General features: G+C 41.3%; 5 protein-coding genes across 25 annotated transcripts in view; 2 read left to right on the plus strand and 3 right to left on the minus strand.

The window, feature by feature from the left end:
* The window catches only part of LOC308185284 (uncharacterized protein), a 100932-nt gene extending 19976 nt beyond the window's left edge, over positions 1–80956 (plus strand). Inside the window, exons 1-7 of one of the 13 annotated variants that reach the window (XR_013943254.1) lie at positions 47072–47414; positions 54176–54290; positions 56710–56786; positions 60434–60650; positions 78923–79084; positions 79324–79459; positions 79571–80956. Coding sequence is in view for 1 of the 13 variants with exons in the window: in XM_080573205.1 (XP_080429331.1) it covers positions 49888–49945; positions 54176–54290; positions 60434–60650; positions 78923–78943 (411 nt within the window). In the remaining 12 variants the exon portion in view is untranslated. The other 12 variants (XM_080573205.1, XR_013943252.1, XR_013943253.1 and 9 more) reach the window with 12 other exon arrangements.
* Positions 80957–106025: 25069 nt separating this feature from the next.
* On the minus strand, positions 106026–232613 carry ARHGEF28 (Rho guanine nucleotide exchange factor 28). 9 transcript variants are annotated; one of them, XM_080573174.1, is made up of 37 exons: positions 232485–232612; positions 223577–223620; positions 203241–203388; positions 201077–201367; positions 189645–189828; positions 187612–187792; positions 183800–183872; positions 179404–179450; positions 177944–178004; positions 159954–160084; positions 157654–157955; positions 154682–154877; positions 153266–153377; positions 151592–151672; positions 150567–150606; positions 150177–150300; positions 148633–148765; positions 148220–148275; positions 146675–146726; positions 146076–146223; positions 145829–145956; positions 144170–144310; positions 143442–143692; positions 142366–142488; positions 141881–141998; positions 140732–140986; positions 139690–139766; positions 138811–138989; positions 138095–138189; positions 137087–137269; positions 132978–133109; positions 132138–132238; positions 128427–128465; positions 128290–128337; positions 126023–126502; positions 123705–124005; positions 106026–107101 (listed from the first exon to the last, which is right to left on the minus strand). In XM_080573174.1, the coding sequence occupies exons 2-37, from the start codon at positions 223607–223609 to the stop codon at positions 106941–106943; spliced, it is 5205 nt and encodes a 1734-aa protein (XP_080429300.1). In that variant the 5' UTR covers positions 223610–223620; positions 232485–232612; the 3' UTR covers positions 106026–106940. The 9 variants fall into 9 exon arrangements, with proteins under 9 accessions (XP_080429300.1, XP_080429298.1, XP_080429299.1 ...); XM_080573172.1 differs by having other exon boundaries at positions 201074–201367; XM_080573173.1 differs by lacking the exon at positions 232485–232612 and adding an exon at positions 224784–232436 and having other exon boundaries at positions 201074–201367.
* Positions 232614–238560: 5947 nt separating this feature from the next.
* UTP15 (UTP15 small subunit processome component) lies at positions 238561–248429 on the minus strand. The gene is made up of 12 exons (XM_080573196.1): positions 248183–248429; positions 247689–247781; positions 247418–247602; positions 246088–246266; positions 245152–245277; positions 244395–244530; positions 243276–243360; positions 241034–241183; positions 240751–240852; positions 240398–240531; positions 239826–239884; positions 238561–239312 (listed from the first exon to the last, which is right to left on the minus strand). Exons 1-12 carry the CDS (start codon positions 248270–248272, stop codon positions 239089–239091), a joined length of 1563 nt encoding a protein of 520 aa, XP_080429322.1. The 5' UTR covers positions 248273–248429; the 3' UTR covers positions 238561–239088.
* A 71-nt stretch (positions 248430–248500) lies between these two features.
* On the plus strand, positions 248501–256935 carry ANKRA2 (ankyrin repeat family A member 2). The gene is made up of 9 exons (XM_080573202.1): positions 248501–248650; positions 248887–249284; positions 251362–251520; positions 252891–252956; positions 254278–254375; positions 254543–254668; positions 255045–255111; positions 255203–255283; positions 256371–256935. The coding sequence occupies exons 2-9, from the start codon at positions 248996–248998 to the stop codon at positions 256424–256426; spliced, it is 942 nt and encodes a 313-aa protein (XP_080429328.1). The 5' UTR covers positions 248501–248650; positions 248887–248995; the 3' UTR covers positions 256427–256935.
* Positions 256936–268224: 11289 nt separating this feature from the next.
* Positions 268225–274824, minus strand: BTF3 (basic transcription factor 3). The gene is made up of 6 exons (XM_080573204.1): positions 274661–274824; positions 274447–274515; positions 272053–272166; positions 271647–271848; positions 269131–269187; positions 268225–268586 (listed from the first exon to the last, which is right to left on the minus strand). Exons 2-6 carry the CDS (start codon positions 274513–274515, stop codon positions 268540–268542), a joined length of 489 nt encoding a protein of 162 aa, XP_080429330.1. The 5' UTR covers positions 274661–274824; the 3' UTR covers positions 268225–268539.
* Positions 274825–281385: the final 6561 nt, after the last annotated feature.

The following is a 281385-nucleotide window of genomic DNA, read 5'->3' on the forward strand; positions in this document are numbered from 1 at the left end:
TAAGGACACAAGGTTGGATAAAATGAAACTGATTTAAAAAAAAAAAAGCCTTATTTGCACAGTCAGAGCATGGGCAACATAGTTGAGCTTCTGCAATATTTGTTTAATATTTCCTTCTCAATTTTGTTAGATAGCAACCTGTGTATATTCTAAAAATGCAAACTATCCATTATCAGCCTGATAAAATTAAGAGCCAGTACCTTATCCAATATCTTTCTGTGAGGTATTTATTTGGGGCAAGATCTTGCACGGCTTCTAAGAACAATCAGAATGCAAAGAAACATACGCAAAAGAAAAGGCTGACCAAGCACCAGCTTATTAGTTACAACTTCATCAGATCAGTGGGCTGGAACTGAAAAGAAATGGTGATTTTTATCCAGATTGATGACTATTTTTATTGTAATATTGATGATCAACAGAGACTTGGTAATAGTTATAACAGATGTGGCCTCCCTAACACTGCACATAGGGGTCCTCTTGCCTAAGAGGGAATAGTAATTATCCACCGTTTTTCAAAACCTCCAGCCTGCAATTGAGTTGTCACAGTCTCCCAGACACTGCTTCAGGCACCACAGATGGTACCAGCTGACACACTTGGGGCACATCATTATGAGCATGTGTAAACCACATGATTTTGCCTACTTTCCTGATACCTGATGTATGACAGTATCTGAAAGAGAGAGGCCTTTCAGGAGGAAATATGGGCTTCCTGAAGCAGCAGTATAATTGAGGAGAATATTCAAGTGAGGACACATCTGAAAGAAATTGCTAGCATAAGTTGGCAGCAGGGAATGATCAGCTTCTGTAACAAAATGCTTGTTTGCAGCCTGAAGAATCCAAAATGATTTTATACGAGGCCAAAGTCAAGGCTATTGAAGGCATTTTCTGTTTATTTTGAATGCTTCATCTATTGGATTTGCTGAAGATCACTGCTTAAACTGAGGGTGAATCATTAATAAATACATTTAAGAGCACATTACAAATGATTTGTGTGCCAGGTGTATAATAGGTTTGTGCAACTCATAAAAGGGAAACAATTGCACATATTCACTCAGAATTTACAACATTTTGTTTATAGATAATTAGGTTTGAGGCAGTTGGTTTCCTAAGTCTGACAGTGACATAAATCATAGCATGAAGCTCACTGCACATAAAATTAAGTCAGCCTAGTGATAAATAGGAGATACAATAAGTGTCATACCATACAATCTTTAGAAAAATAACTTCAAAATAATTTAGGCTAGTTAGAAATTAGCATTCAGTGTTGAATTTCTGACACAGCCATATAGGACTATATGAAGTGGAACTGAAAGCAAAAATAATTCCACAAAAGTGTGTTTCACCTTCTTTTCTGTCCACAAACTTTTTAAACCACATCAAATTCAGCCATTCTTTAAAAATTATTCACACTACTCTTGGTATTTTTTTTTCCTATGCAAACATTGTAATAGCAGTTCACTGAAAAACAAACAAACAACAACTACAAAAACATTGATACTCAGAATGTAAAAAAAAAAAAAGTGCTGCATATTTGTATCATGAGGTGTTTGGACACTGCTTGATTAAAGCATACAAGCAGAGCCTGTGGAAACTGGGTCCAGACCCTGACATCACTGTGATTGAAATGATATGCAAATAAACTAGGTATATGCTTTTATGGCTTCTGTGAACTGCAAGATTCAGGTGCAAGCAGTAAAGAAGAGTTGTTACACCTTTATATAAAAAATGACACGTTGTCTTACAAACCTTTAGGAGCATAAGATTAGAAATAATGTTTGCAAATACCTCTATTCATGAGGTTTCAGTTTTTAAAAATGAGGAAATTCAACCTGGAAAGATGATGACTTTGGCCAAGCTAGCCATCACTTCTGTGTCCCACTGATTGCTTGTATGTTTTTTCCCTCATTTTATTTCTCTTGATATCCTCCATAATATCTATATAAGCAAGTGCATGGCTTACTAGAATTTCATGAAAATTCAAGAATCCTGGTAAGAAGAGCTATAAATGATAAAGTAAGCCACATTTAGGTTGCCATATATTCACCCTAATCCTATATAATTTAAATGGGTTTCCTAGATATGAAATCTGGATTGGAGGCATTGCTTAAGAGAAAGTATGGAAGTAATAAATTAGTATATGTGGCAATAGCATGAATTAACCACTGAGTAAATGACAAAACTCTAAGATAAATGAGGGGCCTCACTGCTTAGATTTGAGTCATTTCTCTTTGACATGCCTGCTTTGAAATCCAGCTTCTGCTTTCCAGATGGAATGTAAGAGATCTCAGAGTCAAATAACTTTGGTACTGGTGTCTGGGTCTCCTATCACTCAGGAGGCCACCATGCCTTGGGACATGGGAAACAGAGGGGGGTGAACCCATCACCTTTTCTGTTGTAATAGTTGTGCTGTGTGTAAAGAACCCGTGGGAAAGGGGACTTATTTCTGTTGAATGCTCTAGCTGCTGGATCACTGACAGTGGGAGCTTCTTTCAGCACAAATACTCAACATTTGAACAGAATGACTTCTCCACTCTCACCATATTCTCATATGACTCTAATATCATACAGCACATGCAGCACAATTCACAAGGAATATACTTAAATTCTTAAATCTATTTAAATCTACTGTCTATGTGTACTCAAAATTCCTGGGACTGGTGGAAAATGAATTTTATATGAAAAATCCCAGGTTAGGTGAGATCTCCTATGTTGGACATATGGATCATGGTTTTGCATTACCATAGCCTTGAGTTCTCATACATACATTTGAAGTAATTTAGTCCTGTTAGGCAAGATAGAGAATACCTTGTGAGGGCTTGGAAACTTCTTTCAAAAATAAAAATAATCTGACCTTCCTCTGTTGTTTTCTAAGAATCTCAGTTTCAGATTATCTCTCTGTTTTAATATTGCCTGTTAAAACATTACCTGTGGCTACCCTCCACTCACACAAAAGATAGCCCTAGGGAGTGTGAGTGACCACGAGCACTGAGACCAGGGTGGGCAAACAGGGTGTGGTGCATCAGCCAGGGCATGGCACAGCAGTAAGTTCTGCTTCAAAGGAGGGCCATCCCACTGGCCAAGTGGGAGAGTTGGTGTACTTATAACCCAGCGACCGGGACCATTCTGTGACCATTTGCACTGGTGAAGGGTGCTCATCCCACCTGACCCTCAAGGCAAAATGGTGGGCACTTGTCTGAGGGTAAAGACTGCAGCTCCATCTGGATGGCCTGCGCTATCTATCCCAGCACTGGCCAATGCCTCTGCCCAGATAAAGCTCCTGAACGGAGAGGTTGCAGCGCAGACCTCAGACTGCAGGCAGTACCTTTCTCCTGGCGGAGGGACAGGCAGCAGACCTGCCTGCAGAAGGTGTGCCCAGGTGGAGGACATCCTGCAGCAGGTGGCTGAGCTGCCAGAAGTGGTGAGAAGGCTGAACAGCACCAGAGAGGATGAGGAGCAGTTAGATAGCTGGTTCCAAGTGCAGTTTGTAGTGGGCTTACAGCCAAACCGTCAAAAACTCCCCCACAAGTGCACACAGAAGGGAGGCATGCCAACAATGGAAAAGAATTAAAACCTGCAACAGCAAGGAGCAAAAAGAAGAAAAGACTTCCCCTGAAGCCTGAGGAGCCATTGAAGGACCACCTCACTGCTCTGTGGACTGACCAGGAAGGACCCATCACTTCAGGGAGGATGCTGGCCCTGACTAAGCCAGACCAATCTCCTCCCTGTGTAACAGGCAGTTCAACCAAGACAAAACGATGGGTGCTAGTTGTACACGACTCTCTTCTGTGAAGTATAGAGGCACCCATTTGCCAACCTGACCCAGTCTCAAGAGAGGTGTATTGCCTACTGAGGACTCATATTAGGGAGGTTGCCAAGAGACTACCAAGCCTTGTACAGCCCACTGCTGTTCACTGCTGTTACTCCATGTGTGTACCAACAACACTATCAAGAGCACACTGAAGCATATCATGAAGAACTAAGAGGCTCTGGAGCACAGATGGTCTCTGTGATCCTACTTGTCAAAGGAAAAGGCATTGAAAGGACCAGTCAAATCCAGCAATGCATCATTGTAGGACTGGTGTTATAGCCAGTGATCTGGCTTTTTAGACCATGAGACTTGCTTTGAGAAACCTGGTCACTGGGGACTGATGGAGTCCATTTGTCAGAGGAGGGGAAGAACATCTTTGGCTACACGCTTGCCAAGCTGGTAAAGAGGACTCTAAACTAAAGTTGCCAGAGGAGGGGAACCATAATCCATCCAACACCTACCAGCCAGTGCCAGCAACCAATGCCCAGAGCCAGGAAAGGGATCAAAGGTCAACGAGAGAGCCCATGAAGAGAAGCACAAAGGAATCCCAATCACTCCAGCCAGTAAGGCAGCTCCAGCAGTGCCTGACATAAATGCCTCTACACAAATGCACAGAGCATGCATGGGAAATAAACAAGAGGAGTTAGAAACATGTGTATGCCTGCAGGGCTATGATCTCATTGGCATCAGAGAGATGTGGTAGGGTGGTTCCCATGACTGGAGTGTTGAAATGGAAGGATACAGGTTCTTTAGGAAGGATAGGCAGGGTAGACAACGAGAGGTTGTCACTCTCTATGTCAGTGATGAACTGGAGTGAATGGAGTTCCACCTGGAGATGGATGAGGAGCAGATGGAGGGATTAAAGGGAGGGCAGGGACAGGTGACATTATAATGGTGGTCTGCCACCTGACCAGGAAGACTGAGCAGAGGGGCCCTCTATAGACAGATGAGATCTGCCTCATGTTCACAAGCACTGGTCCTCATGGGGGAATTCAAATTGTCCAGAAACGTCAAATAAAAGATGAAAAGTTCTAGTGGTGTGTCAATGGTAAAAGGAAGAGTAGGAAAATTGTGGAACCTCTCTGGAAGGAGATGTGAGACCTGGTTATCTAGAATATGGAGAAGTCTGTGGTACTTAATGACTTTTTTGTCTCAGTCTTCACTGGCAAGAGCTCTAACCACGTAGCCCAGGTCCCAGAAGGCAAAGGCAGGGACTGGAAGAATGAGGAACCACACACTGTTGGAGGAGATCAGGAACATGAAGGTGCACAAGTCCATGGGATCTGATGAGATGCATCCTCAGGTCCTGAGGGAATTAGTGGATTAAGTTGCTAAACCACTATCCATCATATTTGAGAAGTTGCAGCAGTTCAGTGACATCCCCCCTAACTGGAAAAAGGGAAACATAACCCCCATTTTTAAAAAGGGAAAAAGGAAGACCCAGGGAACAACAGGCCAGTCAGACTCACGTCTGTACCTGGCAAGATCATGGAACAGATCCTCCTGGAAACTATGCTAAGGCACATTGAGAACAGAGAGGTGATTGGTGATAACCAACATGGTTTCACTAATTGCAAATCATGCCTTACAGATTTGGCAGCCTTCTACAAGAGGATTACAGCATTGGTGGATAAGAGAAGAGCAAATTATTTCAATTACCTGTAGTTATGCAAAGCATTTGACACTGTCCAACATGACATCATTGTCTCAAAATTGAAGAGACATGGATTTGATAAATGGACCACTCAGAATTGACTGGATGATCACACTCAGAGTTGCAGTCAGTGGCTCCATGTCCAGGCAGAGGTCAGTGACAATAAGTGTTCCTCAGGTGTCTGTATTGGGACCAGTATTATTTAACAATGTGGACAGTGGGATTGAGTGTATCCTCAGCAAGGTTGCAGACGATACCAAGCTAAGTAGTGTGGTTTACACACTGGAGGGAAATGATGCCATCCAGAGGGACCTTGATGGGCTCAGGAGCTGGGCCCATGCAAACAACTTGTAGTTCAACAAGGCCATGTGCACCTGGGTTGTGGCAATCCCAACAATGAATGAGGGCTGGGCAATAAGTAGATAGAGAGCAGCCCTGAGGAAAATGACTTGGGGATACTGGTGAATGAAAAGTTGGTTATGAACTGGCAATGTGCACTTGCAGCCCAGAATGCCAATCATATCCTTGGCTGATCCAAAGAAGTGTAGCGAGCAGGTTGAGGGAGGTGATTGTTCCCCTCTACTCCACTCATGAGACACCTTCTGGAGTGCTTCTTTCTGCTCTGGGACCCTCAGCATAAGAAAGACATGGACTGGTTACAGCGGGTCCAAAAGGACATGAAGCTAATTAGAGGACTGGAGCACCTCTCCTATGAAGAAAGGCTGAGAAAGGTGGGGTATTTTTATCCCAGAGAAAAAGAAGACTCCATGGAGATCTCATAGCAGCCTTCCAGTGTTTAGAGGTGGCCTACAGGAAAGTTGGGGAGGGACTTTCTTATCAGGGGGTGTAGTGAGCGCACAAGGGGTAGTGGTTTTAAACTAAAAAAGCATAGGTTTAGATTAGATATAAAGAAGAAATTCTTCACTATGAGGTTGATGAGACACTGGAACAGGTTGTCAAGAGAAATTGTGGATGCTCCATCCCTGGAAGTGTTTAAGGCCAGATTGGATGGGGCTTTGGATAAAACTAGATCCACTGATCTAATGGAAAGTATCCCTGCCCATGGCAGGGGAATTTGAACTAGATAATCTTTTAAGTTCCCTTTCTACCCAAATCATTGTATGATTCTACGACTCTCTAAAAACAAGAAAACAGTTGCTCAGATGACCACAATGATTTAAATGTTTTGCTGGCAGCTTCAAATTACTGATTATTTTTAGCTTTCTATTTATGCATAGTAAATTAATGTCCACTTCTTCTTTAGATCCAAACTATCCGCCAAAGGTGCCTTTTAAAACTAATTTGGAAACAGACATGTCAACAGCACATGAGCTCTCCATGAAGCAGATGAGCATCTGGAAAGATCTGTGGAAATATCACATCTTTCACTTTTAACTAAAGAGTCAACTGCTCTATGATCTGCTTTTTTAGATTCACTTAGGGGATTGACCATTTCAGGGTCTGGTTATTAGTTTGACTTTCTGGGTTTTCTATTTGAGGCCAAGTAATAACTTGTATAAGGCAGCCATTTTGCAGTAAAGCACTCTTTGAATTAAGGCAGGATGCTGAGATGAAGTACAAAAAAGATTGTTTTCCACTTTTTAGTCTCAATCTCAAAATTAGACTAAAGTTTTCTAAAGAGCTGAACCAGATCACTGAAAAAATTTACCACTTTTTTCATTGTTATATATCCTGGTACTTGCTAGTCATGACCAGAAATATCTGTGGTATGAAATGGGCTGACAATATTTCAAAAATTTCTGGACATAAGGATCAAGTTTAATATATGATTTGTGGCACTATGCCTGAAATAGAAGAGTTCTGAATTAGAAAAAGTTCCCTGAATTTTAGATAACTTTTCCTTTCCTGTGTTGCACTCTGACTTTATTGTCTTTAAATCTAACATTTACAGGTCTTCCATGCCCATATTCCTTGCTGTTCTTTAACATCTTCAAATTGTAGGCTGACACAAGCTTTGATGAATTGGGTTAGAAAAGAACAAAATTCCTGGTCATAAGTTTGCTAAGGCACTATTTAATTTCATTTATTTATTTATTTATTTATTGCGAAAACACCACAACGACTTGCTTACTATCTTATAAAGCTAAAACCTTGTATCTGAGTCACCCTGAAATTTGATTCACTGTCTATAGTGAAATCCAGATGTGAAATTTCTCTGCTTTTTCACTGGATTTTACAAAATAAGCAAATAAAACAATAACATAAAAAACATTAAAATCAGAACTCTTCACCCCATGTAGGGTGTCATACCTAGAATTAAAAAAAAAAAAAAAAAACAATTAAAAAAATAAAATAAATGTTTCTCTTCATCCTTGCCTAGTGCAAAGAGAATTCAAAGTGATGTGAGAGCAGAAGGATATCCAAGACTTCAATTTGAAGCTGCAGTGGGATTTTCAGTAGTCAAAAGTGAATTACTCAAGCTGATAGCAGGGTTTTGGCTCAGCCAGGCTCTACATATGATAGATCACTGTGAGACTCTTAATGATCACAAGTTCTCAAATCTCAGTTTTGGTCTCCAGCGCAAGCCCATCTCTTTCACAAGATGAAGAATTAACTATATTTCCTTACTGCTCATATGGAAAAAATGTAGTGGTCTAATCCATGTGTGTGCCTATTTTGAATCCTAGTAAGCACATCACTTTTAAATGACTTTGCTTCTAGGTAAATCATTTATCCATGCCTATATGTCTGCCTAATCCTATCTTTCCATAAAACTGTGAGGACTCACAGGTATATAACACTTTTCTGCAAAATATACCTGTTTGTTCACACTCAGACAAGACAATGTGTTGAAATGCAGGAAGATATATAACAGCACAGTTATGTACAAAACTTGAATTTTCAGTTCCATGTTCTTCTGGGCAGTCAACATAACAACATCACAGAAGGAGAGTCAAAGACTATGGCCCCAGTTTTCAAGTTTTTTTGTGGTAGGCATAAATATCAGTGTGATGCTGAAATCACTTTGCAGTACACCTCGGGACTTAGTGTTTGTTTTTCATTATCTTTTTCTTATTCCATATTCTATAATTGCAGGAGCTCTGTCACATAAACACTATTGGAGTTAGACAGCATTGAAAGAATTTATCTTGGAAGCTGCAATTAAGCAATAAACTCTCTTACCCTGCAGTGAACAACAGGGTACAGGAAAAATCTTCACAGAGTTTTACTGGGATAACAAGTGGGGGCAGTAGAAGCTCCCAAGCCAGAAGCACCACACCTGAGAGTCATTCCCAGCAAGAGGTATGTCTAAAACAAAGAGATTATCAAAATTAGAAGAGTCAGAGGAGAGGTAAAAAAAATGATCTGTTGGAAACAAAGCCTTACATCTTCACTCAAAATAGAAAACAATTCCCCAAAAGCACGTTGTTGGCATTAAAACATTGTCAAATAGGAAGAGGCTTTTGCTCAGAAGAAAAAGGGAAACTAAAAGAGTCAGTTTAGATATTCTGTTATTTATCTCAATTGAGGTGGCTAGATGATGAAGCCAGGGTGTGAAGACATTCTGGCTAGTGTGATGCTTCAGAGAGATTTATGCACTTACTGCAGAATTTAAGTTCAGGCCAACAGTGGGCAATTCAGCCCTCATACACCCCAGAACTGTCAAACCCTAATTTCTTATGCTCTCAGAAAAACAAGTTCTTTGTAGGAATACAGATTCTATCACTTTCTGAAAAGTAAAGTGGCTGAATTTTAGAAAGTTTGTAATATTTTTCTTTGGGATTTCACAGTGTTAATAGTGCAAGTAATCAAGTTAATCCTGAGATGAGTTTTCAGGAGGCACTTGTGCATAATCCAGGTAAAGATCACTTGATTTCACTCACAATACATAGAGGAAAAAGTTGTTTGTGTAAGAGCAATGTTTTGTCTTCTAGCAAGCTGCTTGGTCACTCTAATCTGCATTTTTGTTTTAAATGAGCAAATTTTCTTTCTCATGACTGAATGTTATTTTTGGGAAATGCTGAGTTTTTGTAAGGCATGTGATACGTTGAAGAGGAAGTCTCAGCATGTGAGATATTTCTGGGTAAAAGTCCTTCACTATGAATCTTTAGATTTCACAGAATTGTCCTGTGGTGTTGTAATAAGCCCACATTGTGTCCTGTATTTGGTAGCATGCTACAAACAAGTTGCTGAGACTAGATACTTAGTGGAAATCAAGCTTTTCTTGTTTGGATTACATCATTTTGGTTTAACCTAAGCTATACTTAGCTCCAAGTGAAAAAGCAAAACCCTCCTTTCGGATTGTCTTTACCCGCAGACAAGCTATGAGTTTAGCCATTGCTCAACAAAGGAGGAAGAGTTTAGTTTTGTTTGTTTCTTTTTAATTCTTTCAATATACGTCCTTCCCTCACAGGGAAATATAATCATAGAATCATAGACTCATTACTGTTGGAAAAGACCTACAAGATCATCTGGTCCAACTGTCCCTGTACCACCAATATCACCCACTAAACCATATCACTAAGCACCACGCCCAACCTTTCCTTAAACACCCCTGGGGTGTTTTTACTCACATGGGAACCACAATCACTCCCTCACTCCTCCTCCCCAAAGGGAAAGGGAAAGAAAATACAATGCAAGGGGCGCAAGGGTTGAGATAAAGACAGAGAGATCACTCCAAAATTACTGTCACAGGCAAAGCAGACTCAGCATGGGGAGATTAGTAAAATCTATTACCTATTACTAACAAGCTAAAAAAGTGAGAAACAAAGGTAATAAACCAAAACCACCTTCCCCCATCCACCCTCTTCCTTCCCTTTCCCCCCTCCCTCCCCCCCCCCCCAAGTGCCACAGGGGAACGGGTAAATGGGTCTGTGGTCAGTCTACAGCACTTTGTCTCTGCTGCTCCTTCACGGTCACTCTCTGCCCCTGCTCCCCGTGGGGTCCCTCCCACGGGATGCCGTCCTTCCCAAAATGAGCCTGTGGGGGCTGCCCACAGGCAGCAGCTCTTCAAGAACTGCTCCCACATGGCTCCGTACCACGGGGTCCATCCCCCAGGAGCAAACTGCTCCAGCACATGTGGGCGGCAGCTCCCCCCAGACCCCCTGCTCCTGCGTGGGCTCCTCTCCACGGGCTGCAGCTCCGGCCCGGGGCCTGCTCCTGCGGGGGCTCTCCATGGGCCGCAGCCTCCTCCAGGCCACATCCACCTGCTCCACCGGGGGCTTCTCCACGGGCTGCAGCATGGAAATCTGCTCTACCATGGTACACCATAGTCTGTAGGGGACAGCCTGCTCAACCAGGGGCCTCTCCACAGGCCGCAGGAGAACTTCAGCTCTGGCGCCTTGAGCACCTCCTCTCCCTCCTTCTTCACTGACCTGGGGGTCTGCAGGGCTGCTTCTCACTCCTCACTCTCCCAGCTGCTGTTGTGCAGCAGTTTTTTTGTTGTTGTTTGTTGGTTTGTTTTTCCCTTGTCTTATGTTCTCACAGAGGCACAAACAACATCACTTATTGGCTTGGCTCTGAGCTGTAGTTGGTCCTTTGGAGCCAGATGAAACTGGTCCTTATCTTACACAAGGAAACTTCTGTTTCCTTCTCACAGAAGCCACCCCTGCAGCCCCCCACTACCAAAACCTTGCCACGTAAACCCACTACAACCCCCAGGAACAGTGACTCCACCATCTCCCTGTGCAACTCATTCCCATGCCTAACCGCTCTTTCTGAGAAGAAATGTTTCCTAATTTCCAACCTAAACCTCCCCTGGTGCAACTTGAGGCCATTCCCTCTAGTTCTATTACTGGTTATCTGTGAGAAGAGGCAGACCCACAACTTCCTTTCAGGTAGCTGTATAGAGCAGTAAGGTCTCTCCTGAGCCTCCTCTTCTCCAGACTAAACAAACCCAGTGCCCTCAGCCTCTCCCCATAGGATTTGTGTTCCAAGCCCTTCACCAGCTTCGTAGCCCTTCTCTGGACACACTCCAGGGCCTTGATGTCCACTCGTGACCAGTCAGACTCCAGCTGGATTTAACTCCATTCACCACCTCTCTCTGGGTCCAGCCAGTTTTTAACCCAGTAAAGAGTGTACCTGTCCAAGCCATGGGCTGCCAGCTTCTCCAGGAGAATACTGTGGGAGACCATGTCAGAGGCCTTGCTGAAGTCTAGGCAGACTATGTCAACAGCCTTTCTCTCATCCACCAGGCGGGTCACCCGGTCATAGAGCGAGATGAGGTTTGTCAGGCAGGACTTGCCTTTCATGAACCCATGGTGGCTGGGCCTGATCCCCTGGTTGTCTTGTACATGTTGTGTGATTACACTCAAGATGACCTGTTCCATCACCTTCCCTGGCACCAAGGTCAGGCTAACAGGCCTGTACTTCCCCGGGTCCGCCTTATGGCCTTTCTTGTAGATGCATGTCACATTACCAAGCCTCCAGTAATCAGGGACCTCTCTGGTTGACCATGACCACTGATAGATGATGGAAAGCAGCTCAGCAGTCACATCTGGCCCCATGGACTTGTGACAGTCCAGGTGGAATAGCCATTATCTTCCTGTTTCCACCTGAATCATTGGGGGGGGGAGAGGGGTAGGGGGGCATGGGGGGGTGGGGATTATTCTGCTCCCTGTCCTAGAATTCCATGTCGGGAGGCTGGGTACCCTGAGGATAACTGGTCTGACTGTTACAAACAGATGTAAAGAAGGTATTGAGAACCTCAGCCTTCTTCTTATCCTCAGCAGTCATGTACCCCACTGTTCACTAAAGGATGAAGATTCTCCTTGGCCCTCCTCTTACTGTTAATATATTTGTAAACGCATATATATATATATATATTTATCATTTACCACAGTAAATACTTGTTCTTAAAACTTATTTCACTTCTCTTTGGCAGCCAGAGGAAAAATAAGATAGGTGAGAGAGCAGCTGGGGAGCACAGGCTGGAGACATACTCACAGAAGCAGTAGATTGGCTTGTGTCAGGAGCAGAGACAGCTCTTCGCTCTCATCCTACTATCCCACCAGCCAGTAACACTTGTCTGGAAGTTAGGGAATGAAGCCTGAGACAGTCTGCAGAAAACACATCTCTCCCGTGATCCCCTCACCCAGACCATGGAAGCCCTTGACATGTTGAGAAAGAAGGCTTCTTTGCTTGCTCAAGGGACTCTGGCTTCTGTCCTCTGAGAAGTTGACATGAATTTGCCTTCTAAGGGATGGCAAATGATCAGTACCTTGTGGTGACTAGTAGAATACTGTTTATAAAGTGCCTAATTTAATGAGTATCCCCAGGATTGCCTCGCTCCATTAGTGCCCAGTTACAGGATTAATTGATTCAGAATAACATGAGGGGGCAGAACAGATTAGAAACTGTAATTTTACTCTACACAATACTGGAATATCTTGAAAGCTCAGCACAAGGATATGGGTAGATTGAGGGTACTGACACATGAAGAGGTCACAGGGCTAAGAAGTGTGTGTGAAGAGAGCACCAGAACACCACCAAGGAACTGCCAGTGTGGCGGCTTTTCCATGGTGGAAGGCAGATAATTGCAGGTTGCTTATCCTTCTAGTGGAAAAGAAGCATGCTTTCCTCACGTTTGAGGAGTAAGAGCTGGTAGACAAATAATTATAGTGGGTCAGCAGATATACTGCAAATTCACCTTCTAATTTGTCCTGCAATGACTCATGGGCCTACACTTTGTGTTTTTACCAGAAGCATTTTTTACTGTAGCTCCTCTGTTTCCTGCTAGTATTAAAGTCTGTTTCCCATAGTAAAGCCCAGCTGCCGTAGAGCTCCACTACTGTATCCCTCAGCAGCATCAGCTGGGACCCAGCTCTAGTGAGACCAGCAGAAGCCATTCTGAGTCCTTGGTGGAAATGACCAGCAGATGGGATTGATGATTTCCAATGTTGTCATCCTTTACTTTTTATGAGCTATATCCTTTTCACCTTTTACAATGTTCCTGTATTAATTTATATCTGTTTTGCCCAGGGAAGAAAACAAATAAACCTTATTCTTCATGTCCTGATAGAAAACCTTGGAGCAATAATGTGCTGAATTTACTCTTGCAGACCAGACAAGACTCTTTGGCACACTGACATAACTGTTGCTACCATGCTCTGATTAGATAGTATCTAATCACTTAGGTGGCATCCAAGACTCAATTGTTGTTAAAAACATAACATCGTAAATCAGATTAACATAACACTAGAGTGCAAACAAATAAACCTTTGAATAGTTTTCAAGCACAGCAAGCAGAAATACAGACATTTTTATCATCCATTCCCAGATCTAACTACCAGCTGTCTCTGAAGGTTTTTTCCGGTACCAAATGATTTTTTATTTTCTAGAAGACATTCAATAAGCAAAAAGTAATGGAAAACGAAAATCATAGGTGATCTGCCCACTCCACCTGGATCCAATTGCATCTAATCAATTGTTTGGGGTAAAAATTGTTGAGTTATGGGCATTTGGTATGATATGACTAGCATCCTTTAGGTAGGCTCAAATTCTGACCCTGGGGACAGAGATCTGTTACAGTAAAATCTGACATTCTGCCCTAAAAGTGTAAAGGAGTTTTTGAGATTACAAATGCTTTTACTTGAAATGTTCTCAGCTTCCTCAGAACAGATGGGTCTCACTAAGAACAGAGGCCAAACCAGGCTGCTGGTGTAACTCATCTTTTTGAGCGCAGAGCCAGGTAACTTGTCATTTTCCCTTCACTTGCTAAGTTTTCTGTTGGCCAGAGTGCTTTCTGTAGTTGCTTGGTGCAGCTGTGGAAGTTGGAGTGATCAAGAGTTAATTTGAGCCTTACTCAGTGCTGCATTTGGCTCATTAGTGCCTTTTCTAATTTATAGACAATACCCTTTCAGACACGTGATCTCCAACAGGAATCAAGTAGAAGCCCAAGAAAGGCTAGGATTCAATTCATTGCTGAATTCAAAATTTCCCATTCAGACTCTGTCAGACATCTGCAATTTTGGGGAGCCAGGAGAGGAGTATGTCCCCAAGGCAAAAGGATCAGAGTGAAAGACAAGAAGTGACACAAACTTTGCTCTACTAAGTATGTAGCTCTAATAAAACCTCTTCCCAGGGCACTGAATGCAACAGCATACACTGCTGAGTGAAACTTAAAAGGTTTTCTTGTACAGCTTGACTGCTTTTCTGATGTACAGCCAAATTTTAAGTATCTCCTGAGCATACAGAATAAGCTGGAAATTGTGTGCATACAATCCTATTTCTATAAGGTTCCTACCTTCTGTTCCAAATGGAAACATCACAGTAATATCCTTGTGATGGTGTGCCTGGGTTTCCAATTTCAGCCACAGACAGTTTGAAGAAAAAGATAAGTAAGATCTGCTTATTTTTTAACCCTTCTTCCTCCTTCTCCCTGCTTCCAAAGAGTTTTCTTGGATGTTTGTGTAACTCATCATTGCTTTTACTTTTATTCCAGTCATTTTACTCCCAGAAAATAGGATGCTTTAGCATAGGCCAGACCCTCTTCTTGTTCCATCTGCCGTAACTGCCAGTGGCAGGTCTCTATGCTGCATGCCAGCTATTCACACGAGCTAAGGTATCACCTTCTGGCCTTTTGAAGGATTTCTAGACTGCCTGAACTATAGCCTTGCTACACTTTGGCTTTCTAACACTGTATTTTAACAAAATTTTCTTTCAGTATTCTAGTGCAGCACTTTAAATTCCTCAGAGCTGTTCATCTCATGTGTGGCAGCACATTTTCTTTTTACACCCTAAGCCCAGATCCCATTTCCGCTGCTCCCCTAGGCAGCTGGAAATTACTGGCACCTCACACCCACCAAACAAGCTGATCAGCAATCCCTCAATGTTTCAGCCGACGTGGGCTGGATTATCACAAGCCTGTTACTTGCACCATGCCAGCCAGTGAGACTGGAGGTCAGGATGATGCCTGACACCTGGCTAGCTGCTCTGGGGAGTGGAGAAGGGCGAAACCAAAGTCCAGCACCCCACCAGCACAGCCTCCACGTTGTCTTGTACTGCCCAGGGAGAAGTGTCTGGATTCAAGTCCTGGCCCCTGTTCAAATGCTTAACATGTGCAGGCTTGCATAGAGGAGGGTTGAAATAACAGACAAATTAGCCCTTCTCCAGTTTCTTTCTTAATAATATTCTTTCACATGGAAACTAAAGAGGAGCACAGACTGCAGTCAAACTGCAGCAAAGCCTGCACTTTTATGAGTGCCAGCCCCTTTCTGCAGTCTTCTCAGGTTTCCTTATCTCACATTCTCTCTGTAACTTTTCAGTGCCCAGACTTACCACTACCATTTTTCATATCATATGGAGCAATTATGAACTTTAATAATTACAACTATATCAGTATTTTTCCCTAAGACAAACAGAAAGTGAGAATGGCAGCTCACCAGCAATATGTGTGAAAAACTTCTGTATACTGTGCAAAATACATTAAATAGCTCAGAGCTACAGTTGGGAGAGACATTTCCTTTATGTTGGAGAACACTTTTCATCCTCATGAAACACACATAATGTGAAATGATTTGTGTTCATGGTAGCTCCAAATATTTGTAAAGACAGACACGTGCATATTCATAACCTCAGAAATATTCATAATGCACCTGTCATCAAATTAGTTCTGGGTAAAGATCACATGAAAGCTCTGCTGAGGTTAACTGTGATATCTCAACCCTCTTCATAACTGAGTGCATGGGAATGTGGTCCCCAGGCAGCTCAGCTTCCCTTTACTAACTAATGGTACACAACCATTATCATTTGCATATACAAATTGTTGATTGTGTCCATGCACAACGGATAGACTCTGCTAACCTGTGTGCAGGAGCAGTGTGGACAAGAAGCATAGACAAGAACGTGCACATGCACAGAGTTTGAGGCATGCTAGAGGCTTGTTTATACAGAACAGCTTCAGAGACATTTTCACCCGCTCTATGGACTTAGCTAGTTGCTTTCAAAGAATAGTTACACTTCTTCACCTGTTTTGCCCCTTGAGTCTTAAATATTGAGGGAAGCCTATAGAAAGACTATAGAAAGCCTATATAAAATATCCTTCACAGTACAGAGGAAAGTGAGACTGTGCTTAGCAGGGGAAGCTTTATGTCCTGAGAATGTTGCATGGGTAGGTCACACAGCAATCACTTGAGTTAATACAAACTTATATTGCTCCATTGGGGCATTAAAGTAAATTGGGTCTCTACTCATTTATAGGCCCAAGGATCTGGGGCACTTATTCTGTACTTTTTTTTTTCTTTCTTTTTTAATTGTATTTACTGTAATATTGCTCTGAAATGTTCAGTTAATAACAACTTCCTGTTTTATATTCCATAGTAATTATTCTCCTGCCAGAAGTGGATTGCTTGTAATAGGATTGTGTCCCTTTTTGGCAATCTGCTGCTAAGCAGACTCCATTCCCATCCTTATTATTCATGTTCTGTATCAAGAGAATACAAGCTCAGAGGGTGAAATTCAGTCTCTGATAAAGTCAGTGGCAGGCCTCCCAGGCATTCAGGAAGGCTGTGTTCCCATCAGGGGTTTTTCATTCCCACCACACCCTTCTGCTTGTCAAGCTAATGAAGCATCTCCACTAATTACACTGGAGGGGAAAGCTTGGTTGGTCTATAGCCCTAAAACACAGTCACATCATTTTTCCTCAAAGCAAGTAGTTCTGGCTATATTCTTTGAATCTCACAGTCTCTCCTGCACTTTTAACCTCTGGCTGTGGAGACGTAGCATCCGTCAGGAGATGCCTCCCTCCAGGACAACTCTAGAGCAACCAACAGGCCCCCACTCACCACTGCCTAAACACATAGCAGGTGAACAGGCACCTCCTGAGAAATATGTGATGGACACAGATCTGACAGCACAGACTTTGCCATCACCCAGCCCCCCTACCCCCGATCCCACCCCTGTTCTTATGCTGAATAATTCCCTTTTGACATGAGGGTAGTGCTTGTGGGTGTGGTTTTGCAGCCATGCAGACTGAATCATTTTTCTCCTGGGTTAAAATTCTTTATTTTCATTGTTGCTTTAATTTGGTATTGTTAGGAATTTAACTTTGCTTTTGTGCAAGTATAGTCACTACCATGCATGAGACCAAATGTGCACTTTTTTCTTTGTGAAATTGAATAAATATAAATATAGAAAGAGAAGTATATATATGCCTGTATATATGTGTGTATATATATACAGATACATATTTTTGTATAATACAAAACACTGTATTCTATTTTTCATACAAACCTAATATGGTAAGATTGTAATATCAAGCATAGCTGACTTACCTGCATGGATATATTCTGTGCTAAGAAATTTAGTGTTCACAAAATTGGAAAATGTGGACCTTGCTCAGGAAAGTATTGTTTGAAGTCAGTACTAGAATGCAACATTTGCTGCAGAACTTTTTTGCAACCAGAGTTTTAGAGCTTCACAACATTGCAAACCTGCAAATCCATGATACCCTTCCTGTGAAGAGGTTTTGCAGAAAAAAAAAAAAGGAAGGAAGGAAGGAAGGAAGGAAGGAAGGAAGGAAGGAAGGAAGGAAGGAAGGAAGAGAAAAAGATGAAAGGGTATTTATTGTGGAGTTTTTTGAATGTAATATTTTGTTCTGTTAGTAAGAGAGCCAACATGACCAATTATTGGAGGAAATAGTCTGTGGAGGCTTAATAAATGAAGAGAAAATAAAAGTAAGGTCAGGAAGGAAATGTTCAGTAGCAGTCAATACAGTGATTAGAGAGCGAGTTTCAGGAATGTCTCAGAAGGACAAAGAGGTTACATCAGCACATCAGAAACACAATTGTTTCCGAGATTACCCCAGGAAATGTGCCCTTGCCTTGAGACATGAATTCACCAAGTTTCAGGTCAACAAACTACTGTAAGCATTTCTCATGGACCACCGTGACCTTCCTTCACAAGTCTGAAATGGAAACATTCAGAATTGAAGAGAAAACCCTACCCAGACCCTGAGGACTGCTCGCCACCCACAGAACACAGTGTGGGAACTGCTGCTCTAACACAACGAAGCATCCAGCGTGTGACTCACCCTATACCTGCATACCATGAAAAGGAAACAAAGCCTCATAACTCTTCCCTGGAGATCCACAGTTATCTTGCCTACTCTGGGCCGTGGGGACATATAGCCTATCAAACCCAATGTCCTTGCTACTCCACACAACGGAGCTAGTAGTGGCACTGGAGAGGGGAAAAGCCACCGTCCCTCCATGAAGCTGTGCGGGAGAGGAGGTGGCAAGGGCTGTTTTTTTCCTAGGCAAAGCTTGACTTGTTTATACTGAAGCCTTCAACATACTGCTTATTGCTGGACAAGCAGATCAAAGCAAAGGGCAATATTATATATTTATGTAGCCTCAACAGCGTGTTAGGCACTTAATTTGCCATCTTGGGCTGCTCCTTTTGCTGTGATATTTCAGGCAGGGATTCTCATTTATCACGCTGATCCCACTCAGGGGCTGGAGCACAAGGTCAGCTATCATTGGCTCTGTCATGCTTAAAGGCTGCAGAGCTCTGGTAATTAAGACTGTTAGATGGGAGGGCCTCTTTTCCTGCTATTTGATGTAGAGTAGGTGCAGATGAAAGATTTATAGTTTTAATTCAAATACGGGACTTGTCTTTGACAACTTAATTGTGTTTGCAGAGAAGTTCTGGACCCTTTCTCTTGCCAAGTCATTACAGAAAGGCCTCACATCTTGGATCTACCAGGAAGCTGTTTGGATTAAAGAAATAACCAAAGGGACTCTGCATTAGTGCTGATAGAAGCAATAAACATTTGCTTGTCCTTCTTTTGCTTGTAGTAAATATGTGCATGTTGCTTAAGATAGTACATTTTCTTACTTCAAGGCCAAAGTAGGGATATGTTTTCCTAACTTATTTTCTGTGTCTATATTAATCTCTATAAATAGAATTTTATTTTTTTATAGCACTCATTAAAATCGATTAATGAGGCTGGTAAAATGAAAGGCTAGACTGAACAGGATACTAAAACCAGGTACTCATTCCTTTAATAAAAATGTAATTATAAGTAATAAAATATGGTTTAGGTCTACAAGCAGAATTGCTTTAACATTTGCTTTGGAGCACTTCACAGTTATCGCAAAGTCTTTCCTTCTACTTATTTAGTAGGCGCTAAACATCAGGATGGCAAAGTGCATTGCCTACAAGTTACGAATGACTGAAGACATCCGGCCGTAGGACCAGATTTCTCATGGATGGGTATGTGGTGTTTGAGCTCATTGCTTTAATCATTAGTGTTGGCCTCTGCTGGCAGAGGCAGGCTGCAACACTCTGCAAGGACAGAGCGATGAAGATGATACACTCTTTGTTTTTTATATATTTGTCAGTTTGTATAATTAGTAAATATTTATGGAGCAATTCCAGGCAGGTGAGACAGGAAGCTCCCTGTACAGGAGCACCTGGCCACTGTGCCTGCCTCTGGAAGAGATGATGTATGGTCAGATGGGTGCTGACAACACACCTTGCACTGTTCATCTGTTTGGAAATGGGGTCTGCAGAAGTGATGCAAAGCCTCAGGTTCACAATCTGGGCCCTCACCTCTGCTCTGTTTGTTATAACCTCCCAGCCCTTCATACAAATCGGCTCTTTTACAGCAAGGACACTCAACATGTCCAAAATATAGCAAAAAATACTTCCTCTCTTTCTTACACATGTAAGGGAACAAAGCTAGACTGCTCCCCTTTATGTGGCACTCATTATGGAGTGTCTGAGGGTTTTACAACCATTGCTGCAATTGTCCTCGTAAAAGGAACTGAAGCACACAGGCTTAAAGACTGGCATTTAAAAAGGCATTTCAGCCCCTAAAGTGGCTGATAGTTTCCTGGTGAGATTATCCAGAAATCCCTAGCCAGGCATTTTTCTCAGCAGAGATGAGTATCTTCAAGCTCATAAAAACCTTCTGACTGTGGATATCTGGCCCAGAGTCACACAAGGAGCAGAACAAGGAATTTAACTCCAATCTCACAAACTCCCAAAATCCAGCATTTTTGCCACACACACAGCGTTGGGTAAATGATTTGCTTTCCTTCAAAAGGGAGAGCAGAGATGGGGGTGCATAAAAAGCTGGAGGCTGGCCAGAGTGGGAGTGGGACAGCTCTCAGCCATTTCCAGAGGAGCTCAAAAAACAAATCATAGATACTGTATAAACCCTTGTAAGAGAGAGCCTCTCCAGAGTTTTTTTCCTCTTTGTCTGCTGAAATCTTGTTGGAAGGGGATGCATGGGATGAAGGTAACGACCTCCCAAGGTTCTCAAGTAAAAAGCATGCAAGAGTGGAAGTGCTTGGCCTGCAGGGCTAGAACTCACAGGCAATAAAGCAGCAGTGGGTGCCTTTCTCAGGGTTAGCAGAAGCGACAAGGGCAGCAGAGCAATTTGCAGTACTGGGGATAAGACTTTCGAAGAAGCAAATCAAACCTGTGCTCTCTCATTTACAAATTCTCCAGATAACTCCCCCTATTCATACTGCATACTACAAATAAATCTCACCGTTTTAAACACATACTGGTACCAACTTCTTCTTCTGTGTTAAAATACAGATTCAGGCAAAACAAGAGGGGGCTTTCAGCTGAGAAGTGTGGCCTCTGGAGGTCCAAGGTAGCGAGTCATCTACCTTTTGACAAAAAAAGCAGCTCTTTTTTTACAGGTCTTCCTGCTCGGTATGATCTGGAGCCAAGGCCGCCCAGCAGTGTTTACATCAGGCAAAAACACTGGGTGAATGTTTGCATGTTTTTTAACCTCAGAATGTCTTTTTAATTTATACATCTATGGATCTTACTCACCTCCCAACAAAATACAACTTTCCTGTGCTTTTGCTTAGTGTTCCTAAAGGTCTGGCAGCAGATGCTGATTATACACACATTGTTAAGAGATGCACCTTTATAAATGGGGGAGTTTTGCAGCCCTCGACTTCACTGTGTTTCAAAGTGCAATTAATGGTAGAGTAGAGGGTGTTGTGTCACCAAATGATTGTACTCCTGTGTCAGAGCATGCCACAGAAGCCAGGAGAATCTGTCCAAGAAAAAAAAAAAAAAAAATTGGCCCAGCTGTTTAAAGAGGACTCAAGTTACTTCAATGAGACAACGTTGGCAGAAAAACTTGTTATCAGTGTAAGGGAGAGAATTGTCTTTAGGAGAGAAGGTTTTGATGATTTTGAAAGTTTTCTTATTAGGCTGAATTGTGCTCAGTATAGTAAAAAAGGGGGACTGGGAAGGCAACTTTTCATCACCTCTGAAAACCTGAACAATTTTTCTTTAAATACCTGAAAGTAGATTTAGGAGCTTAACATCAGACATAAAGCTTTGTAAATGCTGGCCCATAATAATGACAGATTTTCCCAGCTGCATCTTAAATCCATTGCTTCTTGTTATAACCTCATTAAGTGAGAAGCATGATAGATATTCCTTTAGCACATCCCTTTATGTTTCTGCAGTCAGTTGTCATCTATCTGTTATTCTCCACATCATTTATTGTATGTGTTACTCTCTCCTGAGCTGTAGAGGAGGCCCCAGACAATTCTCACACTGCAGATGTGTGATTTTGGCAGGACTACTCAGTTACTGTTCCTCAGAAATAACCCTGCCTTAGTGCAGGGATGAAAAACTGCAACAGACCCTTTCTAATTAGCTGTGAGCACTGAAGGGACAAGTCCTTCCCCAGTGTCCCCCTTACACTGCTCAAAGGAAGGTGGTGGGAAAGCATCCGTTGGCCAGAGTGATACTGAACCAGATGGGAATAGTTCAGAGAGCCTTTTGGAAGGTAAATACTATTTCAGATGATTGTTATGCATCTTGATTGCTCTACGGCAGGGTAGATTAGCCAGCATGGAGCTCTGAGCTGCTGTGACAAGGCTATTATCAGTTTTGAGCCTGTTAATTTAAAGCTAGCTCAGACTCTCTGCACTGCCGTTCACTTCCTTCAAGGCAGGCTAGATATGATTTTAAAGGACACTCTCTCACACTCTCTTTGCCTGTGTTTTGGCTAAATACGTGCCTGAAAAATGCCTCAGTGTGTTAACAAACCTTCAGAGATGTTCTGTGTTCTTCTGTGTTCTTTAACAACTGGAGTACCTGGAGGCCTGGGGTGCAAGCAGCAGGTAACCACAGACTAAATCTGTGCAGACATTTCAGGCAATAATGTACGCAGGGTGTCACAGCACATCTAGCCTTGCATATCTTTCTGGACATCCCATATCCTTTAAATCTGGCCAGCCATTTGCAGCTTTCAAGTATAGGAAAAGATGTGCCAGGTGACAGAATGAAAGGGTATAACCATGTTTGCAGACAAGATATATCTGCTGGATTATCTCTTAAACTTATCTGACTCTTATTTGTATGGACAACCTATTTCTTTACTGTAGATACAGCAATTCTCACATCAGTAACACTATTATTTAAAATAAAATTTTAACTAATATCACTCAGAAATTAAACTAGTTAGTTCACTTCCTTCCAAGGAGGAAATTCAAATCCACAGGGGAAGTCACAGACAACATGTATAAGCTCTTCTGTGGATGGAAAATGATGAAACATCCCAGAGCATCATTATTGCTCACTACTTCCTGAAATCTGTTACTCAAATCCCCCAAACTCACAACCCAGTGGATTTATGATTTACCAAGAGATCCATGGGTTTCTCAGACCATTCACCCAGCTTTGTGAGGAAGTGAGGGATTACAGGGAAATGCACAAGCAGGTCAGCCAAAGTTCACATCTTGACTTAACTGTAAGTTGATGGTGACGTTTTCCAGATATTTATGGGAATTCATCTTGGGAGATGCTCATTTATAGACACAGGGTGGAATTTCCTGAACCAGGTATTTCCAGTGCCATATGCATCCTTGCAGAGTAGTGAACATTTCCACCTGACCATCTCTTTCAAGGACATTTGAAACATGAAGAAATGGCACCATGCTCTGCAGGTCAGAGAGGAGAGGGCTAAGACATGCTCTTTATCCCCATCCACTCTGCGTCCCCAGCCACCACTCATATGTGCAACTCATATGAGACGGGCTCCCAAAATGCTACAAGAAGTACTTGGGAGAATATTTCCTACCTCTCCATACCAGAAGGCTGAGGGACTCCTTGCAATCAAGGGATGGACAATGATCCTGTAGTCAGCCCTGGGGCAAGAAAGCCCTGAGTGTCAGCACATTGATGAAGGGAAGTGTGTGTCTCCAAGACAGGCTGGCGCAGGTCCGCCTAAAGCTCTGGAAAGCACCGATAAGTGTCTTCTGCTGTGAGACAGTGTCACTGTGAATTTTAAGGTTGATATCAGCAGCAGTTCAGGCAGGGGGCTGCCTAAAAGCAAATGGTATAATTCCAACCCTAAATCTCTTGTTACTCTTTAAAATGCCAGATGGTCAGCTTATCCAGCAATCTAATTGTTGTTGTTAAAAAGCCAGAGGTGTGCATGCTGCTTTACAGATAATTAAAAAGGGGCAGGTCTGGAGCACGGATGGTTTCCAGTCTGAATCAGACACAACACAGCAAGGGATGGGAATGACCCAGTTGTGAGTGAAGGCTGGAGAAGGCAAGGACTGAAAGAGTGAGAGACTACTCAACACCCTTCTTGACTATGCTGGTAGGCTCCATTTTGAGGAGGCAGTTTGACTAGAAGATTAAATGGAGATGATTTTAAGCAGGTTAGTGCTCTGTGGACATGAACTGGTTCAGCACTAGTTGGAAAATGATGGCCACAGTTGTTGCAGATGCTTGATTTCAGTGATTTCAGAAACAGTATTTTTTTGAAAGACAGGAACAGTTTTCCCTTGAAGAATATGTTATTGCTGCTTGCTACAGCTGTTCATAATTGTTTCTAAAAATGATGACCCATCTTGCCAGCCCTCTTCTTGCTGTCATTCTCTCTTACAATGCTTAGAGAAATTGTGGAGGTAGATTTCCAGATTGTTGTTGCTACATCTCCCCCTAGTCTGCACCTACAGAATATCTGCCTCTTTTTTTCCTGTTGGTGAACCATAAATTCTATGAGAAATTTCCACATATTTTTGGTACATCTGGGAGCACTTTAGAGCTCAGCCTCAATTGACACTTCAGGATATGCACCACACTGTGTAGCAGGATATGGCCTTTTAGCTTTCTGGGATACCTATTGCAATATTTATTTACATGTTAATGCAATATATACATATTGTAATTTTTATCTATATCTAAAAATTAAGCAAAAAATCTATTGAGTGACTGAAGTTGAAAGGAGACCAGTCTTGTAGATCTGTATGGAAAAAGGAAGGTTTTATACCTGACATGAGCACCCCCTGTCTTGTCTAATAGTATCTTACAGATAGCAATATGTCTAATGTCTAATAATATCTTAGAGATAGAAATACTCAAAGCACAGAGATTACTGTCCATCACAGTGAGTGCCAGTATATATAGGAGGAAATACTGCTCTATGACACTAATGTGTTAATTATCCTAAACAGGGCATACCTGCAGCAGAATTGCTTTCTTTCTCTCTTTAGGACATCTTTTTAAAATTTTTTCTTCTTTCATTTTCACATGTATTTGGCAACTTAGTGGCCAACCAACTTCAAAACTTCGATAAAAGGAAATAAAATATTTTATTTTTAATATAAATATCTGGAGAGAGAAGCAAAGGACTTGAATTATTCTGACTATAGCCTGCTGTTGCATCATTACCACTTTAAGTGTTCATGAAACTCAGTTGTTTTCCCTCAACAAAACCTGAACGTAATTTACCAGTCATAGTTCTCTACATAGAAGAGAAAGCACAAATCCCATTACCTGTAAATAAGATTTGTGCATCTACACCCCATACAGAGATTTGGAAAATGTGTTCCCACAGACCTCTTCCCAGATTGTTCAGCTGTGTTGCAGGCTTCAAAACTGATTTAAAGGCAAAAGCATAAATTTTAAAATGTTAATCTTAGCACTGGGGTATGCAAAACATAAACTGGGACAACAATGTTTCATGAAAAAACAGTATGGATTAACAAAAGGAGTTCTTACAGGAATGTCATTGGCTTAAGTTACAGTAGTTTTTTTAACTGAATCAGTTCTGCTGAAAACTTATAATCTGGAAATCACTATCATAAATACATTACCACAATCAGGATGGTATAACTGTAACATATTTTGGACCCTTTTTCCTGACACTCTTTTTGTCTTCATTTCCTCTTTTGTGTTTAAAAAAAAAAAAAAAAAGGAAAACAACATCTCTGCTGATAATGAGAGATGCCTCCCTCCAGCTTTTCCACCCACATGCATTGGCTGCCTAGATATCTGTTTTCTGTTTTTGTGGATGCAAAGATAACATGTCAGAGGAAAGCATCACCTGACAGGAACTGGCCAGCAGACCATTGGCCAGAATATGCTGTAGTGTCTGCACACAGGTCTGTGACACATTTCACAGAATCACAGAACTGTAGGGGTTGGAAGGGACCTCGAGAGATCATTGGGTCCAACCCCCCTGCCAAAGCAGGTTTCTTAGAGCAGGCTGCCCAGGTGGGTGTCCAGACGGGCCTTGAATATCTCCAGAGAAGGAGACTCCACAACCTCCCTGGGCAGCCTGTTCCAGTGCTCCGTCACCCTCACTGTGAAGAAGTTCTTTTGCATGTTGGTGCGGAACTTCCTGTGCTCCATCTTGTGGCCATTACCACTTGTCCTGTCCCCACAAACCACTGAAAAGAGGTTGGCCAAATCCCTCCGTCTCCCACACTTCAGGTATTTATAAACATTGATAAGATCCCCTCTCAGTCTTCTTTTCTCCAGGCTGAACAGACCCAGGTCTCTCAGCCTTTCCTCATAAGGAAGATGTTCCAGGCCTCGTATCATCTTTGTGGCCCTCCGTTGGACTCTTTCCAGGAGATCCCTGTCTTTTTTGTACTGGGGAGCCCAGAACCGGACACAGTACTCCAGGTGAGGCCTGACCAGGGCAGAGTAGAGGGGGAGGATCACCTCCCTTGACCTGCTGGCCACGCTCCTTTTAATGCACGCCAGGATCCCACTGGCCCTCTTGGCCACCAGGGCACACTGCTGGCTCATGGTCAACCAGTCGTCCACCAGGACTCCAGGTCCTTCTCCTCAGAGCTCCTCTACAACAGGTCACCCCCCAGCCTGTACTGATAACGTGCGGTTGTTCCTTCCCAGGTGCAGGACTCTACACTTGCTCTTATTAAACCTCATTTGGTTTCTTCCTGCCCATCTCTCCAGCCTGTCCAGGTCTTGCTGAATGGCAGCACAGCCTTCTGGTGTGTCAGCCACTCCTCCCAGCTTTGTGTCATTGGTGTACTTGCTGAGGGCAGACACTATCCCCTCATCAAGGTCATCGATGAAGATGTTGAACAGGACCAGACCCAGAACTGACTCCTGGGGAACACCGCTACTCACTGGTCTCCGGCCGGACTCTGAGCCACCGATCACCACCCTCTGAGCTCGGCCAGTCGGCCAGTTCTCAACCCACCTTACTGTCCACTTATCTATCCCACACTTTCTCAGCTTTGCTAGCAGGATGTCGTGGGAGACAGTATCAAAAGCCTTGCTAAAGTCAAGGAAGATGACATCCACTGCTCTCCCCCCATCTACCCAGCTGGTGATGCCATCATAGAAGGCAATGAGGTTGGTCGAGCATGACTTCCCCTTGGTGAATCCATGCTGACTACTTCTCATAACCTTCTTCTCTTCCAATTGCTTGGAGATGGCATCCAGAACAAGCTGTTCCAACAAAAAACTCACACCCATTTTTCATGGTAAAACTCTCTGATATCATGTACTGACTAAGAAACTGTTTTCTGGTATTTGATCACTCTTTGCACAGCAGGGCTTGGCTCTTGGTGGTGCAGGGAGAAGTACGCTTCAGTGCACAGTGCCTGAAAAGGCTGTGGTAATGAAACATGAATGGTGTACCTGCATTACACACACCAAGGTGCAGTACTCCAGCTTCCTTTACAGTATTTTCATCCATAATTTTGACTTCCCTCTCACACTAACTCAGCATTGTGTAATGCTGTGAACAAGTTCTAGGTGGTCTACAGAAGGAAACCACAAAGATTTCAGTGCACAGCTGTTCTAGGAGAGCACTGTTATCTCATTTTCTAGCCCTTCTGCCTGTGAGCACGTACATAGGGTCTATCAACAGAGAGTAAGGTGGGAATACCTGAGGGAATTGATCACTACAGTGCTGAGAAGGGTTGAAGTGCTCGAGGACTCCATTTATCAGAGATGGCTCGTTCCCATCAACACAAGGACTGTTTCCAGTCACTCTGTGATCCTTCCTACAACACTGTTTCTGTAGCCGTGGCAAGGAATGAGAATCATTTGGATGCAATTCACTTATACTCATGTCTCCAGAAACAGATACCTGCACCTGAGCTAGAATCCTTTAGAGGATCTGGCTGAGGGGATCTGATCTTTAGAGTCACTGGAAATCTAGCAGGTACAGTGAAAGGAGTCTCAAGTGGTTGACATTTTGTCTCAAACTAGATGCCTAAACTGAACTGGGATAATTTTAACTTCTTTAAATTCAGAAATATGATTACATAGGACTATAAAGAGTTTTAGTAACAAATGTGCCAGAAGGTAGACATTTAAAGCCTTAAGAATGGCAAAGAAGCAATAACAGTAATAACTTAATAATCGCAATTCTGTGTGTGCCATCACTCCTTTGGGTCCAAAACAAATGTTGCTGAGGCTTAAGTAACTTCACACTTGAAGCCTGCCAGAGTTAAGTGGTTTTGATTAAAATACATTTCCAAAGAAGCTTTACTGGTGCAAAAGGGGGGTGTTCACCAATTAGATGTTTGGGTATGTACATCTTCACCTACCTTGTTGCAATGGAACGTTGTGCACACAAATGCCTTCCTTTCTGGGTGGATGTTTGAAAGCTTCAACTAGTGTCAGTAGTTTTTTCTAAACTCTTTTTGCCGTGGCTCCCACTACATTTCATCATGAAATCTAGTCAAAAGAGGAGATTCAAATGATGAGGGATTTTTTAAAAGGGGTTTATTTAATACACTTTGCCCTACAGTCATACAGTCATGGCAAGAAATATTTCTTCATGAGTATCTGGCTCTGTGTGCTTCAGCTCTCTGAGCTGAACGTAGCAAGGCTCTTTTATTTCTTGCAGACTGTTAGAGTTACTCCCATCTGGCAATCAGGAAAACACAGAATAAAAGGGTGTTTCCAACAAACACCAGCTTCAGCAAAAGCTTTCTTCTAAGTTTTCAACCAATTTGGGGTCTGCATCATAAAGCAAAAGGAATGGGACAATAAGCGAAGAGCTGTGCTGTGCAAACAGATTGCTGTTGATGTGTGTTCTACAGCTGTACTTATGGATACATAAGCTTGTTCTGATGCGATAGAAATTTAACATCCAGACTTCACGTGCCAGCTGATATAAATGATGGGGGACAAATTAAAAACAGTTTTGTTAGCACAAAACACTTGCATCAGGAGTCTGTCAATTAGGTGCTAGCACAGAACATTGTCATTATACAAGCGCCTTTTGGCCATAAATGACTGTCCAGCACCTCTACTAGAAACCTGGGTCTTGAGGATTGCTAGTAGGAGGCTGATTTCAAAGTTCATTAGGTTAAAACTTGGCAGACTTGTTCTCAAGCCAGATGTGCATTTTTTATTTTCCAAAAAATTGTATAAATCAGTTTGAGCACCTTTGATCTACAATTCTACAGTTTGCCAAACAGCACACTGTTCTCAAAGTTTCATATGGAGGCTTTTATTCCAACCTTTAGGTTAACAATAATTTCCTTTAAAAAAAAAAAGGGGGGGGGGGGGGGAGTTGCTTTGTAAGGAGCTAGCTCTTCAAGCTAGTTGTTTTGGTTTCCTACATTTCCCCTTTCTCCCTCCACAAATATTGCTTGCAAATGGCAGATAACAAAAATGCCTAGTAGCCTTGTTGCCATGCTTTGGTGCCAAATTGAAACCATGCCACCCCATAACAAACCTTGACCTGCAGTATAATTACTCCATTTTTCATGGTTTCCTACCCTGTCCTGGCTATTTCAAATTGCAGTGACCTGCCACCCACTATACCAGACAAGTTACCAACCAGGAGTCCAGTTTTTAAATGAAACAGGATTTTAACTCCAAAATGGCATGAGGAATTTAACTGCTTCAAGATGTATCATGTGTTGCTAACCAAAGCCTGGAGTGCTACCTAATATATGACATCCCCGTGGAAATGTCAGCAAATGCTACTGCAGTGCAGAAATAGCAAAAGCTGCCTACAGTAAAGGGAATGAGGGGGAAGATTATAACTGTACTGGTGACCTTCATTGCCGGAAGTTTTTGAAATAAGCCTGCAATTAAAGCTCAATTTTTATTGAATCATGTTACAGATTTCCAGAGGATTTTGTTGACTGAATAACATAATCAGCAATACAATGGGGAAAAAAATAAAAATGGCAATGTATCATTAAAATGAATTTTTAGTGGGAAATGAGTCTTTTCAAGCAGTAGTGAGTAAGCCTCAGTAGAGATAGAGTTTCATACCAACATCTAAAAATATAGATGTTCTACAGTCCTCCTGGTAGTTTTGGAGGTCCCTTTTTGTGCTTAGACCTGGGTTAAAGCAAAAATGTTGTAAATGCTCTGCATATGACCCTAGCTCCTTTGGATGCACAACGAGAGTATAACATTTGCTTTCCCGAGTGTTTATATGTAAGATCCATTTATAGCCTACAGCTATACAAAGCACACCTTGAAAATATAATTGTCCACCTTTGCTCTGCAGGTAGCCTGAAACAAGGGTTTGAGCTGAATAAGCCATCTGGGCATCTTAATCACTGGGGTACTTAACTCTGTCAGTTCCCCCGTAACAGAGGGTGTCTGCAGCAGAGTAAAATATTGGGTGACCCAAAACACCACCTAAGGCAGACACCACACATGTTTTTTGAGGTTTAGTGCATACCAGACATAAGGTCTGGCCTTAACACAGCAACTTCTGTCCATCCCAAGGAAGGCTGTTTCCCTGCCTCTGGGAGGGGGCAGTGCAGCTGCAGGATGCTGAGGAGCATCCTCAGTCCAGAGCACCTGGGCTAGGAGGATGAGCCCACCTCCTCAGATCTGGTGATGCTTTCAGCTGGCATTACTGGCACTGGGATGACATCAGAGGGGACACCACTCACCTGACTTCACTATCCCAAGGTAGAAAAGCAACATATGGGAGGAGAAGCACCTGTTCCTCCTAACTGAGGGCTGCTTGGCTCCACGGGGGCTCTTTTGGCTACAAAGAGGAGCTGTGCTTTTGCACGCTGTCAGGCTCCACCACATTGCTCCCTGATGAACGGTGTTAATAAGGCAGGTGTTTTAGCCAGCCCAGCCGGTGTTTGTCCCTGGGGAGGTGTAATCCAGGGGTGTGGGAGAAGGATGTTCATGCAGTAAATCTTTTATTATTTAAATAGGAAACATTTTTTATGGGGGATATGAGCAGCATTTAAAAGCTAGAGAGCTAGACACTCCAGGGATCAGCTGTAAACGAAGGTTAAGCCTTGAGAAGGCTTCTACCTTGGCTTTTTATTGGGACTGCTATTGTGACTGAGGCCTTGATGTTTTATTACCCTGACCATATGGTTATGTGGTTTTGGAGAAGAGAGTTTGGCAAGGGGCAGAGGAAAGGGGGGAAGGAAGGGAGGTTGTTGTTATTGCTGCAGTGGAACAAGTATGTTCAACTTTCCCAGTCTGGTGTATCCTAACTTACAGCATATGGACACCAATTCCACATTTTTTACAGGGAAATCACATGGGCATTGTTAAATCATTTAATCTAAACTTTGAAAGAGAAAAATAATAAGGTGATTAAGGACAACCTGAAGCTACTTGATAATGTGATTCTGAGAAGATGGAATCGCCTTTCACTGCCATGCTAGGATGAATGCTAGCTGCTGAATACAGGGAAGAGACAGAAGGTAGATTTTTCAGATTTTATTTTTTTTTTGGTACAGCAGCTGCTTATGTTCTTTCCATTAGAAGAGCAACAGACGTGCAAAGCAAGAGCTTCAATGCCTTCTGCAGAGAGCTCCATTAGTTCTGAGCTGAAATTGAACCATGCTAATTTTAAAGTGCTGCAATATAACCATTTTATTTCCTCCAGCTGTGGGTCTTGACTTTCAGCTAGAAAGAGGGGGCAGAAAGACAGATTGAAAGAAGGACTGGAAAAAATAAAACCACAGGATGCCTGTCAATACCTGCTCTTGATATAGGAGACTCTGAATAAGACTACAATTGAAAGAAATTATTGAAGTATTTTGCTGCCTCCCCCTGGTAATGAGCACAATCCTTGTTCTTAAATATTTAGGATGCACAATTCAAGAATTCCTTTTCCACTTGAAATTCTTCTTGGGACTTTAAAAACATTGGAAGTTCCCTGAATATCCTAGCAGACTGCATGCAATCAGGCTGCTATACCAGTTTTCCCCATCAGAGACATTATTGGGAAAACTTTTCAAAGGCACAAAGGGGAATTCAGCACCTAACTCCTAGTGAGGACCTAAATCCCCTCTGTGCCACTGGAAACCTCCCCTTAGATGAATAACTAGTGAACTCTGAAGAACCTATTTCCAGATGTGAAGCTGGATTTATGATACTTGAAATGCTCAATGGCAGAAAAGTGCTGAATTTATAGTTCTTGTTTGGATTCTTTCATAAAGTCTCGCTTACCAGAATTTTGCTGGAGGTTTCCTTATTAACTAATAGAAAAGTTAAGATGAGAAGAAACATCATGGAGTGATCGACAGATGCCCACAGGTTTTCAGGCATTCGCTTTGGTGACATTTATGAAATGTTAGAGAAGTAGAGTACTGCCAAAGTGTCAGCCCACACTTTGCAAGACATCTAAGTCATTTCATCCTACAGAGAAAACAAAAATTGTCTGTTTATTTAAATCTTTAATGAGATGTGGTAGAAGCTGCAGCAAAGACTTAAAATCCAAATACACTTTGGGATTTGCTTTATCTGTCTCTTCTTTGACCATCTAAATTAAATTAATGCAGTTTAACATATTGTGCTTAAATGGTATTGTTATTCGTCCTGTTATTTTTTGAGGTGGTATATCTCAGTCACAGCACACTGGCAACGTGCAGTGTATGTGACACTAGGGGTGCTTCATGATTTGGAGGTGACTGAGCATCAGTGGTGACGCTGCCAAGTTGCAATGTGAGTGGTTGTGCTTTGGCACTGTCAGAGCCAATACCTGCAGAATAACAGGGAATGGCAAGCCTTACTGGATGAGATAACTCCTGGGAGTGACAGGAGGAAGGCCTTACTGAATGGAGAGAGGAGGGACATTTGCCTTACCTTCTTGGGGCCAGAGCTATGGCATTTCTTTGAGACCTGCAAATTTCTTCCAGGCTATGAATGTGTAGTGACAAACCGCTAGCAACTCATTGCATTCCCACTGTCAGAGCCTGGCTCTGGCACTCCATGCTTTAGTAGCCAATATTAAGGTGTTATTCTAGGTAAAAGTCTTTGTAACAGGTGTGTGCCAGACACATTTCTGGTCTTGTGAAGAAGTTCAAAATACTAAGGCTGAAGGTGGATTTCAGCTGCCAACCAACAAAGCACATACATGTGTTTTCTAACAGGAAAAAAACTGCTTTCAAAGTATAAATATTATCTCCTTACAACTAGGATAGCATTTGATTTGCAGCTGTTTTTTTTTTTTTATCTTCAGCATTGTACAAATGCTTGACCACCAGTCCTAAATTTTGCTCTTTTGGAGAGACCCTGAATTGACACTGAGCTCCACCACTTCTGCCATGGGAAGGCCCAGGAGGGATGACAACACATGTGCCTGCATCCCCTCCCTCTTGGCACAGGGCTGGGGAGGGCCACAGGCAGAGCAGAACCTTGCTGGGACATGGCCATTGTGGAGTCCACCAGATTAGTGTAGCCTGTCAGCAGAGGAGTAGATGTAAAGCTTTAACCACTCTGACCGTTCCTTGCCTTGGAGCTGCTTCATGGCTGCTATTGAGGGTGGTGGCTCTGGACCACCCTTGCAAAATTAAATACCCACATTTAAGCATCGTACAGATAGGCACCACACTGAGGTGTCATTGCTTCCTCTGTAGACTGACAGCAGGCAAGAGTGCAACCTTATGAAATGGAAAGTGTGCATGACTAGCCTCCAACGGGTTGCTGATGACCTTCAGCATCCAGTGCTTGCAACTCGGCAACCCTTTAGAGCTACACTTATATTTTTATGGAAAAAGTGAGTTCCAGTATCTTTAGATCAGATCTCTGTATTATAAACTTTGTGGGGTAGGAATACATCCCCTACTTAGCAAACTTTACTTGTAGTGCAACACTGACCATGCTGGCAGTACTGCAGGCAGGACTAAAATGTGCATGGGAAGCAATTTGACACTTCGGTCTCAATTCAAAGCCAAGCAGAAGGTAGACCTCTTGGCTGCTAGCAGAGGAACACTGGTTCTCGTTCTCCCACATCTTCTAGTTAGCCAAGCACTAACTAGCTGCCACATCAAATGCTTCTGATCCTGCTGCCATCACTGGAGTGTTTGTGCCTGGCATAAACGCTTTTAGTTGCTCCATATTGCACCAAAATATGTGTCCTCCAAAGAAGGACCCTGCAATACCTCTTGAGACTGCTGGCTTCCACGGCAGTCATCACACTCCATGCTTGTGTGAACTGTCCCTAATCTGAATTTGAGATGGTCCTGGCGTAGTTGGATCAGCAAAATTCCATTGCTATAGCAAATGTTAATTATTTTAAAATAAGCCAAATTCACCCAAATAATAATGAATATTGAGTAATTCCTTATTCTCTTCACAAGTATTTTCTTTCAAATACCTGGCCATCAGTAGGCTGAAACAGTTCCTAAAGAATTTCCTAAGAATTTCCTAAGTTCCTAAAGAAAAAGAATTTTGAAGCAGAAATTTCCCTTTACTTTGATTAGTAGTTACATTTTAAAATCAATGACATAATACATCCTCTGGGAAGGAAACAATTTCAGAGAATAAATGAAGACCCAGCTTTCCGAATGTTGGAAATAGTGCTAAGATCTGCTGAAATGCAAACCAGCTGTTTAAGAAGCTCCTAAGAGGCTTCTAAAAGACAGAAAAGATTTGACAATTGATTTTCAAGAAGAAAAAAAAAGTGTTTAACTTAAAAAATAAGTAACATTAACAAGACTTTGATGTCTTATTATCTAAAATTAGATATTTTCTTAGCCCATTAATTTCCTCTGGTTTTCATTTTATACCTGCAGGAAACATTATTAATCTGCAGGAAATATACCCAGTCCCAGCTAAGCTGAGTCCAGCTAAGCACCAGTGGGACGACTACACAAGGACTGACATGGCATACATCACAAACAATACAAGTCCTGAAGAGGCCTTGTAAAGGGCAAGAAGTAACTTTTGTTCTGCTCAGCTACATGCGTCTGTGCGAGAGCTCTCTGGGTTATGCCAGCAACCTGAAGTTGCCCTTCCAAATCAGTGAGTTTCTGGGTTTTAATCACTTCAAGTAAATGAGCTATTCTAGTTACCAACAGGGAAACAGTTGCCAATCACAGCAAAGAAGAAAGCAGACCTACTGCAGGGCATGAAATTTAATTTTCCAGGTAGTAGCAAGTAATTGATACCACAATGTGACCTTTGCCTAAAGCAGCCAATTTAGAGCCATGTGGAACAACAATTGGAGTAAGCTGGAGTCTGTGACCACCGGCAGGTTTGCTCGGGAAAGGAACAGCTCTGGCAGCACTCTCTACTTCGAAGCAGACAGCAGGTAGTTCTGTGGTTTTGTAGCCTGCATCAAGGGAGGACCTCACCTGATGTGGAAAGTTCACTGACAATATTTTTATACAGACCAATTTTTAACAGTTTTGTTATTTTGGTTTTGTTTGTTTGATCATGTGTAATGTGGCAAACAGACTAAAACAAATTTGCATACAAATGACAAGGAACTGACAATTTTCCTTGACAGTAACATATGGTTTGTTGGCAATTGCAATTTTTCTCCAACCTGATAGCTGAAAAATTACTGAAGAACCTGTCTGAGTAATCCTCATTGTATCCCCTGTAGATATTAGGCATTGTTTCTTCTAGGAGGACTCTGTACATCTTTTCTAAATCATCCAACTCTGAGCTCCCACTGACAAAATAACAAGTGAAAATGATGATTTCCCAGGGAGATCCACACTCATCCTAGAGATATGCCCATAAACCAAGGTGTCTGAGCAAAGTACACAGCTGTCCCAGCCACCCCAGGAAAGAGAGACAAGCATTGGTGGAGGGGGATTTGTCCCAGCTGCAGGCTCAGTAGCCTTCGGCAGTGCCCATCTCACCATCTCTAATGTTCAAAGAAAGAGTTAAGAATCACTAAGCTGCCCAAATCGGCACCTCAGTTTAATTACCAAGGCAAAAGTGGATTGGTCTTAGTCTACATGCTGATGCCGACAAAAGCTTTTTCCAGGAGCTTTGGATGAGGAGCTCAACTTTCGTCCACTATCAATGAAACTAAGAGGAATCTTGTCACCAACACCACCCAGTCCACAATCAAGCTATAAAACCAAAATCACACATAAGAGAGTCTTTGTAAAGTGACTGTCTTTCACACCTTACAATATCCAGCAGCTGCTGAAAAATGAGCCCTCATGCCCAGACTCCTGAAGACCTTCTTATGGATTTTCTCCAGCACATTTTTCTCCGTGATCTTAGTAAGACTACTTGTGTGCTTAAACCAGGCAGGAGACTAAACGATTCACTGAACCGGTGTCTGGAACAAGCCCAACATCACTGGGGCTTCCTCATGAAGCACTGTTTATATAAGTGAATATCAAACCCATTGCTGACATTTTTACTGCTCTGTTGCAGGAACAGTAATGCATTCTCTTGGGCCACTGGAGTTTGAAGCTGTACACTGAATACAAATCTAGCAGAGCCAAGAAATGCTGAAAATGCTATCAGCTGGGAGAAATTAGATACATAGCATTTAGAAATGCTTCTCCAGCCCCAGTTGTTTCCCAGATTATTTCTTCTTACAAATATGCATCCATAATCAGACATGAAATTCTATCGGTTTGATTAGAAATGCCTCCTGACTTTGGGCTTATTAGAATACAAAACTAAGTGCAGAAGGAAGAAGAGATTTAAAAATAAAATAAAATAAAATAAAATAAAATAAATAGATTTAGCTCTCTCAGCCATGTAATGTTATGATTGCAGAAAACTGAAAAGTCACAGTTCCCCTGTTCAATTTAGATTGCAATCAGATTCTAATTCAGATTTCAATTAATATTCTGATTTTTGTGGAAAAAATGCCATAATAGCAAAGGGGAAAGTGAGCTGCAGGGACTCTCCATGAAATGAAAAGTCAAAGTTCAAAAATGAAGGTCTCAATAGGGAGCCTAGGCTGCTCATTAACACCACTGCATACTAAAGGACAACGACATAGGAGCTGTCCTTTTCCTTCCTGCTTGGATCACTACAAAAATAATTCTGCAACTCTCTGTCTCATCTTGCCTGACCACAAATGAGACCAATAGCTGTCATAAGCTTCTTCAACTTGAGAATAGCACTGACAAAGGAAAGATGACATTTCGTTATACTGCTGTTAGACCTCACTCTCACCCTGCTGTCACTGAATTGGAGTGCGCTAGCGATGACAGGGATGGCCTCTGAGCCACAGAAAAGAAAAAAATTTTGCTTCTCCAGTATAAGGAAGGAACAGCTTCCTTGCGCAGGACGTGTGACATGTTGCCTTCCACCCCTGCACCCACTCACACAAACAGAGCCCTTGTTTCCTTCCCCAGTGCCAAGTAAAGCGTTTTCTGCCACATACCCTCCACCTGGAGTGATGCACCTTCACCTTCTGTTGCAGTGCTCTGTGCACGCCTTGCAACCCCTCACATGGGTGTCTTCTGCACCCACTCTTCTGGACAGTATAAGCCACTGCTCACCCAAATGCTTTATTATTCACTTTTGTCCTGCGAACTGTATGATTAAATAGGCAGCTGCTTCTTGGTTTTCAGGTTGGCTATGGTCTTCTGCTCAGCTTTCAGGTTGGTTGTGGTATTCTGCTCATTCAGAAACTTCCAGCGGGCTGTGAAAGCCAACACATGCTGGCAATGGAAAATCAGACTATGTACAAGAAAACAAATATTTGCATCACTTTTAACAGTCTGAGGGCCATGAGGAGTATTCTGTGAAACAACCTGATGGTGGGATATGTTGTAGCTAGATAGAATGGGAATTATGTGTTAAGAAATTGTTTGAAATTATAATCTGGAGAGCACCCGAGGTGCTACACAAATCTGAGATATAAAGCACAGGACAGCCTTTAACTAACAATTTAATCTTGTTATTGTGTGGTCCTGAAGCCCCACAGAATTGGACCTAACACTCTGCTATTTGCAATTAACCATTTGTAGAGATGTTCAGCACAGAGCAGGTAACCCTGCACCTGGGGCACTGGAAGACCCAGGGGACAGGGACAGGCATTTTTTGGGAGCATGGGCAGGCACTGCACCGACAGCAGAAGTGCTGGAGCTCTTTCTTAAACATCTGCTAGGGTGAGGTTTACACAGCGATAGCCTAACCTGGTAGTGCCTGCCAAAAATTAGGGCTTGTTGTAATGTGGTGATCTCCAGTCTTGATGATTCTCATGAGCGCCAGCCATGTGCAGCTGAGCCTACACCATGTAGTGCTGCCACTGCGTGCTCAGGTGTTCCTCGTGCTGGTCCTGCTATCCTGCATTTCACAGTGTAGCTGTACCAGTGCCTGACATGTGGAAAAACACATTTGCTTGCTTTCCTTTCCATTTCAGAGCCTCTTGCTATTGAAGAAAAAAAGGAGCTGCAAGCACTTTGTGCCTTGGAGAAATTAGGTTAAGGGTATGAATGGGTGGGAAAAAGACTTCCTGCCTCCACTGCTTCTTCCCAGCACTCCTGTCCCTCATTCACTGGCTGCTTTTTTGTTTGTTCGTTTGTTTGTGTGTGTGTGTGTTTTGTTTGTTTGTTTTCAGGCCATGATATTTCAATGTTAATCCCTTTGAGGGGTAAGAACAGACAGCCTGTCTCCTGAACTTACACATCATCAACTATATAATGACCTCATGGAAAGCAATCCAGCAAACATACTAATTTCATCCTAATGAAGTCCTCTGTTGGTGGAGCTAAGGGCAGCACACCCTTGGCAGCCTTTGGTGGTCCTGACCTTCTCAAGGTGCCTTGTCTTGGAGATTGGCAGCTAGCCCATGGCAAAAGTGCTCCTCATGCAGCCAGGCTGAGACCTCATCACACCAGCACAATAAAGAGTTCAATAGCCAATCATAAGACAGCCATCAAAATTAACATTAAGGGTGTCTCATAGGGAACTTAATTAATTTTATGATAACATCTATGAACTGACAGTTGAGTGTCATTAGGAGATGACATTGCCCTCAGAGCTTTTGGCAAAAGCAATTATCTATCTGTGTGGAGGTTATTGTTCTGCCTACATCAAAAGTTGTGGGAAATAAAGAGCAAAAATACCAGTTTCTTATAAGCAACAATATAGTCTCTGTGTGTGTCATAACTCCATAATTATACCTGTGTAGCCACCCGAAATTTGTTGTTAATTTTTTGAGACCTTCCTCTCTCATCTCTTCTCCACTGCTTCCAGCAACACTCTTGTTCAGTTTGTTGGTATACAAATGATTCTGAACTAAGAGTTATATTTTTTAGAATTACTGTATAAAGGTGGGAAATATTTTAAAAGCGCAAGAAGTAGGCTTAATTTATGTTGTTCTTATGTCCAAAATTAATATTCTATATAAAATGTCATTGATGTCTATATATCTATTATTCTTTTTTTTTTCTATGCATAAATGTGCATAACCACATGCACCTCCATACCCACATAGTATTTCGTACTATTATAGGCCATCTTTACCGAAAAGAAAGAAATCTTTTAACCTTGAGGAATGTTCTGATCCACAATTCCAGATCTACACCAGCCAGAAAACATCTCCTATGGGGAAAATCCATATGTGGTGCTGAACTTCACAGATGTCACAGTTTTCTCAAACAAACAAGTCCACTTTTCAAATAATCATTCCATACAGTTCCTCTCCTCCTCTCCCAGCTGCCTTCCCATTCCCCCAACAATATGCCTGGATTGGGGTCAGAAATTCCTGAGTTTATTGCTTCAGTTCAATCTTTTTGTATATCTCTCATTTAGATACAGACCAAAAACGAAGAGAGCATGAGATATTTGTTGCTTCTCAAGATGGTGAAGTTCTCACAGATTCAGCAATTTTCCTGGTATTTTTATTTTGGGATGAAATCTGACAGCATAGATTTTGAAATTTTGACAGGACTAAGCCCTAGTCTTAATTCAGCCTCAGATCTGAGCTCTAAGCTACATCAGCTTCATACAGTCTCATCCAAATGCTGTCTTCTAATGAAGAAGAACAGAAATGATTTTCATTCTTATTTTAGGACATTATTACATCTTATGTCACAGACTTTTACTGTGTGCACTAATTTCTCTCTCTAACCACCTATTTCAACCATTTCAGAATAACACCTGAGTCTGCCTTGTAATGAAACCTCAGGTAGGTTTCCTTTTCCCTTCATAATTATGGCAGGTTGATCTCTTTTTAATTCACTGATGACAGGAAGTGGCAGTTTTTATTCATGATGTGGGTTTTTTTGTGTCATGCTGGCTTCTTAGTAATCTTTTTACCTGACAATGGATAAAATGGAGTGCAGCATATGATATTTGAACAGAGGTCTTCTGGTCAGAAAATATTCAGTTCTGAACTGTGACACAAAAAAATGAATAGCAACATTAGAAAAAGTAAAAAATTATTTCATACTGTTAAAAAAAAAAGCCTTAAAAATAAGTCTATATCAGTATTTATTAAGATTATAATTTGTTGTTTGTAAATTTTCACAGAAGCATCTGGAAATAAAAAGGGGCCATATATAGACAGAACATAGTCTTGAATTTCACAAATATTTTGATGAACACTGCAAGAACTGAATCTGCAGGGCACCATCTGTACAATTTCTGTTGTTCATCTGCTGAGAATCTTGAAAGCAGCCTTTCTACAAAGAACCACCATGCTGTCTTAATTATCAGTGCAGAAAGAAAGTGAAAGAAATTTTCTGGCAGCACCCACACTGATAGGAAATTCAAACATTTTCGAGCACATGAGCCACTGGAAATGCTGAAACTGAACTCACTGGGTGCAGGACTTTGTTTTGATGTGTGTGAGATGAGCCTGAGGCTGGAGGTGATTGTGTCAGGCAGACTGAAAGAGAAGGAGCAGGAGGAGGAGGGAGAGGATGAATAGAGCACCAAAACACACTCTTCCTCTGAGTGTCTGGTGAGTATTTCCATGCCCAGCTTGCCACCTTTGAGCCAGCTGCATCCCTGCACAAGCTGCTTGCCATTGGGCATGATGCCAGCCCTAAGCAGAGTAGCTGGGACTTGCCCAGCAGGAAATCAGCATTTCCTGGTGCCCTTTGGGCAGACCATGCCCACAGGGCTGGCATAAATTTTCCTCCTTCCCAGTATTTGCCAGCTCCTTACAGAGACTGACACTGTAATTTTACTCCCTTTCCACATTTCCTCTGCTTGACACATGGTGCACCATCTCCTCAAATTGTTAATCATCACTACAAAATCCCTTTGGCTTCATCTGAGGTGTTTTCAAAAAGTACCTCAATTTTTTTGATCTAGCTGTATATTTATTCTTCTTGATCTCATTTATATTCATGCACGTACACACAGACACATCAATTTTACAACCACTATTAGCATCAGCTTAAGGTGAACTCTGGCAGCCAGAAAAAACAGAACCCATTTTGATCTGCCAGGCTTAAATGAATAGAATCTATTCAACTGGAAACAGTGCCAACAAGTTAACATAACAGATTGAGAACAAAACCTTTTATATATTGGGTAAGCTAAGATTATTAGGGACCAACACATTAGGAAAATGAAAATGTACAGAAATCTAATTTACTTTCCTGAGGAGAAAAAAACAGCTAATTTCCCCATCAGTTAGCTATTCAGTCCATCTACTCATGTTCAATAATTTGACTCAGGTATGCAAAATTTCATTTTCTATAGCCAATGTATTCTTGATATTGCATTTATATGCTCCGCTCTCTATTCTGGATGGGTTGTTCTTCACAGCTAGAGCAAATAGCTGTGAGCTTTTGTTTCTAAAACAAGACATCTCATTTCACTCTAAAAAGATTTCTGTCTTGGCTACCACCAAGCATTTTCTTTCATCACTAACACAGCAACTTCATAGTTCTTTTCTTCCTGAAACTGAATAACATCTGAAGAACTATTTGAGCTAAATTAGTGAGCTTAGCTAGTCACGTATTGTAAAGTAAGGAAGGATTTGCACAAGGAGGCTCCCCACAGAGTGCTTCCTATGCAGGAATGGACAGCAGTGTCCAACAGGGAGCTGAACCTCCAGAGAGCTTCCCATGAGCTCTCTGGAAAGGACACAGTATTGATGACCTACAGGATATTCCTGCTGCTAAACAACAAATAGAGCTGGCAGGGGACTAGAAGCAACGCACCCCAAAATGTGGCTAACCTGGCACATGCTGTTCCCTTACTCATAGGAAATTGGAGGAACACTCAGTGGCAGGGTGTTTGCTCTGGTCCTTGTAGCTGGAAGGCTTGAAGATGACATTCATTTCAGAAAACAGCTGAGGTCCTCATAATGAAGGAGGCCTACTGAATTATAAAATATGACTAGTAAAACTATACAAAATGAAGCACTGCTACCCTCTGCATATTCAGTTTATGCACATTGTTGTGATGCTGTCACAGCAGTCATAACATTAGTGTCCAGAAAGTCATCATTACAAATCACTGCAGAAACAGATCCTAGGGGACCAGGAAAAAATAACAGCTAACCCTTTGTATTCTCTGAATGCACAAATCAGTTCCTTTTATTCTAGGGAGCAAATACTACTCTTGAGAGAGCTGAAACAAGTGAGCTCAAGTTTCAGCTACTAAGAAAGTAATAAGAGCTTTGATAATTTTCTCTTCTTAGAGCCAACTGTTCTTCTGCTACATTCTGTTATTCACCCTTATGGATCCCTTCCTTCAGCCTTGAGAGAGCTGGGTAGGTCCTATGGGGACAGTGATCAAGCTAATGTTCGGGTAAGAGCAGACTCCTTTACCTCAGTTGCCCTTTTCCACCCTAAAATGACTCCACCCTGTCTCAGCCTTCCCTGGAGGAACAATCAGCCCTCAGCATTGCCAGTGACTGGCAGTCCTTGCTGCTCCTCAGCTTTCATGCATTCTTTCCCACCTTCTGCTAATGGTTGTCTTTCCCAAGCTCTTCAAAAGCAGAATAATACATGCTTTGCAATTTGGTTTGTATATGTCTTTAATTAAATCTTCCTGTTCTGCTGAACTAATCTCACACTTTCTGCACCCTGCAGATTAGTTTGCTCTTCACTTCCAGAGCTCTCTGATGAGACAGGCTCTTTTTCAGGTCTGCAATATTGCTTTCATGGCTAATTTACTTTCCTCTGTTAGAATATGAATTTGATGAATCTACTAACATTGCAAATCCTCTTCACTGTGTTCTTAAGGATTTATGAGCTTCCAAGAAATTAAACTATTCCTCTCTCTTGCTCTATTTCACAAAGATTACAAATCACCATTGCATATTTTACAGTGCACTTCTGTAGGAATATCTGTAGTAATAATGTATTTATAGGACACCCATAACTCTATAATGTTGCAGCATTAGCCAAGGAATGAGTCTGGGGAAAATGAGGATGGGAGTACATTCACCTACTTCTTGGATTACTCTTCACAGTTTATAAAACACTTGGTGTCCAGACTATAGCTCGGTGGAAGCAGAGAGGCAGCTCTGCAGCCAATGAAAGCAGATGGAGTTTGAACGATTCCAGCCCTTTTATCTGTGTGCAGTAGCTGAGGCTCACTTACAAGCTGGCAAGCTTTGGCTTCCTTAGAAAGAGTGAAAAATGCCCCTCTCAAAGTGTTGCTCTGCATCGTGTTCTCCAAAACAAGCAAACAAAAAGGGGGCTGCAAGTTTCAGTCAAATCTCTGACCTGGCGTAGAGCATGGTCCCACGGTTTCACCATCCCCACAGGGAATGTGACCAAGTGTTATTTGGGGATTGGAATGAGCAGCCAGAGGCAGGAAAAGGTGGGGATCTCTTAAATCAACTTCAGTGTAATAAGGAGCTACACTCTCAGTCAGGACAAGAGAAGTACTTAGAGCAATTTCTCTGCTACAGTAAGCACTGGTGACTCTAGCTCAAGTACACCTAACCTTCAGCAGCTGCCACTGCTCTGTAGCAAGAGGCAGAGGTACAGATCACATTTTGCCATCCTTCTAAAACTTGTAACAAAAGTCCCTTGTGTAACACATTCTGCACATATGTCTGGGAATCAGTAGTGTTACTGAAAGTTGAAGCCTTTGGTCAAATCAGTTCTCAGACGTGATCAAGAAACCAACTATTTGTCAGGATATGGAAATTCTTTTAATGCATCTACTGTCTTCGGAGACTTCCTCACAGTAAGAAAAAAAAAAAAAGAGAGAGAGAGAGAATTTGTTCAATGTAGTAGTGACAGCTGGTGTTGGGCAAAACTGAGGAAAGGCCAACAAGGAAAGAAGTTCACGGGCAGACAAGAGACCCAGAAAGGACACAGTGTGTCCTGACGGGATCCTAAACTATCCTGCAATATGAGCAAATATCCACAGGCCTTTTAAACAACCTTCTCTTCATGGCTCGGGAGTTTCAATTGGGCTCATAATCTCAGTTTATGGGGAAAGGGTGTCATTACCAGTCCCTGAGTTGTCCCTTTGATTCTTGCCACCTGTTCTAGCTGGGCTTTTGTGGAGGACTTGGGTTTCCAGAGGCCCAACTGGTAAGTTGGTCTCTGGTGGGAGGCTGAGGACTGATCCCCCCTGAAGCTTTGGGATTGCAGTATTGTGGAAAAGTGGGACCAATGTATTCAGTACCCTAAGAGCTACCTCAATGTGTTGGGTTCATGTGGCAAGTTTTTTAGCAGGGGTGCTGCAGGGTGGACTCTGTGGGTAGAGCCCAGCAGCTGCCCCATGTGAGATCAGAGCCAGCTCCATCTGGCTTCAGGAGGGACCCACCACTAGCCAGAGCCAAGCCATGAGAAACCCTGGCTAGGCCTCTGGGAGAGTAGATTTAAGCAAGGGAAAAACAAACAAACAAACAAACAAACAAACAAAAACACACAAAAAAACATGCTGCAGCACAGCAGCTGGGAGAGGAGTGAGAAGCAGCCCTGCAGGCCCCCAGGTGAGTGCAGCAGGAGGTGCCCCAGGCACGCAGCAGCAGTTCCCCTGCAGCCCATGGAGAGGCCCCTGGTGGAGCAGGCTGTCCCCCTGCAGCCCACGGGTCCCACACGGAGCAGATCTCCACGCTGCAGCCCGTGGAGGAGCCCCCGGTGGGGCAGGTGGATGTGGCCTGGAGGAGGCTGCGGCCCATGGAGAGCCCCCGCAGGAGCAGGCCCCGGGCCGGAGCTGCAGCCCGTGGAGGGGAGCCCACGCAGGAGCAGGGGTCTGGGGGGAGCTGCTGCCCATGGGGGACCCGTGCTGGAGCAGTTTGCTCCTGGGGGATGGACCCCGTGGTACGGAGCCGTGTGGGAGCAGTTCTTGGAGAGCTGCTGCCTGTGGGCAGCCCCCACAGGCTCAGTTCAGGAAGGACGGCATCCCGTGGGAGGGACCCCACATGGAGCAGGGAAAGAAATGAAGTCTTACAGATGGACAGTAGCCCCCATTCCCTATTCCCCAGTGTTGCTAAGTTGGAGGAGGTGCAAGAAGGTGGATGGGGGAAAGATGTTTTTAGTTTGCTTTCAGTCTCTCACTGCTCTAGTCTGTTAGTAATAGGCAATAAATTATATTAATCTTCCTACACTGAGTCTGTTTTGCCTGTGACAGTAATTGGTGATCGATCTCCCTGTCCTTATCTCAAACCTTCAGCCCTTTTCCATTGTATTTTCTCCCTCTCTTCCTTTCAGGAGAGGGAGTGAGAGAGCAGTTGTGGTGGAGTTCAGCTGCCCATCAGGGTGAAACCACCACATTCAGATTTCTGCACAGCAGGTCAGGAACTGTAGCTGACAACCTCTACCTGCTCCACACCAAAGCAAAGCAGCAGCTGTGAACAACACCTGAACAGCTAAAATCAGATGAGCACTCACAGCTCTACAGATGCTGTGCTTTATTCTAACCTCTCCTCCCCACCAGCTGGTAGTGTCACTGCAGAGTCTGCAGCCTTTAGAACATTTGTTTTGCAGGATATAATATTGTGTGGAAGCATTCCTCATTAGTGGCTAGTTCTAGCTTCCCACATTCTCTATTGCCTTGAACTGTCAGGCATTTGCTTGCTTGCTTGCAGTGGAAACGTAGTCCTTGACTGCTATATAAAAGCTAGAAGCTTACTGCTAAAGAAACAGCCTTCTTGGAGATACAGGATTCATCTCTATTCCTAGCTGCGAGTACATACACACCCCTCCCTCCCCCCACCCCCCCCCCAAAAAAAAAAAAGACACACACACACACTCGTCAGTTCTTATTTATAGGCTGAGGTACTGCCGAAATACAGAGGTTCAAGGGTTCGGTTGCTTTGTCTGCCTGGAGTGAGAACGAGGTGGCAGCTTTTGCAGCCCCATTCTGGCCATTTTCTTCCTGCTGGGGTGCAAATGCCAGCTGAGGTCTGGCACCTTGCTTTATTGTGTGAGGGCTGGAAAGAGATTTCTCAATTAGCTTTAAATTAACTGCCTCTTGTCATTATGAGTTCCCTGAGGATGGGTGTGAGGGTACGCTCAGAAAGGTCATTAGGCAGCCTGCCAGTGTGTCCACTCTCTGGGCACCTACCAGACTGTGCCTGCCGTTTCTCATCCCCAGGTTGCAAGTTTAATTAGGAACCTCCTGTGAGTCCAGTCTTCACAAGCACCATCTGGCACACCACATAAAATATGCTCTGTTTTCATTGCTGACAAATCCTATGAAAGTTGTTTGTGTGTGTGTTAGAAGCATGGACCAGTAGGGCAGAGGATTGAGGTAAAAACTTCCAGAGCATTTCAGAGTGGCAAGAATCTAGGGAGAAAATGAAATATGCATCCAAGTTTGGTTCTGCACTTAGAACATTCTAAGTTTTATGCAAGCTTTTCATTGTCAGGACTTCTGCATATGCACTGTGCTGCAGCATGCTGGAGCATGTCCACATTTATCACTTCCCAGTACAGATTTGGAAAATATAAGACTTCTCCTTTTTTATGCCTTTGTTTTTTAGCACACATCATGACCAAGATGTAGCATTTTGTTCCTCCAAAATTCACAGTCAAAAAAGGATTTTCATACAAACTAGAGAGTGCCTGGTTAAATGTCAATCCTTGTTGCAATTCTGTGAAGCACTCAGAAATGCTGTAATTTTTAATATTAATGCACACATCTTCCCTTCTTATCCATGTTCTTAGTAGATTGCTAAACTGTAGATCATAATGCTAAATACCCAGCTGTAGCTACCGAGACACATTGCTAACAAACCTGGGAACAAAGAACAGACACCATACTGTCCAAAATCTTGAGAGACTATGAGAGAAGGTGGCTGCCTGTGGTCTTTGTGCAGTATCTTGCAGTCTAAGAGGGAACAGTGACATTTTCCATGGCATGATTTGGAAACATTACAGATGGAAAACCCCATGAACTATGATTTGTATTTGTAATGCTTCATCTTCTAGCAGTCCACCACTGTGATGAGCTGTAATTGCTGCAGTCCTGCCTGCCACACACAGCAGTGGCACAAGAATGTATCCCGTCCAGAGCTGGCTGGTGGGAGGCCAGGTTTATCCATAGTAAGATGGGAGACAGCAAGCAGCACAATGTAAGGAACCACTCAGCAGATCTTTACTCAGTTCTGCAAATTGCATAAGAAGAAAATGTGGAGTTTTAACAACTCACTTCTTCAACGGGAGAAGTAGGAGTCCATCTAGCCAGCAGGTAAAGAAAATACAAACACGAGAAGTGAAGTTTAATGTAACTATATCAATTGTAATTTCACATGATGGATACGGGGATAGAGGCTTAGCAAAATAAGTAACGTTTACGGAACAGTGGTAGAATACAGACCCAGTTGGATTAGGTTTATTACTGCAGGAAGTAGTTTGATAGGTGTCTCTCTCTTCTTGAAGTTTATATTGGACCATTATCTCTGCATGGGGCTAAGACAGCTTTTGGATATGTCAGCTTTCACAAAAAGCAGCACTAAACTTTTACTTCAAGTCATGTTGTTTGGTACCTGCAGTGCAAGTGGAAGTCTTCGGGCTGAGCTGTAATTGAGCACCAGTTTCTCTCATCTTTCCTTCTGCCCTTGTGTTCAAGCCTGTTTTGTTTGTTTTTGTTTGTTTGTTTGTTTGTTTTGTTTTGTTTTGTTTTCTTTCCCTAAAATCTGCTGTAGCATTGCTGCAATGCCACGTTTTATGTTGAAATTGACTGGATTTTCAAGATGAAACGTATTGTGTACAGTGGAGGACTTCAGGATCATTAGCGTAATATATGCTAAAACATTTCTAATGTTCAATTTAGTTTGAATTTTGGATGCAAATTCAGTGCTTGTTCCATGGGAACCGTTAGCCTTAACCCCCGGGGCTTAAATCCCCAGATGATAAGAAATGCCGTATACCCTTCAGCACTGAGGAAACCCGAAACATACTGGGCCATTATTCTTTGCGGCTGCATGCAGGCAGGAAGGAGCTAACTCTTTTCCCATCCCTAATTTGCTTTCCCTGCATCCCCTGGGGAGCAGCGCGGGGGGAAAGGCGGGGAGGCACCGCAGGCGCACGTGAGAATGGCTCAGGAGCCTCGGGCCTCCAAAATTCACCTTCAGCTCATGAAGGTGAAATCCTGACCCAGCTGGAGGGATGCTTTTCACGGGAGCTGGTGGGTGCCTGCTCGCTCTTTTGAAAGCCTAATTGCAGGCGCTGAATGCGCCGGCAGACCTGCTCCCCTGCTCCTCTCGTGGAAACTCTCACGCTTTTGAACTCTCTGGACACAATTACAGGTCAAAGTCTTTGTGACCGGCTCTGACATTACGGTTTCAATGGCATTTTGCCCGGGGGCATTAGCCTGTCCTTCTCTCAAGTTGAGCTGAGAGGACCTTTATTAGCTGGTAACTGTTGTTTTGTTAATCTAATGAATGGCTTTTTAGGAAACAACTGAGAAAACGCTTATTAATGGTGAAAGCTTCATCCATTATAAAGCTCCATGCCTCCAAAGAGATCAGAAAATGACGGAATGTAGAAGGAAAATACTTTACCCATACCCACCAGTCTTAATTATTCACCATATCGTACGTTTTGTCTGATCCTTGGAGAAGGTAAAGGTCTGCCTCTCACGTGTGCACAGTAAAAAGCAAGAACACCAAAATGGTTATGGAAATGAAGTTTTTAATCACTGAAATAACATTCACTGCTGTGTTTGGCTGGAATACTGCACCTCACAGACAAATTGCTGCAAGTGAAGTGTTGGCAGAGGATTAAGACTTTATGCCACTTATGCTCTGAGAAGATGTATTAATTACTTTTTAAATACCTAAAATATACTAAGGCCATCTGAAATGTATATATATATATATACACGCACATATATACTTATATATGTATGCATGTGAGCTATTTTCTTAATTCTAGCAACACTTATGGTGGTGTAACCTATCCTAATAGAAAGGTGTAAAGGTAATTGTTCCTTAACCTTGTAGCCTGGTATATACTTTTGCACAAGAATATCGGATTTATCACCCCCTAACATAATGACTCAGCTGCATTTCTTTCATAGTCTGTTCTCTTCACACTCAAGAGAAAGAGGAAGCAACATACTTGCTGTGCAGGGACCTCTTTCAGCTACAGCCACAGAACAATTAACATTACCTCATTAGCTTTTGTGGTTCCTTGAAAGCAGAAAAATCCAGATTTTCTTCTCTCCATCTGCTGCTGTTATTCAGCACAGACGGCTGGGTGAGAAATAAGTTGCCTTAATTTGAACAAAGTCTTCAGGGCAGAAATCCATGACTGCTAAAATGAGTGTCCAGACTACTCTGCTGCTCCCATACTGACTAACATAGAAGACAAAATTCATTTGTACACCAATAAAAAGACAGGGGACTATTAAATTCTCTCTCTCATTTTTTAACAGTGGCATAAGTAAAACTCTTGTGTAAAACCCTGGCAGAGACAAGGCGCAGCTTGTACCACAGATGGCTGGCAGGATGCACTGCACTCCTCCTACCCCTGAATCCTGAGCTGCAGACCTTTGGTGGGTGGAAATGGGGCATACAGAGCATGTAAAGGCCCCAGTTGAAAAGATGAGATTATGACCTTGTCTATATTTGGGTCATGTATTACAGTGAATGAGGGACGTCTTTTGAAGTGTATGGTCTGCCAGGGCCAGGGCTGCAAGGGGAGGTACAGCATCATATATGTTGGCTAAAGAAATGACCAGGCATCAGACAATGCCTACAGACCATCAAAGAAGAGGTGAGTTACGTCTGCACTGCACTGGGTAGAAGGAATGTAGTGTTTGGGTCCTTCCTGTGCCAGTGCCAATGTATCCTGGCAGCAGGAATGATATTTAACAGACATTGACTCGGTCTTAGAAAGCCTTTCAAGATATGCTTCTGTATAGGATTTTTGCTTTCTTGGTCCTTCAGCACATTAAACATCCATGAGATCACTATAAATGAAACAAGAGAGTGCTAAAATATATTTTGCCCTCTGTCTCCACATTTCTTGAATTACACTGAATTCACTCCAAGTAAGGTATCGCAGCACCACGGGTTAGAAAAACATTCAGCATATACATTCCTAGATGAATTTATTATCAACACTCTCAGTGGTCTCAGGGTACATCTCTATGTCCTTGGCTAGACTTTTTCTCCAGAACACCGTGGAAAATGGTAGCACTATTCTTCAAATGAGGCATTTCATTACCAGCAAGGTAGTGCCTAGCAAAACTTTGCACGCAACTGGGCACAGCTGTTTAGAGCAATATGTGAGTGCTCTGGATCATTCCTTCCTAGCAGGTGAGTATAGCAAATATCCCAGAAACAGTAATGTACCCAGTATAGTAAGGACCAATACGTTACTCTTCACATGCCAGTTTCTGGTGAGGAGTGGCTTCTTTCAGATGCATAGCTGTTCTCCAGCTTATGGATCACACTTCTACAATGTCTACCTGAGAGTTTCACACCTGCCCTTTTCCTCCAGTGGATCTTTAACCATGATCAGTCTTGTTCAGGACCTGGTTCAGTAAAGCATGTAAGCAACTACTTAATTTGAGGCAGATATTTATTGACATTGTTTTGAAAGAACTGGGGTGAAAATCAGCCCAGCAGGCCTAGTGAAAATGTTTCTTTGAAGAGATAACAGAATAGTTCTTCCAGAAATTATTTGGGCAAAGTGCAAACTCATTGAACAGGAAAAAGAGAAACATATATGTATTTTTACCCTTTAAAATATTTCTGGAATTATAGTTAATTTGCAGAATTTCTTGAGTAAAGAAAGGCACCAATTCCCATTGTTTGCAGATGATTAGTTGCCTGGCTAGCACAACGTTACTATGGTGACTACTGCCAAAGGAAATATTGTAACAGACAGCTAGATAATTTTTTTTAAAGTGAACAAAATTTAACCTTTCTGGGAACAAACATGACCATAGCGACTTACATAAATTGCAAGTGTTTTTGAGGCTTGAGTTTGATCTGGGGAGTGAAAACATTGTCACACTCTGAATGCCCACTCACTACTCATCCTCTATTACTTGGCTGGCTGGCTGAAAGGGAAGGATGGAATGATATGAAAAATAATCCAATAATAAATAAATAAATAAATAAATAAATAAATAAATAAATAAATAAAAAGGAAGAGAGCAAAGCCCTTATGCCTCTCACTGCTACAGACTGTTGAGAAGCCCTCTAGGTTTGCTATAACTGTACTGAGATCCTTCTGTGACATTGCTCATCACAGCATGCTAGGGAAATTGGAAATTGCAGCTGAAATGGCTAAAGAGCTCTTTCTGGGTCTTTCCAAACTGCAGCTTCCTGGATGTAGGCAACACCTTTTAGCCAACTGTCCAGTCACAAGTCTTGAAGGTTCTAGTAACGTTGCAGGAGACTAGGCATCAGTTCCACTGAACTAGCAGAGCTCCTGGATATCACATGTATTTGGTTTACCCAGTTTGAGCATGAGTAAGAGTTTATCAGAAGCAGCAGCACTGCACTGCATATGAAAGAATAAATGCGATTAGTATGTCTGTCTAGAAGTTAAGAGGATATCAGCAATTGCTATCAAAACCAGAATTCACATGGAGATCATTACAATTCAAACTATTTGACCTGGCTTTTTAAAAGACCAGAATAAAGTAGCCTGATTGGATTCCCCAGGGAATCTGGTGTTCAGCTGGGAGAGGCTTTAGCTTTGTTAACCGTCTCAGCACTGGCAAGTGTTTAAACTGGAATAATAAGGTTTGAATTCCCAGGGTCAGCAGGCCAATGCAGTGAGTGTATTTTAAAAAGAAAAGCGTGCTTTATAAAGCAATTAATAAAACTCAGACCCTAAGGTGGCATCTGTTCCATTTATTTCAAGAAAGGCATTGCAGCAGATCAGCAAATTGCCTTATTTCTTTGCTTGGGTTCATTTGAAAATGTATCTAATTGTAAAAGAGCCCCCAGAGGACTGCCATCAGGTATAGCAGTCATGTGTAATTCTCCAGGGCCCAACCTTGCATAAGAGACCATAAGATGCATTTCACCAAAACTGAAAACTGAAGCTTCTGTTTGGAGGTGACAACCACACATTATCACTTTCAGGTACGTTGGTATCACCAGACAAAGCAAGATCTTTAGGCAGTGCTACTTTCTAAAAAGAACCACTTAATTGTTTTATTGTTTTGGTTTGGTTTTGATTGTTTTGTTTTTGTTTTTGTTTTCTATTACCTTCCGTTTCATTCAGTTTCAGGTAGAATAATCCAGTAAGTGAGTAGAGATGAAGTACCACTGAAGATACTCTTTTAGGACACCTCAGTCTGGCAAAAGCCATAATTACATGGTCATTACATTTATATACCTTTTCCTTTTCCATTTATATAATCTTTTCTGAAACATTAATACCTGGCTTGTTTCAATATGAGTTATAGCATAACTTTCTATTCAACAACCTTTGGTCTGATCATATAGATCCACTGTAAATCAATGGCAGTTTTAAGTTACCGTGAAGCAAGTCTTGTCTTCTTACATTTGCTGTAAATGCCACATAGCTAATATAAATCATGCAAACTACTGGACATTGTCAGGATTTAGGCTTGGGCTGCTGCTCTCACTGTTCCAGGCTTGCAGAGAGTATTTCAGTCTCAAGGACTCAGCCAGCAGTTAAAATAAACAGAATTAACAAATCATTACAAATTTGTAATGGAAAGTAAAAAACAAAATAAATACACATTTTTCATTTTAGAAAACTTTTGTTTAAATTTCCCAGCACAGTCTAATACACTGTGATCACTTACAACACTCATTTCAGGCTCTGATACAGATTTGTCTCTGCTGCAGACTTTGCAAGTAAATTAACTACACACAATTGTAATCTTACCTCTTCACCAGAGTTTGTGGAAGGCATTAATATGTGAGAAGCCTGCATGTGAGATCTGAGGGTTTCTGCAAGGTGAAGACCAGATAATATTTTCCAAACTACCTATATGTTACCTACAGGAGCTGTTTCTAAAATAGATAGAGGTAGCTCTACTATCTCAGTGTAAAAAGGTACTTCTCGACTGCTTGCAGAATGCAGCAGAAGAACAAAATATAAGACACTCCAGTGGAACTGTTATTAACGCAGATGTTGACCCTGTCTTCACAAGAACTGCATCAGATCGTTAATGGAATCTGTTTGCAACTAGAAAATGTTGTCCAGACAAAATTTCTGTACAGTAATTGACTCTAATAACACTGCAGCAGAAGTGCAGGATGCTATGGAACAAACTGTGGCAGAAAACATAAATCTATGACCTCCATTTCAAATTGTTTTCTAAAATATAACTAGAATCTAAAAAATAAAGGGTTGTTTTTCAAAGCAGTCTTGAGGAGCAAAATACTATTTCATCAAAAGTGCTGTTCAGTGCCTCTAGACAGTGATTTTCCTTGTTTATCCTTTGAAGATAATTTCTTCTAATCTTTGAAACGTGCCCACCTTGGGGATTATGGTAGTTCAGATGTGTGTGAGCCTGTTTGGAACCTGCAGTATTTACCTGCTAGTCATAATAGTCTAGCAGAAGGGTAAAATCAAATACCTAAATAGTAGAAGGAATTTTGATTGCATTTTTTGGATGTAGGTTAAATCTGAAGTAAATAAGCAGCATGGGCTTTCCATGGTTAACTGACTTTGTGTCAGTAGTTAATTCTCTTGTAATCAATAGCTAATCCTGCCAGTGATGTTAATAACTCACTATCACTAGTTGTTTCTTCTAAAAATTTCATATAGATTGGTTGGCTTTCTTCAGCTGTTTTTAAATCTCTCCCTCTAGGTTTAATTGAACAAAGTTGTCTCTCAGTTAAGCTCTGTGCTCAGAAGAAAGTACCGAACAGCTTTCTGTCATAAAACATAAAATTACATGGTGTTTCTTCTCTTTGGGGAAACAAATAGCTTATTTCTTTACAGCAACCCAACACCAGAGGCAGGAAAGCTGAATTTTCCTCCTTGTTGTTCCAACACTTACAGTGCTGCATCTTCCTTATCTTCGAGGGGAGGAAGAGAGGGCTCTGTTCAGATGTAGCTGTCAGAGCAGAAGGCTCCTGCCTATCCCTTTTGCCACCTCAACCAGAGTCATGAGGAGGTAAGGTGGAGGGTGTTGACTTAACAAAAAAAGCTATGATTTTCACTGTTATCTTCAAAGTAGGCAACATCTCATCACCAGCTGTCTGTTTTACCTGGCAATTAAAGCTATGACACCTTCACTTTGATGTTTAAGGTTGGCCAGCAACATCGCTTCTTCCCGGCATTGCTGCATGGTATGAGGAAATGTTTAATTCAAAGCCATTTGGCGTTTATTAATAGAACAAAGGAAAACACACCCATGTCTCACTTCTCCATGTACCTAAAGCTCACATTACCATGGCATTGCTGACCTTTAAATTGTTTTTTAAATAGTATCAGTCACCTGACCTTGTGGATGGTGAAATGCCACTGCAACTTAGAAGCTGCTGCTCTTCATGACTCTATCCCTTGACCGTGGAGGGCCATATTGTCACTTCCAGCTCCACAAGGAAGATGACCTTTCTGAACTTCTTCAAATACTGACACAAAATGGAAGAGCCCCAGTACTTGGTCCTTGTGTCCTTTCCAGATGGCACTGCAGGTGTGAGGTTGCAATTGTTTTCACAGCACAAATCAGATCACATCATTCATTCCATGTGAGCTGCTGGATGTTCAGCAGCTTCCCCATGGGCACCCATATGAATATTCAAAGTGGTAATTAAAAGCTAAAATTTCCAGGTACATTATTAATACTACTTAATAGTTAGAACGTTATTTATATAGGCTTCAGCAGAATAACTGTATCCAAATATGGATTCCTTTGATGAAAACCTGGTGTCCTCCCTTAAGGCATATCCCTACATAGAAATGGGAGCTTGCACAGGATCTGTAGCACTCCCATAGGATTGAGCAATGACATTACTAATGCAGAATTAAATCAGGTCCTGAACTATCCTTTAGATGGTGCCCTTTCCACTAACCACATCCTACAGTCCATGTAAAAAAGTCTGGGATATGGTTTTTTTGGCTTATTTTTTCTTTTTTTTTTCCTTCTTGATTTTAGATAATACCAAAGACCAGCAGTGCTCAGACTTTGGAGATACCAAAGCTTCATTTGTGGCAAATGCTATGGATATACGTGCAAGAACAAAGTCCTTTCTGTGTTCACTTTTTCCTGCACACATACATAAACGTTAATCAATCCTGGCCCTGTGTGGCTAGCTGATTTTTGGAAAAAGATAGGCACTAGGTAGATCTTCACATCCCAATCTCACTGTGATTACAACTCTACAAGAGCACTTATCTGTGTCCCATCAGGGAGACACAAATGCCATGTTACTTTCTGGAAGGAACACTCCCCTACATGTTTTAACCTCTCTAGGAAAGTTCATGCTGGGATATTTACAACCTTGGTGTCACTGCAATAACTTTTCCTTTGAAATCTTCAAGTTAAAGGAAAGAAGTTGATATTTCATGCCCTTTAGCTCTAAACAGCAGATTTGGAAAATGAATCCCAGTGAAATAGTCTGACAGAAAGAATTTTACAACATTTGCTGTTTCTGCCATATTGTATTATGATTCTCATAATTCCATGTGGTCTACAGAGAGTTACAACAAGGAGCAAACACCTTGCTGGGCTCCACAGCACTCTTGATACAGCACAAGGACCTTCGCTGTTCCAAATGTTCTAGAATCTGAGTAGTGCTGCAAAAATGGTGTAAATTGAGCCGGTGGATATAATGGTGGGAAATCAATGCATACTGTATTCAACAGCAGACAGTGTCTGTAAAGATTACACTTGCTCCATTTATACTCTTTTGCTCCAGTTTTACAGTTCCCACTCTTGTCCTGAATACTTCGAGGAAGCAAGAGTTTTCCATGAACCTCCATTCACCTTCCATTTTATATATATCGAACATATGCATGTTAAGCTCTCCCATTATAAACTTCGTCTGAATCTGTCCTTTGTATGAAATAATGGTAGTACTCAAGTAATATAGCACCTGTTTCCAAAGTGCTGCACAATGTAAGGACAAATGATATCTTTGTAATACTCACACAATGGGTACCTTGGGTAAATGTTGTCTCTTATTCAAACAAGGAAGTGGAGAAAGAAATTTTTACATGCTGTAGGGTTAACGAAAGTGCTTCCCAGAACATGGACCTGAGGAAAACCACCTTGGGTGGTCTACAGCTGGTCTGCAAAACAAGAGATCCGGTAGCTTAAATAAGTGATAAAAATGTCTGATGTCCTTGGAAGAATCTTGATTCTTCATCCAGAAATTTGGGGAATCACCGATCCATGTAAAATCTTACAATACTATTATTTGACACTACCTTGAGATTTGTACCATATTGTATTGCAATGTCTGTGAGAAGGATCTGATTCTACCCACAAAGAGCTCAGAGAAAATGCAATGTCAGACTGCTGTAGCCAAAGCCACAAAGTAGTAGAGTGACTGGGTTTCTTCTCTCTGCTCTGTCGCTGATTTGTGAAGAACCTTTCCTGGAACATCTTCAGGACAAGAAGCAGATTTCCTGCTTTATGTTTACTGTGCATTTCCTCATAATGCAGGTAAGAAACAAAGATACTTCACAAAGTGAAAATTACACCAGTGTCGTTAGGACCAGGAGCTCATTATTATCTCTGCAGCTAATCATAGCAGATATCATTAAAATACCATCCCTATCTACATGCCTGCAGAGCATCTCCCGTTTTAATTGTAGAAGGAAATCAAGTTCAATCAAGTAGTTTGGATGGTGGATTTGACTTTTTCATGTCAACCCTTTTATGAAAATACCAGCGTTGTTTTCAATTATCACTTGTACTAGCTAGAAAGACTCTTCACAGCAGGAAAAAAAAATAGCTGTCATATATTCTAGGGACTTCTAAGCAAATGGACAGACAGAGAAGAGCAGGACATGCTGAGTCCTTCCTCTTGGCATACAGGCTTTGCATGGGAGGGTGAAAATGTTGGGTGAGAGTGTGCTGACATGGTGCCCCTTCAGCATGGTCAAAAAAACAACCTTTTTGCTAAAGGCAACATCTTTCTCACTAGTTTTTCAGGTCACTGGCCTCATAACAAGGAAACTTCCTGGGTTTATACAAGTACAAAAAAAAAAAAAGAATAATGAGATCTTAGTTCTGCATCTGAATGTAACCATTACTCTAAGGACTACAATTGGACTGTGGTACATGTCTGTCTGTAAGGAAGGAGATGGGAACAGAGAGACAGCATGCCTGCCCCTCATCAGCTAAGGTCTTCCCTTTCCACTGACTTGTTTGTTTGTTTGCTTGTTTTTTAAAAAATCACATTTTGATCTTCTTTTGAGGGATCATAAATTGCAGTGAGAGCCATTTCGCTGGCCTAATATTTCAGGATGGAAACAGGAGGAGTAAATCAATACCTCCTCCTGCAATCACTTACACAGAACAGTGCTTCAAGAAAATGAGACAGAATGACAGCCAGCCCCTGCCATCCCTCCTTGTTACAAACCCTGCAAGCCAGTGCCAAATTCAATACAGCCCATCATCTCTGTTCAGTGTCTCTCAACATGAGCTGTTGTCTCCTTACTGTGGCTTTTACTAAACAAAGCCCTTGGCCTGTAAATAACAGGAGATGTCAGCACCACACAGGCAGCCCTTTCCCTACTGAAAGATGGCTTTGTGCTGCGCATGCGGTCCCAGCAAGCTCACTCAGCTTGCTGATACACTGTGGTGCTTGCAGACACATTTAATGCTCTCACTTTTCACACCTTAGCCCCTTCAATATTTCCGCTGGCTGCTAGTAAGGCGCCGGCTATAACAGCAGCAAAGACAGAGGTGGTAATGGCAGGCATCTGCCCCAGGGGACGTCAGAGTTCAGCTAAGGCGCAGGGGTCAGGACAACTGTTTTGTTCAGAAGTGAGAAAATGCAGGGTATGATTCAGAAAAATATGAGCTTTTTTTAACATAACCTCAATTCTGCATCATACTACTGGAATAACATAACAAGCCCCCCTCCTAATGCCTGTACAAGGAGATGCTTCAGCTTAAAGCACACCCCCTGCCCCACAGCAAAACCCGGGGGCAAGAAATGACATTTTAAAAGCTCTTTATGGTCAGGTGGCTCTGGAAAGAGGCTATTTTGGCCTGAGCCCCAGAGAGTCCTGGGATGATCTGGAAGACAATCTAATCTGGATCAACTGCCCATGTTAACAGAAAAACTATCTGCAGTGAGGTGGAGAGGTCTGTTCATTGCTCCTAAGAGCATTACCACCACCCTGCAAGTGGAGAGCTTGCTCCCTCTGGAGCAACGTCAGGTAGCAGCCGTGGTTCTGCCGGGATGAAGATTCAGCTGAGGAAGCCATTACCGGGTGTCTGGATTGGCCCTGGTCACCTGAAAAGGCAGAGAATCTCCCTGCTTTCTTGAGATTCTGGAGGGAAAAAGAAATTTAAAAAAAAAAAAAAAAAAAAGCAGGCAGACCAAAGCTCTCCACCAAATCTCCCAGCTGTCAAATTTGACTTGATGGCTAAGGAAAGGGACAAGAGCTGTCAGGAACTGGGAATCCCCAGAGAAGAGTTACAAAACATCTGGAAAATATGCTCTCTTGGCCTGAAGTTCTCTTGCCTCCCACACTGGGTGTAGATGAGGGAAACGTGCCAGGAGCTGTCTGTGCTAGAGCAGGGTGGTGGGGGATTCAGGAGTAGGTGCTGGAAAATGGGTAAGGAGGCCCCTGGACATCCCAGAGCTGCTGATTTTCAAATGGGCTGCTCAGGCAGTGCCGCACAGGCCCTTCCATACCCAATCTCAGGCTGAGCCATTGCAGCTTTGATTCTCACTCATGCATTCTCATGTGACACATTTTCTCTACACCCTCTCCCAATCCAGGCACAAATGAAATATTAAAATGTGACTCTTGTTTTCATGTGGTATATCTTTGCTTAATATAGGTACTCTGGCACATTTGAGCACTCGGTCTGAAAACAGGAAAGAAATTTAGAGTAATGATACTTTACATTTCCAGAACCCACTGCGCCAATGACTTTCAAGGTGCCTGTGAGTGAGATTAACAGTTTTGCTGCTGCATATTCACTGTTCTGCCAAACAGCATTATTCTGCTATCAGTGCTCTGCAGGCGCATGCCCTCAGCTCTTGTACGTGTGTCTGCACTGAACACCACCACTCCCTTCCCTCTGTATGGCTGTAGTCAAGCACAATTATGCAAAGCAAACATGTCAGCTTGCACAGCAGCAATCGCAGAAAAATGAAATCCCTATTCTTGCCTTTTAGCTGTAGGAAGATCATAACTCTCTGGTGTTTGATTCTGATCTCACACTTGTTCTCTGCTAATGGGATTTCCTTGACTTCAAAGAAGACATTACATACAATGGAGAGATCCTTGTACAGCCCAAGTGTGTAAGCAGTTCTCAGGCAGTCACATGTATGCTCTTAGGGTTCAGCTCAGCAATAATCATTCATGGACTGAGCTCTTCTACCCCCTCTGTAGCTGAGATCCCACCAAAGACCTGTCAACAGCAGTAAGTAAATGTGAATCCTTCATTCCCCTGTGTCTGACATCACGTCAGCATCAGTGGGATTAACCAGCCAGGCCCAACCATAGCAACAAGCAACACGATGTCAGAAATTAAACTTGCCCTCAATGCTGTGAGCTCAGTGCTCATCTCTAGTGGTGAGCTTGAGGGGCAAAAACATGACAATCATCACAGAAGGGCTTCTCATTGACTTATTTGCAGTGTCCAGCTTAGGGACTGCAGATCTCAGTACGCATTTTTATGTGCTTGTAAAAAAGAATAAGAAATAAAAAAAGCCCACAAAAGTCAGTAATCATCAGAAAGAGGCAATGTTTCTCCAGGTAGCTGAAGAAGAAAAAGTGTGCATAATTTTTTTCCATCTGCATTGTTCTCAGTACAGTCAGAAACTGGTCTGCTGAAAAGGCCAACACTTTCCAAGGGTAAACCTTTATCCCTGTATCTCTGACCTATGGATAAGGACAGGGGTATTAAGAAGATAGATAGAAAAAGTTGGTTTATTACTGCTTTCAGATGCTGTGTTTCCTGCACTAGGAATAGGCACATGGTAAATTTTAGGGAGCAATAATACCCTTTCCTGTAAGGAAGAAAAACATAAAATATCAAGCCAAATCTTTATCGGATAAATCATTCTACATGAGTGAATGTCTTCATTTGAATATTTGTTTGTTCTTACCAAATACCTCTAGCTCTGCTGCCATAGATGCTCATCGATACAAGGCACTGGAATACCAGTTTGAGACAACAATCAAGATCCAGGCCAATAACTGGACGTTTCCACAAAGAAATGTACCCCGACAAAGCAGCGTGATGGCAACACAGCAAACTATAGGAAAAGGCCAAGAAAGGGTATCAGAGACTGATTACAAGATGTCAGACTGCCATCGCATCCACATGAGAACCCAGGTAGCTTTCCATGCCTGCATCATGGCATACAAAGGCACAGAAGTGCTCCATTCCCCAGAGTGAGAAGAGACCTCCCATTTTTAGAGAGAACCACCACGAAGGAGCATGCAATGAGTTCACAGCATAGCTGTTGCACTTCAAGCTCACACCCTATCTTACAGTGCTGTAACTTCTTCTTGCTCCAACAGCTACTTCTGAGAGTGAATTGTGCAACAAGGAGGGTCTGTTTGCTGACTGTGTGAGAAGCATCCCAAATTTTTCATCTCTCTGCTAACCATGAACACTTATCTGATGGGAAAGGGCAGTCAGGCAGCTGCTCGCAGGCTGTCCAGCTCCACAATGGCAAAGCCAGGGCTTGCTGCCTCCTGGAGCTGGCTGGAGGGGAACCTCACCCCAAAGTTTTTGGGGTGGCACCATACAACCATCATCCCATGGTGAACCTTCACTTTGGGAGCTGCGTTTGTTCTCCTTGAGAGATGTGTGCTTCTGACAATGATGCTGGCACCCCACATGGCAAATGAAAATTTGATGGATTTATTATGGATGAAAAACAGTAGGGAAAATGCACACTAGCGAGACAGGCAGCACAAAACTAGATCCAGTGTCTTCAGCTGGCGTTTCCAAACAGGATTAAGCTAAATGGCATAAAATCATCAGATTAAACTGGATGCATACTATAAAATATACACAAGTACTACATGCATAAGTTACATGCAGATTCAATGGCATTGCAGGGAAGGAGTGCAAAATGGATGCAAGTGTAGAATAGCTATTAGGCTTTTAAATTCCTCCTTTCTCTTTTTACACACTAGCAACCCCCTAAATACCCCCTAAATACCTCATGTAGCCAAACTCATAAACCCAGCACATTTGTTAGATTTTGTCAGACTTTTCCACTAGTCGAAATTATCTAAGTTTAATAAACCTTAATGATATCACTTTCTCCGTTTTCCCACATTGTCTCCTGGTGAGGAAAAAAAATAAAAATAAACCCTTAACTTTCAACTACAATTGCCTTCTTAGCTTTTAAATGAGGTTTCCCCACCCAGAGAAGCTATTTGTGTAGAATTCAGCTTTTTAATGCTGCAAATAATGTTTTTTAATGCTGCTGTATATAGGGTCCAGAACCACAGTGCACTGAAACCTCAACTGTTTTTACCCTAAAAGACCCAGAAACCCTAGGGAATCTGTGGGACACCTCAGCAGAGTCTGCAAAAGCTAACTGTGAAAAGTAAATCCATGTGAGCAGACTAAAGTTTGTTATGCACTAGAAAAAAAAAAAAAGGAAACAAAATTAGTATAGCACAAATAAATATAAACTGTGATGATTTTTTTTATCTTTGTGTACATGCATCTAGGAGTTGGGTTTTTCTTCTAAAGAGGAAACAGTGTTTTGCACACTAAACAGAAAATGAGGGTGAGGTTTTTTGTTTGTTTGCTTAGTAAGTCTAATAGTAATATATAGTCCATGTCAGAAATGAGAGCAGTATAAACTGCAGAGGATTAAGAAGTGTTTGAGTTTTGGTGACACTCCTACTTATTTTGAGGTTTTTCAGTGTTTAGAGAACTATGTGTAACTTGCAAGTCAGAGAGACTGCATAAGCTAGGACTGGACCACTGATATTTTAGCTTGGCATTGGAGTGGCCCAAGTGGTTTGAGTGGCACTAACCTAACACAGAGCTGGATTCAATATTCTGTGGGAGGAGAGATTTGGATTGAAGAAAAAAAGCAAAATGAGCACGTTTTCAGAAAAATGAGCACATTTGTCTTCAGCTCAGCCTCAGCTCATCCATGAGTAGGACAATATCCATGTGAAGCATGCTGATACCAAGAGCAGGCATCCACTGCTGTTCCTGCCTATGATAGACTCAATTCTTCCTCCATTTTGCCCTCACATTGGTGCCTCTGTCTTCCTCCTCTCCCACAGCCCCTGTGAGGTGGGAGCATTCCTCCACCACCTCAGCACAGAGTCTGAAACTTGCTGTCAGGCTGAAGTAAGCACCGTGTCAGAAAGACAGTTAAAAATAGAAAGAGGGGACTTTTTTTTTTTTTTTTTTTTCCTGTCTGTGGTCTATAATACCTGTCAAATGAAGTGGCTTGTTCTCAGGCTAATGTTTGCCGACCTGTGTTGCTGCACTAGGAAGGTAACTCCTGAGACCCATGTTTGCTTTCTTATTCTGCCTGTTACAATGAACCGAGCAGCCCATGATAAGGTTGTTATGTATTTTAGGGCAGGCAAAAGTGAAGAGATGCAGGAAGGAAAGGACAAGGCTAATGCTGGAATTCACACCTCCATTTGTTTAAAGCCTGGTACACAGGAGTTACCCATGCAAATACTTCAAAGCAAGTCAATGCGAGCAGTTATTCAGCACCAGCTAATGCTGTATTATCACTGGCTGAGTAACAGCATATTATCAGACAATATTAACTTTGGTTTGTGGGTGGCAGAAAGCCATTATGGACTCTGTTATTATTAGCTTGTGTTGAACAACTTCAACCTTTACCTTATGGAAATATATTACTTCACCTCAAGATACAAAATGCCCTTAGAGGTAACGGGTGCATTTTGCTTACACAGCTACAGTCCCTTTGGCTTCCCAGTCCTCCTCTCCTCTCATCCAGCCTGCCTGCAGGCATGCCCAGTGATAGGAATGTGATAGAGTTTAATGGGAGGGAAGAAGCAATGAAGATCTAACGCTCTTAAAGCATGTAATCTTGCTGTCCAATTCAGTGTGCTACCACTTAGTCAAACTTTGATATGATAATTAGCCTCTGGCCCCTTTGTAGCCAGCTCTGCTTAACTCACTGGAGATTTTGAAGATCCCCGCTGGTCTCCCGCTCTCATTATAACTGATGCCGTCTGAATGCTAACTTCCCATCTCTGCAAGTAGGAGGACAGGGAGAGTATGGGCATGCAGAGTTAAATCAATCCAAAAGTTATTTGTATCACATTAATTTTTTTTCTGCCATTTGCTATATACAACAGAAGAGGCTCTCAAATGAGGTAATGTGCATGGAAGGCACTGATAATATATTATGACAGGTACAGTAAATTAATTTGGAGACTATTCTAAACAGTGTGAGTACATAGATTTTATTGCAGTTTCATCTGTGGAAAGATGGCAAAAATATCTCTTTTCTTAGTAATTTAAGAGGCTGCAGTTGCTTCCAGAACACTTTGATGAAAACTTCAGCTTCTTAGACAAGGGAGACTCCGCTTGACTGGCCAGAGTCCAAAAGAGCTTTAGCAATTTAAACCAGCTGAAACCATGGTCTGTAATACTGTGTTTACACCCTCAGCCCTGGAGAACATTTAAACAGGACAGATCCAAGTTTCTGCAGCCAGTGGAAAGACTAACATTAATTTCAGAGCTCAGCTGAGCCATTAGCCAAACCAAGTTGATTCATTTTAGACGAAACAGAGGCATATGCAAAAACAAGTAGGTGAGAGTTTTGGTTTTGAAAGCACAGGTTTCAGGAGGTGAGAGAACTGGATAGTGAAGCCAGTCAAGCCAAAGAGTTATATATAAGGTACTTCAGTTGAAGAAGATTTGGAATTTCTTTCTACTAAAAGCTGCAAGGAAGGAGCTCTCTGCAATTTGCATCTCAGGGAGGGACAAAAACCTGCAGGAAATGGCTGCAGATTGAAATGGACGGAGAACTGCACTAGAAAGTCCAGCACAGCATCTATTTGGAAAGGAGGAAAGAGCTAATCAGCAAAGAAAACTTCATTTTGGAGGTCAGGAAGCAGGGGGCTGGGGTAAACATTGTCAAAAGTCAAACCAAGTTAGAAGTATGATGAGGAAATTAAATGGTAATATTAAAAGGAAATCATAAAAAGTTATTTATCTATTGAAACAAAAAGATTTTAAAGGGGAAAATAGGTGATGTTTTTATACAGGGAGGATTAGATCTGTTGTAGGAGTGTGAAAACATTAAATGAAACTGCTTTGATTTTCTGTGAGAACATTAAAATCTGGAGAAAAGCAGGACAGATATGGGATGAGTGTCAGGAAATTGAAAATATCTCCTCAAGGGAGAAGCAAAACTCTGAAAGCTGGATGTGCTCAGCCAGCAGGGAGCTGATTCCTCACCACAGGACTCTCCAAGACCTGACAGCAACTCTGAGTAATTTTGTCAAGCCATGATAGAGGGGGACCCACATGACTTGGGAGCAGTAAATATAGTAACCACAATTAATTGAGTGAATTTGCATATAAAGACACTTTAGCTTGATTGTAATAGTATGCAAGAGCACAAGGCAAATTTTAAAGGAAAGGAATAATTAATGAGATGGTGATCAATGAAAATCAAAGAAGCAACAAAAGATTGGGCCTGACAGATAGAGAATACTAGGTCAGCCTAACACCTTTCTTCTACAGTAGAGCTCACTACTTTATCAAGAAAAGGTGTCTGAATATCAGGGAACCATTTGTGGTATCGGAAATCATTAGTTCAAATGAAGGGAAAAGAAAGGAAAAGCACACAAAGTACTGTAAGAAGGTAAGAAATGGCTTTAATGTTTAAATTACAGAAGGTTGTACTGAAGGAGAGCCCTTAGCATTCTCTCTGAATTGGAAAATTTTTTAGCTGTTCCCAGTAAGGACTGTGGTTGAAAAAGTAGGTGCATGGTAATGAAATTTGCTGATTAGCCACATGTCAGAAACACCTTGGCATGGAAAGACATCTGAACATGGTACAGGTAGAAACAGATAACCTGTGAGTCTGAAGTAACATTAATAGAGTGAAATTTAATACCAGTTTTCAAGATCATGCCTTTAGCAACTAATGGGGAGATTTCTGAAGTACTCTGGGGATTCATAAATTGGAAATGGCAGAGAAGGAGGTAGAACTGGGAATTTTACCTGCTCACAGGAATTACTGTGGGTTACCAGGGTGATATGCTTGTACAAAATCAGAGAATCAGGGAATAATAGAATCATTAAGGTTGGAAAAGACCTCCAAGATCATCTGGTCCAACTGTTCCCCTACCACCAATATTACCCACTAAAACATGCCCACATCCAACCTTTCCTTAAACACCCCCAGGGATGGTGACTCCACCACCTCCCTGGGCAACCTGTTCCAATGCCTGACTGCTCTTTCTGAGAAGAAATGTCTCCTCATTTCCAACCTGGACCTCCCCGGCACAACTTGAGGCCATTCCCTCTAGTCCTATCACTAGTTATCTGCGAGAAGAGGCTGACCCCCAGCTCTCCACACCTTCCTTTCAGGTAGTTGTAGAGAGCAATAAGGTCTCCCCTGAGCCTCCTCTTCTCCAGACTAAAAAAAACCAGTTCCCTCAGCCGCTCCTCAGAGGACTTGTGCTCCAGGCTCTTCACCAGCTTCGTAGCCCTTCTCTGGACATGCTCCAGGGCCTCCATGTCCTTCTGGTAGTGAGGGGCCCAAAGCTGAACACGGTACTCGAGGTGTGGCCTCACCAGAGCTGAGTACAGGGGGATGATCACCTCCCTGGTTCTGCTGGCTACACTATTCCTGATCCAAGCCAGGATGCTGTTGGCCTTCTTGGCCACCTGGGCACACTGCTGCCTCATGTTCAGGTGAGCATCAATCAGCATTCCCAGATCCTTTTCCTCTGCACAGCTTTCCAGCCACTCTGCCCCAAGCCTGTAGCACTGCAGGGGGTTGTTGTGGCCAAAGTGCAGGACTCAGCACTTAGCCATGTTGAACCCCATCCCACTGGCCTCTGCCCATTGACCCAACCTGTCCAGGTCCCTCTGCAGGGCCTTCCTACCCTCCAGCAGATTGACACTTCCTCCCAACTTGGTGTCATCTGCAGACTTACTGAGGGTGCACTCAATTCCCTCACCCAAATCATCAATAAAGATATCAAACAGGATGGGCCCCAACAGCTACCCCTGGGGAACACCACTCATTCACCACCACTTTCCGGGACCGGACTTCCAGCCAGTTTTAACCCAGCAGAGAGTGTACCTGTCTATGTGCAAATGTGATCCTAGAATTTATTAGGAAAAATGCTTCGGGTAGACATAGGAAAGTGTTCACAGCTTTGTGCAACACACCAATTAGATGCTGTTTTGAATACTGAGAACTAGAATTGTAACCCACATTTGAGAAAGAGATATATGGGAAGCGGCTCAGTTGGAAATTCCCCTCTGTGTAAGGACATGGGGGGAGTTTTACTTGCATAGCAAATGAAGAGCACTAGCGTACTTGAAATACTGACCTCTTGGCTCAGTAGACTGTATAGCCCAATGTGCATTTGGGATTCAAAAACCAGTATCCTTGCATGCATGTTCCGTAGGGATCAGCACTCATCTTCTAATCCAAGTTTCCTTGGAAATCTCTGGGAAGATGTAAACCTGAAGATCTATCTCCGTCCCTGGTAAGACCTCTCCTGCTTTCTATCAGGTCTGGACTTCCTGCCCTGCAGACTCAGAAAGATGTTGAGAGACACCTTTAAGAAAAAAGAATGCAGTAATCAGAAAGGTTGTTTTGAGATCTGTCATCATGCCTGGATTTAGGTACCTGAAACAGCCTTCTGAGTACAGGTAACCAGAGGCCTAACTTACAGAGGGCAAAAACTAGGAGATATCAGTCCTACATTAAGGGCTAGATCAACAGGTATGCCTTCTTACTCTAGGAAACCGAGTTAAAGAGACTTTAAGGGAGTTTTTGAAATAATAGTTCGATGTCTAGAGGACTTGCACAGGTAATGGGTGAGGTGAGGCCAGTACCCTTCTCAGCCTGGAAAGTTCAAGCCCAATTTATTATGTCCCGCATAAGACAATGTCCGAACCTGTGAGCTGCAGGCAAGTCTAAGACATGGAGACAGTCCACCTCTCCAGTTAAAACCATGACAATGAGCATCTAAGAACTGAGTGTTTGTGAGACTGTGGATTGACCAACAAGAGGGGTAGTAACAGGGCTTGACTGAGAGAAAGGTAGTTTGGCAGAGCAAATAGTATAATCTTTGTTCCCTTAAGAAATTTGAATAACTAGCCATAAAAGTAAACATAAAAAGTGTGCCCTTTCCTGGCAACAGGAATGCAGCCTGCCATGTGACCTTTGTTATAAATAGATGATAATACCTTAAAAGACATGGAAGAGAAATGCATGTGTGCTTCTGCATAAAATCATGTGGTAAAATGAGGTTGTGTCACACACCTCTAGGGACTGGCATTGGTGTGTGAAATGGGTGCCCATTGTACTGGGTCTGGCTGGGATGGAGTTAACATTCCCTGCAGCAGCCCATGCAGTGCTGTGCTCTGCACCTGTAGCTAGAACAGCACTGGTATCACACCAGTGTTGTGTCTATTGCTGCATAGTACTGGCACCGCATCAGGAGTCCCTCCAACACCACCAAGAGCCAGCAGGCTGGGGACGTGTAAGAGGTGGGGAGGGGACATCACCAGGGCAGCCAAACTAAAGCAACCAAAGGGATATTCCATAGCATATGGTGTCACACTCAGCAATAAAAGGTGGAAAAGGGAAAGAAGAAGGGAGAGGTGGGCTCTCTTTATGAAAATCTCTGTCCTCCCAAACAGCGGCTAAGCGTACTGAGGCCCTGTTTCAGGGATGTGGTCAAGCATTGCTCATGGATGGGAAGTATAAAGTAATTTCTTTCCTCTCTCACTGTGCTTCCACACAGCATTTGCAATTTTACCTTAATAATTATTTTCCCTTTAATTAAGTTATTCTTATCTCAACCCATGCGTCTTTTTTTTTTTTCCTTTCTTCTTCCCCACCTCTTCTGAGGAGGGGTAGTGAAAGAGCAGTTCAGCTGCCTAGCAAGTGAAAACCACCACACTGATTTGGCCAGCTCAACCAAAACTGTATCCCTCTGGGCCCAGTCAGTAAGCATCTATGTACTGGGGAAATGTAGGTGCCTATGGCCTCTCAGATACCAAGTGTTTGGGTGGGATCACTGTGGCTCAGGCCCTCAAATACCATTATCTAAACTGCATTAGTGACAGCTGAGGTCCTGGATTCAGCCTTTTGGGTGGAACTCACCTCTCCTGATGAATGTGAGGGTTGAGGTGGAAGCTAGTTCTCCAGTTACTCCCCTGGTCAGTGAAAAGAGACAGATGGTAGATACCTTCAAAGGTATCTCTGCTGGTTACAGGGAGAGTTGGACAACCAGCTCAGATGACATACCTTGCTGTCTGAGAGCTAAAACCACATGGGACAAATCCCACCATGCAGACCTGAGCATGTAAATATCCAGGTCAGGGGGAATTAGGCTCTTTTGAGCTTCAGATGTACCTGGCAAAAGGAAAGGCAGAAAGTGAAGATCAGCTTGCCTGTGAGAGTCTTCAGGCCAAACAGCTGTATATCAAAGGGTTTAGTAGCTCCATTGGCAAAGATGATAGATTTTTTTCATGTTTAGCAAACCCAGTCTCTTCATTCAACTTACAAAATTTACAAGGTCTGGTACAGTTGGCGGAGCTTATAACCTTTGTGATCAGATGGAGCCAGTGGAGCCATGTATGTTATGAGTGCCAAATAGTTCAGATGTTGCTTTCCCTCTTGCTTGCGTTAAAACAGCAGGAAAATAAAAGTAAACAACTACCTTCAAGATTAGAAAATAGAGCATTCAAATGCCAGGAAATCTCCCAAATTAGAGATCCCACAGCAAAAATAATTCAGTCATACTTATCTTTCGACTTCTCCTGAGAAGTGTTTATCATCAACATGTAGCAAGAACACAGAGGTTATCATTGCTATTCAGTTGGCAACTTTCATAGAATGGAATGGGTTAGAAGGGACCCTTAAAGATCATCTTTCAGGACTTGATTTCTCAACCTGAAGTTTTTCATTAGCTTTAATACTTCACTTTTCATTGTCCTCCCGCTGGGACATGGGTTGACACAATAGTTATGAATGCCAGCTTGATGCAGGAGCTTGTTTACCTCACACCTACTCATTTTCCTGTTTCTGTACCAGGGCTCTTCATGTATAGATAAACCGAGAATAGTCCTGTAGGTCTGGGAATAAGTCAAATACAAAGAAAGAAGCAGGTAAGCCAAGCTAACTCCTGACTGCCAAATAATTTTGAGCTCTTTGGATGCATCAGTGGGATAGAAGGAGCTGAAGTATTTAACAAAGGGAAATGCTAAGGTGGAGCACTGCAGGGGAGGGAGGGAAGTGTTATAAATACTCTGAGGCCAGAGAGCAGCCCTGGTTACCCTATGGTGTGCCAGATGCAGTGGTCCCAGAGGAAGGTTCAGCTAAAACCAGCTTTCTGCGCATGTATGACCCCTGCACTCAAACATCCCCAGCAAGGGAGCCCTCTGCACTCAACTCTGATACTAGCTACCCACAGGCATCCTCTGCTGGCGGCCACTGAGGTGGGTTGGGATGGGGCAGGAAGTATGGCTGCTCTGGAGGGTGTTTTTCAAGGCAATAGAGCTTTTAAAAGCAATCAAGCTTTTCAGCTTGATTGAAAATGGCCCACCTCAAAATGTTTCATAGGGAAAAGCAGTAGTAAAGGCAGTCTAACAGCTCTTCAAGTGGAAACTGGCAGCAGCTTCAAAGGTGTCATACTGTGGGGAGAGTCTGAGTCAAAGCTCAGGGTGGGAACAAATCAGTCACAACCCCTCTTGTGTGGGTAGATGTACCCAGCATTGCAAAGGTGCCATCAGAGAAGGAAGCAGTGTCTTTCATCTCTCCTCCTTCAACTTTTCACCCTGCAACACTTGTGAGGTTGTTTTCACCATCCAAGCTCTTGTGTCTCCTCTGACTCTTGTGATGAGGGAGGTGAGGCTCTTGCTCCACTGAACAACACCCTGAAACACCTCTGGTGTTTATAACACATTGCCTAACTTAACAGGGCCCAGAGCCATGACAGTTTCACAAACACATGATTTTTTTTTCAGGAGGGATAGTAAGTATTGGTTCCTGGGAGTCAAGATCTGTGAATGTTGTCTGGAAATGCAAGTGTAACTGTCAGACCTAGAAGGTTATCATGAGGAAGCAGTCAGTTTTAGTGCTGTGACTTCCAGCTTCTGTCTGAGGTTTTCTACGCATCAGGGTTGCCAGGCACTGTGAACCACTCTGGGTTTATTATTGAAGCAGGACTTTTGAATCTAGATCTGCACCAATTTTTTCATAAAATCCAGAAAAAGTCAGAACTAGGACTTTATTTTCAGCTTCCCTCCATAAATCTTTTTTTTATTTTCTTTGTCTTCATGCCTAAGCTCAGTGTTGAAGCTATTCCATCATTTGTTCCTACTCACTTATACATACACATACACATACATGCACATATTTCTTTTCCACCTTTTTAAAAAAACTGCCATCTTTTTATAACTAAAATTCTTGATGAACGCTTGTATTTGATAGCTCACCTCTGAAAAGCAGACAAAGTGGTTATTTTTATCCCTATTTAGCACAGTCTCCTAAGGAAACAAGAAACCTTGCTCTTGGGCCATCTTTCAACTCTGGAGGTCGCTACAGTTATAATTGTATGTGACTGAGAGAAGTCTTAATTTCTAGTTCTCTTAAAATCAGTAACGTATTGGAGGAGAAGATGAATTTCTCCAGTGAAAGCATGTGTTCAGAGCACCCATTCCAGCCCACAACTGGCACATCTCACCTGGACGCCAGCCCCCAGCTGCCCACTGGTGAGGACACAACAAGGAGGTTAGAAGAGGGGATCTGGGAGATGTGGAGGACAGATGTAGGAGGGGTTGTGAAGGAGACCAGGCAATTTTGGGGGGGTTGTGAGTGTGGGACTTTGGGCTGAGGTAAGGGTAGGCTGATCTCATACACTGAAAATAAGTTTTAGCACATGCCACAAGTTGAATTCAATAAGAAACATGCCTATAAGAAACCTAGCCATACTGTAAATATACAAATAAAATGGTATCATGGTCCCTGCAAAGAGAGTATTGGTGTATCTAAACTGTTCCTAGGCACTCTTTCTTTTTATCAAAGCAAACTCCCATTTATGTCAGTATTTTTGGGAGCAGACCAAGAATGTACCACTTGGAAGTAATTTTTCTATTTCTGAATGGGGGGAATTTTGCCTCTTCTGCCTCTTCTTGGTTGGCTGGTTCACATAAAAGTACCTGATTCCTGTGGCTGAGCAAGTAATTAACCTATATGCAGGCCAGAAATCTCTCTCTCTTTGATATATTTCTTCAGTGGAAGAATAAAAGATTTCTCAGTAGTTCCCTGAATTTAGCTATTTTTAAATGAAAAGCAGTGCAAGAATATTTTGTGCCCTTCTTTTGGAACAGACAGCAAGAGGACATTGCTGACCTGTAGATCAGGTCCAGGTCTAGTCTTTTACCAACTGTCCAACCAAATGTTAGCAAGAAAAATCTATTTGTTAGCTTCTTGTGTGAAAGTAAGTGCATTCACACTTACTCTTTCTGTTTGACAAGCTCAAACCTTTGCTGTTGCAGTGCATGATAAGCTCTTATATATATATATCCAGGCATCAGATTTAGTGCAAGTGTTCTGCCAGCTCCAGCACAAACTTATGCTATTCCCCAATGTCTGGATCCTGCATATTTTTGCTCTTAGTGACCTGGAGTCCAGTGCAAGCTTTAGTTTAGTATTCTCCCACTAGGGCAGCATTTTCCAGTGGACATTTACAATCTTTCCACAGAGCAATGGAGGAGACCTCTCGTGGCCAGCTAAAGCATTTTCTGCAGCGATGTAATCAATGCCAGTGATAGGTGACATTATTAGGCATTGAGCTGACCCTACAGGGGAAATATGAGAATGGAATTTGCAGTGATTTGATCATGGTCACAAAGCCACCGTAGCCCAAGTATCCTTTCCTCTGTCTCTCCACTCCACAATAATTTCATTATTACTTTTAAAGCTCCACCATGGTAATTTTGTTGTCCATTTGGTCTGAATTAATTAAAGCTGCGTAACCTGAGTGACAACTTATTTCATTCTTAGTAGTGGCTAAAATTCACTGCCCTCATCCCTATCCATGTCCCTACAACAGTTTCCAGGCAAACAACCTTCTTCAAGACCTTGGGCCATCCATCAAGTACACAGAATCACAGAATGGTTTGGGTTGGAAGGGACCTTAAAGATCACCCAGTTCCAACCTTCTGCCATGGTGTTGCCACCTCCCACCAGACCAGGCTGCTCAAAGGTTGCATCCAACCTGGCCTTGAACACTCCCAGGGGTGAGGAATCCACAGCTTCTCTGAGCAACCTGTTCTAGTGCCTCACCACCCTCTGAGTGAAGAATTTCTTCCTTATATCTAAAACCTACCCTCACTACACTCCCTGACAAAGAGTCCCTCCCCAGCTTTCCTGTAGGTCACCCCAAGCCTACCATTCTCCAAGTTGAACAACCCCAACTCCCTCAGTGTCTCTTGATAGGAGAAGTGCTCCAGCCCTTTGATCATCTTTGCGACCCTCCTCTGGTCTCTCTCCAACAGGTCCGTGCCCTTCTTGTTCTTGGGACCCCAGAGCCAAACACAGCACTCCAGGTGGGGTCTTGTGAGAGCAAAGCAGAGGGAGAGAATCACCTCCCTCACCCTGCTGGCCACGCTGCTTTTGATGCAGCCCAGGGTATGGTTGGCTTTCTGGGCTGCAAGTGCACGCTGTTGGCTGACGTTGAGCTTCTTGTCAGCCAACACCCACAGGTTCTTTTCCTCAAGGCTGCTCTCAGTCCACTCCTCACCCAGACTGCATTGGTGCTTGGGATTGCCCTGGCCCAGATGCAGGACCTTGCACATATCTCTGGCTGTTCATGTCAAGCAGGAGCATTCAGCATCATGAGTCAGAACTCAACACTGCATAAGAGCCTCCTGAAGACACAGCAAAGTGGTAATTTTGGGTAATTTTACTCTTTAGGAACCTTAGGGGAACACAAATTTTTCTTACAAAAGTGTAGGAGGATTTCTCAAACATCCACATGAGCCAGGTTGCCCAGCCCCTGTGGGAGTCCACTGCTGTCATTACAGCCTAGTCTGGACCTGGGCTGAAGGCAACAGGAGAAGTGCTGAAGCCACCTGCAGCACTTTTTGCTCCGGCCTGCCCTGAAGATGAAGGCAAGTGAGGTGATGTGGTTACTCTTTACCAGGAAAGGCTAGAGAGAGGGTCCTGAGCTATCCAGCTGCCAGCTAGTGCTGCCTTGGCAACTGTGTAATGGGCAATGGCCTGTACTTGAACGGCTTCAAGAAGAGATGCAATCAACCATTCACTATCTTTCTTCTTTCCATTAAGTTCAAAGTGCTATATAATCACTTCAATTTTCTTTCAGCAGTGAGTAGGCTCAAGAATAAACCACAAAGCCTGAACTCTCAGTCTGTTCCATGTTTTATCCTGGATTTATCTTCAGCCATCATTGGGTGCTGTCTTTCTGCCTGACCCCATGTGGAAACTGGCCTCCAAGAAGGGTCAAGCATTCATTTTCATGCTCCTCTGTGCTGAAATGCTTTTCCTGGCAAGATTAGATAAAGTAATTCCCTTTCATTTCAGGCCATCCCAAGTAGATTCTTTATAAAAATCTACTTTAAAGCAATTCTTTTTCTCATTTGCTATAGGTTTATAGATTGAGGCTATGGCCAGGTTATTTTTATATTCACTATGCCAGGAACAAAGCTCAGTAATTTATTCTGCTTGAGGAAAAAATTGATTTTTATCTTAAAAAGGCATTTAGAGGATATTGTCAAAGACTCCTCTCCCGGTCACTACTTGGTCAGAATCTGCAATATGGCTCAAAGCCAGATCCAGCAAAGCTCAGCTTCTTTGTCTTGCTGCCTCAGGGAAAAGAAGGAGAGTACCACCACTCTCCCCATAGCCTACAACATGGGCATGGGCTGGAACACTCATGAGATGTGGGAGATGAGGGTTTGTGCCTCCACGGATAAAGTATGAAACAGCTTCTTTCCTGTGTGAATGCTCTTAGCACTTGGCTCTCACTGCTTGGCATTTAAAAGTGGGAAGCACACTTTTGGAAGGTTTTTTACAACATGCATGAAGCCTGGGACACCATCACCTTGCAGGGATTTATTTGCATTTACTCAACCCTGGCCAGCTGATTTCCAGCATCTCAGGGCCGTGGCTGTTGTGCCCCACAGCGCCTGTCCTAGACCTGCATGGGGCAGCTGTTCCTGCCGCTGTCCCAAAGAAGAGCTGTGGCCATGCAAACAGGCTCTGGGGCTTGTCCTTCACCTGGCCACCAGACGAACAAGCACCTGCTGATATACATGTCCTCAGCTTAGCTGTGATCCCACACCCTTGAATGATGCTGCTCCCCTGCCCTTCTGTGCAGCAGTGGGGCAAAAGGGCAAAGCCTTTGCCTTGAATCTCATTGAATATCAGGGTGCAGTCATGGCTACAAAGTGAAATCAGTCATGGGGTAGGTACCTCCAGAACCCGTGCACACACATACACTCACATGTACACATGTACACATGCACAGGCACACATTTCGCTCTGTGCCCACACAGGTCTGATCTAGTGCACAGCTGGTGAACCCCAGCAGCCAGAGTACACCCCAAAAATTAAACACGGGTAATTATTCACAGTTCAGTGCCTTAATCATACAGAGAAGAGGTAGCTTCCTGGTGTGCAGCAGCATGACAGAACTTGCAGGAAGGACACCAAGCACTCACAACATGCTCCAGAGAGGTTAAATAAAATATTACAGGGAGGGCTGGTAATTCAACTCATTCTTAAAGTTACTGGACATTTTCTGTTTTTAGACATGATATTAGGTTCCTTAAACAGCAAATGTTGACGTTTTGGTCTGATTTTTATGTGTGCCAGATGTTTGCATTGTGCTTCTGCAGTATTGGTTTCTAAAGGTGGGGAAAAACAAAAACAAAAAAAAACAAAACAAAACAAAAAAACCCCACCAGTTCAGACACTTAAGAATACTGAACTAGGGAAGATATGTTGCTTTGCTTTTATTTATAAAGTATTCCAGTGGCCTTTACTCTGAGCATCTTGGGGTGTCCTTTAATGTTTGAGAAATATTTGGCAAGCTGAATAAAACTGCGTTCACTTTATGCACCTGCCTTCTGTCATCCCATGAAAACATTCCCAAATTTGTCCAGAATGTAAGCCTAAGAAATCATCACTACTGAGTGGAGACTAATTTTATCAGCTGAAAATTTGGAAGCTATTCACACAAGACCTGCTCTGCACAAATGGTGGTGAGCACATGCCTCCAGAGTTCCTGGGTCAGAGGTCCCCAACCCGTCCACCTTTAGTGTCTGAGTGCCCATGTCTGGCAGAATAACAAAGAGGACTCTCCGCTTTGCCTGCCGCGACCAGGAACTCTAGTTCAGAAAGCTAGATATAAGCCAAAAAATCTACCTCATCCCAGCTCTGTTGTGAGCACTCTGGTGCCCCTCCTCACCCTGTCTGGGACAAAAGGGACCTGATGAGACCAAGGAACCTGCTTTGGCTGAGGCAGGAAGAAGGGACAAGTGTTCACAGGAGTGAAAAAGACCCCAGCTCTCAGAGGCGTTATATATATGCTTGTCCTTCCATAATCTTACCCAGCTGCATCTTAAAAGTACCTTTCTTTGCCCATTGCCTTCTTCTTAGAAGTCTACTGCATATTTCTCTGATGTTGAAGTGTTTTCCTTTAAATTATAGCCTGCATGTCTTTGTGGGAAGTCTGTAACCATTTGTTCTCATGCCAATGCTGTCCTTTAACTTAAAAAGTGGTTTTCTTGCTTAGGTACTTTTATTTTTTTCTTGGCCTTGTTTGTAGACTGCTGCAATATAGGTAGACTGAACGAAGACAGAGCTTCAGTTCAGCCAAAAACCCCTGACTCCAAAGCAGAGCTGGGATCAGTGCCTCAGGGTCTAAGTCCTAAGCTTAAAGTACTCACTGTTTGTCCTCTACCAGCCACTCAAAAATTTCATCCTTCTCCTAAGGGGGAAAAAACAAACCACAAACCCAACCCAAAAGCAGTGGACGTGAAGTAACACCCCACAAGCCAGATCTAGCTAGGTGGGCAGCAATTACAGTGTTGTACAAACTTCAGGTACCCAGTCAAAATCTATTTTATTCATTTGTATCCAGTATGCAGGATAGACCAGCCTCAAGCGTGAAACAACTGTTCTTCCTTTAAGCAATGCTCTGCAACATAAAAAACTCAGGCTATCAGTGTTCTAGTATTTTGAGTACTCAAAACTAAGAACATAAACTTAGGGAATATGTTTGATCCTAATTATTCTGTGCTTCAACTTGCTGGCTCTAAGATGGAGATAACTCAACATCATCCTGCAGAGCTAGTGGGAGGACATATCCATCATTGTTTGTGAAACACTCAGGCTTCATAATGGTAAGCACCAGAGAAAAGCCTATAAAGCAGTTAATAACTTCATCCTCACAGCAGGATTTACACAGATGAGTAATAAATAAGATATAAAGCCTCATATTAAATAGCAAGGATGGAATAAAGCACAGAATAATTGTTCACTAAGGGGACTCATCTGCCCTGTGAACTTTATGAGGTATAGGTCTATGGGAAAATTTATATGTTGTCTTCTTAAAACCATGTCCTGCTGCATAAGGTACGAAGGCAACAAAGTTAAAATTGTATAGGAAATCTTCATTCTGGCATATCCTACATTTTTAATTAATTGATATTGCAAACTTGATAAAGTACTTTAACACAATTTATTGTCTGTGCATGTGTTGTAATACAGACCTAGAGGAAAAAAGGCACCTGCGTGTTCATCATACCATTTTACTGCCTTACTTTCACTACCTTTTTATTCTTCTGGAAAGCCTTATACAGTGTTGTTGTATAAGATAGCTCAGGTTTCCAATACAATATCCTGGTTTTAGGTGCTTGTCCCACAGAAAGAAACGTGCCAGACTGGGTAACAACCTGCTTAGCAAAGCAGAGAGGGAGAACTGCAAAGCTGCAGGCTTTATTAAAACACTCTCTCACAAAAGATACATCTGCCCAAAACATATTTTTCAAATGCTTCAAAAGAGGATGAACTGTTAGAATTTGCAGTTTTTCACTATTTGCTGAGCCAGCAACTTTCCCAACACTGGCCTCTCTCTGTATCCGAGGTGTGTTTACTGGCAGCGACAATGGTATGCATGCACCTCAGCTGTGAAATGACTCATTTTTTCCCCTTGTCTGATTATGGAACTGACTTTAGAAACTGCTTCCTCGGGCTGAAAACCTATGAAGGAGTGAGCAATGGAGGTAGCCGAGCTTTGTTCCCTGCCACCCCCAGGTGTGGTGGCACCTAGTGGGCCTCTGTGCCACCTCTCTGTGGTGTGGCATCCCCTCCAGCCAGCAGGCAGAGCATAGGTCAGGGCACCCAGAGGACATGACCCGATAGCTGCTGAGGTCTGCAACAGCCAGGGGTGCCCAGTAGCTCTGTGGTGTCTCCTGAGAAGGTATTGCTCATCTCAAGAGAGCTGCTAAGCTTCAAACAAAAATTAAAATGAACTGTGTAATATGATTTGCAATTAACACAAATTGCATTAAGCGTCAAGAAGGACAATAATAAAACACTTTGTACATATATATATATGTACATATATATATACGCACATATATGTCTGTGTGCGTTATGTGCAGGAATATAAAAGCACATACTCTGCACTCTTAGAGAGGTGGTACACTGTGTCTACCGTCATGCAGCCCCCTGAGGACAGTTCAGCCCTGTCCTCAGGGATATGCTGTCGTGTCATGGGAAACCAGCTTGTTAGCAGGACTGGCAACCTGCAAGTCAAGCCGCCCATGGTAATTAAAAAATGACTGTCTACTCCACCGCAAAGGACTGGGAACTTCAACAATGCAAGAAGAGGAAAGCGCTCACCATCTCACTAGCGCAGAATCTCAGGACCAATGGTATGGACACAGTTGTCTGAGTACACAGCCCTCGCTCAGGTTTCCAAGATAATACCTGGCATGTAATGTGCTGTTGTCTTAAAATATGGATCCCCAGCAACCTAGTGTGGTAGTATAGATTCAACATTATGTTTAAGGTCATTTTTAATATGTCTCATTTATGGTTGCTTTTCTTTGTTTGTTTGTTTGTTTTTCCCTTTTTATTTCTTCTTTTGTGCTGGAACAGGTATTTCATGTGGTTTCTTTCTTTGTTTTAGTTCTGAATTTTATAGTTGTGGAGTTGTGGTTCCTTTTTACTTTTATTGTTGAACTTCCTGTTCCAGCTTATTCTTTTATTTATTTTTTTTTTTTTTTACAGGGCAACTTGCATGGTTTCATGGTTTCCTCTATCTCTCTCTGGAGATCAGGGTTTCAATAAATATATTTCCTGTGGCTCTTACAATGTTTCTTCTTTTTTAATTTCTACCCAGGTGATGAAAGAAGAAAAATAGGACTGGAAATCAAAAAAAAAAAAAGAAAAAAACCCACACCCGAAGAGATAAGTAAAAGTGGTAAAGAGCTTCCTCTGCATCAGCAGCATCACTTCCCAGTTACTCCTGTGCAAGTCTTCCAGGACCAACACAGGAGATAAGGCATTTATAGTTAACATTACTCTCTCTTCTTCCTTCATCAATTGCTGGCTGTGGGCTCTTACTCAGTTTATTTCTGAGCTAGTTCTTTTGTGCCTTTCAATAATTTATGCTTCAACAGTGAAAACAGCTGTCTGAAGTACCCCCATAAATTTACTAATGACACCTCAGCTTTTGAAAGCTGAAACCATACAACCCTTCCAGTGATACAATTTAATGATATACGTTTTACTTCCTGACAGCTTTCTGAGACTTACATGGGCAACTTTAATTGTTTAACCTGGACAGCTGATCACTGGATGAGGAAATGATGTTTCCCTTTAGAGGTGTTCAAACTTCCGCTGAGGGCTGCCACCAATACCAGGATGTGTTGCAAAGGTCTGTGCTTTTTTGAGCCTCTCCAAGTCCCTTTTCATTACCTCCAACATGGTACAAAGAGCTGGCCATTGTTAGTGCTGCATGATTTCACGCTGTCTTCCTTTCCCTCAGCCTCGTGTGCAGGTGAGGCCGTTCCTGGCAGCTGCCAGTTCAAGTGACCAACAGTGCCATCACTGCATCACAAAAGTTGTGAGGGAAATGAAAGTCTGCCCTGACCGAATCAGTCACGTGTACCTGAGATTTATATGAAGATATGGAGGGCTTTGTATGAGGTCTCCACTCTGAAGATTGTGTGCGGTGTCTAATAAAATATGAAACATTTAATTAGAGTGAGTGATTAGTCTCATTTGTTCAGGAATCCTGGAGCTGTAGTAATTTGTTGAGGGAAAATTTTAAAAATGAATCATGAGAACAGTAAGGCCTTGATGAAACACACTGGAAAAAAAGAAAAAAAAAAAAAAAAGAAAAGAAAAAAGAAGAAACGTGAACAAACAGGAAAAAATAAATAAAAGGATTCCTACCTAAACAAGGGCACTGTGGTACTTTTAAAAGATATCTTCGAGTCTTATTTTTCAGAACTAAAACAGACTGACTGGTAAGGGGCGGGATGTGATCTCTGTGTTTACTCAAAATTATTATTCACTTGAAAGTCTCTTATGAGACACTCTCATTGTACTATTTCTCTGTAAGCTCTGCTCAAGCCTTTAGACCATCTGGGTTACAACAGATATGTGTGAGTTGCTTTCCTATCACCCATGAAGGTATTTTAAATGGGACTTAAGGGAGAAAAAGCCGAACAAACCAAAACCGTAAGGATGGAAGAACTGAGGAGTGGACAGTTTCTAAAGGTTCGTAGTTAATCTGTTTTGCAGAAGAGCTGACTCCCTCATCAGGGCTCTGAGAAGAGTACGCAGGGCTATGAGAAGGACATGGAAGGACATGGTCCTTTGCAGAGCATCAACCTGACATGGCAGCTCTGAGGAGGTGACCCCAGGAGGAAGGCCCTGAAAGGAAGTCGTGGAGGATGCTGACACCACATTCACCTCTCTCCTTCAATGAGCTTTGCTTTGTGGTCTTCTCTCTCTTTCAAGGTACCACTGGCTGATGACAGCTGCTGAACAGCAGCACAGACTGTTTCTTCACAAGTGTCCACTTGACTTGTGCACATTAATCTACTGCTGGTTATGCTGTGGTGTGGCAGGGCAAGAACACAAGCAGCTGTGATTGTTTTCAAACACCAGTTTGCTTATTTAGAAGAGGGAGAGCTGTTCGTGCTCCTGAAGTAACCATTTTTATGAATGAGACTAGCTGGGATTCAGCTTTGCAAGGAATATTGCAGCTGTGATGGCGTCTGCCCAAATGTCATTAATGCTCAGCACCTAGCTATTAGGAGATCCAGCTGATGTTTCCCAAGGGGCTGTCAGTATCTGGAGTCTAGCTCATGTCTAGGCACTCACCTTTTAACCCTGGAGCTTCTGGCTTATGACCACAATGCACCACCTGTCCACCAGCCCTCTTCCTCTTCTCTGTTCCTCAAGTCCAATCCTGGCTCCTGAAGCTCTTGTCTGAGTGTAAGCACATCCTCTCCCAAAAGGCTGAGCCTTCCTGTCCTACAAAATACCTTTGTGAGGCCTGGGACAGAGAGGAACAACCAGACTTGCAGATATAGATGGCCTTTACAGAAACTCTGTAAAGATACTATTGAATTTACTTACAAAATAAAGTACAAGAGATCAGAGGTCATTAGAAAAATTACAAAATACCCCCAAAGACAGCTTCCGTCTCCTAAGGGGTCCTTGGGACTCTATCAGAGTCAGACTTAGATATTACAGCTCTGTACCACAGCTAGCTGAAAGACACTATTACAGGAACCTGAACCTGTAGTCTATTATCAGTGAAAAATACTGAAGCCATTGTAATGCTCTTTATCAGCTATTTGTGTGGGATTTTTTTAAATTATTTATTAGATATTTATAAGATATGATCCTCTGGATCACATCAGGTGTATTTATGATTTGTGAATATACATAAATTTTTTTGTTTGTTTGTTTGTTGACTATGAAAAAAGGCAATGGGAAAGCATTTAACCTTCCTTTTGTGCTGAGATGAGATATTATTGCCCATGTACCTGCTACCATGATACAACTCTCTGTATTAACCAGCCTTTTTCAGGAATAATTTTCAGTCAAACATACATTGTCTCTTATGCAATTGTAGATAAATATTTTTACTGTGAGTTTGATGTACAAATTAGATACACGCACTTCAGCTGCATTGTTAATATTACTCTGTGATTATTTGCTATGTGTGTTATCGAGCACTTGTAATCTGCAATACTGTAATGAGAGTTCGTTGGGCACAGCTAACAAAGACAAATCTTGTCCCAAAGACCCAACAAATTGAATATAAAAACAACAGACAAAGGACATAAAATAAGTGCTGGGTACAGAAAAGCAACAAAGTAATGTTGACCAACATCGCATACACTGATCTGGCACACCAGCAGCTGTCATGTTTTTGTGGGACACCATGAAAAGGAAAGGGTTTTAAAGAGGTCTAGCCAAAATTTTTCTTTTGAACTGAAGAAGGTTGTTCTGCTGCATAGCTGTAGCTCAGGAAACATCACAGAGTTGATAGGGTTAAATCTATGTTTCTGGCAGAGAATGGAAAGAGATTAGAGGTACGGAGAAACAAGAAGGCAGCCAACAGCAGGGCTGCATAATGTGCCACAGAACAACAGAATATTGATAAGGCATCAGGACCATCCTCCGAAGGATGAGTATCATGCTCAGTAATTAGAGGATGGAAAATTACAACTGAATCAGAGAAGGATGTTCTAGTTCCATCATTAGTGTTGAGACATTTCCTTAAAATTAAAGAAAAAAAAGTAGTTTAATGGTCTATGAGGATGCTCTGAGCATGCTGTCCTCCTGCTGCTCCATGTGAGCAGGCAGTGCTGTCAGATGCTCTCACATTGGTTTCACAGCAATTACAAAACTCAGAACAACTTGCAGAGAGAGGTTACTTAATTTTAATATTGATCCATAGTATGGTCAGAACCACACAATATGTGCATTCCCAGTGCCTCTGAGAGGGATTTTTTCTGTTCCTTAATTCCAAAATACAACATTTATGGTACGTCCTTATTTGCCACATTTTTTTTTCCTCTGAGTCCTGCAATGTTCTCTTTCCATCCAAACTCTACAAGCTTTGTAAAAGCTTATCAACATGCTTCAAGTGCTGTGATTTTATAATCTGGAGACCTTAAGTGCTTCATATTTGTTAGTCATGGGCATCACAGGGCTAAATTTGCCTTACCAAAAGGAATGCACATACCCAGACGATTTCCTCCCACCTTTCCATCACATGCCGAGGCAGGCACCCAGCTCTGGGAGATGCTGTATTCGCTGTGTGACGCTGCCTGTGGCTATTAGGAAACAACTTGCACATCTGTTTTCTTGGCATCGGAAAAAAAATGCACTCACACATCTGAAACCTGGCTCTTAGGAACATTAAAGGTGTGCATGTTGTTTAAATCCAACCGCTGCTGTTGAGGCAGCTTTTGATGCTCCTTTCCCTTGTACTTTGTGTTATATCTGCGTTAGAGGACTAGTGGAAGGAAGCCTTGCTCCCAACTCCAGCGCCTGTTCCTATTGAAGTCAGAAGAGAGCATGCCATTACCTTGGGCTAGAGTCTCAAAGAGAGTAAATCAGCATAACTTCTGTCTCCACTCTGCTGGAGATGTGCCAGTTCACACTGGTTGCAGATCTGCCCTTACAGGTTCGTACATCATCTGCCCTGCAGTTTGCTGATTTCCCGGATTAAGAGTTTGAAGATGGGAAGGCACTCATGGAGGTGATGGGTGCAGTGCTAGCACTGCATGGGATGGCTATAACTATCTTGCAGTGCCAGACAAGCTTCAAGTTGCCAGAGAGCAACTGATGCCATCTGAAAGAAAAAATCTGTAGGAACATGCCAGCCTTTTACTATATCAGAAGTAAGGACTTGTACTTCCCTTTCAGGTTCATTCACTCTATGACATGCCAATGTTGGTAGACTTCAAAGTCTTCCCTTTTTTCTGCAGGGATCAGCATTTTCTCAGCTCAGGGTGGGATGAGTAATCAAAGCTTTGTAAGCATGCCATAGCATTTACAGGGGACATAATTCATACAGAAATAATATATATATTCATGGATTTGATCTGAGCCTTCTGTAGCCCATGAGCAGTGAAAGAAGAGAATTAATGTAAAACCTCACCAATCTGACGTGACATGTTTTATATCCAGATCTTACTGTTCCCCAAAGCATAAATAACTCCATATATGATAAAACCAGGTGAGGGAAATCACATATAAGTAAATAACAACCACTGCTATTGGCCTAACTCCGAAGAATGAATGTCCTGTGGATGAAGCAAACTCTGTAGCTGTCTCTGAACAACTTGCTGCCTGCTGCAGTAGCATTTGCAATAAATTTTAAAATATGCAGTAAGGCACAAGGATCAGTTAATCCAGCAAAATTGAGACACACAGTGTGCTGGGTGGATTGTTTCTTCTGACCCAGTGTTTGCTTTTTCTTCACCTTCTTACTCTACATCAGTTCCCAGCTTTTCCATTTCCCTCATAACTGTCCCTGCTGTAAATGACAGTACCGGCAAGAGAGAATATGTTGCCCTTTTTGTAGTCATTTTTCAGCACATTTCCATGGTTCAAGCTGGCCAAGATGATTCATCTTAAGCACCATATTATTCTGGCTGTTCAGCAATCGAATATCAGTGAACTTTTGCAGACTTAACAGCTGTCTTTTTTTTCTTAAGCAGAGATATGTGTGGTGACAACAACTGAATTACTTCCAGCCAGCCTTAAGAAACTAAACATGAGTATGGTAAAAGTAAAAATTCATGTCCTGGTCCCTTGTGCTGGTTTAACCATATGTGGGGCAGAAATTTTGCCCTAGACCTGTCTCTCCAGTTTTCCAGGGATGAAATACAATTTTCTCAATCTACCCACCTTGTTTGAGAGTTCCTCTTTTTCAGAAAGTGCTGCTCTGAATAAATCCCAGCTCCCAAAATAACACAGAAAGGGACATTTCTGCTTACAGCACTTACTTCTTGGGCTGGAACAAAGCTGGCCTGGCTTGAGGGGCTGGAAGCTCATTTGTAAATTGAGGAGCCCACCCAACTCAAAGCATTAGTGTTCCGTTTCAGGCATTGGCGTGGATTTGGATGCTGCAGACAATCTGTGGGCTACCACAGTTTTTACCTAGGAATATCATAACCAGCCATTCATTTTCTAGACCAGCAATTAAACACAAGCACTAAGCTATTTTGCAATGTTGCCATGAGATGAGTATGACTAATACATGGATTTAAAGACTGCTGCAACTATATGGAAAGAAAATGCAGAGATGTGGGGCAAGCATGCATGTTGCAAGAAGATTGGTCAGAAAATTGACCAAACCCTGCCAATACATCCCAGCACATTTGACTCAGCTTCTGTCGCGTGGAAAGTCATCATTATGGATTTAGCAGAGCTGGTTCCTGGAGGAAAGAGGGCTCTGAATTATCGAGGACGCTTCCCAAGGCTCTCACAGGATCTCCCCCACCTCAGAGAAAATTGTGCATTAACAAGACAACTGTAGCAGAAGAAATGCCCTAAAGGCCTTATAATGATCAAATTGCAATTAATATTTTCCAGGATTTCTGAGTCTCACAGGTTACACTGGTGAGGGGGGAAAACTGGTGTTAGGCTTCTTCACTGCACCTGTGCTTTGTAGGGCTGTGCCAAGCCCTGGTGTAGTGAACATTAATGATCCCAGCCCCAAGCAGAAACACATCCTTGTATCTCAGTGATCAGGGATCATGAATTTAGTCAGCTCATCCATGAACACACAAACTTTTACAGCCCTTGACCTGAGCCTCCTCCCATCTTGTCTTTCAGATGAGCTGGAAGAATCAAGAAGGACCCCGTTTCCTCTCTGTGCAGATGGGATTTCTAGGCTGCTTTCTGCTTCCTTGTGGCTAGGCTGCTGCAAAGCACTCGGTGCACCCTCCCCTGGACATTAAAAATACAGCCCCAAGTCTGCAAGGCAAAGAAATATCCAGATGTCAAATCTGCAAAAGAAGGTTTGTGAGTATGGGGCCTAAATGGGGCAAAAATTCCCTGTTGGCAGTGTCACAGCTTAGGTTTTGGGGTGGGGTAGGAGGGTATTTTGTGCTTTTTTTTTTGTATCCAGGAACAGCCCCACTGCTGAGAGGACATAGTCCTGGCCCTGACTCCTAGTTTGTAGATATTAGATGGAGGTACGCTGCAGCCCTTGACTCAAGCAATTAATCATGCTCCTTAAACATTGTTGACAGAGGCTTGTTTCTCATTAAACCACCTGAAAGCAGATCTCCTGACAGTCCCAAGAGGAAAATAAAGAATAAAGGTATTTGTTTCCAGGCACAGTTCAAAGGCAACAAAACTAAGAACTGCTGAAACAGAAACAATTACCATTATGTTATTTTTTTTCCGTATCCTGATATAAATTCCCCAAGGAATATCCTACTGAGGGCAAGCAGCATGGCTCTCCACTGAGATACCATTATGTTATTGCATGGCTTGCACATGGGGTAACAGGAGCTAGCTTGAGAACTGGTAAATTAGTGAGGCAAAAAACTTACCCTCAACTCCAGAGATGTGGGCATTCACACCTGGAGTACTGAATCCAGTTCTGGGCTCCCCAGTGCAAGGGAGACATGGGCACACTGGAGAAAGTCCAGCAAAGGACCACAAAGGTGATGAAGGGACTGGAGCAACTCTCCTATGAGGAGAGGCCAACAGAGCTGGGACCATTCTGCCTGGAGAAGAGGAGCTCAGGGTGGATCTTTTCAAAGTATACGTAAATTCTCTGAGGAAGGGTGAAAAGAGGACAGTCAGGCTCTTTAGAGTAGTGCCCAGTGACAGGGCAAGAGACAATGGCCACGAACTGTAACACAGGAATTTCTTCCTGAACATCAGGAAGCAATTCTCTGCTGTGCAGGTGGCTGAGCACTGGAACAGTTTGCCCAGAGAGGCTGTGGAGTCTGCCTCCTTGGAAATCTTCAAAGCCATTTGGAGACAGTCCTGGGCAATGTGCTGTAGGTGGCTCTGCCAGGACAGGGAGGTCAGACCAGATGACTTCCTGAGGTCTTTTCCAACCTCAGCAATTCTGTGATTCTGTGATGAATTCACTGAGGTCAGAGATACAGTTAAAAGCTTACACTAACATAATCACAGCTCTAGTCCCACAGCTGCACAGTGAAATATGTTCAGACAAGCAAATACAGGTGTAGTTAGAATTTGATTAATAGATAAATAGATAGAGCAATGCATCTGAATTTTCATGTCCCCTCTCAGCCAGGAGGACCAGCTGACCCCATGCAATAGTGATATGAATTAGCAAAATGGTGAATAATAGAGTCAGAAGTGTCAACTCTCTTATGCAAGTAACAGGTTAAAGCCCTTGCAGCTGGTGGAGGTGCAGAAGGCCTGATGTTGGCTGCAAGCCCACCCTTTTCTATTTTTTGTTTGTTTATATGTATTCCCTCTATGTAAGTTAAACTGCACCTGATTTTGTGAAACGACACAGCTGCACTTCCTCTGTCTGGACTTTGAATTCATTGTTTCCCAGAGTGTTGGGAAACACACTTATCTCTGTGCTTCCTGAAAAATTACTGCAGTCTGACATGCCAAAAAGCTAGGCTGTGATCAGGCAGATAGAAGAGTCCTGGGAAATCCATGCAGTAAGCATGTCCCAGAAGACTATCTGGCTATCAGCTCTTCGGTGGCCTTGGCAGCTCTATTACAAATTTCCTGGGGCCTTGGTTTTCTAGCATACAGCATGTATGCTACAGCATACAGTGGCTTCATGCTTGGGAAGGGTTGGCTGCTTGGCCATGTGATGAAGGCAACTTGCACTCCAAGACTGACCATGGGTGCAGCTGAAAAATTTGTCTTTGCATGGTTTAGTAAATCACCGTCTCCTCGACTCCCACCTCTAAAACAGATGATCCTGCTTTGCTCCTGAAGGTGCAACTGGTTCATCCCTGCAGCAAGATCTCTGGGTAACTGCAGCCTGAAGTGGGATTGATCACAGCGCCAACTTCATGCAGGGAGCATATGCGGGTGATGTGAATACCATCACATTGCAAATGGCTACGGCAGGTCAGGAAGGCCTCCCTTCCCTGTCCTGCTGCAGACACAGAAAACATGAGCTCCCTGCTTTCCTTCTAGCACATGGGTGGTTGAATGAGGCCCCAGCATTAAACCACTTTCCCATCCTTCTCCCTTGCTCACATCTTTAGTCCACTTGCGTTTGGAGAGGAGAGGTGAGCACCTATGTTGGCCAGGCTGCAATGAATCTTCAAAGTTTGTCATTTGCTTTTGTTTTCCAAATCATTTTTCCTGGTCGTCAACAGGGAAAGTCACTCAGATCCCAGTACAGGAGTATCAAAAGAAGGAGTGACATTTAAGAAACTGATCATAATGGTTACATCATCCTCAGATGAGACAAATGCCAGACATGTCCATCTCACGCCGTGCTCTTTCATTTAGCAAGGCTGAAAAAAAGAACTCCACCACAACCAACAACAACAAAAAACACCTTTCATGATTAATGAGAAAAAGTATATTGAAAATATCAAATAATACATCATCTCAAGTCACTGCAGCCCTGAGTGACATCCTGCTCTTTATACCCAGAAATATAAGAGGTAGTCCAATTTTCCAAGAAATTTTGCTAATTGCTCTCAATCTGTCAGAAAGCTCATTATTTCCTCTCTGCTTTTGTTTACAAAGCAGCTGTATCCACTCCTACAGCCTGTCCTTAAATCATCAGCTAAGAACAAAGCAGAACCCAAATGCTGGAGTCTTTGGCAGCATGCCCTTGACCCCTAACATCATACACAAATGCCCACATGCATGGGGGTATCTCCCAGCTAACTCCCAGTGTAGAAGGCACACACTGTGGCAGAAGGATTCTCCAGATTTCTCCCCAGAAGATGTCTTGACACTGAGCTTGCAGGATTTAGCATTCTCTCTGCTGCATGGTGCTGGATCCATCTTTCAGATTCTGCCTTTCTGAAGCAGACCCAGTAGCGCTAGCCAAATACTCTGTGCTCTTTGAGAGGGAAGCACCTTGCACACTGCCTGTCTGGTTATTAAATAATAGAATTACAGCCCCTTCTGCCAGCTCCAGATGGGAGCTAGCAATCTCAACACAGCTTCTGGGAGTCAGCATCACTGAGGTCGATGAGGGAACAAAATGCCCATACCCTCTTGGTCACTGCTGCAGGTTACACACCATGTGTTCTGGCAGTGGTTTGTGCACCACAAGCGCTTCTGTCCCCAGTAAATACAGGAACACCTGTGTGTCTGGCTGGCACCTCTCCCAAATGCTCACAACAGCGTTTGGCTTGAGCTCGTTGAAGCCAATGCAAGTCTTCCAATTTCTTTCAATGGACTTCTAAAAAGCTTATAAAATAAATAAATAAAATAAAAGTAACCTCAAACTATCATCAGTGCAAGTGAAAGAACTTGAAATTAAATCCTCTGCATTTTAAAAAATAATTAGTAAGATTTAAATTATAAAAAAGAGATACAAATTACTTTGAGAATATATCATAGGTTTTTGTGAAAAATACCTATTAAGATCACAGGTTTTCAGCATGAAATTCTGTGTTAGCTAGGACTTTATTCTGTAGCTTTGATAAACAGTTAACACAATGTGGACTGATGTTTATCACGTTTCAGATCCTCAATTGCCTCAGGTATTATTTCTAGACAGCATGTGAAGCCAAGGCTTGTGTTCTCCAGTCCAAGAAGAATATTTTAAGCAAAAATATTCCAGCCCATCTCCTGAACCTACAGCCTGCAGAAGATCGGCTACATTGAAGATGAAACAAAAATAATCCAGAGAAGCAAAATTCCTTTTCAGCGTTGTGCTTAAGGTAACACAGTACCTATTATCTTTTGCAGAGAGCAATAACTGTATAATCAAAAACAGGGTAAAGAACAGTGACTACTAGAATAGTATTGATACAAAGTGATTCTGTGCAATTTCATGGTATCTGTTGTGGTTTAGCCCTGACAGGCAAGTGAGCACCACAGCTGCTCACTCACCCTCCCTACGTGGGATCGGGGAGGGAATCGGAAAGGTAAAAGTGTGAGAACTCATGGGTTGAGATAAAGAAAGTTTACTAGCTAAAGCAAAAGCCACACGCACAACCAAAGCAAAACAGGGATTTAATTTGCTAGTTCTGATCAGCAGGCAGGTGTTTAGCCAGTTCCAGGAAAGCAGGGCTCATCACGCAGAATGCCTTGCTGGGAAGAACTATCACTCCAAACATTACCTCCTTCCTCCTTCTTTCCCAAAGCTTTTGTTGCTGGCCATGACATCATAAGGTATGGGACATCCCTTTGGCCAGCTTGGGCCAGCTGTCCTGGCTGTGTCCCCTCCCAGCTCTTTGCACACCCTCACTGGTGGAGCTGTCAGAGAAGCAGAAAATTCCTTGGCTCTGTGTAAGTACTGCTCTGCAACAACTAAAACATCGGTATGTTATGATCACTATTTTCATCAAAAATCCAAAACATAACATCATATGAGCCTCTGCAAAGAAAATTAACTCTATACAAGACAAAACCATTACAGTATCCACTTTTTTCCATGCCACTTACATCAGGTCCCACACTTTCCAATACACCCTCGTTAATCACCACCCTTCCATTCATACACAGGTAACGATCCCTTAGTCTATGGACCACCCCCATGATATGCCCTTAAAATTTTCATAAAATGTCCACTGAGTTCTTTCACTCCATGACTTAGATTCTACCTGTTGTGGTGGCCGCTCAGGACAGGAGAGGTGGTGTGCTCCGTGAAGTTACTGGACACCAAGACCAGCTCAGGTTGGGTCACTGCTGCACTTGCACTGCTTCTTGTGGGTTGAATGGGTTACAATAATTTTAAGATATATTCATCACAATCTCCACCCCTGGTCCCTTCCAACCAGGCTACAGGGTTCCACATTACAATGAGTTCCTCCCCTTGCCTCTGGCCTGGCTAGCAGCCATGGTTCCTCCTATAACACTTCCTACAAAATTCAGCTCAAATCATGGGTTACAGCAGTTCGAAGACATATCCATTACAATCTCTACCCTTTGTGCTTTTGGACCAAGCCATAGGGTTGCTATTGCAATGAACACCTCCCCTCGCCCCTGCTCCAGCCTGGGCTTGTCCACTGGCCACAGTCCCTTAGAGGTGCACCTGCTCCGGCACGGCCTTATCCAGGAGCCACAGCCTCTTCAGAGGCCTACCTGCTGGGGCATGGAGATAACCACAGCCACAGCCACCTCAGGGTGTACCTGCTCTTGCATGGAGACACGGGACTTTCATAAGACCCTTCAGACACCTCCTGCGTTGTGGTCTCACCCACGGCCACAGACACTTTGAGGTGTGTTCTGTCATGGCCTTATCCACGGGCATGGACACTGCAAGGCGAACCTGCTGTGGCATGGACATCTCCACGGCCACAAATGCTTCAAGGTGCACTTGCTCCATTGGGGCTTATCCATGGCCAGAGATGCTTCCAGGTGTACATGCTCCCACGTGGGCTCACCCACAGGTCACTGTCCCTCTGACTCAAGTTCACCCTGGAGCCCCAGCCTGTCCAGTAGAGCCACACAGGGACAGCAGCGATGCACTGGCCATCTGCCAGCCTGGGCGCATGGTCACAGCTGTTATCAGAATGTTCCCAGGCACAGTAAAGCAAGATCATAAGGAGTAGAGCAAATGGCAGAGGCAAAAGCAGCCACTAAAAGCACTGGACAATAGCATAAAATGGGAAGCAAGCATTTTGACAAGCACGGGAGCCTGCCAATTAGCAGTTCAATGGCTGTAGCATCTATAAATTTGGTCTAGCACACTGCACATTGCAATCTAATCTGTCATCACCTCAAACCCTTTGTGTCCCGTGTTGGGCACCAAAAGAGTTGTTGTGGCTTAGCCCTGGCAGACAGCTGAGCACCACAGCTTCTCGCTCGCCCTCCCCAGGTGGGATGGGGGAAGAGATTTGGAAAAATAAAAGTGCGAGAACTTGTGGGTTGAGATAAGGTCAGTTTACTAGGTAAAACAAAAGCCACACATGCAAGAAAAGCAAAACTAGGAATCCATTCACCGTTTCCCATCAGCAGGCAGATGTTCAGCCACTTCCAGGGAAGTAGGGCTCACCACGTGTAACGGTTTCTTGGGAAGACAAACACCAGCACTCCAAACATCCTCCTATTCTTCCTTCTTTACCTCAGCTTTTATTGCCAAACATGACGCCATGTGGTATGGGACACCCCTCTGACCTACTTGGGCCAGCTGTCCTGGCTGTGTCCCCACCCAGCTCTTTGTGCACCGCCAGCCTCCTTGCTGTCAGGGCAGCATGAGAAGCTGGGAAGGCCTTGGCTTAGTGTAAGCACCGCTCAGCAACAACTAAAACATCGGTGTGTTATCACCACTGTTTTATCAAAACACAGCATCATATGAGCTTCTACAAAGAAAATTAACTCTATCCCAGCCAAAGTCACAACAGCATAGAATTTGGAAAAAGAATACAAATTTTCTGTTCACAGCAATAAATCCTGTTTATATGCCTTCTAACAGACCAGAACGAAAGTGGTGGTGAAACCCAAATTATATGCCAAGACACTATCAGAACAATGGAGACAATGAAGCTTGTATAGGCTGGTAGACAGAATGGGACAGGATAGATGTAATAGTAATTTCTACAATATCAGAGGGTAATTTAAGTTGAAAGAGATTTCTAGAAGTGTCTGGCCCAACCGTTTTCTCAAAGCAGGATTACTTCAACATTAAATCAGGTTGCTAGGGGTCTTGGTGAGTCACATTTTGAAAATTTCCAAGGATGGAGCTGCCACAGCCTCTCTGCACATGTCCTGGCTTGTGTTCCCTCCCACCCCAACACAGCAGAAAACACTTTTTTCAAATGCAGTAGGACTTCCCCTGCTGCTGTTTGCATCTGCTGCCTCCCATCCTTTCATTGTGCACCTCTGAGAGAAGTCTGGTTTCATCTTGTCTATATCCCACACTAGGCAGATGAAGGCAGTAGTAGAATTTGAGCTCACTGTTGTTTTCTATGAACTAAGCCATCTTGGTTACCTTACACTCTCCATGTGTAGCATCCACTCCATCCTCCTCTGAACCCTAAACTCCAGTTTACCAATAATTTCTTGTACTGGGGCCCCAAGATGGACACAGTAGTCTTGATGTAGCCTCAAAAGTACCCATTGCAGGGAGATCATTTCTTCCTTTGAGCTGCTGGCTATGTTTTTGCTAACACTGCTGAGTTTGAAGCTCCGCCTACCTCATTGCAAGGGCACACTGCTCACTCACCTTCAGCTGTTCCATGACTACTTTTTCAGGCCACCAAGTCCCTCATGTCTTGATTCCCCAGAGCCCAGCTCTAGCATCACTCCAGCCCAGAGGCAAGAATTTGTGTTCGTCATAGTTGACAAATATCCACTCAATTTGGTTTCAAGAGTGATAGGAGAGGCCATACTGAACACTTTCCTAAAGAAGTCAAGTAATACGTCCAGTAAGAAGTTGCTAGAAAAAGAAATTGAGGCATAAGATGCAAATCATAAATTCCCGTCCCTCTCCTGTTCTATAAAATTTTAGCACTAATCAATCCCTGAGAAAGCCCTGGGCTTTTTTTATTATTATTTTTTGACATTGAAGATGCAAATCACCTTAACAGTACCCAACCTCTGTTTCAGGAAGTTAGCTTGGATACCAAACACATCTTAGACACAGCTGTATGGCACACATTAGAGGTAATTTTCCCTGCCAAGGAGTTTAGCACATGCAGAGCCTGAGGTTGACACAGCTATATTTTGTCTAGTGTCCAAGATAGTTGATTTATATTTAGCTGAAGGCTCTCAATAGCATTGTTTGGTGTAGCCATAATCCATTAACCTTCAGACAAAAAAGACTATTTCAAGAGTAATTTGAAATTACAGTAAGACAGACAACTGAGGACATCAGAAAAGGAGAAAGGTATGTGGGGAAGGTGATCTAATAAGGAACTGTAGGAAAATTTTCATGTAAATAATGTAAAAGCATAGCAACATTTTGCTGTGTATTAGTAACGAAAAAAAAAAAAAAGAAAAAAAAACTCTTAACAGAAAAAGATGGGAAATGGTTGTAAGATTAGCCAGCAACATAAGGATGCACAGAGTTAAGGAGTAGGGACTGGGGGCAAAAAGGTACTTAGGCATCTACCTAAAACTAAGAAAGTATCTAAATTGATATCAAGTAGCTGGTAACCAAATACACATATCACAGTATCACAGTATTATCTAGGTTGGAAGAGACCTCCAAGATCACCCAGTCCAACCTCTGACCTAACACTAACAAGTCCTCCACTAAACCATATCACTAAGCTCAACATCCAGACATCTCTTAAAGACCTCCAGGGACGGTGGCTCAACCACTTCCCTGGGCAGCCCATTCCAATGCCTAACAACCCTTTCAGTAAAGAAGCTTTTCCTAATATCCAACCTAAACCTCCCCTGGCACAACTTTAGCCCATTCCCCCTTGTCCTATCACCAGGCACATGGGAGAATAGACCAACCCCTACCTCGCTACAGCCTCCTTTAATGTACCTGTAGAGAGAGATAACATTGCCCCTGAGCTTCCTCTTCTCCAGGCTGAACAATCCTGAACATGTTTAGAAACTACCTACATAAGGAAAGTCAGAAGTCTAATGCTAGGAAAGTATGTTCTGGGGGAAACTATTCTACTTGTTTAAGGAGAGTATGTAGACAAATCTACATGTACTTAACAAAATTGCACAGGTTTCATTCAACAAGAGCAAAATCACTAAATAAATTCATTTGAATTTCATCACAAATCTGGGGACACTCCTGCTTGATGGTTCCTTTAATTTCCCAGTGACATAGTAGGTGAGTTAATATCTTCAGTCCATTTCAGTCCTTTCTATTTAAAAGGTTATCTATGTTTAATTTTATTTTAGCCATTTCATCAAAACCATTCAACCATTACTGTTGATTTTTCAACCTTCTCTCAAAGATTCATTTTTTCATATTATGGATTAGATTGTAGTTTTCTTTCTGCAGAAAAAGTTTTCTAAATCTAAGTAAGAACAAGCAAAGCTCTCATTAGCAACAAGAAAAACAGAAATAAATCTAGACTCATTCAAAAAGCAGGCTGTAATCTTTTCTAATTATTTCCATAACCCTAAGGAAGCCACATTTCCCAGGAGAACATCTGAGATAATCCTTGAATATTAAGAAACGAGCGGAAAATGCAGCAGATTTAGCAGGCAAATTGGAAAGAGAAACAGAGGACTGAGCACCTGGGAAAGAGACATGCTTCAGCATTCATTAGACTGGCTGTTATTTCCCAAAATCTGGAAAAAAAATCCGTCACTTTTCATTGATCATAAAGATGATTCAGAGAGTTTTACACTACAAATAATTCTACTACTAAAGTAAGAATTTCAAGTACCTGATTGTTATAAGAGCAACAGACTGGGGTATGAAATTTTGCTAAAAGTGCTTAGAAATTAATTTTTAAAAATAGGATCCAAGATGAGAATTGTGCCATGGAAACATTTTATTTAATGGCTCTCAGCAAGTTAATATCCTTGTGATTGCCCTCTATTTCTTTAGAAGAAAATGTCTAATTTTGTCTTAAAACTAAGAGTTGCAGCAACATATTTTCTTATCAACAAAACTGGGCACTTGTCCCCTTAAAACATGAAGCTCTTGGCCTTCTACAAAATTTCACTTAGAAACATTGTGAAGATTTTTCTTCCACTGTAGAAAATGTGTGCAGTTCTGAGAAGCCAATTTCTCTTTTTCAATGAAATACCCTTAGAAAACACTGGGAGCAATTTTTCACATTTCATTTTCAGCCAACTGTGGTCCCAACACAACCAGCCATGGCTACTCCAGAGCACTGCATTGCCACTTCCTAAAGGCTCAAATATGTAAGTTCGGGTTATGTGTTTTTTGTTTGTTTGTTTTTTCCCCAGTGGACAGCTTACAGATTTTTTCCTTCCACATGCTTCTGGATGAGGCTTCAAAAATTTGAATCTGTCCATCTCCCCATGAAAAGGCAGGGGGAGAACAGGAACAGTGGTGGGAGAGCAGATATCCACCACCACATCTACCTCTCTCTCTGTAGTGTAATGTTCCTATGAGTTCCTATTTTCACAAATAACAGTCCCTATGAAACTTAGAGCGTTTCCTGAAGCACTGGTAGATGATTGGGCATTGCTCCCTCACTATCAGGCAAAGAGAAAACAATTTAATGATCTCAAAGCCTTGCTATAGCAATAGAACAAACCTCAGTGAGCAGAGGGAGAGGAATAAAATTTGGAAATGATGTTTTGGTGTGTCTTTTGAGCTTAGCAATACCCCACAGATGTCAGTAAAACAGCAAGACACCTAAGCTTCACATGCACAAGCACATGTATAAGCTTCCTCTTCTGTCTTTGCATAATTTATATATGCATATAAATGCCCCTAAAAGCTTTATGTTTGAGCCTTTTAGGCTATCATTAAATGCTATTCTTTAATTTTAATCTATTTCACAGGTGAATTGGCTCTTCTGAATTCCTGAATTTTGTAGGAAGAGGTAGAGCAGATTTTGTCTTTAGTTATAGCATTTTCATGTGAAACGATGACCCAGATAAATGCTGATTCTTATAGTCTTTTTTCATTTTTTTCCTTTAATCTCTATTTTCAGCATGTGGAGGGGCATCAATTGTTATATACCAGTAATTCATTTTACCTGAAAAGTTGTCAAACATAAATTAAGGTGGATAGTTCTCTCTTCCCTTGTTTCTTTCCCTCTCCCCCCACGCCCCCCCCCCCCCAAAAAAAAAAAAAACAACAGATGCAGACGCATATTAACTGCAAGTAGAAAGCACAAATAACACTACATACTCCACAGCGTCTGCTCAGGCCTTAATTAATCCAACCTTAATTCATGTGGTCCCTATGGCAACGATGCTTAACAGACTCTCCCGACTTGGAATATTCAATAGAGAATCTTACACTACATATTTTATTCAAATTATGGCCATCAAATTACTTCTGTGTTAGCAAAGTAGTGTTGGTCTTGATGGGAACAGAATGAGTCCTTGTTCTACTTGACCCTTCCTTGTGCATTACCTCATTAAAATGTATGATGGTGTTCAAAGCTAAGTCACATGAAAGCAGGCATACTCTTTTTCAAAGCCTAGAAAGAAGCCCATTATCACTTTTTGTTTATGTTTTAAAGAATCTCTCAGTGTTCAGAAAAATGAATAGGAATATTTTTCAACCCTACTCCTGCAACTGCTATCATAAAGTCAATAATGAAAATATCAATAGGAAAAAAAAAAAAGGTATTTCCTTGGTGTATTTCCTATCTCTTCAGTCCTGGTATCTTATCAGCTTAGTTTCCAATCATGTGTTTTGGCAACATTGCACTCCTCATTATTTAAACCTCAAGGGATGCTGGAATAACAGTGACTGTTAGAGCTAAAGGAAGAGTTGTGTATTTTGATGATTGGTTTGGCAAAGGAAGATCCATTCTCCACTGGGATGTGGCCAAAGCCACATCCTCTCTAGCTATGTTGAACAAGGCACCAGGCTGGATATCTCCACCACGATGCTATTGGACTGCTCTGCCAGCCAGACCTCAGGACTCTTCTTTCTGGGAGTGAAAAGCTCATATCAGTCCCCTGGTGAAGGCAGTCCTAATGGCCAAGGGCCAAGAGTGACCCATTGCCAACCCAACCTCTCCCATAAACAGCAGAGCCCCAAACAGCAGTCTATTTGGATAAAAACACTTAGGCCAACACCACAGAGGGAAACATGAGCTGTCCCTGATGTTTCCTACCCTGCTCATGCCCAGAAAGCTCCCTCCTCAGGGACAGAAGTAGGATGGGGCCTTCCAACAGTGCAGGAGCCAGGAGCCCTTCAACCTGAGACCAGGCTCCATTAGTGAGGCTGGAACAGGGTGCTGCATGGGGTCATAATCACACTTGGCAGTTTTTGTCACATAACAACAATGTACTCAAAAAATTACCCCCATGGATGAAAAGGAAGGAAGGAAGGAAGGAAGGAAGGAAGGAAGGAAGGAAGGAAGGAAGGAAGGAAGGAAGGAAGGAAGGAAGGAAGGAAGGAAGGAAGGAAGGAAGGAAGGAAGGAAGGAAGGAAGGAAGGAAGGAAGGAAGGAAGGAAGGAAGGAAGGAAGGAAGGAAGGAAGGAAGGAAGGAAGGAAGGAAGGAAGGAAGGAAGAGAAAGGAAGGAAGGAAGGAAGGAAGGAAGGAAGGAAGGAAGGAAGGAAGGAAGGAAGGAAGGAAGGAAGGAAGGAAGGAAGGAAGGAAGGAAGGATGGAAGGAAGGAAGGAAGGAAGGAAGGAAGGAAGGAAGGAAGGAAGGAAGGAAGGAAGGAAGGAAGGAAGGAAGGAAGGAAGGAAGGAAGGAAGGAAGGAAGGAAGAGGAAGGAAGGAAGGAAGGAAGGAAGGAAGGAAGGAAGGAAGGAAGGAAGGAAGGAAGGAAGGAAGGAAGGAAGGAAGGAAGGAAGGAAGGAAGGAAGGAAGGAAGGAAGGAAGGAAGGAAGGAAGGAAGGAAGGAAGGAAGGAAGGAAGGAAGGAAGGAAGGAAGGAAGGAAGGAAGGAAGGAAGGAAGGAAGGAAGGAAGGAAGGAAGGAAGGAAGGAAGGAAGGAAGGAAGGAAGGAAGGAAGGAAGGAAGAAAGAAAGAAAGAAAGAAAGAAAGAAAGAAAGAAAGAAAGAAAGAAAGAAAGAAAGAAAGAAAGAAAGAAAGAAAGAAAGAAAGAAAGAAAGAAAGAAAGAAAGAAAGAAAGAAAGAAGAAAGAAAGAAAGAAAGAAAGAAAGAAAGAAAGAAAGGAAGAAAGAAAGAAAGAGAAAGAAAGAAAGAGAAAGAAAGAAAGAGAAAGAAAGAAATGGGACAAGTGACTTGAGAAGGATCTGAGGTATAATGAGGAGGAGGCAGCAGGAGCAGGTGGCTTCAGGCCACAACTGTGCACCAGTGACAACTATGTGGAGGGCACATTGGCTTGGAAAACCTCTGTAAATTTGCATCTCATAAACTGCTGTATCTTTCCTCTGGTTATTAAATTAAAACTTTAAACACTGACAGCATACACACAGAGCTGAAAAGGATGATTTTGCTATTGTACGTAGACAACTAAGTTGCTCTGAAGGTATGTACAAACTAAATGTTAATCTGAGTGCAGGGATAATCTAATTATTTCTTCCTTTTGATGTAAGAGAAACAATGTTTACTGAGTAAATTATGGACCTCTAAAGGTAAAATTTGCTTTGAAGATTAAACAAGACACATGTTGTTAGTTATTATAACCATACTTGACCCCTGTTGCTTTGTAAAAATTGAAATGAATTTTGAGCTTTCACAGAGATGTTACATTTCAGACAGCATTTTAGTGCTTCATATCCTTGTCAAATGCCTTTAAACAGTGACTGAATGGGCAACATAACAGAGAAGCTGTTTATGTGATGTGTGCAACGCACAGCTACTCTGTGGTACAAAAAAATACGGTCCCCCTCCTCCCCCCCATTTTAGCATGGAGGGGACTCCTGTGGCATGGAGAATCCACCTTCAGCATTGCAGCTGCAGGCCAAGCTCACAGGCCAGCTCACTTGGTAGAGGCCTTGGGTAGAGAAGCCTAGGCCTGATGCCTGCTGGAAAGGGCCCAGAGTATCCAGTTTTTGTGCCAGGAGGGTGATCGCAGTGTAGGAATGGACCTAGGGGCAAACCTGGCACCTCTAGGACAGTTTAGCAGCTCCGGTGGGACAAGACAGTGCAATCTCACACCCCTCCTCTGACAGTTAATGAACTGCAAAAGCTTCCACAGAAAAAGATGATCCTTCCTGCTACCTGGCCGTGAAATCCTGAGGTGTATCACACCCTGTCCACCACGTTTACCTTCATTTTCAACACTGTCTTAGTCTAGAGCTACCCCATAATTTAACTATATACTAAATACCAACTAACAGAACCCCCAATTAAATAATAACAAATTATTGTTATAAGGTAATTTCATGGAATTCCTTTATTATTTTTTATCAGTAACTTCCTGAACACTACAAAAGAATCTGTTGCCACCATTTCTTGCAGTGTGTTATTTCCTTGATTACTTATTTTTGAGTCTCTGTCACTTTGACTGACAGCTCATAATCTAAGTTTGAAAAATATCACATTGAAGTGGAGCAGTTTATCTGAGTCTTTCAAGTTTGGATTCAGGTCTGTATTTTCCAAATATCTTTGGTTCTCTTTTATGTTCAGGCCTATCTATGTAATTACCCGAGAATCGCTGACAGAAGTAGCAGAAATAATAGGTTGGAAACATCTGAGCAATGTTTAGGGAAATGTTTCTGCTTATCAGAAGGCAATTGGGAAATTAAGTGGTGAACACTAATTGAGTTACATTTAATTGAAATTATAGATGGAAGAACTGAATTCTGGGGAATTTCAGTTGCTCAAATGTTCTGAGTTCCAAATTTACCAGAAAGAAGAATATTTTGAGTTTGGTATCTGTAAACCATGCTGTTTTAGTTGTGTTCAGAATATCTGAGAAGCATTTTGAAGCCCCAGTCATCTCATGGGGCCTTTTGTTTGTAGGACTACAACACAGTCGTGCCTGAGGGACAAGCAAAAGTGACTAAGCCCTTGCAAATAAATTAAAATGCTTTGCCTCTCTTTGGTGGCCTCCCACAATGCTGATATATTGTCTTTGAAAGTTGTTATCCTGATCTTTTGAAGAGTTATGCTATAAATAGAATAGAAACAGCTGGAGTTAGAATTAGAAATTGAGTCACTTCTGCTGTGCAAACTGAAACTTCCAATAAAACAGCTGAGGAGTCTTACCTTTTGTCAATAATTACTTCATATTGTGAAATACACTTTAGCACTCAGCATTCAGTTTTACATACCAAGAGTGGTCTTCCAGTGCTGCAAGCCACCTTTCACAACCTGCATACAACCAACCAAACTCAGTGTATGTAGCAGAGGGACGACAGACAAATAGGTGGGTGACCTGTCCAATTCATGGTCTCCTCTAGGGCCCTGTCACTCTGCCGGGAAGCAAATCAGGGTTGAGTGTGCATGACTTGGTGGTATTGGCTTCAGAGGTACTGAATGGCTAGTTCCTCCCTCAGCTAGTTTTTTGGGTTACCAACATGCCAACTGTCAGCCCTGTGACATCCCCAGAGCTGGAATCTTTCCCTCCACATCCACTGTTTCCGTTATGGAACAGATGAACATGCCTTATAGCTCACCTATAATACTGATGAGCGCCTTTAGTTTCTCAGGGAGTTCATTCCCCATCTGTGGATCAACCACATGCAAGGTTTGCTTCATGTACCAGTGACTTTCACCTTATGGTAAAAATTACCACAGTTCCAGAAGTAGAAGAGCATCAACCATGTGATGGATGATCAACCATCCTGGAGTTTTAGGTATTTCCTGAGGCCTTTAAGTGAAAGAAACTCACCTGGATAACCCTTCGTACAGAAAGCCTAGGCAGCAACTGGAAGGTAGTCTGATGTGCTTAAGAAATGTGCCACAGTGCTCATAACTGCAAGGGGGTTTCCAAGAGTCTCATGACTTACTCCCCAGAAATTTTGCATAGATGTAGTCTATATCAAATACAAGACAGATATCAAAGTAGATATCAAATGAAGGCTAGCTGAGGCTGGGGCATCATTTTCATGGTGGGACAGTCTGCAAACAATCTGGAAGAAGGAAGGGAATCTCATTCACAAATAAATCTATGCATGAACTTTTATCCATAGGGCTTCTAACAGCATTCCCATATCTCAAAGTAAATGACGGATTTGATGTGTATTTCAAAAGAGGTCACATCCTAGCTTTGGAGTGTCAAAGCCCTTCCTTCGTCTGCAGCATTGCTGCTGTCCAGCCTTCATTGAGATATGAGCTGTTTTGGTATTACTCAAGAATCAGGCATTTGGAGATAATTTTATGAAGTCCAGGCCACATTGTCAAGTCACACGGTGACTGTACACGTGTTTTAAATCAGACTACAGCTGGTCACATGGGAGTCTGCAAAAGAAAGCACCATCAGCAGAGAGGCAATTTGACTCCCTCTGATGTTCTCATTCCTACTGACAATTTGAGTACACCACCCTGAAACCCTGCTCCTTACACATAGGGGGCATCAGTAACACATAGTAAACAGCATCAAAAGCTACAGAGAGGCCCCAGAGGGTGAAAATGGTTACCCTCCACTGACTGAAAACAGGAGAGCCTCAGTCACTGCTCTGAAAACTATTTCTGTCCTCTTAACTGCCTTTGTATTTAGATTGTGCTTGGCTGAGGATATTTGCTTCAGTTAGGTGTTTCTAACCTGCCCATAACAATCCCTTCAGCATTGCTAGGACAACTGTGTGCCGACAGGAGAAAAGGCAAAATTTGACTTCAGGTCAGACATCACTTAACTGGGAGTGACACCAATTTCTCTCCTTTTTTTTTTTTTTTTTCCCCCCCCACTAATGAAGAGGAGCAGACGTAGATCTACAGCTTTACCTGAATGTCCTTGATGGCCTGGCTGAACCCATGGTCCTGTCATCACACTCACTTAGGAGGGCAGGGGACTAGTGCTGTCTTGACAAGCTGTCTTCAGTTCATGGGATAATTCATTGTGCAGGGCTTTGTGGTGAGCCGTGGTACCCTGGGAGTGTGAAAGGCTCCCACCTCTGCATAATTCCTGTAGTCATGATTTGGTGGTTTTATAGAAAGTTGGTAGGAAAGTTTCTGTGTTTCTGCTAAACAGCCTCTGTAGGTGAAATTGTTTCTGCTTGTGTGCCTCACTGTCACTTTTGCAGATATCTGATTCTCGTTCCATCTGGCAGTGGTTTTCAAAAACATGACATGTAAACAGTTCGCAGATTATCAGGCTCACAAACAATAAGCAGTGCAATAATTACTGATGTATGTTTTTTTTTTTCCAAGTGGAAAAGCTTGTTCCATGAAGGAGTTTAGAAAACATCCCACAGGTAAGGGACACTCTTCCTGCATTCTCTACACCCAGACTCCCTTTTTCATCTTTCTTTTCTCTCTTCTCAGTTTCCTCCTTTAGTATTTTGAATCCCAACCTCAGAACTCAGTGGGACCTGCAGACTTCCCTGGGACAGAGACCTTGTGTGTAAGGGATGGGGATGTCTTTACCAGAGACTGAGTCTGAGTCAACTGGGAGAAGAGGAAGATACTTCTTCACAGCTGAATTTGGGAGCCAGCTATTGACCTGGATAGAGCTGCCACCAATGCTACTCTACATATCAGTGAAAAACGTTGACATTCCCAGACTACATGCTTAGTGCATTTCACCACCATGGCCCACAGAACACCTGCAAGTTCCTCCATCATCCTCTGAGTCTTTGGTGATCACCTGACACAACAAAGCCTATCTGTCTATTTTATGATGCATTTTTGCAGAGCAAAGGGCTGTATTAATGAGAAAACTGGCAGGCAACTACCAGTAAGTTTATCCTTTGAGATTTCTCCTTTAAATTGAAGAAATGAAACAGTGTAGATTCACATCAGCCTGCTAAATGAATCCTTTATGCAAAAATTCAAGCCATTGAATTTAAGCCATCCTTACGGTCACATCTCAGAACTGGGCACCAAGTGAGACACGAAAACCTTTTTGGGGGTTGACATATAGTTGTCATGACTAAGATTACTGAGAATATTCACAGCTTCTTCTGTGGTGCTTCTAAATACAGATCATTTGCCAGGGGTAAGAAAACAACAAACACAACCATGTACCTTGGTAAAAGAATCACAAAGTGACTGCTATTCAGTAACAGAAAGAGCAGACATCCAACATCTTAGGGTATGCTGATGCCCCATAACCTGTGCTGTTTCTACCTCAGATATGAACTGGGCACAGTAAAGGCTTTGCTCTGGAAGGATTTGGGGCTGGAATTCTTTTCAAATAAGATATTCATTAAAAGGTATCTGAGAAGTCATGCTGTTTTCCCATTTGTCTTCAACTACATATGGACAACTGCCGCATCTGCAACTTTCTTTTGCATTCAGAATCCAATCAGTGACATTTCTAAGAATGTTACCAGCCACAGCACAGCCTTGTTTATTTTTACTGAATGAAAAACTCTGTGAACATGATTTTAACAGTGTTACAGCACTTTACTGAAGAATCTACACTGACTTAATTGAGATGCAAAGAAAAGTTTTACTGGTTTTGTTGTTGTTGTTGTTATTTTTAACCTAAATGGATGGCATATAAATTAATGCAGCCCACAGGGCACAGAAAGTAAAATGATTCATGTTCCTTATGTGGTAAACATTAACTGATTTTTTTTTTTTTAAATCACCTTTGTAAATAAACTTTGTGGAGTTTTGCTGAGAGCCTAATCTGTATTTAATTTAGTCATTTGAAATTACACCTGTGCATAGACAAGCTTTGTGAAAAGTCTCTAAAAAATGCAGCTGAGTGTGCTGTTTACCTTAACACTCTTAACAACAGCCAAGTGAAGTGCTCGCTCTATTCTGGCTTCATCTTGTAGATGATGGAATGCATAAGTCTAAGGGACCATAAGCTTAAGCCCTTCATTAATTTTCTTTTCTTTATCATCTTCATAGGTTTGCTGAACAAAGTTTAGTTGAGACTTTCCATAAAAATCTTTCAAAGCTGTTAGATACGGCAGCTCTACTAGCATGCAATGACATTAAGGAGAAAGTGCTGTACAAAGTCTAAGTATAGCAGTGAAGAAACCCTACTTTGTTAAATGATGGAAGAATTCTAATAAAAACAAAAGGAACAAAGAGAAACACCCAGTGCAGTGGAGATTTACAGTGCAGCAACTGCTTCTTTTCATGTCAACACTGAAGTGAATGACTAAATTCAATTTTGAGCTTTCAGAGTCAAGACTCCTTGACAAGCATAGCTAAAAAGAAAACACGCAGGATGAGTTAAAAATAAATATAACAGGCCATGCAAATATACCCACTTCAAAATAATATAATGAAGGTGAGGGAGAGAAGTACTTCTAAATACATTTTTCTAATTAAAGAAAAAAAAAAAAGAGGAGGAATCATTAATACGTGCCTGATAAAGACAAAAACACAACCTGCTAAAATAGCTGTCTTAAAGGGGCTGCATTTAAATTCTGAGTATTAACAAATGCCTGAATAATGGACAGAGTTCAGGGGTGCATAATACATCTTATTACAAAGAGCACCTGCCCAGACCATACTGGCCTATAGTTTAAACATGTTCTACAATTAAAATACCTAAATCTAGAGGCCACCTGTTTCCTGTCTTTGCCTTCCCCAAGTGCCTTAAGTTTTACTGTAAACACAGGTGAGCAAAATAAGATGCTGCCTGATATTAGGGGACTTGAGGAATTTGCCCAACAGTTGAAGTCTTGGCTAGCCACTTTCTGACTCCCAACCCCTCAATTAAAATTGATGAGAGAAGCAGAATCATCTCTTTCTCTCCTATTTGCAAGACATTTAGGTGGGAATTCCCACACCAGGTTGGGACAGCAGCTATCCATCCAGCAGCCTGGATTTGACTGTAACCAGTACCAGATGTTGCGGCAAAGGCATAATAAAAAGCAGAGTAAGGAACTGTGGAGTAAACTTCTTAGTTTTTCCCAGTTTTCCACCAGTTGCTGGGCAATGTGCATATGCTGAGACATAATACACTCGAGGAACTTGGGTGGTTATTCAGAAATTTACCAAAAAGCTGTCCAGATAGCAATCCAGGTTCACTGCTGACCAGTAAAACGGTGAAGGTTTGGTCTGTAGGATCCCTATCAAGAGGCTGTACTCTCATTTTAATTTTAGTCTAATTGTGAAAGGTAAAGCACATCGAACACTCTGAAATTCTAGAAAGTTTTTTTCTTCCTCTTATATGAAGATGGCAAAGAAGTGCTGTCAGGTGAGCAGGAGTCTTGAAGGCTGGAAATAGAAACTGGAAAATACCTCTGCAGGCCCAATCTTTCCACAATGACATAGGAAACCAATTAATACCAGCAGGCAATCAGCACCTACTTATCAAGAACATCAGTCACTCAGTTGTTTGCCCGAGACACCAGCCAGACAGACATCCTGGTAATGCAGTGAGAAGCAACTCATAAAGCACTGCTTTTTTTTTTAATATTCCCAATAGCCTGCCAACCCTGGATGAGAAGCCTCCACAACCTCCACCATCCAAACCTCTGCTCCTTGCAAGAGATTTTGCACAACGCAAAGTTTAGGGTAAAATGGAAACCCTACGATGCTTGGGGCACATCCAGAGTGCTCCTGCTGCACCACTGCAGGATACACCTACTCAGATAGGTACATCCTTGGTTTTGCCAACCGAGGTGCCTGCAGTGCGGTTTTGGTTGCGCTGCACCAATGCAGGAGCTGTGCAAGGAGTTTTTATGTTAATTTTTTCCTTCTGTTTTCAAACTTCTTTGGAGGACCCAGCAATACATCAACACGACAGTTTTGCAGACAGACATAGAGCATTTTATTGATTCAAATAAAGTGTACAAAGATTACTGAAAGACAAAAAAGCACAAAACAGGTCCCAGTTTCTTACTGCCTAACAGCCTGATGATCCTGTGAACCTGAAAGCAGGAAACTAGTTGGCTCCATGTAGAAAAGCAGCAAAGTTTCCAAAGGGATTAAACTAAAAACCTACTGTTTTTCCCCTCTCTTTTCCTTTGTCCAATGAGGCTTCATCTGGTAAATTTTAATGTATAAGGGCACTTACTGACATGAGGTACAGTTCCAGTACAATAGCAAACTGACTTACAGCATCTCTACTCAGAACCTGGCAACAGTACCAAAATGCTGATAAGGTCTGGGACATGAACAAACATTTATAGCAATTACATTGAGACCACAAAAATCACCCTCCTCTGAGCAGCTTCTGAGCCAAGGGATAAGGAAAATGACCCAATAGTTAATGTACATAGCACATTTCAGGAAAGATTACAGCTATTATTATTACACTGCTCTCTTCTCATGTAATATCACAATTATTAGAAGGTTGCTGATTCATACCCTGAAATCACAAATAGCTGGCCCATCTCTCTTAGTTTGCTCTTTTAAAAAAAGGACTCATGAGAAAAGCAACAGTTGCATTCACAGCTCTTGATGGTGTCTTTGCAATTCCAAAATGTTACGTCTCCCCTGCTACCCACTTCTTGCAAAACACTTGAAATAGAATCATAAATTATTTTTTTTAAAAGCTTCAAAATAACTTAATTGTTGTATACATCATTGGGAAAATCTTGCCTGGAGTATTAAATACTATCCTTAAAGCCACTTGGTCATACAGAGAGCAACTACAGACATTTAGAAAAGCAAACACAATTATATTTCTAAAGTGCTACGGAGATTAGAAACTGAGCCGTCAGAGGTAAACAATATTCTCTTCTCCTCTGTCTCCACTCTTCATGTCCTGCAGGCTCTCACGCTGGTGGTTCAGTAGCAGTGCTTCAACCTGTGGTGTCTGGATGGATCCGTGGCTCGGACCGCTTGTTTGGGGACCCTGGGTTTGTGAGGCATTTAAATCTGTAACACACAAAAGAAGGACATGTGACAATGCATCTTATTCCATGCCCGTGCAATCATTAAGAGCAAATTTTGACTTTTAATTAGCGGCGTGCTGAAGTACCATCTCCTATCTTGTGTCTGTCTAGAAAATAAAACATTTCTGTACTATTGAACTATACAAAAGCCTGGTGAGAGGTAGGTTGCCAAAATTTACAGAAATCTGTTCAAGTCTTTCCATTGTCATCCGAGGATCTTGATCAGTGTCACTATTTTACAATAAAATAGATTTTTACCCTTACTTTGCCAACCAGACACACACTAATGGACAGGCATAAATGCTGTCAGAGTTGTGCTGGAGGGAAATGTACAGTACATAATTGGTACCTTTATTAGCAAGATAATCCAATTGTAAAATTAATACAGTTTCCATCATTACACAGAATTTTATTTGCAATTCTTCTTTTCATGTATGCAAAAGAATCAAGTGAGAAAAGCCCAGGTAAAAGTCTACTGGACTTGCACTTGCAGTATGTAATAGCTTTATAACCAGTCAGCTTTTTCTGCCAGTTTTATCTGTGCTTCTTTGGGCAAAACACCTACTCTGTTCTTGTCTCAGTCTTTTAGCTGTGGAGATAGTACTTGTAACCAAATGCTACAAAATTACTTCACAAAGACTTTTCATTTGTTATCTTCCCAATTTTCTCCTGCAAATGCAGTGAACCAGGTACTTTTATTTTTTTATTTTTTTCCCCAGCAGAGCTTTGAAGGCTGCTGCAATGATTTATGGGTTATTCCAATAAATAAATAAATTTTTAAAAAGGTTGGATTTTCTTTCCCAGTCAGATGTCTGTACCATTTCAGGACATCAGGAGCTACACCACTGTAGTTTGCTCTTCTACATCTTCATTCCTACAAATCAGCATTTGCCGTAGAAACAAGATGCATGAGAAGGGAGCATGTATCATCATACTTACGTATGAGAAAAGTCTGCAATGGCCATGCTGCAATATTTGGTCCATTCTTTTTACTGCAATCTCAGCCCAACCTGCCCCTACTACTAAAACAGGGTTAACACCTCTTTCATACCTCTGGGAAAACAACTCTACAAGAAGCAGTAGAGCTTGGGACCCCTGCCACAGTCACCACGGTTAACACCAGAAGCAAGCAAACCCAGCTCTGGGGGGCTTTTGGGCTTTCTGTCATTCATTCATGCCATTTTGTGCCTGCCCCGGTCTCTACCCCTTCTCACACATGTGCAATAAAAATCAGTTATAAAGGAGATACTTGGTTTTTTTTACACACTGTGTCACTCTAAATGATGGCAATTTACAATGTCACCTGCCCACAGCTGGCACTCCTGTGATGCACACAGCTCTCACCAGTCTTGTTCACTGAGTTTACAGAAAAACAAGTTTCCTGGCACCCTGCAAAGCCCAGGCTCTCCAGCATTTAGAGTGGTGGGAGAAGATTACAGGACAGGCATGTGGGAACATGTCATATCACAGCCTGCCTTCAGCATGTTCTCTGCTTTGATATTTACCCAGCTAAGGGGAGCAAACAGGCTTTGGTGCTTCATGCCTGGTGTAAGCTGCAGGCACACCGTACCATCTGCTGAGATTTCAGGGTGGGTGCCGGGGCAAGGTATTTACGTACAAGCAGTGCTTGGTCATACTGGGGTTGTAGTAAAATGAAGTCCAAGTTCCCTTTCTTTTACTCTTTTACACTGGATTTAAAGGATCAAGTTTTGGCCTCAATGAAAATCCAGAACAAGTCTTGACTCTGGATTTGCAATATCTAACACAGAAGGATTGGACTCCCTTACTTGAACAGTCCTGCTCTGTTAGTTGATATTTGCATTTATTTCTTTGTAATAGCCGTATTAGAAAAAGATTATGATTTGCAGGCTCAGATTCAAGAAACCAGAAATATCCTACATCTGCTTGTCTTTATGCAAGCTGGATAGTTTGCTTCTATTTATTCAGTAAGAAGAGTCTTCAGCCTCTGAACACTTATATTTCTGGGTAATTTTGCCCACATTAATATTCCTTTTAAGTCCTGCAAGTCCATTCATCTTGACAAAGTTATGTGCATAAGAATATCATGCAGTAAGCACTTATTTGAAAGATCTGTTTCCAAAGTTTATGAAGTACATAATTGGAGAAGCCTAATTACAAATTTGAAGAAACCCAGAAAAGAAAGAGAAACACCTTACACAGTTATTTTCTACCATCAAAACTAAACAGTAATTGCTTCACCAATTAAAATAGTAGCTGTTTCCAAACCATTTCTCATTAACTGGTACAACACTAAGCAACAGAGCTATGCAGTGAAAACTGACAGCATTCTGGAAAAACAAATCAAATGCTGTCACTGTTGAAATAAGTGATTTACTGCTAGTTTAGCTGGTTTCTTTTCTATTCTCTTTATTTATTCTTTAATCCTTTGCACCCTGAGAACCTGAGCAGCAGGATACCATCCAAGAGGCACCAGCCCTGCCACCACTGGGGGTGACAGCAGTTTCAGAGAGTAGGAAGGACCTGCTCAACCCGGCAGATGAGGGAAGGGGCTGTGTTTTGTGTGGCGCACAGCACAGGCTCTCAAAAAGCAGTGTGTCCCTGGGCTGAGGTCCCCAGCCTGCCAGGTGCCCTGCTGGAGGCTGCCCGAATGGAGACCAGCCAGCCTCGCAGGAGGCAGAGCAACGTGACGGGGGACCAGCTGCTCAGGGACGGGCGGGAAGAGCGGCTGGAGTCAGTAATAAGCCTCAGAAGGAGGAAAAGGGGAAAGGGAAAGGGGATCTGCTGTAGGGCGACCCACGTGCCAGCCAGCATGGGCTCTTGTCATGCAGAGCAGCAACAGCACCCAAAAAGGCTCCCCTAGCTCCCCTGCAGCATGGGGCGGATGAGCTGCCCTTGGCCCCAGGCAGACAGCTCTTTAAAAATGCTCCTCCAAAAGAAGGAAGAACCAGGCTTGAAAGCACCACCTGCTGGCTAGTGAAGAGTCTCAAGGACTAAGGATGCCCAAAATAAAATATTTAAAAAAAAAAAATCATGAAAACAAGCCATTTGTCCTCAGAGTCCATGCGAAGAGCAAGGCAGAGGACAGCATGCAAAGGGAGCTGCTGCTGGAAAGGGGCTGCCCAGAAACTCTCCAGCACTGTGCAGGCAGCCAGGCTAGCAGAGGCAGCACAGGGTCACCCATGAACATTGCAACAGCTCCAGTCCCGAGCTCCTCTCTGCAGCGCTGTGACAGACAGTCAGGGCTCGGAAAGGATTTAAAGCTAGGTCAATAAAGACCATCTGCCTTTTTAAGAGCCTCCTCCACCGCGATCTTAATTCCCCTGCCAACATTAGACACAAAACGAGCTTTGCAGTTTTCCCTTTCTTACATTTAGCATTTATTTGCTCCTTTATTCCGTGGTGCCGTGGGGGTGATGCTAGGGCTGGCTGTGCTCAGCTCAACAGTGCGCCCACCAGACCAGTGCCCACATCACCAAAAGCGATGCTGCCTGCACCCCTCCTGCCCGGCCAGGCAAAAATAAACACCAGAAAAATCTGCTCATTCACTCTAGGGCTGGCCAAACTCCCCAGCAAAGCAGGATGTGCTTCAGTGAAGCTAGAGGCTCGGTATTAAATGATTGGTAGTAGCACTTCAACAATAAGCATCACTCACATCCAGCTTTTTCTCTCTTTTTTTTTTTTTTCCCCTCAGTCAAGGTAATTTTATTTAAATAATAATAATAATAATAAACATATTCCCTGCTCCCTCTCACCCCCAATTTTCTCAAAAGTAGTTGGAGGCTGTTTCAGTAGGATTCTGGAAGAAATTACAAATTGCCTCATGAACATTCCATACTGCCAAACCGAATGTTAAAAACGAATCCCCCCACTCCTTGTTTTCCATGAGCATAGATACAGTGCAATGAGGCTAGCTATCAGGCAAAGGTAGACAAACATTTTAAGCCCCCACAATACATTTCTAGGCAACCTAAGTATATCAGTAAGAGCCATACTGTACGCTTGCAGCCAGTGTGACCAGCTTACATGGGATTTTCTAGGTGGACCTCAGTTCTACCCTCGGGGTCTGGTCCCAAATTCAGAGAACTGACAGTTCCTGCCTAAAAGCATGCTAATCTTGTATGGGAAATGAAAAAAGTGGCATTACGCATCCTAACTACCTTATCCTACCCTTCCTGTAACACCAAGAGACAGGATTAGCAGCATAGAATAAACCACTCAGAAGGTGAAAGACAAAGCAAAGGAATTTGCAAAATCTGAGATCAATACATACCAAAACAAACATAGCCCGTTATCCTGGGCTGGGGGCTGGTGGTGGTACAAAAGCCAAGTAAACAATATTAGTCACATTGATTCTCACCTTCTTACTGTTGTCATAGGGTGTAATCATTTCCACATCAAATAAATGCCACAGATTTTCTCCTTCACCTCTCTTTCCCCGGAGAATAAGACCTCTGCAGGTAACCCTGAAGTGCCCACAGTGATGGTTACGGAAAGAATGGGAAGATCGCTCTGCGCTTAACCAGGCCTTAGGAAATAATCCAGACAACAAAACCCTCTCAAGTGTCTATGTTTCTAATAGCCCTTTCTCCTCCAGCTCTGATCCCAATTTTATCATAGGATAATTTAAGTTGGAAAGGATCTGAAAAGGTCTCTGGTTCAACCTCCTGCCCAAAGCTGAGTCATATCTAAGGTCAGGCCAGGCTGGGTACTCAGGGCTTTTCAAAAAAAAAGAGGAAAAAAAAAGTAGAAAAGAGAAAAGAAAGGAAAGAAAGAAAGGAAAGAAAGAAAGGAAAGAAAGAAAGGAAAGAAAGAAAGGAAAGAAAGAAAGGAAAGAAAGAAAGGAAAAGAAAGAAAGGAAAGAAAGAAAGGAAAGAAAGAAAGGAAAGAAAGAAAGGAAAGAAAGAAAGGAAAGAAAGAAAGGAAAGAAAGAAAGGAAAGAAAGAAAGGAAAGAAAGAAAGGAAAGAAAGAAAGGAAAGAAAGAAAAGGAAAGAAAGAAAAGGAAAGAAAGAAAAGGAAAGAAAGAAAAGGAAAGAAAGAAAGAAAGAAAGAAAGAAAGAAAGAAAGAAAGAAAGGAAAGAAAGAAAGGAAAGAAAGAAAAGGAAAGAAAGAAAAGGAAAGAAAGAAAAGGAAAGAAAGAAAAGGAAAGAAAGAAAGAAAGAAAGAAAGAAAGGAAGGAAGGAAGAAGAGGAAGGAAGGAAGAAAAAGAAAGAAAAAGAAAAGAAAGAAAAAGAAAGAAAGAAAGAAAAAGAAAGAAAGAAAGAAAGAAAGAAAGAAAGAAAGAAAGAAAGAAAGAAAGAAAGAAAGAAAGAAAGAAAGAAAGAAAGAAAGAAAGAAAGAAAGAAAGAAAGAAAAAGAAAGAAAGAAAAGAGTGAAAAAATGAAAGAAAAAAACAAGGGAAAAGAATGAAAAAAGAAAAAGAGGAAAGAGGAAACATTACATGGGCTGCATAAACAGCACATACACACTCAATGACTTTGCTGTGACTTTCAGAGATCTGTGTCACGTGTTGGCCATCTTTGTGGCCAAAGAAAGAGAGATTTGCTCCACCTCCAGCAATGAACATGTTAAAAGATTCTCAAAGCCATTTTTTCCCGAGGGGGTGGGGTGTAGATAGAATTAGTTTTTGGTTTGACCATTTATTTCTAACAACTAGTACCAGTTTTTATACCAAGTTCATCTGGACTGACAGCTGACACATCAACTTCAGGCCAGAGCTATATGAAATGGCAGAGTTGCTGTATTTAATCCCCTCGGCGGCACTCATGCATAATGCAAAGCATGGGCAGACACCTAAAAAACAGTGCTAAGTCTACCAGGTCTGGGATATTCAAAAGAATCCAAGGGAGACAGGCTCTCAATTGCCATCACAATTCAATAGCAAATGGCAGCCTAACTCCCTTAAATTCCACTGAAAGTCCCCACCAGCAATCCTAGGGCAGCTGTTTGTCTCTAAGGATGTTCCCAGTGATTTTGTGCAGATTCTTTTGCAAGAGGTAATTTTCCAGGGAGCTCTGGGCATCTCAGCTTTGTTCCCTTTCCTCCCGGCAAAAGGCACTGTGATCAGTTTTGATTGCATTTTTAGTTGATAGAGACTATTGTGATGGATATTGCATTGATAGACTTGCGATGAATCTCCCATTTTTGGGAGTTCAGTTATTTGTGAGCCTGCTAGTTGGTAGGAGGAATTGAACAACATGTGCCAACATCAGGTGTGCTGGGGCAGCACAGCCCTTTGCCCATGGAGGGAATAACCAGGACACCGGGTCTCAGCAAAATGCTGGGAAAACATTTTGACCTTGAAGCTAACCATGGAAAGTGGAGCCTCAATTCACTAAGACAGGAATGCAATCTGAGAATGTTAATGCTGCTATTTACTTGTAACCAGCCCAACCAGAGGAAAAAGAGGCAGCTGCATTTCTCAGGCAAATAAGTACTTTCACAAATAAGAGGTCATTTCACAAAAAGCAGGTGATCAATTAGGTCATAACAGAACCTAGGTTAATTAAACCCATAAGACTTTGGTGACTTTTTTTGTTGTTGTTATTGTTAGGAGACACAGAACAGAAAGAATCTAAAGCTTGTGATGATGGTCTGACACCTACCCCCATTCTTGACGTCTGTTCTTTGGATTTTTGATCACGGTAAAATTGCTCAAAACATCTTTATTCTACATCTTTCTGCTCTTTGTTTAGCTCTTGGGTTCGATAAAACAATGTGAGTCACTTTTTTGGGTTTGCCTCATAATTCTTTAGAGAAGTTTGGTCTCGACAATTTTGACCAAACTGTTGGCCAGGAAGAAATCCACATTATTCCACTGAAAATGCTTTTTCATAAAGCTTCATAATGGTTCCAACTCAGTTATTTGATACCTATGTTATCAGATTTTGAAGTCATATGACGATGCAGCCCTCTTCTTTTATTAAAGCTCAGCAAACACTATTTCTAACATGGGTGATATCAAAGAAAAAATTGAAAAAACATCTCAAGCTCAGACACTGTCAGTGATACCTCTCTAACAACAAATTCACAGCATGCCCTAGCCTAGGTCAAAATAATTTAAAATTTTAACCTACTTACATGGCTACAGTATCATTTGTGTTAACTTTAAAGCACACAGCTTCTGAACTATTTTTGGCATGCTGTTTTTTAATGTATATCAATGAGGGACTTAAAAATAGGTCTGACTAGAAATCATAACTTGTCTGTGTTTTAAATACCCACAGTCTCACCTTGGCAGGGCATGTTGCCTGCCAGCTCTCTGCTTCTGCTTAATATTAATTTATTTAGGTATGAATTCCCTATTAAGCTTTCTTTGTGCTAAGCTTTGAAGCTTTAGATGGTCAATTACAGACATACACATGGTCCAACAGGTATTCTGCTAACAATGAACACATGTTTTATTGACCTACTTCTTTTCCAGCTCATTAAACACAGCTGCACTCAAATGATCAAGAGAAAATAACCGTAAAACGCCAAGAACACCCTTCCTGCAGAGGATCACAAAGAACGGTAGTACCAGCTGCCTTTGCAGAGCCACCACTCCACGTGGCCCTCAGCACCTCTCCAGAGGCAGAGCCATCCACCCAACTGATCATAAAAGCGAGCAGCAACAGGTAAACAGTTGGAGCTTCCTCCTTTAGGAGCCTCCTCCTTCAGGAGCCTAATGCAAGTATCCAAGGCAAGCTGCAGCAATTTCCCCCCATCCCATGATCTGCAGAAGACACCCGACCAGCAGACTGAAGCTACAACAAACTGCAGCCAGTGGTGAAAGGTCCAGCCTGAGTGCTTGCTGGAGAAATGGAAAGTTCAATTCCCAGAGATTTAACAGCTGATGAAACCAGCTCACCTCTCTGCTGCTGGTAAGCAGAACCCCATGCCTTCCTTGCCAGCATCCCCACTTTGCACCCTAAGAATAAAACATTGTCATGAAGCTTGCTTTCCTTCCCTCCCAAAGAAACAGCATTAACCCTGAAAAAACAGCGTCTCTGGCACAAATTTACTCCCTTTGAAACAAAACGGGACATTTACACATCAAAACTATTCTCTAGAGCTGTCTGTTACCACAGGTAGGCATTACTGTGCTGATTAACCTCACCTTGTATTTTATGGTGTTGTGTTTTGTTTTGTTTTAAACTACAAGTTTGCTTTGAAATAAACATTAAATCAAAGTCCCTAGAAAACAATCAGTTTTGTCCCCAGCTTTTGGCCACTCTCTCAGGTGCAACACAAAGGAGTAAGATCTGGAACTTAGTAAATATTTTCCTGAAGAAACAGGAGGGCACAAATGAAGGGCCATGTCATTTATAAAACACTCTCAAGCCACCTCCTAAGCACCTTGGCTTTATACAGAGGTTTCCCAACAATAGACCAGCTCCATCATTTTTCACTCTTAAAAGCTGACAGGATCAAAACTGAGTAAGTGGTACAAGAATACTAAGCCAATATATGGAGTTGCTGCATAAGCAAAAATAAGGCAAAGCACCCGTTTCAAATCAATTGCATGGTAATTTTAACCTTTAACAGAAGCTCCTCTTTATTGATTAATACAGGAAAAAATATGGTCATTGCTATGAGTAAGTATCTGAAAAAAACCTCTTATCTGATGGTCACAGAGGTAATTGCTCTCCACTGAACTCAAAAGACAGGGAAATATTCACTAATTTTTGACTGCAGATTGAGTCAACCACTTTTATCTGTTTTAAATCTGGTTGTTAGGAAGTGTAGACTGTGACGTTTATTTCTTGCAGTCAATTAAAAAACAGCAAGAATTGAACAGCTAAACATTCCACAAGTTTTGCTTTGTAAGCACAGAAAGTTTCAGGGTGTGATCAAATATTTTGAAATAGTTGCCCTTTTTAATTGTTTGCTAACCACTCTGTGGACATCTAACTGCTGTGAAAACAGTTGGCATATAAGCTATAGGGAAGACCATACATCAAAGCCAGAAAAAAAAAAAAAAAAGCACAACTATCAAAAAACCCACGTGCCTTCATCCCTTCAGCCAAGTGCTTTTCTCAAATAAACTGAAAGTACTTGGGTCCACTTTTCTTTTTTCTGCTCCCACTTATCGCTGTTACGGGCAACTCTGGCCTTATAAGCCTGAATTCATTACCACCTCCTTCCACTTTGCCTTTGCCACAGGTTTTCCTCATCTCTAGTCCCACAGAACCACCTCTGTAGACCCAGATCTGCTTTAGTGTAGCTCCCTTCAGTGCGTTCCCATCCACTCACTTCATGCTTCAGCTCTGCCCTGGTCCCATCCCACTGCTACAGAGACCAGGCCGTTTCCCCACAGCAGGAAAAAGTGATGCTGTATTTTAAAATACCTTCCTCCATTCATTTTGGGAGGCAGGTTAAAACTGCCCATCTTTAATGCAGAAGCCTTTCTCAGGACTTTCTCCCCCTTCCAATCCCACTGCTGTGTTATAATGGCAAGTTTCTTTGCACAGGAGATATCTTCTCTGCAGTTATTGCTGTCAGCAACAACTATCCTGCCATTCTCAATTAAAAAAAAAAATGCTTTTCATCCTTGCCAAATCTACAAGATGCCTTGTCTGTCATGTATTCTTTAACACAGAATATATTCAATGACTTTTCAAAGTGCATGGGTTTCTTTGATTTTTTTGTATGGTAGACCCTAAGCAAATATATCCAAATCACATTGATTTTTGTGGCATTTATGTTCCAGCTCTAAAGAACACTTCAAGAGAATACTCAAGGAATCTCAGCAGGTTACCACTGCAGATCTTCTTATTTGATTAAACTAAAAAAAAACTTCCATTCCAGCACCAAGGCTCCTCCTTTCTACTGCCCCACCAAAAATTTACACCTATTGGAAAATTTTCTGTAGCATCTGGGGAGGCAGAACAAGATACTCCATGAAATCTCCCCTAGCAATTTGGCTAGTGCCAATATAATTTATGTGGAAGGCAACTAGATGCTCTTATAATTAGTGCCAATAAAAGACAGACAGACAGACAATCTTCCCCAGTTTCTCAATAAATATTTAACAGCAGATGCTGCTAAGGTGGTTTCATATTACTGAGACTTCATTACTTTTACACAACATGCTACAGGCCATTTCCTGGAATATGTAAAGTATTATACTAAATAATTAAAATGAGATTGTCCTTTTCAAAATAAGCCAGACAGATACACTTGGTGATTCAGCTACATGATTTTCTTGGGTGTGTTTGCATACTCAGTATCTTGCAAAATTTGATCATCTATAAACAGCTTCTCCCAGCCACTAGGATGGATTATTTATTCATACTTGTTAATCTATTTCAGGTTGTAACTGCAATAATAAACCATATAAAAAACATTTTTAATGTACTAATGCAGGGCACCCAATCAAGTCTCCACCCACAGCTCACATTACCTACGGAAAACACGGACCTCCCAAGGATTCTTCCTGACCTCAAACAATTAACAATCGTTTTGTGCCTGCTTCTCCTCAGAGATCACCTCTTTCCCTTTGGACTTACAGCTGAAGTCACAGCTCTGCACAACTCTGAGCTGGAGCTGCCTGACCAGAAACCAGAAGGAGCAGTCCTTTGGCAAATGACTCCCCGTGTCTTCTGCTTCAAAACTTGCTTCTCTCCCCCCTACAGTTCTCTGTAACCCAAATCCATTGAAACAACCTTGCTTAAGTAAAGAATAAATCTGCGTATAAAAGATGACAGTCCACACAATTCTGAACTCACTAATGCCAGTAATTCCACTGAATTCAAAAAACACTGCACTGAAATTGCTGGAATCATAAATACAAGCAAGGTGAGAAAGATTTGGCCATCATTCTGTTGCTTATGAAGTCTGCAGGCAAGACACCTCTCAGTGCGATGTACACATTTACACCAATTCCAGCAGTACCCCAAAAGAGAGGATGGACAACCTTTACATTCCATTCATCATTTTGAAGACATGGCAATATTTTAAACTTCCCTCCTAATGAATGAGCTCTCAGTGGGAAGATATTAGAAATAATAAAATCAGACAGGCATTGCACAGGAAATTCTGTACTTACATTAGCGTGCAAAAAAAAAAACAGTACATCATTAACTGCCTTAATTAAAAGGTTATGCAATACCACTGCATCTACTGTGGTTACGTTTAGAAATAAGAAGTATTTTGAGAAGAGAAAATTAGTAACAGAAGAACAAAACCCTAATGTTGCAGAGCTGAAAAGCAAGTGTTACTTGAAATATACTAATTGCGGATGACATATAACGACGTATTTTTTGCTTTGGTATCACACTGCCATGTGATTTAATCCCTTTTGCCATCTGCTTTAAACAAATGGCAGTGTTATTCCCAAGAGGAAAAAATACTTCCCCTGTGATTCACTTCCACCAAGTATCCCACAGACACTGATGTCTTATGGCAGAGCACAAAACTCAGTGTTCTGTGATATGAAGAGGACACAAAATTGCTGCTATCAGTTACAGCAAATTGTTCTATTAAATCAATGTAATTTTGAACCCAGTAGCTATGGGTGCTGATATTCAGTTACATATTCTTATATCTTCCCGTTTCAATTTATTCTCATAACAACTTATGATGGGCACTGAACAGGCTGTCTACTTACCTATGCAGCCACCCATGTTAAGAGCAGAAGGAATAAGCAGGATACAAAGGGCACTATTAAATTTAGAATTAAATGGATGTTCCTAGTTTGACACCTACTCAATCAAAAGAGACAGCAAATTTAAAGTAGCTCAACATATCACATCTGCACAGGAGGCTCCCTGACAATCCTGGAGCTCCATAGTCAAGGTATCCTCTGCTTTTAAGAGATTTCCATCCTTTCCACTTCTCAAGTAAAAGAATGGAAAGAATTCACATTCCATGCAAAGCAAACAATTAAAAAAAAATCACTGTTAGAAATGTTGTGAAACACAACAGAAAAATAAAACTCAAAATAGGCAGAAAAGCATCCTTCCATACCACTCTGCAGGTGATACAGGACTGGTTTGCTGTTGGCTACAAAGGATGATGTTTAAACTGGGGACCAGTAAAACGTGTACTGTACAAGGTACAATTACAGTTCAGTTCAGAGGATGAGTGGGTCAAATGTACTCAAAAGGAGCTCATAAAGCAATATCATTAAAGAAATTAACTGACAACGGTCACATATGCAGAACTGTGATGACCTTTTTTGTAAGAGTTAGTCATTATTTAACAAGTTCCCACTGATGAAAGCCATCTCATTCAACAAAGTCCTGAATATCCCATTAACCACCCCTAGTGCTGGCAGCAGTATCTGCCCTGAGTTACCAAGCTCCAGCCCTTGCCAAAATCCTGTGCTGACTTGGAACCACAGGGAAACAGCATATATGTTTTCAGATGACTTTTCGCACTGTAGTACAAAGCATATTTCATGTGATTTTTATCACATTTGCATCAGTTTTACATTGTATAACTGTACTGACATCAACAGATTTGTCTTACGCAATGAGTAAAGAGCCAGGCCCATGCAGCACCATTCTCATCTTCCCTGATGTAAACATATGCAGATACTTCTATACAATGCCATTAGGCCATAAACAACGTTAAGGTAGCCAAAAACCAATGTGTAATTCTAAACCTCATAGCAGATATTATCAATGGGAAACTAAAACAAATTAATCTCATTCACAGTTTTAAGAACAGGCCCAACAGAGCAGTCACCTCTAGCGCAACCTGCCTTTAGGAACAGGAAAGGAATTTCTTATGAAGGATAAAGAAAACAAATGAAGTTACAGGACACTAAACATTGTTTCTGTGATTGGTTTGTGGTTTTGCTTTTTCTATAGTGAATTAAATATTTTACAACTCTAGAAACCACTTTCTTTGATGAAAACCACTGTAAATGGATTGTGTTTTGCCAAAATCAAACTATCTCATTTGCTTATATGCATATATGTACAAATTACTGTCTCTCAAAAATTAAAAATGTGTTATTCAAATAGAGCCCTATTTTTTTCTCCCTGTTTTTGTATTTGGCTGTTTATGGAGATCATAGCGTTTTCTATGTTCCCCATAAAGATTTAAACTGCATTTTTCACTATACCGTGTATAAAGATCCTTCATGTTAACACTGCAAATGTTTGGGGAAAAACTTCCATAGTCAAGTTTCAGTGCAGTTTTCCAGACCTTTCACTTTTCAACTCTATTCTTGTAGGTACAACTTATGAATAATAAATAAATAAATAAATAAATAAAAGGTGAAAAAAATAAAAGGAAGTACTAGGTACTGCAGTGTTGTTCACTTCAAAGCTTTAAAGAATTAAAATTGCATTGATTTCTGAAATCAAAGAGGTGAATCCATAGGTAGACCCTTAGGCATCGCTCCAGGTAGTCAACCCGACATGTCAATTAAATGCAAGATGTAATTTATTCAATTCTCAGTCTAGTCTGACACAAAACCTATACTTCCCCTGATTCCTAATTAGCCAAAGTACTTGTCTTCTTTCATGCAGATAATTTCATAACCATTAGTGTAAAGCATTAACACATTTTTCTTTCAATCATATTTTCCTCCTGTTGACTGACACACCTTTCATTTTTAGTGAGTGTACTCGTGCCAGTTTCAGCTTTGTGGGAACTTGCCCCAAGGTCTTTACTAAAGTTCCCTCCCATACACATAAAACAATGATATATAATCATGACGTTAGCAATGTGAAGAGACATATGTCTTACCTTAGAAAATATGAATGGAAAATTATGCACTGGAGGAATGTAGCTACTTCCATTTGGGTATATTTATGAAGCTAAACTGCATAGTATTTAACTTACAGTATAATGCAGCATGACTAACTCCTTGACAACATGTTCAGGTGGTATTTCTCATTAATTTTTTTTTTTTTTTTTTGACAGACCAGACTTCTTACAGGATGCCTAATAATTCTATGAAAATTAATCAAAACCAACAAGTTCCTTTTGTGTACTGGGCACACAGACTTACTATACACAAGATCTGGCTATGTACGTAGCTGGTACATGGCTATTCCCAGTAAAGCACACTCAGTATTCTTTTTTTCTTAATTCTTTTTTAACTTATTATTTAGGACTGCTTTTGGAAAGATGATTATGAGACTTTATACAGAGAGCTGGTTGAAAAATACAGAAAAATGTCATGACATTTCATCAGTATAAAAATATGAAAAGTTTCAACTAACTTTCAAATTCTTTCTAGTCCTTCTTTCATTGTATCCTTGCTGGTTTTCTTTCACAGCAGTCAAAGCTGACTTTATCTTGCAGAGGAGTCAGAAAAAAGAGGCACAAGGCACTTCTTAAACTGCTAAACTCTCTGGGGGAAAAGCACGGCCAGAAAACAACACAAAGGAATCCGCTTTCTAGTTATGAAATGTTCATACTATTTAACTTGATTCCCATTGCTTATGAATGAGTGCTTTACTTAATTTCGATGTAGGGAGACATTTGCTGGGGCTATGGATGCCATCTGTCTTTCAGGGGGATGCTCAGCGTTCTTCTCATTCCCTGCTCCCTGTATGGTGGCTCCTAGCGCATGACAGAAGCAAGCCTGAATCATGCAAACTCATGCACTGCATGATCAGAGCATAAAATACTTGTCACCCTCCAAGTCATCAATGTGACTATGGAATGTGATGGCACATCCCTCTGGGGGGGGGCTCCCTCCCTGCCTGCCCTACCAGCATGCCGAGAGCTTCACAACACCACCTGCACCAACACGATGCCACAAGGATTTGCTGCACTGCCTTGCCAACAGTGCTTTGTGACTTAATCAAGACATTAGCTGCAGTTTTTACAGACATGGCTTCATCAGAGAGATTTCAGCTAACCTGCTACTCTCCCTTTTGGGCAGGTTTTGTAGCTACTGCTGGTCCCCAGGCTGCTGGGGCTGTACTGGTGCCCTTTTACCACAGCAAGATCAGGATGTCTGCATGAGATGCCGTGACAGCAGCTGAAAACCATGCTGGCCTACTGTCAGCCCATTGAAGGTGAAGGGCATCTTTACACAAAGAAGCTCCACCAGCTTATCTTAGAATCAGTGCAATTACACTGGGGCAAGCCAGTTTAATTAAACTAGATGCTCTCATGTGGGCTTAATTTAGAGTATCCTGGTTAGCTTGCATCTGAACATTTGCCAGTGCAAGCTAATCCACTTTTGAAAGGTTTAAACCCACGTATGTGTTCCTTTTCAAATTTGCACTAGCTTAGCTAACCTATTACTAAAATGACAGCTTCAGTCAAACTAGAACAAGTTTCACCAGGCTAATTATTTAGGCATTTTTAGAAATATTAATCTCTTTTGCTAATCAGCTTGGTTTGCTGATTGTGGTGATGAGAATAGTCAGCCATAGCTTTGAATATAAAACGCTTTTTTAGCAATCTGTCTACTTAGGACAATGTTGTTATACTAAGGCTGTATAGCAGATGCCTGATTAACACATTACAATGAGTCCTAAGTAACAACTTCCTTAACCAAGGACTTTTCAGTTTGAACAACTTTGAGATTTGACCTAAGAATATTAATAAAAAATAATAATAAATTGTACCTGTATATGGTTTAACCTTCTGATCCTACCTAGTTCTGCTGCCCACTGGTCTTGCTGTGACCTGAGCTGCACGCAGCAGGCGTGGGGACTGAAGACATCTTGCACTACCAGCTGAAGAAAGAGGGGGGCTTGTGTGCTGCTGCAGTGCTGACTTGCCATGTGCCACCTAGATCTCATGACTGTGCAAGGAAATCCCTGACAGATCATTTCATGTTACACCAAAAGCACACCATTGTCCCCTATGATTTCTAGATGCTGTGTTTTTACAAGCTGTTTTGCAACTCTCACCATAGCGAGTGAATGAAGACACCACAAAAGATCAAAACTAGCACTGTGCAACAGGAGAAACAAAAAACAGATTGCTTAGAGTTTCTCATTAGCGTGGTTTTAAAGTCACTCAGGGATTTTCAATGCAATGCAATGCTCGGATAGGTGCCGTTTTTCCACTCATTTTGGTAGCCACAGTTAGTAACTACCATGCAATCAACCAGTCTTGTGGAGTTCTGGCAAAACACATAAATAAGGAAAGGTAATGCAGTAAAAGTTACTTTTAAATCACATGGCTGCTTATTGATAAAGATTATATTATCCCTTAGAAGTGATGTAATTTTCTTTCTGCAACTACCATGAGCCTTACAAGATATTCTCAGTTCATTCCCAGTAAAGGAAAAAGGAAGGTCTTTGACCAGAGATTACCATTTTAAGATAGTTAATCAAAAGCTGTTCTAACCAGAAATCATTTAGTAGTGCAGCTGTGTCCTAAACCAGCCACTAAACCAGTAAGACTGACTTCAGTTCCCCTGAAAAAAAAGCCAAAAACACATGGGGAAATGATTTGCAGAGACCAACACGCTGAATAGCTCTATACAGACACAGACAAGGATATATTTTTTTTGCAAAAGATTTCTGTATTTGTGTTCTATTCTGCTTGATTTCTCATCTACCCTCAACAAAATGGCATGCAATTGTTTTAGCAAAATCAATTGCTTCTGCCACTACCAAGATGCTTTCCTCCCTAGGACTATTCATCCTGAGAGGTGGCAAACTGCCCATACTACTTAACTAAATCAAGTGCTAATTACCATTATTAAAGGCATCCTTGTTGTTTTTGCAGGATAAAGGCATCTGCTGGTAAGGGCCAGTGGATTTCCACAGTTTGTTGGTCAACACTGGCTGACAAGAAGTGTCCATTCTGAGATCCACCTGATTTTCACCAGTCCGTGCTATATCAGAGTTTGAGATGCTCAACCCATATACACCATCTTCATAAACAAGAGAAGAATCTGATCTGTTGAGGCTGCTTAGAGACACACATACTACAGCTTCATTTAAGTAGAATGAATGTTCACGAAGTAAGCGGTCTGACTGATTATGTCCCATTATCTGCAGAAGGAAAAAAACAAACAAACAAAAAAAATAAGCAGCATTTTCAATTTTGTCCAGCACAGAAGAACCCTTATACCAGGGTATATTAAGTTAAATGCTGGACAGAATGAGGATTCATACCACACTGTCACTTAGTTTCCCAGAAGCTAACATCAGAAAATGTTAAATTGGCCATGCATTCAGGAATATACATCAGTAATTGAGTATATTTTGCCTTGGCTCCTCCCAAAACACAGAAAGACTCAGTAATAACTGCAAAATAGCAAATCACAAAGACCCAGTACCTGGGATGTACCAAGGTTAGCTGACTCCTCTTAGGGAGTTAATATTTTGCCCCATGGCTCACTAAGGTACCATTTCACACAGTGTAATCATAGAGAACAGGACTGCAACCACCCTACTGGGGACTGCAAATGGTGTTCAGCAAGTGCACGTGGCTCCTGGGAGATGAAAATGCATCTCCTGCAGCCTGCAACACCCCGCAGGTGTTTATCAAGGCTGAGCGCCCCAACAGCAGGAGTAGCAGTGGAAGTGGCTGCAATGTCTGGCCATCCAAAACTAGCTAGGCTCAGAGTGATGGCAAAATTAATGGTCTGGGAGGAAAGGCTGGCTGGTAAATGCCCAGTACTAGCTCTGCTGCTGCTGCAGCATGTGGCATTGGAAAATGCAGGACAGAGACAAGCCCAAGGACTGGAGTGCATTCAGGCCATGTAGTTTACTTGAAATAAAAACACAAGTGAAATAGCCTTACACATGAAATAGTAGGTTAAGAATTACTTAAAAGCTGTGGCTCTTTGACACTCAGGATTTCATTATTTTGCCTCTGCGGCATCCTGGCCATCCCTGAATCCAGCTGTCATCCTTCGACTTCCTCTCCTCAGAAGACTTCAAAAGTCTCATTAATTAGAGCTGATGGGCAAGTTCAGCTTTTGTTTTATCATCCACTTCTTAAGCATTGCCAAATAAGTCAAACTTTTACCACAAGCTATACTAATACACAGTGCCTTCATTGTTTGGGCTGGGCAAGCATATAGGGATAAGTCGTGTTCACACCATGCTCACAAAAGCTGGATGAAAAGGAAGAGGTCAGAGGCCAATCCTTCATCTCCTCATTCAGGCTCAGGCTTAGACACTGAATGGTCACTGCCTGTTATGGGTCAGCTGCCAGCTGAAAAGCTAGGGAGGTGATGGCCTGAAGAACGGCTCTACATTTTTTCTTGTGAAAATGAAAACCTGAGGGGAAGAAAGTTGTTTGGGTCAGTGGGCTTTGAATCCAAGTGAATTGTTTTGATTTACAGGTGCTTTAGAGAATAGCAATGGAAACCAAGACTTTGCCCACTAGTGGAGGGACTCGGGGGCCAGGGCACACCTGGCAGGTTAACACCCAAAAGCTGAGTGCAGAGCCAGCCTCTTTTCCTGCACCCTAAACTTCAAGAAGAATTTAACCATTTTCAGTACTAACACTTAAGCAGCCTCAGAGCTGTTTTAAAGAGCATCACCTAATAATGACCATCTAATAATGACCAACAGTATAAGCAATTATACTGTTGAGGCCGGAGCCACACACCAACCTCATTCCCTCAGGGGCTGCTTGTTTCAGAAAAGCAAGATGGACAGTGCAGGGCCTGATAGGACATCACGGGAACCAGGCCCACTCCTGGAGGAGCCTCTAATCCTTGCTGGAGACAGTGCTGCTGTCCAGGAACAACAGCACCACATGCCTCAAGCATTACAATTTAGCTTTCCTACAAGAAGCAAGAGGCACAGTGTATCTTGCCAGAAGTTGGCAACCACAGCAGTAAAGCAGAATAAAACACAATTCTCACACTTCCAATTCCCATGTCCTCAATGTAATACCCATCAGCCTAAGTGTGGCTCCTGCAGGGTTCCAACATTAAAAGAAAGCCCTTGGATATTACCAAGCAGCGGACACCCTGGCATGATGGTCCATTCATCAAGGAACATCTCTACGGCTCTGCAGCTTGGGATGTCATGATGGCATGGAAACACGTACCTCGTAGCTCCCTGAGGGTGACAGCAGGCTGCTTTGGCGAACATGCTTCCAGCGCCAGAGGAGCCTCTTCTGCAATTTCAAATTGTCTCTCTCTCTCTCCACCATTTTCTGGCCCTCCCGCAGCCTCTCCAGGCCCTGCTGGTACTCCTGCAACTGCAGCGCCAGCCCCTGCCGGCTCCTCTCCAGCAGCTCTTCCTGGCAGCCGCAGGCCCGCTCCCGCTGCCCCAGCCGGCCCTCCCTCGCCTCCTGCTCCCGCTGCCGCTGCTCGCATTCACGAAGCCAGCGCTGCTGCTCCTGCTGGAACTGCTGCTTGAGTTTGCCTACGTTCGCCAGCTCCTCCCTTTGTTTTTCTGAGCTCCGGTATTTCTCTTGTTCCTTGAGGAGGGTGAGCCAGGAACCACGTCCCCGACCTGTCTTCTCATTCTCTTGCAGAAGTAACCTGTGGAGTTCTTTGTGGCTGTCCTGGATAGTTAATGCTGCCTAGACACCACAACAAAATCAGACACAAATGTTTAAATATTAACATTCACCCATTTCTGTACTTTAGCATTATATAAAAATGCTTCAACCTCCCTTAATATCAGTGCTTAATGCTGCTGGGGAGGTTACTCCTCGTGCAAGCAGAAAGCTCCATGTTCACACCTATACCAAGAAATGTTTCTAAAAGCACTCAACCATTTCAAGCACTTTTAATGAGGCTTATGGTTTGCACTTGGTGTTACTATATACAATGTTTATGTTACAGCTGGGGTTCTGTTCTGTCAGATGACGTTAAGACACATAGGAAAAATAATATTTCATGGTTTAAGAGGGCATTAAAGCACTGGTCTAGGGAACACTGCACTTGACAAAGTATTCCTAATACAGATGTGGCTTATACAGAGAAAAATGTACGATTTCCAGTGCATCTCATTCAGGACCTAAGGCTCACCTTGCTAACCTGCCACAGCTCAGTCCTATTAACGTCAGTCCTACAGGCACCTGCCAACACAGCCAGGTCATCAGGACCTTACTTCTACATGCAGAAGACCAAGATACCTGTGCCAGTTGAAATCTGCCATACAGTCATTATTTCAGTTTTGATGTTTCAGTAGCTTCTTTTACAACCAAGAACACTACAGGGCATCCCTTACAAGGATGTTGTGACATTATTTGCATTAAAGATTGTGACATCCACCAGTAGCACAAAATAAATTGCTGGGATTCAAATACAAAAGAAAAGCAAGAAAGGCCTAGGTCTACTGAGGCACTTAGTGCACTGCCTGTCCTCAGGAACTGACATGGGAATCTACTTGAGCAGACATTCCCAGAGAATTCCATCAGCCCCATTACTCCATGCCATCCACCCCCAACTGCACATTTCATAAAGCTAAAGACTCTTTTAGCTTTTCCCACTTTTTTTGGCTCTTCCCCCAGTACTGGGTCAATTCCTGTGATTTGTAAACAGGGCAAGGACAGTATGCTGTGTTTGTTTCTTTGCACCTATACTGCCAGTTTATGCAATTTTCATGGTCTGGACAATAAAGCATGATCCCTTTACTTTACTGCCACTAGTATTAAGCTATTTGTTTTTAATTTTCTCAACATTTTGCCTGATTTACAGGCCTTTTATTTTGCTTTTGCATTGCTTCAATCCACTTAATTTCTAAGCCTAAGGTTTCCAGAATTGTTAAGAAGCATGCTAATGTCAAGAAAGTTTAGAAGTTAAGTGAAACATTTCAAAATTAATCTTCAAATTGCACCTAACTGAGGGAAAAGTAGTTAAAATATTCAAACATGGCATGGAAGAGGCAAAAACTTTAGACTAAAGCCCTAGAGAATACACACAATAATCAACGGAGGTTGAAGTATCTTCAGTGGGTTGACTGGTCACCTAAGTGGCAGAGGTGTGGTTTAGCAGTTGCCAGGAGAATATTCTAAGCCAAATACTTACATTTTTTCAATATTTTGAACTATAATTTCAGAAATCTGTACATGAAATGACATCAGCTCAGCTCAAGCCATCATTTTACTTCCTCCCTAGACTTTAGACTGTACGTACATCCTTTTTGGGAGGGAAGTAATCTCCGAGCAAGCATTATTCAGTTCTTAAAAGAAACACATCACTGATGTAAAATAAAAATATATCATATGACAGCTTGTGCAACAGTCAGTAGAGATAAGTATCCACTGACATAATGTCTAAAAATAGTGCAAGATGAAAACAAACCTTAAGAAGTAAATTACCAAGACTAATTACTCTACAAAGTTAACAGTGGAGTAGTCACCTGTATGCTGTACAAGAGACGAGTTAGATTCTGGATTGCTTGTACAATCTAGAAAACAAAAGAGAAGGATTTTCAAAGCTTTGTCCACTATTAACTAAATAGTTACTATATTCTGTCTGGGGTTTAAATAAACTCACCTCTGTCCCTGTAGATCCTGGGAAACTCATACTTCCTTCCTAAAATAAACACACGTTGCTTTAAAAAGTAGTTCTTAATTTTACAATTGTATCATCTAGGTAATTTTTTTTCACTAGTGGAGACATTCATATTGCTAATATATGCAGTGCTGAGTCAAACTCTCTCGTGGGTATGTGAAAAAGGACAGAAACAATAATCTATGAAGACTAATAATTCATCAACACTGTAGTTTCCTTGGAAATCACTAGAGATCCTAAGCACAACTGTAAAAACAAAAATATTTCATCCACAATTTTAATCCTCTTGTGACTAATGCTACACAGAAGAGACATTTCCATTCACTCTTTGTTTACCTGACAGTTTTGAAATACAGTAACCAGACTTCTGTATATACAGCAGAGTGGGTTTAGATTACTTCTAGTAGGATGAAACAGCTCAAGACTCTTCAGAAATCAAGGCATTAATAGAGTAAGAAGCTGACAGCAGTTACATTAGTGGGTTATGGTGAGTGCCTTCGGTGAGCAGTGAGGCACAGAGCTAGGGCTGTGTGCCTGCTGTACTCCGGGAAACCTACTGGTATGGTGACTACCATCCACGGCAGCTAGGCTTGCTGCTTTCAGACAGGGCTCAGCCACTTTGCACTTTCCACCCTATCCCCTTTTTCCTAAGAAGCTTTTTAAATTTATGGGGTGAAGCCACCCATAATCCTTTCTGCATGAAAAACAGCTCCTCTGAGAAAGATAAGGTGAAACAGTGGAGAAATAGAACACAATCCCTCCTGAGGCTACACTGGAAAGACTTCCTGTACGATTTCTGTAATTTTTTTTTTTAGAGGAGTGGAGGAGGGCTTGGGGAATATTTGTTCTTTCTTTAATTCTCTTAAGTTCTCTACTGAGCCTCATTTCCCACCACAGAGAGCACAGCAGCTGCTCCATATCACTGCAAAAACTGGAAATGAAGACGAAAAAGGCCAGGCCCCAAAACAGAACTCACAATGAAGATGAAGTTCAGGAAAAAGGAGCACCAGCTGCTGCATTTCCTCCACAGCTTGCATTCTCCCTCATTATCTCCCTTCAGTATTTCCCTCCCCACACCTTCACCTCCTCCACTTCCTACTGCAGCCATGAACCCAACAACTTGCCCTGCCACAAGACACAGAGGACACAGCAGGGATGCCTCTGCAGCACTGGGGCAGACACACAGGAGCTCAGCCCTCCTGTGCTGGGCTGCCAACACAAGCAGCAGACAGGGAGGAAGAGGAGGGTGAAGAAGGGATGAAGAGAGAAGAGAAGAAGATGCAGGTGGGGTGAGGAAGAGTGAGTGTATGAAAGAGGGCCCATTCATTGAACAGAGGTGTGGGATCATCTCTACACTTTGTTTCATTCTTTTAAGCCCGGTTTAATTCAACAAAGGAGGTGTACAGGGGAATTCAAGGCCTGGCTAGCTTTGGCATGGCTATGAGGTAGCCTGTGGCCAGGCCAAGTGCCTATGGACTCTTTAATGCAGCTAGGCAGCACCACCTGAGGACTGGCCGTAGTCTGGGCATGGTCCTGGGCACCCTGCTGTGGGTGTCCCTGCTTGAGCAGGGAGTTGGACCAGATGAGCTCCAGAGAGGCCTGCTAACCTCACCCATCCTGGGATTCTGTGACTAGGGGATGAGCCCAAGGAAGGCATGGTCAAGCTACCCAGGGAAACAATAGCATTGTAGCTGCACCACTACAGCTTCAGAACAAGTCCTTTAAGTCCAGTTAGGTCTGAACCAACATATTCAGCTGTTTTACTTGTCCACCACCACCTCCCTGCCACTCTAAATCTTTGTTAAGAGTGATGAGCAGCAGATGTTCAGACCCCAGTGCAGGCTGCCATTCCACAGGTAACCAGCTGAAGACGCAATTACAATGCAGGAGCAGGGGGGTGAGATGGGGACTGCCTCCCACTACTGCCCACTTAGCATCCCAGGAGGAGCATTGTGTGCTCCTCCTGCTGCTCAGTCAGCACCTAATCCCAGAGCTAGGCGTTTTCAGTCTGGCTTTCTGTCTCTTTTCCCAGGCTAGCAGGTCTGACACCAGTGCTGCCATCCCACAACCTCAAGGCAGTGCACACAGCATCTAAAGGCAGGCTGGTGAGCATACTCTGCCTTAGAAAGCCCTTGCCTTTCCTGTTCTATTTGCACATTCTGCCACCTCCTGGTGAATCTGATTCTGCAATAGTAAGATGTGACACGACTGTTGCCCAAATAATAGGCTAGACCAGAATAAGGAATTGGGATGGCTTGCTGGAAAACCTCTAGCCCAGCTGTTGTTCAAAGCAGGGCTAGCTTCAAAGTTAGGTGAGGTTGCTCAGGGCCTTCTCCAGTCAAATCCTGGAAATCCCCAAGGATAAAGACCCCACTGCCTCTCTGGGCAACCTGTTCCTACTTGGTTACCTTACTTTGTGGTGATTTTTTCCCCCTTACATACAATCAGAATTTCCCTTGCTTCAACTTGTAATGTTTGATGCTCATCATGTTGTTGTGTACCTCTGATAAAAGTCTGGCTCTGACTTCTCTGTAACCCCAATGGCATTTTTTTCATGTGGAACTACTGAAACTTTTAATGGGGTAGATCTAAGCCCCTGTACCTTTTATTATTTTATTTCATTTCATCTAACTTCTGTGACCTCTCACTTGAAATTGTACCTACCCTGTTTTTTTCCATACACGCTTTTCTTTCTACTCTTCTAAACAGCAGTCTGGTAGACAAGATGACATAAAGCTGAACATGAGGTAAGGTTTAAAGGGAAACAAGCGTTTTAGTAAGAGTCTTACAGAAAGAGCTAGAAAAAACATCCAAAGTTTCAGGCACACAAGTCCTCTTTCTGATCTGATGCAGACATTACCCTAATGCTAAGCATCTACTTTTCTAGCACTTTGCTTTCCATTTCGTGCCATGTATCTTCTGTTCTTGTCTCTCCCTTTTATTCCTTTTGTGGTTCTGTCCCTCCATCTAAGGTCTACACAATTACAGTTCAGTTTATTTGCACATACTAATTCATACTGCTCTTGCTGTAACACTCTTTGCTGCTACCTTAAATTTGCCATTTATAATTCTGCCCAGAACTGACTTTTCATTCTGTTTTTTCCTCAGATTTGCTTAAGAGTTACAGGACTTTTTGAAAAATGTGCTGTTTCTCTTCTATTCTTTAATTGCTCCATTTTGTTCTAATTCAAAATTCTGAAGCAAGCTGGCGTAAGACAATCCATCCTATTTTATATGCTTGTTCTGAGGATGAAGCTCTTCCAATGCATAAGTCTTCCTGGCATTAGCTGAGGTCTATGTCATTGCAGGAGACTCATCATCCTGCGAACAGGAGGAGGGAGTAGAGGGAATACTATCAACTCCACAGACATGGATGTATTGAATGATGACAGCAGAGAACCAGGGTCTTAAGTGGCCCATACAAAAGCATTGTGGCTGCTATCACACCCACCAATCTGTAAGCCTGTCAGGAAAATTGTTTTGTGTTTAGATTTTTTATGATTTTTTTTAACTCATCATTAATTGCAGTGACCTCCACTAAATTGAATTATCTGGACTTGGATGAAATGTGCCTATCCCATGCTTTAGGTTTTGGAACAGTCTTTAGACATCCCTTAAACATTGGGACAACAGTTACATTCCCAGTGCCCACAGTCATAAATACAACACAGGAACAGAAATCAGTTACACTACCTTATACTTTACATTGTCATCTGACGTTTCCTTATCAACAGGAAATGTGCCTTCACTGAGATCGACGTCAGATGATTCTTCAACTTCCTTCATTTCTGCATCTAACAAATAAGACCCCAACAGGATGCAAGAGAAAGGTGTATCAAAGCATGTTCTGACTGCAGAAACAAAGGGCACATTTTTTTCACAGCTACACACAGGATGCTGAAAATACCTAATGCTCTAGAATTTTAGGCTGAGGAAAAACAAGTTTCAAAGTCAGGATGGCATGGCTGGGACAATCTGTTTTTCCTACCTTAAAAATCAGTAATACTTAAATTATGAAAGTTAAGATACAAATACAGCCATATCACTAAAAATGCTCTGCAGCAATGGCTTTTACAGGACTTAATTTGTATTTTTTTTGTTGCAAGAAAATCAAGTTATACCTTTTATAGCTGAAATTATTGCAATATCAATCCTACTTATGAGCCGGCTTTCAGGTCTTCAGACAAAAATTAGCAGCCAGGAAATGGGCTACACTGCAATATACATTTGCTGTGGAGCTGAGCAACAAAGACTATAAGTCATGTATATATTATGTATGAAGATATACAAATCAGACTCAATAATGCTGATTACAGACATATGATAAGGAAAATCTGCAGTGGATGCAAACAGTCCGTTTGCATTAGTGAAGTTATATGACAATTTACACGATCTGAGCATTTGTCCAAAGACAACTTTTGTTACATTATTTTCTATTGATTCTGCCATAGACTGAGAAAGCTTTCCAAAAAAACAATCCTGTATCAATCACTTCAGCAATATGAATACATAAAAACATCAAATTTTACTCACCACCAGGGAAAGACTCCAAGATTTCATTGGCACTAAGTCCATACTTCAAATTTAATTCTTCAGTATTTTCCTCTGATGATCTGTCTGTTTCACTCACTTGTGACGACGTGACAGCAACACGGAGACTTTCAACTAGAGAGGAAAACATGAACAGTTAGAGGCCCTTTAAATAGCTCCTTTATGCATAAATAAATGACAACAAGTTGTAGAATAACTTAGTCCGGAAGGGATTTTCAGAAGCCATCTAGTCCAAACTTCTGGTCAACTAAATTGGGTCACTCAGAGCTTTGTACAAGCAAGCTTTTAAAATCTTGAGGGATTGAGAGTCACAACCTCTCTGAGGGACTTGCTCCAGTTTTTGACCATTCCCACTGTAATATAATTTTTCCTTTTATTTTATTGGAATTCTCCATGTTCCAACCTGTGCCTGCTGTCTTCTGTCCTATCCCCATGCACCTCCAGGAAAAGTCCAGCTTCACAGAATCACAGAATGGTTTGGGTTAGAAGAGACATTAAAGATCACCCTGTTCCAATCCCCCTGCCATGGGCAGGGACACCTCCCACCAGACCAGGTTGCCCAAAGCCTGGCCTTGAAAACCTCCAGGGATGGGTCATCCACAGCTCCTCTGGGCAACCTGTTCCAGTGCCTCACCACCTTCACAGCAAAGAATTTCCTCCTTATATCTAATCTAAATCTACACTCTTTTAGTTTAAAGCCTTTACCCCTTGTCCTATTAATACACTCCCTGACAAAGAGTTCCTTCCCAGCTTTTCTGTAGGCCCCCTTTATTGGAAGGCCACTATAAGGTCTCCCCAGAGCCTTCTCTTCTCTAGGCTGAACAAACCCAACTCTCTCAGCTTTTTCTCATGGGAGAGATGCTCTGGCCCTTTGGTCATCCTTGTGTTCCCCCTCTGGACTCTCTCCAACAGGTACATGACCTCCTTGTGCTGGGGACCCCAGACCTGAATGCAGCAGTCCAGGTGGGGTCTCACGAGAGCAGAGTAGAGAGGGAGAAATCACCTCCTCCACCCTTCCTCCACCCTGGCCATGCTTCTTTTGATGTAGCCCAGGATACGGTTGGCTTTCTGGCATGTGATAGCACATTGCCAGCTCATGTTGAGCTTCTCATCAACAAATAACCCCAGGTCCTTCTTCTCGGGGTTGCTCTCTGCACAGCTCGTACTTGTGCTTGGGATTGCCCTGTTCCAGATGCAGGACTTGGCCTTGTTGAACCTCATGAGGTTCACATAGGCCCACCCCTTGAGCCTGTCCAGGTCCATCTGGGTGACAACCTTTTCCTCCAGTGTGTCGACTGTACCACACAGCTTCAGCAAAGTGTCATCAACAAACTTGCTGAGAGTGCACTCGATCCCACTGTCCATGTCACCAACCAAGGTGTTAAATAGCACAGGTCCCAATACCAACCCCTGAGGAACACCATTTGTTACTTTCTCCACTTGGACACTGAGCCATTGACCACAACCCTTTGAGTGTGACCATCCAGCCAATTCCTTACCTACCAAGTGGTACATCCATCAAATCCATGCCTCTCCGATTTAGAGACAAGGACATCGTGTGGGACAGTGTCAAATGTTTTGTATAAGTCCAGGCAGATGATGTCAGTTGCTCTTTCCCTATCCACCAATGTTTAACCCCATTGTAGAAGGCCATCAGGTTTGTCAGGCATGATCTGCGCTTAGTGAAGTCACGTTGGCTGCCACCAATCACCTCCTTATTTTCCATGTGCCTTAGCATAGTTTCCAGGAGGATCTGCTCCATGATCTTGCCAGGCACAGAGGTGAGACTGACTGACCTGTGGTTCTTTGGTCTTCCTTTTTCCCCTTTTTAAAAATGGGGATTTTGTTTCTCCTCTTCCAGGCAGTGGGAACTTCACCAGACTTCCAAGACTTCTCATATATGATAGATAATGGCTTCTCTGCTCTTCTTCAGCTTCTCTGTTATAGTCCTTTTATCTGGTTGAGGACAGTTGTAGGATCCACCAAGCCTTTTTACTTCAAGGCTTAGCTTTCTCAGCCCCTCCTCAAACATTACATTCTTCATGCGAGTAGAGGAAGGACCACCTCCTTCGACCTGCTGGTGACGCTTCTATTGCAGCAGCCCACAAGGCTGCTGGCCTTCTTTGCCACAAGGGCACACTGCAGGTTCATGGTCAACTTGCTGTTCACTAGGACTCCCAGGTGCACTTCTACAAAGCTATTTTCTATCCAGCCAGTATCCAGCCTCTACCAATACGTGGATTAATCCATCCCAGATGCAGAACTTTGCACTGACTCTGCCTTTTTTTTTTGAAGTTTCTCAGCACATTTTCCCAGTCTGTTGAGGTCTCTTCAGCACATTAATCGCTCCTCCTCATTTGCTGTCAGTCATTAATTTGCTGAGAGTTTATTCAATTCCTTTGTTACTTCACTAATAATAGGTTGAAAAGTACTAGTCTCAATATCCATCCCTAACTCCCTATTAGGGATTTCCCTCTCCCTTAACAACACATTGCCAGCTGGACACTGTACTGCAGATCAAAATCCTCTGAGCCCAGCAAGCCAGCCAATTTTCCAACCAGTTATGCAGTCCTTATGTCACCAACTCAGCTGTAAGGATACTGCAGCCAGTGCAGGCCACATTGATGGCCTTGCAGATATAAAGGTAAAAACATGCGCTGATCTCCACTCATCATAAAAGCCATCGGGTTGGTCAATTTGCCCTCAGTGAATACATACTGGCTGTTGCCAGTCACCTCTTCGCATGTTTGGAAAAGGCTTCTTTGAGTATTTGCTCCATCATCTTCCTAGAGGCTAAGCTGAGGCTGACTGCTTTGTAGTTCCCTTTATCTTCCTTCTTGAAGAACAGTGTAATGATGTTTGTGTTCTTCAAGTCATCAGGAACATCTTCTGATCACCTTGGTCCTTTGAAGATGATAGAAAGCATCCTCACAAAGATATTGGCCAGCTCCCAGAGCATACTTGGATTTATTCCACCTTTCCCATGGATTTGAATATATCCAATTCGCCTAAGCATTTCCTAATTCTATCCTTCTCTACTCTGAGTAGTGCTTTACTGCTGTAGAGTCTGTTGTTAGCTCAGGGACTTAGTATTTGTGTTCTGGAAAATAATCCTCCACAGATTGCTGTAAATTCATTACAGTGGGCTGAAAACACATCATCAACAGTAACAGTAGCATGAAAGAAAGTGAAAATTAAAAGTGGGCAGAATCAGCTGTGTCAGTATAGGCTGCTGTTTTAGATAAAATCACATCTATTACTGCATCACTACCTTATATTCTCCATCCAAAGACAAAGTCTATCAATAAACTTATTCTCTGACTTCATAATGATGATGGAGGTCAACCTTTGCTGTTAGGGTTGACAGGTGGTTATTTGCTCATATGTCTCACTCTAGGTGATGCTATAATCTTGCAGTACTTCATAGAGCATACCCCTATGCTGGATATGGCTCAGTTTATCAGGACTCATTTCAGCTAAGTTTAAAAGGAATGTGGCTAAACCTCCAGCTAGACAAGGCATCAGCAAATACCAGTCTTCCTTACTTCAGAGAACAGCACTGTAGGCACAAGGCTATCCAGCCCGTGCTAGATATAATGCAGAAAAACACGGCTCCTCTAACGGCAGGTGCATCTTGGCAAATCTGCCAATATCATCTGCAGTTTGGTTTGTATATGACCCTACATGATCCAGACCTATCATCAAATCAACCTAGGCTGGTGAGGGTAAGGGACCAGATGCAGTATCACACTGTATCCCGTGATCTTCTTCACAAGGCTGTAATGCAAGGAGGCCAATTAAGGAAACACTCCTTGGATACAATCTAACACCACGGTCCAGCCTGCTTACACATGATGTTATGCACTAAACATATCCCTTATCTCACAGTCTGGCAGATACCATCTTATGCACCTGACAAATATAAACTCAAGAGACTTTTCCTCAGCGTCATTTGCCAAGTTTTGACACTGCCAGCTCTTGAGACTTGGTAGAATTGTAACACAAGGCAACATGGCTGTATTTTGTTACCTGGAAATGTCTTCCCATTTGAAGAGGGCAGAAACCATCCCACTCTTCCCATACAAACTCACCTTCTCTGAGTGCTGCTGCCAGCAATGAAGCAGCCTGTGGAGTTTCTCCAGAATCCGGTTTGATAAGGAGGTGAGGCTCTACATGCACATCCTCAAACTTATTCGTATATACCAGTTGTGCATAGATATGCAGCTTGTCTTCCAAACAGCTGCAGATTTGCTGGTCCTGGTTACTCAGTGATTCTGTCAACAAAAATTGAATAGCATATTAATATCTTTTTAACCTGAAGGCAAAGCACTTTGGACATTCACACGTCTAATGTTTACACCACACAGACACTGCTAACGAGCTAGGCAACAGACTTGCACTACTCCTTCTGCAAGTGGCTAGGAACCGAATTCATCCCATAGTCTGTCCTGCCTGGCAAAGGACCAGGCAACTGCCCTATCCTGATGAGGTGGCCTTGCCTGTGTTCTGGAGCACTCAGCTACCTCCTGCTACACTCACAATAAGCAATGCTGGAAAAGCACTTGGCTCATTCACTGTCTCAACATCAAAGAACATTTACTCTCAGTGGGGGATGCCCTTCCCTGTTTCTCTCTCCAGGAAGGACATTGGTGAAATTTCTCTCCTTACAGCACTTAAAAATGTGGAAGTTAGGTGTAGGGGAAACAAGGAAGTGAAATTTGTCTTGATTAGCAATATTTTCAGACAAAAATAAAAGCAGCAAATGTGTACTGCCATAAACAAGTAGAACAGTACAGTTACTGCAGATTTGAGGTACTTCCACAAATAGGAATCTATCTGACCTTAATGCTAATCTGCTAATAATCCATTTTACCTTTTCTTTTGTGCTCACAGTAATGTAGTAAAAATATAAAGTACTTGGAAAAAAATGGTTCTTTTTCAGGCAACTCCCATCATACAATCAGACAACCCTGGCTTTCTCTGCTGTGACTCTGCATATTAAGCCATTCTGAATGCATCAGCCAACATGCGAATGTTATTCCTTCATCCTAAACTCTCAGGACATGGGAGGTCTCAGAGTGGCAGGAAAGGTACCACACCTTGACATTTCTGAATTCTGGATGCTTTGGCCTCAGCGATACGTCTGTCCTCATCAGATTCATTCGTTTTTCCTTCCTCTTGTTCCTCTGGACAACTTTAGAGATGAAACAAAGGTGGATAAAGCAAAATCTGAACATTTTATAATTATCTTCAGTACAGTGTTGCATTCATAATAAATCGCACAACATCAACACCAACTTTTGCTCCAATCTAGCAGCATGCCATTTGCCTACTTCTTTAAAAAGCAGTAACAGGGTATAAATAAGACTGAAAGACTCCTTTCAATCCTGATAAGGTTACATCATGTAGTGGTTGACCCTCTTGCAGGTTTGCAGCTCCCACACGGAGCAGTGCTTTCCCTGTCATTCCTAAGAAACTAATACCAAGGTGTAATTGGGGATTTATTCAGAATGGATGTATGGACACTTGCAGAACTCAAGAAAGCATCCAGTGCCAAAAGCAAAGGTGAGAGAAGCCTAAAATTACAGGTGAGGACATCTGATGGGGAGCAGGAAAGGTCTGTCGGTTCAGTGGTAAAACAGAAGAAAACGGGTAGTTTGGCAGAATTGATGGTGAGATTTCGGTGTTTGTGAACCCAGCCTCACAGGATAGATCCAGTGCAGTGCAGAATAGAGAGCACACTGCAACAAATACCCAAATGACCTCCTTTCTGCTTTGAACTGCCAAGGTGAAAACCAAAAACCTTTTTCTCTACCTTTCCACTGCATCTTGAATATGCCTCATCCAGCTGTTACGTTCCTCTTTGGAGTTGGTATGAATCTCATACATTTCAGGTCCTGCAGATGAAGCGCTGATCAGAAACATCCCCCTTTCTTCATTGGCTACTTCTCTTACTATGAGTTTCTGAAGAGAGATAACTGAAGGCTTCCGGTCCTGGGGCAGACAGTCACAGTATATTCAAAAAAATAAATGAGTTTCTCATAAAATACCATGCTTCTATAATAAGGCATTTTTTTCAATTAACTGAACTAATTCTCCTACTGGTATACTCAGCCTATGCATGTTCTCACCAAGTGTATGGCTGTGAGAGCTGAGTATTCAGACGTCTTTTTAAACTATTTTGTTAAATACCTTACAGTATTCATGAACAAGTAAAGCATTGTTTAAGTGCTAAAAAATAAATCCCAGAGGATCAATGATACTGACACATTGTACTTATATAGTATTTATAATAAGTTTGGGAAGTTCAGTCCATGACCTTTCATATATTTTATTCATGTTTACTACTACATTTGCAGTCAAATTATTCTTCTGTTTTGTTTAATAGAACCAGAAGTTAAAATTTATTTTAGATAATTGAAAGAGCCTGCTCTGCTTCCCATCCTCATAACCAGATGAGGCACATCACTAAACATCATTCTGTTGTTTTATCCTTCTTCCCCCCCCCGGAAATTACTTAATTTTGAAGATAAACCACATTTTCCATATACTGGTACATTACTGTTCTGAATATACTACCACGATTAAAGAAATTAAACAATATGTGAGAATAACCTAGAAAGGGATCTCACATTTGAGAAATACCCAAACAAAAATGTAATGTATATATTCAAAAGTCTGATAATATACTTACAACAGCTGCAAAGATATATTTTTGATCTTTTTCTTGTAAGAACAGCAGCACATCAGTTAGAAGCAGAGCTAAGGTGTCTTAAAATGAGAAAAGATTTTTTTTTAATGAAAGGTTATACTTAACACTATACTTAATTTCTTCTTTTATACTTTAAAAAGGAAGAAACCCTGATCAATAAGTCTCCCACATAATCCTACAGTAAACTAAACAGGAAATAGCTGGATTGACCTATGGTCTGCACAAAGCAACTGCAAGACATCACTTTGTACCTCCTGGGAAAGACCACACTTTCTACTATCCACTCTCCTGCAGTACAGTGCTGGAGCACTGGCCCATTGAAAGAAGAAACCCTCACTCAAACGTCCCCCCACATTTTCCAGGCCACTGACAGGCAACCTGGCAAAGAACAACTCACACAAATTTTGTTTTGCCTATCACAGCACAGTATGAAAGCATTTCTGGAGTAATAGTGAGCAGATAGCTTTGTAAAGCTTAAAACAAATATTAGTAAGTTTCAAAAACCAAACCCCAACATGTGATTAGAGTGAAAATCAGACTGTGGGCATGAATGTGAAAACTGGGCTCTGGCCATATTTGCCTCCACGTTTTCTTTTCCACTGTCTGTGTACCAGTACCACTGAAGAACCGCATGTAATTTTAATGCCGTATTTTCAATGGTCAGTGCTGTGAACAATATAAATATGCAAGTCAAGAATCTACATGGGATGAAGCTGCAAACTGTGGGAACTAAAAGAAGTGGCTGGAAGAAAAAATGCAACTGATAGTAGAATGTACAAAATTTACAGTTTCCCAGGTACTGTAGGCAAACTTGTTATTTTAAATACACAGTGGATTACCTATAAAACATGGCAGCTTTTGGAATTACTCTTCCAGCAATTTGTGGAATATTCTCAATACCATTCACCCAAAAATCTGTGTTTGCAATACTGTGTAACAAAATATTTTCATTCTTAAAGCAAACAATCTTTATATGTTACTTGCAAATAAAGAGTTAGAGGACTTTACTGCTAGGATGCAATACCTTTGAAACGACCAGTAGCTGTTTTCCAGTACACTAAACCTTCATGAAGAAGTACACTGTCTTTTCTCAATAAGTCTTGCTTCCTAAAAACATGGCCACTTTTCAGCTTTGTGTATGTTTTGTTTTCAGTCCGACTGAGAATTTCCAACAGCTTTTGCTTTTTCTCATATTCATTAACTTTCAAATCTACTGCTGCAATTATGTCCTTAATTAAACGAAGGGCTTTGCATAGGTCTTTATGTTCTTCTGTTCCTTCTGTAGGAAACAAAAAATAAACAACATGATAGTAACTGACATATTCAAGAGAAAATATTATTCCTTACTTTCTCGGAACTAATCAACATGATGCAAGGCTTAAATTGATAAATATGTCATTTTAACTTGAATCCAGTAATCAACTTACTAGAAATACTAGAGATATCTGCCTTTGGTTTACCTGTTAAAAGATGACAGGTACCTCAGATTTATTCATCAGTCAAAACTACATGTTGAATATTTCTGACATATTTATGAGCTGTTAGCATCTCAATTTTTTTTTACTGTCTAAGTAAATCATATATTACTCTTCTGGTTAAGAGTTAGAAAGAAATTAAAATAGGATTTCAAGGATTTCAAAGACAGCTTCCAAGGAAATTTTGCAACTTTCTACAATATAGAAATATCGTATAAAAACTTTCTGCGGTATTCACTTATTGCCCATTTTGAGGGTAATATCTGTAAGCTTCTAGCATTTCTATAATATTCTACAATATTGCAGGGTTATTCAAACTTTTTTTTGAAAAGACGAACAATAATTTGCCTAACTTTACAAGATCCTTCACTGCAACTCATTTTGAAGAACATGCACATACTTGCCTGAATTAATTCACATCCTCTATTCAAGATCTTTTGCTAAAACATGTTCTACTGGACTTCTAGGACTTACCTGGCTGGAATCCTGGAAATTTTCACATCCTAACTTTGGTAAAGACTATTTATACTAGACACACAGTTTAGGTGATATTTGCCTGAACAGTAGTTACTTACATTGCTGTGTTTCTCTACAGAACAGTGAATTCCATTCTTTATATAAATTGTATCAGTGCATATTCCTTACACTAGAAATTCGCTGTGATTCCAGACATGAAGCAACACTCGGTTTTTATTCACCTTTTGTGTACAGCAATATCCTTTCAACCAGAACAGGGTATTTGGTGATTCGCTGAGTGACAAGCAGAATGCATTCAGGGATTCCTCGGCGTCGTGCCAACAGGTTGCTGTTCCTCAGCTGTACAGACACAAATACACACCTTAAGTAGTAAATGCTTATCAAAGCACCAACTGACTCATAAGAAATATGATCTCAACATGCTAGACTAAACTGAAATGAAATGCTGGGTTATCTGAACCATCCCCAAGAAAGATTTGCTGCCCTGAGGGATGAGGTATGCTACAACAGAAACATGTATGTAATATACACTGGATGCCAAAGCTTTCAAATATTTGAAAGAAAAATGTAATTTATCAGCTCACTCATTAAGAATGAAAAAAACTTGCCATTTTTATTAACTATTAAAAGAGAGTTACTGAATATAATTTTGATCCTAAATTTTAAATAAAGGCTACATAGGGACCACATTCATGTGGAAACATACCTTAATAAAATTCTGGAATTTCTTGTTTTGCTGCAACTCTTTGAAGAGATTAACAGCTTCTTTCTGATGGCTGCAAAATTCCCCATATATTTTCTTCATTTTGGTTGCATTTTCCTCTGAAAACTGAAGAAATTAATAATTAAATTGTGCTCAACATCGCAACTAACAGAGAAGCGTATACCAAGGACTAATGTATTCTGTACATATACAGAACCTCTAACTTCTATGCTACTTGTTTCTCAAGTTCTCTGAATGTCACTAACAGTGCCTGTCACCACAGAACAAAAAACAGGCTAGCCATTTTAGGAGCAAGGAGAGGAAGGTAAGCTGTAGAGGGCACAAGCATGACAATCCTGCCAACAATGGCTAGACCAACTAGTATAACACTGCTTCTTTTGCAAACATGATCCCTTTGAGGCTTATTTGCATTCATCTGATCTCCCCATCACTTATAGAACAGATAACAACTGTTCAGCTTCTTTAGTTCAGCAGGGTGAGAACTGACTGCCGAAAGGTGAAAAGCTGCACTCTACTCATTGCAAGGAACTGAACTGTTGGCAGCAAGCAAGCAGAATTAGCTAGCAGTACTACAGCTACCATAAGCACATGTGACGACCCCTCCTCTAATGAGCAGCAACCCGAGATACACCACACCAGACCACTTTATGAAATGAAGAAATGAAAGGATATGAAAGAATATGAAGAAATTAAAGGTTTGTGTTCCATGATTAATTATTCACACTTCTGCTTAGCTGTTAACAAAATGAATCCATTGCTACTGTTTGAGCAATCCATGGGAGCAGCTTTCTACCATGAACAGAATCTCAAATTCATCACTTTCTTTGTCACTTGTACCATGTATGTACAAGTTCATCCCCCTGTTTATCAGAGTTACCTGTCAGTAATTATTTTCTCTCATTGCTATTTCACCCTGCAATAACCTGAAGGGGACAGTCTCTGAATTTAATAAGGCAACACTAGCCCTCTTCTCATCCCCTAAAAGGTTTCAAACTCAGTAAATTGTTTAATTTGAGAACCCTGAGTACATGAAGGATTAACAGAGCTGATGTCTCTACCTGTTGCACAAGAATGTCTCCAATTCTATTGATTACAAAATTACGGTCACTCCCCCCTTCACATGATTCCTGCCGTCTCTCCCTCATTCTCCAGAAGAATTGCTTGTGGATCTCCAGTAGCTCATCTAAGCAGGGGAATATCCTATCCACTGTGTTGTGGTCCAGTTGTAGTTCTTCTTTCATTCCCTTCCTGAATATTTCAGACATAATGAACAGGGTATGGATGTGATGCACTTCTGTTTGCATCAGCTCTGCAGTATAAAAGAAAACAGCATAGTGTAGTAATCACCTGAACATTTTAGACACCTTCTGTGATATATTATAGCAGTGTTCAAACATATGCTCATAATCAATTTTCTTTGTGAGCCTCAAACCTAACAGATTACGTCAGTAGGAAGACTTAATATATCTAGCTCTAGCTCTATCAGCTTTTTCAACTGTACCCCACTGCCCATGCCAGGATAGCAACTGATTAAACTGGGAACTGGATGAGGTCTCTTCCAACCTCAACCATCCCGTGAACAGGGTAGACATGTCTTTGGTAAACAATACGCTCCTACATTTGCTTAGCTCTAGAATAAGCCATAATCTGTGACCAAAAAAAAGTTCTTTGAGCCTTATTATTCTAAACTGAGCCATTCATTCTTCCACACATAGAATATGTCAGGTTCCCTCTATTTTCTACACCCAATTGTTTCCAAACTTACATGAAGCTTTGATATACTGACCAAAAATGACATCCTGCCTCTTGATGACATCCTTTTCTTGCTTGCTACAGAATGTTGGGTCCACAGCAAGACTCCAGGACTCTGCTTCAAACTCTTGTGCATACAAGCTGAGGTCAGTCCACTGAGATGAATCCACATCATCTGTGGGAAAACATACATCTCATATATACCAGCTGTATGAACATTAAGGGACACTCCTTTGCACACACACATCTATTTGTAAAGTAAAGGGGACACATCATAGGTATTAACTTTAAACAACTTCTGCAAATGCTGGCAATTGGTTTTATAACAGAAATGCTTGCCAGATGTCAATAGCATTACTGAAGTGCTGAAATGCAAATGTGACAGCAGGGGAGAAGAACAAACAAAGAAGATCTTTTCTCTGATTAAATCCTTTTATCCTTCTTCGCTTGAAGAAACCTTTTAAATTTAAGAATAAAATCCAACAGTTTCAAAAGTAGCTGTGATGTTCGAGGGCCACTATTCATTTTGCATATGTCCTGCATGGCATATCCACACTACATTTTGAGAACGGACTCCCTTCATCTTTGAAATTTAGCCTCACACCTACCTACAGAAAATGCCTATATCTATTCACCTCACAAGGATGTGTATCCATTTTAGGAGGGCAGTTTACCAGCAGGAGATAAGATTTGGAATCACAGAATGGCCAAGGTTGGAAGGGACCTCTGAATATCATCAAGTCCAACCCCCCTGCTGAGCAGGATCACCTAGAGCACACTGCACAGGCATCCAGACAGGTTTTGAAGATCTCCAGAGGAGACTCCACAACCTCTCTGGGCAACCTGTCCCAGCGCTCTGTCACCCTCTCAGTAAAGAAGTGCCCTCTCATATTCAGCCAGAACCTCCTTTGCTTCAGTTTGTGCCCGTTGCTTCTTGTCCTGTTGCTGGGCACAACTGAAAGGAGAGCAGCTCCATCCACTAAACAACCTCCCCTCAGCTATTTATCCTCATTCATGAGGTCTTCCCTCAGCCTTCTCTTTTCCAGGGTAAACAGGCCCAGTTCTCTCAGCCTGTCCTTGTACGACAGGTGCTCCAGTCCTCTCATCATCTTTGTAGCCCTCCTCTGAACTCAATCCAGTAGCTCCATGTCCTTCTTGCACTAGGGAGCCCAGAACTGGACACAATACTCCAGGTGTGGCCTCACAAGGGCTGAGTAAAGGGGAAGATCACCTCCCTCAGCCTGCTGGAAACACTCTTCCAAATGTACCCCAGGATACCATTGGCCTTCTTGGCCACAAGGGCAAGATTGGAGGGTACTGGGGAAACAGAAGGGATGTAGGTTTATGTTTTGCATTGCATGTTGACAATAGAAACGATTAGGCGAGTGCAGAAAGAAAGTACATTATTTCTGCAAGGATGCCAAATATATTTACCCTATTTTTTTCCAGTGGCAACACCACACAAAACTATTCTAAAATTTATCAAAGAGTTAGTTACCAGGAAGAAACAAAAAGTTTTATTTTAAGACTATTGTGTCTGATTGTATCACTTTAATGAAGGACTCAGTTTTAACTAGCAAAAATAGGTTGCTCATCTTTTATTAAGCACCTTCCTATATCAACTAATGATTTTTTTCTATTTTGCTCTTTGAATATAGGTTATAAAAGGCAACATTTGTATAATACTTCTCACCTTCCATCACAAATGAATCCACTGAAGGAAAGGTCCCTACTGACTGTAACATCTCCTCAGAACGTGACTTGGACCTCCAGAAACTAGTCTCAGAGTCTTGGTCAGGAAATGGCATAGATCTTCTATAGCTGGGGAAAAAATTAAAAAAAAAAAAAAAAACACCACAAAACATTTATTTAATGGTTGCAATTTTCCCAGAAATGCCGAATTATATATTTAGCATAGAATCTTGGTGGCTACCCTCTACCTTTCAAAACTGGCACTGGGGACACTTTTGGACAACGAGTGGGACTGTTGCAAGGCTTCCCTCCTCCCAGCAGACATTCCAATAGGCACAGAGGAAGAAGGATGCAATGAGGACAGCACAGTCTGTGAAATATCTCCAAGCAGTGAATCTGTGAAGCAAAGCACAAAACAGCATTTTGACAATGTATAGCATATATTAATAGCATAGTTAAACTGTAAAATGCTGTCTGGTTTTCTTATAGACCCATACCAGGTACCAGGAATGTCCTCCCAAACATGGTACAAGACTGTAATATTCTACCACAGAATACAAAGATAAGTCTCTCAACAAAGTGGAATAGCTCCAGTGTGGTTACTATTGATAAGAAAACAATGTCTAATCATACATGCTCTCACATTACAACCTGAACACCAGAAGACCCAAATATCTATGCATATGGTGAATGACATACTCAAAAGCACAAGACAGAACTAGCTATTTCTGATTTTCATTCCCGTGAATGATGAAGGAAAGATTGTGTTGTCATTCCCCTGACTTTTTCAAAGAGGCTTAACTTTGAAGTGTCACATTCACACATCCTAGCCTACAAAAATACTTACTTGCTATACCAGTTGGGGGCTTGCTTTTGTTATGGCACCTCTCGTGGGATTTCTGAAAAAGAATTATTTTTTGAAATAACAAATCACAGCTGACAGCACACTGAATAGTCAAGTTAGTAATTCACTTCCACGTATCATAACAAAAGGGCTTCAAGAAAATGGTCCTAAATGGTGTTCCTAATTTCAACCAATATCAAATAAACCTAAGTCAAAGTAAAACGTTATTTGTACTACAATACAAAACTGAATCTATTTATTCCAAACACAGTTACTGAGCTACTATAATATGCTTTTTCTATATCAATATTGCCATGAAGGCTGCAAGAAAAGGAGATCATCTTCAGGGCTTTATATTCAAATACACTTGAAAGACTTGTGGCAGGACGCTGCCCGAGGAAGCCTGGGCTGGGTGTCAAGAGGCAGAATCAACCCTTCTTCCGAAATGTGCTTTGCAAAACCTGTCGTGAAAGGCTGTTGTGCTTAGACATGTATTTCTCTTGAGGTGGTTCAGTGAATGTTTTCCGTATCTCATTCTTGTTGAGATGAGTCAACAAGAATGGTGGGGAAAGGCCCTTGTCTCCTCTTGACAAATAACCTATCAGTCCAAACAAATAAAATTGCCAGTTCAGCTCTCCTAATGTCCTCTAGTTGGCCAGAAATGTGTGCTATAACATGACAGCTATAAACAAAACAAATAAAAATATCTGTTTTACATCCAGTTTAAGCCTTGTTTACCCTGAAGACTCTGTATGGAAATATTCTTCCTGCAAGCCACCATGATACAAAACCCAGCTACACCAGAAAGACACACTCCAGTGATTTGAAGAATGACTTGCATCACTGTGGCACACTTCTTTGCTAGTCCCATTTTATTCCATGAGGGCAATAACCTTACACATCTATTTTTGAAAGTGACATATTTCTTACGATAACTTCACCATATCTGCATACCTACTTAAAGGGAAGCAGCCTGTATATTCTCTAGCCTGATTTTGCCCTGTCTGCAGTGGTAGCTGAACGCTGGGGGCGAGTGCCTAGGCAGGCTGTGGAGTGTCCTTCATGAGAGATTTTCCAGAACACATCAGAAAAACATCTGCCAAAATTGTTACCTAAAGGTCAGCTTGTCCCAGAGTAACGAGATGGACTAGATCACCTCCTGAAGTCCCCACCATCACTGCTTTCCATTATTACAAACATATAGGACCGCATTTCTGCAAAAGGGGTATCCATGACTTCGGGCTGCCTTTCTTTTTAATCCCTTTGTATACCCTCCAGGCACACCATTTCCCAACTTGCCCTTGCAGTTCTTAAAAAACACAAATAACACTTTAAATTTATTTTTGACCCTCTTCTAGAAATTCTAGTTCAAGCACAGTGCTTGCTCTGTTGCTCACATTAGACATTTTAATGCCCTTGTAATGGTTTTCATATAGACATTAGGTCTGGAAAGGCTAACTGTGCTTTCTGGTTTTTTCTTCACTTTGTTTCTAAACCCCTTGGAAAGCAAATATTCTCTTAAGAGAACAGTGTGGTGTATGAAGTTACCTTGGTGCAAACAGGAGCACACTCCTTACAGCTCTTATGGATAATCATGTTGCAATCTGAAAGAGAAGGTACATTTCAAAGCCTGATCCTGAACGGGGTCTTCAGCGTGCAGATGATGTTATTCTGAGGCTTCATCACTTTTCCTCATTCAGATCCCCTTACTAAAGTATCCTTGAGGCTGCTCTGATGCTACAGCCGGAAGGAGTCTCTGCCTGGAGATGGCTGTGGTCCCTTCTGAAGTTGTCATCTGCTGTCCTTACCCCCTTCTCCCCTGCCAACCTCAGCCCATTACATGAAGTAGGTACTTCCAAATCCAGGCAAGGTTTCTTTTTGACATAAAACACTGAACCAGGATCTCCAAAGCAGGTTTCAGAGCACTGCAAATTCACACACAAAAGCCAGCAACTACTTACAAGAACACTGAAGGGACTCCTTTCCTAGGAGAGCCTTTTCACAGGCCATACATGGCATAACTCCTGAGAAAGTCCCATTTATAAAATTATGTCTGGTCAGTTTCTCTTTATCTTTGGTATCTTTATTTTTTGTCTTCATCCCCAACAGCACAGACAAGAAAAAAAAAAGGGGTGGGGGGGTCGGGGAGAACATTAGGAAAGAAGATAAAGTGATTCAACCTTAAAAACACTACAGCATTCTCTTAAGAGCAGATTTTAAAACATTCATTCCTTGTCCTGGAAGACTTATAATAGTATAATATATTATTACATCTGACATTGTTAAAGTTCTAAAATGATAAAGGCATTAATTTCACTGGCAGCTAGGCCAGAAAGCATGATCACAAGGAAGACCAGCACTTATAAACCTGCAAAAAGGAAAGGGCCAGAAAACAAAATTTAGGAAGTCTTATTGACTTTCCACATACAAAAAATATTTTTGTTTGTTTGTTTGTTTGCATCTCCTTGAGGAGTGCAGGCAAACTCGTGCCTGCACAGTTAAAGCTGCTTTCACATAACCTTATACAAACTGTCTTCAGATATTAAATGACATTGGAAATAACCTATTTTCAATAAGTGTTAATGAATTTAATAACTTTTGACTATTTTTACAGTACTTCTATTGGTGTGAGCACACATTCCTCTGAGCACTTCTGGTAGTCATCCTTTAGGAGACCACACAGAAACACGTTCATGTATGGCTGCTGGACTGGACATATGTGTTCACAGCGAGCTCTGCCTCATGGAAAGATCTTACCCCAGCAGTAGTTTGCTAACCATCTTGATACCCACATATGTTAGGATATCCTGGGGCACAGCAGTGTGCATTAGAAAGCCTGCAAAACTTCTGAAACATCCCATAGGCCAAATCCACCTCTCAATCTTTTAATTGATGCCATTCATCTACACTTCAGGTATTTCAAAATTAAACCACAAATATTGTCATCTACCTTTCATAACATGTATGTTTGACCAAACAGGCCTTGAATCTGCAACTCTTTAATGCTAAGCAGCATTTACTCATACAAGAAGTACCATTAACTTCAAATAAAGGAAATTCAACTGATTAAGTGCCCATGTACAATGATTAAGTGCCCGTGCTACAGACTTGAGCACTTATTGAGAATGATTACAAGAACAGGAATATATCTTTTAATTTTATTTAACAGAGAAAATTATTTCTTAAAGGTAATTCAGATATTTCAACTTTGGGTAAACAATAAAATGAAATTATTAATAACATTAAAAAATGGCACCAGCACCAGTTGTTGTTCAGCTAAAGCTATTATTTAAAATGAAAGCTGTTTTTCTAATACGAAAGCCTTTTGAGGGTATTCTGCATATACTTTAAAATTAAAAGATAAAGACTGATGTTTCTTCCTATTACATGTTTTTTTGCAATAAAGAACAAGCTATGTCTACATAAAAATTTAGATTCTCAACTACAATTAATTTAATCAGTGACATAATTATAGATAATAATATAGACATAAATCTCAAATTACCTTGCACTTATTCCGCGTGCTAGTCATTCTGTTCATCAGAAAGCTGAAAGTCCGACTCACTTTACATTTTTCAGATTCTGCTTTTGAAGGTGCAATATACTTATTCCATTCCTCCTCCTGAATCCTAGAAACACAGACCGGGAAAAACAACTCATCCCAGTGGGAAACAGAGCAGAACCTGGATGGGGGTTGCTTCATCTAACATTTACAGCTACAGTGTTTAATTCTGGTTTTAGTTCTCGTTATTACAAAGATTATAAATACTCCTTTTTTTTTCTTTTTTTTTTCTTTTTTTTTTTTTTTTTTTCCCCGCTCGGCTCCCTAGGTGGCAGCACGCTTGCACAGACCCGCTCCCGGCTCCTGGGGACCCGTGCGCGACGAGCACCCTACCTTTTCTCCCGGGAGTGCTCGGGCAGGCTGTACGCTCGCTCTGCAAGACACAAGCAGGTAACCAACACTCAGGCTGGGAAGACACCACGCTCACGGGAAACACGCGACCTCCACCGGGCCGTAAGCTTGTCATTAAGCGCTTGCAATGTCATTTTAAAATTAGGGAAGCAAAAACAAATAGGTACATTAGAAGCAGCTTTTTCTAGGGTAACACCACTGCCGACTGGGCTGCAGTTAGCTGGTGGAACCTGACAGAACTGAGATAGACAGGTATCAGCAAATGCCAGCCTCTACAAACAGTCTTAAGAAAAAATTAAAAATATATATATTTTTTCTTAACAACCCAGACTTGAATGATTCATACTCCATTTTGCTTTTTAGCGGATCTGTCATAATATATCTTCATGATATTCTTCTAACATTCACAATTGCCTGTTTAATGCAGCTTTATCTAGAACACTATTTAAAAATAAAAAAATAAAAAACTTTTCTGAAAGAGGAACAGTACTAGCCTATGTTCTGCACAGACCATATCACTTTTTACAAGTTTACACCCTGGAAAGAGTGGAGAGGTCTCAAGGAGACACTTTTCAACCAACTATCTAGAAAACAAAACTAAATACATAATTAAATAAATAAATAGGTAAGCTGGGTTGTTTTGATAAATTAGAATTTTCTCTACTATTTCCATATGAGAAGTAATTTAGTTTTGCAGAGATTACTTGAAAAGTATCAGAAAGATAAACACCTAACCTGAAGCATCAGACTGTGCCATGTTTAAGGTTAGATACAAACTTAAACACGCTCCACTGAATCAGCATGTCTTCAGACAAACGTAGTTCAGGTTAGCAAGAGCCAGAGTACTTATCAAAGAAGCAGCGAGACCAAAACAGCATCTCAGTTAGCTGCCAAACAAAACCTGTGCAACAGGATGCTTTCTGAAGACACGAAGGCCATGGTGCCCAAAGAAGATGAAGGCAGCTTCATGCAAAACAGCGCCGTGGGGTTGTCGTTGTGGTACTTACTACAGGGGTGGAGCAGAGACACTGACTTAGAGAGTGTAAGAGCCTGAAGGAGGGATCGACCATTGTTCATGAGCACACCATCTACAGAGCAGGGACAAATCCTTTACTGTTACAGCCTGGTAATACCTTCTTGAATAAAAACAGGCAGCTGTTTTAAACCTGAGCATATCAAAAAGTTTCCCTCAGAAATGGATGGGGATTTCCCATTTTTTCATCGTACTTGGTGTGAGAAAGACCAGCCTGTTGCCATCACGCATTCCTCTATTTGGCTTACAGCACATTGCCATGTACAGGGTCAGCAGTGCCTCCCTCTGGCACGGCCAAGCCCTAAGTGAGATGCCTCATGAGCTGGCAGCTGGGCAGAAGGGGCAGGTTTTCAGCAGGCAGACACCCAAATGGACCTAGACACAGTCCCTCTGTAGCCTGCAGAGGACAGAATGAGTTAGCCCTCTCATCCGTGGCCCTCGCTCCCAGCAGCTGGTGAGTGCAAAGAACGCTACATTTGCAGTGTGGGCTGCACAACGGCTTGTTTCCAACGGAGAAGGAGAAGGTTTCCAACAACACAGGGAAATGTCTAGCACTGACAGTCCTAGGGGGAAGGGAGGAGAGAATGGACAGGATGTGGGCTCAAGCCCAGATCAGGTTGGAGCAGGTAATGGTGTCTGGATGAAATTTAATGTTCTGTGACACCAACGGCCCCTTTGGCAACAAGGTCAAAGGAACTCGGTTTTAACTCTAAGCACACACATTACAAGGCTTTGCTTATCAGCCATCCTCTGCTTCTGTGACATAGTTTACTTATTTCCTTCTGCCTTGCATTTTCAAAGACTTTTCACTAATCTGTCGGATACAAATAGTTGCAAATACATAAGTGGCATGACAAAATGCAGCACAACTACATGCTGCAGCACACAGTACTCATTTCAAGGGGACATGAAATCTTACTCAGAATAAAGCATGTTAGAAACAATTTGTAAAAATTACAGGTTAAGCAGAAAAGTCATTTTTGACAACACCAGAATAGAATGTGATGTTCTTACAGAATTTTCTGTGGGAAAACACCTGTTCACTCATAAATTTGACAGCTCGGTCTGATCAGAAACAGGCTGAGCCCAACCCTCAGCCTGAACAGCATTCAGATACCATATGCATGAATCCCCACCGAGACACCTCCAACTTTGCTTGAAGAAGAGGGTGGGTTCTGATTATGGAAAAGACCACAAAACCACCAATTTTAGAGATTCCCCAGGATCTAAGGGAAACTGGGGCCACTCGCCCTCTCTGACTCTGCTTCCACATCATCCTTAGCCTTCTTTCAGTCTCTATTGGGCACACTGCAGGAGGTTAGGGTAAGGCTCTTTGGAAAAGAAGATTACTGTCTGCATTACCTTTTCTGACTAATGCTCTCACTGTCCTGGTTTATATGTCCTCCTAAGAATCAGCTGCTGTATTGGGGGATGGCATGAGGGGGTAGTACATGGGAGAAAAGCAAGGGAAGATGGTACAGGAACCTGATGGCAACCAAACCCTTTCACGGGCACTGGTGAGTGTGTGTGGACCTTGTGCACACAGGTACCAAAGGGACACAATGGGCCTGAGTAAAGACATCAGCACTGGGTCTGAAGCAGGCAAACATGGGTGCAGATGAAAAGCAAAAGCAGAGCTGGCACTGACCTTCATTTGAATCACCAACTGTGAAGTCCCGAGGAATGCAAGGTCTTTCTAATACACCTTTTGGCGAGGAGTAGGAATAGGAGCGTGACCGAATTCCAGAAACTGAGCATTCCTACAAGAAATTGCAGCAAATGAGAACCTGTATTGGTTTGAAATTTGCCAGCAATGGAACCAAAATAAATCAGTGGCAAAATTTCTAAAAGAGACAGTTGACCGTACGCATATATTTACTTGGCTTCATTAAAGTTTTAAATTCAAGTACAGGTTTTGTCTACTTTGAATTCTTAAGAGAGCCTGCCATACTTCTGACATAAGAAATTCTGGTATATTTCAGGAAATGTTTTTTGGGTGCAGGTTAGACTAAGCGAAAGCTTACATTTTTCTCCAGTTTGGTGGCAAGCACCATCCAGCCAGTGTTGTGCACCATTACCATCTATCTGATGACCAAGTTATGTTTTTTTCCTATCGGAATCACTAATTCTTTGTGGTTTAATACCACAAGAACGTTTCATATAGACTAACACCCTGTCCTGGTAATTAGTGATAAGTCTCGAAAGAAAGCAGTTAGCCTCTTTCTCCTTTTCTTCCGTACTTTTTTTGATTGTGCTTGAAAAGACATTCTGATCCCCAAATATGTCAATGATATGGCTTGAAAGGAACCCCCTCTGATTTTTGATACATCATTTAAATTTCAAGAGAGGCTACTCCTAAATTGCTTATACTGCTTTTAAAAGTCTCCCTAACAGAATTCAGTGCTCTTGCTGGACTTTTTTTCTCCCTTCATGTAATTATTTACTGAAGGTCAGATAAAACTATAGTTTCATAAGTAGCCTGCCTAATAAAATATAAATAATCTCTATGAATATAAAATAACTCTGTATGTGTGTCAGAATTTGACAGAAATGGCACCAAGGTCTAATGAAAACAAATGTAGCCAGAGTGCTTTAGGAAACTGTAACCTGGAGGAGAGATCTGCACTGGTCCTTGTACAAAACCCAGCTGACCCTCCATGAGTCCAGCATTAAGGCAGGCAGCAGACTGGATTTATTCTTTACAAAGCTGTTACCCTTTCACATAACTACAGCTGGTTAAACATTTTCTAACTCAATATATTTTGGTTGGAAAATGCTTATTCACTGAACCTGATCTATTTCCTCTGAAACAGTTCTGATAAATGATGCTTTTCCAAAGCTGAAGGCAGTCTCTGGTGGCCCCTTCCCTGGGCTGCTGACAAGCCTGGCCACAACCATGGAGCTCCTGCTCCACACCCCTGTCCATGCTGCTCTCTGGAGAGACTAGCAGCCATGACTTCCACCTGGGAAGTGATTTTTCACTTTCAGATTCCAGGAGTTCCTCGTATGTTTTCAGTGACTAATTTAAAAGGACGACAATCCACATCAAAACAGTATCAGATACCTTGGGCTGCAGACTGGTAGATAAGGCACACGATTCTGCCTGACTGATGTTAAAATCACTGCTCATCTCAGAAGAGTCTACTCCATCTCTGCTGCAAGCCTTCACATCTGAAGGGCCGAGGGGAGGGGAGGGAACGTGGGGTCTGTCCAAAACACCTTCATTTCCTTTGTTTACTTCAAGGTCATCAAGACTTGAACTGAAGCAGACAAGAAGGTCTTTAAGTCTTATGGATTCTACGAATCAGTCTCAACCTCAATGCCACAAAGCAAGGATACATCTGCATACTCTGATAAATGACAACCCAAACCACCACGATTGTGTCAGGCTAAGTCACACTCTGAGTGCCCTCTCATGTTTCCAGTCACCTGGTCACTTTGCACAGGACTCATCTGACCTAACCCAGTGGATCTGCAGTACAGATATTTGCATTGTCCAAGTCACCCAGATTCCCACCACATTTAACCACCTCTAGAGGATGATGTTCAGAACCATGATAGGCATCTCCCTTAAAAGGAGATATTTTGTTCCACACAAGTACCTGCCTATCTACATAAACAATAAAGAGAACCAAGACAACTAGCTCAGATCTCAATAGGAAGATACATAGACGCGTGGATTTTGCTGTGTATGCATGTGTGTTTATGTAAACCATACCATGCGGCTACTCACAGAAGTCTTTTCTACACCTGTGAATTGACGGAGGATGGAAGAGAAAACAGAGATATGAAGGAGGGTCTGAAATAGTTTATGAGATTCATTTCAAAATATATACATTTAAAAACATATGTAGGTGGTGAGGCACTGGAAGAGGTTGCTCAGAGAAGCTGTGAATGCCCCATCCCTGGAAGTGTTTGAGCCCAGGTTGGACAGGACTTTAGGCAACTTACTCTACTGGAAGGTGTCCCTGCCCATGTCAGGAAGTTGAACTAGACAGTCTTTAAGGTCCCTTCCAACCCAAACTCTTCTGTGATTCTATAAACATATTCAAAAATCACTGGCTAAATCAAATATCAAACATCTAGATAATTTGATTGGCAGGGGTTCCTGTACAGAATAGGACAATAAGACTTCTCAGCAGCATCAGGCTATGAGGGGTCACCCACGTTGGGTCACATTGCCTGCACATGTGAGTTCATGGTCTCTTCATCAGTGCTACTGGAAAGACCGGTTGACTGCTTGCAATAACATTCCAGCCTTACAACATAAAACTTTAAGTTATGTGTGGTATTTCTAAATAGCCAGAGTTTCTACCAGAAATATTAGCACAATAACTTCTTCCCACACCACTACAATTCAGTTTGCCAAAGGAGGAATCTATCAATACTTTCCAAAATTACTTCCTTATTACATTTCTGAAGACCATCTTTCACAATGTTTCCAAGTAATATCATATGTGACTTCTCAGAAATGTTATTCAACCATATTATCAGTTATTGTCATGTTTTAAAACTGGAAAAGCAATACATGTCTATGTCAATAGGCAAGCAGTACATGTCTTACTAGGGGTACCTTACCCAGGAAATTTTTCTGACATAAACATATGTTTTGAAGATCTACTAATTAACTTGCCACATCACCTCAGACCATTCAAGGAAGGTGCCACTGAAATTACATACTGATTTTCTCATTTTATGTACAATATTTGAATCATTTACAGTGTGGATACATCAAGGTCAATCACATCTCTCTGAAAATTCATATAAGCTCTTAAAGCTCATATATAGCTACCTGACCTCGGTCTTAAAAAGTTAGGAATAACTAAACAAGTATAGGAGAAAAAATGTTTATGCTAGAAAGGCAGAAGATTATTTATGGTAGTCTGCATTTTATCCCCATAGCTTGTAAAACAAAAAGGTCTGAGAAAGATCATCTTTTAGTCTAATATTTGTTGCCCTATCTGCAGCAAAACATTCCTCCCAGTGGGATTTTATAGTTGCTTAAGGAAAGCAAAACTATGACAGAGAAAATGTTATTGATCACTTTGAATCACATTGATCAACAATGATGGATAGCCTCTACTGCTTCCTTTCCAAGTGTTTTTACATAGATATGGTGCCCTAGCTCCAGTTAGTCCAAACACTCCTGAAAAGTGGAATACAAATTCAAATTTTCTTCTGTATAAGAAGGAATGGACTTCAGGTCTCTTCTACCCAGAGAAGCAATACAGCATTTTTGTTGTTGTTGTTGTTTTGTTGGTTGGTTGGCTTTTGTTTGCTTATTTTTGGTTGGTTGGTTGGTTGGTTTGGTTTTCCCCAGGGTATTAACCAATTGCTAAAAACAAAAATTATCATTTCTTCTTCAAAGCCCTCTCTGTATTCCTGAAGCCAGCCAGTTCCCAGCGTAACCTAAAGACATTTGAGAGAGAGTTCTCAGAGAACTGGCTCTGCTGGCCTCAGACTTTTTGTATCAGCACAAGAGCAGAAAAGTCTGAACCTATCAGAAACATGAACTGTACTGTGTACTATGTATTTTGAGATAAAAAAGTATATGAATTCATGAATATGTTGTTCCTTCCATACGTCAGTGCCGAGAAAGAAAAGACTCCTGCAGAATTCAATGGATTGTGAATTATTCCCTTAATGACAAATCCAAGTGAGAAAAACTCGGCGTGAAATTGCAATTTCTGACAAAAACACCACTATGAAAACTTACAGTGAAAAGCTGGTTCTTTTTTTTTTTATATATATATATATTACATACTAGAAAAAAGGTTAAAAACATATAAAATTTGCATTAAAAATTAATGTACTTATAAGACACCTTTTGTTTGTAAATAAAATAAAGATAAATAAAAGTCTTCATAACTACCATACAAAAACAGATCATTAAGACAATTCAAATATCAGTTAATGAAAACAGTGATTATACCCTGCTAAAAATATTTCTTACTTCAGATTCGGCCTCATCTTTTTAAATAAAAGGTTATCGTAAACAATCCTTACTCTGGCCATATTATTGAGTCAATTCCATACCTTCTTTTTTTCATGTCAGCATGAAGTTGACCTCGCTCCTTAATAAATCCATGGGTCTTGAATGGAATGTAGGAATCTGGTCCATACAGATCAGAAGGTAAAACAGTATGCCTTAAACCTACATTTTCTCTGTTTTTTACTGATATTTGATTTCTTTCATTGGGATCACATCTATATTGGTCATTCTCCTCCAGAGATGGAGACGAAGAGCTCTTTGCCATTGACGCTGAGTTGGTGGAATTCAAACATGTTTCACTGCTGACACCATCTCCATGAATGTAGTTCATCTTTGAATCCCCAACCTGCAGAGAAAAAGCAAATGCTCGTAAAATGTAATAACACGATATATTGTCAAAGAACAAGGACCAGATTAGTTTGCCATTCTATGGTTATTTCATTTTTTTTCCTCTGTCACTTTTTGTACCATGTGAATTTATAGCTCCATCTTTTTATAGCACATGAATTGAAGACAGATTATATGGCTAAGAAGTTCTAGACCTTGTGCTACTTTTTTGCGTGACAGTAGTAACGGATTGAGAGTAATTGATGGTAACAAAAAATCTTGAAGTCAATCAAAAAATATGCATAATACATTAGTGTAGGGAACATATGAAAGAAAATTCAAACTGTGCAATTTAATTTGGAAAAATAAGCCTATACATTATGCACTCTTTTATGTTTTCTATACTGGTTCTCTAACCTTTGAGATAAAAAGTGCGTGACCTGAAACTGAGGTTCTCCACATACGGATGAGAAAGAAATCTCTCTTTTTTGTCGTTAAGCAGTTGCAAGCATGAGGCATCCCTTCTCTGGCACAAAACCAAGAATGCAGCTAGAAATTGTTTTCTCAGGAACAGGGATCAGGGTTTAGATCCTGGTTACAAACGAGTAATTCTTTATGAAAATAAGGTTGAAATTTCCTGTCAAATCTAAATAAGATATTCAATACAGTTTATTGTCAGTCTTTTAGTTAGACACCACTGCTGTCTAGATAGATGCAGAATAATATTGAAAAGCCAGTGAAGACAACCTCCCAAAAGCACCTGTATAAGCAAGAAGAAATGAAGGAGTAGAAGTGTTTCCAAAGTCCTGTTTTTTCAGATGATTCATTACCTTCTCTGCAGCCCCACTTGAGATGTGTTATCCCATTCATAGCAATGTTTCTCATCATAAGAGATGGAAAGAGCTGCTGACATTTTTACAGCAGTCCATAATTGCAATCAAAGGTACTTCTCTTGTGCTGTGCAGATGAGATGCATAAATGAAAAATTCTTCTCCCAGGTTTTACAGCTGCTCCTCCCTCCAAAGTTATCACTGTGCAGGCAGTGTTTCCACTCCACACAACCACAGGGTGGGTCAGTGGCACTAGCTGAGCAGCGCTTAAAGGAGAATTTTGCCCCAATCAGCAGTTTAATGAAGTTAAAGTGGCTACATGTTGAGCTGTGAAAGGGTAGTAATCCAAACTGAAGGTCCCACCAGCAATATACTCTGGTAACGTCTGCATTTCTGCAGCTCTGTCCTTACCACCACAATATTGTTAAAATCAAGGATTCCCTGATATGCATAAAGAGTACCCTGCTATTTACTCACTCCTAGGTCATTATTTCATGCATCTCTCAGTAACCTCAGGTGCATTTTGAACATACTGACATCTGACAGAAACTTCTGCCTCAGCAGTCATGAGAAACTAGGACTGCAGTGTGTGCAGTGCTTGAAGCATTTCAGGAATGGGGAGAGGGAGAGGGAGAGGGAGAGGGAGAGGGAGAGGGAGAGGGAGAGGGAGAGGGAGAGGGAGAGGGAGAGGGAGAGGGAGAGGGAGAGGGAGGAAGGCACAAAGGCACGAAGGCACAGGAGAGAGAGAGAGAGAGAGAAAGCGAGAGAAAGAAATCACACTTCAAAATCTCAGCCTTTTTACATTACGATCTTATCATTTCTTATTCCTATATTCAAACTTTCACCCAAGGCAAAGCCCATAGTACATTACAAACAAATAGATCACTTCAGCCTTCACGAAAATGCAGCCACTTGCTGCCAAAATTTTGCAGCTGTTCAACTACACACGATGGCTAAGGTTGGACTAGTCCCTCTTCCCCAGGTTATGATACATAAGTGTGACTGTGAGGAGGTATTTCAGGTGCAACGCACTGATCTAAAACACAGTTTGGTCTGGACATTCTCTAACCTCCAGTGCTGCTAATAAATTGATAAGAAATGTGAATACTAATCCAGGAGCTCTGCATCAACTCCAAAACACTGACTTCAGCTTCTCACCTTTGTGTGAAGTTCAAACATAAACTTACTTGGTCTACTACCATGCAGTTTGCATATACTTCATCTCTTCCATTCAACATGGCAGAAAGTCTGGCTGCAGCAAAGAAAGTAGGTGGAGTTTTTAGCTTCTTAAGAACATCAAAGGTAGAATGTCTCTGCTCTGGAAAAAATAAATTGTGGAAAACAGGCAATTATTTCTCAAACCATTTTCTTTTTTGTATAGTGTCATAAAAAAACGGAAAAGTTTAACTATTAAGCACCAAATCTTAAGATTACAATTTGAGAAATGTTTGCATGGCCTCTCAAACATCTGCCAATTTCTTAATTGCCTAACACTTGGTATGTATTTCTAGAAACCTATAGTCAACAAAACTAGAAAAGATACCACAAAATGATTCATAAAAAGTAAGTGTTCCTGCAGCTTGGCTAGGAAAACCTTCAATTTTCCTACCAAGCTAGAACTTTGTACAGTCTGTGGCTGCAGAAATATAACCGCAGTAAATAGAACAAGATTTATGGGCTGGTATGGAATATGTAGGATTCTGGCCTATATGTTAAATATCTAACATCAGATGCATTATACGAACAGAATACAGTTAATTTGCAGCCAAATAATGACTTCGACAAAGCTTTCTGCCTGCTGGAAACAACGTAATCTTAAACCAGTTAAGTAAATCACTGTTCTTAAAACAAACAAACAGCAACAAAATTGTAAGAGAGATATAAACAAAATACTACTGATAGTGTCTTTAGAGGATGACAGAAATCAATTAAGGTTTGATCTGTGAACATAATGTTTGGGATGAAGACTGCACATGATCTGCTTTTGCTACTGAAATGATAAACAATCAGTTTCAACAACGATCAATCATTAACAGAATTTAAGGACTTATATTTCTATAGTATGTTCATGACTGCAGATATTACTGAAAGCTGTGTGTGCTGACTTTGTATTTCAGAGTTCTGAGCAGCAGAAAACATAACCAAGTGCTACAGAAACAGTCAATCTGTCCTGTAGGCACAGTTCCCTTGAAGCTGCTTTTGAGTATGAAGAGCATGCACCAATCTAGCACCTGAGCTGGTCATCAAGGCCTCATAGTATCTTCTGATTGTACAAGGGGCAAAGTTTCACAAAGTGGGAACCAGTCCAGTTCTAGAGAGTGTGAAAACAGGTATATAAGATATATTTCTAGAACAATGGTTCTTCTGGAAGATGCCATGCTTATGGCCATCAGATTGCAAGAAGAGTTACAAGACACTGGATTAGAAACTACACTTGGCAAGATTTGGGACATTTGTTCCTTCAAAAAAAAAAAATCCTGGACAACAGCCAAAAATGCAATGCTACACCACAGCTTTTATTTCATTTTAAGATTCTATCTCATAAAGCCCATGAACAGTAAGCTCTATACTTAGAAAAAACTGGAAATTCCCATTTAGAAATGCACACTATGAACTATTTTGTTTCTAGTCCTGGCAGGCCTTGTGGGATCTCATACCATTAAAAACATCCTTATACCTCTCATTTTGCTTCTTCCCTCCTGTAGGATTTTTAACATGATTTTAGTGACTGCCATCTTGAGACTTGCTAAAGCTACAAACCATTTCCTTATGCCTGCCAAAATCTTGAAGTCTTTGTTTATAAATAGAGTAAACCATTGTTTTCTACAGCAATTCATCAGACTTTGGCAGCTAAAATCATAAGGAAATGTGATTTGGCAAAACAGGCAGTGCTTTCTTGTGGCAAGCAAAGTTTTCCGAGTGCTGATCTTAAACCAACAACCACTGAAGAAAAAGATATCAAGCTCTACATTGCCTCTTGTGCATCCACTCTCTCCACTGCCTTCCCCAGGTATGTGCCTGGTGAGTACAGCTGGAAGGGTGGCATTTGGCTCCTGTGCTCGGCTGAAGGAGGTTCAATTATATACCCCCAGCCAGTCTGCTGTTAAACATGCCTCTAAATATTCACCAGAGTTTTAAGTGGAAAGACGAAAGAAAGCAGGGCATTTGGGGCTTTGTGATGCAGCATGATTCCACTGAACCTCCTTACCCACTTCCCCCTCCAATTTCAAACATACTTGAAGTGATGACCACGTTACACTAACTGTGTTAACCAGAAAACCATTTCAAGACTTTGCTGAATGCAGGGGAGAGCATTATTAATTACACATTGACTGTGCTAGTAACTTATTTCTACTGGAAAGGCCAGCTTAGTTTAAAGGGGGACAAAACCATAGAAAATTTCCACATCATGCACTGAATTCCTGGAGCCCCACGAATTGCTTCCAGCCTGCATAATGAACAGTTATGAGTCATCATCGGTCTTACAGGGACCATCAATACCTTTCATCAGTTTAAAATGACAGCAGGTAGTAATAGTTCACTACACTTGGTGACAGTGTTAAAGCCCAGAAAGGCCTTTTGTTGTTGTTGTTTGAAAGGTTAGGAGTATTGACTAAATGTATTTTCAAACACAATATCTCATAAATATCCCCCACCCTACCCAGTCAAAGGCGTTGTTATTCCCATTGCAGATGCAAACTCTAGCATGGTGTATGAAGAGATGGTAAGACCAGCATCTCTTCTGGCAATGAAGGTGTCCCAAAGAGATCTAGCTCTGAAAAGTGTTGGTAATGGACTTCAGGATGCTTATTAAGGAAAACACGACCCAAATATGACACAGAAGAATAGACCCAGCCCTCTGCTGCTGAAACAACCCAGCAAGCACACCTCACCAAGCTGATCCTCCTTCTCAGAGCTGAATGCTCTGTGACAGTATCCTGTGCCACAGCCACCAAAAAGGAATAAAATAAAGGCATGTCTCCCTTTAACAGAGCATGTGGATCTCTGCAATCTGCCTGGTAAACAGACAAGAAAGATGTATGCCTTGTTTAGATGCAGGTGAACAAAAGCCACAGTGCTGGGAAGGATAATCTCCAAACATGGATAAAATAAAAGATGTGGACCACCGAATAACTAGGCACAAGTTCTCTACATCTCCTGTTATGTCATGTTGTCATCAAAGTTATTCAGCAAAAGCTGCACATTTTAACAGGCACAAAAGCTCGTGAAAATACTTTAACTTCAGAAAACACATGATCATCATAGCGGTAATTTAAAACATGCTTAATACTGGCATAAGATGTATAGCCTTGAATGACCTGTTTTGGAAAATGGTCCAAACCAGTATTATGACCAAAGTCATAATACTGACTTTTACCACAAAAATCAAAACTTAAATTTTCTGAGAAGGCACATAGCAAAAGGGAAGTGAAGTACATCAGTGTGACCAAGCTGAGAGCCAGGAAAGAAATTACAAATTCCCCTCTTTAGATACAACGAATAGTTTTCAGACAGCTCATCACATTTACCCCCAGCAGTCCAAATAGGGGTTAATGTGTAACTGGAAGTAAGAGAGGTACGAAGTCAGAGAAGAAGTGGAGACAACTAAATGCATGGGTCACACAGGACTATGGAAATGTTCCTCTAAATCCAGAGGTGGTCACCTGAATTTCACAGAAGTCCACAAATTCCTGACAAGGCACCGAAAAAGCAATATGCATATTTGGAGATGTGGACTGTATGATTACTTTCAACCAGGTATCTTCATTCCTAGCCTGGGGTGTCTTAGTGCTTCATTCAGACAATGCAACCACTCCTGGGAGTAAAATTAAACAAGTACATAAGAACAGCACTACACTGTGAATAACGTGAGGTAGGCTTTGAGGTGCTGTTGTCACAAACCTGAACGTGACATTTAAGTGTCCTGAATCTGTGGAGTGGAAAACTAAAGCACTGTGTTTCCCATATACATTGTGGAGACAACCAGGAAGCTGTATGCTAGAAATCTTATCCAGGATGTTCCAGACGTGATGCTACAGTAGCCACTAAGAAACATAGACGATAAAGGCACTTTTTAATCATTGCCTTTGATCTTTGTCACCTAAACCTGGAAGAGAAGAGAGAGATCTCATCCACTGTGGGATTCACAGCCTTGACCACCCTCTCTGAAGCAGGTACCATAGCTGTTTGCAGTAAATCAATGAGTATAAAGGCAAAAATAAGTCGGTGACTCATTTTGTACAACACCAAAATGCAAAAACTACATTTCCAAATTAGAGTATGCTTAGTTTCTTAGTATGCTCTGTCCTGTGAAGACTGAGAGGTCTCCAAGCAGGGACAAATGCTGAACTGGGGGTGAGAAACTTAGAATTTGAAAACACTAATGTACATGATGCAAAGTAGTCTTCAAGAATTTCAGTTTTCGAATTTCCCACCAGAAGTCTGCAGAGCTTCACTAGCTCCCAGGAAGAGAAACCCCAGACCATGAAACCTACAATGGGCTTGGGGCAGAAGAGAGGAAACTGGCATTTATTGCCCAGATCAGCCAAAGCACCCAACACAGGTACATAACTCTTCATGACTTTTGGGGTGGGGAGGAAGAATCCCGCACTGCATCAAGCCAGCTCTCAGGGTCTCTTGTTCACTGAGACCCGAACTCCTACGTGATGGAAACGCAGCTGCAAGGCACCATGTCCCACACCTGGCCTTGTGGAAAACGTCTCGTTCTGCTTGGAAAGGAAGCCACCTACACAGCCATCCCACAGCAAAGTGGAGAATAGCTCATCCCCTCACAGAGGTGCCTCTCCCACCTCACTTGCTGCTGGGATTTCAACACCCCAGACACCATTTGGAATTTATCACTGAAACACACAGGTGCACCCAGAGCATCTTCTTGCTTCAGCAACACAACATAGCCTATCACCTCTGCACACAAGCCACATGTGTTGGCATGCTATTAAAGGGGACGTGAAGCAAGATGCAATACTCTAACATGAAAACATCAGGAGTGTATACAATGCTATGTAACAGATAAAATATCTAAGAATAATAATGCTGTCCTAAGGTAAAATAAAGAACAATCAAAATGCCATGGAGAATGGGTGAATAGCTACAACATATACAGATAAATCAAGTACTCATGAGAGACACAGACTGCACACCACACAATTTGCAATCCTTTTCATCTTCTTTACAGATTGTGTACACATCCATACACATTACAGAAACTCCTCTGCACTTGGGAAATAATGGATTTTCCCACGAATAAAAAGTTCATAAATTGCTGTGTATGTTAAGAAGTGCACTCTGTACACGTTTTTTGCTCTAAAAGTTAAGGTCAAAGTCTGAGCCTGTGTAAACAACATGATTCTCCTCACCCACTGACTTTAATGACACTGATGGATCTTGATTCTCTTATTTGTTCTTTTCCCTTTCTGAAACAAAAAAAAAGCAATTTTATGAAAGGAAATGTAAATTACATTTTTTCCACTCATTGTCTTCTTTTCTTTGCTTCTAGATGCAGGAAAAATATCTTTCCTCGTTAAGGCTTCTAATGATAATTCTTCCTAACATAAATTTGCAGCCCAGTGCCTTTCAATCTCCTTAAAACTCCCTTTATCATACTGACAATTTATAATGCTTCCCTCTCAGAGGCTTCTCCACAAAGACAGACAATATCAACTGCACCAGGATCTGTGCAGAGAACGACTGACCCTGCCGTCTCTTTCTTTTACAGAAAGCAAAAGAGTTCCCTCTTCATTCTGATAAGACTTCTGTACATAATTTAAAAGGTTCTCTTGTTAGCTGTTGAGACATATTTGAGTTACAAAATTCCCCTTAAGTGAAAACAACTGTAGCTAGCAGAACTTTCTGTAGCTGCAGCAGCGCCGTTTTGCAAGCTCCCAGGACACCAGAACTGCTTAGTGAGAGCAACACATATAGCCTGAAGAAAAGAAGTCCTGAGAGAGTAAAGAAATAAAAACAATTTTAAAGAACAGCACGTAATTTGGAGAAAACATTTTTCTTCTCAACAATTTTCAATAACGTTATTTACAAAAGCATAACTAACAGAGAGGTAGACTTTCGACGAAAAGGAAGAAAATCTATCTCATTACAGCTGTCGATAGCCACCTGCACACAACCAGACAATGAAAAAGAGGCAGAGCTAGTAAGCAAGAATCACTTAAAAGAAGACAGCTTTTTCTACCTTGTTTGGATGCCCTTCTTCGAATCCTCATTTTAGGCAGGGAAGGCCAAGAGTAATTAAAAGGTGAATCAGAGTCTGAGTCCATTTTTTTGCTCAATAAGCACAGAGCAGATTCTCAAAGTTGCACTTTGTTGTTCTCAATTGCAAGTCAAGTCTAAGAGTGATGTAAAATAAAGGAATGGACAAAGAAGGATCAAATTGCCCACTAAACACAGGGGAGGGAAAAGCTGTAAATGTTTGCTCTCTTCAGGCGTCCAGGCATGTAGACAGATCAGGCTGCAAATATTAAGGCAGAAGCAAGGAGGTTAAAGTATGAGAGCTTCGAGTGGAGCTGCTGCATCGTGGTCCAGAGCTATTTGAAAGGTCATTGTGTGCCAATGAATCATTAACTCACCTTTCCATTTTGATGTAAATGAAAACAATAGGAACTGAGTAAGGAATGAGAAAATATGTCTCAAAAATAAACAAACCAGCGCAATGTTTCTCAAAGCTTTGTTTCCACGTTAAAACTAGGATTTACAAGAACTCTCAAACTGAGGATAAGCAAAACGCTGGAAACGAAGAAGAAAAGATTAACAGTAAACTAAGAAAACTAGTCTATCTGCTGGACCCTTTATTACTGCAAAGTAATGCCTCCCCTCTCAGTGTTTATGACTTTGGCAGACCTTGGGATGTTGCAGCTGGAAAGCACAGATAACCCACTCAAAAGCCTGTCGCTCCCATCTTTCTAGCTCAAATGAGCGTAAAGCTTAAGTGTTATATAGAAAGATTACAATGTCATTAGAGGAGCTCTCTTTCCAATAATATTTAGTCTGAATAGTGTTTTCTCCTTCACACAGTCACCAAGTGAGACAGTGAATCATAAGGATTTTGTAGAGCTGGCACCTTTACAGCACTAGTCTAACCTCATAGCAATGCACAATACAGCTAGTGACTAATTTACAACAAATCCTCCATTCTTGTACAGTCTCCCTGAACAACTCGCAGGCAATTAGTATTCAGTAGGAACTCATTATCCCTTCCCCCAACATCTTTACACTACACAAACTACATTTTTTAAACAGACTCGAATGTGGCTATACAATAGCTAATACAAAAATAACATGTCCACTGTTTCTTAACCAGCTCCGCCAAACATTTCTTTTAGTTACCCCACAATGCATGAGTTTTTGTGTTCCACATAAAGGAGGAGAGGGAATGTGGATCAGCTTAAATGTCAGTTTTTGGAAGATGATGACATTTGAGCTTGTTAACATTCTTTACTTCACTTCAATTATTTTTCAGGCTGCTGAGGTCTGCAGCGCTACTTCTGTATTATGTTTCAAGTGATTCCTCAATCCACATTGCAGTCAGAGATAACAATGTATTTGTTGAAAGAAGATCATGCAATTCAAATGCAAATTTAATTCAAAGCTCATTATAAAAGTATCTATCAGGTTTTCAGGGATAAAACAATTATTATATGAGCACTTCATAAAGTGCACAAATTACATAAAACACAATTGAAGCAGATCATTGTTCTGCCCTTCCCTTAACTGAAGTTCTGCCAGCTTTGTTAGGCCTGGAAAGAGTAATTTGCCCCAGACGCTGGAAGCCTTAGACTTTCACTTTAAATATTAGACACTCCCATAGACTTTGTTTGATTTATATATATAATTAACAGCCCCAGGGAATCACAGCAGACAATGGATAACTGAAAATACAGAGAGGATATAAATCCATGGTTTAAGCATCCACTTCAAAACATCTCTGCTCCCTGGAATGTCAAGTTCGAGAGGCACTGATGGATCCCCTGGGCCCACGGGAACGCAGGGGCGGACGTTCTCCTGCGCACCTGCACTCCGGCCGGCCCCCACTCACCAGTTGTGGCCACAGTTAAATGAAAAAAAGAGGAAAGGATGGAGCATATTTACTGGGTAACTTGTTCACTTAGGAAATGTCTTCCCAGCTGCTCCAACACAAAAGATTTCCCCTCTACACAACATTTTTCCCTAACCAAGTGCTCTCTTTATCACCAGATATATTTAATGACAACCTGAATACAAGCCTGAATTTCAGATGTACTCAGGGCAGTGCTCTGTGACTGAACTGGTGTTCACATTTAAAGAGCACTGTAAGTTTTACACTGGCTTTAAAATTTCTCACCTTTCAATTTAGGCAATTACTCTTTCGTTCTTGATGAGGAATAGTATTATTTTTTTTTCCTTTTCTCTACATTGGCCAATTCTGACTTTTTTCACCCAACTTTATATGATCAAGGAAAATGTACTTGTTCACTTCCACTGGTCTTCCTTTTATCTATAGTTAGTCCAGAGAGAAAATTAGAACTGAACAAAACTCTCACAGCGTGGACATGCAGCTGACGTATTAAATGGCAATAAAATATTTTATATGCCAAGATATTTACTTTTCTGAATGACCTCTGCGTGCTTCATAAATGCTTTCACTGACTGTTTCAGCTATTGCCTGCCCTTAAACTAGCAGTGTTAATTTAGAACCTCCAAACATAAATGAGTAATTGAGGACTGTTAAGTAATTTTTAAACTGCAATCCTATTACATAATACTTGGAGAATCCTGCTTTTAAACTTCTGCTGTGATAAAAACCTGATCATTTACTCCTGCTATTCATTCTCTATTTCTTGGGCAAATCTTAGGCTTTTTACATACTTACTGCAATCTCCCCTGAATAGGAATTTGCATGAGAATTTGTCAATTGCATTCTGAAAGTGCAGATAAATTATCAACCTTATGCCACTATTTCTGAAGGGCTAATTGAATACCACTCACATTATTTGCTCTGTTTGGGTTTTTTCTTGCTTGTAGAACTTCTTTCTGCAGCCACTGAAGACCTCATGCTGCTTTTTGCCATGAAGAAGGGCTTTGCTTTGCCTTACAGTCTATGGCTAAAAATATTTTTCTCCCCATTCTTGCACTTTGGGGGATGATCCAATCTACATCTCACCTCCCAGTCATCATCTCCAAAGTGGCAGCATTTCAGTGGTGGTATTTGCATGCAGCTGGCACAGAGATTTGGCGGCTTATAAGATAAAAGGTGCTTTCTAGCTGGAAAATGTTAACCTTACTTTCCTTGTAAAATGTTTTCAATTATGTATATCAACGTATAGATGTTAAGTGAAGATAAAGAACAAATGTTTTTTGTGTGCATTACCTAAGGCTAATGCTTTTGATAAATACTAATGCAATGCCTTAAATTCTTTCACCTAACGCTTGCCAAAACACACCCATATGATATAAATGTTTTTCAGAGATATTACAGTCTATTGTCTGTTGTCAGACCGCTCCCTCCACTCGTGGCAAGACGGAAGGAAGTACAGGAATGTCACCAGCATTTACAGTTTCCATGGAACAGCACCATCACCTCCCCAGGGCACTTAGAAGACAGCCTCATAGCAAAGTGGTGTGGGGGATGTGATCTCCCTCTCCTGAAACACTGCTAAAACAGCCCCATAGCTGGTAGCTAGCTCTCTGGCAGGCCAGAAAGAGAAGACCCCTTTGAGTTAGGTGCCCCTTTCCCAGATGGAGAACAGATCTACAAGGCTAATGACCCCAGAAACAGGACTGGTGATGGTCTACATTGGGTGTGGGTTATGAGAACTGCATGAGCAATGGCTTTGACAGAAATGCCCTCCCCAGTTTGCTCTGAACAGTCCTCACCAACATTAGGGACAAAGTTGATTTCCCCCAGCTTCATTCTGTCGCAGGACCAGCAGAGTTCATTTCCCTAAACTGTGGAGAAGACTCTGACAAGAAAAGATAACATAGAAAAGGCTACGTGCCTTTCTCCGCTGACTTCCGTGACCCACAGGTCCATGTGACTTTCCTACCATCTTCGCTCCACTGTTTGTCTAAGGTCACAGAAAGAACCTGCCAATGTACCTGGACAAAATATCTACATTACCTGGCAGTAAACCTAATCGCTGTTTTGAAAATTCAGCAAATGTGAATTAAAGGTGACTGAAAGCAAAGTGCTACCAGCCAGTTCCCACACACCATGCACACTCCAACCCAAATGTTCTTTCCACCTGCCCACAGCAATTATATGGTGATTGTGAAGATTGCTGCCAGCAACAGCATCACAGTTCCCATAGGACAGCTTGTCACAAAAAAAAAAAAAAAAAAAAATCTTTACCACCTCTCTTCTCTGACAAACACCTGGATCTTTCTCATAGAAGTTTACACTGGAATTGTCAGAAAACTGCCACATCTCTCTTCTCCCCCTCTCCCTTACCCAAATCATTGATGAATACACTGAAAAACACAGAACAAAGTCCAGATCCTTAAGATCTTGGCAGATGACCTCCCCAATTTGTTTTTATGATCTTTCTTACTGCTGAGCTTCCAACGGGTAATTCATTCATTCAGTTTAGAGAACTGTCTTTTCTGATGTATTTATTTCCTTTCTTTGTGCACAAGCAAAGGAGATCTGAGAAGGCCTCCCACTAGCAACACAACAACTTGGAATTTAAACTGCATAGCAGTGGATCACAAAAAGATTCAGGCAGCATTCACTGGCCATCAACACTGCCCAAATTTTGACAGTATTTGGTAGAACCTGTCTCTTTCATTGAAACTGCGTGCAAAACTCCCCGTCCCATGTCACCGTCAAGGGGAACACTGCAGGGAAGGGGAAGAGCACTGGAGAGGAAGGGGGAATTGCGACCTTCCTGTACTGCACACATTTGTCAGCAAACACATCTGCTTTTCACTGTTTCAACCCCAACAATGCTACAGGTTAGTGCTAGCAACAGCCCTATGAAAGATCATCAGTGTTTATCATTATGGAGCCTCTTCCTCTCACCACCATTTACAGAGGCAGATTTTTCTCTACTAGAAAAGCCCTAGGTGAAGGTAAGTATCAAAGCCAGGTAAATTCTGATATAAGATTAAATGGCCCTGAGCCCTCAGTCCCCTCATCTCCTACTTGAAATTCTTGCAAGCATTCTCCACCTTTCCATTCAAGCAGCCAGTGACAAAACCCACCCACATTAACGTCCCCTTTTCTGAAATAAGCATCTCCTATCAAAGCTGTGTATACAAACATCAGAAATATTAATAAAACATAAAAATAAAGATGTGGTGCTATAAATTTGGGTTGATTTTTTCTTTTATTTATTTGTGCAATTTCTTGGGCAGTAGTCTGAAGATGAACCAAGATACTACTTTCACAGAGACCCCAGTGAGAGTGGCAGGCCACCTGACCTGTCTCTAAAAATGCTGTTGTACACAGATAACAGAGTTTACTGAAGCACTCGAGTCACGGCCGACGGCAGAAGAAGCAGAGCCAGTTTGCGTGCACTGCGTTCTGGTTCACTTTAAGCTAGATTGCCAGTCCAAGCATTTTTATGCTCCATTGCATTTATTTCCCCAGGGATGTATCCTTTTACTAACTCCAGACAGTGCACATAGAATCACAGTGTTGTAAAAGATCCAGACTGAGAGGAGGCCATAACATCTACATTTTTATCTAACTCTTTAGCTACTCACCTGCAGGTATATTTCTAATTACAATGTGAATTATAAAATTAATTTTAAGGCTGTTCTGCCTATTTTTTCTTTGAAACTAGGATGACAACTTCAGTTAGAATGGATATAATGAGAATAATGTTTTCATGTTAAAAATACCATGTTTATGACAGTCAACGAAAGCTGCATCATTCCACAAAGACCTATTGGCAATACTTATCTTTCCTTCGAAAAGCAACTGCTTCTAAGTTTCTGGATATGCTTTCCTTTTTTTTTAAAAAAAAAAACCATATATATATATATATATACACACACATATATATATATATATATTCACCTGGTTGTTTAGGATAACAATCTCAGTGTGGGTAACAAGCTCATCAATACTACTTTCATGTGACAGCAGTCATTATGTCATTATGCCCTGACTCCCGAAACAACCACTAAGCAGTTCCAGCAACGTACATAGTGAGATAATTTGACTAAATGCTCTCCTTGTCCAGCATCTATTCACATCAAAAGGGTAGCTGGGATGTGCAGTCCAACTGTGGACAGAAAGCTCATTGCTGTTTGTCTCATGTCTTGATGAAAAGGTCTCCTGAGTTTATTGGCAAAAGCTTGAGAATTAAGGGCTAGGATAAACAGAAATTTCTTCCTGGTTTCTGGTCCACAAAGTCTTGTGCAAGTCCCAGTAACGCAGACAACACACGTGGCCGTACATGAAAGCACACCAAAGTTTGAATTGGACCTTGCTTATACTGAAGTTTTGCCAATGTCTTGGTTGTTGAGTCTACAATTACACTGGCAACCTGAGCAGCCAAAAAGTTCACCAAAGACCCGTTTCATTAAACATTCACTTTTCCATGTTTCAGGGAAGATTTCAAGGGAAGGACTGCTTCTCAAGGAGGAAGAAAGCTGAGAAATGTGTTCATTTGTGCATTTTCAAGACTACAACTGTTCTCTTCACTATATAGTTCTGGAATACATTTCATATTTAAAGAGTAGCTTGACATTAGATATATCCCAGATTGTTTATTTACGTTAGCGTGAAATGAGACTGGGCAGAAGACAAGCAAAAAAGCTTATTTAAACATCAGAAAAAAGAGCCTCTTTTTGAAGGATTATTTTGTTGAGCAAATTTGTTTTGGATTTTAGGCAGAGGAGAAGGACAAGTTCTGGGAAGCCAGACAGCACATGCTTGTAGCTTGTTCATTTTTCTTTCTGTCTTCCTTTTGAGGTTAACTTGAATTGTAATGTCTCAGAAAATGAAGAGTGGAGGAAACTCCAAGAAACAAGAACAAGCTTGTTTTACTGCTTAATGCTTCTTCTTCCAGATTTCTCCACAGCTTTTTAATTAAGCTCAGCTGAGGCTTACATCCCAGGAAGATTTTTCTTCCCACATCTTCTCTAGCTCTCAACTATTCAGCTATCTTCAACACTCAGTTGTTTATAGACAGTTTAAAAAAAAAAAAAAACCAAGAAAATGTTTTATCTAATGACATTACAAAAAAAAAAAAAAAAGGCTATATGTTGTTCAAAGGTTGTTTCTGGAAGGGTTCTGACAGACCAGATCCAGGTTAAGTGTCTGTTCTGCAAGGTGCAAGGAACTACACAAAGGTTTTGCTCAGTAAAAGAAGCACCATAAAGATCTATGAGAACTTCAGTGAAAAAGGGCACAGTATAAATGCCACAGTCATTAAAAGACAGCTGCATCAATAACTGCAGTTTTCTTCAGCTAGTATTTTTCTCTGCAATTTTCAAACCCATCACATTTCCAAAAAAACCAGTCTTAAAAAAAAAAAAGCCTCCTTCCACTGCAAATCCATCTTCCTGAACTTCTTCAGCATATCTTCAATCACTTAAGTATTGCAGTGCCTCTTTCTCATCTCATTCTTCATGGTCTTCCTTACTTGTGATGAATAACAGATACAGGGAAAAGATAATTGACATGCCCAAGGTCATGCTGAATCCGTAACAGAACAGAAACTGAAGTAAAGGTCTGCAGCTCCTGGACTGCGGATACAATGGCTGGATCACACAGCTTCTCCCCAAGCATACAAAAGCGAAAGACCGGATTGGGTGCTACCATGCCAGGACTGCAAACACAAAAGATCTGCCTAGCATTAATCATAGGATTCTCGTAACTGTCTCAAATAGGCAACACGACATATAACTTTCACTTTTATCTGTCAATAACTATAAAATTACCTCCTGTGGTTCCAATCTCAAAACAGGTACAGTTGACTCAGAACTATTCGAAATGTAAATATTCTGCCCATTGAAGGAAAAATAAATAAATAAATAATAGAAGGGAGTGAAAAAGTTAACCTTGATCAGTAAAAGAATCAATTATTTTACAGACCTAACAAAAACTGTGTTGAGGAGGGACTTTAGACAGCAGAACCATGCTTTTTTGTATTTAAGCAAAACAAAAAACTTTTTAAGTCTTACCAACCACAGTAAGGAAATCTAATTGAAAAAAGAACAAAACAGCAACATTGAAAACAGATTCTCTGCAGATTACAGTGCAGCCCTACTGGTTTACACAGAGAAGAAGATCATTGTGTTCTGTTCCTTAAACTGATCTGTGGTTAAACTAGGATTTCTGTGGAACCATGAAAATCAAAGGACAGACTCTACTAAAAACGTTTTACAGCTGCCTGGTCACATACAGAGAACCGCCAAAAATTTGGCATCAGTATTTTTATCTCTCAAAGTGCAAAACCTGGCTTGCAAAACCCTTTCACCACTGGCAGAGCAAACATACTAGATTACACAGACACCAGTAGGTCACTGGCACTGTAACTAGGAGAACAGGGAAAATATTTTGAAAATTTATCATCATCCTGCCTTCCTGAAGTTATATTTCCTTGGAAGAAAAACTGGGGGTTAGATTTTTCTTGTTGGAAAAGAGAAACTTTTGCAGCTTTATAAATGGCCTTGCGAACATCCTCTTTCCAAACCAGCTATACAAAACAGGAAGGAATTATAACTCTTTAAAAACACATGCCCTGCTAACACCATCACATGCCCAACAGTAACAGCATTCAGCTGTCACCTCCTAGACTCTCTCCCAGAAAGCACAGGGCTGCTGACTCTTGAGGATGACAATGCTTGGCAATAATACATATGCTTATTATTGAAAGAAAAAAATAAAATCCTTTATTTTCTTGCTTCCCTGTTTGTTTCTTTCATTCACTCTCCCCAACTGGATATTGTTTTTCCTCTCTCAATCTTTCCAGTGCGTTTCTTTCACTGAAAAAAGACTTTTTGTGTTGTTTTTTGTTTTGTTCTTTAGCAACTTCCGAGAGAGAGAAGAGAGAGGGAGAGAGAGAGAGAGAGAGAGAGAGAGGTGGGGGAAAGGAGACTGGCAGGTGTGACTAGCACTGAATTCAGGTGTCTCTATGCCATCCACTGTTCACCCTGTTCCAGCTTTCTCTTGTGCCCCCCAGTGTACTCCTGTTTTTTCAATTCTTGAATATGACAAACCCACTTCACCCTAGGAAAAAGCGTATGCAGTTCACATGGCCTCCCATGGGTGTTCCTCACCTCCCCAGTACACATCAGGGTGGGACTCCAGGTCCTCTCCCTCAATTCTGGAGGATGTGGAGCCTCTTGCTCAGCAGAGGCCAAGGGGAGCAATTTTTCAAATTGAACTCTGAGAATCAAACAGTGCCTGAGGCAGCCAGGTCCCAAACCAAATATGAAGACAAGGAGCAAGAAGACTTGGCATCCTTTTAGCACCCTACTGACTGCTGTGAGCACCCTTGCAAGATACTCCCAAAACTTTGTTGGGTGAGCAGAAAGAACCACATCAGTCAATACATTTGAAATGGCAGGGCTGTGAAGACAGAAAGCATGAACAGAACCCCTCCAGGACCCACCACGCCTAGACCAATTTTTGGATAAGCTTCTCAAACCACGTGGAAAAAGAGTGAGAAGCAGAAGCAGAATAACTTACATCCATTCAAAGAAACCCATTCAAAGAGTACTGGTGTTCTTGCTCTTAGAAGTCCTCTTTGATTTACTCATCCAACTTCCTAGTGAGATTCCAGAGTTTGCTCGTTTCTATTCATTCTTCCTCACTCAACCCCCCAGCTGTTTTCCCTCTTCCTCTCCCCCACTGACAACCATTTCCATTTCTCTTCTTATTCCCCACTGTGTGTTCTTCCTGCCAAAAGAGTTGCCATTTAAAAACAATGCCAACCAAACAATTTTTTTAAGTAGTTTAAAACAATTCAGGGTAATAAAACTATGACATTTAGCAATATGGTTATGTGAGTCAGGTTAGAACATATACTGTTTTATATATTCAAAGAAACCCATAAAACCAGCTTAAGGCAACTTATAAATTTTAGGTTGTCACTAAACCCTAATTTCATCCCTTTCCCTCCCTACCTTCACCTTTTAGTGCACATCCAAGAGCACCCTTAGCCCCAGCTTGCACATTAACCCTGTCACCTCTCACACAAAATGCTGATGGGAGGCCTTCCAAGCTCTGCTGAGGTCAATAGCAAAAACCCATCAAATGTCAGCACTACAAGCTGAATTTCAGCTGAGTTCAGTAGTCAGAGACGGGAGATGGGTGAGGAGAGCTCACGACCCACATAGTAGTGAGACCATGCTCCAGTATTCACACAGAGTGAGCACATTTTCAACTACAGTGATTTACTGAAGTCTGTTCTAAAACAAGTGGAATAGACTTCACTGCAGCTTCTCCACATGTAAGTCAACCTCTTAGATGTATTACATGGTGATTACAATTCAGTGAAGAGAGAGAAGGTTCATTTTCAGACAGGAGGTACAATAGGTAATATTTCTGAGTTTAATATAAGCTAAGCATGTGCTCAGGACAAAAGGTTTATATGTTCACATTTATATGTGTATATACACATTTATCTACGTATTTATAATTTATTTTTGTAAATGCATAAGATGCCTAAGAAAATAAGCTAAAATCAAATATTAAGCACCTAAATCTTGTTCCAAGCTGTATGCAAGTACACCATTTTTTCACCCAGAAGCTCCTTTGAGAATCTACCATTCCTAGCTAGCAGTATGAACCACAGCCAAAGTCTCTTGCTTGCTCCTTGAAGGGGACCCAGGATCTGCCAACAGCTGCCCATCCAAGCTTCAGAGAGGAGAGGGAACTGTTCTGAAGCCAGAGGGCTTGGCTTCTGTTATTGCTGTCACATCCAGCCCTATGCAAATGATGACTTAGAAGGAAAATTCATTTCATGGGTAAGAAAAAAAAACTATCAGCTATAATTTCAGGGTGGAGAATTTCCACTCTGCAGCTTTTCAGCTACCTTCTGCTTGCTCCAGATGGTGTAACCGGAGCTTAGACTGGAGCAGATGTGGCTTCAGATTAGCAAACCATAATCACTCCCCAATGGCTCCACACCCTCCTACACTGAGATGCAGCCCAACACTTTGGTCTTCGTTGACAGAAACGATTTGATCATGTGGGACGTAACATTGCAAGCACATGCACTGCATTTTTGTGCAAGACAAGGACTGCTATTCTGTGCTATGCACAAAAGTACTAAAGCCAGTATAACCATGCATACTAATATTTTTGCTACTAGTACCAATTTCGTTATGCAGATCCCATATTACTTGAATGGGAGAGCAAGACAAGCATTTGGACTTGCTGCAGTACAGGCATTTGACCCAACAACAACTAGAAATATTGAGAACTAGATGATGATTTTAATGAGAGATTATTAAAATAATCTGCTGCTTTCTTATCTTACAACCATGTCTCTGAGTTTATGCCAGCTCATTTCTCTCTAACATATAATGCCTCTATTCATGCATGCACATCCCCCCCCTTTGCACACACACAGGGCAACTCTTGGTTTTGCAGCCACCAGAGCCTGCACACAAGTGGTCTGAATGCAGCCATCCTGAGCTCAGCACTGGACCACAGGCAAGCCTCTGCCTGGCACAGCAGCTCCCACAGGCCGAGCTCAGCTACTTGTCTTTCTCCTCCTTGCTCTGCTTTGTATGCAACCATGGTTGCACTTTCCATTTGGAGCTTTCCCTAAACTTGAAAATACTCACCTTTCCATTTGATTTTCATTCTCTAAATGCACTGTCTTAATCTAGTTGGCTATATTCTCCTTCCAGCCCTACAATGCACTTTGCACTGTTACATCTAAACATTTCCACATGCTTCATTTAATCTACAGTCACATACATTGGATCTATCAGAAGTCATTTTCAAGATTCTTATTCCTACAACAGTTGATATTCTGCTGAAAAATCCTAGGATAACATGACACTGTTGGATGCACTGTGTATGCACACTAGAAGCATTTTGAAAGAGGTTCTCTCTTTGACATAGACATAACTCATTTGATCTTTTGCCAAGCTATGTTGCAATATCAATGATATTCACCTTTTTAAAAGACACCGCCTTGTGGCATCAGAGTACGTATCAACAGCTTTTTGGAAGTCAAAATGATTAATTATTTCTTACCTATGTCCAAGAGGACATGATCTTCATTTTCTTTAGAACGAACCACAGCATCTTGGAAAGGCTAGAAACAGAAAACTTTAGCTAGATCTTCTAAGATTAATAGTTACATTTGTGCTTAGTTACAAGCTGTGCTTCAGGCTTTCTGAATTCAGTTCAAACAAAATCAAGCAGCAGTCACTTCATTTTAGTCATTTTAATAAAGGCAACGGATAGAGAATGCCTCTCCCAGACTGATATGAAAATGAATTATAAAGCTGACCCTGTGGACTCAAACTCATAGTCAAAGAAGAGACCAAACCATATTTCACTTTCCATGCAAACTCCTGTTTTCTTCCTTAAGAAGTTTAACTGTGCCCAGAGTAGCCAGTAGAGTGCTTTGGAGGAAAGAGACATTTCTGAGAGGACTCCTTTAATGCCTGAGCTGTTCATGCCTATAGCAGTAATATAGGTCAGCTCATTCTCTATAGAGTGAACTACAGACTTTCCACTAACATAAAAAAATAGGCAGTCAACACAGTACCAGAACCTTCTACCACACAGCATGATTTGTGAGCTAGCACACTCTGCCCCAACAGACATTATCAGCATAGACTCAGAAATTCATGCACACTGCAGAGACATATTTTTAAGATGACACAGATTGCAATCTCAAAGGAATGGTCAATCTTCTTTAGAGCTGGCACTTAAAAGAAGTGAGGGGGGGGGAACACATTCCAAATCAGGATGTAATAGAAGGGGCAGCCCAACAACATTCCCAAAATTCAAATGTTAATTAAAATCAAAAGTCACCAGCTATGCAAAAGATAATACCTTTACCAGATTTGCCAGATTTTGTTTCTGTCAACCTAAATAATTTAACTTCATACCCAGTTGAGTTAATAATCAAACTTAAACTTCTGGCTTAAAAAGGTGTCAAGAAAAAAAAAATGAAAGAAAAACAGAATGTGTTTTCTCAAAAATATTTTTCCTCCACAAAAGCTGTTTGAGACCTCCATGTAAAAGACAATGGGAACTGTTATCTTTTCTACAGCAAGCATTTTTCTCAGTTGAAAACTCACAGTTACCCAAGAAGTCTCTCTCAGGTGTAGCAGACCATGCCACCTCAAGGACGAAGCAGATGCTCACAGGAGACAGGTTTTGACTCCGCAGACCAGCAGCTGAGCCGCAGGCTGCCTAAAGGCACTCAGGATGGCCACAAACACAAGAGCTTTCTGGTCGAAAAGCAGAGCTTGCTTCTGTGACCCATCTTTCTGGCCCACAACCACATAACAGGTTCCTTCGAATGATAATCATCTGCACACATAACTATTCCCACAGGATAGGAATGGACAGGAAATATTGGCTGGCAGACATTAGTCACCTTATTTGTTAGCTCTGAGAGATCCTCAGATAGCCAAGCAAAGGTTGCTGCCCCTGAGCCTAAAGGGAGCTTAGCTACTTGTATAAGGAGAAATCTGTACCTTCACATCATCCTGGGACAATTCATCAGATGTCAAGTTCACAGGACCTGCAAAAGCAAAGATTCCTGCCTTTAACAGCAAGCGAATTCAGTTTGGATTTGCTTTGGCTTCTGCTGCTGGTCTCTCTTCTTTTTCAGATAGGAGGGGGAACAACGAGCACACAAACATGCAGGCAAGCCAGAACAATGGACTTGTGCAGCCCATGCATCCCCCCAAAAGAGCATTCCCGTGGGCAGCAGGCAGGCTAGATGCACAACAAGTGCTATGTTATTGTCATGGGCCAATTATGAACAAGCTATTGAAACCAAAGGCTAGGAAAACATGGTGACTTGTCGGGCAGCTGCTGATGAGCCGCCAAAGTGTTCAAAAACCACTGTTTCTTGTTCTGTGCTTTGCACCAACTCTGCAGAGCATTTGGGATCTGTTTCTTTCCCTGAAGAGATCTTGTGTATTTTCCAAAATTAGACCTCACATCTTCACACAAACACATACACACACACAAGGGGAAAAAAATAATTTCTGTCACTCTCTCTTTTACAGTTTCTTCTCAGAACTGTGGGAAAGGACACAGCACACACAAAACCAGGATCACACTTTGCAAGTTTTGCCCAAACAGCCTCCAGCACTATTGTGAAACAGCAAAGGGGAGTAATCTGGCTACAGGAATGCAAATGAACACCAGAATCACCCAGGCTTCCAGGAACATTATTATTTACTAAGTATATGTTAAATAATAACAATTATACCACCAGAGTTATGCTGGTAAATATGCGTTGTTTTTTTGTTTTGTTTTTTTTGACTGAATCTTTCAAATTGAGGTTCAAGTCTGCTGTCACCTACACAAATCCCTCTCAATTCCCCACCTCCAGCAAATCATTAAACTAAGCATGACTCAGCAGCTGATACAGGGTGGTTTGGGGAAGTGCCTTGAAGAATGGTAGGTTATGTGGCAACTCAGTCCCTTCCTAGTATTGCATGAGTATATGGGGAAGGGAAGGGAAGGGAAGGGAAGGGAAGGGAAGGGAAGGGAAGGGAAGGGAAGGGAAGGGAAGGGAAGGGAAGGGAAGGGAAGGGAAGGGAAGGGAAGGGAAGGGAAGGGAAGGGAAGGGAAGGGAAGGGAAGGGAAGGGAAGGGAAGGGAAGGGAAGGGAAGGGAAGGGAAGGGAAGGGCCCAGTGCAATCAGAGCACCTGTAGTCTCTGAACTCCGCACAGCCTCTGGATGCTGGTGTGAGTCAGAATTGCAAAGGCCTGGGTTCATGCTGATCAGTATCTCAGCTGCTAATTCTTAATTATTTCACCTTCTTTAATGAACCTGCTGCAACAGTCAAATACATACCTTGCATTCCCCTTCCCTTGCATTGCAACACTGACAGAGTCCTGTGCATGAGGTGCATCTGCATCCATCCTCACACAAGGCTGGCAGGCACAGGCCACCCCAGCTCCCCGACACCTGCCAGTAGCATGAAGCCCTGCCAGCTTCTCCATGCTGATTGCTGGCTCTGCCTCAAGCTCTCTGTGTCCCTTCACAGTTTTGTTTTTTGTTTTTTGTTTTTTTGTAACTCTGACCACAGTAACTTACTTTAAAAGCTTCAGTGGGAGAAGTGCCATTTTTGAAACATCACTTCCAGAAAATGAATGTCCATGTTCTTCCAGATTTTTCTTTACAGTACTGACATGAAATTATTATCATCATCCAGTCTTAAAATTCTCAGAAGAAAAGCTGTTTCCTCTATAGCTAACAGTTATTATGCAGAAGCAAATGGCTTATACCTCCAGATAACAGCATTCAGTCTACTTACAGACATGGAATTTTAAGGTCAGAAAACAGAGAAAAGGCACAAACTACTGAATTAACCAAAATACCATCCACTTCACCTCTTGTTCTTCATCCTTACCGGATAGTGTATCACTCCATGTATTTTAATTTAATGAAGTTGCTTTGAGAGATTCACTGCTAAGCTAGTAGTATCAACTTACACCGACCCACTACTTTCACTTGATTGCATTTCACAACAAGCAATGTACTGCTATAGCAACCTCTTGCAGATAAAAGCTCAGGGCTTCTAAAAGCATTGTGTTTTAAAGGACTGTTAATCTTGACTTTAGGCCCACTCTGAACGGAGTGGTTATTTATTCTCTAAATGGCAGCAGTTCTGAAATCTGAGGGGGGATCCTTTCATGACATTAATGCACCAACTAATATCCTAAACTTAGCAGCCATTTTGCAAAGGAGTTCACTGAATGCAACTGAGAACATAGTAAAAAACACTCTGTTAATCGTTTCATATTAGTTTTACTTGTAGAGGTAATGATTTTAATTAGATCTACAAAAAAAAAAAATTCTTTGTGTGTCCTGAATGCCTGCCGATGGAGAGTGGAGAGCTGGAGAGTATAACACAGACTACAAGTCACCAGTACTGATGATTAATGAATTTTCAACATCTGGATTTGGTGGTAGGTGGTGAAAAAAAAAAGAAAAAAAAGAAAAAAAAAAAAAGAATCCTGGCTGATAGAAATGTTGTGACTGAGGAGGATACCAAAACATGTGAAATTAAAAAAAAAAAAAAAAAAAAAAACTTTGCTGCCCATCAATGTGAAAATAATAATAAAGGGCTCCCCCTGTATACATGTAGACAATGCAGAATGCAAAAAGTGCAAGTCTGATCAGCTTGTTACTGATTTGTTTGACACTACCAAACCAGTTTCACAGTGGTTTGTGTGGTTTATTGGATACTATTAAAATGTGGTGTACTTCTCTTGTCTGAAATGAGATATTTTTTTTTAAATCCAAATCAGGCACAAAACAGCTCTGATCCATAAAGGCACAAAACTACATAGCTTCCACTGAAAATACAAAGAGGTAGGCGTTCAAATATCTTTGTAGATCTTGACGTGATATATGTACTATATGAGGATCTTTACAACCAGAATCCCAAACAAGAAGCCCTGCAACCAGAATCCAACCAGAATGCAGTCCATCCCGAACTCATGATTCTCTCCCGGGGCAATCAATACCCACTTTTGTTCATTAACTGCTTGCCCCAAGTCAGGCCAAATAAAAACTGCCTTTGGTGAAAACATCAAAGTAATTATCACTTAGAAGTTGTATTGCCCTAGTTAGTACCACATATAGTGTTACGATGCCATGCCATTCATTTTCTATCCATGAAGAGAAATACAAAGATCATGCTGGTCGGAGTATGGCCCTCAGAGGAATATACTGAGTCAATGTGCATGCTGCATCATCAAAGCCATCCACATACTCTGTAAAGGAAACTGCCGTTTACAGTTGCAATACAGATGTATAGTTTGCAACTGCTAACTGCTGTTTATTGTTTCTCTGCAAATTTACCTTCTACTGGCATGATAATTGCTGCCTGAACACTGCTGGAGATATTAGATATAAAGTTCCTTTTCCAGCACTAACAGCAGTAACCTACCTTTTTACCTGTGAACTACATTGTTTCACTGGTTTATCTATTCACCGAAAACTTCTAGCTGATGCCACCTGGAAATACAGTCCAGCCTGGTAGGGAGCCTGCCAAAGGTTTATGCAAGTGCTCATATTCATGCTGCTCTCAGCAGGGCTGCCACCAGAGCAGCCACTTAGCCAGACCAGACACTCTCAGAGAGCTCACTGTTCTTAGCAAGACACTTGATCTCAACATACAGCACCAGCCTCATAAGCAAATGGATTAAAAGTTTTAATTAATTTCTAACAAGCATACATCAAATATCCCAACTTCCACACTCCTGATGCTTAGGAATGTCTTTTTGTTGTGATTTTCTTTTCAGCTCTAAGTGATCCTTGCTCTAAGGTACATACACAATGATGCATCTTGGCAATGAAAGAGAGTTCTGATTGGAAAGTACAGTCCTGCAACCCTTATGGAGGTAAACCACTCAACAATACATTGAATGTTTAATAGAAATACATGGGAGTTTTGCCACATCAAGACATTTGGCCTGGATCCCAAAACTGTTCACACAAGAAGTTACTCTTTTGTAATCCACTCTGATCTTTATTAATTTGATTCATTTTGCTGGCATTTTCAGGCTGCAGTGTTCATTCAGTTAAACACTGCCCTCTGCTGGAAACTACTGACATTTTTCTGGCTTTTGCAATAAAGTTAATTAAGGCCTTTCCAGTCACTATGCATGCCATAACATTTTTTGAACAATTTCAGTTTGACACTGGAAAAACAATGCTCTGTAGGGAGTATAATGATTTACAAATCTCTCATAGTGTATGATTTGTGTATTCCACTGTTGCATACTTACAGGTCTCTAATGTCATATGTAACATGATCTTCCCAAATAAATAAATAGTGTATGAATCTATGCCAACTTTCCAGAACTTTTAGAGAGTTTAACAATATGGAATAAGAAACTGTACCTTCTACAGAGCTTGTCGTACTGCAGGGCATTTTTGGACCTTCCACTGTCTCAACTCGGTTTGAATGAATACTCTATAAAAAAGAAATATATATCAAAATGACAGTAGCTGTATTTGATATCCATGACATTTAGGTAAAAATTTTAAAACAAAATCAAAGACTAGCAAACAAATAAATTATACATAATACTAAAAAAGCTTGACAGAGGTTCCACAGAATATTTTATCAGTTTCCCTCTCTCAAGAGGAAAATTACCCTATGCTTACAGTAACTTCCTTCTCTATGAGAAAGGCAGCACAGCAGTTAGGTAGAGTGGCTCTGTCCAGAAGCCTGGTTAACCTTGTCAGCATGCCTATAAAGAGCAATTTTTACTGATAAGAAATACAAAGAGCCTAAATCAGGACTAAACACTGACTGCATAGCAAACCCAGCCTGCAAGCAGGAGTCCCTTGCTTGTCTGACCCTTCACTCAAGCACACACACAGCAGGCATTGCTCTGCTGTCAATGAAAGGGGGGTGGTCAGGTCCAGTCACTTACTTTAGCAATTACATTCAAAGAATGTAAGAAAAGGGAATGGAGGAGAGACTGTCTCCTTTCAAGTAGTTAGTTTCACCTACAGTTTTACTGCTTTTAATCTTTCCATCTACAGCTAGGATTCCCATGTATTTGTCATCTCTCGGAGCAGCAAGCAGATAATGGCATGGTAGTTTAACCTCAAGAAAGAAAGTTAGAGATGATAATGAATTATTTTGATGTCTGAATTTTGCACCCAAATTGCTTTGAAAGCCACACAGCTATCATTCCAGCTCTTTCTCCCCCTTGGTGGTCCCAGTTACATTCTTCTCAGCTCCCACGCTTTCCTACTCCTACAGCTACCTGTCAGAAATAAGTCATTGCAGTCAACTCCTCTTTGAGAAATCAAAAAATCTATCCAACACCAGGCTACAAAATTACTTTTTCAAATGTAAATTATCTTACTCATTTTGGACGATTACTCTGTTTTGCCCTCTTTTTATTTTTTTTTTTTTAAACCCTGACACCATTTGATGTGTGGACTTCAGTCCATGGATTGCTTCTTCTCTTGTGGAGGATGCTTCCTCTGTGTGTCTCCAGCAAACCAATCACCTCTACCCACTGGTTACAGCTCTGCTGGAGGTGCAAGACAAACCTCAAGCTCACCTTTCCACTGCTGCCTCCCTATGTCCTCCCTCCAACCCACCCTCCTCCAACCCTCGCGTGCTCCCTGCAGCCTCACTGATGGATGCTGCTACCTCCATGGGGCCATTTCTGCTTCAAAGAGTTTTAAACTTGTGGGTTTAAACTTTTTTGAATTGCACAGCCCCTGGGGGTTTCCAGTGAAGGCAAGATTTCTGCACGAGTAACTCAAGCTTACTGACAATCTTGTTTGTTTTAACTTTTCCATTGCTCTTTCAGACTTGCAAGGAATAGTGAAGGGGCTAATAGGAAGCCACAGCTAGGGAGTGAAAAACATAAATGTGAAAGATCAGGATTTGCTTGTGTGAATAAACACAAAAGTAGCTTCTGCTGCTCCCTTAGCCATCCATTTCACACACACAAATCCAGTGCTGCTTGCCACCATAATCGACACAAGCTCTTTCTGTTTAGTCCATGTCTTTTTCTGACTCAAACCAAAAATAACAATGTGGGCATTTATACAGTCTCAAAATACAGTAAACTAGATTTACTGTCTTGGAGCTAAATGTTCAAGTACAGCTGTAAATTCTACCTCTATTTTGAAACTACATATCTTGAAATCTCTGACACCCACCTTATGCTTTGGATCCAGCTAAGGGCTGCAAGTCATTTATAACAGAACAAAAATTAATTTTACTTTACTTGTTGGATATAATACGTAGTCTAAACATGACAGTTTGATTACCTCCCCACAGACATTTCAGGATGACACCTGGTCTGTAGAAAATTAACCAAACCCTGTGACCTTCCTAATTATTCTGACTTATTTCAGTTTCAATAAAAGAAGTGCAACACTGATGCTGGGATGGACATAGGGTCCCCACAAAGAAGAATCTAGACTGCTACAACTACAGGAATGAACAAAAGGGAAAAGCACAACTGAAAGCTGATGCGCTTTTTTCTTTAAGTACAGAATTTTGCAACCTCATAGAGTTTTTGTTTCTGAAAGCTGTGCAAACATCTACCATACCACACTTTCTTTCTCCATTTCCAATACCGCAAGAAGAACTAGGATTTGATGAGCTTAAGAAAAAGCCAACGATATAAATAACAATGCATTCCTCATTACAGTCTTGGTTTTGCCACTGGGTTTACTATCGTTTCCATGGGAAAACCACACACAAATTGTAGGTATTCTGCAAGCTACAAATACAGAGTAACTTTTTTTTGTATGGGAGCAAATCAAAATCTTGGCAGTAAACACACAAGATTACACACCAGGGTTGTACAAAAAATCACACCTTACGTTTTTGTGTTAAACATAACAAGTAGCTTATGTTCTGTTATAAGAACATGTGTAATATAACAAATGTGACTCAGGGAAAATTAGCACACAAATAAGGACTGCTGAAATTAAACAAGGAAAAGGAAAGCTAAACTTTAAGACCAGAAAACGAGAAAACCCTGACTATTTTCAGTGTCTTTTTAGCTCACTGATTTTATGTCATGAGCTAGAACTATGATTGAGACATGCAGTCTCAATCCAAAATTATAGGTGAGCACCTGCACTGCTATTTAAAACCTCAGGTTTTCAACTCCTAACCTTCTTAGTTTACTTAAATTTAAGCATGTCCTGAAGGTATCACAGCAGTGCTCCAGATACCTTACAGCAAAATAAGACCCAGTGCACCATAAATTCCTCCACAGCAAAAGTCCATAATCTGTACTTTCTTGCTGTTTATAATACACTGGGGTTGGTACTGTGAGAAACTAAGTTGTGTTTTTGCAGTAGAGAACTAATTTTCTGTATTCCAAGGTAGTTGGGTAGTCATAACAAGGAGAAATGCTAAGTAGATAAGTGGACAGTAGAAGGCCTCACTGTTCCAAAATAAGGTAGAAGCTTGAGAAAAACAGGATGAGCAGTGTGAGAACAGTAAAACAAAGATCACAGGTTCTCAAAACATAAGAAAGGGGAAAAAAATGAAAAGGGAGAAATTAAAGGGTTGAAAAAAAAGAAAAAATGTACATATATGGTATAGAGGAGCGTTGAGTAGCTTGTGAACCTGTAGTACTCAGGCAATGAGGAAACAGGGGAGGTGATCAGGTGTCGGGTAATAGGGAATAAAAGGTTATGATTTGCTTACTAAAATGTGCTCCTAATTGGCAAGACACCTGCCATTGCAATCGCGAATAAAATAGCTTCACAGAAGATCCTGTCTGAAGAAAATTGAGATTTTTCTCACAATACCTGATAAAGGCTCGCAGGCATTACACTGGTACAAAGAAAGATGGAACTAAATTAAATATTGCAAACTACCAACATGAATACAGTGGCAACGTAATCGAAGAGACAGAGATTTCAGGAGGAGATATACACCAGGAAGTCCACCACTAACCAAAAACAACTTGCAGTGTAAAGGAAGCTTTGATAAAGTTCTCAACATCTCTCACTCTCCAGCTTCATATACACGGTGAGCTGCATTTACACACAGTGGAAGCCCACAGCAGTAAACCTTCATTACACTAGACATGGGTGAAACAGGCAGCTTCAACTAGAAGGCTATTCAAAAAAAAAAAACAACCCAGACTGAAGAGCCCACAGCAAGAAATGAGTGAAGACAACCTATGAGTGCCCCAGGCTGGGCTGGCACCCACCTTGTAGAGCAGTGGCCTGTTCCAGAGGTACTTTCTGAAGAGCCCCACGTCTGACTCCAGCAAGTGCTCTGCCGTGTGGTCCAAAGTCAGCGTCAGGGCCGCCGCCGAGCGAACAAAGCGCACGCAGGCACCCTCGCCGATCTCCGCTGTGGAAATGTCAGGCGAGCGGCTGCCCTGGGAACTGGCAAAAACACGCTCCTTGAGCCAGGGGAGATGCTCTGCGCGCAGGTAGGGTGAAAATACAATCGCAGCGCCATTCCCGCTCCCCTGTAGTACAGCCCGCCAGCATCCCAGAACGCTCGCTGCAAAATCCTGAGGCAAAATAGCCTGAAACATCCACTGAAAACACAGCTGGGCAAACAAATACTTACCAAGGACTCCTTTCAGGACTAGGAATCTTCTAGCGATTGGCATGGAAAAAACAAAGACTGCTCTAGAAGTGGTGGTTAGTCACTAATAAAACAAGCCAGTGAGAGCAAGCTGTGACAATACCTATTTCTCCTAATTGCTGTCAATTAGCAGTAGTACCTTTTCCTGTTACTGTTGCCATATATAGCAGTAGGACATGACTGGCAGCTAGCAGATTTGTTATCCCATCACAGAGAGAAAAACAGAAAGTGTCTCAAGGGAATACAGCATTGTTTGGACATTACAAACAATTCATAACGTACTGTACTGCTGTTTTACGTATTTTTTTCAGACAAACTGAAATGCGCATAATTCTCACATCAACTATACGCTGCACTGAACTGGGACTGAAAGAGCCCCACTCAAAAAAAAATAGAAAAAGTAAAGTATTCAAATTCTGGCGTATTTCCCCATATTTGCAAAGAAAACCAACAGTAAGAAGGGCTCCTGGCACTGAGCATTTGGCACTGAGAGACACACACATCAGGCAGAACCGCAGGTCAGTGCAGGGGAAGCTCCTGACAGCTGAGGCGTGCCAGAAAGCACTTGTCCTTGAAGTCATCTGTCGGTCTGGAGGAAGTCTGGCGAAAACACAGTCATCACTGGAGCGCTGGGTGTGCTACCCTCTCCCTTAATTACAACCTGAGACTTTACAAAGGCCACAAAGTTGCCCAAAGCCTTTGTGAAAGTCACGTCTCTGCACCTGTGTGCCCCCCCATATGCATTTTAAGGGATGCCTTTACTTGTTAGCAGCTGGTGTGGGCCCAGCTAACCCAAAGCCTTTTCAGCTTCTCATGCTGCCCTGCCAGCGAGGAGGCTGGGGGTGCACAAGGAGCTGGGAGGGAACACAGCCAGGACAGCTGGCCCAAGGGGGCCAGACGGGTGTCCCATACCACACGGTGTCATGCTGGACAATAGGAACGGGGGAGTTGGCCTGGGAGTCTGTCACTGCTCGGGGTCTGGCTGGGCATCAGTCAGCAGGTGGTGAGTTGACTGCATTGCACATCACTTGTTTTATACATATATTTAATTATTATTATTATTATGTTCCCTTCCTTTTCTGTCCTATTAAACTATCTTTACCTCAGACCAAGTGTTTTACCTTTTTTTTTCTGATTCTCTCCCCCATTCCACTGCAGGGAAATGAGTGAATGGCTGCGTGTTGCTGTGCTGCCTGCCAGGTTAAACCACAACAAACTCCTGTCAGACAAGTGTGTTTTCTAACAAGTCCAGGAAAAGGATTATTTGTTATTTAATAATTTCTTTTTACCTCTCTCATGAATCCAAAATTATGAAATGCTAGAATACAAACTCTAAGGCTACAAATTAACGTTTTATGCTATTTACACGACAGCTGTAAATCACGACAGTAGCTTAAAATCACGCAAGTGCATATGTTGATACTAACACTGTTAATGGATTTGCAAATGTGATGAAGGATACACATCATAATCTTGCTTTACTTGTAAACAAAAGTTTGCCACTTGAAGTGGTAATAAAGACAAGAAGTAACAGAAACCAACACAAGACAGAATCATAGGCAAGTCTTTTGAGAAAAAATTACTTCCCACGTTCCTTAACAGATGAAGAGTTTTTCAGGAGAAACAACAAACCATTATACTCACTTTGTGAAGACCTCAACAAGTTTGGAGTGCCCATTTTGTAAAGCCAAGTCTAATGGTGTTGCTCCATCCTCATTAGGTAATGCTAATGCCAATGACCCTCCAGGCTGCGCTGCTAAGAACTGGGAGAGTTTAACCAAGCCTAATTTCATCACAAGATGGAGAAGAGTTTCTTTCTGTGTAGGCTCTGAAAAACACACACACAAAAAAAATAAATAAATAAAATCATAACTTAAAATCATAACTACCAAAACTGGTATTTTGTTGGCTAGGAAGCATCAAAAGAAACTTTTTTACTCTGAAGAAATAGCTCAGCTCAGGTTCAGACCCATTCAAGTATTCAGGCAGAATCCATCTTTCACTGAAATCGATAGAGTTCAGCGCTTAATTGCATCTGTGGAGCTAAACCAGGACATACAAATACTATCTAAGTCCAGGAGGTAAAGAAAACACTTTGAATTACATAATTTCAGTGCTTCTCTCTTTCTTCATGTATAGTATAGCATTCAGCACAAGGGATGTCCCAATATATACTACAGAAGATAGCTGAGGCAATATTCCAGCTGCTGTGCACAGCCTCAGCAACACAAAACATGGCAGCATGGCTAAGTATTTATTTTATTTTATTGTAATTAAAGTGTGTGATTTTTTGGGGAAGCCTGCTTAACAGCATGCTAAGACATCCATAGTGGTGCAGTGAGGCATAAGCTATCACACCTGTGGGTAAAGCAGGCACAATAGTTCTTGTGTCTCTTTTTGGAAAGGTGGCCTCACCCACCAATTTCTCCTCTTTGCTTTTTAACACATAATCACCAAGTTCAACAGAGGCTGAAGCTTAAAATAAAGCAATAGACAACATGGACTAAATCATGTGATGCTGATTGTCCTTCACTTCAGCCATTTGCTTGACTTACTCCAAGCAAGATTTATCGTCTACATACATTTTCAAACACAAAGCCTCTAGTTTAAGGGCAATAAATGAATATTAGCTCAAGTGCTACTAAACATATTCCTTACATTGATATTTTGGTATGAAGCTAAATATTAGAGTGTTTTCACAAGCACCAAGTATACCAGTAGTTAATGTACTGCTCTCAGAACAACTGGCTGAAATCTATTAAGATTCCAGTGATTTATGATACTCTAATGACATTTATCAGTCCAATTCCATTGATTTTTTTTCTACCCTATTACTCAAACAGTTCAGAATATATTATTAAAAATAACATTGTTCAGTGACAAAGGAATGTTGAAGCTCCTAAAGCACAGGTATATTTTTAAAAAAATCCTTCCTCAACCTTCCCTCCTACCTGTTGGCTACCCAATACATGATCTGGTACATTAACTTGCCCATGCAATATTTATTTTCTCCCAGGTTCTGGTCAGTAATGTTGTTCCTTGGTCTCCCCATTTCAGACTTCAGGCATAGCTGTGTCCATCTGTACACATGATCTGCTGCAGCATCTCAGGCCACAGAGCAAAGTAACAATCTATACGTTTTTTCTCAAAGGTCTGCAAAATATTTAAAATTTCAGTCTATGGAGACAATGATTATTGCTGCAGTTTTATTGCCAACATTAATCATTAACAGAATGATTTAGAGTATTTACATATGTTTTAAGTGAGATGGCATATATATTTCAAAGTTTTCAAGCACATGCTACCTTTCAGTCTAAGCACTGAATCCAACTCAAGCATTTCCAGAATCTCTTTGATAAACAGGGATATATCATAATATATTCACTTGTCTGTAGATAAGCCAACACTCAATATTTTGCTGACTTGGGGCCCCAGCTATAGGTAATACTTATGATTGGGCTGAAACTGATGGTAGTTGTGAGATGCAATAATTACACTTTTTGTTATGAAAAATACACCAAGGAACTTTTCCATATATCAAATCTAGCACTTTTTCCTAAAATCAATATATTTTTCATCTTGCACAGAAAACAAATCACAGCAGAAAAATATGTTTAGGCTTTTTTTTTTTTTTTTTTTTTACATCAGCTGTGCAAAATACAAACAGCAGCATTTAAAATACATAGCATAACCATAAAACAAGATCTGTTTCTTATCTAGGGACCATCAATACACCCATTTTTTGCAAGGAGACACCTAGCCTAGCTCCAGTGCCATCTGCAAGCCCACACATGCTAGCCCAGGCTTTCAAAGCCTCTGACCTCTTTTCAGTCCACCTAGTCTGAAACACACCGCATAAATGGCTATGTTTCTGGAAGGGAAACTAAGGGATGTGTCAGAAGAAAGAAAAAGTGGGGGGAAAAAGGTTTCTCAGAAGAGCATCAGTGAAGAACTTGGCTCCTTTTGCTTATCTTCCACACAGACAAGCTCAAGAATGACCAGGAGGAGGTAGCATTAGAAACTCCCTTCTCTCTCCTTTCTGCTCTTGGGGATAATGTTCCCTGCTCCATCTTAGCACTGCTGTGTAGCTAAGGCCAGGGCCAGTGTCCCCTCTGCAGCCTGTCCCAGGTGTAGCAAGGGATGGCTGCTGCACATGGCCCCTGCCTGCGTGGGGCTGTGCATGTAATGCACACAGAGCTGTGTTCATGTATGGGTGCCAGCATATCTAGCAATAGCCAGCCGATGCTGGCTGAGAATTCACAGCAAGCTTTAGGACACGTATGCCTAAAAATGAATCACCTGGTCCTGCAGGGTCTGGATGACTCACAAAGACAAGTGAAGGTGAGAGCCTCAGAGAGAAGCTTCACAGAAACCCACGCAGTGAGCAAGTGTCTAGCTAAAGTCAGCCCACAGGCAATACAGAGCATTAGAATCTCAGTCCAAATCCCAGCTTCAAACAGTGAAACAAAGGATGATGTGCCACTTCAGAAATGGAAGACCTCCATTCTACTTCCTCCTCGGCCAGATGGGACGTGGACCCACATCTTCACACTTCTTCAGGTCCCCCCCTTCAGATGGGTGCACAGCCTGTCTGCTCCATTAATGAGTAATTGAAAGTGGCTCACCAACTATGCAGAAGAAAATTCAAGGGACGCAGGGCAGAAGGAGACCACAAAAGCAGCAGCCTGACTCTACTGCAACAGAGCACAGCTGGGAACCAGACACCAGCGTTTCCATGTCTGGCATGCTTATATATACACGAAAGACTTCGAGTTTCCTGGAGATGCCCAGGAAATTTTGTGGTATAAAACACAGTCCCAAGGACATATTATGCGTTTCCAGACTAAAATGTTCACTAAAGCATGGGCTTTCAGAATTACTCCTTGCTCGTGAGCTCTTAAATTCCGCTGAAGTCCCACTTTAGACATCAAATTAGGACACTTTGGATGATTATAATTTGGCCATTTTTTTTCTATATAAGCAACCAGTGCATAAGCCCATCTAATTAAAACACATGCAAATGTTTTAACCAGTATTAAGTACACTAAGCATCTGATTATATATTAACCACACCCCAACCCTCAGATTAAAGACAGAAATAAAAGGGCAAACTCTACTCTGAACTCCACTGCCTGATTAAAACTTTGGCCTTGGGTCACTGGGTTTCAATGTATATTGTAACACTGTAATTAATAAAACAAACAAACAAACAAACAAGCACACACACACACAAACCAGAGATAAACTTACACTGGGCAAAATAAGATTAGGACTTTTCTGCTCAGCAAAAAAGGGAGCCCTTAGGAAGACTCCCATAACCAGCAGTAGCCTACTCTAAGTTCTGACACTGCAGCAAATAAAGTTACACTTCCGGAGGCCAAATCTTAAAAACAGTGTAGTGTGAATAAGTCTGCCACAGAAGAACCTAGTTTTAAAATTAACTTAAATAACACTTATTAATCTCTGTGGTCTTAAAACATGACTTACAATAATATCTTCTGTTATCTCACCACAAATATTCTGGTAACTAATTTTTATATGTCCAACCTAACGACCTTCATCTAACACTAGCCTCAGTTTGCTCATGGCTACCTTAAAAGCATGTTGTAGCAGAGCCAGCCTGGCAGTTCAACCAACTGTTTTCACAAGCACTTAGTTAAAAGCAGTACTTAGATCCCTCTGCAATGTTCAACTCCACAGAGTCTTTGCTGGGCTACCCTCCTACTACTCCCATCTGGCTTGCCTAGGAGCAGGCAAAACCTGATGGTGATTACTAACAGCTTCAGGATACTAAAATCTGAAATATAAAGCTTAAGGTCTGCAAGATAAATAGAAAGGTAAATGAGTTCTTTCAATACAAGGAAAATATTTTTCACCACAAGGATGGTCAAACATTGGGACAGGCTGCCCAGAGGGGTTACAGACTCTCTGTCCTTTGGAGGTACTCAGAACTTCACCCTGAGCAACCTGATCCAACTGATGCTAGCCATGAGCAGGGGGCAGGAACAGACCACCTCCAGCAATCCTGTCCATCCAAATTCTGCATTCTGCTATGGTTCTATTTATGATTAGCAATACTAAAGGGGAAAAAAAAAAAAAAAAAAAAAGACTTGATGTCCAGTAATAGGTTTTTATTTTAACTAGATCTGCCTGAAAAAAAAAAAAAAAGTAAAGTCCTGATTTTTTTTTTAGCAACTTTTTTCATAAGGATAGCTTCCAGTTTCAATTCTTCTCTTTTACTCCTCCTCTTCTGGCTCAATGTGCCTCAACGGCACGGAACAAATGGCATTTTCCCACATTTTTTCATTTTCATTTACTCTTCCCTTGAGGAAGATTTTTAATGTGGCAAAATGGCAAAACAAACAGAACAATAAATAAAAATACCACATCAAGAAACAAAAATAAAGATGTGGTGAAAAAAAAACAAGTGGCATAATTCAGTGAACTTCATTCAGAGGCCAAAAAATTGAAGAAAAGCAGGAAAGAATGAAAACATAAGATTTCTTCAACAAATTCATATTTAAATGGTATAAAATACCATTTTCCATCAAGACACACAAAAAACAATTACTAACATTTGAAAGATGAAATCCTGGCTGATTCATACAAGGTTAGATACCACAAAGCAGGTGGTGCTGTAAAGGATATGCACTATCAGGACGTTGTTTTGCATTGCATCCCGGTTCTCCAGCCAAAACACCCTGTTTGAGTTACACTGAGTTGAGCCAAACACAATCTGTTTTAAACATTAAATAAATCCCTTTGTTCTTCCTTGCACCTGAATCTCTTCCTATGTCCAAAACAATAAACTAAAAACAAATATTTCTCTCTGACAGAAATGACTAAGCCCTTTCTGGGCTATGAATCTCATTCATTTCCTGGAAGGAGACTGAAAACTCAAGACTTGTGGCTTGAAAAGCAGAGGGAGACATCAAAACAGTCTGACAAATTCCAGTTTTTCCTGGCTTCATTCTTTTATGTATTACTCTTATTTTTTTTTTTAATTTTCCCCTAGGTACGAGTTTATAAAGAGGTCTTCTGTGCACCCCACTACTGGAGAAACATACATATGTGCTGAACTCACACGGCAAACGGTTTTGTGAACAGACAGCAGTGAGGCATGTTGTGACACCTAACCCCTTTCCACTTACTAACTGGTACATCCCCTTTTTCTTTACTCTCCCTACTCCTCACATCATCATCTCTCCTTCTGTACGGTACCTTTATTGAGTAAACTGCTGGATTTGGTGACCTGTGTAGATCCCTTCCAGCTGTAACTATTCCAATCTATTCTGATACCTTTCAACCTACTTCAGGCAGAGCTGGCCCAGGCCCAGGAGGTGGGTTACAACAGTCAGGCACATCTTCTGCTCTTGGTTTGGCCAAACCCAACCAGCAGCCACCAGCCTGACACTGAGGCATGTTTGAGTGCATGCAGTGTAGCAGGACCATGATTAGCACCAAGCAGAAACAGTAACAGGATTTACAGTGAAAGGGAGCAGGGGAGGGAAATGAAAATGTCAAAAATGCAACAGAAAACAGAACAGTGTTCCCCAAAAGCAGCCTATAAAACAGAAAAGTTGGATACTTCAAGTCATTCTGTGAGAAACTAAGTTGTGTTTTTGCAGTAGAGAACTAATTTTCTGTATTCCAAGGTAGTTGGGTAGTCATAACAAGGAGAAATGCTAAGTAGATAAGTGGACAGTAGAAGGCCTCACTGTTCCAAAATAAGGTAGAAGCTTGAGAAAAACAGGATGAGCAGTGTGAGAACAGTAAAACAAAGATCACAGGTTCTCAAAACATAAGAAAGGGGGAAAAAAAAAAAAAAGGAAAAAGGAGAAATTAAAGGGTTGAAGAAAAAAAATGTACATATATGGTACAGAGGAGCGTTGAGTAGCTTGTGAACCTGTAGTACTCAGGCAATGAGGAAACAGGGGAGGTGATCAAGTGTCGGGTAATAGGGAATAAAAGGTTATGATTTGTTTACTATAATGCGCTCCTAATTGGCAAGACGCCCGCCATTGCAATCGTGAATAAAATAGCTTCACAGAAGATCCTGTCTGAAGAAAATTATTGAGATTTTTCTCACAATTCCACAAGACCTATTCTTAGAAAATAATTACAGAGCATTTATGAAATAAAATGAAAATTCTCTTTGTTCCTGAAAGAGAATTAAACAAGTATAGACACTGTTCCCTTCCCTATGAGCCACAGCTAATTTTCATAATTCAGAGTGTAATTTTATTGCTTCTACTAATAGCCTCAAACCTAAAAGAGCACCCTTCCTCGAGCAAATAACTGTAGTAGTGACAAAGCTGGCAGCAAACGCTCTTGTTTCACTACCAGCACAGTTATGTCACCCAGACAACCTGACCTCAGCCTCCCAGCAATGCCCTTAAAGCAAACTGAGACACCCTCAGCCGCCTGTGTGTAATGCAGATGCCTTGCAGAGTCCACACTCCTGCACTCCCGCACCCATTCTGACAGTCAGGGGACAAAAGCCTGAGCACGCCAAGGATGTAAGAGTTGCAGAGAGGATGCTGTATCCATGCCTAATGGCCTTTGGGGGCTGCCAGCCCTGAAAAACTGCCCTAAGCTGACCCTACTAAAGGAAGCAAGGAGATATTCTCTGAAGGTTATTGTGGAACATTTCTCATCCAAATGAATCCATCTTTTCATCTTTTTTTTTTTTTTCTGAACATAAAAACTGTGAGAGGATTCTCCTTTTCTGACCAACCTTAACAAGTTACTTGGGCTAATATTTATTACAGATTAGCTTCCTAAATTGAGCAATCCAATCTTCAGAATGAAAATGTCCATTACGAAAGTACAATCAGCAAATAAGCAGCTTCTCCATCCCTGCCCCTCTTTCCCCTTTCCTCAAACCCACCAAGGAGTAAGTGTCCAAGCACAGCACCTCCGCTGGGTCCTCAGTTTCCCCTGGCAGCAAACTGGCTGTGGGCCAGGTGATCAGACTGTCTGACTCTCTTTTGTGAGCAGGCATTTTCTGACATAGCTGTCTAACAGGCACTTATTACAAGTGAGGATTACCAGAAGGTTCGTGCTTTCTTGTTTCCTTTGTTGAACTTTAAATAATGTGGATAACAAGTTCTGACCTGTGCAACTGCACTAAATTCCTGAATTATTTGCAATGCTCCCTAGACAATCCAGTCTCTCTCTTTATCCAGTACTTTTTATGTCTTATAAAGGGAATACAAACACTTTTTCCAAATACCGTAGCTCCTATGAATAAATTATTCTTCCATCTTTCCATCAACCCGTACGTCTCTAAATCCTCATAAAAATGAAAGAGGTCCAAAAACACCAGATGGTGCAACAATTTTCTCAAGCCATGTGTCACTCAAAAGTAATTTTTTTCTAATAAAAATAGCCCAACAGGTCTGAAAACTGACAGAATCAGCAGCAATTTAGTCTCACAGGCATGAGATCCTAACTAGTGATGAATGATACCACCCAAAATCTTTCATAATACTGATACTAAAATGAACATCCTGACACTGTCACGTGTCAAGACACTAAACAGACCTTCACGACAAGGAATTTCAGGGACATCAGGGAGGGAAAGAGGGTCTCCCTCTCTTTTTAGCTCCTTATAAATCCCATATTTCTCACCCAATTTGATCTTTTTGAGGGGGTGTCAGGGAAGAAGCATGGTGCTGGGGCAACCTTTCATTAATTCATGGTGGAACATGATGAACCTTCTTCTCCTCTTCCTCTCACCTGTCCAAGGCCCTCCTTCCCCAGACCATTCCCTTATCCCTCCCTCTCCTTCCCCTGCATGCACAGGCCTCCCTCTGCCACATGCAACCCATGGCTTTGCTCAGCCTCTTGGCACTGGAACAAAAATACTGGTACGGGGACAAGAAGTGGGTTAGAATATGAGTCAGTGCTTCTCAGGCTCAGGTGAAAGAGAATATGGCTGTGAGACAAAACAAAAAAAAATATGCTTTCTGAAAAGAAAGAGAAAGGATACAGGAGATGAAGAAGAATTATACAAATTGATTAGAAGAGACTAAAACAGATGGGCCTCATGGACAGAAAACAAAGGGGAAAAAAAATAAAAGACCTATGTAGAGACTTTTAAAGTAAAATGCTGAATACTCAGTTACTTTGGGTAAGCTGCTCTCCTGTCAAGTTGACTATATATACTCTGAGATGACAGCCTTCCTTATTTCTGTATGTGTGCACATGGCCATAACCAGTTATTTGAGCCAGCAAGGCCATTCTTGCAAGCGATGCATTTAACAGACTCCACAGACTTCTGTCCCAAAAGGCCCAGAGTCAGGACTTCTCTAAGTATGGAAGGCTCTCCACCACCTACCTGCATTAACAGAGGCACAGCAAACTCCGCTCAAAGACCAGGATCCATCTTGTCCTGGTTCAGCCTCAGTTTTCTTTGCTGTATCAACACATCCTTACCATAGCACTGGCAGCAACACATTTATTGTGCTGCACAAAATCTGACAGAAGGAAGAACTACGCTACATCAGGAGTGGAGGGAAAGACAGAGGGAATGACATACCACCCTTGGGCTGAAGGAAAAACTGCCCAGAAACCTTTTGGGAGCCCTCAGTCAACAAGAGTTACCAGCCTTTGCCTTCTTGCCCAACAGGGACACCCCTTACAAGGACTTTGTCACGCTGGGAGAGGAGGGAGCCAACCACCCAGATGTAACACAAGCACTGCCTGGAAAGCAGGGGGAAGATCCCCATTTAAAGCAATGCCTGAGGTATGAATGCAGATGTGACCTGCACACATCAATGGAGAGTACTGCATCTGGGTCAGGGCAATCCCAGACATGAGCACAGACGTGGAGAAGAACTCATTGAGAGCAGCCCTGCAGAGAAGGACTTGGGGGTTCTGGTGGACAAAAGGCTTAGCATAAGCCAGCAGTGCGCAACTGCAGCCCAGAAGGGCAGCATGTGGAGGGAGGTGATTGTCCCCCTCTGCTCTGCCCTTGTGAGGCCCCGCCTGGAGTGCCGCATCCAGGTCTGGGGCCCCCAGCACAAGAAGGATGTGGGTGTGTTACAGTTGGTCCAGAGGACGGCCATGAAGTTGGTCAGAGGGCTGGAGCACCTCTCCTATGACTAAGAGAGCTGGGGCTGTTCAGCCTAAAGAAGAGCATGCTCCAGGGTGACCTTACTGCAGCTTTTCAGTACTTAAAGGGGGCTTATAAAAAAGGGAAAGCAACTTTTTGCTCTGGCAGATAAATGACAGAACAAGGGGAATGGTTTTAAACTAAAAGAGGGGAGATTAGATTAGATGTTAGGAGGAAATTCTTGTGTGGGTGGGAAGGCACTGGCACAGGCTGCCCAGAGAAGCTGTGGATGTCCCATCCCTGTAAGTGTTCGAGGCCAAGCAGGATGGGGCTTTGGGCAACCTGGTCTGTGGGAGGTGTCCCTGCCCATGGCAAGGGGGTTGGGACTGGGTGGTCCTTAAGGTCCCTTCCAACCCAAGCTGTTCTACGATTCTATGATTCCTGGTTAGACACACTCCCCACAACAGGCATGAACGACCACTGAGTCTGAGCAATGTAATGTATAAATGCTGCAGTACACCTCAAAATTAACAGCTAGCAAACCTAAAAATTCATGAATTTTGCGATTTGGGTAGCAGCTGCCCTGGCAGAGCTCTGCCTGGTACTGGCTGTGCTGGTCTCTGGTCCCCCAGACTCACAACACACACAGCAGAAACTCCCCCATGTTTCAGGCAAACAGGTAGGCATCTAGATTTGGCCAAGCATCTCTCATTAGCTCTGGTGTCCTGCTGTTACTTCTGGGCTGGGCTTCAGCTGGTTTTGATAAAAAGCTTAGCAAAATCTGTGAAAAAACTACAGTTGATTTCTTCAGGCTTTGAATCAAGGTCTTCACTGCTACAAAACAGTCATTCCAGAAGTTGAGCAATGTGAACAAATATTTACTACACATGAAAATGAAACAAGTAAATCCAATGTCTAGCCAATATTTGAATGAGCCTTGGTATTTGTTTTTACATCTCTTGAAAGAGCTATTTACAGCAGACAGACAAAAACTATCCTTCTCCTGAGGAAGGCAGTAGCAGATTTCAAGCTGACTGTCATTAAGAATTAGAAAGATTTAAGACAGGGAAAAACCCTCACCCAGAGAAATGGGCTAAGCGTTGTGTTTTCAGTTCCCAAAAGCTTGCATGAATCTCTCCTTCAGTTTGGCTCATATGGAAACTGCCTGTCCTCCAAATTTTAGCAATTTAAAGTACTAAGAGGAAAACAGCCAAAAGTACCAAATTTTCAATGAAAAACATGTGAAGCCATCAAGTTTAACACTGTTTCCAACCTCAGCTATAAATCAGCTCGGTCTGCAAAAAAAATTACACCCTTCAGCAAAACGTAACTACAGCTTTGTGTTTGCAATGAAACATGAAACCAGGCAAATTTCACCTGATTTTGTTACAAAATTTTTCAATAGCATACCCTAATGTAAGGTTTCATGTATATTTTCATTCCACTTTCTATTAAAAAAAAAAAAAACACTCAAAACTTGGTTAATGATACTCTCCCCTAAGAATAATCATAGTTGCAAGTAAAGCATAAATACTGACAGAACTATGATAAACAGTATGCTTACTCTACATATCCAAATGCCTACAGTAACACATTATTCTGTTTTATGACTGTATACTTTGTCTCCTTTTTGTCTGCACAATTAAAACATTTCACTTGGTTGGAATCACGGTAGAGATACTCTACTACTACAATTACTACTACAATTCTTTTTAAGAGACAGCCCTTTAATCTTGTAAAAGCAGAGTCTTTTTATAAAAGCTATTTTAACAGTGAGTCAAAGTACAAAAATCTTACGGAGAGGCTGAGTAACAATAGCCACAATTATTCTTTTTAAAACTTCTGGGCACACACCAAATCTCTGAGTTCCCCTCTCATACTTAAACAATTTTTCATCATAATCACAAAATAAAGCAGAAGGATTGGAAACCTTCAATAAAATGCTGAGAGACTCTACTCTGACCTATGCAGGAAGTCACCACTAGAAGCCTTCCAACCTGAAATAAAATCTTACCACCTTTCGCGTAGCTTCCAAGGATGCTCCACGTTGACGGCAATTCTTCATGAGCAATGGCCATTGTCAAATCATTATCCAGCGACTGCAGATCTTTTATTGTTAGCCCAAACTTATCTAGTAAAACCTTGTGACTAGTGGCACTGAGGCATTCTGTTTGATTGACCAGAAAACGAGACAGTTTGCAAGACAAGTTCTCCCTGTAGGTGACAGGACAGCTGCCGAGGATCACAGGTGAGTATCCCCTTGTGTACATTAACACGGAAACAGAAACTTCTTCCTGGCATCCATGGCCTAAAATCATAATGTAAATTAATCATTAAAATTATATATGTTCAGAAAATTAATTACTTTTTCCTCTTTTCTCATCCTGTAAGAGCTGTGACTACTCATCCAGAATTACTTTCTTTTTCCCTCTAGTTAAACCTACTTTTTGTCAGGCACCCACCAAGCATTTCTGCTGATGAACTTGGATTTGACTAGACTCTGAACTGCCAGTCCTCCAGTTATACTGAGATAGTGCATTTTTAAAGCAGTCTTTCTATATGAAGGTTCTTCAACTACAAGAGAAAGAAGAGGTAACCATCTCAGTACTAAACACCACAAATCGAAAACATGAAGGCACCTGGATAAGAATTGCAAGAGACACCCATGAAAAGAATGTCACAGTAGCATGCAACATGAACTCTGAGGAATACATTTATTTATTAACACACATTTTTTTTATCTACCCAGCATCTTCATGCAGGCCAAAACCTAGATGCTTTTAACAAATGCACATTTCATACTTTTGGCAGGCTTGATTCAGTGCTGTATCAACTGTCTAATTTACAACCATGACTGTCAAAGTCCAAGGGAGTTTGACACTTAAAAACCCACCCCACCTTTCCTCTTTCTTTGCCATCTAGGTGAGGATAGGTATCACACATCCATAAGGTGTGCGCCCTGTACTCACACCTCTTGCTGGAGAGCTGCCATGACGTACTATGGGTGCAAATCTAAATTTCCTAAAATAGCCTCCCAAAAACTACAAGTATATATGCAGTCTAATATCTGCAGAAGCAAGCATGTGCTTACCACGTCTGCAGTTGTTTTTGAAGTGCTCTGCATTCCCTTATGTTTAATTTGGCCACTATGAACCAACAGTAACTACACCAGAGCTATGTTTTAACTTCGCCTCTTATTTTCATCTGCTAATGGCCCCTGTTGAGATCAGACAGAGGATTAAGCATTGCCTGTAGCCTCCTGTTTTTATCCTAGCTGAGAAGTAATCATTTAGTAGTGTCATTTCAGGCATCTCAGAAAAATAACCTTGCTACCCTGGGATAAGTCTAGCACTGCGTTTTCTCCCATTGTATTTGATGACAATCTTTTAGCATTTACAGACTAAAGCAGCCACCATGTAACAGCAGCAACCTTTCCCTTGTTATACATGTTGGTTACTCTCAGATTCTAAATGTCCTTTAGAAAACAAGAACAAATAACAAGCGGAACCTACTGCCTAGGTACATCATGTTTATAGCCACCTACTCCACAAATGAAAAGGTCACAAAGCACACGATAATGACAACAGTCAGGGTTTATATTACACCAGCAAGAGGGACAACGCCAAGGCCAAGAGAGACAACGCCAGCTGTAAGGGAGCTCAAATCCCCTCTACTTGCAGCAAGGCACCCCCAGATGGTTTTCCCCATGGCTCAAGCAGAGCCCCAAGCAACCCAAGCCACCACCACCTGGGCCCTGCATGCCGGGCTGACTGCTGCCTCCAGGGAAAGCCCAGACAAAAACATGAGTTTTGCAGATGTTGATAATTCCCAGAGGCAAAACATAGGCTGGAACTGCTGAATAGAATTAAGTCAGACTAAAATCGATGACATGCCTGAAGATGCATTTTCCTACACATCCTACTATGTGTACACCCAGGAAAGCCCTGCCTGTAGCATTGTCTGTGTCTGACACCATGCAGGTACAGATGGCTATGGAGGGCAGCATCACTTATGGCCAGTTAAACTCAGGCTGCATCCTAAAGATTGTCATTCAATGCCTACATTTCCTCCACTACAGAGCCATAAAATAAGGTTACCCAAATCACCCAGTTATGCCCAGCTTCGAAATGGAGCTGGGGTATAGCAAAAAGATCAGAAATATAAACACGAGTAACACTCACCTGGAACTAGGGACCGAAGAGCATTGTCACTTATCCGCTCAGCAAACATTATATGCCTCTTCATGGATCCGTCATAAACAAAGTAAAATTCGGCATCCTCTGGGAGGTAAATGCCTTTCTCAAATTTTGCATTTATAGTCACCTGTCCCTGAAAAATGAATATGTTTTCACAAACATCCAGTAGATTTCTCATTTTCAACAAACTCATGAACATATACTTCCAAAGCAAACTTTTTATAACCTTTCCAACTCTATTATACAGAGTCTGTGACCCAATGACAAATCTGAAGTTTTCTACTTCCCCTTTGAAAATAATGCTGTGTTTATGCCTATACAAGCAAAGGTGATTTAAAAATTCGTCTTTAAACAATGCCTTTTAGCATACTCCTTTCATCCTGACTTATGCAAATATATGGCTTTCAGTTAAAAATGCCTCAGAGCAAGCGAATCAATGAATCTGAGTATTTTGTTATTTACAAAGTATTCTTTGTGTTAAAAGAAAAAAATAAAAAATAATAAAAAAAAGTGATTGAAATATTTTAGACTTGGTTTACAAAACAAAAGCACTGTTGCAACTCTACAACTGAGTTTCAAAGAATACTAATTCCCAGATATCTACCCATGTGTGTTGTTTCTTGTTTTGCTTTGTTTTCTTATAGTAAACAGAAAGCAACCAGCCAAGAAAAGTCTGCCATACAATGGCTTCAAAAAAGAACAGGAAAGGGATCTGAGAAGCAGCAAACAATAACAAGTGTCTGACATGTTCAAGGGAGGAAATTTAGATGAAGTTGCATTTCCTCAAAGAGGAGGACAGCTTGCTCCAGCATGGTTCGTGGCTGCCACAGTTGCTCTAAATAAGACTGGATTTGCCCAAGCATTATCTGAATTGGTGTTTCAGGAAAATACACTGCAGAAGAATATCTCATCATTTCACACTTCCAAAAGATGCCTGTGCCCTCTCTACTCTAAACAGCTACTGTGACATCGGCTCCATGAGAAGTATGATAAAAGCCTGTACCAAAGCATAGCACGGTAGAATAGAAATTTCCACGGCTGAGAAACACAGTTGTGCTCCTTTTCATTATTTAACAAATGAGCCTCTTTGTGCAAACATGCTGGATAATTTGTGATCAAGTCAGAAAAAAGAATTGCTTGGGTGTTTCACCGTCCCCACAACCTCCAGTGACGGCAACACTGCAGGCCACTTCTCTCAGTCCACACGCAGTGAGACCCTTGCCAGCCCCCTGCAACATCACGTCTTTGACTATCTTCCCCAAGGACATCCTTCTTGTCACTCATAACAACGCAAATCCTGCGTTTGTTTTCCTCTTAAACACAAGCGCATCTATTGAGCTAGAGCTGAAGAGGCAGAATCTACTTTCAGACACACAACATCTTCCTTAAATAGGATTCTCTGGCAAGATTAGATGTAAACAACTTTAGGAGACTAGCACTCAGAGCAGACGTGTCTGTCATCCACAGAAATTGATGCTTATCTCTTTTTATTAGCCTGAAGTGTTACTGTAACTGCTATGTGCTTTCTCCTGCTTCTTTTTCACACTGTTATACACAGAACTGCTCTTCTTATTTCTATTATTATTTGTAACTTACATCTTTTTTCTTTTTAAACTATCATTATTTCATCTTTTTATGTTAGCTGTGAATAGGGCTTTTTATTGGTTGAGTAATGCTATGGATGGCTATTCTGGGGAGATAGGAACAGGGTAAGTCCCTGAAATATCTCAGATAGCTCCAAAGACTGCTCCAGTATGGGCTTTGCTGTCAGCAGCCTGGTGCAGAGGAGCACAGGTGAGTTTCTTCCACATGGGCCATCACTCACAAACCACCTCTAGACCCTCTGGACCCCTAAGGCTGAAGGACTACATAGGCAGCCAGCTTTCACTCTGCACAACTGCAAGAACAGGGGAGATATTTTGTGGCAGTACTTCTCATTCTATAAGAGGACTCTTAGGGGAAAAATAAAAAAAATAAAAATAAAAAAAAGCTTAAATTGTAACTGTTGTCTTACACTGCTCCTTAAAATAAAAAAAAAAAGGCAATTTAGACTCAGTAAAGATAGAGGAACAACTTAAGAAACACTGATCACACTGCCTAATGTACAGATGTGAGGGAGAATTTCACAACTCCTTGTCTTCTAAAGGGTGGAGGGAAAAAGCAAAAGGGAAAATACAGTGCAAAGCTCAAGTGTATATGATAGAGCTTGTTCATAAGCCCTACCTTACAACCCTTCAGAGGAAGAAACTGCTAGTAATTTAAGGAAAAAAATTACAGAAGAAAGGCAAATTGGCAGCTATCTTGTATCTGCCCAAACAATTAAGTGATTCATTTGGAAAATTCCATGTGATTCAAAAAAAGGAGGATTAAACCAACTAATACTAGAGAAAACTCAAAGATAAAAGAACCTTCACAGCTGAATAGAAGGCTGCATGCTTTCTGATGCTGGATGATTACCACACCTGGCATCAGAGGCAATTATTTCACAAAACATAAGTTCCTATCATCATCTCCAGCACTTCCAAATTGCACCCATCCCATCTACAGACTTCCTGACATCATACTGCTTAATTCCATACTCCTCAACTGCCTCCACTAAAATATGTATCAGTTTCCACTAGTTGTTCAAGCCACTATGTGTTTTTGTTTTTTTCTCTAGCATCCAGCTCCCAAGCCAGACCAATATGCAGTCTTTCTAGGTAGAAAAGGAAAAAGAGGAGATGAGGTGAAAATGACAGCTCATTTTGCTCTTTGCACTTAGTTTTTAGATGTTTGACCTTGCTTTTAGCTGTATTTAAATCCAGACATTCAAGAGCATTGACTTTGCCATGTACTCAGCTCTGTATACAGGCAAGCCACTGCTTTATTGGGAGCTATCACTCCCAGTAAGCAGTAAGGTCACTTTACTGGTCACGTCAAGGTCTGGGGAAGTCACTTGTTGGAGACTAATGCAGAAAACTTTATTAGGAGAAACAAAACAAAACAAAACAAAACTTAGGATATCCTAGGCCACATAAAAACAGCCTGGAAGGACTACCAACATACATATACATATATATATTAAATTAAACAAAATTTCAGTGCCACAACCACTTCAGATTATCATTTTTTGCAGAAGCTGTTAATGCTCAGTTTTAGAAAGATGCAAACAGCTTCAGAAACATGTACCAGCTTGATTTCTGTCAGCCTCACTGCACATACAACGTAAGCTCAAATAGGCAGAAACCCAGAGCCCTTACATTAGCCTTTTGAGAAAAAGGCTTATGTTATTAGCATAAACCTGAGGGATAGTTTACACCTTTCCATTACACCCACCCCTGCAAAGGCAGTGACTTCCCTGGTCCCTCAGGGGGAAATGTGCCCAGCCCAGCCCCAGAAGCAGGCTGCAGTGGAAGAGCAGGCACTACCTGCACAGATCGTTCCTAAGTAAACAACAGCACAGCACAATGCCATGAGTCCCACAACAAATTCCTACACTCTCAGAAAACGTTTGTTCAGTAGCACTACTACTGCATCCAGTAAAAGTGCTTGCTCCACTGCTCCCCGTTCCATTTTGCAAGGTGTAAGCCAAGTACCTTCTCTTGTGTAGTTCTCTAGAGTGCACAGACCTCTGCCATTGACCCACTGCTGAAGTATGAAGAGATTAAAATTAGGGTTATCAGCACCTAAAAGTAGGTAATTGAGCCCTAATTTAAATATTAACAAAATGAGATAAAACAACAGGAAAAAAAAAAGAAAAAAAAAAAAAGGATGATGTACACATGACCTTAACTGGAGACAACGTGCTCATAGAAAGCGATGTTTGTTCTGAGCCCCTTCCACACAATTAAGCTGAAAACACATCCTACTGGCATATTTCTTTCAAAACGGTGTGTATTTCTAAATAGAGAACCAATTTAGGCTTAATGTTTATCCTTTTGGTGCTAAAACTCAAATGAGTAAGCCACACTGGCACCAGAAAAGTGGCCTGAATACGAGGTGGCTGTGAGAGTATGGACGCAGAGGACTTCTCTGGGCCAGGTTCCTGAGAATCTACCAGTGGCTAGGAAGCTCTGCCTTTGACATTATTTTCACCAGCGCATTGTCTAATGACAATTCAACCTCTCTCCCATTGTTTACTTTCCCTAACAAGCCTATTTATATCCTGATGAACTTGGAAAAACATAAGAGGAAGTTACAGGTTTATTTCCATGTGTAGGTAAGCTTAAGGATGATTCTCAGCCTCCACATGGACCTTAGATTGTTAAATCCCCTTTCAATAAAAGCAAAGGAAAGGATGTGCCCCCTTCACCATCTCAGGAAATAAACACAGCCCCTGGTCATGACTTGTTTCTCACAGAAATGCTGGGGAAAGTTCTTGCCTTCAAGTTCATACAGTGTTGATTCTGGCAGACTTGTACAGGAAGTAAATTTTAAAGTCAAAGGTTGTTTGTTGAGACCAACCTGACAGTATATTACTCAGATTTACACTCAGAACAAGAACAAGAACCTCAACTTTACCTAGCCACCACACAGGAACAGGAGATCTCTCAAATATAATCTGTGCTTGTAACAGCCAAGAACTTTAGACAGACACATCACCATGTGCAACTGCAAAATGTACCACAAAAGTCACTGCAGACCAGATAAAGTTCTTGTCAATCACCTGAAGTGCTGCATGGACCTTCATTTAAAAAATAAGAAGAAGAAGAAGAAAAGAACTTCATACAGAGTACATTGCAGTATCCCAGTTATCTCAAGTTCAAAATTAAAGAGGCACAGACCACCTTCCTACAGCCTGGATCAAGAACTAAAATATTAAAATGTTCAAAGAGTAGAAAGAAACCGGTGTTTGGAACCAGAGCTCCGGGAAATGCCACATGCATCGTGGGACTGGAGAAGACGAGGCCTTTCCAAGCCCTCAGAGATGCAGCATCTGGCAGAAAGTGCCTATGGGCAGGGGCCAGAAGCTCCTGCTTCTGTGAGCTCCCCCAAACATGTCCCACTTGCAGAAAATTCAATACCTTCAGCGTCAGTCAAGGAGAAAGGCTTTCAACTAAAAATTGTACAGAAGAAAGGGCTATTTTCCTTTAAGAGCTTCTTAAAGACTAAGAAACTTTGGGTGCAAGCCATTTTCTTTAAAGAGCACTTGAGAAACTCTCCATCCGTACAAGCCAGAAGGAGATTTGCTACTGATTTAATGACAGCCAAGAGTATCACTGCAAACCCTGAAATAAATTAAATTAAATTAAATTAAAAATAAAAATAAAATTAAAAATAAAAATAAAATTAAAAATAAAAAAAATAAAAATAAAAATAAAAAAAATAAAAATAAAAATAAAAATAAAAATAAAAATAAAAATAAAAATAAAAATAAAAATAAAAATAAAAATAAAAATAAAAATAAAAATAAAAATAAAAATAAAAATAAAAATAAAAAAGAAAGAAAACAAGCTGCACCCCAAATTTTGCAGGCCCTGGGCACAGAATGGGATCAGGGAGGTGGGGCAGCAGCTGTGGGGGTATTAAGAGAGATGACAATCCTACTCCAAGCACATTAAACCTGTGACCAAGCCATTGTTTGGCAGGTTTGACATCTTTGGGATTCATGAAGAAAAACATACCTCTTATAACCAGTGAAAAAGCTGCACTGGTACTGACGCCAAGAAGGAGATTAGGAAGGTTTATGTTTTTAACAGGATTTATAGTTCTAAGCACTCTTTCAGTGTAACCAAACAGGTTTTTTTTGTTTTTTTTGTTTTTTTCTGGACATACGTTTTTATCTGGCTTCTCTAGGGTGCTTGAGAGCTGATAGGGATGGGTTCTGACTGTGTTTTGCACGAAGGCTGCATGGAAGAACCACGCCACCATCCCAGCAAGAAAAGCAAAGGGGAAATGGAAGTATCAAACCCTCGAGGCCTAGGCAGGCAGGACACATGATGGTGACACTTCTAGTGCATCTGATCATCCTGCCTCCTGATAAATTAGTGGCCCTTAACCTGAACAGAGCTTCTTCCTTTTTGAATTAATTTAGGTAACATCACTGTCTTCACTAGCAACCTGCCCCAGCAAAGCTGGTGCAATGCAAAAAGACCTCTAGTGGCCTGCCAGGCCTGGCTCACTGCACCGGATAACTGAAAACGTACTAACTGATCCCAATTCTTCTACACTCAGCCTGGGTAAATCTATGTTCCCAACAGATTTTTACCATGGAAATAATTACTTCCATTGTGATATACACTTAGCATACATCGTAAAGTGCGCTAAAAATATCTTTATCAAGCTATATGAGCAGCATAATAGCTGCAGAAATACTGCATGAACACAACACTTTCAAGGATATTATCTGTAAATATAACAGTATAAGTACACCCCATATATGCGGCTTGATGGTTCCAGGAAAATATCTGTGCACAATGGTAAAACATGGTGCCTTTTTGTTCAAAAAATGCAAGTCCCTACATTCTGAAGTAAATGCAAATCCCTAAGCATTGCTAGCAGTAATGAAGCTTTTACCCTCTATGTAAAGCTGCCACTACAATTTAACATAGATATGCATGTTGAACAGTGCATTCCAGTATAAACTCTAAGTCAGGCTCATAGACAATGTTATTTCAGAATTGTATTTATTTCAGATAATTATAGCAAGTGCGTTGAAACTGTTGTTTAATTTATCAGTCTTAAGATGAGACCTCACAATCATGCACCAAACTTAAGGCCAGAAGAGAAAATCCTGTTAATGTAACTTATTACACTACAGTATTAAAGAGGCAGGAGAATTTTCTCACTGATTTTCTCATCTTTACGCAGTCCTTGCAAGAGTGCAAGGTCTGCTTTATCTGACCACAGCAAGCATATTAAAGCATTTCTTCAATGTTCAAAAAACTCACTTAAGAAAATCTTTCTATTTGAAGGTGAATTGTTAAATATATTTCACTTGTGCTTAGATAAGAGGAGTGGCATGATAGTTTCCCTGAGCAGCCAAAGAGTTTTAATGACCTTTATTATAAAGCTTAGCTGCAACAATCAACAAGCCTACACAAAAGATGACAAAGCAGCAGTAGAGAAATTGTTAACACAACAAGGTTGTTTAACACAAAATAAATTACTTAAGTCATTAATAACAAGGACAAAGTTATAAACATGTCTTTCTAACATTCAGTGATATGTTTGTAATATTCACTGGGCATTCCTTGTAGCCAGACTGCAGTAAATATTGTGATGGACTTGTTTAAGAAAGCACATGGCCTATTTTAAAGGAATGCGATGGGATTCAAGGCTACATACACAATGAAACAACAATTACACCCAGGGAAGGAAAAGAGCAACAAAGTGAAAAACAAAACGGGAGATAAAAGGCTGAACATTTCTGTATAACCATTAACACTCTAACTGTATAGCTAATAACATCATAAACAAAAATAGCTATTTTTTCCCCAGATGAACTGTTTAGCAGAATAAGCAACCAAAATAATTCATATCTTTTATATCCAGAGTAACAGCACAAGTTTAATTCCACATAGACTGGAGATGAGACATGATGGTATGGTCATACTCAAAACAGTATTACACATTGCCTAAAAGCCTTCATGCTGATATTTTTGTTAAAATTATATATGTGCATAAAGGTGCTTTGAGAAGAGCCATGTCCTCTGCTTATACAAAATGGCAAAACTCCACCAGCACTACAAGAACCTCTCTCATTCACAGCAGAAAAAAAAATAAAAAATCAGTCTTCAGCATTTGCACGTGTGAACAGGAAATGCTTGAAACAACAGGACCTTTACACTCCAAGTATTTTTAAGCTCCTTTTCAGCATGAGGTAGCTTTGTGAGAAATGCAGAGAAAGCATTTCCACAGAAACCTCCAAGAACAATTAAGAAATATCTGTCCCAGGTTCACTCTGGGCAAGACAGCAAGAGGGAATCCCACTAACTGGCAATCGAGGCAGCTCTCAGTTCTTGTCAAAAGAGCAGGGAAAAAGTGGCTCAGTGACCACTTGGGTCTCTGAAATGAGCCTGAAGGATGCTTCCAGCAAGGTCTAAGGACAATCTTGAGGAGAAAAGACCTAACAGAGAAATTCCTTAATGAAGATTCATTTGCTGCCCTCTTTCGATATGGAGTATCAGCAGGTTCACCATTTTGGTAGAGATGCAGTGCCTTTTTAAAAGGGAAGATAAGTGTTTGCTACACCTATTGCCACCTCATCAGCTGCTTAACAACCAGGGGTCACACATCCAAATAAAATGGAAAAAAATAAAACATTCTAGTATATCCAAACAGATGACAGAAGTATGCTCCTCCAAGCAAAAATAAATAAATAAATGGGGATTGGGGGGGGGGGGGGGGGGGACTGGAAGAGATCCTGAAAGGTCAATTGACTGCACCTCAAGGCAGGACCAGCTCTACTGCAGGTACTTCTAAATTACGGGTTTTGTTTCTCACGTCCTAAAAGCACCCTGCAGACTGTCACCTGGTTGGTGCTAACCTGGAACATCTTCCACCCAAGCAATGCTATGCTCGGCCTCTCCCGTTCGACAGCTGGCTCATGCGACAACTTTTTCAAGAGCTGAGATGTTTGGCCTTACACCTCTTTGGTCTTTGTACATAGTAACTGGGTGAAATGTAATGGCCAGCAATGTAACAGAAGGCTGCACTAAATTGAGCGCTGCCTTCAGTACCAGCCTTCACACACAAGTTGAGTTCTAGCCTGTTAATGCCTCTGAAGCTGGATGTTTTTTTATTTATTTTGAATAGGAAGGGAGATAAAAGGTCATGCTTTATTTCATTAGGCTTTAACAGATGATCAGTCTTTAAATTGTGTGTGTTTTCGGTCAAGCTTATTGCAATACTCCTCCCTCAGTGACAAACTGAAGTACATTGGCTGTTGTGGGAGTCTTTGAACTTGCATGCATGGGTATTTTCCCACAGCTGGTGCCTCAAATTAAGATACACCTTCTGCCACCTCCCTAGCTTAGATACTGACCTTCTTCACAGACAATGGCAAAAAACAAGTTTTGTGGTGGGAACTGCAAGACTTGGGCCCTGGGAAAAGGAATAAAGGAATAAGAATCCTTTTTTGTTTTGTTTTGTTTTGTTTTTTGTTAAAGCAAGGGTCTAAAATAGTGCTTTGTTTGCAGGTAAAAACAAACAAGCAAGCAAGCAAACAACCAAAAACTAATACAATTCTATAATTCCACTACAAAGAAGAAATCCAGTAGCAGGTAAAGCCATTTATATATCTGCAAGTCTCTACACTGCTCTGTACTTCCAAGTTACCTCTATCATTTTCCACATTAAAAAGAAATATGTAGTATACATATTGATGCAACGAATTCAGTGCACATACAATAAACCCAGGTGCTGCCCAGATCTTTGTTTTCTATAGCATCATCTCATCACAACAAAATGCTCTCCCCAGTCCCATTTATACTACTGCACCCCATTTGCTCAGCCCTTTGCTTTTCACTTAGTTTTTGTCAGGTACTCCAGTTCACATTGCTTTCATCCCTGCTGCAAAACTCTGTCCCAGAAAAGATGCAAAGGACAAGTACAGCAGGAGCTTACAGTTCATCGAGCTTGCAAGGGAAGTATATCGTAATACTAGGCTACAACCATGAACTATGCCATGCAGCAAGGAGGCAGTCAGAAACGAACACGGCTAGTATGTAGATATGATGTAAAAAATCCACACTGAACTGCTGTACTGGTATATAGGGTGACTGCAGGGCAAAGGATCTACCCTATAAGGGTACTGAAGTGATTAACCCATAAAGGAAGATCAAGAGGCACATAAATCTAGTATAACCTGAACGATCAGCCGTTTCAGGAATATATTCTGGTGCCAAGCTCAGAAATTCAAGGACTTTATAGGATCACAAATACGTGGCTGGATTCCCCCATGGTTTGGCTGCAGAAACTCAGAATTTAGCCAAAAGCAAGAAAACCCCCAAATGACTTTGCAAATCATAAAGTTGAATAGAATGATTCAAAAGAGAAAGCATCCAGTAATTTTTCCCTCAGTGTAACTCAGTAAGTGATAAACTGCGTCTTTCAATCTATTTAAAGACAAGCCTGAAATGACATTAATCTATCATTTAAACACAGGGCTGGTCATTTATGAGTTGCCATGAGCTACACCCAGCCAACACCAGTCTGACCCACAACAGACATGGACATACAATCTCACTTTTGTCAAAGTAGTGAGAGCACACAATACACAGGTTACACCGTCTTTGTGCTTTTTATGCCTGCTGCATGTCAGCAGCAGGAAAACAGACGATACCTGATCTGACCGCTGGTGCAGAGCTAACCTACCCATGTGTTTAAACAATCCGTACCAGCAGAGCAAGTTTATATCAGATCAGGACTCTGCATTGCATGGCCGTGATTTTCTGAATCTGTCACTAGCAACCTTAAGGCTGTGTTTAGTGCTGAATCAAAACTATGATAACAGGTAAGGTGGATAAAAGTTTTCAGTCTCCCATATAGCAAAGTAAACAACATGGGTAGAGAACACATCATCTCATTCTGGAATTGCTGGATGCTGATAAAAATAGGTTGGATGCCTTTATCACAAAGAAAAGAAAAAAAAAAGTAAAAAAAAAAAAAGTTTTTCAAACAGTACACAGTGCCAAAACATGTATTAACATTCTTGCTGGTTAGTTGTTAAAAATATCATTCCGTATGTTGATGTCAATGGCAACACAATTTATGTTTGTGCTTAAAATCATATACATGAATTAAGAACCCTGGGAATGAGCTGTTCACATACAGAGGTCAGAAACCTTCCACAACAAGGCACATTAATAAAAAATGAACATCCACTCTGACATGTAACCATTAACTGAAACAAGGGAGTTACCTTTTTCATTTGACTCGACTTAAAATAAATAAATTGGATTAGTTATTATTCTCATGTCCTGTGTGACATCAGGGCTCTACTCTTGCAGACAATACACAAATGCATGCAGGTCCCTGATTAGAAAAATCATAATCTAAGGACTGACCATGGATAAAAAAATGGAGGGAGAAAAATACAGTATGGGCACAAAAATGATCTGACTGCTGATGGACTTGCTTTGAAATACCCACTCTTTTCCTCCATACATTTTAAAATAGGTCTCATTGTTTTACATTTATTTCCTGAGTCTCATTGTGGCAGCAGCTATGCATCCAAGCACAGACCAACCACTGTGCAGTCTCTTTTGTGAGCACCCCAAGCAAGCCGCCCACAACCGACCTGACCAGGCTCCCACAGGGGTCAGCAACAAAACACCCACTGACTCTGTGCTGGACCAGGCCAGCAAACACAGCACTGTGTGTGAGCTAACACACGCTGGAAGCCTGACAGACATTTACATTTTAAACCACATTACTCTGTTGCGTTTCAAAGTCACCGTCTAACAGGACAGTGAATTCAGCCTGGTTGAACACGCAGACAGTGGCCCAGATGTGGACAACACCACTGCAACGGAAAAGCTCTCTCCTCGCATAGCAAGGAACTTGAAAGCAGAGGATGGCAAGATGGGGCAGAAGCAGGCTTCTTTCCCCACATTGCTGGCCAGAAGAGACTGAACACATTGCAAGGGCAGAAAAAAAATAATAATAGTAATAAAAAAAATCTGTACTCCATCCACTGTGGGAAACTCTATCCCTTCCCAGACCTCCTTCCCACTCAACTCCTTTTAGTTCAGCTGGGAAGGACAAGGAAGACATGGAGTTTGGCATGGCAGATGATCAACCGCTCACTATGGGAGCAATACACGAGGCTTACTGCCACTTTCCACTTCCACCATGCAAAAGCGCACTGGAATCCCATACTAGTTTGACCTTCATATCAATCACATTTCAAAAACAGAATATACTGTTGAATGATTTATATTAATTCTGTGTCCCAATTCTCACACAGATGAAACCCATGCATTTGTAGAGAAGATAATAATCACAGCCCATTTGTCCTTCTGGCTGTAACCAGGCACACAAATGATGTACATTAGAAAGCTATATGGAATTCCTTCCTGACAAACAAGATGATTCACAACTTTTTAACTGCCTTACTAAGTGTTTTCAAAGTCCCTCTGCTTACAGACCTCTGAACATTTTCCAACAGAAGATACGCTCAAATTATTCCTGGACATACTGCCAGAGTACAAATAAAAACAGTGTTTATTTAATCACCTTTTGCATGGAGCCCAGTGCAGAGCTGAAAAATGTCAGAAGCATTCAGGGCTGTGTGAATATTAAAGTGCACTTTACCATTGCCTTCAGCTGGAGCAACATCAACCGACAACAAGCACTACAGAAAAATTTCACCACTGAGGTTAAAAACAGCACAAACAGAAGTTCCTGACAGAGCACTAAATTAAATCATTTCCTGGATATACTCTTTTCAAACTAGACTTTCTACCACTCTGCTCTGTACTCTTTCAAGAGGACTTTGACCCCTAACCTAAAACTTTTGTCTTTAATTTATTTAGCTGTACATCAAGCATTCATATTCTGAAACTGGCCTGGAAGTATTTTACGTGAAATGTACACTATGAAAATCCACAATTGTTTTTCTCCTCCGTGCCACTGCTGTGCAGATGGTATAACAGTGGGTGCACAAAAGCCACAAGAAACAAGGGTGGAAGGAAGGATGACCTCTAATAGCTGGCTGGAGAGAGCTCTCTTGCTTCATTCTTTAGCCAATGCCTACTGGCTTGTGTCTTTATTCAATGGCTGGAAATTAGCTTGATCGTTAGCTACAACCTTTTAGAATGAATTCTGTCTCACCATGTTTTCTTCACACAGAAACCCAAGCAGTTAAATTGTCAATAAGTACAGCACTCTTTGCTTTGAAGAACCTTAAAATTTAGTCCAGGAATTTGCTGTTGCTGTTCTTTGCGCCCCTACGGTATGAAATAACTCCGTTATTTCACTTTGTCCTATTACTTACTCAGATACCTTCAATTACCAAGGTGCCTGTGAAAAAGCAGTTGTGCTTTCATTCAGGTCCCAGACAATTATGCCTGCACATCCTGGAGGAACCAAAATATCACTGATTAAGAAAACAGTGAAGATGCTAACAAGCCAGACTGTAGCCCAGGTGTTTGTACAAACACTCATAGAAGGAGGGCACATCCTATGAAAAAGGCAACAAGACCACAAGAACTTCAAAATTGTTATGTAATGACAGAAGGAAATAGAAGAGATCCAAGGGATAATTAATGGAGGTAGGCTGTAATCAGGCATACCTTTGTAGGGATAGGCTACTAGTATATCACATGCAGTAAAAGAGCTGCCAGCCTCTGTCTTGCCCAAACCAGCACCTAATTTCCAGTTTTGTAGCTCCTGGGCAGCAGTTAATGCAGGGAGGTTGCCAGCAACCTGCAGCGAGGAAGCCACACGGTCATTTCCACTTGCTCAGAGCAGGTCCAGCTGAAAGGCCAGCCAAGGCCACCAGGTTGCTACCTGAGAACCTCCTGCTATCCTGTGGGAGTGCATGCCAGGGAGCAAAGCTTGAGGCACAGCTGCTGGGGACCCCATTTATGCTCAGCTGCCAATGCACAGCTCTGCCCAGCCATCATCTGAAGCAGCCGCTCGATGCGCCTGCATCTAAAGCAGCTACACACACTTTTGCACCATAAATAAGATGGGATACACTGGAGCCATGGATATGCCACGAACAGGTTGCATTAGAAGCAGTTTTCACTTGTCAAAGCAAAGCAAACATCTCCTGACTACAAAGAATATTTGTGACCTCCAAAGAAAAAAGTTCACAGGCACTGACATTATGACAGTAATGGAAAATAGAAGGAATCAAGCCCACATCTCACCACCCAAAGCAAATCACCAACCCAAACAAGCAAAGAGCAGGACAAGCAAAGAACACGTTTGACCATGTGAACTCTAAAGACTAATACAAGGAAAAATACTGGGGGGAAAAAAAAAAAAGTGGGGGGGAGAGATGGAGGAGGGTGACTGGAAAACTTCACACACTTGGCACTCTGCAGCACAGACCAGGTGAAGAGAACCACTGATTCACTCCAAAGTGGGACAGCCTGAAGGCACCAATATGCTCTGCAGCTTCAAGCAGCTTGACACTATGTCCTAACCTCAGGCATCCCTGATCCAGTCAGAGGGAAACCCACTCGACCCTCAACCTTTGGAAGAGCACTGATACATCAATAAGTAAATAACCATGCCTCCCTCCATGCAACCAACAGTTCAACAAAGAAGCTGCTACAGTTTGAGAACAAAACCCAAACAGACATTCACAGGTTTCCTTGCTGCAAAGAAGGCTGATGTTATCCAGGGCTTCATTAAGCAAAGTATTGCCATTGGGTCAAGGGAGGTAATCCTTCCCCTCTACTCAGCACTGGTGAGGCCACTGGTGAAGCCACAGTACACACCTGCAGTGCTGTGCCCAGTTACAGTCCCCCCCAGTACAAGAGAGACATGGGCATACTGGACAGAATGCAGCAAAGGGACACCTAGATGAGGGGACTGGAGCACCTGTCCTGTGAGGAGAGGCTGAGAGAGCTGGGGCTGTTCAGCCTGGAGGGGAGGAGGCTCAGAGTGATCGATCTAAGACTAATAAGAGACTAGAACGTGAGCTGGAAAACGTCATGTGAAACATGTGGAACAAGGTAGATAAGGCTGCAATTTGCAAGGTCCTGCAGTTTTGCCACCTAACCTAACCCATAACAGTGGCCTAAAAGAAAGCGGAGAGGGACTGTATCAGGGAGTGTAATGATGGAACAAGGAATAATGGCTTTGAACAAATGGAGGGGAGATTTAGATTAGATGTGATGTGAGGAAGAAATTTTTCACTCAGAGCACAAAGCACACATGGGAATTAGGGCTGAAGATGTACCTTGCTTCTGTTCTTTTCCATAAATTAATTTTAATTACCTAAAAAACGGTGTTAAAAATAAACCCAGGGCACAGGATGAGAGGTGGAGGGCAGTCCCTGTGGCTGAGGGACAGCCTTTCTCTCTGGCAAGCTAAATGGCCCGGGGGAGCCAGCCCCACAAAAGGGGCCCTCAGCCCCCCAACCTTCTTCCTTGTCCACGTGAGGGCATCTTCCAGGCCGTTCCCAACACAGCCACCTTTGGCCATGCATGGGCCACTCCATCACAGAGGCTTGCTGAGATCACAGTGGCCACCACTGCCCTGCCTTTGCTCCAGGCCCTATAAAACAGGACCCCTGCAGCTGGCCCACCATTCGCTGAGCTTCTAGGCACTCTGACAGCCAACTTGTGTGGCAGGAAGAAGAGCCGAAGCAGCAAGGCGAGCAGCAGGCCTCCTCCGTGTGAGGACAGCGATGCAGTCCAAGGAAGCACCGAGAAGGAGTGCACCTAACAAGAAGGAGACGTGTTATGGGCAAAGGGACAGCGCCTGCGGCACAATTGACACCAGTGCCCAAGGGATGTCTGTCACCCAGCCCACAGACACGTATAAGCAGTACCACTGGCACCGCAACGACGTGGGGAACAGGCCACCCCCTCAGCCATACAGTGACAGGGGGCCTGGGCCTAACCATTGGCACAATGGTGGCGTGGGGCGAAGGCAGGAGTGCCAGGCAGACAGCCATGGGGAGCTGAGGTGTGCCAATCGTCCAGAATACAACAGGGGACCCAGCCATGACTGTAAAACAGACAGCAGCATCAAATCCACGCATGGAAATGAACCAGACAGTAGCATGGGACCTAGGCATGGAACTGGACGACCCCCTGGTTTGGCACCCTGGCCTGAAAACGTTCCGGACGGAAGGCATCCCGTTTGGGCAGTCCCGGGCAAGGACTGGCTTGTCCTTCTGCCAAACACCGTGGAGCCCATGGAGCAGGTTCCACCAGAAGATGTGGAGGAACCAATGGACGTGGATCCACCTCAGCCAGATCAGACCTGCGACTACCCCAGCATGTCTTCGCTCGCTGCCATCAGAGCGCACCAACAGCGTCGTAGGAGTTCCCGGTGAGCTCCCTACTCATCGCACAGGCTCCAACCCAAGCATTAGCTTGGAGCCACCAAACACCATGGACATCCCGCAGGTTTACCTGACCACCTGATCAAGGTTTATCAGGTTTATCAGACCACCTGATGAATCTAAACAAGCACAAGTCTATAGGACCTGATGACATGAATCCCAGGGTCCTGAGGAAACTGGCTGATGTAGTTGCCAAGCCTCTCTCCATCATAGTTGAAAAGTCATGGCATTCGGGTGATGTCCCTGGTGTGTGGAAAAATTGAAACGACATGCCCCTACTCTTCAACAATTAAAACAAAGAATTGAACAAAGAGCACTACTCTTCAACAATTAAAGCAATTAGGAGTCATTTGTTCTCAGAAAGAGCGGTCAGGCATTGGAACGGGTTGCCCAGGGAAGTGGTGGAGTCACTGTCCCGGGGGTGTTCAAGGAAAGGTTGGACCTGATGCGTAGGGACATGGTTTAGTGGGTGATATTGGTAGTAGGGTGATGGTTGGATCAGATGATCTTGAAGGTCTTTTCCAACCTTATTTTTCTATGATATTCTAAGATTCTAAGAATGGATACGTAGCCTCCAGCATCTCCTTGGAAGATGAGGCCCCTCTGTGCTCTATAGGGAACTGCTGTGAATACCCTCTGTGACTCTACTTTATTTCTGTCTGTTACTCCCAAAGGGACATTTACTGGGCTCTCAGTAAAGAATAATTTACAAACTTCTGAGATCACTCATATTCTACTCTCACGAGTTGACTGCTCCCACGGTCTGCTTGCCCCATGGCAGCAAAACATTCCTTTGCCAATGTCAAAGATCAACACTGATGATCAATAATACCCCCCTTAAAAAAAAAAAAAATCCATTAGAGAGATTTGTTTTTACACACTAGTATCAGCTTTCAATAGGAGGAACAACTACCATATTTAAACTTTTTAATATCTGAAATGTGTTATAAAGCAAATATTTGCTTTTTACATATTTTTTCCATCAATGATGAAGCTGATGGCTGCCTAAGAACAGGACAGGGTTGTTCCATATCCTGTGTTTCCTATGATGTAAAATGAAAAGACTCATCTTGCTGAGATCCGTGCAGAAAGAACTGGATAAACATGATTTTATTTGTATCAGTTAAAAAAGCATAATTTAGAAGGGAAAAGGCTATTTCAATTCTGATTCTTCTTGAAGCAACAAATTATTAGCACTGAAAGAAGAGACATCACAAGTGATGTATCAGTTTCTACTCGGCTAGTCTTAAAAATCAAATGGGTTTCTAAAGACTAATTTTATGATGTGGTTACCAGGATTTTGCTGTCTAGAAGCCGGAAACAGGCTCCTCAAATTAACTGAAAAACATGTGCTTGAAATATTTAATTTTCTGTTTCATTACCATTTATTTTTTAAACCATGACATTTATGTGTGTTGTAATTAGATTTTAATCGTATTGCTGCTACAAAAATTATATATAAGGAGAAGTGTATCAAAATAATGCAGTTTTGAAATGGAGTAATTTCATAGAGTATTTTAAATTATATTTCACAAAAATCATATTACCCAGCAAAGTCCTTGAGCTTTCTGAATACATTCCCTCTTATGCAAAAGAAAATAAACAGCTCTCACTCAGCTGACAAGATTACACATACTATGTTAGATTTGCGAAGAAATTCCATACTGACAAAGTGGGACAGTTTGAAATAACAGTGCTGTATGCATCCTCCAGCTTTGTAAGAGCTGCTCAAATACAGATAGTCAAAAAAGTACCTACATGTAATCTTTAAAAATATTAACAACTGTATTATAAACACAGAAATATAGTTATTCTCAGATAATTTTACATTAAATGCAAGCCTCTCAGACAGACATTTTCAGAATTAGGAAGGGCATAAAATCCACCTGAGACAGATACTAAGCATATTTGAATGCAGAGTGAAAAGCATCCTAATTTTGGACCTAGCATACAGTAGATCTCCCTCTCCCTCCAGTAGCAAAACCCCATGCTTTTGTAGAGCCTGGAAGGTTGTGATTAGTTCCTACCTTTTGATAATTTTCATTGAAAGATTTTTCTGACAGCAAAAAATACTTACTACTAAAACTCACCTTACTTCTGCAGAAAATATGTTATAACCATATGTTGCCAGTATTTTTTAAGTTGCATGTGAACAGTCTGCAATTGTCATTATGTTGTATTTTCTATTTTCACCATCCCCTTTAAAAGGGACTGGAACACATCAGAAATAACTGGATTTGTTGCAATGCAAATATCTGTCGTGCTCCCTGTCTCCCCAAGAGATGCCTTCTCTGTCCTTTATAATGGATGAAAGTTTCAACAATTTTTTGCTAATCTCAGCTGGCCAGAAAACTGCTTAATGAAAACTGTCTAAGGAACTTCAAATCAGAAAGGACTTTCATGTCTAATGTGAATGCTGACTTGATTGTGTTCTCCAGCAAAGTCATGCAAATAAAGCAGCAGCAGTGGGAAGGAGTTTCCAGAACTGACAAAGTAATTGGATCTGACTAAGAAAAAAGAAATACCTTGACTCAAGGACTTCTCAAGATGGACAGACCTCTTTGATCTTCCCGGATGCGCTGAGAAGCACTCACATTAGGAACAATATTGTAAGGGGTAGGACTGTGAAGCTGCAACACTTTCAGATGCTAGCCCAACAGAGCAGCTGCATACCACAACCAGAAATCCTGAAGCAACACTCAGATCCAGGACAGGCTCTCACTTGTGCAAAGCTTACAGTGAGTGTTCCCAGGTAAAATCACATTCTCACACAAGTCTCATTGTCAATGAGTGACTAACACAGCCCAGCCTCCTCTGCCTCCACCTGATGAACCCCTACTTCATAACAGATTTATCACAATTAGTATCCAAATGCATGGCTTTGTACCATGCTCTTATTAATTGGAGTAAGTAAGAGGTAGGAAAATCCAATCTTCCCATGTAGTAACTGAATTCTCCTCAGTGTTAAACAATACTATAAAGTCCACAGATTTGCACAGATCTCTCAAACCTCCATCTGGCTCACGAGTTTATAATCAAAATATTAAACAGAACTGGCCTTACATCTGATCCTTAGGGAGTATCCCTTATAGTAACTTTCTCTCTACCCTAGTGAGTGTTCTTGCAATGTAACCCGTAGCAGTATCCATACATCCTTATCTGGATTACAGGACCAGTATTAGTCTCCACTTTCTTCATCTGACAGAAGAATTTCCTCTGAGACGTGGCATCAAATGTTTCATTTCAATTAGTGGGATTAAGCCCATCACATTGCCCTTGCCTAGCCCATCAGTTATCCTATGACAGGAAGATACCAGATTAGTCTGATGCAACTACCCCTGATAAAAACATGCTAAATTCTATCAATTACCACCACGTTCTTAATTATCCTTCCTGTCAAAAATTGTTGAGACCTTGCACACAACATGAGCAGTTCTTACAAACCTCCACCCCACCTTTACAGATGCTGCAGTTAATTTTCTCCAGCCTGAGGTTCCCACTCCCAAGCTGACAAAGACGATGAAAACTCTTGGTGTTTTAGAAAATCCTATGTTCTTTCAGTACTCCAGGGTACAGATTATTAATGCCTGCCTCCATTTCCAATCCTATCTTATCACAATAAGCAGATAATTGTTTTATTTCCATCTTTCACCACCCTTTTCATTCCCATTCAGTACCCTCCCACTACTCCCCTATTCACCATTCAGGAGCCCTACTACCACTCTCATTGAAAACCATGGCAGAACAAACCAAAAAAGATAAACCATGGTTAAGTAATAATAATTACTAGGTTGCCTGAGTTTTAATTCCCATCATTACATCCCAGCAAATTAAATGTAACTAATGCTTATCCTCACATCTTTTAACACATTTTTGAACTCTTCTGAGCTCTACTTATAATATCCAATCACTTCACACTCTGCAGAAAAAATACCTTTGATTACCAATTTCAATCTATTAGTTTTATACATATATATAAGGTATAATTTTGTGTTTTGAGGAACTGGAGAGAATGGTAGTTTAGAATTGTGTAATTGTACAGCTATTTACAGTAGCTGTAAATTGTGAGAAACTAGAAAGTGAGTGCTGCTTCTTCATGGGCAATAACTGTTTTGAAAACTTAGATTGAGAATGCTGAAGAATAAAATAATTATTCTAAAGGGAAAATAATTTTAAACTTCAGAGAATAGAGCTACAGTATTGAAAACCATCATCCCCACACATGCCTGCTTTCAACAGCAACATTCAACAGCCTAAGGTCACAGACAGCCAGAGAATGGTTTTTGGTTTCATTCATTCTGCGTTTGAATGAGCTGTTACTCAAAAGAAAGCGACTCTCAGGGCAGAAGCCCGATGTTGTAGAACTTACATAAAGAGGTACTTCTGTGCAGCTCAACTCCATTGTCTCAGCACCTGGGAACAGAATAAACCAGCGGAATTATTACACAGCGAATCAGAAGGTACCGATATCACCCTATCCCATTCACATCTTCCAGAATTAGTAAAATAAAGCATAGTGAACTTATCGGACACCCAGTTGCCCAAAGTTTCCCCAGTGCGAGGAGAGCCTGGTGCAGTGATGCCGGAGGAGGGGCGGCTGGTTTCACGGACACGCTGCGTGCTTTTCACACAATGGGCACAGTAAAATAAAACAGGTCAGCAGACAGCGGATCCCGGCTGCGGAGACATTCCTAGCGGCAGCAGATGAAGTGCTGGGAATTCAGCCCTTCTTATCTCCGGAGGCAGAGAAAGGAATTTTAAATTTGACCTAGAGATGAAGTTGTAGCAACCTTTTACTCCACACCAATATCCCAAATGTCTGGTGCTGGTATTTAGAAACTTCATAGAAGTTATCCCCAAGGCAGGTTGCCTTAAATACCCTGAACAGCAAATTACTGCCACAGTAAGTCACTGGAATTACTATAATTACAGCCATCATGGCAATACTGATTTCTATTATTATATTTCAAACAAAATACATCCTCAAAATTCATACCCTAAAAATAGCATTCCTTGCAAATGAGAAAAGCGTATCAGAAGCAACTCCATGGCTTTAAAACGGCAAGATTGGTTCAACAGCTACACACAAGCCTTCTTCCACTCGCTGAAAGGGGCCACAAAAAAAGAGCCTGCCTTAAGAGGAGGCTGCCTCAGCTCAGATGTGGCCTTGTTTTTACAGCTGAACAGTTTCCAAAAACAACAGGGTTGTGCAGCACTTTGCTTGTTAATGCATAGGTATAGCCTGCTATGAGTCAGACAGGATTTGAGAAGTTCTCCTCCAATAAGCTGCAAAAATTAAATGCAGAGCTTCAATCAAAAACAAAAATCACACACACACACACACACTTCATTTAAACCATGAAGTTTGCTAATGCTCATCTCCCAGTGCTTGAGTGCTTGTCAATTCATCTATTCTCACAAGTACCTACATTTTTGCAGTTTGACTTCAGTACAATTTCAAAAGAGAAATCACTGGCCACAAGCATTTAGTCAGAGAAAAAAATGAAAAAAGAAAAAAAAAAAAAACCTTTCATATCACAAGAAAAAGGTCTCAGGGAAACCCTAATGCAACCAACGTAGTCAGCAGCTAGACACAGACAGAAGGGTTTCTTATATTCCAAGGCAGGAGAAGGAATCCTGGAGATGACTCCAAGGTGTCTCGCTTTAACAGACGGAGACAAAGCTCTGCAGTTTCCAGCATCAGCATCCTGAACGCTGCCTTAGGAAAAGCAGCATTGGAAGCACAGCTCTGTTTGCACAGAAGAACACAGATCTACAATAGAAACTAAAAAACCATAGCATTAAGTCTTCAAGGAGTATTTAAGGTGGAGCTTCTCGCAAGTGTCATATTACAGGACAGATGAAGCACATTGACTTCTGTCCCTGACCTGTCACCAACTCACAATTACTGCCACATACATCATTTAATGGTAGGCTGAAATGAGAGGGACATGCCAGCCAGATGTTTTTGCACCATTGCTCTATAATGGTATACAAAATCCCTTCACCTGCAGTGGTCCTCCCTCTTTCAAGGAGCACATCCAAACTAAACTCCACCATCTCCTCTGTAAGAAAATATAAACACAATCAAATCATTATGCCATGCCAACAGAACTTGACCTACTCTGGATTACTTCTGACATATGACTAGCTTGAGCTCTACAGCATCAATAGATCTATGTTATACCCTTCTCCTCTGCAAAGGATGAGGAAAGCAGGTATCTATCTAGCCTAGTCTCCATACTGTGCTGCAAGTGTGCACGAAAAAGGCTTAATTTCACCATTCCTTTGAGGAATTACCATTATCACCTGTGCAATAAACTACTTTTTTATTGGCTAATACAAACACAACTCACAGGAGATATGATGCCATCCCAACTTTAGTTCCCTTCACCCTTCATTTATGTCACCCTGTGGATCATAGAATCGGAATATCCCAAGCTGGAAGGGATCCACCAGGATCGTTGAGTCCAACTCCTGGGTCCCCAAAGGACCACCCAAAAAATCAGACCATGTGTCTGACAGCATTGTCCAAACGCTTCTTGAACTCTGGCAGGCTCGGTGCTGTGACCACTGTGGATCCTCTGGGAGCTCAGTCATTCTGAAACACCAAGCTCCTAGCTCAGTATTGATCCTGAGTGGATAAACAGCCCAGAGATTTATGTCATTTGAGGTAATCAGTGTTCTCCTGTACAGCACTCAGAAAACATTGGATGCTGAACTCTGACTAGAACCACATAGAAATATGCTCAGTATTTTCAATGTGCGCTCCCCTGACAATCCAGCCTATAATGTTTTTTCCTGGAGACAAAAGCATCCCCAATGATGCCTTTTTTGCCTCCTGCAGAAGAACCAGTAACTGTCAACACTGAGCAGACAGTTCTGCTCTTCTCTCACTCTTCAGAGTGCTGGTTGTTTAAGAAAGGTTTCATACGAATGGCTCACGTCTTTCCTCTATCTGGGGCTTACTGTAACTTGGTTTGCTTGCTGGAAGCAGCTGGGAGTGGCAGGAAGAGGATGCACGTAGGGAGGAAATACTCAGCTCTGGCTACTGAGCTGCTCGTTTGCAATTTCCATTTCAGAGAGAGGGACTGAAGGGAATCCTGCCACTCACCTCATCCATACCTCCTCCAAGTGCAGCTCAGGTCCCCAAACTGCACTTTCGCCAGTAGCCAAGGACTATCACATAGACAACTGAGGAGGAATCCAACCCTGAGCAGCAAGCATGGACTCCATGTCAAGCTGGAAACAATGGATACACATCATTCCACAGAGCACAACCTCATCTGTTCCTCCAACATATGTGCTTCTGACACAGAAACTGGTGGGATGGGCACCTAACAGGCAAACAGCTCCAGTTTCAGGCATTGCCCACAAACATCAACCTCACACCTACTTCAGCAGGAAGCAGAATTCATCTACACAAACAAATACCTTTTTAGCTTCCAGGTTGATTCAGTTTAGTAGTAGATGTACTGGAAGTATTTGTTGTGGTGAGCATTTCAGCCAAGTAGAAGTAAGTATACAAGAAAGAACAAAAAAATCTTGAAAATAAAATGGTTTATCTTTTTTTTTTTTTTTTTAATCTACACTGTCCATTAAATCTATTATCAAATGCTATTACTGGTCTCCTGACAAGCTCAAGTTTTATTGAAATGAACTTCAACAAGTTCTGTGGGTTTTATCAAAGTGCAAGATATATAAATAATCCCTCCTATACCTTTCTCTTGCTCTCACAATATCTAATTTATTGACTGCTAATCATGGGACTCTTACATCCTATTTCTTTCAACATCACAAATTTCAGCATTTTAAGGCATGGTTTCCCCAACTATCAAAACATGTTAAAAAGGCCAGAAGAAAATACCTGAAGTTTTTATTTTCCATCAGTATATTGACTTAACTGCATTTTAATGGAAAAGACTCCAGTTATCAAACTTCTCATTCTACATACACCAAAGAAATTGGATAAGGAAAAGCATTATCTGAATCTCGGTGGAAAGGCATTTCTGCCAGCTGACAAGGTGACCCTTCAGTCCTTCAGTTATAGCTATTTGATTGTCCTGGCACCTACTGTGTACCATCACTATTTTCCTGAACAGTAGATGACACCTGCTGATCCTACTGCAACCTGGCTTGCAACTCAGAATTTGACTTTCTCCTCTTTACTGTAAATGAAGCATTCAATGTTGGGAGAAAGATACAGAGGAGGTTACAACAGGACACATGCCCTGATGGTTCTCTGTGATCCAGCACTGGTGTGGACTTCACTTAACTCAGGGCTCTCCTGCTGCCATGTAAGGCTCCATGGCTCACTAGGTAGCATGGTTTGTGTAAGCATAGCAAAGTGCTATGAAGTACAAGCAGCAGTATTTCTTTCATATTTCTCTTCCATGTACCTATTCAAAGATAACAAAACATAAAGTCTTTGGACACTTCTCCCTCTTTTCTCCTTTCAGACCATCATCCCACATTTCTGTGCCACAGAGCACTACTGATAATTCATGTATTGCAATGTAAGTGACTGCAGGTCAAATAAGCCTCCAGTAATACTTCATAGATGGCTTGGAATTCAGTTCTTCCTCTTTTTTCCTTTCCTTTTCTGTGTGTGTGTGATGCTCATATTTAAACCCACGTTTATAAACGCTGAGACTTACAGTCTTATTACTACCATCAAAACAACCACATTAAACCTTGATTTCTGATCAAGTAGAGCAACAAGAAAGTAAGAGTGGATCCCACCCAGACCCCACTGGAAAGTAAGCAGGAATCCCTAGAATTATCATTCATGGTTCTTGAAAATGCATCATAATTTTCTAAGCAAAAAAGCCTCGTGAACTGTAAAAAGTGCAAAAAGTCTAGCAGCACAAGCATTTTAAGAGGGCTTCCACCTAGCTATCTTCCTCTGCATGGCTGTGTTACACATCACCTATATCACTGTGTTACTGTTAAGCATAATTCATTAGTGCATAGGAGGTAGGTGCTCTATCAACCCAAAAAAACAGCCTCTAAGATGGATATGAATTATTTTACATACTGTGTTTGCACTTTTCATATCTTAATACTTTTCAAAAACAGTGCTACTCTAGTATGGTGCTCATGGAGCAGCTAGTTTCCATTAATAATGTTCATCCCACTGCTTCTTCTCAATAAATATGGCAACTGAACCAAACTATTTTTTGACTTACGGATTCCATCAGTTACGTTATGTATACACAGGTAAAGGCTCACTCACTGCTTCTAAAGCACCAGGAAATGCACTGTACAGAGATCAGATGTAATTTAGTACAGAACATCATTTTATGTACAGATCCTTGCTCTGAACCTGGTTAAAAGACCTTGGAAGAATTAAAAGACAGGAAAAAAGTAGAAAGCTCAAACTGTACCCATGCTAAATGTAATACTACATTCCAAAATACAAATATTTGCACCTTTGCAGCCAAGTTTTTTGACTGATCTTCCATTCTTACACCTGGCTTTCATGAAAATGTATAGCACGAGGAGGGTGGAGAGGAGACGAAGCAAAATCCTCAGCTAAAAACTTTGCAAGCATACTCTCTCTTAGTTCCTTTGAACACTATTCAAACTGAAAAGTAAAATGAACCCTTGCCTAATAAATTTATAATGAAGCTGCTTGCATTAATGTTGATTACTTCACCAAACATTAGTTGCTCTTGAAACATGTGAATAGAAGAAATGCAGCTAAACACCTTTTTAAATAGCTCTCTTTTCAACAATGGAGATGTAAAGAGTATTAAATCTTCCAAAGCTCATCTTACTTATGGCTACTGTACTCCACTCCTTCATAGAGAAAATATTTAAAGACTCTCCAAAAAACGTCACAACCTTTTACACTTTTAAAAATGATTTGGATTTTACAACAAAAACTACTCTAGAAAAGTGCCTCTCTGACAGCAGCTAGTTCCTGAAGTTGGCAAAGTTTATTCTTTATGCATTCCTGTATTAACATTCTTAATGTAGCATTTTCATTTCATCTAAAACTAAAACAGAGTTCTAGATTTTAGAAACCTTAGAAAACTTTGGTTATACATTACCAAAAGACAAAAAGAAAAACAAATGGGCCCTAAAATACAAAAACATAAAACCTGTTTGATACCATTGCCAGACATCTGTCTCACTTCCCTTACTCCTTTAATGCCAGTTTTGACATAGAAAATTGCTTTCTACTGATTTTGTTTTAATGGTTTTAGGGTTTATCACTCCCTAGGTTCTCTACTGTGAAGTCATAATACTAATTATATCATTAAAGGGTTTACACAGTGTAGTTATACTTGTACGGTTCACTTAGAAGGTAGCAGAAAAGTGGACCAGAAATGTTTGTTTTTACAAATGCCACCAAATCCGTGCCCCAACGCTACTATCAGCAATGCTTCATCATCAGTCACTCCTGGCCATCCACCGAAGTGCTAGAACTAACAAAGTTAGGGGACACATTGTGTGTACAATGATACTCCTGTAATTTCTCATCCACATTCATGAACAGCTAGAATTAACTGCCCTGAGAGCACTGCTTATTTAACTCAGGAACAGTCAGAGTACATCTCAGCCTGCTTTGGAGATACGAGACAGTCCCGCTTTCTGATTATCCCAAGGGCAGCTGCAGAGCAGAATTCAAGGTTGTCTGGGTGACCTTACCTCTATATTTTCACATTTTCAAATATGTGGAGCACTCTGTAACACTGAACATTGGCAAACTGCTTATTTAAATGTATTTCCTGGAAACTATACAATTCTCTTCCCTTTGTCCAAACAGCAAATTGAAAGTGAAAGAGATCATTGCCTGAAAATCTTAATAGGTTTATTCAAATTCACAAGCTCTGCAGAAATATTTTTCCTTCTAAAATCTTACTTCTTCCTTCATCTTTCAAAGTGTGTAGGTGAAAGCCTGAAGCTCAAACGAACAAGTTCCACTCTCCTACCAATAACAGCTGCACATAAACCAAGAACACAATTTCATTTCCAAAGCTGACAGATTTAGCTGGGAAGTCTTCTCTTTGACTTCTCCAGAATACGGCCACATGCTGAGATGAGACATAAAACTGTCATGGTACAGCTCTGTGTTTACTGACTCTTTCCCAGCCAAATTTAGTCAGCATATCGTTGCACAGACCTTTCCAGCTGCTTCCCCTGCTAAATTAGCCTTATCTCCAGCAATCGAGGTACAATTTTCTTTACTTAGTCCATATCATAACTAGTGTGCAAACAATTCTGCTAGCAAAATTTATTCACATTATTATGTGGCTAAATGTGTTGCCTGTAGGTTGTGCAAAGCACAACAAAGTACAGCCATTAAAAAGAGAGAGGGAGGGAGAGAGAAATAAATTTTTGATGTCAACAGTCATTAGATATTCTGGTATTCAAAGAAGTGGCTTCACCCTTCAGAAGGGTGACTACCCCACTTCTCAGCTCTCCTTTAACCATTGAGGTAGTTTAGCAGGACCCACTTGCTAACAGCATCCATCTTAACGATGCAGAGCCTTTGAGATACAAGTCACACAGTTCAACTAGTCAGTAGGACATCAATTAAAAAGCTGTAATTTCTGAAAAATTTCAGCAAACGGCATTGAGGAAAAATCCAAAAAGCATTCCCAAGAGGTGACAAGATGCTCTAGATACAGTATATTGATGCAGTAATACTCAAGGTACTACAGAAGAGAACTCAGGCACTAACTTTCACTGTGATAAAACTTCTGCCTGCTGTTCTAGGTAGCGTGCTAGCATCTGAAACAGTTGTAGGAGGCACAGAGAATGTATGTACCTGCTCTAAGATTACCTTATCCCACCCAGTCTATAAACTGAAAATTAAGATGTTCAGGTGCCAACTGACTGACACAAGGACATGCAGAGATCTGGCTTTCAGCTGGCAAAGCCAAAAATTGGAACTGGATCTTCTGAGTCACCATATTAGTCATAGGCTGTCCTTCCTATATCCTGGTACAAATTCTTGTTCAACATGTTATTCAGATCAAAAGAACGGTGAGCCATTTTACACACCATACCCTTCCGAAGCAGCCGCACAAAGGAACTATTCTTGGGGGGAAACAATAGGAACTTCTCCTGAATAACAGCAGCAGCTTCAGACCGAGAAAAAGAATACTCCTGTATGATATTACGTAACAAAATGTTGGCAGAAATGCCCAATTTACACGTCAACTGAGAAGACCAGATGAGTTTCCTGGTAGCTATTATTAACGTGATCACTTACTTTATTGCATTCAATATTCAGACATTGCTGTGAAAAAAAAGAAAAACACTAAACTACTGAGTCTTTTCACCAGATTTTGTCCTGACATTTTTTATACTAAATTTTCAGAACATAGTAGTTTTGCAACGATGTGGAAAAGTCCCTTTTAATCAAATGCCTCCTGAAGTCCTATTTCTGCAAAGCACAGCAGAGAGTAAATTATTTCTATAAAAGAAAAAGAAATAAAGTATGTCATCTGCTGGGCTTCTTATCACGTTTGCATGTCTTATAACGATCTGTGGAAACTACCTCCATTTTTGTATACCACCAAATGCAGATGTAGGAGTAAGTGCAAAAGAATGCAGAAGGTTTTCAGAGACTTTTTTTTTTTTCATAAGAGCCACCGTTCAGGTTGAAAATATATGCAGTTCTAAGCTGCACACACCGGTACCATAGAACAAAAAACACTGCATAAAAGCATTTCTAAATCTGTTTCTAGGAATGTTATTGTTAGAATAGCTTTTAATTCTTTTATTTATTTAGTTAAAACAGTTAAAAAAAACTCCTTTGCTCCTGCTCAGAGAGGCTAAGGCTTTCATCTTTAAAACAAGACACCTCGTTAGGGACAAGAGCTGAGAAAAAACAGCGGCTCTGCAGGCAAAATAAGGAATAAACAGAAATATAGATATAGGTGTTATAGATACAGTTATAGCTATTGATAGTATAGACATAGATGTTATAGATACAGTTATTGCTATGGATAATATAGGTGTTATAGATACAGTTATGGATATCGTTACGGATATAGCTTTGTATATAGTTACAGACACAGGCAGAGCTACAGATACAGTTAAAGTTAGTTATAGTTACGGGTATAAAAGCACCTCCGTCTGCCCCCCTGGGACTTCAGCAGCCCCCCCTTTCCCACGGCACCGTCTCGCGGCTCCGGCACCGCGTCCCGGCCGCCAAACGCCGTCGCACCGGGGGGCTGCCGGGGTTCGCCGCTCGGCAGGTGCCGCAGGGGGGCTGCCGGCCCCGTCCCAGGGCTGCTGCCCCCCCTTCTCGGCCTTACCTGCCCGCGGGGAGAGGGAAGGAAGCTCCGAGCAGGGAAGGGATGCCGATGCCGATGCCGGTGCCGGTGCCGGTGCCCAGCCGCGCCCCGCGCGCACCGCCCAGTCGGGGACGAGCCCTGCGCGGCCCCTGGGCGGCCCCTGGGCGGCTCTCGGAGCGCAGCGCTGCCCTCTGCCGGCCTCGGAGCCCCCAGGGGCCCTGGCCCGGCCCGTGGGACCCTGCCTCCCGCCCAGGGTTCGTGGTTTGAGCTGTGCTCGGAAAGGGGGCGGCGGCGCTGGCTCCCCGCTGCCTGCTCGCACAGCCCGGGCAGGGGCAGGATGGGGCGCGGAGTACCCCAGGCTTGGGCTGGGGGCAGGACCGGATCGCAGTTTTCTCGTGCAGCTTAATAATTAGTTCACGCAGGGGGACAGCGTACTGCCCGTGCAACAGCAGCACTGTTGCACGGTGCTGTGGGGATGAAAAAAGTTCATGCAAGTGCTGTCAGTAATGCACGGGGAATTGTTTCGCTGTGAAGCATCGTCTGAAGCATCAGTTATACAAGTCCTCCGAGAGTATCACCTAAGATGAAAGTGTGCTCTTGCCGTGCTTGTTTTATATCCTGTACTCTTTTTCCACACCCAGAGGGATAATTGCAGGTCCTGACTTCTGAACTCTCCTTGGCCAAAGGCAGCAATATGAGCACAAATATAAATCAAGCAATAAACAAACAAACAAAAAACAGCAATAACAAAAAAAAAAAGTGTCATGATCTGCTGTTCTTCAGAGGTAAGGAAAAAATAAATAAATAAAAGCTGGCATTTCAACAAGGAGTGGAGTAAAGGCTAAGAAAAGACAACAGTAGAAGATGGTTTGTTCCCCACGATTCACTGGGTATAGAGGGTAAGGACTCCTTTCAGAGGTCTAAAGAAAAAGTTTGACGTCAGATATGCAGTTCTACTCCTTGCTTCACTGCAGAGGGTGAAGCAAATAACCTACTTTCTCTCTCTTGTGCGCGCATACACACATACACACACACACACGGAGTCTATCTCAGATCAACATTTCCATTAATTTGATTTCCATTTAAAACAAAAAACATTTAAAATGAGAATAGTAAACACATTAAACTATCAACACAGATTGGTACTGTAAAACAAACAAGCAAAAAAACATGCACAGGAAACAGCAACACAATTGAGGCTGACATTTTCCTAATCTGATGTTAGAAGGCTCACATGTTTCACGTTCAAATAAAAGAAAAGATGTACCCAGGCTGGTAAATACCGTGAAAGCTCCTAGTTAGCAGCACAAAATCACCACTAGACTCAAACTTCATAATAAAAAATTCAACTTTCTCCTTATTATTTTTTTTGTCATTTTACCAGATGCCCTCATTGCAATTTTAGTTCTGTAATTCACTTTCATTCACCCATCTAAATGCATGATAGTCTCAGTAGGATTTTTTAAAAGGTAATATATTTGCTGCAACAGAGCATAGATAGTGAAGATAGCCCCCTGAAAGAGACAAAGCCGCCAGTAAAATCTGGTTCATCCCTGTGTTTTAGGGACTTTCACAAGCTTTACACAGTCTGTTTCCATCTTTAAAACTTGAAAGTTTTCATTTCCTTGCTCCATGTAGTTTATCACGCAAAGTTCTGCTCAGAGTACAAGGAAGCAGGAGCTTTCTGTGATGCACCTATTAAAACAAATCCACTACTGAAATTGTAAAGGTGATACATCCACTGGCTACAGGTTAGCGGTGTCTGGCAGCTAACTCACAGCACCTTTTCTCTACAGCCAGCCCCCAACATACTTTACTGGAAGCATCCAGCAAGCTATCCACCTGTATATTACCCAAGAACAGAAGACGAGAATAAGTGCATTTGCAGCAGCTGTAGACCCTTAGGATTTCAACTTCAAATTTTCCTCATTGAAAAAGTTACAAAAATAACTAGTTAAGTCTTGTAATTTACTTTACATAATTTGCAACACAGCCTCATGCTAAGATACCAGCCTAGATCTCAGTTCCAGAGGAATCCTCTTGTGGATTTCCATCATGCAAACAAGCATCTAGGTAAGTTTGTCGTGTGTACATATATAGGTATGCAATATGACAAGTAGGTTTTTCTTGACCGACTCGAATATCAAAGCAAGGAAAACACACACACTTCAGAGACTGTCTTTTGATTATACTGAGCACCCTGACGTCAGAGTGACAGCCATTGCCCAGGAGATGTACATCACTAACATTTACTCATTTCTTCTTGATGTGCAGACCTATTTCTGCTGCAGTAGTAAATGTGAAAAAGAAAAAAAAAAAAAGGTCAGTATTATCTGCACTTTGTAGAATTAGTATTTGAAGACAACGGCCTGCTTGAGAACAGTGACAAAGGAAACAAACTGGCACATTGCAACATTTGAATAAATGTGGGCAAGGGTTTTTGGCTGTTTTGCAATTTAAGTTCAAGGTGAACTTTTTCATTTTGCTGTATCCCATCATAGAATAACGTTCTTAATGCTAGCATTTCTACATATCAGTTATTATATGGAGCTTAAAGCAAAAAAAAACTTCTTAAAGCCAAGAATCTTTGCCATTACTTATTAATTAATAAGAATGGAGATATTTAAATGAATGATGCCTAGAATTTAACACACATGCAACAAATAATGTTACAAAATGGAAAGCATAGTCAGAGAGGCAGTTTCTGGACCTTATTGTACCACAACTACTAAATAATATCCTTCTTCTGCCTCCCAAGTAACATAGCTTGGAGAAACTTCTCCATGTGAACTTCTGATATTGTAGTATGAATAAATTCTTACAGAAATAAGAAGAATGCTGAAATAATCCTCTCCTGTAGACTTGAAGAGGTGTTAGTTGTGGTACAGTAAGATCCAGAAAGCAAAGCTACTCAAAAATAAATAAAATAATAACAATCATAATAATAATTCATTTTACATGACCTATCTTCAGAGCATGTCACAGAAACTACAAACAGCTATCTAGGCAAGGATTAAGACCAAGACATACACTCAAATACTTTTACAACATAGTGTTCTTATACATCTCTCCCTTCATTTTTAAAGGGGATTTTAAATGAGAAATTTAAACCAAAAATTAAATAGGGGGCTTCTGTTTCTTTAGTGTTACTTCTCTTTCTCAAGTGTAAAATGTGTGAGATCTTACCTGAAAATTTGCTCTGCAGGTACAAAATTTGTGTTTTAAATACTGAAATGCAATATCCTATAAAATCCGATGTCGTTTTTTTCTGTTAAAACTTTTACTTGTTTTGCATTATTTCACTGGAGTGCATTACAGGCTCCAACCAAGGAATGCCATTGAAAGGTAGACGATGATTATCCAGGGCAACCAGAAACATTGCAACCGTAACCTGCACAAACTCTGAGCTCAAGCAGGCATGCAAATCTAAATCAAGTATTTGGCAAGAATTGCCAGTGTTACACAAGCATCATTAGAGCCATTTAAACCTTTTGATTGTTTTTAGATGCAGAAACATGAAAGAGTCTGATTAAGGATGGCTATTTGCTGGCAACACCAATGTCAAATTCACCATCCAGATGTGCTTCTGCAATCTGCAAGAGGTTGCTCCCTCTGTGCAGGGTCAAAAGATATTTTCGGAATCTATGAAGAGGTGAGTTTTATTTTAAGTATGATACGTCTCAAGCCTGCTTTAATGCGCTTAAAATTTTTCCTGACACATTCCTGTCTTTTCTGCTCTTAGTGAACTCGAGAGATTTCAAACCTAGATTTCAAAATCTCTGGCTGAAGGTTAAAATATTAGACAGTATAGATAAAGCTATTCTGCGTCAAAACCCTAGAATCTAAATGTGCAATTTGCTGCTTATAGTTGCACGTACATGGTCTGATTTACATTGTCTCAACTCCAGAATTCCATCAGTGAGTCAGCAAGAGTGACTTCCCTGTAAACTGCAACCTATTTAATTTGAGGAGGGCTGGAATAAGCACGTACCCTGGGACAGTAGCAGAAATAAATAAAAACCCTTCTATGACAGCTCACGCAATTGATCATGGAGGAATGCAACCTGGTACATACAGAGCAAGAATATTCTCATCTTCATTTATATCCAGCTCCTCACGCCTACAGCATTAAACATTCAGAATTTGCTTGCTTTACTAGTCACTTCAATACTACACTTCCTGCAGCTTTACTCTTCCCCCTGCACATTTTACTGTTTCCTGTGTCAAATTCATTATGGATTGTATAGCATCCTTTTAGCAACCACCACTACCAATGGATCTTCACAGACAATATGCTGAGCATCATTCAGCCCCTTCTACTACGGGCTATTGCTGCAGAATGCCAACAGGTTCCTTATTAGTAGTAATATGCCTTATTTTGACTCCTCTGTAATTTAACTGCGTAGGTACTGAGAAAAAAAAAAACATACAGCTTCATGGGATAAAAAAAACTATTAGAGGAAAAAAAAATCAGTATTTTTTCATAACAAACAGGGTCACAAACAACAGACAAGTTTGACAAGCAGACTAGCTTTCACCTGAACAAATACTAGCCTTCAACACAAAGGCAGTGAATCCAGAACTCATGATACAACTTCTACTTAAGGAACAAAAATCAGTTTGCCTTTTTGTTAAAAATCTTCAAAACTTGATTTTAGTAGCCTTCTTAGAAATGAAGATCTTAAAATACCATATTTTTCCACCTTTTGATCAGATTTCTCTTTGTGTAAATGATACCTTGGCAAGCTCATTGGACAGAATAACATGAACGGGAAACCTCATAATTAATCATATTACTGTAAGATCAAACTAATCTACTATTTTAATGCAACTCCTTCCCATGCTGCTGCAAGCCGCACATCAAACTTCAAGGCAGTACAATGAATGCATAATTCAGATAGGAAGATCATCAATAAGAATTTAGACAATGATGTCAAGGGCTGTGGTCCTCAAGTCATGGAACATGGCTGTTGAGAGAAACATCCACCTTCAACAGGTACTACTGAAGAGTTGTGGAAGGAGGAGGCTCCAGGAAGAGCTTCTCACTCCAGAACCTTTATATTAAGTCTTCTAAAAGATACTACCTGATTAAGTCACACAATTAAAAGTAAGATTTCCTAAAAGACAAAAGAAAGTTCAACTCTATTAGCAGCAATAGGATAAAAAATAGTAAAGTAAGCACTGAGAAAATGAAAAAGCATTGAGAAATGTTTGAAGTTTGCAAGAACATGTTCCTCACGATTACCCATTATTATCTTAAGTCTTCAAAGTATAACTAGCAAATCCCAGTAGCCAGGAAGATATATTGGTCACATATTGATTTCACAGCAGAGCAGGTACTATTCCACATTTTTCAAGTCAAAGACAGTAAGATTTTAGGTAAAACTCAGAAAATGTTACCTGAATGTACTTAAAACTTGGAAAAAATTTCCAAGTTATACTGATAAACATCATTCACTGCCAACTGCCAGACATGTACAAATTCCTTTTGAGGGAAATTCTTATGGTATCCCAGTAAGTTTCAGCCCCAGGTGAAAACACAAAAACAGACCACAAATGAACTTTTACCAAACTGTCATCCTAAATGTGAGTGGCCTTTGGTACACCTTTCTTTCTAAAGTATATGATCTTACTTCAGCTTCACTTGAAGTTTAAAAAGCAAACAAACAAACAAACAAAAACCAACTACCCCATCATTCTAATACAAAATTTGTGTGAATGTAGCACTTAGGGACATGTTTTACTACTGGAACTGGTAGCGTTAGGCGATGGTTGGACTTGATGAAAAAGGGTCTTCTCCAACCTGAGTGATTCTATGATTTTATTCTATAAAAAAATTAGACTCTACTGTATAACAACAGTGATAGAATTAAGAAAAATCTCTTGGATTATATGTACCTGATGATTTCCTCATTGGTGTACAATTTATTTACTTACTACGTTAATTTATTTTGAATTCATGTCCCCTTAGATGCAAGGATTATCTTTTTTCTTGAGAATTGTAAGTCATAAACATACATCACTCTTCAAAAAAAGAAACGAGTTTTTCCAGTAATATAGAAGCATATTTCTTCTACCGTACAAAAAAACACCTACATGTACTAGTTCTTTTTATTTTGATGTTTTCTATGAATTTATGGAAGTTTGAAGTGCAGACAAAGCAATGAAAGAAAACACAACACTGTCAAGTTATATCAAATACATACATGATTTTACTCCTGTGTCCAAGTACCTGAGATGGGACACTAAACTTAAATAAGGATGATAACATGTTAAAATCAGACAAACTTGTAATTATTTTCTAGTAAACAAAAAGTAAAAATTACTGATTGTTTTTCCAAAATCAAATCATGACTTAGTACTGGATGCACAATACACTCATTAGAAGTTAAATAGCTTTGGAATAAAAGTTTAAAACTCAGTTGTTCTAAAAATATTACATGGAGAATCTTGAAAAAGTCCTTCTTCCTCTGTCTTCTATGATTTGTCCTCTTCAAAAACAAATCCTGCAAGACAGAACTTATGCAGAGAGGGGCTTATTTTGAAAGTCACTATTATAAAAAGTTGTCAGGAGAACAGGTCATCTATTTCAAGTCCATATAGTTTTTGTTGTGGTGGACATCAGTTAGTTACACATATCTTGATCCAGAGTATTTGTAAGACCATTACTCGTGTTCTCTTCTAGATATGTAGCTTTTTTCTTAGTCAAAGTAGCAAATAGTGCATCCATCATTCCTAAAACTTCTAGTAGTTCCTCTTGATAGTCAATCTCTCTTCCTATGGCTTCCTGAAGCCTCAAGAATTGTTTATCTACAACTGCTGACTGTCCAAGCACAGGCTGATAAATATCTGTAAAGAAGAGAGTCACTTAAGATAGACATACCTATTAAAGATGTAGAAATTATATTGGCTAATTAGATAGACATTTAAAGAACGTGGCACTAATCCAACGTTGCAGACAAATAAGACAACTTTGCTAGTGTTCTGAAAAACAGTGTTAATTATTGGTACATACCCACAGTAATATATAAGTCAAACTAACAGAAAAAGAAGTTTTTACTATATCGAATACTATTTTACCTCATTGGAGAAACTGAAGTCACTTGTACTACAGAAGTACAGAAACATGAAGAACCAAAAAAAAAAAAAATTAAGAAACCATGAGGAACCTCACAGACAGTATCTGATTTATACTGTCTGCAGGATCAATGCTGTCTAGCAAAATTTCTTTTTGGATCATTTTATCGCCATTGAGTTTATAAACTAAACTACGTAGGCATAGTTTCTTAAAAGGGTAGCATTTTTCACCTTATTTTCAAATTAGCTGCTGGGCTTTGAAAGTCTTCCTTGTGTGGCACTTACCAGTGATCATATCTGCGACAGTTACCAGTATTGGAGTAAATCTAGGTTCAATTACACGCCTGCAAAATTAGAACACATCGCCATTGTAATGTGTTGAAAAATGAAAGTTACATGCAGCTCTGTCATACTGGCATACAGATAACATTTTTCTTAGGAAAGAGACCTCACAGAACAGCACTCAGCGTTACGAGTCAAAAAAGCTCCATGTGTTATTTACCCTCCTCTTTTCACAAAGACAGCAGGGACTGGAGGACTGGCAAAAGCCTCAGGTATGTTAAGACATGGGTTGCATTGAAAAGACAAAAAATAACAGACTAAGGGTAAAATGTGGGGCAAAGGGGCAAAACGGTCTCTTTCGGTGGCTTTCATAATATCAACAAAATCATTTTGTGCTAACATGTAAACTGTCTCAGTACTACAGCCAAAATCCGAGACCTTGGCATCAGAAAGCAAAAGGCACATGAAATTTCAACCAGTGCTACAAACATGATCTCCTGAGCCCCTGTGGCAAAAGCTAGTAAGAAATATGGGTCTCAAAATAAGTTGTCAGAGTAAGTAAGGTAAAATAATACCTTGTCACAAAGGTAAGGAGGAGACTAATTTGCTTCTCGTCTCGGCCTGCAAGTGCGCTCCTTAGTGTTCCTCTGCGGTTTAGTTCCTGCATAACTGCAACCGTAACTTCAGGGGTATAAAGCCTGATGTGTGGCTGAACACATAGAAGAGTTTAGTATCAAAGCAACATCTTGATACAGAAAACAGGGATGGTATCAGTTTGCAAAAAATAAAATGAACAAAGGACGCACAAGGAACCCACACAGTTTGACTACTTTCTGGTTATACACCGAAAGAAAACTAGTTCAAGATACAGAAAAATCCACTTTGAATGACAGCACACAACTTTGATGAAACAGAAGCAAAGCCTTACCTCCAATACTGCATCAAGGGCCTTGGATGACTGAAAGCCCTTCAGTAGCTTGTCGTATTTCCTCAAAACACACTTTCCAGGCTTACTGACAAAGAAATCCTCCTAGAATTGAAATATAAGTTCAGAGCAAGACAAACACAATGAATTTGTGTAGATATAAAATGTAAACATACTACTATGGACAAGCTTGTATGTCTTTGTGTCTTGCCTCCCTTCAACTTAGTGCACACAAAAAAAAAGAAATCTTGAGTGCTTCGAGACACATTTTCTCACTTCACCTTACCTGTTTTGGCATGTAATTTCTTCCTTTCACATAGGTTCTATATGCTGGTTGTCTCTTCTTTTGAGACTTTTCTTTGCTTTCTTCAGGTTTTCTGTGTTTAACATTTAGCACCCCATTGGTCATGCCTACAACTATAGTTTCATCTTCAGGCTAAAACGCAAAAACCACAGAGTTAGGAACCTAGTGTTTTATTTGACAACACATGCATTACTACTGTGCATATTTTTCAACTTTTATGTGTAATAATAAAATTCAAATCACATTATCATAGAAAAATTTAAGCTAGAAGACACTTCTATGGGGTTCTGTTGTCAAATTCCCTGTACCTGAAGGACCATCTTCAAAGCTATGATCCTAAGCAACATTATCTATTTAACAAGCCTTTAATAAACACCTAGAAGTATACAGTATGACTAGCTCAGCAAGATTCAAATACACATTAACATCCTCCTCACAAATACACAAGCAAGTATAATCTAGGATGTTTGTGTTTTTTTTTCCAAACGGTGTACAACTGCCTTTGGATATTACATGCTATACAGCAGACATAAACGCTACCTATGAAAGAGCTAATATGGATCAGCAGCATTTTCAGAAACAAGTGAAAGTTGTTCAAAACATCAGCCAGTGCTATATGTTCTATCTACATAAAAAGGTAAATTTATTTGATGATAAAGGTTGTAATTTTAAATAATGCATTACAGAAAAAATACTGACTTTACATATTAAAAAGTGGGTTCTGACCCATTAGTACTAATAGATAAGTATATGAAAATTTTAAATATTAGCTGAATGCTCAACAGCTTTTAAGAAAAACAGCAAATGAGAGAAATTACTACATAAGAAATAAAAAATAGAAGGTCGTTATGCCATTAAATAAATCCATAATTTGTCCACATCCTACGTCCTATGCAAGTTATATTCTCAAAAATCAGAAGCAGAATCAGAGTAGGAAAAAAATCAAAAAAAAAATAAGGAGAATAAAAAGTTGGCTTGATTTGAGACAGAACTCCCTAGCATGGGAAAATGACAGCTGAGGAAGCATATTATAGAAGCCTACAGAATCATGACAGGCATGGATGGAGATCAGTTGCTCAGTATTCCTTAAGGGTATCAAGTGACACTAGTGAAGGTTCAAATGGAACAAAAGGAGGCACCCTTACTAACTGTTGTGTCAAGAGACATGGAACTCTTCGTCAAGGCATTTAGTGAAGGTTAAAATTTTGTACAAGCTAATGGAGAGACTGAACAGGTTTATACTAGAGAAATTCTTTGAGTTACACAGAAATTGGTGTCATCACCAAACGAGTTTGGAAGAACATCAGATATGCAGGTATGGCATGTGTTTTGCACTTGAAGCAGAGGCTTGAAGCATGTTTTCTGTGGTTCTGTGAAAGATATGCCCCACTATAGTCTTCACCTAATCCAAATTCATTCAAGACCTATAGCTCTAGTTCTATGGGGAACAAGGTATGCCATGCAGGAATATTTTCTGTCGCCCTTAGCTCTCGCCCTTCCTCCTTGGTTCCAGAAGATCATGACAATAGTAAAGTAGCAAAGACCTTCGCAGTCCCTTTTACATATCCTTTACTGGTTATATGGCGGAGTGACTGCATCATGACAGTTCTGCTTTAAAAAAAAGAGGTGCTGGCCTTCAAATTTTTGCCCAAACAGCCAGTTATCCATTGGAACACTTTGGAGAAGTAAGGATTTTTGTTTTCTGTTCCCAAGACAGTAAGACAGCTGGTTTGGCAGACCTTCATTTATGCTCATACCCCAGGCCCTCTCCTCTTCTTTTCCTCAGATCATTCTAACATCAACAACTTCTAAGACAGGTTCATCCTATTCTAAATCTTCCAAAGAAAGAAATAAAACACTTTTTCCTTTTATCACTGCCATACAAGAAGACTTGGAAGGTTCCTGAAAAGCAAAAGATGTGTATACTCATCTTAAAGGACTTCCCTTCTAAGCTGCGTACTTCCCCAACGCTATATACGGTGCCTGATAAACACACAATTTTGTATAGATCTATTCGGGTAAAATCTGGTTACCTATTTTAATCTATTATGTTTTAAACCTCTAAATGCAATTTTTACCCAGGAGAAATACAGTCAGTGATTCTAGTTCACATGTTCAGCATTCCTGTGAAACATCTAATAGCAATGAAAGCAAAAATCAATTACTTCAGAGACTTAAAGCTTATTACAATTACCCTGCCTATAAAAACTTTTAAAGTACTTACTGACAATGCAAGACTGAGGATAGATGTTGCATAGTTAAAGCTGTGGACTACTTTGTAGGAAGTCGTACTGTAAATCTTCACGTGCCTGTATAGGAACAGTGACGATTAAAACCTTGTTACTAATGCCGTCACAGAAACTTTATCATTCTCAGCTTCTAGGAGATCATTTAAAGAAACTGAATATTTAAGCAAAGCTTTCTTCAGACTACTAGCGAGCTTCTTTGTTATTACCTCTCCCGTAATAACAGGAAGGTTCTAGCAAAAGATTCAGAAAAGAAAAAGAAAGGATTACTTACCCTTACACTAAAAAGATGAAAACAGTGAAAAGGGCAGAAAAGGAAACCAAAGACAGATGTAAAGACAACTTGACTTCAGCAACACTTATTAGGAAACGCTAAGACAGTGTTTCTCCTAACTTGTTCTTAATTTTAAATGGAAGATTTACTGATAATTTCTGGAATTAAATCCATGGGTATTTTTGCATCCAGCTGCCCTTTAATGATTCGTTTGAAGGTGGAAAATCCTTAACAAAGGAAAAAACTAAACACTATCTTACAAGTATGAACTTTAGTGTTATAAGCATTGAACAACCCATAGCTACATAGTTAATGCAACCCTTCACAGCTTATGCTTTGTGACCACATAGCTTGAGGGAGCCTAGGAAGTACAGCACGGAGGGAAGGCAGGGAGTAAGAGAATAGACCACGGTCACTTCAGACCAGTTCATACTTCTAATGTCTTAGAGACAACAGATTGTATAACTGAACTAAGCAACATAAAAAATTACAAAAAGCACCCTTGCAAAGGACTTACTTCACCTCTGCGCCTTGGGTGCATTCCTTCCATTGACAGGGTCACTTTACGGGGGACAAAAAGCAACAGCACAGATACACCAAAAATGGGCTCTTTTAAAGGTAAATGCTAACCAGTATTGAACTGCATTGAAGTAAAATAAGAATAGTTTTCTTATTGAGACAGCAAGGGTCAGTTCAGAGGTTCAAAAAAATGAATGCTTATTCAGAAGTTCCCCCCATGCATTACCAAATGGCACATGCAACTCTCACTGATGCTCATGTTAATAAGAGAAAAAGGCAAAACAAAGTTCCAAAATATACCAACCTGTCCAGGGATCCTGATAATAACCTTTGTCCAGAGCTGTTCAGGCACAAACAAGTTACAGTTTTATGATGATTTTTAAGCGAAACTAGTAATTGTCCGCCTTTCAATACATCCCAGACTTTGACATAACGTCCTCCTATGAGAAAGAAGCGCACAAAACAGTTGGACATGTACACGTTTATGCTTCTCTGAAGAAGTTTTCACACAAGTGACACAGTGCATCCCTTGTAACAGAGTTTTCTGCACCTGCTTGTGCTCTCCATCCATTACGGCTATCCCATAGGACAAGACACATTACAAGCCTGTTCTTTTTCAGGTGGTTTTGCAGGCACAGCTGATTGGTTCAACATATTCCTTACAAAAAGGATTTAAACACTACTGGATCGCAAGACTTCTCATGCAATAGTAAGAGACTAAAAAACATTGCTAAACATAATTTAGAGAAATGTACAGCCACACCTTTCAAAACACTTCTTAATTACGTTCCTTCAGGCCAGCACTGAGCCGATAAAGTGCATTTCATCATTAAAAGTGTACTACTAGTTTTTAACTAATTACAAGAGAAGCAAATCAGAGATAAGACCCCTACCTTCAACCTTCAGATCAACACCAGTTCCCAAGGAAGATCCTTGAGAAATCTAGTTTTTACATACTTACCACTTCCTGGCCAAATTAAAGCATCACACAGGGAAGACGGCTGCTGAAAGATTTCTCAAATTGGGCCCAGCAGAAAACAAAGTTGATTTTATTTAAGTACCTGCAGACACTAGCAGCCCTCCTGAAGGGAAAAGAAGCACACTCTCCACTGGGTGGCCATGTTCTATTGTCATGACACTACTTTTTGTTCTTGCATCAAACACTTTCACAGTGTGATCATAGGAACCTGCAAACAACACCATAAATAGCTTCAGTTGTGTAATTCAAGTATTTCAGGAAGTAAAACGGCCACGTGTTACAATCTAAAGGAGCTCCGGACAAATGGAAACGGTCAGTCTTACACCATACATTTAAAATGCCTAGTGGTTTACTTAATTTATAGCCTTCTGGCAGCATAAGGCTTCCAATTCTAGTCCTAGCGGCGTGTCAGGTCTTAAAAGTAATTTAATTCTTAACTTTATTTCTCTTCTATTAATCAAGTGTATTAGTAACAACAAATACCAGAAAACATGATGAAACCTACTGTCTTTTGCCCCCTAAATCAAAGAACTCTTGATTTTTCACAGCATTTTAATTTATAAATTTACAACAGATTAATAGAATGTTGCTGGTAGAAAAAAAAAAGGCAACTGATCTTAAAAACTTCTCATAAGACATTTCATTTCTGAGTCTGCAAGTTTTAGACTGTACAAATTGCGGCGGAACTACTGCTCTCCTCCAGAGCCCTGATAAAACACTTCCATCAATCCCAGTTAAAGGATGCATTCACAGCATCTTCAACTTTCAAAGGCAAGTCAGAATAGCCCCATTAACATTAACAGGCTAAAGCAAAAATATGTTAAACACTTTGTTTCCCTACAAACACCAGCATTAGCTGTGAAAAGCAAGTAAAAAGGAAACGAGATTGGCTCTGAACAGGAAGATTGTTGATGTTTAAAATAAAATACACAAGATGCTACTGTATTAAAAATTTACTGTTTTTTTTCTTCAGTTCTATAAAAAAAACAAACACCATGCATAAAAAATAAAATCAAACCTGTTATAAAGACATCTCCATTCAATTTACTTGCACAGCCACATCTCACATAGTCTGTATGTTCAGTGTATGACACAATTTCTGTAGCACTTGGAATATCCCACAAATTTGATGAATAATCATCACCACCAGAAAATATTCGGTATTTATCAGAGAGGAAGCCCACCACATGAACAGCTCTAGAAACCAAAGTGCACAATAGCCATTGTTAAAATATATTCTTATTTCCACAAATAAAGAGCTTGCTGAAGGGAAGGATTCTCTCTAGTCTGAAAGTGCAAAGTATTTACTACTGGAAATTAGCGAGCCTCACTTCAGAAGTTAAAAATAGTTCATCTTGTATAGTTCCAGCCAGAAAAGGATCTTGCACACAAGATGCTAATCCAAGCACTGCTATGCTCTGCATTAAGAGTTTTACAGATCTACTGGATGCTCATTCAAGAGCTGTAAATTCTGCATTTATTACTTGGAGGTCTGTGTACTAGCCCAGTCCTTTTGAAATAATAACCTTTAAGCTATTTAAAATAGTAAGCCTTAAGTAAGACTGTGTTGGACACTCTCCTTGTCCTTTAGGAATCACTACCAAAATCAGTATTATCATTTTAACATCCCAACAGAGAATGACTTTGACAGGAAACATAGCTACTTTAGATCTTACTAAATCAACCTGGGGATTAAGACTTCAAATAATACCCTATCTGCAGCCAGAGAGCTCAGATAGGTAGAAACACAATCTCAAGTTCTGCATGGGTGCTTTCCTATAAAAGAGGGTTGTTGTTGTTATTATTCTAGAAAGATAAAACAGCTTTAGATCTTCCAGAGCACAGCAATCTGTTTAATCTAATTATTACCATTGTCATCGTCTCACTCAAAGATCAGGATTCCTCCTCCAACTTCTTCCACACCCAGGGGCACAGACTTTCCTTTTTTTCTTTTTTTAATTGTTTTTTAAAGTGATTCCTGCTCTTCCTCACATATTTCTTCACAGCTTTTCTAACCACTTTTTACAACTGCTCCTCCCAGCATCAAATAAAATTTGCTTACCAACATCGTGCAGTCACAAGACTGTGTTTACACAATATATCAGCAAACATCTGTCTTAATTAGAATATGTATTTATTCTTCCATGTGCCCAATTCACATTTAGAGTTAAAAACAGTATCATTACTCTAATCTGGAATTCAATTTTAAAATCTACTTTTCAGTAAGACGTGCAGAAGTTGCAAGCAGCACAGATGAATACTACTCAGATTTTCAACAACATGCTAAGCAGACATACGTAAATACACCAGACAAGCTTATGCACACAAAGAACAAAACACTGTCTTACTTAGTATGACCATCAAATTGCCTCAGGGGTGCTTTTCCACTAATATCAAAGAGACGAATGCTACCTTCCTCGCTGCCAGCAACAAGCAGTTTGCCATCATCCCTGTATGTGGCACAATAGGCAGCATCTTTGAAGCGAGAAAACGTTTTGATCGGTTCCTGAGAATAACGACCATAAATATGGATCTGGCAAAAGGAAAAGACAGTAAGTTCACTCACATGACAGCAGTTGAAGAACAGCAATATGAAAACATAAAAAAAAAGCTACTTACCCTTGAGGAGGCTGTAACAGCATAGTTATATGGAGGAACTGGGGAGAAGTCGATTTTATTTACTGCACCAAATTCCTTTATCTGAACAGGCGTCTGAAAGAGTTGCAATTAAGATGATTAAACACACGTAAGTATCAAAAATGAAATTAAAGAAATCTATTCTTATTACAGAGCTCAGAATGATATTTAGAACCAAGTTATCTGTGAGTGCTATCCCATGAGGCGTCTCTTCTTCTGGGCTACTTTTAACACTATTTCCCACTCTGGGCACTATAACAGACCCACTAATTATGACTTTTATTTGGAAAAAAAAAAAAAAAGTTCAGTCAGGGAAGGTTATGAATAGTTTAATTGCCCCCGGGTGCGCAGTAAGCATGACTCAGGGATGTTAATTTCATCAGCCCAGGGCTCGCGCTACCCTGGCTCTCCCGGGATCCCCCCCGGCGGGTTTCGGGGCGCCGCTGGAGACCCCCCGGAGGGCGGCCGTGCCGTACCTTGTACCCCCGCCAGTAGAGCGTGTCCTGCGTCACCTTCTCCCCGAGCTTGGGCACCGCCTGCACCACCACGGGCTTGTAGGACGCCATGGCGGGGCGAGGCGCTGCGGGAGGCGCTGCGGGAGGTTCGGCGAGGGGAGAGGAGGGGAGGCTCGGGGCCGCCTCAGAGACCGCGTTTCCCGCCGCGCCGCGCGGCCGCCGCCATGCCGGTCCCCGCTCGGACCTCGCGGAGAGGCGCTGCGCTCTGCGCACGCGCGCGTCATCGGCGGGCGCCGCCTGCGGGCCAATCGCGGCGCGGCGCGCGAGTGAGGCGCCACTTCCCTCCCCTCCTTCCCTCCCCCCGCCCCCCCCGGAGCGGTTGTCGCGACACGCCTCCCTGTCGTCGTGACTGGGGGGGGGCTGTCGTGGGTCGTGGGGCGCTGCCCGGCTCGCACAGCCTCCCGCGGCGCCGAGGGGCGCGCAGCCGCGGTAACTTTTGCTTGGGGGTCTGTGTGTGAGGGGGGTTGGGTGGGCGGGGGGGGGTCGGTGTTCGCTGTCGTGAAATGGCGCCTCAGGTGGCTGGGGGGGAGGGGGGCAGAGTAACCGTCTGGTAGCCTCAGGCAGAGGCTGGGCCCGTAGCGCCTGGCAGGGTTGCGTCCTCCGAGGCTTTAACCAGCTAAAGCTAACGCCGTGTGGCTAAACGTTGTTGCCCGTGTTCGCCGCAGGTCGCGCAGACGCCCGCATCTCTCTGCATGCGGCTTGGCTGGCTGCACCCGCACCGGGCAGGTACCATGGAGAGACCTGCGGCGTGAAAACCTGCGCCTGACTGAAGCCATGGCGTCCTCGGCGAGCTTAGACGCTGGGGCGCAGCTGATAGTGGAGGAATGCACCGCTAGCTACAGCCTCCCCCCCATGCCGGACATCAAGGTGGAGCGTCAGCTGGACTCCAGCACGGAGGAAGGCCAAACGCAGAGCGTCACCATGGGCATGAAGTTCATTTTGCCCAATAGATTTGATATGAACGTCTGCTCGCGGTTTGTGAAGTCTCTGAATGAGGAGGACAGTAAAAATATTCAAGATCAAGTTAACTCCGACCTCGAAGTGGCGTCTGTCTTATTTAAAGGTTGAACTTTATGGTACAAATTGTTGTGTCTAGACTGTTTCATCCTGTTAAGATGCTGCATTTAAAAAAAAGTATCTGCCATATATGTGTAATCGTTTCTAAAATTTGTTCTGCTAGCATTTTTTATATATGTCTTACTGGTTATTACTATAAAACTAATTTTTCCCAAGTTTATTTTATTGCAGTTTTTTTTAATTTAAAAAATGATGGCACAAAAAACCTTTAATTTATTAAGACCTGATGCAGATTATGAAAACAAGCTTGCGTCTTCTGGTAGCAAGCCCTATTATAAAGTCATACGATATGCTACACATTGTTGAATATGTGTTTTTACAAAACATTACTAAAAGTACTATATGGTCATTTCAACTGCAGCAGTGTTCTGGATCATGTTTTGTCTTTTCACTGGTACGATGTCCAAATAACAGGTCTTGCAGTTTACTTTGTCCTATGAGTATGGATAGACAAAGCCCATCTTCATTGTAGCAAGTGTCTTGCTGATTCAGTTTCACACTATTTGAAGGTGAACAGTGCTGTAAATCTGTAAATTGTTCTCTGCAGCTAATATTTAACCATTGCTGTCCAGCTTCATAAGAGTTGATCCATACTTTTTAATAGCTGAGCATGTTGATAGAGAAGGGAGTTAGGGTTTCTTTCTATTCCTTAGTAGTAATTATGTTTTTGCAGTTCTTGCTTTAATATTTCAGACACTTAGTAGTTTGTTTTTTTCATAATATTGAATTTGACCCATTTCCTATAACAAATACAAACACAGACCTGTTGTGGATTTTCATGATTTCTCTGATTTGTGTTGTTTGGCTGCAGTTCAGCCATTGTAATTTTCAAACTTTTTTGATTTGCAGGCCCTAAATGCTTTCTAGTGGAGCTGCAGACCTGAACGGCAAATTTAGACCCATCAGCAATAGGGTTGTTTTTTCTTAGGTAACATTTGTGAACCCCTTAGAAGTAGTCCTGCGGATCCAGAGACCGCAGGTCAAAAATCCCTGGTAGGTCTCTTAATTTGATAACCTCAGCTATAGCTGATTGGCAAACAGAGTGTAATTTTATTTTCATCCTTTTATCCTGTACTTCTAATTGGTTCTGTTTGGAAATTTGCACTTGGGTTTATGACCAAGAGGTTCACTATAGTGTGAATTCAGTGTGTGTGTTAATTAGCTTTCAATCACTGATTACTGGTGCACACTGGTTTCAGATCAGTTTAACGAATACTGGAATTTAATCCTTAAGTAGGTCTCTCCAGTATTCAGTCAGCTAGCTTCCTAAAAATTATTTGGCTTTTCAGCTACTTCTCAAAAGCTATTGTTTTGAGAATTGGAAGCCAAGATGCTCTATCTATTCTGTAATACCTTGCTATTGGATTCTGATACAAAGTTAGAAAAGTCAGTACTGATAAAAACAGTAGCGTTGTGTGACTTCTGAATTCTAAGTGGTGACCTGCTTCTGCATTTTCTTTTAGCTAGTTTGGAAGATCTTTGTTCCTACTGGATAAATAAGACATCCATAATGTAGTCACAATTTTATTCAACAGGAGTTGAAAAGGTCTTAGTGAAGAAACACAGTGAAGGTCCATCCATGAAGTGACCTTCACCCAACCAATGAAGGTTGAATCCATTGGTCAAGGAGTAGGTAGAGTATTGAGCTGAGTGCCTCGTGACTGCAGGACTGAATGAGGCTAACTCATGTTTTCGTTGCACTGGAGAGTGCTAGTAAGAATATTGAATGTGAAATGGAGCCATCCTACCTGGTAAATCCGTGCTGGATGTGTTGGGAACCTAGGCAAAGAATTACCTCACTTAGACAACAAACTGTTTCTGGGTGAAGTTACGCCATATTTAACATATGGGTTATCAGTATTGCTTTATGCCAGAAATGAAAACAGCCCTTTGATCAACTTGCATGATACACGGTGGAAAAAGCACATGCCACAAAGCTTACTTAGCGTAGGTTTGAAAGTTCTTGTGGTAGCGCTGTTTTCTACTTTAACTTAGAATCTGTGGCTTTCTTTTTACTTCCTTTCTAGCATTAAAACTATGTCTGTTTTCTCTGTTCAATGTAGCTGAATGCAACATCCATACTTCTCCTTCCCCTGGTATCCAAGTAAGGCACGTTTATACTCCATCAACTACTAAGCATTTCTCACCAATAAAACAATCAACTACCCTAACTAACAAACATAGGGGAAATGAAGTCTCTACAACACCTCTGCTTGTAAACTGTAAGTATCCTTCTGCCTAACTGTTAATAGTATTTTGTGAACTGCAAGTTAGATGCTTGCCAGATTTTTTCCATTTTTCCTTTGTGTGTGTGTTGTTGTTGTTTTTAATATAGGAAGAAAACATTGAAATAATCTTGTTTAATGTTACAGGGTTCCAACCATAAAATAATGCATGTGCTGTACTGAGCTCATGACTGAGGTGTATTTTCCAGAAAGGATCCAATTCTTGATTTGAAAAGTATAGAGACAGATTTTTCTGATCCTTTTAGAGCTTCAAGCTATTATTTATGATTTCTTTATTCATGACTTTCAAGCATTTTCTTTATAAACTACACTCATAATCTACTTAATCTCCTATCAACGGCTTTCTTATAAAATCATTTTTAAGTCTTGACTGTGCATCTTTCTTAAACTAAGCAAGACCAATGTTTAAAGAAAAAAAAAAGCCTGTTTGCATGGGAAAAATGTATCTGGGACTGTATCATGTGCCTCAGCCTGACTAAAATAGTCAGTCTTTCTGAAATAAGTCAAACTTTTATGCAGTGAATAGAAAGAGGACACTGAATATTTATGTATTGTGTAACCACCAGCTAGTTTTCTTGCTATGTAAGTCAGATAAATTGCATATATTTTCTCCTGAGCACTTTTCAGACCTGCCCCTATTTGTAATTGTCAGAACCATGCATCTGTGCAGCATTTGCTGTGGGATCAGAGAGTTTTTCTTTGTAACTCCTTAAGAATTCTGCTGCCTTTAATGCTTGGTACTTGTTTGTTTTGTTTGTTTTCGTTTTGTTTTGTTTTTGTTTTGTTTGTTTTTGTGTTTTTTTTTTTAAAAAAAAAAGCTGTAGATGTCATTTTGTGCATAGTTCTGTAATGTCTGATCCGTTCGACATTGTAGTGAATAAGGGTCGTGTTAGGGGCATCAGCTAGCAGCATGACAGGTTTCCTGGTAGCTTGTGAACTCTTATAATAATTAATGATGTTAGAAATGTCACTTTTAAACTGCACAGCCTTAATTTATCAAAAGATGCTTATTTTCATTTGATAAATGTTCTTAACGTGATCTTGGGTTGCTGACCAAACAGCAGAAGAGGGTAGTATGTTGCCTTCAGAGGAGTCAGTGTAGGAAGTATCTCTGTTTTCTCGTGTAATTTATACATTAACTAAAAATTACCAAAACCTTTGAGACATTTAAGAAACATCTCAGTTTTTGACATAGTGATTCTAGTTCAGAGTATAAGATGAAATCTATCCACGCTCTTAAATCTAGATTATGTACAGCTCAAGTCAATGGAGGTATTAGGCCCAACTCCAAACAGCAGAATGAAAACTGGTGTGCACATCACCTGTTTTTGCTTCCCTTTTTGTAGCTTTGTCAGTTCACCAGCTGGCTGCTCAGGGAGAAATGCTGTATCTGGCCACACGTATTGAACAAGGTGAGTCTAAGGAAGGTTAAATAACATCCTCTTTATCTTCAGCGCATTTACAACCTGCTGCACACTTTTTTCCCCAAAGCTGCATTAAAGATACCTCCGAATATGGTACAAATTGAAGGATTTTTTAGGTATCTATTCTTTGTAGGTGTGGACTGTTGTTTTACATTGAGTCTTCTATTTACTCACTGCTATGATTTGGGTTTAAAATGAAACATTAATATTAATAGTAGTTGAGGAAACCCTTCCTCCCCCCGCTCTCCCACTGTATAGGCGATCTATGGAGATGAGGGATTAGAATCTGTTGGTTCTATCAAAAGAGGTAAACTTTTTTTAAAATCATTTAAAACACATTCTATTAATCAAGGCTTTCTGATTCTATTTTATTGATCAACATAGAGAGCTGTGTGTTAGGTAATTTAAACTATGGACCACACCTGCAGTATAGTAGCACTACTCATTCCAAGTTGTACTGTATTCTTCAGCATCTGCAATTGTGTGTCCGTAATACATTTACAAAATTTCAACTCTTCATGATATATTAAACTGTTCATAGTATATTCTTATTCTGATATTACTAACCAGCCTTTCTTTTAGTCCATCTCTCTTGAAACATTCATAGAAAGCAGGTATTAAGTAACTCAATCCACATACTTTTGTTAATGAGTCATCTGTATTGAAAGCAAACTGATTCTGCAATGTTGGTAATGGTTAAAATTATGGTGCTATGATAAACATGGGATTTTTAAAGTATTTAGATATTAAAAAAAATAAGTCACCTACTTGTTAAATATATATATATATACACGTATATTCTTTTTTTCTTACATCAGCTGTATAAGTAGACCTTAATATACCTTAATAAGTAGACCTTCTATAAAACAGCCAATTGATTAATTGAACTTTGGGAGCAATGGGGTTATACTGTCTGTATTACTTTACAAGCTAATTCTTTACAAAACTCTTGAAAGAGTGCTTTCTACAGTGTAGTACAGAATGTATTTATTTGTTTTTTCAAGCAGTACTTTTCTCCCAGATTACAGACAACTTGTAATATTTTTAAGTAAAAACAGCTTGATTCGTAGAACTTAAAAAAAATCTTAGGTTTTACTTCAGTCAGTTGGTTTTTTTTTTTTACCTTCAACAAGGATATTTGCACCATCTCTGGGATAGCAATTTGTTTTAAAATTTAAGATGAGAACAATTTCCAGGGCACACTGCTACACCAGTCCATTCACAATGAATATGTCAACACGTTCATTCTACCAGCTCTACAGTGCATTAGTGAAAGGGATTCATAAATTGCATGTTTTTATTTAAACAGAAAACGTAATCAATCATAAGGATGAAGAAGGATTTACCCCTCTGATGTGGGCCGCAGCTCATGGGCAGATAGCAGTAGTGGAATTTCTCCTCCAGAACGTAAGGAAAAGAGCACACTTACATATCTTAATTTACTTTGTATTTTATTTTGCCTTTCTAAGTTTGTCAATGCTGCTATATGCTTAGAACTTTTAAAATGAAGTTCTCTGTAAAAATGTCACTTCAAAAATTTGGTTCATTTGCTTTTCTTTTTATTACAATTTTAGGGTGCAGATCCTCAGATTTTGGGGAAAGGGCGAGAAAGTGCCCTCTCACTGGCTTGCAGTAAAGGATACACAGATATTGTGAAAATGCTGCTTGACTGTGGAGTTGATGTCAATGAATATGACTGGGTAAGTCTCTAGACTGGATTTACATCTGCGTGCACCTAAGTCAGACGCTTGAAGCAGGGCACAGCATTGGCTTGGGTTTGAAAATTGTTATACCTCTTCTGAAGTATCTGACATTACCCAAACTTACATGGGATGCTTTTTGATAACAAAAGAGAAATTAGCCCTGCTAGTTATGACTTCTTGATAAAAAGAGAATGAGGCTAATTCTGAACCCTTGTAGAAGAGTGAGCTTACAGTCTAACCAGTAGATGAAAGAAGATGGAAGTTTTAAAGGACCAAAACTTTCTGATAAATGGAAGTATGCTAGTGTGCTAAGGAATTACAGTTGCAGAATGTTTGGTTGCTAAGTGTCTAAGGCTTTTTTCTGCTTTTGCAGAATGGAGGAACACCTCTGCTATATGCAGTGCATGGGAATCATGTGAAATGTGTAAAAATTCTTCTTGGTAAGCAGCCTGTCCAAACTGAATTATCAGTAGTGATGTGCTATCAGTTAGCATGGTTACAAATCTGACTTTCTTTTCATATTTCACATAGAAAGTGGTGCTGATCCAACTATTGAAACAGATGCTGGTTATAATTCCATGGATTTGGCTGTAGCCTTGGGCTATCGCAGTGGTGAGTATTGGAAACGTATATTCCTTGATTTTTTATTTTTTTTTTGCTACTCCTTGTTTATGCAGCTGCTGCAATAGCCTAATAGAGTTTTATTCCTTATGCAGCTGTATGAAGATCACTGTCCTAAAAGTCTTAATATACCTAAATGTACCAGCACAAAACGAGCAGTTTTTCTTCCTTGTTCAGAAAACCAGGTTCCTACTGTGAATATGTCACTGGCGTGGATCTGCGTCTGTGGGCACAGACAGCAGTGTATAGGGCTGATGCAACCATGATCCAGGCATGGGGAACGAAGCTGCTCCCCAGCTCTGCACAAGGAATCAGAGCAGCACAGGACAATGCTAATAGAACTTACAGCCATCCTGAACCACTCACCCCAGTGCTCTGTGTGATTGGTATGATGTGATGTAGTTTGCAAAACCTTCTGTGCTGGTCATACTAGCTCTAGTTCATCTAGTTCGTCATGGAGGCAGACAGTAATAGCGTGAGGGTCAGTGAATTAGTCTACCTTATTTGGCTCTGGAAAACAAAGAGGCAGAGAAAGGACTCTTGTTTTTCCCTCATGCTGCCTTCATTTTGAAAGCTGTGAAATGTCTGTTGTTACAGAATCTGGAACTGAACCCAAAAATGAGCATACTGATGCACATGTAGTTTCTCCAAGCAGAGCCGTGTGCTTATGGACAAACCAGTAACTTCACAGTCCTACACATCTGGGTGTAGGACTCATGCCAGAGTTCAGTCTCAAAATGTTCCACAGAAGTAGTTTCAAATAAGTAAACATTCTTTTCCACTCTCCATGTAGAGGCTTTAAAATTTGCTTTCCATAGCTGTCTGCCTATTCAAACCAGAGAACAGATCATCATCCTCCAAAACTGTCTGCCTTACTGAGTGTATTGTTTTCTAATTATATGAGGCTTTTATTTTCTGAAGGGCTGCAAACTCCCTTCTCAGAATGAATTTATTCCTGTCTGTTTTTATTAAATGTTTGTAGAGGACAAGTCAGCATCTCCTAAAACAAAATAGTACATACCTAAAGACTTGGAAAAAACACTGAACACTGATTAACCAGACTCTTTCTCTGCTTTAGTTCAACAGGTTATTGAGTCACATTTATTAAGGCTACTTCAGAGTATCAAGGAATAAGAGCTGGCTCTTCTGTGGCTGTCAATTCTCGTCTCGGAGATTTGGATTTCTTTTTAGCCCTGTCATGAGTGACAAGGGTTGTTTGTTTTGTAAATTTACCTCAGTAAAACTATGTGCTGTTTTTAGTTAAGCTTTTAAATATGCTTCCTCTTTCATAGAAATGTTTGGTGTCATCCTTTTTCTTGAAAATATTTTATATAACTTTGAAAGAAAAGATTGTTTGTCTTGCATGAAAAAAAAAAAAACAAGTTTGACATTGTGTAAATGTTCATATGGAGTGCATTGGGTGGTGCTGTGCCAAGAGTACTACCTGATCTTGTCATTGATATGTATTCACGAGAAGACAATAATTTAGATACTGAGATATATCACCATAGAATATAGATCTCTTTACTGTTAGTGGTACCCGCTTGTGATGGTTTTCAAGATCCTCAGTTAGTATTATTGTGTCAGCTTTTGTCTTTGTATGATTTTTAAGAAGTTATTAATAAATTGAAAGACTTTGATGGTAGTTTGATTCCTGTTAGATTTGTTTCCACATCCCTCTGCCTTCCTGTTGTATTCCTGAAACAACTGGACCAGAGTGGTCTAGGTAGAAACTTAGCTGATATAAGGAAATCCAAGTATAGAATACCTAGCTCGTAAATATCCTCCCTGCAGTGGCTGAACAGCAGACAGTGTGGGAACAGAAGCCAGAAAGTGCTGCATTCCAGCCTTCTTCAGCTGATGTGTGCTCTGTTGCATGTCCCAGTGTAGCTGCAACAACTGATTTTTGCAAATGGCTGAAAAAGCAGGCAATGTTAACTGATTTCCTGGGACTCATGCACTTAAAACTACAACGAAATAGGATATGATATTTTAAATAATGGAAAAGCTTTTGCAACAGACTTTTCAGAAGTTTTCCCCCCTGACAATGCATATGCATCCCCCATGCATTGTTCACGTATGTTTACCTAAGCATTTAGCCCTTGTGTCCACTAGAGGTCTGGCATCTGTACACAAAAATACACCTCTGAGCCCCTCCTTTCTTAGTCTATGTGTAGTGAATGCAATCTCCAAATTGCTCTCCACCAGCAGCTCAGAAGATGTGAACGAACCCAGGTAAGTTACAATAGTAAAAATACAGCTAGTATCTCCGATGTGTTTTTCAATTTGAAAAATCATTCCATACAGAAATCAATACTGTTTACAGTATTGGTACTGCAGTCCCATCCAAAGCTCCCAACTAGATGGCTGGGGTAATCCAGCCTAGTTCTTTGGGTCAGAGACAGAGAAATTATGGATTCAAAATAGTAGCTTTATTTCAAAGTGACTGACTATACAGTAGGAAGATGTGCAGGGAGAAAGAACAACAACACAAGATAGATTAAACCTGAATTTGTGGCCAAGTTTTTCTCCGTAATGAAATGTGTGATCTGTAAAAGATGTAAATCAGGTCAGAATTAACCTCTGCAATGTGTTTGTTTTTGTTTTGTTTTGTTTGTGAGAGAACAGAATACCCATTTCTTTCTGAAAGCTGAAATCTTGAGTGTAATGAAACTTAAAGGAGACACTTGAAGCAAGAACTTGTAACAACTTGCAGGTGTTGGTGAAATCCTTGCTATGTTTAACTATTATCTACCTTTTTTATGTAGGAATTTATTTTTTTTAGAAAAAATGTACTATAAGTAATTTTAAAACAATATGAAGTGGCAATTACTGTAAAGTTATTTGGTGGAAATACTGAGATTCAAAAGCCTGTGTAAAAACAAATGGCCTTCCATGTTTATTGAAAATATATAATGCAAAGTTTTCTTGCAATAACATAACCTGAGCCATCTCTGATTGATTTCTAAGGCGTCCTCTATAAAAACATGCTGTTTCAGTATGCATAAGCAAAAAAAAGAATTTTTTTTCTTTATGTTACAGGAAAGTAATTTTTTCTAAATCATGAACATTCAGTACCTGCTTTGTATTTTTTCTTAAACTTCAGACAATACTGAGCTTATAAAAAATTAATTGACTAATGATTATCTATTACGTGAAAATGTATCCTAAAAAATGTTGGGGTTTTTCAGATAAGATGGAAAGATGTGAATTAAGACAGTAAAATGTAATTTTTCTTCTTTTTGCTGTAGAATTTCAAACAACTGTCAGATAACCACTAAGCATCCCACAAAACTGAGTAAAAGAGTGAAGATGATCGTCCTTGAGAAACTTTTCCTGCATTAAGAGCCCTTTCTATAGTGAAACTTTATGCTGGCAAAGCAATGATCTTGGACTTGAAATTTTCTACGGCTCTTGTGAGGCTGCTGTGGGGGATAAAAACAGCAGTATTTCACAAGCCATGTTTTGAAATATCAGCCTGCTGATTTTGAGTGAAGGATTTCTGCAACCACTGATGGCAGGGAGAAGACACTAGGAATTACCTTTGAACGACATACTTTAGTCTGGACGTGTCATTGTTTTTCCTTGCCACAGCATGCCACAAGATCTGAGGCATTTGAAAATTCTGAGATCAAAATCTAACTCCATGTTGATTTTGTAAAAATCACTTGCCAAAGTAATTCTTTTATGGGAGCATTAAACTATTTTACATTTGAAGGTGAATGATACATACTGCACTTCAAAGTGTTAGCAAACAAGTCTTTTCTGAATAAAGAAATTATTTTTTTTGCCAAATTAAATGTGCAGCATGTAATCATAGATGTCATGAACAATGCCTCACAAAGCAGATTGCCTTGCACAGCTTGATATAGCAGTAGTAAAAAGAATAGTTCAGAGCTGTACAAAGTCTTTGTCTCATTCATTCACATTTGACTTTGCAAAGTATTCTGGTCTATTTAACACAGAGACTGCACAACAGATGAACTCCAGTCTGCAGTGCACTGGGTAGGACACTTATCAGAATTAACATTCATTTACAGCTGCTGCTGGCTGCAGTAGATTGGAAGCCTTACAGTGAAGACAGCCTTTATCTGTCTAGCAGGGAGGTAGATAAAAGCTGAAGAAGAAAGCAGTTCTGTTCCTAAAGATTAATAGTATAGATGAGAATTAATCCTACCAAGGAAAAATAAATAAAACAGAACTTTACACATAAGTTTTCAAAAGCTCAGAAAAAAAAAAATCTGCATTTGAACAACTACCAAGGACAGACAGTGAAGAACAACCATAAACAGATTGTTAATAAATGATTAAAGGAAGTTAATACGTTGTCTTTAAGGTGATTCCTAAAGTAACATAACTTTACAGCTACACATCTCCACCCAGACAGGATTCATTCAAGTGAAGAGTTAATTAAGTACAAATCTAGCATTACTATTTGCATGTAAATGTGATGAGAATTTTGTAAAACACTCCCCTGTCTGTTCCAGTTTTCTCCAGGGCCAGTTACTAGTTCCACTCTGTTGCTTTCTTTGTTCATCCATCTTGTACTTTGAATTCCCTACTTGAGTTTCTGTGATAGCAGAGAGCGGCAACCTCCTGCAAGATCTTCTCAGGGTAGCGCCTCATCTCCCTTCAGCCTGTGAGTTTTTCCTTGGTTTAAAAAAATATCAGGATCTTACACTCCCTCCTCATACCACCCAGAGAGCTGATGCCCGCAGTGCAAAGTCAAGGACAGGACAGAATCCTCCACCTTTTCCAAGATCCACGATGGGTGTGCTCAGCTCCCCACAGTGGCTCCAGAGTCAAACTCCACCTGTGCAGCAAACTTTAACTCCTGGTGATGCTACTTAACTCACAGCCATAACAGAGGCCAAAATTACTGCTTCTTCAACTGGTTTATGATTTCTTGGAACAAAAAGGCCAGAAGTAGGGCAACGACGAAAGTTTATCCTAACTCTAAGAAACTCACATTCACTGCTGTATATAATCCCTAGCATGAGAACTGCATATTCTCATGAAAAGACTAAGGGATGAGAGAGAAAGGGAGGCAGAGACCAAGAGAAACAGACAGAAAAGGAAGAAAAGAAAGAGAGAGGGAAAGACCATTAGTATTTACTGTGATGGACTAAACTCTATTGTGTATTTTTCATGAGGGAGCTGATTGTTAGGGGCATTCCAGCAGTTTGCCCTGACCATTGTGGACCAGATTGGTTTTTTCTCTTACAACAATGGTATAAATCACCAGAGTGCAGACAGAGCCTGTCACTAGACTGATCATCATTAGTATTGTTATAACAGTTCCGCTTGCATGCACCTCCTGCTGTGCAGCACATATGCTTTCAGGAAGTACACTGCTCTGTCTGGCAATGAATGTACAACCGGGTGAATAAGAAATCCAGTCACTGGGTGCTTTGAAGATCAAAGATATTGTTAGGGGCTAGTCCTTAGGAATGACGTCTGAATAGATCTTTCTGTTGAGGTTGATTTGTCACCAAATTAAGCCAGCAGTTCTTTATGCATATAGGACTGTAGAGCATGTCAGTCTTCAGCAGATGAACACTGATGGAGTCAACCATACACACAAAAACTGGCAGATCAGGGGAGGTTTCAGAGCCCAACAGAAAGTGAGATGTAAACTGGGTATGGCAACAAGGGGGATTATAGCTATGGGACTGTATCATATACTTCATTCTTTTCCTGCAAGAAGCAGCCTAAGTAATCTCCAAATAATCCCCTAAGAATAAATAAATAAATAAATCCTGACCTGCATCATTGGGAATATTGTTTCAATTCTTCACATAGACCAACTGCATGCTCTTTTTTTTTTTTATCATTTATATCAAAACATGGCAAATACAGAAACATTACATGCTTTTCATAGCCCTCAAGTATTTTTAGTACATCAGCATTTCTATTTCATAAATGGAAAATGCAGCTTACAGGCTAGTACCATTTTCATGCAGATCCCAGCATTTGTCTCAAAAGTATTTCAGCAAACCTATTATACCATCTGATGGCTTGACTCAGCCTTTCTAAATCACCATTAGGTTTATCATTGGGATGGACCTAGGCTGTCTTAAGCATTTTCATAGATTCATAGAATGGCTTGGGTTGGAAGGGACCTTAAAGACCATCCAGTTCCAACCCCCCTGCCATGAGCAGGGGATGCCACCCACTAGACCAGGTCGCCCAGGGCCTTGTCCAACCTGGTCTTGAACACCTCCAGGGATGAGGCATCCACAACCTCACTGGACAACCTGTTCCAGGGCCTTATCATACTCTCAGTGAAGAATTTGTAACCTACAGGCTCAAAAAACAGTTGCTTTGAAAAACATCCTAAGAGCAGGTTGCCTAGCTATTACCTACCAGTGGTATGAGGTTTATCAGAAATATTGGGTAAGATCATAGGTCTAACAACATTGCCATTGTTTCTAAAAAGGCTTTTGTTTATAAGTATAATGCTTGCCTGCTTACATGTATGAGAAAAATCTCAATTTTTTTTTTTCAGATAGAATCTTCTGTGAAGCTATTTTATTCATGATTGCAAGGGCAGGCATCCTGCAAGGAGGAGGGCACAGTAGAAAGTATATCATAACCTGATTCCTGTGCCCAGAGCTTTGCTCAACTCCCCACAAAGAGCTACCCATACCCTCAGGCATCCCAAGCTCGGGGGCATACAGGGGGCATCAGAAATGGCATCAGGCCGTTCTTGCACAAGGCTTTGGGCCGTGCAGAGGGAGGTCTCTAGCTCCGAGGAAGATTTCTATCCTGGCCTTGTGATGAATGCCCTTCTTCAGAAGCCAAGGAAGATGGTGGCAGGAGGTTGGCGCTGGGGCCTGTCCTCTCCTCTCCTGTGACAGCAGTGCTGAGAGTGGCTGTCCAGGAGCTCCCAGAGCACTGCGAGGTTGGAGAGGGAGCAGCCTGGGCTCCCCCCTCTTCCCAGAGCCCGCTCGCATCGCACCGCCGGCAGCACAGAGCCCAGGCCTGAGCAGGGCCAGGCCACCCCAGCACCCTGCGGGCACCAGCCAGGGGACACTGGGAGAAATATCTCAATTTTTCAGACAGGATCTTCCCTGAAGTTACTTTATTCACAATTGCAGTGGTGGGCATCCTGCAAGCAGGAGCACACAGTAGAAAATATATCATAACCTTATATTCCACATTACCCGACACCTGATTTCTCCCCTCTTTCCTCTTTGGCTGAGTACTACAGGTTCACAAGCTACTTGACACCTTTCTACACCATAGATGTACAATTTTATTTGACCAACCGTTAATTTCTCCTTTTCCATTTTTTTTTCTCCTTCTTTCGTGACCAGAGGACCCGTGATTTTCGTTTTTACTTGATTTCACACTGCTCGTCCTGTTTTTCTTAGCTATCCTCCTTTTTTTGGAACAGGGGGGCCTTCTCCTTATCTGCTTAACGTACTCCCCACTGCTATGCTACTGTCATGCCTGCACAGTCACTTTTGAATATGCAAGGTTAGTGGAGTTTTCCACTGCAAAAACAGCTTCTATTGCAAAAACACAACTTTGTTTCTCACAGATGAAACGTGAAGATATCAAGAGCATCTACAGCCTTCTAGAAAGTATACTGTTGCATTTTTCTACCTCAGTAACTATATTTTGAAGTTTCAAGTCCCCCTTGGAGTTTAACTTATTCTTGCTGATACAGTTGTCTGTCAAATATACTGTATTTCCTAATGAGACAAAAAAGACACAGAGATGGCGTAAAGCTGAAAAACAAAGCTAAAGCCCATGTTTTGAAACAAATAATAGCACTTTATTTTCAAAGTGTAAATAATTAAAATAGGACTATGCTAAAATGTGAGAAGCATATATAATGGGTGCAGTGTCTATTCTATGAACATGAGAGGGCTGACACACTTAAGACAGAATGACAATTCACCTAGCCTACAGCTCCTGACAGAGGTCAGTCTAGACATCAGTGTAGATACGCACAAGGTCACACCTAAACAAGTCTCAATTTTGTATGCTGGTGGAAGAAGATGACTCAGTGAATCCTAAAACCTCTAGGCTACTCTGACTTCTACCAACAGTAAAAATAATAAAAATCCTTGAAGATCATCCCCCTGGGTAGAAGTTACTGGAGCATGAAATGCCACGGATGTGCATGGGTATTGTTTATCCAGATGCTGCACCCAACGTATGCTAAAGGCAAAACCCAGCTGCATAATCAGCTTGCTAAATTCCACTGTATGGGTACACTCTGCCCAGGAACTTCCCCAAACCATGAAGAACTGCACCATCTCCTAACACAAAGCACTGCAAAGCAGACAGAAGGGCAGTAAGTGAAACATCCCACTAATTCCTTGCCACTGCTTTGGATGACACCTGTCCCAGGATAAACATTTGTAAAAGATACTTCAAACCAATGTGCCTGCCTCCCTGCTGTGACATTTGTTCAGTTTTTTTTTTCACTTCAACTCATTATTAGTTTAGGTATGAATCCTACCAGCAGCCCACAAAACACTAAGAGAATATCTGACCCTGAAGCCATACACATCTACCTTTACAATTGTCTAATGCAGTTACTCTAAGTAACAGGAAAGAAGCATAACAGGACTTGCTGCAGTTCCTGGGGCTGTGGCTTAAACTCAGAGGTCCCTATGTTTCAGTAGGTGCTTCAAACACCTTCAAATCTTGCATTTAAAAGCTCTGTATCATTGCATCATTTTAAAACCGCGCCACTGCACTGAGGAGGTGCAAACATTTGGCACAAGTTACATGCTGTTTTTTCAGCAGAAGACTCTTAAGTTAGACATGGCTGATTTTTCTTTTTAGATTCCTGCTTAAGCCCACTAGATGTTATTAGCTCAGGTGCAACACCATAAACAGTTATATACATCTCTAACCAGAGAAAATAAAACCTGTCAAACTCAACTTCAGTTGTCTTCTAAGTGGGAGAGCAGAACACAACCCACATCAACATTTTTCAGTACCTAAAAAACAAAGTACAATATTACTCACTTAATTCAATAGAAATGCAGCATCGGGATTTCAAGTGCAGCAGGTATTTCCATTAGTATCTCCCAGCATCCTGCACATCACATCAAGTCCCTGACTAAGAAAAGAGTTATAACACTTTTTTGGTTATTGGATATCAGGAGCAAAAGAACTGTGTGTTGCATGATCAGTGATTAGTGCTTACACCACTAATTAACCAGCGATTTGTTCAGATCCATTAGTAACCCAAAAGACCGGGCAGTGACTCTCCTGTAAAAGTATTATTGAAAAAAATAAATATATATATATATACACATATATATAGTATTACTTGCACTACACAAACTTTGCTAGGATGGCTTTTTCATTGCCAGAATACTTTTACTGCAACATAAAGACAATATACAAGCTTCACCTGTTAAATTGATTTCTTTCAAGAAAACAAGCAAACAAAAAGATATAGCAAGACGGTACAGCATTACATAAACTCTCTTCCTTCTGTTAACATTTCTCTATAAAAATAATCTATGCATGAAGTGACAGAAGGCAGAATATTAAGAGGGCAGTTGAAGACTTTCATGATGAGAATGCAAGTAGCTTTTACTACCATGAAACCACAACGTAAAGTCAATTGGAATACACAGAAATAATTATACTCCTGCCTCTCAAAGCTTCCACATACACCCACTTTAAAGTTCTCGAGGTTGACTCACAGTCAAACTAATCATGATACTCCGTCATGCTATGCACTGCTCAGCTCTGTAAAGTAAGCTTGATTCAGCTGCACTGACAGATTCATTTCTGTAAAAATACTTCATTGTAGCACCTGGTCTGGTCTAGGTTAGGATATTTCAACAATCAGATCAAAAGGAAAACATTTTCAGCAGCTCTCACAAATTGCTGGATGCAACAGAAACCATGGATCTGAGGAGGGATGAAGACTGAGTTCAGAAAACAAGGAGCCATATTTCGTGCATTTCTGTAAGCCCAAGACTTGCTAGAGTACTCGTCAGGGTTGTAAAACACCAAGCTTAAAAATCGCATCTTGACAGATGCCACCATCTTACCAATCATTTAAGGCTGTAACCTAATCAACATCAATATGGACTTCCCTCTGTCTCTACCTGTGGCTCTTCAATCTGCACCAAGTATTAATTAATTTCACATCTTTGAATCCATTCTCACAAATAGGATGATTGGCTTCCACATTGTGGTTTCTCAAGCACAATTATTTTTCCCCCAGCCTTGAAAAACATTAACTTTCCCCACCTTACCTCAAACATATAACACCTAACAGACACTTATTTTTCACTGATCCCTTGTTTGATTACATTGTTTTTCTTGACTGAGTACTACGGGCACATATTAATAGGCTTCAACATACGCTTAGGTTTTTCAAAGTTTCTTCTCCCACACTGTGGACAACTTGGGAACAACTGCAAAGCTTAGTAGGCTTAATCAAATTCTTCTTTAAAACTTTCTGTCCCACGGTGCTCAGTACTCTATATCATAATGTGCCATTTCAGTTTTCAGCATGGGTAAGGTCTGCTTGTTCTATTCGTGCTGTACAGCTGTGTGATGTACAATCCTCAGAGCTACAACAAAAGGCCAAGTCATAGGCAAAAAGTTTTGTTGTTGTTTTTACTTTCATACTGAATTTGACACTGATGAAGCAGAGGTACAAAGAAACCATTTTAGAAGAGGTGAAATATTTATGTTGTTTTCCACACACAAAGCACTCATCACAAAACTTCACAGAAGTAAGTGTGAACTGCAACAACTCCTTGCACCACCAGCAAGCAACATAATACAGTACTCAGGTATTGATTTCAGTGTCTGACTTAAGCCGTGAACATTTTAAAACAGCTCAAGAGATTTTTCTTGGTCACATTTGTTAAACATGCGCTATTGACTATGAGAAATTCTCACTGGAATACTTCCTAGGAGACACCACTTCAACTTCACAAAACTTAAAAAAAATGCAACCTGTAATAACTCAAGTGCCATCCTCTAAACCTTTAAAAATAGTGCTTTTAAAAACCATTATAGGGAGTTTCTTTTTACATATGCACACACGCAGCTTAATATATAGTTTTACCATCTTCTAAAATGAATTTTCTATTGGAAGATACTAATTTTTAAGACTACAGGAGAGCCTTTAAGGCATAAGTTTAAGACAATATTATGAATATATTATGAAGACATTTCTAAACATTCATTGCTAAATTGAAGAATTTCAGTAGTGCCCACTACTGTATTGGAATCTAGCTGTTACAAAGCTTAATATGACAGAACCAGAATGAGTTTTCATCTGAAAAAGATATGGGAGCCCTTTGTTTTAAGAGAAAACCAAGGAGAAATGCCTGCATTTCTATTGTCCAAGATACGCGGAATGGAGATAAAAAGCTGTTTTCCTTGAACAAGAATATACATGAGTCTCCACACCAGTCCCTAATGCCACAATTACAATATGGTTACATAGAAGTTCAAGCTAATGAGAAACACTAACACAGCTATTTTCAGATTCTGGCAGTTAATGACAGACTAGGGAGACTATAACTAAACTCCTAACTGAGAGGAAATAATGACAACATTCAGTCCAGGGCTGAGTATTTAAGTGTGAGACGTGAAAATTAGTATTAACAAGAAAACTAATTCCATTTAGAGTCTGTTATAATCAAGAACACATTTTGACCAAGTCTTGATCCTTAGTCACAATTTAGGAATGTGTAAGATACACCAGTATTTCCTGATTGGAAGTGTACCTACCACCCATACTTCCACAGATGTCACGTGGCTGCCTATCATTTGAGTAGCATCATTTTGTTAGTCAAAGTTCTTTCAGCAACAGTTGTTTCAGTATTTTTCAAAAACCAAGTGTATGTCAGATAGTGGGGAAAAGGTTAACTCTGTCTAGATCATCTAAGAAAGGCAGTAAGTTCCTTCATGAGACAGAAACCAGAATGACATTTCAGAAGCATGAGCTACAATAGCTTAGAGTATGCAGGTCTTCAGAAAACTTATCTGAGTCACAGAAAAGGCACATTTACTGATTTCTCAAAAAAAAAAAGCACACATTTATTGACTCAACAGCTCTCAGGAGGTATAGTTTATCATCTTTCATGAGGTTGTTAGGTAAGGGCCACCACACCCATGTAAACACTAATCTGCTGTTTAGCTTTTTTTCACCTTATTGCTACAATTAAATTAATGTATTTTCTCATTTAGATTAATTCAAAACAAAGTGTAATTTACTGATAAAGTATTTGCAAACTGAGACAAGTAAACTGAAAGTGTTTTGTTGTTAACCTGGCTATGTCATGCTCATATCCGACCGCTGTCTTAGTTCAAACCATACGAGCGGCATGACTTGAACAAGTTCCTCCACTCTTTCCCAATAGCTGACTTACACCACGCCAAACATGCTTAGCAAGTCAGAGACATCCCCACCCTTTCCCAGGCAGAACGCAAACTTGATGCTATGGCTATCCCCTTATGAAAAAATTTGTCCTGCATTTTATCCTGCACAAGACAGGATGAATTTCTCCTCCAGCAGTATTTGCTCTAAAGAGACAATCTTACAGCACTCAACTACTAACCTCTATCCAAAGCTTAGTTTTTGTTAGAGAAGTTACCTGATCTATCATTAACATCAAACACTCCTAAATGTAAAGTTGAGCCCTCACCCCTGGGGGCAATAGCTATGCAAAGGTTATACTGGAATTAAAGAATTTTTCCTTATAACCAAGAAACAAACTCTCTCATTCTCTGGAACCCAGAGAAGCATTATTTAAGAACCCCTGTTTAAGTCTAAAATGTTAACTTACGCAAAGAAATTTTTAGAAGCTAGTTTTCTAACACCACAAAAAGAAGATGCTCTGCAGAAAAGCAAGACCTCTTATAATAGTTTAATACTTACAGACAATTCTTTTCCTGCTTTTCTGACAAGAAGCCAGACCAGAAAGTTTATTACGTATTTTTTTATTGTATGCCAAAGTTCATTAAAGATGAGGTTTTGCTTGTATACAAGTTACTCAAAAATGTGTCTAGGCAGAGATTCATTAGCAATCTTATTTCAAAGCATAGGTTTGTTCAACCAGGCCACAAAAGTAATATTGTGTACAAGCAATAACTAGAAGGAGCTGCAGGTTCAAGGAGTTTCCAAATATTACAGATCTTGAGATCATCAGAAAATGAAGTCAAACAAAAGCAGTCAAAATATAAAATAGCAGCTCCATGTAGCTTCAAGTTTTAACTTTATTCAGAAAGTGACAGTTAGTTCAGTTTGCCTCGTTCTTTGATGCTTCATCAAAGTTTTCAACAAGATCTGGAGAAGGAAAAACACCAAAATTAGAGTCTGACCCACTTCTGCTTTGCCAAATGTATTTTTTCTAAAGTTCTACTTCATATCAAGTGCTTATGAAGTTAAAATCATAATAATAAAAAAAAACAGCTTACAGAACACAGGTCAAATAACGTAAGAACTTTTTAGACTTCATTTTCTTGCTTAAGAACTAAGTTTTAGGTGGTTCATTAAAAAGCATAATTATAAAATCATTTAACGTCACTTGTATGCACAACTAAACAAAGTGATATTGGAAAGGTAGTTCTGTCCCAGACTTTTTACTGAAGATTAAATAATTATCTTAACCATAGCTATTACTCCTACACAGGACAAAAATGCTATCCCAAACCAATTATTCATCTAGTCTAGCGTAATATCTGAAAATAATGAAATAACCTGTCCACAAAAATTATGCAACAGTGAGTGACCAGTCAATACTCTACTGTCCTTGGCCTAATGTTATGGTACGTAAGTCGTCTCTCAGCAAAACTCATTTCCTTTTTCTCAGTTTCATGTTTGTTCTTACCTGGAACTTCATCATCATCATCTTCACCAGTAGCAAGTGGTGCTTTTCCATCCACAGCTGCAGAAAGCAGTTCAAAAAGTGTTATTCTAGCTCACCATAAGCACCATAGTTACAATGTTGTTCTGCTTTCTGCTGATTTCTTTTTAAACATTAAAAAAGAGTCTAAGCTAAGCTGCAATGCTCTATACAGTTTCCTTGTTGAATAAAAAAACTACAACTAGCCTAAGAAGTTATCGTTCCCTTTGTTACTGATCATGCTCAAAGAGATGATAGTTTACTAGTCACCATCTTTTATCTAAAGGTATTGAGTGCCTTGCATGGTAGTCATTTTCAGCTACATGGACAAAGACTTATTCTACCAATTTCTCTTGAAAGTATCTTCATTTACCGACTACTCAGTAGTTCTCCAAGTTTACCTATTTCACGACATCAGCAACTTACAAGGAAAAGGACAGATCTGAGTCCTTATGATCTCAGACACTCAAGAAAAACAACAGTGTAATTATGAAGCTGCAGGTAGATGCAGATGACTAGAGACACAAAGATACTACTGTTCCCTGGAAAAATTAGAGGGATATGGAACCGGATGCACCATTTTACACTTACTTGTTTGAGGTAACCACATGCTCTGGACCACTTCTCTGATGATGATGATTCAGTATCTTTACTACTCCCATTATATTTGCCAGAGCTACTGAGACTTCACCATGCCTACTGGAGCAGACCAATGAGTATCTCTCAAACTGCAGTAGCAGAACGCTAAGAATAGGCATCTCAGGTCCCTGGGTGCTTGTGCCACTGCCTTTACTGCTATTCTTAGCTGCACTACCTAGGCTAAGCTGTATTAAACTCTCTACTACCTCAGTTTTTCCTAATTAACCCTTCCGATTTCAAGAAAAGAATGAAGAAAAAGACAAGTTTATACCAGATGACCAAAATCACTGTACTCTGATTTCTAGAGAAGTAGATGAATGCGTGAAATTTACTCGGGAAGGGCTTGTGACAAAGTCACCGCTAATCATCCTTTTGTTTTTAACAGCAGAAAGCTGTTATAGCTTGACTACATCCTTAGTGTTAAGTAAGACATTTCAAAAGCAAACCGTTTTATTTCCTCCTGAACTGTCTGCATTTTCTTTTCATCCCCAAGACCAAACCAAGTTCACTTCAACACCTGCAAATGCGATCACTGCACACGCTTTACTCTTTGATGTCAGGTTTCCAAGCCTAGTAGACAATACTGAATGGAAAGTTTTGTGCAACTACCCTGGCATCCACCCAAAGCAGAAATAAACTGCCATTTACCAGATAATACAAAGCAAGCACTTTAAACAAGCTTATCCACTATTAAAACTGTCCAATTTAGCTTGTGCAGAATATACCCATCTTGTTATGAGAAGCAAGGCTTCAGTGGATCAGTTTAAGACCTTCGGATTCTCCTTCTTTTGAGTCCTACTACTATCACACAGAAGCCACAGAAAGAACGTTAGGAAGAAGGAAACTGAGCTTTTTGGCCAAAGAAGTGGTTTACTTCCTCCTGAAGACTACATGTGGCACGATTTTTTTTTTTCTGGGAAACAGACTGGAGGGAAGCAGTATCAACTTGAGGAATGGAAAGAGAGGCTGTCTTTGCTGGCAGCAAAGCACAGAAATAAATGCAACAATCAAGTTCATTAGTATCAGCAACTGGACATCATAAGCTTCTTGCATTTTCTGTTTAGGATGTTCCACATTTTATAAGCAACAGAATTAATATGTTTGAGAAGACACAGAAAGACCCTATATGGACACAGGGTCAACAAGCCTGTCTTACACTACCAATTCGCAAGCTCTGACAGCACCACCTTTTTCAAATACCACACTTCAGTCCTTCTTCTACTTTTCCCAGACAACCCGAGAGAACAGATGTTCAGGTTGTTTTACTAATTTAAGGCTGGAATAGGAAGTTGGTATATGTAGCTTAATGCTCATGTCAGTCCTACCCTACTCTACACACACAAATAACGATGTATTTTCTTTTGAGTATTGTGTAATTCCCTCTTAGCTATCAAAAACCCCACGAAAAAAGAAATACCTTCACCACACCTGTGAAGGTACAAAGCAGAAGCAAGATGTCTGTACTTAGGTCCCTCCACTCTGCTTATATTTCCATTCAATGCATCAAAACAAACATCTGAAGTTTATCTTTTTGAAGCCTTCCATGATAATTGATCTGTCTAGCTTTAAAGAGATACGTATGTCAAAATATGGTATCCACATCAAGAAGGAAACCACAAAAATCAAGTCTCGCTGCAGCTTTCTAGTCTTAGACCAGCCGCAAGATACACTGAGAAACAAATGCCTCTGCTTTATTTGGTTACGCTCTTTGCTGGAATTGAGCTATAAATAAGATCTAAGAGCTCTACTTCTTTATGTCATAATATGCTTGCAGACAATAAGAGTGCGCTGAAATTCACTGCAGCTGTATAACTAAGTCCGTGTCAGGTGCAAACATGGAATGCATTCAAGTTTCAACTTACGTTGCTTGGGCAAGGCTTCTGCCAATCTCCTCAGGCTGGTCAGACTGTCGGCTCCGAGCTGATTTAAGATGCTAGGAAGCATTTCTGTCAGCTGCTTTGTCTCAGCATGGCCGGTGATGGTGAAAGTGTTAGCAGCCAGAGATGCCTGAACTTTAGGGTTATTGAAGTGAATGACTGTTCCTTGGTTGGTAAACATATTTACCTGCAAGAAAACAAACAAACAAACATTATTTCAAGAAGTTCAGTGTGGTTTTTTCAATTTAACTAGAAACTAGCTGATTTTTCTAAAGCTCAATGAAGACTTACTGATTATTTACAGACAAGTTTAAAACGCATCAAAATTAAATTGGCAAGTGACATTTTATATTTCTATACCGAAAAGCACTTTTTCATTTGAAGGAAGTACCTCTTCAATACCAGAAATATTGTTCACTCCCAATTTCTTCAAAGAAAACTGAAGTTTCTTATCATCTGCTGTGGCTGTTCTGTGGACAACCTTCTTCTTTCTGCGGGCAGTACCCTTTGCAAAAAAAAATATAAATTAATATTGAAACAGTTCTTCATAAACTGTAATCCTCAGGGCCACATAACTGCTCTGTAGCCATCTACAAATCAAATTTCATACATCAAGTTCCACTTCTGTGTTGCAGTCCAGAACTCCATCCCTCCAACTGTACTGCTGCAATCCTTCCCTCGCTATAATGCAACCTCTAAATGCTTGAGAGAAGTGTGAGGTTTTAGGATGCAAATCACCAGAGAAACTTTACAATTCTGATGGGGATTCTGCAGCATCCTACTTAGAAAAGAAGAACTGCACGTTTATCATTATCTGTTGTCACTGGCCTAAAACTGAAGGCTGAGTACAGACTTCAGTCGTTTTTAAGGTCTCTTTAGATCACTGTTCTCAAGTTGTAGCCAGAATTTCATGAAGTCAGAGAACACCCAGTTATCAATATATTATTTTCTCACTCATAGGAGAGTATGAATGACAAAAAGCCAATCATTCAATTTTTATTCCAGATACACATCTTCATCTGATGGACCTACACATGTGTATTTGAAGAACACTTTCATTTTGCCAAAACATTTATAAATACATGTTTTTAAAAATACTTGCACATAGTATTTCAGACCACCTCTATTCAGAAAGAAAAACAAAGGTTTAGTTCCCCAACAAACAGAGTTGTAGGTTTCTCCAGGGAAATAACTGTCCCATATTAGAAGACATCTACAACTAAGAAAAAGAAGAAAGCGTCATTCTAATACTTGCTGGAACAATCATAAGGCTTCAGTAAAATCCAAGGTAGAAATGGCTAACTACATGTGAAACTAAGTCTTCCTACTTCAGCTTCGCATCTTCTATATAGTAACAATATGAAAACGTGTTGCTGCCTTGCTGCATAAATAAATGGTTGCAATACCTTTTGAGTGCAAAGAGGCTGAAGTTAGAAAACTGGCTGGACACTAACATCTTTACAAAAACGCCAACAGACAAATTCACATGAAACTAAATCTTGGAGGATTACAGCTCAGAAGTTTAGCCTTTTGCCTAGGAAGTGTGACGTTCCTTTCCTGCTACTGTCAAGTTAGTGATCTGCTCTGCTGCACACAGCAATTCAAAGATTTCTAGAGTAACTGAGCCACACAAATTAGTCTCTCTGGACAAAAGCCCTCTCAGTCGACTTTGAAAAATTACGTCTTGAATTAAAGGTTATGTAGGAACACGTGACACCCCCCCACCTCAACATTTACCAGTATTAAGTACAGATATCAAACTTCACACAGTCTGAATTTCAATGAACATCTGCTGCTTTAATCTCCATAGATTTAAGCTTCTAAAGATTACATGTTTTTAGTAAGCAATTCTGCCCTACTCATGCTGAGACATGCTGTTCACGTCCCTCTACCTTTGTACTGGAAAGAATAGATGCAGTAGGCAACTGGTAATATACTACGCATCCATCTGCCAGTCTTCTAAAAGGTAAAAAACCTGTAAAACACCTATATTGACTACAGCTGTAAGAGCTGCAATGTGAATGCTTGTTCTTAAATGACCAGTGTTGGATACATCTGTAGTCAATACACACACATTGGCAGTACACACACAACCACCAATTCAGCAGTTCTCTGCTTAACTAGTAATCCACATAAACAACATGCAAGATCACCAAGCCAGTTAATGCCGATTTCACCCTGATTTAAGACCGTTTTAATCCCCAGTCAAAGGCAAAAACGTCAATGAAATTCACTGGAAACTCTGTCAATAAGAGTTCTGCTGTATAGTTCTTATTCCAAGATACCTCTCTTATTTCAAAATACGCTCATCCAAGATGAACATATTTCCTCAGGAATAAAGTTACTAACAAATCACTGCCTTAAAAACATGACCTGTATTAAAATGTTTGCCAGCACGTGACTATGGTCAATAAAGTTTTTTTAAAATTTTCAGATTATAACTAACCACACAGGTACGCATTGTCAGATGTCACGGCAACATAAAAGCCCCTTCCGAGCACTTTATACCTTCCACTTCTATTGTGGTACGAGGATGCCACACACACAGAAATTCCAACGTTGCCCTAAAACGTACGAGTACGGCCACGGCCAACTTCAAAGCTCTGTGACCCAGCACACCGCCACCTACACCCTGCTGGGGAAGTTCACCTGGGTTCTCTCTCTGCAAGGCCTGCTTGCTCCTGCCGCAGCCCGTACAACAACACGGCCTGCAGAGCAGCCGCTCGGCCACCGCGCCCTGCCGCCACCGCGCCCCCTCACCGCCCCGCGGGGCGGCGGCACCTACCTTGCCTCCGATGCGCACTTGGGCCTGCAGCTTGGCGAGCTTCTCCTGGTTCATGATCGTTTCTTTCATCTGCGGAACCAACGGCACCGCCCGTCAGGCACGGGGTACCCCCGCAGCCGCCCCAGCCCCGCAGCGCGGCCCAGGACGCCGCCGCCCCCCCCCACCACCACCAACCACCCCCGTCCCGACCCCCGTCCCCCCCGTCCCCCGTCACCTTCCCGGGGCGGGCGCGGCGCTGCCGGAGCCGGGCGCAGGGCACAGGGCACAGAGCGGGCGGCGGGCGGGGCCGGGCACAGCACGCGGCGGGGAGCGAGATGGCGGCCGGAAAGGAGGCGGGCGGGAGGGCCGCGCATGCGCAACCGCCGCTGCCTCCGGGCCGCCGGGGGGCGCCCTAAGGGGAGGCGGGGGGGGGGCAGCAGGCGGGGCCCGGTCCGTGCTGTCCTTCCCTCCCCTCCCCTCCCGTCCCCTCCCCTCCCCTCCCCACAAATCCTTCCCACTTCTTAGAGTATTTGTTTTTTCGTCAATAAAACCAACCACCCAAACATGCACATGTCATACTTTCATTCCTCCTTCTTCTCCCATGACCCTGTTTCCCCATAGAATCTTTAAGGTTGGAAAAGACCTCCAAAATCACCTGGTCCAGCCATCACCCTACCACCAATGTCACCCACTAAGCCGTGTCCCTAAGCTCCACATCCAACCTGCCCACCACACCTCGCCCTGGGCTCCTCATGGTCCACCCAGGCTCTGCAGCATGCAGGGGGCTCAGTCCTGTGCTGTACCCTAGGGTGCAGGTCCAGCCATATGGAGGAGCAATGCAAGAGAGAAGACACTGCTCTGCAGGCCTGCCCCTGTCATCACTGCAGCCATACCTCGTGGGCCTCCTGGCATCAGCAGAGATATCACTGATCACGCAATTTCACCATGTGTTTTAATGACTTTTAAATCAGTTCTGTTTTGGAATATCCTCAGGAAACTACTCCCCTTGCTCTTGTTTCCATAAGACTGTGTTAATAAATTTATCCTTCTGTATTCGTTAATACTAAGGCTCCCATGTAAGTAAGCTCCAGCATCATGGTTTTGTCCAGGCTGTGCTTTGGCTTTGTTTTGCTCTAATGATATCTCTTCACTACACCAGAGCTATTAATTTGTAAACAAGTTGCCTAGCACAGAAGACTTTGCTCGCTGTTAAAGAGCAAACCAATTACTCTTGTAATTAGTGAGAATAAATAATAAACACGGGTCGACTCCATCTAGTGGCGATAAATGGTCACAAAACAGTGCTGAATGAGAAGGTTCTGCTAAATGCAAGCTGTGCCTCCCAGCAAATTTATGTAGCCTCTGAAAATTAGATGACGATCAAACAGCTGTGGGGAAGCAATGCTGAAGTCTGGTCCAACATATCTACACATTGGAACAGTGAACAAGTTTGCTTGAAGATGAATGAGAAAAAGCCCATATTACAGCTTATAAATTCATTAATTTATTGCAAGATTAAATTGGCAATGTACCTGCAACAAATAGGAATATAGCCAAGATAAAAATAAGAAAAGGGGGAAAAAAAAAAAGAGTCACTGCAGGCTATTGAAAGTAAAAGCAATAAATACTTCAATACTACAGCTTCAGATTTATCACAGTCTGCCATCAACATATAAGAAAGTTTTCAGAATTTCCAGGCCAATTGATGATTACAAACATGTGAAATGTATTAATAGGCTAAAAGACTGAAGTGAAAATGAATCACAGAAAGATTATTCCAAGATAGAAGATGTAGAAAGTGTGGTTCCAGCTGTCAGCCTAGGATTAACTGGGTTGGAGGTATGATCTCATATTCCCTCATGTGAGATTTCAAAGACAAATTATGCTGAAAACCACATCACTGAGTTATATCAGGAATCAACTGAAGCAGTTCAAGAACTGCAGTTCAAGAAATTCTGTTAGATTTGGTTACATTTCCTGGAACAAACACCAGACCTTCAGAAAATAAACTTTGCATCAGAGAAAAAGTATTTTAGAATGCTAAAATAGCGTTGGCTTGTTTTCTCCATTCCTTTTTGTGTAATTGCATAATGAGAAACATAAACTTAAACCTGGATTTACTTGTAGCTGAACAACTTCTGTTGAGAAGTCAAACAGATCCAAAGCCCATAGTACTGAAACAGAGCCTGAGCTCTGGGAGCATGTTATGAGACCTGAAAAAGGGTTGAAACTTAGGATCTCAAAATCAGCAGAGAGCATCAGTTACTGAATAAAAGTTCATTAGCTGCACAGAAGCATAGGAATGGGAAAAGAGAGTGAAATGGTTGCTCATGAAAGTTGTCTCTTGAATTATGCAAAAGACTAAAGGCAAAAGAAAGGCAAAAGTTGCTGTCAAGGTAACAGAGGAAAAGCTGTCCTGAAAGACATGGACAGTCCTGTGTTAGTAATAACAGGGTATATTGAGATGTTAATTTAGTATTATATTCAGGAAATGAATCAGAAGTCACAAACAGAAGTGATCAAGCTAAAATGAGGTAATATTTGTCCTGACTGTCTGTGGACATAAAGAGCATGTATTCAATGTATTTTCAGGCAGAAAGAAATCTGCCTGATATTCAAAGTCTCTTGGAAAATGTTTGTTCAAAAGAAAGTTGTACTTAGCACTCAAGAAAGCCAAAGTACATGGCATATCAACAATGTTAAAAGTGATATGAATGGAAAAGAAAATGTCTCAGAAAGTCTTGATGTAATTCATAAATTAGAAATTCATAAATGGTTAAGAGATACCAAAGATATATACGTCAAATGTCTGCCCAGGAAGACTGAACATAAGTAGAGTGTTGTTTCCATCTCAGATATTACAATGTTGTATCAAGTGCTGTTGAATGTATGTAGAAAGCCATAAAAGACTTCAATATCAAAGAAGAGATAGAGCTCCTCATCAGGCAGTGTCCTTTTCTCACCATGCCTGCAACTCAAAATCAGCAACCCCAAATACCTGGCCTTCAAGCCACATCACAAGCCTTTTGTGAGCCTCGGACCATCTCCCTGTGTATAACACCCAGCAGAGGTAGTCTAGAGAGTAGTCAGAGAAGTGCAACATAAAGAATTCCTGCCTTCACTGTGCATGGTTCAAACAGGTGCTACTGAATAATTGAAGTTGGTGTTAATCCGACTGGCAAAAGCTTGCCTAGAAAAGGCTTCATGTTAGGATTTTGTGGTAGGTACAGTCACAATGAAGATCTTGCTGGAGAACAGATAAAAAGAGAGGTTGGTAAGGCCTGACCCAAAACCAGAGTGGCTCCACCTAAGGGTGGCACATTTAACCCATGATGAATCAGGACTAAATTTGCAGCACTTTCAGATATAGGATAATCAACATACCGCCTTTGACGTGACCATCTCGCTAATGTCTTGGCAGCTGCATGGCTGAGACTCATTCTGGATTTTGCTTTTGGCTTTCCTGGCCTCTTGGGTCAGCTTGGTGCTCGGCAGGACGTAAGTGATGGACGCAGGTGGCCAGAGGAGGAGAGGCTGGAGGGGGGCAAAGACCTTCCTCCTTCTGCAGCAGCTAGCTGTTAATTCTGCTCAGGCTCTGGCAGGAACACATCACCCCCTTACTTTATGTGAAAAATCAATCTCCTCTATCTTTGACCACAGTATAGATAATCCTCAAGGACTTATAAGTGGAAGCAGAGCATACCTACCAGTATTCACTGCTCTTACAAATGGGTCCATACTCCTTCAGGGCTTACTTGCATTGCTACAGAATTAAATGGAAAATATGTGAAATATCTGATGCATTAATTATCAGATCTTCCTCTTAATTTGCCAGAACACGTTTACAACAAAGAATTCACTGATTATGTAGAGAATGTCAGAGAACAGTTAAAAACAAATGTTTGTTGCCTTTTGTAGTAAGAAAATGAGAAAGCATTGGATTAAAAGAGCAGGTAACTGACTTAAAGTAAACAAAAAGAGACACTTCATACCACTTGTGGTTAAAGCTAGGGAACGTTTCACTGCAGAACATGTTCAGTGGTGTAAATGTACATGATTTCAGAAAGTGTTTGTACTACACACAGTAGAAAAATCCATCAAAGTCTATTACATTCAAATGTTATCTTTGGCTTAAAAGAGATCCTGATGCCTAGATTTCTGGCAGCTATGAAACAATTTTACACACTTGTCTTGCTTCTGTACTTTTCCATAAACATCTGATACTGGCTGGTGTTGAGGACAACTTCTGGTGCTAGACGGGTGCTATATCTAACTAATATAAACTTATAACTAACTAATATAAATAATATAATATATCTAACTAGTATAAACCTATAAACTCTTTTTGTGTTCTGCTAAAACAGAAGTGCAGATGTGTCCTGAGAAATTGTAGTCAAATTTTGCAGGAAGTGAAGGCCCAAAAGAGCCTTACAGGAACTGAATATCATAAATCACCGCAGAAGTACTTGCCATGCAAGAATTACAGAGCAAAGGAAAAAGAAAATAAATAAAAAATGTCAGTGGTGGTAGGGTCCCCTCCAAGGGTGACAAACTCTTTTTCAGCAGTCAGTGTGGCAGGAATCCCCACATTTTACTTCAGCCTTCTTCAGCTTTTCAGGTGCAATGCATTGTTTTGTGGCCTGATCACACAGACCCAGTTTATAATCCTGACCTTTGCAGGATGCTTAAGGGTAAAGTTGTCTTCCCCCAGAACCACACAGCACTAAGACAGCATGGGAGGAGGGAGATAAATGTGCAAAAGAATTGTGGGGCTAAGCTGCTGGTCACCGTGGGCAATGGAAGCCATAGCTATTGCTGCAAAGGTCCCTGTCAGACACACTGTCCTGTTGTAGCATCAATGGTGGAAGACATTTTTTTTCCGGAATGCAAGCCAGGCAGAATTCAGTCTGATCTTTGGCCAGGGCACTAACGTCAATAGAAACTGCACTTTTTTTTCCAGGAAATTATTTTATTTAAATAATGGAAAGGTCATTTCTGCAGGGAAGACTTAGATCGGGGTTTGGAGAGGTACAAGGATATGCCAAAAAATCTTCACATTTGGGGCTGCAGTTTCTCAAGGTGCAGCAGGCCCAGGGCAGGCTCTTCAGCCAGGTGGAGTAGTGGGTGGCCAGGCTCTACCTCTCTTTCTCCAAGCTGCGTGGGCTCGCCTGCACATATCCAAATGCTCAGCAAACCACCCAGGGATGTGCACTGCCCACATGGCACTCTACAAGGCTCTGACACCCTGCTGCACCATCAGGGGCAGCTCCAGAAAACCCAGAATGGTCCAGCCAGCCTGCCAACCTGGCTGCATGAAGGTGCTGGGCATGCACAGGGGGATCGCGGGGGGAACCATGCCCAGGGGGATCGCTGAAGCTCCTGTCCTCGCTGCCCTGCAGGAGCCCTGGTGCTGGGGAACCTGGGGAACAGGGGCAGGCACCGGTTCAGGTAAAGAGCAGGAGCCACCCGGACTGCTTGTGGAGATTACCGGAGCGGTTTGATTCTGTACATGATAAAACGCACTGATAAAATGCGGGGTGCTCCGTATAGGCATGTAGGAATTGTGTGTATGTTTTATTTATTTATTTTTTTATTTTATTTTTATTCGTTAAATAAAATAGCTATTTTGCTTACTTTTTTGATTAAAACGAATATCAGTTAACCGAAGTAACAACAAACACACGCACGCCCGTCGCTCACATCCCGGCTCCGTAGCCCTGCAGTTTTAGGTGCGTTTCGTGTTGCCTCGTTCACAACCGGCAGGGAAGCACGGCAGGCAGCCGCCGCCGTCCCGGGACCACCGGGGCGGGCTGCAGGGCTCCGGGCAGCCTTTGCGGGAGCGGATCTCAGGGCCCCTCTCCGGAGGGAAGGAGTTCAGGTCGCCCCAAAACGCTGCTGTTCCTTAGGGTCTCGGCAGTCCCCGGGCGGGGCGTCTTGCACCGGGGCCCCCCGCATCCCGGAGCAGCCTCTGCCCGTCGCTCCCCGCCGGTAGGTGGCTCCCCCCGCCCGCGGAGAGCACCGCCCGCAGCGGAGCGGAGCCGGAGCCGCTCCTGTCTCCGGCGATGGGGCAGGGGACAGGACAGGGAGCGGGGACAGCGGGCGGAGAGCTCCGGTGGGGAAAGGCGTCCGCCGCCGCCCGTCGAGGAGCCGCCGCTGTTCGCCTGCCTTCCTCTGTCCTTTCTTTCCCTTGTCCGAAGGCACCTGCTAGGTTAGGTGGGGAGCAAGTGGGAGAAGCCGTTCCGGCAGCACCATGAGACAGTCGCGACGTGCGGGGACCGCGGGGACACCTGGTCTTAGCTGTCCGCCCCGGGGTCTGACAGCCACCCCGCGGCTCCCCCGCGGGGACGGGAGAGCGCTGACAGCACTGCCCCAGCCTGCCAGGGGGTCCCCAAGCCCCCCGAGGGCCCCGCCGCTCCCGCAGGACACGTCCGGGAGGACCCGGAGTGCCCGCGGTGCTGCGGGAAATCGGTGCTGCCACAGCCGTCCGTGTCACCCGCCCGGCGACACCGGCTCCAGTCCAGCAGGAGATGGCAGGCAGGTCCGGCTCCTGCTTCGGCGTTGTTTCTGCAGCGGTCCTCCCTATGCATCCTTTCACTCCGTTCTTCCCATTTACAGGTTGGAGGATCGCTTTCCCTCCTTTCTTTCTTCTTTCTTTCTTTCTTTCTTTCTTTCTTTCTTCTATTCTTTCTTTCTTTCTTTCTTTCTTTCTTTCTTTCTTTCTTTCTTCTTTCTTTCTTTCTTTCTTTCTTTCTTTCTTCTTTCTTTCTTTCTTTCTTTCTTTCTTTCTTTCTTTTCTCTTCTTTCTTTCTTTCTTTCTTTCTTTCTTTCTTTTCTTTCTCTTTCTTTTCTTTCTTTCTTTCTTTCTTTCTTTTCTTCTCTTTCTTTTCTTTTTCTTTCTTTCTTTCTTTCTTTCTTTTCTTTCTTTCTTTCTTTCTTTCTTTCTTTCTTTCTTTCTTTCTC

The sequence above is a fragment of the Anser brachyrhynchus genome (genome assembly GCF_964034855.1).
Source record: "Anser brachyrhynchus genome assembly, chromosome: Z".
NCBI lineage: Eukaryota > Metazoa > Chordata > Aves > Anseriformes > Anatidae > Anser > Anser brachyrhynchus.

Excerpts from the sequence above, each read along its gene's own strand:
- UTP15 (XM_080573196.1), bottom strand. The coding sequence starts at position 248,272 with ATGGCGTCCTACAAGCCCGTGGTGGTGCAGGCGGTGCCCAAGCTCGGG. Across the intron at positions 246,267-247,417 it reads CAATTTGATGGTCATACTAA|AGCTGTTCATGTGGTGGGCT; the intron begins GTAAGACAGTGT and ends TTTGGTTTCTAG. Across the intron at positions 240,853-241,033 it reads GAAATTACATGCCAAAACAG|GAGGATTTCTTTGTCAGTAA; the intron begins GTAAGGTGAAGT and ends TTTCAATTCTAG.
- ARHGEF28 (XM_080573172.1), bottom strand. The coding sequence starts at position 223,609 with ATGGAGTTGAGCTGCACAGAAGTACCTCTTTAT. Across the intron at positions 203,389-223,576 it reads GCACAGAAGTACCTCTTTAT|GGACAGGTGACTATAAATGC; the intron begins GTAAGTTCTACA and ends TTCATTTTTCAG. Across the intron at positions 157,956-159,953 it reads ACTGCATGGTAGTAGACCAA|GTTGGGGATTCAAAGATGAA; the intron begins GTAAGTTTATGT and ends TTTTCTCTGCAG.
- ANKRA2 (XM_080573202.1), top strand. The coding sequence starts at position 248,996 with ATGGCGTCCTCGGCGAGCTTAGACGCTGGGGCGCAGCTGATAGTGGAG. Across the intron at positions 249,285-251,361 it reads GGCGTCTGTCTTATTTAAAG|CTGAATGCAACATCCATACT; the intron begins GTTGAACTTTAT and ends TGTTCAATGTAG. Across the intron at positions 252,957-254,277 it reads GGCCACACGTATTGAACAAG|AAAACGTAATCAATCATAAG; the intron begins GTGAGTCTAAGG and ends TTATTTAAACAG.
- BTF3 (XM_080573204.1), bottom strand. The coding sequence starts at position 274,515 with ATGAAAGAAACGATCATGAACCAGGAGAAGCTCGCCAAGCTGCAGGCC. Across the intron at positions 272,167-274,446 it reads AAGTGCGCATCGGAGGCAAG|GGTACTGCCCGCAGAAAGAA; the intron begins GTAGGTGCCGCC and ends TTTTTTGCAAAG. Across the intron at positions 268,587-269,130 it reads TGATGATGATGAAGTTCCAG|ATCTTGTTGAAAACTTTGAT; the intron begins GTAAGAACAAAC and ends TTCCTTCTCCAG.